General features: G+C 39.6%; 8 protein-coding genes across 14 annotated transcripts in view; 6 read left to right on the top strand and 2 right to left on the bottom strand.

The window, feature by feature from the left end:
• The first annotated feature begins 7652 nt into the window (after positions 1 to 7652).
• On the top strand, positions 7653 to 30989 carry LOC134093518 (solute carrier family 45 member 3). Its single transcript, XM_062546586.1, has 5 exons — positions 7653 to 7764; positions 9441 to 9745; positions 10751 to 11572; positions 23645 to 23910; positions 24015 to 30989. The coding sequence occupies exons 2-5, from the start codon at positions 9598 to 9600 to the stop codon at positions 24432 to 24434; spliced, it is 1656 nt and encodes a 551-aa protein (XP_062402570.1). The 5' UTR covers positions 7653 to 7764; positions 9441 to 9597; the 3' UTR covers positions 24435 to 30989.
• Positions 30990 to 36613: 5624 nt separating this feature from the next.
• fgf6a (fibroblast growth factor 6a) lies at positions 36614 to 41406 on the top strand. Its single transcript, XM_062546587.1, has 3 exons — positions 36614 to 37311; positions 37676 to 37779; positions 38552 to 41406. Exons 1-3 carry the CDS (start codon positions 36972 to 36974, stop codon positions 38726 to 38728), a joined length of 621 nt encoding a protein of 206 aa, XP_062402571.1. The 5' UTR covers positions 36614 to 36971; the 3' UTR covers positions 38729 to 41406.
• Positions 41407 to 43639: 2233 nt separating this feature from the next.
• Positions 43640 to 81851, top strand: tigara (TP53 induced glycolysis regulatory phosphatase a). 3 transcript variants are annotated; one of them, XM_062547435.1, is made up of 6 exons: positions 43640 to 43736; positions 75521 to 75558; positions 75679 to 75800; positions 75907 to 75984; positions 76191 to 76301; positions 81338 to 81851. In XM_062547435.1, exons 1-6 carry the CDS (start codon positions 43705 to 43707, stop codon positions 81668 to 81670), a joined length of 714 nt encoding a protein of 237 aa, XP_062403419.1. In that variant the 5' UTR covers positions 43640 to 43704; the 3' UTR covers positions 81671 to 81851. The 3 variants fall into 3 exon arrangements, with proteins under 3 accessions (XP_062403419.1, XP_062403421.1, XP_062403420.1); XM_062547436.1 differs by having other exon boundaries at positions 43698 to 43736; positions 75684 to 75800; XM_062547437.1 differs by lacking the exon at positions 75907 to 75984 and having other exon boundaries at positions 43651 to 43736.
• A 39395-nt stretch (positions 81852 to 121246) lies between these two features.
• Positions 121247 to 129212, top strand: mpi (mannose phosphate isomerase). 3 transcript variants are annotated; one of them, XM_062546701.1, is made up of 8 exons: positions 121247 to 121383; positions 124304 to 124431; positions 124940 to 125140; positions 125315 to 125456; positions 126059 to 126238; positions 126523 to 126696; positions 127018 to 127226; positions 127643 to 129212. In XM_062546701.1, the coding sequence occupies exons 1-8, from the start codon at positions 121368 to 121370 to the stop codon at positions 127859 to 127861; spliced, it is 1269 nt and encodes a 422-aa protein (XP_062402685.1). In that variant the 5' UTR covers positions 121247 to 121367; the 3' UTR covers positions 127862 to 129212. The 3 variants fall into 3 exon arrangements, with proteins under 3 accessions (XP_062402685.1, XP_062402687.1, XP_062402686.1); XM_062546703.1 differs by lacking the exon at positions 124304 to 124431 and having other exon boundaries at positions 121321 to 121383; XM_062546702.1 differs by lacking the exons at positions 121247 to 121383; positions 124304 to 124431 and adding an exon at positions 124459 to 124659.
• A 399-nt stretch (positions 129213 to 129611) lies between these two features.
• ciao2a (cytosolic iron-sulfur assembly component 2A) lies at positions 129612 to 136505 on the bottom strand. Of its 2 annotated transcripts, none has more exons than XM_062546704.1 (5): positions 136314 to 136505; positions 135054 to 135218; positions 130631 to 130680; positions 130423 to 130468; positions 129612 to 130296 (listed from the first exon to the last, which is right to left on the bottom strand). In XM_062546704.1, exons 1-5 carry the CDS (start codon positions 136429 to 136431, stop codon positions 130196 to 130198), a joined length of 480 nt encoding a protein of 159 aa, XP_062402688.1. In that variant the 5' UTR covers positions 136432 to 136505; the 3' UTR covers positions 129612 to 130195. The 2 variants fall into 2 exon arrangements, with proteins under 2 accessions (XP_062402688.1, XP_062402689.1); XM_062546705.1 differs by lacking the exon at positions 136314 to 136505 and adding an exon at positions 135965 to 136272.
• Positions 136506 to 138723: 2218 nt separating this feature from the next.
• Positions 138724 to 217870, top strand: spg11 (SPG11 vesicle trafficking associated, spatacsin). Its single transcript, XM_062546598.1, has 40 exons — positions 138724 to 139101; positions 139262 to 139449; positions 141637 to 141858; positions 142008 to 142185; positions 145053 to 145190; positions 145286 to 145662; positions 146565 to 146710; positions 146795 to 146927; positions 147187 to 147342; positions 151577 to 151740; positions 151883 to 152059; positions 152157 to 152228; positions 153390 to 153505; positions 153678 to 153853; positions 155003 to 155207; positions 155286 to 155486; positions 155564 to 155658; positions 165918 to 166063; positions 169310 to 169474; positions 169672 to 169738; positions 169814 to 169979; positions 175122 to 175330; positions 175454 to 175568; positions 175666 to 175825; positions 176030 to 176281; positions 176682 to 176882; positions 177496 to 177603; positions 178844 to 179009; positions 179658 to 179872; positions 180089 to 180803; positions 182233 to 182378; positions 182653 to 182857; positions 183574 to 183711; positions 183970 to 184103; positions 189678 to 189785; positions 190569 to 190737; positions 190903 to 190979; positions 210480 to 210635; positions 215270 to 215421; positions 217500 to 217870. Exons 1-40 carry the CDS (start codon positions 138875 to 138877, stop codon positions 217675 to 217677), a joined length of 7119 nt encoding a protein of 2372 aa, XP_062402582.1. The 5' UTR covers positions 138724 to 138874; the 3' UTR covers positions 217678 to 217870.
• A 2776-nt stretch (positions 217871 to 220646) lies between these two features.
• Positions 220647 to 244349, top strand: LOC134093527 (cellular retinoic acid-binding protein 1). Its single transcript, XM_062546599.1, has 4 exons — positions 220647 to 220942; positions 222431 to 222609; positions 234381 to 234494; positions 243775 to 244349. The coding sequence occupies exons 1-4, from the start codon at positions 220873 to 220875 to the stop codon at positions 243823 to 243825; spliced, it is 414 nt and encodes a 137-aa protein (XP_062402583.1). The 5' UTR covers positions 220647 to 220872; the 3' UTR covers positions 243826 to 244349.
• Positions 244350 to 260631: 16282 nt separating this feature from the next.
• The window catches only part of ptpn9a (protein tyrosine phosphatase non-receptor type 9a), a 105972-nt gene continuing 78245 nt past the window's right edge, over positions 260632 to 288358 (bottom strand). The window contains exons 5-11 of one of the 2 annotated variants that reach the window (XM_062547225.1): positions 279976 to 280292; positions 276963 to 277050; positions 276024 to 276093; positions 275701 to 275779; positions 271978 to 272128; positions 267962 to 268169; positions 260632 to 262224 (exon numbers count right to left, since the gene is read on the bottom strand). In XM_062547225.1, coding sequence (XP_062403209.1) covers positions 262034 to 262224; positions 267962 to 268169; positions 271978 to 272128; positions 275701 to 275779; positions 276024 to 276093; positions 276963 to 277050; positions 279976 to 280292 — 1104 coding nt within the window. In that variant the 3' untranslated portion in view covers positions 260632 to 262033. The remainder of the gene's footprint in view (positions 262225 to 267961; positions 268170 to 271977; positions 272129 to 275700; positions 275780 to 276023; positions 276094 to 276962; positions 277051 to 279975; positions 280293 to 288358) is intronic. The other variant, XM_062547224.1, reaches the window with a different exon arrangement.

Here is a 288358-nt window from a genome sequence, read left to right as displayed (position 1 = left end):
ATGCACACAAATTCCGCGATATCTCCCGCGAGGTCTCACGCGAATCACGTCTGTCAAATTTGCAAAATCGGGTTCGGGACCATCTGCCTAAAACTTTCGCCCCTCCCGGTGACACTCAAGCTCTCGTTGACGTATGCAGCCAGCCGAAGTCAGCCGTTTCCGAACTCGAATGCACCTAGTATCTGCGAAATCTAAGACAGAAATGTAGCAGGGTAGGCTATGGAAAACAATCCTCCTTCATTTTTAAAAATAATTCCTTCAAACTGTATGCAATGAACAGCTGGGGAAGTGTGTCGTTAACCCAACGAGCAAACAGACATTTTTAAACAAACAGAACAACATCACCCAAACATGCTTTTTTAACTTGGTGAAAGTGAAACTGAAGTTTTCCCACATATCCTCGTTGGTCTAAGTGTTCAGAAATAGTTGTGCGAATCCGTGATAAAACCTCCATTTCAATAGCTAAGATAAACGAAAGGCCAAACTGCATGAACAAATTATGCATTCATAGCCATTGCGTTTCTGTTGCAATCAAAATCAACCTAAAGCCCTATTCGCACGGGATTAGTATTACCTGTGGACCTCCGGTCATTTTCAAATTATCGCCCCACCTCTGTGTTACTTGCAGCGCATTCGCACGGGATAAGCAAAGTCTGTAAATTACTCTATTTTCACTGACATTACACCCGGATATGTCGTATGCTAACGTCCGAAAACAACACAGAAAGTAGAAAAGATATGCAATTGCAACAGCAATCACTGAGATACAGATTCGCACGGGATAAGTATTATCACCGGACGTCTGTGTTTGGCGAAATATAGTAGGTAATTTGCGGCGGAATTTTTACTTTACAAATTACAGACATGACACATTCGCACGGGACTAAGATCTCAGACATTCTCAGCAATTATCACAAATCACCAAAGGTCCACAGGTAATACTAATCCCGTGCGAATAGGGCTTTTGCTGCAGCGATTTTGGCGGCTGTGTGTGTCTCGGGGAACTTCCTCACTCCTAACAGCACAGTTGACAGCTTTACCTCTGGAGTAATGTAATGGCAGGTTACTGCCAAGTAGGCATCCATATTGATTGAGGTCCACATATCAGATGTTAAGCTCACTGTGGATGCCTTAGCGAGCTCAGCTACAGCCTTCTCCTTGGTGGTCTCGTACCTCCTCTGCAGCATGGCTTTTAAGGCTTTCCTCCCGGGGATAACATAGGAAGGATCCAAGAGATTGACGAATGCCTTGAACCCTGCATTTTCGACAATGCTCAGCGGCTGGGAATCCATCACCACCATCTCCAGCAAGGCCTCATCCAGCTGTTGTTTCCTGGACACTGTAAAGAAGCAGCATGTAAATGACTATTAATTCATTAAATTATTCATTCTTTATGCAGCAAATGTACATGGAAGCTTAGATCAATAAAAAAACATCTGACATTTGCTTTGTGTTTATGTTTTTAAATGTGAATTATGAGCCTTATCAAAGGAAAATATTCTGCCAGTGTTTGGGAAAAACAGTGTTGCCATGAAGTAGGCCTAGCATAATGTTTAAAACACACACACACACACACACACACACACACACACACAAGTGAGCATTGTGTTTGAATTAGGTGACATTTTAAAGGATACTGTATAAAGTGATAAAGGGTGGCGATCAAGGTGATTTCTGCAAAGAGTGAGGACTGCTAGTGATATCCTTTCGCCCAGTTTGGTGCTCGTTCCTTCCTGGTGAGGTGAGGCAAGATTAGTATATGTTGCATAAAAATTATCACCATAATGAAATGAAACGAAACATACCAAAAGAAGGACCGGCATTAACATTGCCTTGAAGGTTTGGAACAGTGGACGTTGCAGCTGTTGCTGCTGCTTCGTGCTTAGCACGAAGGTGCCTCAACATTGAGGAGGTGTTGTTATTGTATGCCAGTTCTTGAAGGCATAGCAAACATCGAACCTTAAAATGATGCACAGTTTTGAAATAAAATTCTGGACTGACCTGTTAAAATAGCCAATTTTATCTGAATTACAAACTAGGAATTAACAACGTTTTTAATGCATCTAGGCTACTTTGTCAAGCAGATGTCTGAATGACAACCATGATATTAATGATAAGGAAACACAACAGTCCATAAAACGTAACCATTTACCTTATTCGGGGATAATAAGTCAAAATGCTCCCACACCCTTGAACGCTTCCTTTCATTACGTGTGTTGTCCATGTTGCATTCCTTATAAACTCAATTATAATTCAAATAGACGAGTCTACTCGATGAAACACAACAAAACTTCTCTGGGTGTGCGCGTCTCTCATACCCCGAGGCATTCGGTACAGCGGCAAAAATTCGAATCCAGCAAACCCTTCCGGAGTTTCGGTGACGTCCGAAGCTTCAAACGTAATCAGTCACGTGCTTATTTCAATTTGATCCAAGCTCCAACACACTGTTTCGAACCAGTGTGCCATGCTAGGTGATACAAGCTTCGGAGCCTCAGTGTCAGACGTCCCATCACTAGTTCATTACTCAAAACCGCAATCATGGGTAATGCCGACCTGACTGCTGTCCAGAAGGCCATCATTGACACCCTCAAACAAGAGGGTAAGACACAGAGATAAATTTCTGAACAAATAGGCTGTTCCCAGAGTGCTGTATCAAGGCACCTCTGTGGGAAGGAAAAAGTGCGGCAGAAAACGCTGCACAACGAGAAGAGGTGACCGGACCCTGAGGAAGATTGTGGAGAAGGACCGATTCCAGACTTTGGGGGACCTGCGGAAGCAGTGGACTGAGTCTGGAGTAGAAACATCCAGAGCCACCGTGCACAGGTGTGTGCAGGAAATGGGCTACAGGTGCCGCATTCCCCAGGTCAAGCCACTTTTGAACCAGAAACAGTGGCAGAAGCGCCTGACCTGGGCTACAGAGAAGCAGCACTGGACTGTTGCTCAGTGATCCAAAGTAGGCTACTTTTTTCGGATGAAAGCAAATTTTGCATGTCATCTGGAAATCAAGGTGCCAGAGTCTGGAGGAAGACTGGGGAGAAGGAAATGCCAAAATGCCTGAAGTCCAGTGTCAAGTAGGCTACCCACAGTCAGTGATGGTCTAGGGCAGGCATCACCAAATGGCGGACCGCAGTCCGGGTCCGGACCCAGTGACGGTTCTGTCCAGACCCGTTGAAATTGTCGGCCTAATATTATCAAAGAGCATCGTCCGTAGCCAAGCCAATGAACTTGATTGTTTACCTTTCAGCAACAGAGAATAGGCCTAGCGGGAGAGAGAGATGAGAGAAAATGGCTTGCTCAAAAATAAGAAAAAATAGATGGTGAAAACCAAACTTTTAAAGATGAATGGACGGACCAATACGTTCGTTCTGCTGTGAATATGCGTGGTGAAACTGTGGCGACGTTAGCGTCACTATGAGATCAAACACAGGTCGTCTGAGGAAAGGTACGCGCTGAAGTCCGCAGTGAGGGCAAGTAACGCTTGAAAAGCACTCCGAGAGCTAACAAACAGACAAATGTTATTTGTCAAAACATATCTAACATAAAACGCAAACCCTGATGAAAACATACTCTCCTCCTCGGCGGAGTAGGCTAATAATTATCAAATTGAAAGCACACAATGACCGGTCTACTCGTGTGATCACACATGCATTTACAGGCAAATTAGTGTTCGTTAAAGATTGCACACAGCAATGGGAGAGCTGTGAATGAGTGCTTAATGCGGCTGCAGAAACGTTACAGATCCCATTGTCGGCTTCAACAAAAACATCTGAACTATTAGCAGAGGATGTACTAGAACACAGTATGCAAAGGTCTTTTTTTTTTCTTAAAGATCCACTTTTATTTTATTCAAAAGATTCGGAATGTTTTACATTAGACCTAGGCTACTTGAAATAGGCCCTACGTTCAGGCTGCTCAAAGTTGTGTTTGCACTTTATATTTATTCTATTCAGAATAAATTCAGTGTCTGTTGTCTGTTAACTTTCTGGAAATGTAGGCCTAGTAAAGACAACTATTGCATTCAAGTACCATTCAAGTTAAGACTTTTTGGTAGGCCTATGTTACAAGCATATTACTTTCAAAACACTTGAAATGTATCAATAAATTAAATAGGCCTAGAAATGTACATGCGTTATTGATTTTATTAACATCAGGGTATAGCCTACACTATTTTGAGTGACAATTTAAGTTTCGGACCATTGCCGGGAGGAAATTTAAGTAACTGGACCTCTTTGAATTTTAATTGAATACCCCTGGTCTAGGGTGCCATGTCAGCTGCTGGTGTTGGGCCACTGTGTTTTATCAGGGGCAGGGTCAATGCAGCTAGCTATCAGGAGATTTTGGAGCACTTCATGCTTCCATCTGCTGAAAAGCTTTATGGAGATGAAGATTTCATTTTTCAGCACGACCTGGCTCCTGCTCACAGTGCCAAAACCACTGGTAAATGGTTTACTGACCATGGTATTACTGTGCTCAATTGGCCTGCCAACTCTCCTGACCTGAACCCCATAGAGAATCTGTGGGATATTGTGAAGAGAAAATTGAGAGACGGAAGACCCAACACTCTGGATGAGCTTAAGGCCGCTATCAAAACACCCTGGGCCTCCATAACACCTCAGCAGTGCCACGCCGCATTGAAGCAGTCATTTCTGCGAAAGGATTCCCGACCAAGTATTGAGTGCATAACTGAACACAATTATTTGAAGGTTGACTTTTTTTTTTTTTTTTTTAAGTATATTTTTTGGGCTTTTGTGCCTTTAATGTTGACAGGACAGTAGAGAGAGACAGGAAGTGAATGGGTGAGAGAGTTGGGGTGGGATCCGGAAAGGACCACGGGGCGGGAATCGAACCCGGGTCGCCGGCGTGTGGTGCAGGTGACCCAGCCAGTTGCGCCACGGCTGGGGCCGAAGGTTGATTTTTTTGTATTAAAAACACTTTTCTTTTATTGGTCGGATGAAATATGCAAAAAATTTTAGATTTGAGATTTTTGGTTTTTCTTTACTTTTTTGCCAAAATCATCAATATTAAAACAATAAAAGGCTTGAACTACTTCAGTTACTACTGAACTACTAATTCATCTAAAATATATGAAAGTCTAATGTTTATCAGTACAGAAAATAATGAACTTTATCACAATATGCTCATTTTTTAGAAGGACCTGTAAATGATGTGATTGGTCTGGTGATTCTTCCAGCCCAGCTCCCAAGCTCTACGGAGAGTTGCTAGACTGCCCCGGCAGCCAAATTAGATTTTCTGCCGCTAGGGACGTCTAGATTTTTAGGCTAGCTATCTAGTGAACCAGGCCGCATTCCCACCAGTTTTGAACCAACCAAAAATCCGTTATCAACAATGGGTGTTGCATGCAAAAGCAAAAGTTAATGAGATGCATAAACGGGAGAATGATATGACCAGTTGTCCCATAAAAACGGCAGAAACTAGCTGTTTAAAATGCTAGTCAACGTCTGCAGTGTAATGCTAGTTGAATTGTTTTGTTTACTCATGATCTGAACTCTCGTCCCCATGTTCACTCTAAACTGTCCGGGTACAACACATAGGCAACATTGTAACAAAAGTAGCCGAAGTGACGCTGGATAAGTTACATTTTAAATTAAATAGGCTATCTGAGAGTAAAGGGCCATTCACACCAAGAACGATAAACAAATATTGCTCTTGTTAATGACAATGTTTACACATAAACTATAGGCTAACAATAACGATATGAAGAACTATATCGTTGTTGATCACTTTCAGAGCGATTTTGAGAACAAAAGCTAACAGCTAATCAGATTCATTAACACAAGGAGAGAATTTTCTTATCGTTGGCCAGTGGGGACATTTTTATTGTTATGGTTGGTTATCGTTCTTGGTGTGAATGCTGCTTAAGGCATATGACTAGTTGAATGTTCAAAACTGTTGACAGGTCGTGAGCAGAACCAGATTCAAATATAATGTTAGAATGGGGGCTTGGAAGTTTGTAGACTGATTAATTGTTTTTAATTAGACTGATTGACTTTCAATACAACTCTGAGTCATGTCACCTGCAGAAGTTCTCTGATGATTCTGCAGTTGTGGGGTGTGTCAGTGATGGTGAGGAGACAGAGTACAGGCAACTGGTGGACCGCTTTGTGACATGGTGCAAAAACAACCATCTTGTCTTGAATGTGGCTAAGACCAGGGAAATGGTGATAGACTTTAGGAGGGCCAGGCCTGAGCCAAATGCCATTTCAATACTGGGTGAGGAAGTGGACATTGTAGAGAACTACAAATATCTGGGAGTTCTTATTGACAACAAACTTGACTGGAGACACAACACGGAGGCTGTATATAAGAAAGGGCAAAGCAGACTCTATTTCCTGAGAAAGCTCAGGTCTTTCAATGTGTGCAGTAAAATGTTGCAAATGTTTTACCAGAGTGTTGTTGCAAGTGCAATTTTCTTTTCTGCCATATGTTGGGGAGGTGGCATTACAGCCAGGGACACTAACAAACTAAATAAGATCATTAGGAAGGCTGGCTTTGTGTTGGGGTCAGCCCTAGAGCCCCTGGAGTTGGTGGTGGAGAGAAGGATGCTGCACAAACTTTTCAATATCTTGGACAATACCACTCATTCACTACACAATGTACTGGTAAAACAAAAAAGTATTTTCAGTTGGAGGCTACGCCAACTAAGCTGTAAGAAAGACAGATACAGAAAGACTTTTTTACCTACTGCAATAGCACTTTATAATGACTCCCATCTGGGCAAAGAGAAAGGAATAACATTTTAAATGTTTTTTCTGTATGTATGCATGTTTGTATGTTTTTGTTGAATGTTGTGTTTGTATGCTGCTGAAACACTGTAATTTCCCCTTGGGGATGAATAAAGTATATCTATCTATCTATCTATCTATTAATTATACTGAGCTAGACGAGAAACCAAAATAAATAGGCTGTCAATAGTAAAACGACTTGTTGAAATGGGTGTCGACTTATTTTCATGGTTGATTACGTCTAATACGACTGATTAGCAGTACACAACATAGGGCAAACTTCACTAAATAGGTTAATTAAGTGATTTAAACAACCATGAAAAATATGCATTTTTAAATCATTTATAACTTGAATAACAAATAAATATATAATATATATAAATAAGAATAATATATTAACAAACTCTTCAGTAAAAACCTTCTAAATATGGTCAAGTATGAGACTGTAACGTTTGGTGTGTAAATGCTTCTGAAGTGGAGATTTTGTTCACAGAGTGAGAGGAAACCAGAAGGAAACTCATCCATGGGTGCTAGCAATGTTCAGTTGAATGTTAGATTGGATCTTTTAAAGTTTATGCAAATCAGCGCATATCACATCATGCCTAATTTGCATATTCAAAGATTAAATTACAGAAGACGTGTAATACATTTATGTTTCATATTGATGTAATCAACTGGTGAAGTGAAGTTTCATAGTGATATCTGCTTGTTAATGTTTTTATATCCTTTTCACCTGTAGCACATTGAGCTTCGAATTGCCCAAGGGATATACCTCCTAATCATAAAGAGGCCTACTTGATTCTGAAAAACAAAAAAAACTACAACTTTGACCGACAAAACCAGGTCTGACCCCACGGCTGCCGCACTACAAAGCAAGCTAGATAGGCTACCATTTTCCACCACCCCTCCCCCTCCCCCGCCCCCTACTCACACGTCACTACGTGCATTTCGACGATACAAAGTTACGCGACAGCAGAGGGGTTGTGCGCTGAGATCTAACGTTACGATGATCCGGTTCAAAGTAAGTTCATTTCTCCTAGAAATTGTATATCCTACCGTAGTTAGTGACAATTTGTAGGTGAAAGCTTTTTAAAAAGTTGGCTGAGTAGGCTATGTGTTATTAATGGAACTTGTACACTTCCGCCTGCTGTAGATAGGCTAGGATAGCACCAGTACAGTTATCCCCACCAAATTATGTGGCCTGGTGAAAGTTAGGTTACTGACGGCAAACGATTGCCCCCCTTATTATACTCACGGCATACGTTTTACCTTTGTTTGCCGAAGACTTCAGCAAGTACTTGCTACCCGACTTCGGCCCATATAGATCAGATTTCTGTGATGGTCCGACTGTGTATAAAGCATGTAGCTTACTTTTGACGGTCGTAGAACTCGAAGTGGGCCGATTTTGTTCGGTGTTTGGGGCGCTGAGGTAACCCTGGCGTTAAGAAAAATAAAAACGCTTTATTATTTGCAGGTCCATCACTATTTCTATACTTTAACGTTGGAGACGTCAAAAAGTCCCGTTGACAATTATAGTTGGTGGATGTTCAGATAACATCACCTATTTTCACTCGTCACACCTTTCCCTCAAATTCAGCTCGCTCCTCGCCGTCCACGTTCTGTGTTTGCGCTTAACCACTTATGAGCTTAACCAACACCGCGTCCTGGAGCAGTGAGGCTGAAATTGAACCACCTGTAGTAGAGCTCAACAAACCTCGCCAGGATATCGAAATTGCGTAGGCCCACCTGTAATGATATAGTGATGTGTAAGTGGAAGGCTAAGCTGCAGAAAAAGCAAGCAGATCAAAACCTTATTATGCCTGTATTTAGGCTAAGCAAGACCATTGGTTTGGACATAAAAGATCAAATAAATGATGTATTTTTGTATTAAGTTATATGTCCCATCATCACCCCCTGGAAAAGTTAGACGTAACATTCTGTATGTTTTTAAATAGGCCGGTAGGCCTACTACACGATTTGAAATGCTTTCTTGAAAGACAAAACAAGAAAAGCACCTAGACTATAGAAAACACAAGAGTAGCAAATATATGTGCATTATACTTATAGGCTAGTATAATTATTATTAATTATTATTAGTACTATTTAGCGCAACCCAGAATATTTGGACCTAGCTCACCTGTAGGAGAGAGATGCAACACAGAGACAGGAGGAGGAGCCTATAAACAATAATGGCCGGGTTTCCCAAAATCGTTAAGAAGCTCTGAAGTCCTAAGAACTTCTTAGGAGCGTTCTGAGAACATTCTTACAACGCTCCTAAGAAGTTCTTAGCACTTAAGAGCTTCTTAACAATTTTGGGAAACCCGGCCAATGACAGTCATGTTTATTTTGCTGTGTTACAGCCCAGCAAAATATACACGACTCGTTCGTCATTGATCCTATTTTTAATGAGCTGCAGTAAAGTATCTTACTTCAATTCATGGGGGAAAAAAAACAGATTTAATGTGCTCATATGTTTGTTGAGTAAGCCTCATCCATCATTGATCCAATATGGGACAAGCATTTTACTGTTCAGTGTGGGACATTCTTATATTATATGGGGCAGGTGGTAAATCTACTGAGTGGATAGAAGTATGCTTGCTGCTGTATTTCTTAAGAAATATTGAGTATGTCTGTTTTAGAGGAGATTCTCTTACTGCTCTATCTATGATATCATATCCACTTTCTCTGTTTTGTTAGGTCTGGAATGCCTAAAGCAGGATGGATCCATTAAGATATCTGAGACGTCTTGTCCCAGCTCCTATTCTCTGGTGGCCACTTTGTTCTCAGGCACTAAACTGGACCCCATCTGTTAGATTTGACGGCTCTGAAGGACAGGCAGGCAGGCTGTGAAAATATGCCTGAATGGAGGTCCCGGTGGCGACTCATCCTGCTGAATTCCATGACCTGTGGCTTAGAGATCTGCGTGGCAGCTGGGATCACCTATGTGCCACCACTGCTGCTGGAGGCAGGGGTGGCGGAGCAATACATGACCATGGTTTTAGGTATAGCTCTATATACTACATTGATTTGATCTTTCTTAGTCACTTCTCACATATAATATGCCCACTTCCTAGTCCTTTTTTACCTTCTTCCTCCTTCTCTTTCCATCCTTTTTAAAAATAGTGTCTATTTATTTATTTATTTGTCTTTTTTATTTATTCTTGAAGTTGATTGGACACTTGAGCACCAGGAATTTCAATGCTTATAAATACTTATTTATGAGTACATGACAATAAACTTTGAACTTTAGTGAGTTCACAAATGTTCCTACATATCAACAATGGGAAAGTTTAGACCAAAACAAAAAGATCACAACAAAAATGGTTACACAAAATCAATTCGGCCTTTGCCATCTCATCCCTGATCTAGTCCATAGTAAAACAGTGGTGTGTCAAAAAGTAGAATGCACAAGTGTCGACCTAGGAATATGGACGATCTGGGGAGATTTTGTAAAGACAAATTGTCTTAAATCCCTTGGTTTGTATTCTCCAACTTGGAGTGTCAGGAGTATATTACAAGCTGTTGTATTGTCAAAGGGAGGCTTAAGAAGGTATTACAAGCAAGGGTGCCAATAATTGCGAGTGACATGTTGTTGTTAAAACATTTTTTTATGAGCTCTTCTTTTCCTCAGAACAAATTTGCTTCCCTTCAAGGTCATATTTTCCCTCATTAATTTCATTGTGAGAACAATACATCACCAAAAGATTATTAATTATTATTAATTATATCTGTTTTTAGTGAACTTTACCAAAGATGCCAAGAGTGTGTGTGTGTGTGTTGGGTAATGAACCCATGGCCTCGTTATTAGGGTTACCCTTTATTGAGAATTTTTTTTTCTGTCTGCGATAAACTGTGTTATGATATGAAAAGATACAGAAATGTTCACCATTTGATATGACAAACTGGAGAACCCTTAAAACCTTTTGTGTTGAGTCATGTTGAATTTGCATTCATAATTTGTATTTATGGTGATGAAGCACTATTCACAATGTGACCCTTCTTTCCAGGTATTGGGCCAGTCCTTGGACTACTATTCATCCCACTGATAGGTTCTGCAAGTGATCATTGCAACAGCAGTTATGGCCGTCGATGGCCTTTCATCTGGCTGCTGTCACTGGGTGTGCTGCTTGCCTTGATCGTTATCCCACATGCAGATGCTCTGGCAGCGTACTTCTGGGGAGGTCAGATGCTTCATGTCGGCCTGCTTATCCTGGGTGTGGGCCTGCTAGATTTCTGTGGCCAACTGTGCTTCACTCCTCTAGAGGCGCTGCTGTCTGATCTGTACCACGACCAGGAGGACTATAACCAGGCTTTCGCCATGTTCTCTTTCATGGTTAGTCTGGGAGGCTGTATTGGGTATTTGCTTCCTGCTCTGGATTGGAGTCGAAGCCTGCTGTCAGTGTACCTTGGGGGGCAGGCAGAGTGCCTTTTCTCACTGCTCATTCTCATCTTTGTGTCGAGTGTCCTGGTCACTATGAAGGTATCACAGGAACCATCACATCCGTCTGCATCTCTGGAGCCAAATACCCTACAGACCGGCCGTTGGATGCCCTGCTCATGTTTTTACCTGCTCAGGTGCAAGTTCAGGTTGCTGAAGTCTGGTGCCCTGCTGTGCCTACTGCAGACATGCTGGTCCATGACACCTGCCATCTACCGTAGCTATTGTCATGTGCCACGTGTGATGCGACAGCTTTGCATAGCACAGCTTTGCAGCTGGATTGCGGTTATGTCTTTCATGCTGTTCTACACAGACTTTGTGGGTGAAGGGTTGTATGAAGGTGTCCCCAGTGCTGCTCCAGGAACAACACTGAGACAACATTATGACGAAGGTAAGGACTGTTGCTAAAGTTAAGGTTTATTTGGAGAAAGGGCCTCATTGCACAGTTAATCAACTGTTTTGAATGGACATTCTAAAACGCTTAAAGTGGAAATCCGGTGTTAAATGGCTTTTATGTTAACAGAGTTAAGCGTTGTAGTTTGGATGACTGAATTGTTTACAGTCATGAATCATTAATAGTTTTTTGGGAAGTTAACAAAGTTACCAGTGTTGCAACATGAGAAATTAAGGGGAAATAACTAGGACCCAAGCACATAATAAGCATTCCAGCAAAAGGTAACAACAAAGGATATCTGCTAAGACCTTTCCACTTAGGGAGAGCACACAAACTCATCTCATCAGCTAGCTGCAATCACCTTTGAGACTAGATGGTAATGTCCCCCAGTTGTGAAGAGCAGCAACCGAAGTCTGAGGTATCATCAAAGAAGCAAGTTGCTATGTTAATGCTCTTCGAGAACGATACATTTCTTCTTCAATGGTGTAAAGTAGGTAGCAAAAGCCTTTTCACAACAGCGACACGTCTGTTCAGGCTGCAAATAGTGTTGCGACCACTATGCACTATAAATAGATAAGGCGTTCCCTGTGACGTTACATTGTCGCACAACAGGTCAGAAATGGTGACTATACTGTGCACTTAACTGTGTTGAGTGCATAGCCATAGACTTCCCAAAACATACTTGCTAAAACCATGGTTGCTGTTAGCAGTTGGCAATAGATCTTGGAAGTTTGCCTAAAAAGAACCAAATCTTTGCCCATATAAGGAGATCTGGGAGTTAATTGAAGCTAACTACCTAGCTCTGGGGTAGCAAAAATCTAAGTTTGCCATCTTAATGTACCGAAGATCACAAGAGCCACTCGAAGGCAGAGGACAAAAGTGTGTTGAGCAAAACGTCGGGATTTCAGATAGGGCTGGGCAATAAAACAATAACGATATGTATCTCAATAGACACGCACTCTGTATCAATAGAAAATGCGTTCGATTAGAACGTTTCGAGATAGTGCCCTCCAAAAGTATTGGAGCACATACTAAAGTTGACAATATAAAATCATCTTTTGGAAATTGATCTTAATGCCTTAAATGAAAAAAAAAGAGGAAATATTCAACCTTTAAGGACATTAATTTTCTTGGTGAATCAATAATGTATTGTAAATAAATAAATGTTTTCCTTTAAATACAGGGGTCATAAGTATTGGAACGCCTATGTTAAATTCCCATAGAGGAGGCAGATTTTTATGTTTAAAGGCCAGTTATTTCATGGATCCAGGACACTATGCATCCTGATAAAGTTGCCTTGGCCGTTGGATTTAAAATAACCCCACGTGATCACATACCCTAGATTGGCATGCTTTTATGTCAGTTATTAGCTAATAGCTAATTAGCTGGTTTGAATTGCATTGAGCTCAATGAGAATGAAACCAGCTAATTAGCTAACAGCTAATAACTGAAACAAAACCGTGTCAATCTCTTGGTATGATGAAGGGTTGTGTGGGGTTATTTTAATTCCAAAGGTCAAGGGGACTTTATCAGGGTGAATAGTGTGCTGGATCCATGAAATAACTGGCCTTTAGAAATAAAGATCTGACTGCAGGCGCCTTAACATAGGCGTTCCAATACTTGTGACACCTGCATTTTAAGGAAAAACATTATTGATTTACAATACCTTATTAATTCACAAAGAAAATTGATGTTCTGAAAGGTTGAATATTTCCCCATTTTTTCATTTAAGGCATTAAGATCAATTTCCAAAAGATTTAACATTGTCAACTTTAGCATGTGTTCCAATACTAGGATATGGGTGGGATAGGTTAATGCAATTATCCGGAGGGGGAGTGCGGCCTTGTTCTCCCTGTCAAGGTTGCCATGGTCGTGGACACCCCAACAGGCACAGGCAAGAGGCAGGGAAACTATAGTGATTTAAGTGTAATATAGATTATTTTCACAGAGAGAATGCATCATACTATAAATACATTTATTACACCCTTTGCCCGTTGAAAAAAAATAATTTATGACTGTTGAGCTCTCTAAACCAAAAGTAATTCTCCACATAATGGCAATCATCCTTAGCCATCAAATGTGTCAACATAACAGGCTACATTATGGAAAGTAGGCTACAAATGTGTTGGAAAAGAGCATGTCTGTCCTACATCAGTTTTATGTTGTATGTTCGTTATGTAAATGATGGCCAGTGACACTGCTTTTGTGAGAAGGCACACCATTTATGTATGAATTTCCCTGGCAGACCTTCACAGAATGTGACAGCCATGTCCTGTTGGCAAGCACAACATTTCCTATGTCATTGCTGAAGAACAATGAGAGAGGCCACAGGAGGGCAGTACAAAGAGGAAAACTTTAGCAAAAGCTATATCATGATTTATTGATTATATGCCACAAAAGATGCTTCAGCCAGCAATATTTCAATAAATACATAGTAAAACTCACTCCTCTATACACAATGTTTTTGGCCCAGCCCTCATTGAAACTGGCCAGCTCCCAAGTCAACAGAGAGTTGCTAGTCTTCCCTTGCAGCAAATTAGATTTGCTGCTGTTAGGGGAGTCTAGATTTCTCGGCTACCTGACTGTAGGTGCATTGCCACAAACTTTGCTCTGAAAAAATCTGAACTTCTGGTTTGGCTAAATGTAACTCCTGACCAAACAGCATGATATAAACAAAGGCATACACACATTGGGTTTTATTGCTGTTTTCAGTCGCTAACATTAAACCTTAAAGGGATATTCCACCATTTTTGGAAATAAGCTAATTTTCCACCTCCCCTCGAGCAAAACAATTGATATTTACCCTTTTCCCGTTCATCCAGCCATTCTGTGAGTCTGGCGATACAACCTTTAGCTTCAGCCTAGCATAGATCATTGAATCGGATTAGACCAGTAGCATCTCGCCTGCTAGCATCATGTTTAAAAGTGACTAAGATTTACGGTAATTTTCCCATTTAAAACGTGTCTCTTCTCAAGTTAGAAAGTGCAATTAGACCAACTGAAAATTAAACCTGGCGTTTTTCTAGGCTGATTTGACATGGAACTACACTCTCATCTGGCGTAATAATCAAGGCAAGTTGCAAATGTACCATGGGCGCAGTGATATCAGGCACTACTACTGCTTGTTGTCTATGGGGACTATTTTCAGATGTTGCGTGATATCACTGCGCCCATGGTACATTTGCAACTTGCCTTGACTATTGCGCCAGATGATTTTATATTCATGTGCTCCCCACAGTGGGGAGAAAACATATTTGATACCATGCTAAAGTTGTCTGAAAAGAGGAATATAAAATCATCATTTGACAATTGATCTTAATGTCTTAATTCAAAAAATGAGTAAAAATAAAACCGTTAAGTACACCAATTTTCTTTGTGATTGAAGAATGTATCGTAAATAAATAAATGTTCTTCCTACATGCTAGGGGGAAGGAAGTATTTGACCCCCAATGTAACCCTATGGGAATTTAACGCATAGGGCCCTATCATGCCAACCGGGCAATGAGCTTTCGCGACTGGCGCAACCTTTAATTACTATTCTCTGCGAGCGCATCCTTCATTTTTCCAGCGCAAATGTACGTTCTCTAAATGGGAGATGATATTGCGCCCTAACAGGCGTGTCAGTGAAGACAATAGGTGTGGTCCGGCGCAAAGCTCGCCAGTCGCTAATATATGGATGAAGAAAGTAAGTGCGCCACTGACCAGGAAAAACCTAGTCGAGAAATCACTCGCGCATAGCTGAAAGGCTATTATATGAGCGCATGAGGCTTGGGGATATGGAAGAGTGCACAGTGCGCACTTCTTTCATCAGCAGGAGCGAGCGCAGCCCGAATATAATTAAATAATATTTGTCCGTTTCTCGGTTTTAGGTTCGTGTATTGGTCAGCAAAAAGTAGCATACATAGCATAACAACATCCACATGCAATAATACAATAATAAAGTCTAACAGTGACCTGCTCATTTAGACAACATTACACAGCCCTATGGCTAAGTTACCTTCAGTTAGTTTTGTTCTAGCATACCTTTAACGTCTGGCATTAAACAGCTGTAGTGTTCTGGCAACTGTCTACCTGTTATTGCTCATCTGGAATAACTACTCTAGCTGCCTCCATCCTCCATCCTTTCTGTTTTGTTTGTTTAAAGAACTTGCGATATCCATGATGAGTAGGCTATTGAGTTAGTGAATTAGCTTCACATTGTGTGCTGATAGCCGAGTAAAAGAAAACAACACGTAGCCTAGTTGCGCGCCTGCGTGCGTAATCTCTCCTGTTCAGACGAAATGTGTGCGCGTGGATATAGCTCTATAGCGCATTAAGTTAATTTTGATAACGTGTTGACTGACTTTTTCTTAAAATAGAAGATTGTATAGCCTGATGGCAGGCAGCTAATGGGATGCTGTGCATATTGGGTGGGTACGGTATGGCATGCCAATTTGGTGTGAATACACACACACACAAGGGAAATGTAATAATGATAATGATCAATAGTGAGAACTGGCTTCTGGCTACTGCTGTGGCTGCTGCGTTCATTCTGAAATAATCTATTTAAGTCAGAAGCCCCCCGAGGGACCGTAGGCAAGTGCCTAAAACCCCCCTTAGCTGTTCTAAAATCAGTGTAGCCTAAACTACGGACTCGAGTGGCTTATTGCTTTTCTAAAACTAACTATACGTCGACGTATTCATAGATAATCATTCTTCCTCCAATAAATATTTCCTCCATATGAATGGTTGCCATGCAACATCGAGACGCAGCCACATCAAGGACCGGAACAATCCGTGTTAGAAAATAATATTCACACATCATGTACATTATTTTCACAATTTCCCAGCATAAAAGTTGGGAAGGCTTAGCCTTCCCAAGCCTCCATTACGCGCCGCCCATCATGCCTCACGCACGAGCAAGTCGGTCTCTTCTGGAGTAGACGCCCAGGTAACTCCGCCATGATAATACCAACAGACCATTGAACAATGCGCCAGGCTTTTAAAGGGAATGAGGGTGTGAAATCTAATTGGTTTATTGCATGCTACGCCCAAAAGACACCCACGACTAATTAACTCAATTAAGACAACCCCTTTTCACTTTGAGCTGAGCGCAATGTTCACTTTTCACGCAGTCATTATAGCCTTTTGCGCTAGGACCGCCCCCAAAGAAACTGGCGCGAGTGACTTCTGACAATGCCCATTTGATCCTGATAATAGAGCCCATAGGGTTAACATAGGGGCAGGCAGATTTTTATTTTTAAAGGCCAGCTATTTCATGGATCCAGGATATTATGCATCCTGATAAAGTTCCCTTGGCCATTGGAATTAGAATAGCCCCACATCATCACATACCCTTCACCATAGCTAGAGATTGGCATGGTGCTTTTTCCAGTAGGCCCATTAGCCTGTTTGATTTGCATTGAGCTCAATGAGCATCAAACAGGCTAATAGGCCTACTGGAAAAAGCACCATGCCAATCTCTAGCTATGGTGAAGGGTATGTGATGATGTGGGGCTATTGTTATGATTGTTATGATGATGTGGGGCTTTGATTAAAATGTTAAAAGTTAAAAATAACTTGAGTAAAATAAAAATAAAAAGCAAACATAGGCTAAATAAAACAGATTAAAAAACAAAATAAAATAAAAGCAAAACACAGCACGATAAAAACATGAAAGTAGACCACGGGTGCAGGAGTGAGTTAGAGGAAGGCATCGCAGAAAAGTTTGGTTTTAGTCTGGACTTAAAAATGAAAATGGTGGGAGATGTTTCGATGTTTATGGGAAGAAGGTTCCAAAGACGGGCTGCATAGCAGCTAAAATCTGCCTCTCCCTGCTTGGTGCGGGTGCTGGGTTGTACCAGTTGAAACTTATCTGCTGATCTGAGTGATCTTACTGGGCTATATGTTTGAAGCATCTCTGCTTTTTAGAGAGGTACTTGGCCATTTAGTGATTTAAAAGTAAGTAAAAGGACTTTAAAATCAATTCTGTAGGTCACTGGTAGCCAGTGGCGAGATTTTAAAATTGGTATGATATGATCTTTTCTTTTGGTTCTGGTCAATAGCCTTGCTGCTGCATTTTGGATCATTTGGAGCTTTTATTGTTTTTTTTAGGAAGACCAGTGAAAAGACCATTACAATAATCCACCCTGCTGGTGACGAAAGCATGAATACGTTTTTCGAGGTCTACCCGTGATATGAATTTTTTTAACTTTTGCTATGTTTTTTAAATGATAAAAAGCTGATTTTGTGACTGCCTTCATGTGGTTGTTGAAGCTTAGATTGCCGTCAATAGTGACCCCGAGGTTCTTTACGGTTTCTGCTACCTCAAAACCTTTCGTTCCCAAAATGTGGCAGTCTTAAGTCTCTGTTCTTTTTTTCCCAAAGATGATTACTTCTGTTTTGTCAATGTTGAGATTGAGAAGGTTTTTAGACATCCAGTCTTGAACTTGGTTGAGGCAGTGGTAAAGGGATTCCAGGGGAGCAAACTCATTGGGAGACAGGGATATGTATAACTGTGTATCATCTGCGTAACTATGGTAACTGATGGAATGTTTCTTTATGATTTGGCCAAGTGGGAGCATACAGATTAAATAAAAGAGGGCCAAGGATTGAACCCTGAGGGACAACACGTTAGGGACATAGGAGCTGAGGCATGATGACCGATTGAAACATAAAAACTCCTGTCCTCCAAATAGGACTTTAGCCAGCAGATGACTGAGCCAGAAAGACCCACACAGCATTTAGTCTCTCTAATAGTATGCTGTGGTCAACAGTGTCGAACGCTGCGCTGAGGTCCAACAGCATGAGAACAGAGGTTTTTCCAGCATCTTTGTTCAGCCGAATGTCATTGACTACTTTAACCAGAGCAGTTTCGGTGCTGTGGTATTCTCTAAAACCTGACTGATGGAGATCAAGACAGGAAGTTGTTGTCAGGAAGGCAGACACTTGATTAAAAAAAATTTTTTCAATTGTTTTGCCGATGAAAGGTAGATTAGATATGGGTCTGTAGTTGTTAAGCACAGACCCATCCAGGTTGTGTTGCTCTTTTTAAGTAGAGGCTTTACAACTGCCATTTTGAGGGACTTGGGAAATGTGCCAGTCAGCAAGGAAGTATTTATGATTAAAAGCATATCAGTAGCTATTAGATGAAACACAGACTTAAAAAAAACTAGTGGGTAAAATGTCCAGCTCAGAAGAACTTGGACTATTTACAGTCTTTTCAAGAGTGGCAAAGTCAACTGGACTGAAATCTGACAGAGTGCTGAATTAGAGATTTTGTGTGACATAGAGGAGATGTAATGTCTTATGTTCTCTACTTTGCACTTAAAAAAAGAAGCAAATTCATTGCACTTATCAACTGATAGAAGCTCAGGTGCCAGATGAGGGGAGGGATTTGTGAGCTTCTCAATAGTGGAGAAAATCGCACGAGTGTTATTTGCTGTTGATGATGGTAGAAACATAAGACTGTCTCGCTTCACAAATTACAGAATTGCATTTGTGAAGTGTCTTTTTATGCATCAAATAGTTTAGTTTGGATTTGGAGTTTCGCCATTTCCTTTTGGTTCTTCTACATTCTTTCCTTTGTACTTTAACTGAAAGGTCATTCGTCCATGGAGCTTTCTGTTTGCCAGTGAATTGTCTTAGTCTTAACAGAGCAATATCATCCATAATATTTGTCATTCTTAAGTTAAAATCTTCCAGCAAGTGATCAGCAGTCCTTGGGACTGGGCTTGCGGACTCGAAAAGTGCTTGCTCAAAGAGAACACAAGTTTTGTCATTAATAGCTCTCTTACTGATCATCATGGAGTTATTCTGATGATAGGGGGACATGCAGACTTCAATAAAAATACGGCAGTGATCAGATAAGATTTAGAACAGATTTAGAGGCAGTTACACCTTTTGTGAGAACTAGATCAAGTGTGTGGCCCTGAGAGTGGGTGGGGCCCTGTATGTGTTGTGTCAGGCTGAAGGCATCAATCAGCGCCAGAAAGTCTCTTGCATGAGGGGTTTCAGGATTATCAACATGAATGTTGAAGTCACCAGATATAACAATGCTGTCAAAAGCCCTATTCGCACGGGATTAGTATTACCTGTGGACCTTTGGTGATTTGTGATGATTGCGGAGGATGCCTGAGATCTTAGTCCCGTGCGAATGTGCCATGTCTGTAATTTGTAAAGTAAAAATTCCGCCGCAAATTACCTACTGTATTTCGCCAAACACAGACGTCCGGTGATAATACTAATCCCGTGCGAATCTACATCTCAGTGATTGTTATTGCAATTGCCTATCTTTTCTACTTTCTGCGTTGTTTTCGGATGTTAGAATACGACATATCTGGGTGTAATGTTAGTGAAAATAGAGTAATTTACAGACGTTGCTTATCCCGTGCGAATGCGCTGCAAGTAACACAGAGGTGGGGCAGTAATTTGAAAATTACCAAAGGTCCCCACTCCCCAGGTAATACTAATCCCGTGCGAATAGGGCTAAAGTGAACACAGATTTCAGAGAGCAATTCACAGAATTATTCAAGGAAGACTGCAACTGGCAAACTGGGAGGTCCATATATGGTTAGCAACAGGATTTTTGGACAACTTTTGAGAACAGCACAAAGATATTCAAAAGAGGCATAGTCACCGTATGATGACTGTTGACACTGAAAAGAAGCTTTGCCATGTCAACAGAAAAGGTTTCCGCACTATACTTTTCCTACTAGGTCTAATGGATAGGCTAGGCCTCTTCTATTTTTTAGATGCGCTTTTAATGGTGTTGATGTTTAAAACACATTTTTATTTTAATAATAGCCAGATGATAGGTGATGCTTCATATTTTATCACAAATGTAGAGGCGAATTGGTCAGGGTCAGTACACGATGCCAGAATGTACTGGGAATCTGATTTGAGCAACACGTTTCAACAGGGTGTGTTATAATTTAGGGAATATTATCAGATCCATGTAGGCTAATAAATGTGGATACAATGTGGATAGAATGTTCTCTGCCAATAGTTAAAATAAATGTTAAAAAAATACAATTTTGAATGAAATCATTCTTGGATCATGGAGGAGATAAGTGTCTTGCAATATTATTGATATCTATGATAAGGACTAACTAGAGGCAAACATGACATGAGCTAACAAGGACATCTGGCAATCAACATCCATTAAACTTTCTGTCTATCAACGTCTATTAAACTATCTGCATTCAACTCTTAAACCATCTATTCGCGAGGGATAAAAATAGATAAATAAAAAAAACACTGGATTTTGACATCAACATTTTTAAAGGCCATGGCTTGAAAGTGGTCAGAGATAAAGTCTAGATAAAGGAAAGAAAATTGCAAAAATAGTTGTTGTTTTAAGGAATAGCCAGTGTTTTATGAAATCGGATTATTCACTAATTATTCCCCTAAAGTTAGATCAGTGAGCAAAAACATTTTTTCTCCGTGCATTCATGGTCGTAGTCCGGCAGCGTCCCTGCTAGGTTAGCTGAGAATAGTGAATGGAATCCTTTGTTGCCGGATAGAATGTTGTGAGTAAAAGTGAGCCAACAGAAAAAGTAGCAGTGCTTCGTCGTTTCTTCACCCCCAATATAGTCCCAAATTAATACCTGCCTAGGAAATCGCCTAGTCTTAATCTGCATTACCATTTGTACTCGTGCCACACAAAGTAAGTTAAAATTGTATTTTTGTTGGATCACTATCCAGCAACAAAGCATTCCATTCCCTATGTTATAACCTAGCTATTTCATATTTAGTTCATATCTTTCTAATAATTCATGTTTCTGTGACCTGCATAATACTAAAAGCCAACTAAGTGGCCTATTTTGTATTTCAATATTTCATATTGATTTTTGAACGATTAGACTACATTTTAATGTCATTACATTGTATTGGTGGTGTGTAAGTCTAATTGAGTGCCTGTCACCTACCTACAGACCTACATGAAGTAGGTTATCAACACCAGGTTGAGTATGCAAGTAATCAGGGGCCTGTACTACGAAGCAGGGTTACTGGCTTAGCTGGGTAACTTCGAGAGTAAGTTGATCACGTGTGGCGTAACTTCCCGGTTAACCCGTACTACGAAAGGTGGATAGGTTTTAACCGAGGTATGCTGCCATGACAATTTACGCTGCATCTCAAACCTGCTCCGAGCAGGTTATGTTCTTAGTTAACCCGAGGTTTGCAGTTAACCACACCCTTTGTAGGCGAAGTACCACCCCACAATGTCTACGTAGGCTACCTGGAAGATCCATTATTGGAGCTTGAATTGTAAGCGGCTCTCTTCGCAAGGCGAGGGTTTTTAAAGACCGCCAGAATCTTTCTGCATATAGCCTATATTCTCTATGAAAGATATAGGCTACATTCTCGGCCGAGGGAATTTGTTGCATTTGTCAGCTGATCGAGGCAAAATGGAGGCTATAAGCATAGGCAATAGCCTATAACATAGCCTACTTTCATAATTAAGAAATATTAATGCAAGCTATAGGTCTATATAAACCTTCTGAATGTTTTGAGTTTCATTTTCACCTGCTGCCAGCGGCACTGCCGTTGCATCTAAAATGTTCAGGATTAGATAGTCTACACTAAATCAGTCAACTGGGCTAAACATTCAATTATCATTATTAATCTACATGGCATGAATTGTGTTGCATCTGTAGGACTCATGAACTCAACATGTATTTATTTCAACACATTTCAGACATTCCGAAAGCTATTAATCCTCCGTAACACAAAGGCTATTGAACATGAAATAAAACTTTACTTATGCATATATCCGATCTGCAATACGTTGCCAACAGCCTTGTCTTGCTTTGTTTGCTGCCGACGTATTTGATATTTGATGTCGTACAGTGCGTTTTAATTCCTCGCAACTTTTTATAATCATTGCGCATTCCTTATCTGTTTAATAACGTGATCGCGTCATCCTTAAAAGTGGTTGCTTGCGCTGCAACCCGCCCATTTTATGTGAACGCGCACCAACTCGGATGAGGTTAACCCCAGTTCAACAAATCAACTTCTTACTCAGCGTCGTAGTACCGACTAACACCAATCAAGATAACCAGGTTTTGTCAACCCCGGTTAAGCAAAGCAAAGCAAACCCTGGGTTACATATGGGTAGGTTGAGCTCCCTTCGTAGTACAGGCCCCAGATCATTAACGTTCACCTTCTATTTATTGACATCAAAACTGCAGAGGAATGAACATGTTATTGGGCGGTCTCTTAAGGGGAAATTACAGCGGGATGGTCTAGGGTCGCACCGGGGGACTCCAGGCCAGCCTATCCAATCAGAACGCTCTATCTGTGTACGGAGTCCTTGAGCCCGCCTTAGCTCACCTTCGGCTTCCGATATTGACGCCAGGGGGCTGGACCATGCGTCCTCGCTCGACGAGTTGGGTGTGAGACTGTGTTGCACAACCATAGAGAAAAACGAAAGATGGGTGAGGCTAACGAAGCGCGCTAGTTTGGCTTTGGAAGAGTTAGACTTGGGCTTTTCTTCGAAGGTTGAGCAAAAAGAAGCACTCAAGTCATTCTTTTTAAAAAAGGATGTATTTGCCGTTTTGCCGACCGGCTACGATTGGTCACAAATGCTGGCCTATTACGTGCAGAGGCAGTTTGAAAGACAACTGTTCATCCCACCCACAGGCTTCAGCTCTTTGAATGGTCCGACCCCAGACTATACATTTCTGTATAGTTTGGCTTGCCAGGCTAATAATCCTATGGAGTAGACTGTGATTTCAAAAGAAGTCCTTGACATCTTTTAAAACATGATCACAGGTGTCTTTTCCTGCAGTTTAGAAATGTTCTGCTTCTAGCAGATGAACGCCCTATGTCACATTGTTTTTTGACAGAATAAATTATTTAAGTGCAGATTTGTACTAAGTATTGGCTTTTTTCTGGTATAAAACAAGTGTTTGCCTCCTTCAGCACTGACATTGTGTCCACAGACCTACAAAAGGGGCCTAATGTCTCAAACATAAATATATTCGTATATCATTTCATTATCAATATTACCATGTGTAAATATATTTTTTATTTTTTATTTAGATTTGTTGTTCCTTTTAAAACTTAAGTAACCCTCTTTTTACACAGGCATTCGGATGGGCAGTTTGGGCCTCTTTCTGCAATGTGCTACCTCAACTTTCTTCTCCTTACTCATGAGTCGTTTGGTGTGTCTCTTTGGCTCGAGGATGGTCTATCTTAGCAGTATGGTGTGCTTCACCATCTCTGCTCTTGTCATTTGTTTGTCCAAGAATGTGGTCTTGGTCACTACCATGTCTGCTCTGACAGGATTTGCCTATGCTACCCTGCAGACTCTTCCCTACACCCTCACTTGCCAATATCATAAAGACAAAGAGGTAGGACCTCAGAGCAATCCACATGTAACTTATTTTTAATGGGCATCTCTCACATATTTTGTAATATTTCAATGTAGTCACTATTACATTTGTTGTTGCTCTAGGTTTACATGCCAAAAGGAAAACTTAAAACCTTAAACAAGAATGATGTCACCATCACCAGGGAATCTGTGCATTTGAAGATTGATGATCATGGTGAGGTCTTGAACCATAAACCTGACTGTGTCAATGGGCACTCATATTTCAGCAGGGATATTTCAGAATACTACACCCCACAGCACTACCAGATTGGCCATCCATCTGATTCCACAGAGCAAGAAGATCATGATAAGCGTGGTGTTGGTCTGGATTTTGCCATTCTGGATGGCACCTTTCTGTTGTCTCAAGTCTTTCCAACTCTCTTCATGGGCATGATTGTGCAATTTACAAAATCTGTTACAGCTTACATTGCCTGCTCTGCAATTTTTGGTGCCATTGCAATTTGCCTTGCAAACCATGTCATTTTTGACCAAAAAGACTTGTAATGCTGACTACCTAGGCATATCAGTGCCACAAGTGGCACTAATGACATTTTTAGTGGTGTACATTATTATGTGAGAATTAGTTGCTATCAAAAGTGTTCAGCTAATGTCACCTTACAGACACTCTGGTGTTGTAGTTTTAGTTGATGAAGATGTGAGTAAACAGTTGAATACTCATGTAGTCATTTGGATTAATTGATAACGTTGAGTTTAGTAATAGTTCAAATGGGAAATCAGATTCTGTCCCAAAATTTTTTGAGTTTTGAGAACATCCCAAAAAAGGGCATTCTTGGCTGGTAATAGTATTTTTCTTGTACGCCTTATATTTTGACAGGCATTATTATGCTATAATCCACAGGGTCTTGCCACAAGTCTTACTTTGTTTATTAATCTAGTAAGTCTTTTTTTCTTCTCTGTCATCATCATTAGTCTGTATATTTACAAAGATTACAAGTTTGTATAAGGATTACAGAGATGCAAGGAAATTGGATCAAATGTCAGTGATATTCCAAAAAGCAGGTTTAACATATTCTGAGATTAACTTAAATCTCTCTGAGCTCAGATCAGCTGTCCTGGAACTGAAAATTCAGTCATTTCTGCAGGTGTGTACTCGGCATTAAACATACGCTTGACAACTATAAAAAGTCATCAACTGAATTCTGATACTATTACCGCAACTCCTTTGGAGATGTGCCAGTGACCAACATTGGTTTTGGCACATGCAGCACCATAGGAACCCATTCATTTTTTTAGTGAAGACCCACCGGTCTTCAGGTATAGGCTACCTCGTACGGGCATCTTGTTTAATCCAACCCGACCAAATTCAATTTGTGTATTCTATATCTGGCCTTAGTCTCTCCAGATAATGACTCAAAGTATAAAAATAACATGTTAATTAAAAGTTTGACTAATGCCTTTTTTATGCAAAAACGAAAGGGTTCCTATGGCAGAGACGCTTTGCTTTCCCCCATTTCAATATGGCGGCGGTGTATGACGTAGGAAGCTGACATCAAGAAAACATTATCCCTTACATAACTACGTTGGTAGTAATGGCTCATAGGAGTAGCTTTTCACTTCCCATCAGCTGTCTTTGAATAACAATTATGGATGTGTCCATTTTTTTTTAACCCTAACCCATTACAGCAAGAGAAAAAATCTCTTGAATTCTCTTTACATATAGCTGCAGATTCGAGTCCAAAGCTCATAGCCAGCCTTTCTTTGTGTAAGCAAGCGAGCTGAGGTAATTGGTACTATGGTGGTTGTGAACTTTCTGTGTTGACTGTGTCAGACTCTGTGCGTGTTCACATGAAAGGAGCAGCGTTGGAACTATATGATCATAAGCTTACTGCAGCGCTTTAATTAATATCCTACACAGGTTAATTGGTTTGAATACAGAGTTGGGTCATGAAATCCTATTCCAACAGACGACTGGAAATGAATGCAACTTCAAGTTCAACAGGTAAAGAAGGAAAGAAAAACAAATGTCACAAAAGCTGCCCAGCTGTAGTATAGGGTCAAACTCAGGGTTTGTTGAGGAAAACTTGCCAGCAAAACGGTTCTGTTCACAGTCAGTTATTGTGGTAACTGATAAGTTTTAAATACCTCTCATTCTGGAACAGAAGGTCCAGAGTTTCCTTCTTTTCAGGGTTAACAAACAGAGTTTAAATAAATATCCACTTTCCCGCCAGATCTTTGCGTTTCAAATCCTCCTTTCTCTTATTCCCAGATTGGTTTGCTATACAAGGCTCTAGACTGTGACCACGTTTTGAGTGTGCAAATCGACAAACATTTGACATGATGTTCATGCAAGTTACAAGTGCATGATGATCAGTAGGCTACACTGTTTTGGTGGTCCTCTTGTATGAGTACTATTAGCCGTAATTAATTACAATTAGCTGTAATATTTAATGCATTGTAAAAAAAAAAAAACTGATGGCCTAGGTTTTGTTTTGTTATATCTGTATCTATATCCGTAGCACAGCTGAATACACATATTTGCGATTTTAGTGAGTAGCCTGCTTCGGATGCAATTAACCCAGCAGCCTGCACATAACAATTACTCTTACAGACTACAAAGCTCTCCACAGTTCCGGCCTACCGACTCAGGTCCTGGAAAAACATTTCCCATTCATTTTCTCCATTGACATTTAGAGAAATCCTGTCCAGACTCAGACCAACCAGCTACTGGGTGTACCAATACCATAAAATATTTGATTTTGTTTAAAAACATAGCCTACATAAAAACACCAAAGTACAAGATGCAAAGTACAGTGTTTTTCAACCAAACGATAGTATACCGTGCTTCCTTTTGAATTTAAAGCCTAATTTATGCTTCTGCGTCGAACAACATCATAGTCCCCCCAGAGCCCTCTGCGTAGCTGTATTCCCCCCTCCAAGCGCCATCGTTCGACATGAGCCTCCAAAGGCAGCGATGGACAATTTCACTGGCAGAATTATTGTAAGTAAGAGCTACAGCTGAATGAGAAGTGAGTGGTTGACCTTCCTGCAGTCTCCCTTCAGTCTTACCCTAAGAGTCTGTCTCAGTGGTGACATCTCTTTGTTTTCTCTTCTTAACTTCAATCCTCATTTCAAAATAAAAGTCCATACTTCGACTGCTACATAGTCATGCCTGAAAGTGTTGGCACCCCATGCTAAAGTTGACTAAAAAGAGGAATATACAATCTTATGGAAATTGTAATAATTGTATTCTTAAGTAATAAAATGAGGAAATATCCAACCTTTAAGGACACCAATTTTCTGTGTGAATGAATAATGTATCATAAATAAATCAATAAATGTTTCCAAAAGATGATTTTAAATTCCTCTTTTTAGTCAACTTTAGCATGGGTGCCAACACTTTCAGCCATGACTGTATAAGAAATATGCAACATAAACTGATCCAGTTTTAATGGCCTTGATGGTTTTGGTGGAATTATGTAGTGGGATTGATGTTAAAAGTTTAATAGATGCTGCTAAACTATTTGAATTGAAATGTGCTTATTTTGTGTTAATTCAACATTAAAGGAACACTTCATCGTGTTTTCATATTAACTGCATTCCTAATCTGGTTTTCATCATACTAAACTCAATCTTTTAAGAAAGAATCTTATAGTCTGGGGAGGCTGCGCTTTCTTTCTACTGCACTTCGCGTCGCTTAAGTTTGTATCGCCAATAGTGTGCCAGGACTAGAGTATGGCCGTTTCTAATTGGAGCCAAAGGTTCTGGCAGTAAACAGAGGAGATAGATCTGCTGGTTTCCAGCCTGAGCTGCCGGGCGAGATTAAAATTCCCCGGAAGTTCAGGCAGGGTTCACCCAGCCTACTATATTCCCTTAACTAAGAAGAGTTGATACATACCTCTCACGTTTTAATTCGTGCACTCACTGGCTCTGGTGTGCGGCGCTACTTTGTGAGCACTTAGCTAGCCCAGTTCATTCATTAGGATCCAAACAGAAATGAAGTTAGAAGCGATCAAACACCTAGCCCAGGTAGCCAAAATTGTGCGGGCCGAACGCGGCCCGATTAAAACGAAAACACTCGGCCAATCCTCGGCATGAATCTAGGATAGGGTGACCAGACGTCCCCGGTTTCAGGGGACAGTCCCCGTTTTTGGTTGCCTGTCCCCGGGAAAATACAGAAAAACTACCTATGTCCCCGTTTTTTGAATATAAAACTTGTACGTATTTTAGTCAGATTGATGGTCAAACTGAATATGTCCCTGTTTTTTCCACATTTTTGGGATTATTTCCCCGGTTTTGGTCTCGGACAACTGGTCACCTTAATCTAGGACAGCATGCCTCATTTCATCACATTTCCATAAACGCGAACTGATTGGTTTGTCAGTGTTTGAACATTTGCATACACTGAATTTCATTGGCTGGCGCTTGCGCGATCTGTCAAAAGTTTAACATTTCTCAACTTTTTAGCGAAGGCAACGTATCCCAGGCTACGCATCGGACCCACAATTCAGTGCGGCATCAAATGAAGTCCAGCCAATGTAAAGTGAATGGGAAAACAACGGACAAGCGTGTGACTGCACCGTTACCCCGCGTTCACACTGTCCGTCAACAGATTTCATTGACTTTGCATGGGGCGGACTCGAAAGGAATTGTGGGTCCGTCCGTTCCTTCAGCTCCGCTGCCTCCGTCAAAAAAGTCGAGAAATGTTCAACTTTTCAGGCAGCGACGGATCCGTCAGCCAATTAGATCGCAGTATGCAAATATACATACGGCAGACAGGCATTCCGAGATCCGTCGACGGACGTAGACAGTGTGAACGCGCTATTAGTCAGGGAATTCCGGCGGGCTGCATCTGAGAAAAAAAAAACACAAGAAGACGGCATGCATGTCAGTCGACTCCATGTAGCACGTCTCTGTGACCGTAATATGCATACGTAGTATGAGAAAGAGACACGAGACATTAGCCTGGTCCTGACCATCCCATAATACTACCATTTCATTTCGTATTATGGTCTGGAATTTCTTTGCTCTGAAGCGCTTGCAGGAAGCGGGAAGTAACGCCCAGTTCTGGTTTGAATTGATTGGACAGCTCTCACCCAATCGGCGATAGTTACTCATAACAACATAGCGCAGGCGTTTAACGTCATCGTCACGAGCGCCCTCCCCCTTTCGCCCCCACCAACCCGTCTCTTCGTTTATTGGCTGCTTTCTGGAGGGGGGGCGTTCTGTTACAATTCTACCGAGCAGAATGCTCCACAGAGGAGCACGGCCAGACTCGTAGTGGAGGCAATCCTTGGCCGGAAGTACGTGGATGGCTCGCGAGGCTAACGAGACATACCAGTTGTAATAAAAATGAAATAAGTCAGTAGTAGGATTTTGTTCCAATTTATTTTCTTCCACAAGTCGAAGACTGAGCTCGTAAATAATAGGCCTACCCCCACCACCCCAGCTAGTTTTAGCCCCTGAGCCAATGTTTACCTTTGAGCTAATTAAACAGCTATCGTTACACCTTATTGATCCCCACCTTGCTCTACTTTAATCCGGCATGATAAAGAATTCTCGGTTGTTGTCTGATTGTTAGTTGAATTACATTTCTGAATTCTTTCTTTTCGTTTCATCTGGAGGTATGACGAAGGAACTTCGCGGACAAAGTGGGTCAACATTTCATTACTAATAACTCGAATTATTAGTAATGAATAATTCGAGTTTTTCGCAGAATCAGCAGAAGTCAGGCGTCTTCTCTCATCCAAAGTCATGCACACTCCAGTGATGACTTGAGTTGGCTGCATGCTTGACGATTGCTGCAGTAGCCGTTGAAATCGGCTTCATGCTGGTAAAAAGGGTCTGAGCCGAGCGCCTAGTTAACAGCTGTCGAGCAGCTCTCTGTACTGTAGGTGGCAATTGCGACTCAGCCGAGGACGCGTCTCAGCCGACAGCGCCACAGGTTTTACGGAAGCGGCCCGCTCCTAATTTCTAGCTGGGCACCGATGTCACAATTAATTCAGCCGACAGTGCCGGAGGTTTTACGGAAGCGGAAGCGTGTAATTGCCATGTTTTCCCTATTAAAATACAGTTAAGGAGGTCGGAGGAGTAGTCACACGACCAAGTATGGTGAGATAAAATAAAACGTGGTACATTTCTAAGCAAGAGGCATACATTGTGTGGTGGAATAAAACTTGGGAGCACTCCGACCCGGTGCAGTAATATTCTCACTCCAAAGTGAAACTGAAAGTGCAAGAGTGATGATATCATTGCGCCGAGTCGAAGTGCTCCCAAGTGTTATTCCGCCACACAACAAAAGTTATCCCTCTTACCCGCTTAGAAATGCACCACGTTTTATTTTGTCTCACCATACTTGGTAGTGTGACTACTCGTGTGACTGTATGGAGATGTTTGGTCGTTTTTAAATTCATGGATCCTAATGAATGAACTGGGCTAGCTAAGTGCTATCAAAGTAGCGCTGTGCGCCAGAGCACGCATTGAAACGTGAGAGGTATGTATCAACTCGTCTTAGTTAAGGGAATAACTATGAAATAATATTAATATGAAAAAAACTGAAAGGTTCCTTTATCTAAATATCTATTTTTACAAGCTTCAGTCGTGGGGGAAGGGGGAGGGAAGAATCACAGAAAAATTGTGATCGCTTTGATTCAAAATGTAATGATTGACAGCACAAATCAAACATATTTCGTCTTTTATCTATATATTTTGATTTATTATCACCCTTATGTTTTTAGGGTTGAAGAGGCGTGTGTGTGGTCCTAGTTTCACATTGGCAAGATCATGCCTTAAAAATCTCTTCATTGAGGTCAATATTGTTGCGTTTTTTTCATGTCTCTGGGAGCTATCAGTTGTAAGATTATGTGTAGATGAATATCTTCTTTTGTGTGTAATCCATTTTTTAAGTGCTTCAATAAATGATGATTGTTCATTTTACAAATTACACTGGTTTGTTCAACAGAACAGTGTTCCCCAAAGCAGTGGAATCCTGAATCATGCTATTGAATATGGTTTGTGATAATTGTGGTTTTATATAATCATGGTTTATGTACATGTACATGATTTTTTAAAAATTGTATATTAAAAGTACAACCATTTTAATATTCTGTCCATTTAACATTCATCTTAGTGTCTATCATCAATTCCAATATGTGCAGTAGATTTATGGATAGTGATTTCATGTTTTGGCTTGTATGTCACACTATGCTACCCTTAATAGTTTTTGAGGTATGCTTTTATCAGGAAACTTGTGGTAGCATGTTTAAATGTTTTGATAGTATAGGCTAATGTGGTCATGTGGAGGACAAGATGAACAAATGTTCCTGCTCACCATCAATGATATACACAGTGCTGTTCTGTGTTTTGGGCTTTTGTGTGTTTTTTAGGGTGTTAGTTCACTAGTTTTAGATCTAAACTCAAGCGTGGTTAACACAAAACCAGTGTTCAATTCAGAATGGATCTGGACCCTATTCATTTTCAATGTCCAAGGGGTATAATAAGCAGTGAAATTAAACTCTTGTCGAATTCCTTAATAAGTCAAACTTACTCAATCAATATTATCTTCTGAGAGTGCTCATTTATATACTAAAACAATACAATTTTACACATTTTAATATAAGATTAGTAACACTTGTGTAGTAGCAATCATGACTGTCTACTAAGATTTAAAGAAACTTCTGCTCGTTTTCTGAAACCACTGACGACACCAGAAAGGCAGTTGAAGTAGCTTTACGCCATCGCTTCATAACATTGCTGAACCTGCAGCATGATTTGCAAGACATCCCACGTTCCCATTTCAGATGTACCAATCAGGGCCAGGGCGGTACCTAACAGACTGTTTTGGGCTTTAGCTGAAAGGGGGGAGGGACTGAGACGTTGCCAATGTTCACATTTTTTGGCGAAGTCCTGGATCTTTGCAATCCTGCCCAGGGCAGTCAGGAAATTATGTTTTATGGAGTTGGCTAGGACCTATTCCTTTAATTGGAGCCATCAGAAGATGTGCTTAATGCTTAAACTTCAGTGGTTCAGACCAGTGATGGCCATGGCCTCCTCTTGCCACCATGTAGTTCCCCTCCCAGAAATTTAGAGCACTGTCAATTAAGATACTAAGATTTTAACAGTATCCGTTGCTTTGAGCCGTGAACCCAAAGTCTTTCCTCATTTTTGCCAAATATAATTTACTTGAGTTTTTTCTTGCAGCTGAAGACCATTTCGAAACATCCAGTTGATTTGGTTAATACACTGACTAAGAGATTCAATACAAGTAGACCATAGTCATATGGGTGTCATCTGCACAGCTATGATAGGAAGTCAAACTATTTTTGATTATATGTGGAAATGGAGGCATATTACTGTTGAACAATTATGGCCCCAAGATCGAGCCCTAGGGAACACCACAGGTTAAGGATGTTGGTGTTGATGTCCAGTTGCCAGTGGCAACAAAGAAGTTCCTTTCTTGTAGATATGATTTGGTGTCACAATATTCTAATAAAAATGCATTTGTGTATTAAGGTTTTTCATGTGACATAATGGGTTCTATAACGCTTTGTTTACCACACCTGGTAGTCTAGGGATGCGTTGAACCTATTGAATGTCATTGTCCACAGTTGCTTTTCGGTAAGCTCTGTATTTCAGCCATCAGTAAAGGTGTTCAATATTTGATGGCCTGTTACCCTGGGAGAAATGCCAAAGTTGTAACCTAACTTTTTTCTATTTTCTCTGTTCAAAACTTGGTTTACACAAAGATATACTTTCTCAGAAGCTGTGAAAATTGGCCAGAAAGGAGTCATACATGTCTTCTCTCTGAAAGATGATGCAGAATTAAACAATAAGCTATAGTTTGTTGAGAACTTCACTGAACAGGGACAAGTTTGGTACAGCCTTGACACAGCAGACTTTGTTCTAAAAGGCCTTTCAAACGTGTCATTAGCAGAATGCGTGTAAGAAACCAAAGGGCCTCAAGTACTTGTTCATTCAACTTTTGACCTATAATCTATATTGAGCTTGCAGAAACTCCAATCTTCGATTTTTCAATGACAATCAAGTGAAACAGACCAATTTAGCCGTCTAGCCCCATAGACCCCCATTGTTTTTGCACTTACTCGCCCCTAGCAGAACTGCAACCAATTGCAGGTACAATGCGTATCACACTTGAATATTAATTTGCCAATGTGAATGTAACGGTAAAAACAACAACGTTGTATCTAAGACAGCGGCAATATAAACGAAAGTGATAGTGGTAAGCGGGATAATCAACTCCGCGCCGTGCGTTTTATAGGAAAGTAATGCACTTATCGAAGTGTAAAGGACCTTTGAACGTGCATTATTTTCCTATAAAACACTTGATTATCCCTTACATAATGACCGCTGAAAGTATATAATGACCGCTGTCAATGGCAACGGGTTTTGTGGTTTTAATTCACATCTTTCATATCAATCCGCAACAAAGCCGTTCGCTGGTTGCAATGGAATTTCATTGAAAGTTACCAAGTATGTTGCCAGGCAACACCTAACAACTGTCAACTGTGGGGAACTTTATTTTGCTCGTTCTAGCGGAAGCCACCAAACGGTAGCCAAGTTATTGCTAAAGACACATTGAGTTAAGTTGCATTTCACGTTTTGGCAAGTAGCCGTATAATAAGCGGGATAATGTATAGAACACCAGTCATTATCGGAAAATAATTCCCTTCAGGACGATGCAAAACCCCTCCGCTGCGCGTCTTATTTTCCGATAATGACCACCGTTCTATACATTATCCCTCACATAACTGCTATAGCTAAACCCTGTATGTTACTTGTAGTTAAACAATGCCATCTAGTGGTGGTTTAGGTATGCAGTATTCCCGGATGTTGCCTGTGTGAGTAGTCTGAGGGTGTTTTCACACTTGGTCCCTTTCAGCCATCGAAACGAACTCAGACCGATGACTCAGCATTTTTTGCGCATATGTGAACACTCCAACCGTACCCAGACCCCTTTAAAACGAACCGAACTGAGACCACCTCGGGAGGTGGTCTCAGTACGGTTCGCTTAAAAGTCAGCGGTACAGTTCGCCTAATCCAGGCATTGTGAACAGAAAGCGCACCGGGTTCCCTTCGCCTTTTTGCACTGTGGTTTAACCTTCTCCGTTTGCCGTAGCTTGGTCACGTGACAGACATTTTGCTTCAAGTGAAAATTACCCAGGATTCAGTGCAGTAGGGGTCTGAGAGCTCTAGAGGACCTGGTGTGAACAGAAAGAGGACTGAGGCCCCAACAAAGCTTAACTGGACCAGGAAGAGAACCCAGTCCTCTCTCTCATAAACTCACAGTGTGAACACAAAAAGAACTGAGTTCTTTTTCTGTCGGTCCACTTTTTGGTCCACCTAAAGAGGACTGAGTTTGGTTCTTTTAAAGGGGACCAGGTGTGAAAACACCCTGAGAGTTTCAATAAAGAGTTGCAGATGTGTGGAAATTGGTCTCTGTGATTTAGCTGTTATGGATATATTTACAGTGTAAGTTTAATCCAACTATATTACACAATGGAGTTAATAGGAAGTGAACCAGCTCTCCCTAAATGGGCTCTGCTTCCGCTAACAAAATAAATCGTTTGCCACACAGATAGAACTTGTGGTAGGTGTTGCGTAGCAACGTCTTACTAGCTGTGTTTCACCTTCAATGAAATTCCATTGCATTAAGCAAACGGATTTGTCGCAGATGGATATGGAAGACGTGAATTAAAAGCACAAAACCCGTTGCCATTGACAGTGGTCATTATATAGATTTAACAGACCTCGTTGGTAAGGCCCATTCATGTGAATTTTCTGCAGCACTCTGAAGATAAGAGCCGTGTTATAAAATATGTTCAGGTTCAAGATGTTCAAGATTGTATGCTATTACACGATGCTGACTAACGCTGTCAATATATTATATAAAATTTTCAATTTTGAAGCGATTTGTAACTATTGTGTGGCCTATGCAGCCCTACAGCTAGCCTAGGCCTACCACTCTGCCTAGTTCGGTGGTAAACAAGTGACGTGACGTAGGCTACAGTAGGCCTATGTGAAAACCCATAGGCCTATAAACAGTTGTTTGAAATCGGAATATGGAAATGGGGGAAATCGAGGAATTTATCATACAATTGAAAGTTTTTCAATCAACATACTTAGATACCCACTACACTGTATTCTTTTTCTGTGGAAAACTATGATTTTGTGGGGCAAGATCAAAACAAGACAGAACAGAAGTATGGCATCAACATTTGTTAGGCCTACATTATCTAATGTATATTTTATATAAGGGGAATGTAGACATCTGAGATGTTGTACATCACTTAAAACTCATTAAAACTTAATTGTAGTCCCGAGGTCGAGAGCTTGTGGTGGAACAATTCTTACGCAGCAGTAAAATGATAATTTTTGGCATGAATTTTAGGGTTTTTCTGGAAGGTAGCTTCAGGCTTTCATTGATACATTTTTGATGAAAATGTCCTTTGACCTCGAAAATTTCCTTTGACCTCGCCACTTCGCCTCCAAAACATTATTCTGATAGGCTATTGAATGACTCAAAAAAGTGAACGGCTTGCATAGATATCTCTCGATGCTAAGGTAGCACACCATTAGTGATGTATTCAGGCATCATCAGGTGTTACAGGTCTTTCAAGACCAAGCTCTCATAGTTCCGGTCTCAGCCCAAGTCTGGTTTTGATCTTGAAATGGTCTTTTTAATAATCAGCTGTTAATATAACTGTAAAACCCTAAAGAAAGATTCATTGGCTTATAAAGAATATTTGAAATTTCTTCAAAACAATTTAGACCCATACTAAGTGGCCTTTTTGATCAGAAGCATCCAAATGTGCAAATGAATCATCCAAATGAATATCCTCTGATTGTCTAAACAACTTGTCATGAAGCTGGTTCTTTTAGACAAAAGTCCTTTATTATGACTATAACAGTGAACACTCAAACTGAGATGCATTCAAATTCGCAAACATTGGCTCAACACTCACTAATAGTTTGAGGTGGAGGTTCTTAGCAAACATACATACAGTGAAGGCGTACTGTTGAAATTGAATGTTCAAATTGTCACATTTGCCCTAACTCCCTTGAAAACATTATGGCTATGTATTAGAGCCTGTACCTTACATACTAAGATAAAGATACATACTGAGAGTGAGGGCAACAACAGGCCAAGCTGACATAGCTGACATTCCAGGCAAGCTGACATAGCACAGCAAAAGTGGCAAACATCTTTGCAGTTTTGCATTGTGCCATCCCCTTATTTCCTTAAACAACAGTCAACCTTTCATTATAATCCCCATAATAATTATTTAATGAGTTGATAACTATGTCTTTAGTCATATTAGAGTTGTGGGTGAATAGGTCAGCCTATGCATGAGGCCTACTGTTGAATTATACACTATTAGACCATGTGGAAAGTGCTTTTTAGTTTGTTTTCCCAAATTAATATAATTCACTTAATACCATTTGTGAAAATGAAGTGTACACCTAAATGTCCCTAGAAGACCGAACTTGATCAACAATAACCGAAGAAGGTCCCTGCAAGACTTCTCATTGCCATGTGGTGATCTCTGAACTGTTTTTACACCTTCCCTCTAAATAAAGAAGCAGCCCGTCATCACCACTAATCCAATTTTGGGAGCGACCAGTGCCAATCAGTGACTGGGCTATAGCCGACCATTTTGCCACCACTGCCCACAGTAGATTGTAGCCTTCCTCTCTCTCTCTCACTCACCACCCCCACCCCCTCTCTCTCAGTGACCTTTCTATTCGATAGGACAGCTTTAATGTCAGTGTGATATCATATTGCGAGCATGCAAGCGTTAGCATTTCAGCGGGTGGTCCTCTTCTTGTGCTATGTTCTTCATTGTGAGGGCATAGGCCGGTAAAACATGGTAATCACCAGTTTAATCTTGAGCTTTGCTCTGTTTCTGCTGGCTTCTGATCAGTTCAGTGGCTGTTGTTGCATGTTCGAAGTCCAGAACTCTGTTCCAAAAATAAGTCTGTGCCACCATGCCGAAGGAAGAAAAACAAGAAGAGTCTTATTTTTAGGGTCATTAATTTTGACCACGTGCCCTGAAGGTAAACTGGATGGCCACTGCGCAAAAGCTCTCCATCAGTATGTCCTACGAAGCCAACACGCACTGGACGTTGACAGCGATTGTTCTCTTTGGGTCCCTCTGTGGGATTGTGTCATTGTATCCTCTCTCAAACAGGACTAATGTCATTTTAATGGAAGAAACATGGGAGAACCTTTTCTCCCGTTCCGTTTTAGGGATCTCGGGGGAGAAATCTGACCTGAACTGGGAGAGTGACTATTTGCTTGGTATCAAGAGAGTGCGGAGGCTGTACTGCAACGTGGGTATCGGGTTTCACCTTCAGATCCTCCCAGACGGCAGGATAAACGGCGCACATAATGAAAACCAGTACAGTGAGTTGGTCCCCAAATAATTACAAGTCATAACGCATGTAGCCCATATCCCTGCTTTTTGCATGATAGCCAATCCATTATGAGAACAGACAAATGTGTCCCAAATAAAAGATTGTCCACCAGTTATGTAGATGTCCAAGCTCAAAGATGAGATGACTTAAGGCGCAAATTGTATCTTTATGTATACTGTCCATAAGTGAAATAATCCATTCGCATAAAACTGGTTGGATGTTTTGCACTGCATATAGGTTATGGAACAGTTGTATTAGATCAGTTAATGTAGATTCATACAGTTTTTTTCATACAGTATAGGATAGTTGAAGTTCTGCTGTTTGTAGGCTAATTCAATGTTTTGTTCTATCAGGTCTAATAGAGATCTCAGCTGTAGAGCGTGGAGTCGTTAGCTTGTTTGGGGTGAAAAGTGAGCTGTTTGTCGCAATGAATAGCCGTGGGAGATTGTATGGAACGGTAGGTATGATATCTCGGATATTGTCAAGCAATCCCAGGTATTTTCTGCATACACGAATGTCTTGTTCATTGAATTTGGCTAGAGTAATGGTGGTTCTGTTGGATAAAACCAGGCTTTGGATCTGACCAATCTGTATATTCCCTGTATCACCAGATATTACAGGTAGTCTAATGTTAAAATATATCCTATGAAAAAGTCTGTACCCTGTAACACCACATGTTGCAAATAGCCTATGCTTGATATTATGTATGAATTTTGCAACTTCAAGACGTTTTAAACTTTAACCAATTTGATGTGGATGACCCCAGACATTCATAAATAGAATGTTGACTTTGAATTAATAGTGCACTTACAGTTTTTTTTTTTCAAGTTTAAGTTTATTGTCATGTACTCATAAAAATAATTTATAAGTAATGAGATTCATTGTGCTTGAGTGTCTAGAAATAAATTAGAAAGAAAAAATAAATAATAAGAAAAGTGCCATCTTAAGGGGGTTTTACAGTTTTACATTACATATTTTATGAGGCTATTCCACTCAATAGCCATTTACTCAACATTCAGAGTGGATGTAATTCAGGAATAAATGACCCAGGTGTATCAAATTCAGATATCAGTTAATACCTAGGCCTACTGTACATGTATCTTATTGCTCTACTTATTGGAATGATCAGTAATCTTTCAATAGAGTAATTGCATTAAAACAATGAAAAACCCATCAGCTAAATTTGAGTTGGGATGTTTGTTAAAGTTTTCACTCAATGACTTTTTCAGAGAGTCTTCCAAGATGAATGCAAGTTCAAGGAGACCCTGCTTCCCAACAACTACAATGCTTATGAGTCTTCCAAACATAGAGGAAGTTACATTGCTCTAAGCAAAAATGGGCGCATGAAGAGAGGATACAAGGCCTCTATCGCCATGACTGTTACTCACTTCCTACCACGGCTATGAGCTAAACTGACAATGAACCACTAATTTGCACATTTGAGTTTGAGGAAAATTGAAAATCCACAGAACTTCAGAAGAAAGAGATGACCTACTATTCTGTTTACACACAAAGACATACTTTGCTAATTTCATCAGCAGACTTTGTCAAATATATTTATGTACTTCATTGTCTATGCTACGTGTAGTTTCTATTATAATTCTGTAAAGGACTTCTTTTATTCTTCTTTAAGAGGCTTGTTATGGCCCATGACTTGGGTGCTCATCACGACAGGTGCAAATTATACAGGTGTCACTGGGATAACTAATATCCTTGGCTTATACAGTATGTATACAATATACAGTGTTTCATTACCTCAGTGTGCATGATGGTTTCATAGAGAAACATGCTTGTTCACCACCATTGTTCAGATGACTATGGTCATCATTGCCATTGTCTTGTGAGTAAAACTGAAGAATTTACTAAAGTGATTCATGCTGTGAAATTAGGTGGTGCCTTAGCTTCCTGATAGTGGCCCCATAAGGTATGCAACAAATGTACTCAGTGGAAACAAATGGAATACTGTAAGTCTGTTAACACTCCAAAAAAGTATGTGTACTACCCTAATTACTATAGAAGGCCATGGTTATCTTCTGATTGTTTTCCTCATAATCAGATCAATTAACCTGTTGAGACCCTAAAGGCCAGAACTGACAAAACAGTTGACTATGAGTGGATGCTTGTAAGTGGACATTTTTCTAATAATGCTGCTTTATCTGACCAGTTTAGCTGCTGGACTGTGGATGAACTCCCCTTATACCTGATACCTTTCAACTGATATTTGGCTAAAGGTATACAGATGAGTACCATGGATGTAGTACTTAATTAGAATAAGATTATTACTGATAAACTTTGTGTGAACTAAGGATTTACTTTAAATGACAAGAAGAAAAGGATCTTTTGCTGTAGACCTGTGGACTACACATGACTAACTGAAATATTTTGACTCATACGATCAGTCTATGTGGCTAAAATGCTGATATTAAACGGCCCTTTTGTTGTTAATGGCCTTTAGTGGCCCTTGTCGTTGTAAATACAAGTTCTAGCTGTGTTTAGTGAGAATCTTCCAACCACGAGATATATACTACTCCTTTGCCCAGAGCCCTCTAGACATGAACCTAAAGTTCTATCTACGCTGAGCAGCCCTTTTTTTGGCAAATTGTGCGGTAGAACACCACTCTGAAGGCCGGCGCACACTGGACAAGGCGTCCAGCGGTGAGGGCTTGACGCGCAGGATTTAAGAACAGTTTTCTAACCCTGTGCGGCTGCCGCGTGGCAGACATTTCTAGTGGGCTTTGCTCTGTTAAAAACAATGGAGTTCTACTTTTTTTTTTCTTGTTGCGTCGTGCCACGTTTGTGTCCAGTGGGCGCCGGCCTTGACTTTTCAAACGGATCCTGTGGGCATGGTAATATACTGCTGCAATACTTGTGGGGAGTTACAGGTGGCACATATTAAGGACCCTTTTTATCATTTTGTTTAACCGATAATCAGATACTATCCCAATGATTACAGGAATAGTATGTACTTAATTTGGGAAGGCATTGTGTGCGTATCTGTTATTCCTTAATTCAGGAGATCTTGTCATTGCAGTAGTGCTTGTTTACAGTTTCACAAATTAAGAAATGAGTTTGCACATGATCGCATGCTGCTGAGGGCATAAATAGTAGTGTATGGTTGAACCGATATGGATACAGGTCTTGAACTCCTGAAACAGACAGAAAGAGGGGGAGGGGGGAAGACTTATACAGTACCTAAATAGCACTTTTTCCACAAATTTACCTCATGACAAACATTTGTTACCTATTTTATGCTTTTACTGATGATTTGGGACACTGGTGCCAAATAATTTTAGGGTGAGCTTTTTTTTGGATTGATAATTTTTGGGTGATCACTTGTTTTGGAGCGATAAAAAAAGTAACTTACTGACTGTTCTGTCTTTTAACTGATGCAGAAAGATACTCAGTAGTCTTCAAATCAAACCATTCCCCTGGGGATAATTGAGGATAATTTGTAATATTTGTTATTGGGAGCAATGTTGAATGCTTGTAAATTCTTAATAACAGCTACAGAGAGTTAATGACCAACAGGTCCCACTTGCAGTTTAAGTTAAGTTGCAGTGAAGTTTCTGTATTAATTCTCATGGACATCATTTTAACATTATCTATTTTTAATGGACTATTCTACGTTTGCCATTCAGATATACAGACATATGCTGATTGTACAAACCTCCCTTTGCATATTCTTCTCTCTTCTATTCAGAAATGCTGTGTGCCATTTTTTCAGTTTGTCTTGCAGTATAACCAGAAATAATTGATGAAAGGAGATATATGTCCTGAAGTCTTGCTTGCACTTAGTCTCCTGGGATGTTACTGGATACGATTTGTAGAACATGATTCCTGTGACATTAAACCTGCTCACAAAGAAAAATTTTGTAAGACTGTAAACACTGTACTGTATCTGCCTATGTAGCATGAACTCTACAAAATATCACACAAGGGTGACCCCTTGTATGTTGCATCCGGCAATATGCTCCTACTCCTAGAATCAATCCTACGCTGAAAGGACTAGTGCGCTCTTCAATACCCTTCATCTTAGCAAAAACTACACCTTCTGCCTTAGTTCCGATCTGCTGAAGTCATGTGTTTTGTGGGGGAGGGGGGGGGGGGGGGGGGGGGGGGGGGGGTCAAGTTGCAAATATTTACCATTTATTTTTGTACATATGTGCTGTGCACAAGATATAGATGTATTAAATTAATTATTAAAATGTTTAAAGCTGTATGTTTGCTGTTTTGTGTGAATGTACAGTAGGTAAGTCATTGTTTATTCATTCATCATCATCACTGTCATTATGATTGGAATGTGTTCAGACCTACCATGATCAATATAGTTAAGCACACCTTGTAAATTACTGTGGTGCCAGAAAGAACAAAAAAAGAGAAGTAGATATAATTTTACTCGCAACACTACCAGGAGCAAGATGGATGGAATGGATTCATTTGGATAAGCCAAAGGACTTAATTCTGGACCAAGTCTCGGCTCACGACTGAAGATTAAAACTGTGAAAGTTTTCTACTTTCCAGCAAACTCAAGACCTGTTAGCAACATGTTGAAGATGCAACAGCAGAACAGGCACACAAACAGGCCAGGTTGAAAAGGGTGTTGTTGTGCTCCATCATTTTGGTATTCAGACCAAGGTTTTATTACAGTTTTCCTCAGTTGTTGGTGCATTTCCCAGATCAGAATTTACATTTTCAAATGTTTTTACTTGTGCACATAATAAAAACAATTTCTCTCAATCTTGAACAGCAAATGCTGTCATGTTGGTCAAAGTGCACTAACTGGTTCCATGCTGAATAGTCCTACCCCATAAAACAAATGTATGTCATCGCTTGAATCATTACATGCACAGACATTGAACCAGTTGTTATAATTATTTGTCCTAATCGGTCAAGCATGTTTTCTACATTTCTGTTGGATTTTGTTTCATAAAGGTCTCCTAAATTGATTCATTGTATGAGGATGAACATATGTGGCCTGACCAACAGAAATGTCATGGGGGAATAAAAAGATTTACCTATACAGTAAGTTCTACACAGCTCTGTCGTTTCCAATGTAAATTTGTCAATTTATATTTTGCACAATGCTGTAAAAGCCTTCATTATCTTTATACTGTAACAATGTCTGTCAATAAATTGAAATATGAACAGTCCAGTGCAGTAAAACATATCCAGTCTCGCAATCAATCCCCCCAAACTATAAAGTATCACTTTGTAGATTTGAGATATATGCTGCACATCATTATTTTATATTGGAAAATACTTACAGAGTAAAATGGTCAAATTGACAGCATGATAAAACAGTTTGACTATCCTGCTCATAAACAGTGGTGTAAACATGTGTCATTCTGATTGCACTGTTTTCATTGGCTTAAATACTTGCTTTTGAGACAAACTAAGTATTTTTAGCAAGATATACTGTACACACTTTTGCAGGTTTGCATACTCTTTGCTGACTCAATAATAAGATATAATTTCAGAAGCACAATTTTAACAAAAAGTGAATTGCTACACATATCATCACACATATATTGCTTTTTAGTTGTATCTAGTCCTTTAACTAGAATAACGTTAATAATGCATCATTTTGTATTGAATCTAGAGCTTTAATATGTATTACTGTTTCTCTTTTTAGATGTTTATGTTTTTACTTTTTTACATGGCGCCCCTTCAAACAGTTTGTAGAATAGCCTCTTTGTGCTCTAAAAATGGGTGAAGTTGCACCACACTTACTTTATATTTCTTTGAATGACACTTCAATACATTAGAAATGTTCTCCAAAAATGGCATCAAATATTTGAATTATATATCGCAGGCCTAACTAGGCCTATTGCATTTTAGAAATTGAAAAAAGAATCAAATAAAAAATATACATTTGTTTCTAAAGCTAAAAAAGGCTTGTCCTCTTGTATGACATACAGTATGTAGGCTATCCTCTGTGACAGCCAGAAGACATCAGTAGACATTTTTCTGTCACATCAAAGGATCATGTAGGCTAGGCTATAATATTGTCAATTAATTACCATATTGCTATAGGCCTATCTTAACTCAGTTGGTACAGTAGGCCTATATAGGCTACATTTGCAAGTTTCCATAATTATGTTTTTTATTTATTTATTAGAATTGTTTTAGTTACAGTTGAGTAGGCTATAGGCCATGAAAACCACTCCATTGCCATTTTGATGTATTGTATGTAGCCTATGCATTTCTATAACCTTGGGGAATCCCACTCATTTAGGAATGCTACAAGAGCCAATCAAAGCGAAGACTGACTCAGATAGGCTGCTAAATTTGTCTTAAGAAAGCAGGTTGCTGATCCTCTCAGTTTATTTGCAAGTGACTGTGAAATTGTGGACTCTGACGAGTGAAGCTCCAATAGCAGGCTATGATACCTTGTATTCTAACATTAGTGCGACAGTAAGTAACATCAGTTTTGTCAATTTAATCATAACGCCATTAGGCTATGCCTGTCATGCGCTGCATGTGTTATAGCAATTGCCTAACCCCGGTTAATGCCACGCAAAGGCCATTGCCTCGACGCCAGGCATGATATTAACCTTTCGAAGTTTTGTGTCGTCTGTATGCTTCGCTCACCACCGAATCAGTAGTCAGAATGGCGAACCCCATGGACGGCCATGCTGAAACATTAGGCAGCTAATCTTATTGGTTTGCCCCTTTCTTGCTCTCATTTAGCTAGTTAAAAAACGACTGGCAAATAGTCGCAGTAAGTTCCATTTTTTAGTGCGGTTCGCTTTCACACCGTGATTAATTGCAACCGGACCAGAATTTATAAACAAAAGCACATGTGCTAGGTCGTTCAACCATTGGCTGGTAAACGTGTAGGTGGGGTGAAGAATAGGAAGTCAAAAGGCGCGTTCAAGTTGGCTGCGCAGCACAAAAACTGCGCAGCACAAGATGCACGTGGTTAAAAATCTGTCCACGATGGTCTAGATGGGCGTGTTTTCGACTCGGCAGTCGGTATCACATGGCCTCAACTTATCGCGGGAGCAAGGCGTGGCCAGGCGGCTGCTCCGCAAAAGAGCAGCCGGTCTGGAGGTACTGCGGAGAGCAGTGGAGCCTAGACCCTGCCTTCATGACGTCAGGTCTTTGCCCTAATTGGCTTTTACATCCCTGACGTGTGTGCAGGTGTTTAGATGCCTCCCCATATCCACAAGAGTCCGTGCGGGTCCGTGCCTCGTGATTCGTCACATGGTCAAGTCTAGACCACGGGAAGTAGAGAGTGTACAACTTCATAGCAGCGTTTGCATCCCCGCCCCTGCTGCCACCGGCAGCTCTCGTTGCTGCAAAAGGTCATTTGGAGTTGAACTTGAACACGGCTATTGTCAAAGTTGGCCCACGTAAATACTATGTTTGCGTACTGTACTCGTTATTATCCTAGCAATATAGTTTATACAGTTACAGCTTTGCAGAAGTGCTTGAGCGTCAAGACCGTTTGATGCAAGTTTAACAATATCATGCTCGTAATTTTGCAACGACGAAGACGTGCAACAAAACAGCTGAGAAGAGCTCTCATGTGTGTCCAACATGCTAACAGCAGGCCTACGGAAGACGGAACGGGTAGGAGATGCAAAATCAAATTATTGTTGGCAAAAAAAGCGTTAGCCCACTGCTGCTTACAGCTGTTGTGCGTCACGGAGCTATCCTACATTTCCCATAATGCGCAAAAACTACGGGAGCTCGTCAAATCGAAAAAAGGTAGATTTCTGTAACTGGGTCGGATCGAGGTCGGTCTGCTTTCACACCATAAACGAACCGCACCAGGGTTCGATAGGAACCGCTCCGAGACCACCTCCTCAGCTGGGTCTCGGTCCGCTTGTTTGGTCCGCACTAGAACCAAGCAAGAAACGAACTTGAGTTCGTTAGGCCCATTCATGCTCAACGTGTGGCAATTTACGTCCGTATTTTGTACGCACGTTCTATCCGGTGGTGTATTCATACCTCCGTCCGTATTTTACGTGTGAATGCATAGCGCCCCCACTTTTTCGTGTGGTATTCGTGTGGTAGTGCTCGGTATTGCAACGTTTCATCCGTTTCATCCGTAATCATAAGCCCCTCAATTTCGTGTCAAAGTACGGACGAAATCAACGGAATGAACGTTTGAAACACTCCACACGTATCCGTATCCGTATTTTACGTTGAGCATGAATGGGGCTTAAAATCGAACTAAACAAGGCAGGTGTGAATACCCCCATAGGCTAACCAGAAAATAAGTCTGAGGTAAGGTTATATTGCGAGATGTCTGCCAGTCAGTTTATGTTATGTTAGCAAACTTGACCTGCCCACAAAGTAGTTTACTGCTTGTTGGCGAAGTGGTCATTTAAAAACGTCACGGACAAATAGACAGTTTATAAATGGATAACCCTTATTGTAACCAAAATATGTCTGCGTTGAATTGCAAAGCTTAGGGTGGTGAACATGGGTAAAGTGGGACACTTTTGGAAAATCCAACTTCTCAGCTCTATAAGCAAACACTCTAGTAGGCCTATTATTTATCAATATAAGATATTTTTGTAAAGCTTATAGGTTGTCCTTTACATAATCAAATCATTATAATTAAGTAGCCTAATCATTGACACAGACCGAATGAAACTCCTTCAAAGCTCAACTGACACACCCCCATATTTTGGGGGGGCACATTGGTAAAGTGGGACACAGCATATTGTCAAAGTGGGACAGTGTAATTTCCAATGGGAACCATTTTTGTCATGGGAATAAAAATGGAAACATTAACATGTGTTTTATTTATTATTCTTTATTATTAGTATATAGCATCATTATTTAGTGTTATTCATTTTATACAATCATGTTAGTGAGCTAGCTAGTAATGAGAGCTAGCATGCTATTTGGTAATGAAAATATGTAGGCCTACATTCAAAAGAAAACTACATTAAAATGGTTTAAATCATAATATAGGAGCAAAATATGAAGTTACATAAAGGTTTACGATGCAAAATAGCACTTTTTTTGTGCCCTGTCCCACTTTACCAATACACTACTGGTAAAGTGGGACGGCAGGAAATTTGCCCGTAATTAAAACATTGAATCAAATAAATGACTATTTATTTTTTTGATACTTAACGTAGTCACATGAAAACAACTTAAAGGGATAATCCGGAGTGAAATGCACTTTAGATAAATTTTTCGGACTATTGGGAGTACGTACGTTGAGTTGACACCAAAATCATGTCATTCGGATGTATTTTGAGAAAGTTCGAGCTCACCGTTTTTAGCCAAAACTCGTTAGCCTGGAAGTGACTCGGGCATGTCCTTTCGCCGCTACAAAACGCTATTTTTATACCTCTTTTACTGTTCCAAACAACACTACACTTGCGTGGTAGTGAGTAGAGGGTCCCTAAAGCCAAACCGAAGTATCCCCACGTCTTTATGTGGTCGGATAGAGAGTCCAGAATGAATTTAATCGAGTCAGTACCTTTCCGGAAATGGCGCTGCTGCAGCTAGCAACGCTGAAACAACACTTTATTAACATTTCCGGAAAGGTACGGACTCGATTAAATTCATTCTGGACTCTCTATCCGACCACATAAAGACGTGGGGATACTTCGGTTTGGCTTTAGGGATCCTCTACTCACTACCACGTAAGTGTAGTGTTGTTTGGAACAGTAGAAGAGGTATAAAAATAGCGTTTTGTAGCGGCGAAAGGACATGCCTCAGTCACTTCCAGGCTAACGAGTTTTGGCTAAAAACGGTGAGCTCGAACTTTCTCAAAATACATCCGAATGACATGATTTTGGTGTCAACTCAACGTATGTACTCCCAATAGTCCGAAAAAATGATCTAAAGTGCATTTCACTCCGGATTATCCCTTTAACATACACATTTAAGGTTTGCTGGACTTAACACAATTTGCCTCAAGTTCATTAACAATCATTGTTTTTTGGGCTCCTGGCTTTGAAAGTAGTCTGGTCATATCATGACATCACACCCACACTGCCAATAGTATTTAACCCCTTACATCCCAGAGATCTTTTGGCAATAGGTTTTAATAGACAAGTCATAACTACATTGGAGATATGAAAAAGCATAGCTGTCCCACTTTACCAGTTGTCCCTACCAATGTTCACCCTATGTCAGTGCAGCTAGCACTCCCCAGGCAGCATGAAACACCGGGTATCAACCATAGACAGTAAAAGTATCAACACACTGGACAAGTTGAGCAATCACAGTCCCTGCGCTATACGTCGCGTCGAGACGAGGACGTCCTGAAATGGGCGTGCACCCCTCCACACCTGGGTAACATAACTGGAAAGGAAAGACATTCAGCCTGCCATTTTTCTTTCCCTAAACTGTTCACCTCCACTTCCTGCTGTACTGCATTCTGATGTATCCTCTCTCTCCTGTTCTTCAGATAGTTAGGGTTAAATCACAAAATTTGAAAATACATAAGTTATTGTAAAGATGTTACATAGAGGTTATTTACGAGGTATTGTATTAGCCTACTTCACTGAATACATTGTTGTGGGTCACAAAGCTGTAGCCTATTGTTAAATTGTACTTTTATTTTTTTACTTAACATGAAAGCTTAAGAGAAGTAACCACATTATACACTAATCCGGCGAAACACTGAAGTAACGCAGCGCCGCCATTACTGTGTGGCTGGCTGTTAAGTTCCATAGGCGGTTTTTGCACAGGTTAGCTGTAATAAATACACGTCCTTATACCTTATGTTGTTAATAAATTACCTTCATCGGTAAGTTTTGGCTACAGTCTGACATCATCTACCCAATGTTCCCTTTCACCTGACATTTTCTTTCATGAGCAGGACCTCTAGTCTTGTTAGACATTCTCTGACAGGGTGCTTTCATTGAAAAGCACAGGCAAGTGTCACTCGTTACACTCCGCAGGCACGCAGTAATGGCGATATTCAAGATGGCAGCGCCCATAAAGTTCGCGCTGGGTTTGTGTATAGGCCACAAGAAAACACGCTAACTTATCTCATACCTTGTAGTTAAATTCTACCCTGCTTGAAAAATGCAATGAAGTCACTCTCCTCCAAAAAACATCATTCTCTTAATTGACCTGCTGAAAAATGTTGAGAAGCCAGTCAAATAGACCTCTGAAGTTCGCCTACAAAAAGGAATCCAAAGCTGCCATCTTTGCCCATAGAGATCCGGGAGTTAACTGAAGCTAACTGCCTACGGCAAGTTGCATTGTAAGTTAGCTCTGAGGTAGCAAAGAAGTATCTTCACCTACTAAAAATCACAGTATCCACTAGACGGCAGTGGAGAAAACTGTGTAGCGAAAACGTCTGCATTTCCAATGGCATCATCCCCGCGAGAGTTTAACAGGTCACTCATTCTTGAGAATTTGGATAAAACATGTCTCACTAAGAAAAGTGCAAATTCTGTTGGAAATGAATACCATACCATAAATAAAAGGAATCAAGGTTATAATCAGGGGGTCCTTTGCACATTTGTGAGGTTCTTTTAACGTTTTTTTTTTTTTTAATTATTATTAATTTAATGATTATATGCTGGCCTATACCCTACAAAATCAGTTGTCCTCGAATAGGAGATGATAATTTTGACTTGATTAAAAACACTAAAAGCAATAATTTAAGTGAATGATACCTTTACCACATTGATACCTTTACCACATTGATACCTTTACCATATTGTTACCTTTACCACATTGTAATATGTATTAAATGTATTAAAAACAATAGTTTTGAACAATATTTACTATTATTTTGTGGCTGCTCAAAATGTGTCCCACATATTTGTCACCACTGTCAGATAGTTATAAAAAGCAATAAAATCAGGCAACTACGAGGTCTACTGCATTCTTAAGGACCCCATTTTCAAACCTTCAGCCGTACTGCATGCTCAAGATCACTCAAGCTCCCATTAGTTTGCTATTTTCTCTTAAAGTTGTTTATATTTTTGGACACTGCAACTGTCACAACCATGTCAACACCATCTCTTTGGTATACAAAATAGTAGAAGATTATAAAATAAATATATACTTCTTAAGAAGAGGTCTGAAGTAGCTAGCAACAGGGTGGAAACAAGGTGGCTAATGTGAACAATTCATGCATATCATGTGAAAGAGTAGGTTTTTGTCACCACCGTCAGATGTCACCACCGTCAGGTTTTCTGCATAATGATGGTGAAAAAAACCCTCCAATGCAGGGCTGTACACTTAGCTTAGCTTTTTCACTAGGAGCACAGGTGCTCCTAAATTTCAAAATTTAGGAGCACAGAACATTTTTTAGGAGCACTATGAAATTTCCTTGAAAACCTTATTGCCTTAAGCAGGATACAGATCATTCACATCAGTGGCAATCCTTGTCTCTGCTCAAACCCTCCACACACACAGAAAATGGCTTGTCTTGTTTCTATTTCATATTTTGAATTCAGAATGTTTACATTTTGTTAACAATTTATAGCATTTCAGGATCTGCATAATTACTTATAGCTTAAAATATTCATTAATTTGAATACTTCATATTGATTACACTTGTCTTTAATGATATTACAGGGGTGGTGTGGGTCTAATTGAGTGCCTGTCACTTTAAGAAGTACCGTAGGCCTACGTGAACATAATTATTTAGTTTCATTCGGTTTTAGGAAAATAGTCACACATAGTTCAAGGATACATGTTTTCATTAAATAACATGAATGTTCAAAAAACTAGCAAAGGTAAAGACATATATCTGGTGTAATAGAAAAGATGAATGTTAACTTCTGATTTAGGTATCCTATTATGGCATTGTGAGTTGTCCCATTCACTTTTTCCTTGGTCATGTTTAATTCGCTGGGTGCTTAACTTACAGTGGGTACGGGTTGAGAATGCACCTTTTCCCACGGGACTCCCGAAGAGATCCCGCAGGCTGTCAAGCCGATTTTTTTCGAGGCTAAGGCAATGTACCCAAACAACCACCAGGTGGCAGAAAGTTTCAACCCGCATTTCAACATTTAATGATGAAGAACGCATATCCGTCAATAGTCGAGTCCTAAATCTGATTTAATCATTAAAATGAAGGTGATGACTGGCGAAACTAAAAACTAGAAAATCGCCTACAACCTAACGCCGACACAGCTGATTCTTTGATTGATTCTAAGCTGTTTTGATGTAGGGGATGGGTAAACTGGCGCGCTACAAACATGCTACCAATCAAATGTAATATTAGTAGGACTAGCCTACTTAGACACTTTAGTCATAGGCAACGTTGCCATGTTAATTTGGGCTAGAAGTGCTTGCTTGTGGTGGCGCTCCTGTCCGCTGCTTCTCCCGAATTGTGTTTGGCAAATTTGGTATTGGGGGAAACGCGGAGAAAAGAGATGGTCAGTCCTCGTATTTTTTCTTCACGTTTCGGCTAAGTAATAAGTTAAAGTCTTCTTCCGTATTGAACAGACGCTCGGCATGTCAGATTGCAGTTGCAGAGTTTTCGAATGTTTTACAACCCAGCTGGTATCCCCTGTTCATTCCGACATATCCCCACGGCGGTATTTAACTTTTTTTTTTCAAACAACGTGCCATTCCGACATGAGGTCATTAATAGGCTATTAATGTCATAACTATTAGGCTATCATTAGGTTTACTATGCATGGCTGTAGGCAGCTATGAGGCCACTGAGATCTGGACCTCATCGGTTTTGAGAGCTGGAAATACATGTTTGCTAAATATCGGTAGGCCTATATTGTTGTGCATGTTGCGTTCGCGACTCGGGGAAGTGAAAGCAGTTCTGTATAGACATTGCAAGTTTTCATGGTGATCATCGGCTGTAGCTGATTATGAAAGCCGATTGGAATAAGTTTAGAGCGAACGTTTCAACTATGTTTGCCATGGTAGACAAAAACACTCAAATAAAACAATAGCCTAAACTAGAAATGCAATTCCAAGGAATTACCAGTGCATGAAAATGCAAAAATAGATAGATAATGTAGATATGGTTACTAAGGTGTAGCTAGGGTAAACATGGTGGTTGCATAGTTTACAGAGTGTTGATAGTGTGAAGGTAGACAGTTTAAAGATGAAACATTCCAGTTCTAACTTAACTAATGATTTATATTCATGTTAAAATGTTGATTAGCTAACTTAGCTAATGATTTCTAGCAGTTACGCTAAAATGCTAATTATGCTAGCAATGCTAACTTTACTAACAATGCTAACCAGGTTGATTAGCTAACTTAACCGATGATTTCTAGCAGTAATGCTAAAAATGCTAACAATGCTAACTATGCTAAAAATGCTAACCAGGTTGATTAGCTAACTTAGCTAATCATTTCTAGCAGTTATGCTAAAAATGCTAACTATGCTAACAATGCTAACAATGCTAACTATGCTAACCATGCTAACTAGCTAACTTGCTAGTGAGGACTTTTATTTTGAAACATTTGTTGCTAGGGTATCCATGGTGGCCACTATCAGGAAACAAGAAGTTACTGCAATATAATGATGTTGGTTGCTATGGAAACGGTCATAAACGCTTAATTTTAATGGTTGCTATGTTGGTTGCTAGGTACATGGAGGTTTCATGTAGTTGACCGGAGGCATGGCTGATGATAACTGACAGTGGGAATGGTTGAACAGTTAAATAGATTAGTAGTTTCAATGGTTAAATGATTTAATAGTGTATTATTGCAGTGAGGACTTTAATTTTGAAACAGTTGTGGACAGAGGAAACAGTTTAACAGGCATGTGTAGTCTTCACAGAGAATGTATGCTTAAAGCCTGAGAGAGAGAGAGAGCTGCTGCAGCTGGCCTGGCCACCTGGCAGAAGATTCTAATTGCCCTATTATGATGTCATAATCACAATGTTAAGTCTATGGGGAAATTGTCATTTTAATTAATTAATAGTTAAAAAAGTATAAAAGTTACAAAGTTGAAAAATACAAAGCCCGGATGGCCTAAGTAAGACCTACGCAGCGCAGTTTGAATGAAGTTTCTACGTTAAACGGTTGAAGCTCCATTAAGTGCGTTAGAAGAAGAAGAATAATAACTAGAAATGCAATTCCAAGGAATTACCAGTGCATGAAATGCAAAAATAGATAGATAATGTAGATATGGTTACTAAGGTGTAGCTAGGGTAAACATGGTGGTTGAATAGTTTACAGAGAGTTGATAGTGTGAAGGTAGACAGTTTAAAGCTGAAACATTCCAGTTCTAACTTAACTAATGATTTCTATTCCTGTTAAAATGATAACTATGGTAACAATGATAACCAGGTTGATTGTTAACTTAGCTACTGATTTCATGCAGTTATGGTAAAAATATTAACTATGCTAACTATGCTCACAGTGCTAACCAGGTTGTTTAGCTAACGTAACTGATGATTTCTAGCAATAATGCTAAAAATGTTAACTATGCTAACAATGCTAAAACTGCTAACAATGCTAACCAGGTTGATTAGCTAACTTAGGTGATGATTTTTGCAGTTGTGTTAAAAATGCTAACTATGCTAACAATGCTAACTATGCTAAAAATGCTAACCAGGTTGATTAGCTAACTTAGCTAATCATTTCTAGCAGTTATGCTAAAAATGCTAACTATGCTAACAATGCTAACTATGCTAACCATGGTAACTAGCTAACTTGCTAGTGAGGACTTTTATTTTGAAACATTTGTTGCTAGGGTATCCATGGTGGCCACTATCAGGAAACAAGAAGTTACTGCAGTATAATCATGTTGGTTGCTATGGAAACGGTCATAAACGCTTAATTTCAATGGTTGCTATGTTGGTTGCTAGGTACATGGAGGTTTCATGTAGTTGACTGGAGGCATAGTTGATGATAACTGACAGTTGGAATGGTTGAACAGTTAAATAGTTGAGTAGTTTCAAGGGTTAAATGATTTAATAGTGTATTATTGCAGTGAGGACTTTTATTTTGAAACAGTTGTGGACAGAGGAAACAGGATATGTAGTCTTCAGAGAGATTGTATGCTTAAAGCCTGAGACAGAGAGAGCTGCTGCAGCTGGCCTGGCCACCTGGCATAAGATTCTAATTGCCCTATTATGATGTCATAATCACAATGTTAAGTCTATGGGGAAATTTTAATAGTTTTTAATTAATAGTTCAAAAAGTATAAAAGTTACAAAGTTGAAAATTACAAAGCTCCCATGGCCTAAGTAAGACCTACGCAGCGCAGTTTGAATGAAGTTTCTACGTTAAACGGTTGAAGCTCCATTAAGTGCGTTAGAAGAAGAATAATAATAACTAGAAATGCAATTCCAAGGAATTACCAGTGCATGAAAATGAAAAAAAATATAGATAGATGATGTAGATATGGCTACTAGGGTGTAACTATGGTAAAGATGGTGATTGTATAGTTTACAGAGAGTTGATGTGTGAAGGTAGACAGTTTAAAGCTTAAACATTCCAGTTGTAACTTAACTAATGATTTCTAAAAGGTATGTTAAAATGTTAACTATGTTAACAATGATAACCAGGTATATTGGTTTACTTAGCTAATGATTTCTAACAGTTATGGTAAAAATGCTAACAATGCTAACTATGTTAACAATGCTAACCAGATTGATCAGCTAACTTAACTAATGATTTCTAACAGAAATGTTCAAAATGCCAACTATGCTAACAATGCTAACTATGCTAACAATGCTAACCAGGTTGATTAGCTAACTTAGCTAATCATTTTTAACAGTTATGCTAAAAATGTTAACTATGCTATGCTAACCATGCTAACTAGCTAACTTGCTACTGAGGACTTTTATTTTGAAACATTTGTTAATAGGGTATCCATGGCTGCCACTATCAGGAATAAAGAAGTTACTGTAGTGAAATCATGTTGGTTGCTATGGAAACGGTCATAAACGCTTAATTTTAATGGTTGCTATGTTGGTTGCTAGGTACATGGAGGTCTCATGTAGTTGACTGGAGGCATAGTTGATGATAACTGACAGTGGGAATGGTTGAACAGTTAAATAGATTAGTAGTTTCAATGGTTAAATGATTTAATAGTGTATTATTGCAGTGAGGACTTTTATTTTGAAACAGTTGTGGACAGAGGAAACAGTTTAACAGGTATATGTAGTCTTCACAGAGAATGTATGCTTAAAGCCTGAGAGAGAGAGAGAGCTGCTGCAGCTGGCCTGGCCACCTGGCAGAAGATTCTAATTGCCCTATTATGATGTCATAATCACAATGTTAAGTCTATGGGGAAATTTTAATAGTTTTTAATTTATAGTTTAAAAAGTATAAAAGTTACAAAGTTGAAAAATAAATAGCACGGGTGTCCTAAGCAAGACCTACGTTACAAAGTTTGAATGAAGTTTCTACGTTAAACGGTTGAAGCTGCATTAAATGCGTTAGAAGAAGAATAATAAGAAGAAGAAGCCTAGGAAGAACAGTACAGTGCATTTTCATGCACTGTAATAAGAAAAAGCCTAGGAAGAACAGTACAGTGCATTTTCATGCACTGTAATAACTAGAAATGCAATTCCAAGGAATTACCAGTGCATGAAAATGCAAAAATAGATAGATAATGTAGATATGGTTACTAAGGTGTAGCTAGGGTAAACATGGTGGTTGCATAGTTTAAAGAGAGTTGATAGTCTGAAGGTAGACAGTTTGAAGATGAAACGTTCCAGTTCTAACTTAACTAATGATTTCTATTCATGTTAAAATGTTGATTAGCTAACTTAGCTAATGATTTCTAACAGTTACGCTAAAAATGCTTATTATGCTAGCAATGCTAACTTTACTAACAATGCTAACCAGGTTGATTAGCTAACTTAACCGATGATTTCTAGCAGTAATGCTAAAAATGCTAACTATGCTAACAATGCTAAATTTGCTAACAATGCTAACCAGGTTGATTAGCTAACTTAGTTGATGATTTTTTGCAGTTATGCTAAAAATGCTAACTATGCTAACAATGCTTACTATGCTAACCATGCTAACTAGCTAACTTGCTAGTGAGGACTTTCATTTTGAAACATTTGTTGCTAGGGTATCCATGGTGGCCACTATCAGAAAACAAGAAGTTACTGCAGTATAATCATGTTGGTTGCTATGGAAACGGTCATAAACACTTAATTTTAATGGTTGCTATGTTGGTTGCTAGGTACATGGAGGTTTCATGTAGTTGACTGGAGGCATAGTGGATGATAACTGACAGTTGGAATGGTTGAACAGTTCAATAGTTGAGTAGTTTCAATGGTTAAATGATTTAATAGTATTATTGCAGTGAGGACCTTTATTTTGAAACAGTTGTGGACAGAGGAAGTAGTGAAACAGGATCTGTAGTCTTAATGATATTGTATGCTTAAAGCCTGAGACAGAAGGTGCCTCTCATAGCGTTTTCGCGTCCTCTCTCGCTCCTCACTGATCTACATAAAGAATGATGGAGCGGCAACAATGGGATAGTCTAGCCCTTCTTCTATCTTTCTTTATGTAGATCATTGAGGATCGAGGAGCGAGGGAGGACATATAAACGCTGCTTGAGAGGGACCCACAGTAAATACTTTAAAAGTTGTATGTAGATAGTCTAATTAATGTTGATAGACAGAATGTTTAATGGATGTTGATAGGCAGATTGTTTAATAGATATTGATTGACAGTTTAATGGGTGGATGAGTGAATGGTCTGAAGAAGATGAATGGATAGAAGGTTGGATGGAATGTGCCTTATATTCTTGTTAAGAGAGACACTGATACAGCTCTCTGAGAGTAGTTGACACAGGTGTAATCAATTTAACTGGCTAGTCTTAAGAGAGCCAGAGTACTCTTAAATTCTGAGACAGAGTAAATCATTTAAAAGTTGAATGTAGATAGTCTAATTAATGTTGATAGACAGAGAGTTTAATGGATGTTGATAGACAGATTGTTTAATAGATGTTGATAGACAGTTTAATGGGTGGATGAGTGAATGGTCTGAAGAAGATGAATGGATAGAATGTTGGATGGAATGTGCCTTATATTCTTGTAGAATGGAGAGACACAGCTCTCTACTGAGAGTAGTGGATACAGATACAGGTGTAATCAATTTAACTGGCTAGTCTTAAGAGAGCCAGCCTGAGACAGAGTAGATTGTTTAAAAGTTCAATGTAGAGCGTCTAATTGATGTTGATAGGCAGACTGTTTAGAATGGGTGGATGAGTGAATGGTTTGAAGAAGATGAATGGATATAAAGTTGGATGGAATTAGGAGGACTTATTTTGATACTGTTGTGCGCAGAGGATACAGGGGAACAGAATATGTAGTCTTCAGAGAGGAGCCTGAGAGAAACTGACAGTTGGTGCCCAGGTGGCTGACCAGCTGGGGTAACATTCTAATTGCTGCCGTGATGTCATAATGAGCAATGTTAAGTCTATGGGGAAATTGTAATAGTTTTTAACTAATAGTTTAAAAAGTATAAAAGTTACAAAGTTGAAAAGTCATAGCACACATGTCCTAAGTAAGACCTACGTAACGCAGTTTGAATGAAGTTTCTACGTTAAACGGTTCTAGCTGATTTGCGTGCGTTAGAAGAAGAATAATAAGAAGAAGCCTAGGAAGAACAGTACAGTGCATTTTCATGCACTGTAATAAGAAGTTTTGGAATAACAGTACAGTGCATTTTCATGCACTGTAAAAATAACTGTAGTGCGTAATGGACACTGCTCTATATCCTAAATAATTTTCGAGGTTCGCCATTTGGTAATATGACCTATCCTTACTGACAATAATTTAGATTGAGCACAACTAAAGTTGCACGAAGGCAAAATACAGTCCTAAAAGCCTATTCTATATAGCCGGGCCAATTAGCCTATATTGTAGATGTGCAAAAGCAGCATTTGCGTGCGTGCTTGCCGGTGAGGTGTAGCCTACAAAAATGAGCATAACATCTGATTATTAAAGTATGGCTATAGGATATAGGCTACTGGTAAGAGAAGAGCTGGTTTAAAATTCAAGTGTAGTAAAAAAGTTTGTGCACATCCCCGGTCAAGGTGCAGAACAAGAGTAAATCATAAAAAATGGAAAAAGGTTCGCACACTTGAAATCCTTCTTTTTCAATTTTCTTTTCTTTTCTTTAGCACAAAGGAATGACGTTTCGACCGTGTGGTCTTCTTCAGATTAAAATTCAAGTAACGTGCGCTATTTAACCCCTCGAGACCGACTGTATTGCAGTCTGCTGACACAGCCAGACGACTCTCCCAACCCATTCATTTGTTTTGGGCACGAATGAATGGGTTTGCCCTTAGTTTAAATGGAGGCCGGGGAGAGCGCGCGGCAGCTATTGTTATGTATGGAGCTGGCTTAACAAAGTTATATATGTGCATTATATATATATAGATATATATATATATTCCTGCATGCTGCATTACCGTGACCCTTGTGGATGATTTTTTCTCATTGGAATACAGCAGGAAAGGATGCCTTTTATCTAACAAACGCAAAAGCTGAGATTGTTGGAAGGACTAGGCTACTCAACAAACTTGTTTTTCGTTTCTGGGAGATCTCGTTATCGTTTTGGATTGTCGGATTTTTATACTTATTGTTTGGACTTATGGACAATGAACTTTGAGGGGTGGTTGTTAGTGCTTTACAAAGCTTTGTGTTAATAAGTGTCGGTCCTCCTGTCCTTCAGCTCACTGCGCGATGCAGTTGTGCATAGTGGCCACGAAGTCATTAACTGTTTACGACACAATACAGTGTGATATTTGTGTTTTTCGTTTCTTAGATTTAATGCATGTTTGACATGTAAACAGGCCTTCTGTCCGTTAACTTAAAGCCTGCTTTTGCATGGGGTGCTCGCATCCGCCCGTAACCTTATGGCTATTAGGCTTAGGCTATTATGTGCATACTGCGTAGTGGCAGTATACTCTTGATTATAATAAGAGGCAAATTGTTACAGGACAACTTAAACTGACTTCCCCAATGCTTCCCCGCAGCACATTACATTTTAAAAGCATATAATATAGGATGATCAAAGTCTATGGACTTGCTATATTAAATCCAGTAGCCTAATAATTAGGCTATGTGCCACGTCCGATTTCGCAAGTGATGTAGTAGGCTACATTTAAAAATCGACAGCCGTCTGTGAGACTATCCATTTCATGAAGAGCAATTGTCTTGTGCGATCATTCCCCCTCCCCCACACTCGTCTAACCAGTTCACTAGACATTATAGCCTACCTATATGCAGCATTGAGGACGACTGCCTCTCTCTCGACAGACACTTGAGCCTGACACTAGGGCTCGGGATCATGACATCAAAACTTCGCGGGCACAGCCATATTGGCAGCTTCACTCCTTAAGGCTGGCTTACATTGCACGATTTTGGCCTGTTTTAACAGTCGGCGACTAAAGCCTACCTTACATTGACAGACTTTGCAAAGATTTGGAAAAGATTTTTGAAAGACTACTGTCTCAGACCCTCTCACATCTAAAGACAAATCATTGAGTTTCTAGTCACAGTCTAGTCACAGGCCAGTCTCAGATTAGGATTTTGCAAAGACTGTGGGTCACTATTTACAAGACTGCTGCTAGATTCCTTCAAATTATTTCCATCGTGCAATAGGCTACACGTCATCATTAACAGGAACTCACATAATAGCCTACTCATATCAAAGTAATTTTTTCGCGTTTCTGCAGCATTGTTTGATGTGTGACATCACTAACAGATATAGAGTTGTTCTGTCACGTAGAACAGCCGTCTAATAAATTATAAGAAATGAAATAACAAATAATCATATAGGCTACAGCTGTCGCCTATTTTGCCCCTTCCTGTTTCATGTTCGACCGTGGTTACTATTGGTTTTTAATGTTCACGTCACTATTTGCATGAGCCACGACTGAAAAGACTTCCGATAATATCAAACATGTTTGATATTGTCGTAACGGCAAAACTAGAAAAAGACTGCCTCCGACGGACTTAAAACCGCTAAGATTGGCACCTTACACTAAACGATTTAGATGACGGGAGCGCGCTGCGATTCTAGTACAACTCCCAAGATTGCCGCCCGATTTTGGAAATGTAGTCGCCGACTGTTAAAACAGGTCAAAATCGTGCAATGTAAGCCAGCCTTAAATTTCCAAAATCGGAAATCTTGGGAGTTGTACTAGAATCGCAGCGCGCTCCCGTCATCTAAAGCCTACCTTACATTGACAGACTTTGCAAAGATTTGGAAAAGATTTTTGAAAGACTAGTCTCAGACCCTCTCACATCTAAAGACAATTCATTGAGTTTTTAGTCACAGTCTAGTCACAGGCCAGTCTCAGATTAGGATTTTGCAAAGACTGTGGGTAACTATTTACAAGACTGCTGCTAGATTCCTTCAAATTATTTCCATCGTGCAATAGGCTGACACGTCATCATTAACAAGAACTCACATGATAGCCTACTCATATCAAAGTATTTTTTTCGCATTTCTGCAGCATTGTTTGATGTGTGACATCACTAACAGATATAGAGTTGTTCTATCTCGTAGAATAGCCGACTAACAAATTATAAGAAATGAAATAACAAATAATCATATAGGCTACAGCTGTCGCCTATTTTGCCCCTTCCTGTTTTCGTGTTCGCGAGAGGTTACTATTGGTTTTTAATGTTCACGTCACTGTTTGCATGAGCCACGACTGAAAAGACTTCCGATAATATCAAACATGTTTGATATTGTCGTAACGGCAAAACTAGAAGAAGACTGCCTCCGACGGATTTAAAACCTCTAAGAGTGGCACCTTGGGCCCCAGCCGTAGCGCGACTGGCTGGGGCACCTGCACCGCACGCCGGCGACCCGGGTTCGATTCCCGCCCGGTGGTCCTTTCCGGATCCCACCCCTACTCTCTCTCCTGCTTGTTTCCTGTCATACTCTCTACTGTCCTGTCCAATTAAAGGCATAAAAACCCCCAAAAAATAATCTTTAAAAAAAAGATTGGCACCTTGCACTAAACGATTTAGATGACGGGAGTGCGCTGCGATTCTAGTACAACTCCCAAGATTTCCGCCCGATTTTGGAAATTTTGTCGCTGACTGTTAAAACAGGCCAAAATCGTGCAATGTAAGCCAGCCTTTAATTGTTTAGTTTAAGGTGCCAATCTTAGCGGTTTTAAGTCCGTCGGAGGCAGTCTTTCTCTAGTTTTGCCGTTACGACAATATCAAACATGTTTGATATTATCGGAAGTCTTTTCAGTCGTGGCTCATGCAAATAAAATCGCTCAGAAATCGTTGTTTTGCTTGACTGACCAGTTTCATCGAAAACAGTAATATTTCCTCCCGCCCCCAGGGTCCCTATCCGCTATTGCAACCTTGCAGTTTCTGCAGGAGACGATCGCAAGAAGAACCACGCTTGCAAGTTATATATTTTTATATAGCCTATATATGTATAAATATACAGGCTAAAGCTGTCGGGGAAGCTCTGCAGAGAAATATGCAAGCATAAAACGAACGAAAAACGAAACCGAAACCAGAGATGTAATCGCCAATCCTGCATAGTTCCTCTTTAACCTGTGTTAACTTTGACTAAAAGCCCAATAAATAGACAAAAAATCGCCTGTACCTCTCAGCAGCTTGTGGAGTAGTGGTATAAGCATCTCACAGTCTGATGTTTTTGTCCACGACATCCAAGGTTCGAATCCAGCCATCGCTAACTAGGCTACATTGTTTCATTTCATTTTTTTTTTGCTATTTGCACAGCATGTGTGGCATTTAGGTGGTTAATGCTTAGATGAACATGTATTAGACATAAACTGGTGATGTTTTCAGCGATAGGCTATCCATGATATTCTCTCACTTGCAAACATTTTGTGAAAATGCGAACTCTCAGGGGCGGAGGCAGAGGAGAACGCGTTTAAGAAGTAGGCAGGGCCTTGTTGAATATTCACTGATTTTATGCAAATATCACCAGTGAACATACACACCAGTTAAACTGGAACACCGGCCCGCCACGCACTAGGTTATCATTGGCTGTTCGCTATTTTTTCCCAGCAACGATGTTGTGGTTAACATAAAGTAATGCTTTACACTCTTCTTAGAGAACGTTTACATTTACAATGTCAATATCAAAACAGCATGTTACATAGAGATGATGGGCTACTCTTTGAAATCTCTGCAGCAAATCTAATTTGCGTTATGTTAGGTTACTAATAACGTTACTCATAATGTAATTGGGAACGTGTTTGAGTGCGCATGAAAGGGAGAGAGAGCACCGGCTGGCTTGTCATTGTTGATAACTGATATCTCCTTTTTATAAGAAGCGTAGGCCTAAAAGAAAAACACAAAGACAACAGTAGTTCCACTACTCAAAGGTAAACTGTGGGTGTTTCTCAAAATCAAGAGCGCATCCTTGATAGAATGCTTTCTTTCGAGTCGGGTGCTAGAGAGACAAGGCTACACACCTTCCCAGTACCCTCCCCAGCTGTCAAGATCACATGCAATGGAACAGCCTAGCGAGTGTGGAAGTGCACGCCGGTGTTCCGACAACTGTGCAGCTGCACTTTCCTCTAAATAAACTTTTTTGAGTAGCCTACAGTATTTCCACATTCGACTTGGTCTTCACATATCACAATCCGTAGTTTATAATTATGTTAGTGTCAATGGAAAGTTATACCGGTAATTGGCAACGGCAACGGTAGCCTAATGTTAAACTTGTAGGCTACAAAGTTCGCATTGGGCGAAGTTCAGAGATAAATTAATAACAAAAGTCTATCACAACTTATTCATGCTCATTGACATATGCATTTATGATGATGCACAATAACTTGATATACAGCGCCCTCCTCAATTATTGGCACCCCTGGTTAAGATGCGTTAAAAGCCTTAAAATAAATACAATTTTTATTGTAGAAGCATACTCTCACACTGAAAATTCTAGAAACATGTAACCTTCAACTCAAGTGAATTTTAAGGTGGGGAAAAAAATCCCTGACTGAGAAATAATTATTCTTCATAAAATCACCTGTTCCACAATTATTGGCACCCCTAACAATTCCTAGGAAATAAATGTAATAGAGCTCCCCAGTCCCGCCCACAGCCTTGTCCGGAAGTAAAAATCCAATACAATTTCTCCATTGACAATTGGAGAATAAGCCATAACATCGTAACCGTCCAAGGTAGACTTAAAACCAGCTACGATGTGACTAAGCGATTATACCTGCTCATATAGATGTCAAAAGTTAATGGGGGCATCAACCTTGTTTTGAGAAAACAATGCTTTATTCACGATTTAACGAGAGAGTACTACACTACCCGACACCCTAACGTGTAAAACTGGTGAAAGCAGAGCCTTTGATTGGTAGAGATCGCCGTTGCCATGGCAATGCCAAACAAACTGTACTCAGCTTTTCCCGCGCCTATCGTCCAGCTTCGTCTCGCTGGAACTTCAAAACTTAAAATGGCTGCAGGGCTGATCAGGACCGATGTGTGGTCTTCCGAAAAATAACGGTTTTCTCATCTTGAAGGTTGAATTTACTCAATGGAAACGGTAGGAAGTAATCATCTTCTTTTCTCAGATTAATATGGAACCATGTTAAACTATCTTTAGGCTGCAAATGTTGGAAATGTGTGTACGTTTGCAAAGCATCCTGGGATTTGAGTTCTCTATCTCGGAATTTAAGATATGTACACAGTCTTGTACCTTTCGCTTTTTTTACATTTTCTGTTCATTTTTTCACTCGAAATTATAAGTTATATGCTTATGAGTCACATCGTAGCTGGTTAGCCTAAGGCATGGTCTAAAACTCTTTATATCCGAATTTTTCCAGAAGTCAATGGGAGAAATGAATGAGAATTTTACTTCCGGACAAGCACCTCTCTCGGAGGAGGGGCGGGACTGGGGAGCTCTATTAAAGTATCTCTGTAATTTCTGTCATTTCTGCAGTAGTTTACAAAGTCAATCAGAGTATGTAGGAACATTTATTTAGTAATTCTTAACATCCTGTTTCCCTGGGCTATAAATATGACGTGACACAGAGGCCATTTCTCTTCAACATGGGAAAGACAAAGGAACACACTGTTCAAGTAAGGCAGATGTGTGTCGACCTTCACAGGTAAGGCAATGGCTACAAGAAAATAGCCACTCGCACACCTGCCCATATCTATGGTCAGAGGAATCGTTAAGATGTTTAAAACAACTGGAGCAGTGGTAAACAAGCCTGGAAGAGGACGCAAGTTTATTTTGCCACCACGCATAGTGAGGAGGATGGTAAGAGAAATAAAAAAATCTCCAAAACTCACTGTTACAGAATTGCATCAAATGGTTGCATCTTGGGGTCACAAAGTCTCCAAAACAACCATCAGGCGCTATCTACATGCCAACAAGTTGTTGGGAGGGAGGCATGCAGGGAAAAAAACCTTTCTCACTCAAAATCATAAACACTAACCCTAACCCTCGCTTTGGACAAAGGCGTCTGCTAAATAACCATAACCATAACCAACAAACGTCTGGAGCGGTACTGGGCCTTCAACTGGGACCGTGTGCTTTGGACAGATGAGACAAAGTTAGAGCTTTTTGGCAACAGACACTCTAAGTGGGTCTGGCGTAACAAAAAGATGAATGCAGAACAGCACCTCATGCCCACTGTGAAGTATGGGGGAGGATCGGTGATGCTGTGGGCCTGTTTCTCTTCCAAAGGGCCTGGGAACCTTGTTAGGGTGCATGGCATCATGAATGCTTTGAAATACCAGGACATTTTAAATCAGAATCTGGTGGCCTCTGCCCGAAAGCTGAAGATGGGTCGTCACTAGCCTGATTACCATCGACTTTCAAAGGCTCTGCGAGACTTTAGTCTGACCAACAGCCTGTGCTAACACGGTTTCTCCAAGCACTGGTTGACCCGCCTCGTTTAAGTGCCTCGATTTGCTACTGGTCGATGTCAGAAAGCGGTTTGCCGAGTTTAAACCAATAACAACACTCTTTCCTCTGCCTTGAACACGCCTCTACCCAGAGCAGTTGGAGCTGCTCAAAGTTGATTGGTTCTCGACCAAAGGGGGCAGTTCCGCAGATTTCGGGAACTCAGAAATCCTTCCCGATTAGCAGTTGACCAGACCAGCGACAGCAAAAGCCTGAAGGCGTTACGTCACTGGGAGGGCGTGCCAGGCTAGGTCGTCACTGGGTCTTTCAGCAAGATAATGACCCTAAACATATGACCAAGTCTACACAGAAATGGTTCACCAGACACCGTATCAAGCTCCTACCATGGCCATCTCAGTTCCCAGACCTCAACCCCATTGAAAACCTGTGGGGTGAGCTGAAGAGGAGAGTGCAGAGGAGAGAACCCAGGTCGTTGGATGATTTGGAGATTTTGTGCAAAGAGGAATGGTCGAAGATCCCTCTTTCTGTTTTCTCTAATCTTGTGAAACATTATAAGACAAGATTAGATGCTGTTTTATTAGAAAAAGCGGGTTGTACAAAGCATTAACATCAGGGGTGCCAATAATTGTGGAACACATGATTTGATGTAAAATAATGATTTCTTAATGTGGGATTTTTTTCCTTCTAAATAAATGCACTTGTATTAAAGGTTGGATTTTACGTTTTTTTTTAATTGTGGTCCTATATTATTTGGAAAAAAATGAATTTATTAGAAGCTAAAGAATAGGGCTGGGCGATTATACGATCTCGATTTGTGATCGCGATCAAATTAAGTTCGATCACGGTGATCAGCTGTGGGTATACTTTCTCGATCACGTGCATAACATGCTGCAGCAAAGTGCACGACAACCATCACAACCCGCTTTCCTGGCACCGCACTGTCTGCATTAACCTGGCTTGGTCGCATATGCACCCAAAATTTTCAACAGTGCGCCTGAAAAAAATTCTAGGTCGCACTGGTGCACCTGACGCGGCTCGGGTGAAAGCATATATTTCTTTCACAAGTTGCCATGTAAACGTGGCTAGACTATGCGTGCAACTTTACCAAAATGTATAGAAGTAAACCCTCTCTCCTAGGACCGCTTTCTCTCGCTCTCCCTCTCTCTCTATCTCTCGTGCGCAGCGCGCTTAAAGGGATATTCCGCCATTTTTGGAAATACGCTCATTTTCCACCTCCCCTCGAGCAAAACAATCGATATTTACCTTGCTCCCGTTCATCCAGCCATTCTGTGAGTCTGGCGATACAACTTTTAGCTTCAGCCTAGCATAGATCATTGAATCGGATTAGACCATTAGCTTCTCGCCTGCTAGCTTCATGTTTAAAAGTGACTAAGATTTCTGGTAATTTTCCCATTTAAAACGTGTCTCCTCTCAAGTTAGAAAGTGCAATAAGACCAACTGAAAATGAAACCTGGCGTTTTTCTAGGCTGATTTGACATGGAACTACACTCTCATCTGGCGTAATAATCAAGGCAACTTGCAAACGTACCATAGGCGCAGTGATATCGTACGCAGCATCTGAAAATAGTCCCCATAGACAACAAGCAGTAGTAGTGCCAGTAGTTTGCAAGTTGCCTTGATTATTACGCCAGATGAGAGTGTAGTTCCATGTCAAATCAGCCTAGAAAAACGCCAGGTTTCATTTTCAGTTGGTCTTATTGCACTTTCTAACTTGAGAGGAGACACGTTTTAAATGGGAAAATTACCAGAAATCTTAGTCACTTTTAAACATGAAGCTAGCAGGCGAGAAGCTAATGGTCTAATCCGATTCAATGATCTATGCTAGGCTGAAGCTAAAAGTTGTATCGCCAGACTCACAGAATGGCTGGATGAACGGGAGCAAGGTAAATATCGATTGTTTTGCTCGAGGGGAGGTGGAAAATGAGAGTATTTCCAAAAATGGCGGAATATCCCTTTAATGAACACCCGCCCTAGCCTACATTCACAACCGTGAAATCAATGACGTAGGCCTATAGAAGACGACTAGCGAAATCATAATTAAAATCCGGTTAGCATAGCATACTGCACACATTTTATTAAAACTCTTGCATTCAAGTTGACTGATCATCTCAATGTTTTCCAACTCCAAAACTCAAAAGGGCCTTTCCCAAGGAGAAAAAGAATTGGCCTACCTTGAAACTTAAACACACGTGGGGAAACTGAACAGTCTAACCAGTAGACTATAATAAGCTAGCCAACTAATGCTATGCTACTTTGTTTACAATATTTTGAGGCTTCAAGCCGACAGCTGAATTAAAGAGGCGGAGTTGTAATATGAATAGTCATGAATGTCATGAATATCCGAAATTTCAGTAGGCCTATGTAGAAAGCATTATACAGTGTATATATATATGTGTGTGTATGTATGTATATATATATATAATTCTTTATAAAGAATATGCATATTCCTTATATATTGTGTTTCAAGCTTTTTCTACGCCCTATTGTTAAAAAATCATTCACATTATATACATATGAAAGGAGTGCGATAAAAGGTGTCCTTTTGGCGTTAAAGGCGATGCAATGAAAAATGTGGGTGCACCTAAATTTTGTGCTGGTGCACCTAAAAAAAAGCTAGGCGCACCGGTGCAACCAACGCAAAAAGTTAGTCTGGAGCCCTGACCCTATGAGCCCGACGGATGCAAAGTGCATCTGATAAAAAAAATTGTGATTAAAAATCGAGATCGTTCAATATGGGAAAAATAATCGTGATCAATTTTTTTGCCATATCGCCCAGCCCTACTAAAGAACACATCTTAACCATACCAGGGGTGCCAATAATTATGGAGGGCACTGTAAATGCCAGAGCAAATATACGATGACATTAACAAAACACTTGAGAAATCGTATTTAGCCTACATTAACACGCACTGCTTCTTTGCATCTACTTTCCATCTCCCTCTGCCTCTTTTTTTTTTTAATCACATCAGAAATTTCTAATCGTCCATACGCAAAGGATTGTGGGTTATTTCTTCACGCTGAGGATCCATCGATGCATCCTCCAAAATTCTCAGAAGTTCTCAGAACGAAGGACTCAGTACTTGCTAGAATTTGAAAGCATCCTTGACTTTGGAACAGTGCTTGACAAGATTTGATGATGTAACGTCCTTGAAAAAGTGGCTTGGAAGGACCAATTCTTGACACAACCAGAGGGCAGGCATAGCAGCCACTGAGTGGAGCTAGTAAGAGTCTTAAAGTGACAGTGCACCATTTATAAATGAATTAAACAGCGTGTTACGTAATCGTATTTCTTAACAAATTTATTTTCTACAACAAAATGACTTTCTCATTATCATTTAAATAATTCTGTATGTTAATAGGTTAATATTTAATGGGTTGTGGAGAACAGAAAAAAAGAATGTGGTGGTGGTTGGGAGGTTCGGGGTGTTTGAGTGGTAATGTTATGGGCATGTCTAATTTTGGTCAGAAAAAAAATGGCTAGTTGAATTTCTGATTGGCTTGTAAGAAAAAAGATCTACTAGCCAAGTTGGCTGGTGATGAAAAAAGTTAATTTAGAGCCCTGAATTTCTCCATTGACAACTGGAGAATAAGCCATAAAATCGTAACCGTCCATGGTAGACTTAAAACCAGTTACGGTGTGACTAAGTGATTATACCTGCTCATATAGATGTCAAAAGTTAATGGGGCATCAATCTTGTTTTGAGAAAAAAATGTTTTATTCACGATTTAACAAGAGAGTACTACACTACCCAACACTCTAACGTGTAAAACTGGTGAAAGCAGAGCCTTTGATTGGTAGAGATCGCCGTTGCCATGGCAATCCCAAACAAACTGTCTCAACTTTTCCTGCGCCTATCGTCCAACTATCGTCTCACTGGAACTTCAAAACTTAAAATGGCTGCAGGGCTGTCAGAACCGATGTGTGGTCTTCCGAAAAAGAACAGTGCCAAATGTGACCGTGGCAAGGAACCTACGTCACCTAGGGAATTGCACCCTAGGACCAGTTATACTACAATTACCCTCAGCATTCACAAGGCACCTAGCCTGGCTAGTGCCTACCACTTCTGAAATGAGACGTGGTCTGGCAACCAGACGTTCATTTTCTCGTATTTGAAAAAATCAGTTCATTGGGCTGTCTATCAAATGCGCATAGCTCATCCAATACGGTCTCACACCCACCTCGTCGAACGAGGACTCATGCCAAGCCCCTTGGCGTCAATATCGGAAGCCAAAGGTGCCCCCACACATTCATATGCAACGCTAAGGGCTGCCATTGACATCAGTGTAAATCCTTTGCCGTTGAATGTAGTCGCAAGAAGGCAACGGAAACTTCTCGGATGTTCTGTGATTGGTCACCAACATCAGGCGAAAAGTTCAGTCAAGATAATTTATTGATACACAGATTCAACAATAAAACATTCAAAGATTCAACAATAAAAGCAACACATTGATTGGGAGACCATAGGCATATGGGATTTGCTCAATCACTCAATCATCCTCCAAATACACACATAACTTGGGCTACTGATGGTGACAACTACACTGTTACACCGGTGACCAGTATTGCTAAGGGGATGGAGCAGGGCAGGGGCTTGATGAGATGCTTTGCAAACGTACACACATTTCGAACATTTGCAGCCTAACGATAGTTAACATAGCTCCATATTAATCTGAGAATCTCTCTACCGTTTTCATTGAGTAAATTCAACCTTCAAGATGAGAAAACCGTTCTTTTTCGGAAGACCACACATCGGTTCTGACAGCCCTGTAGCAAAGTCTTTTTAAAGCAAGTCACGTCACTCGGCAGCCATATTGGCCATGGGGTCGGGCAGCCAGTTTGAACGTAACAAGACCAGGCCCTATCTAAATGAATGGGGAGAGAGCTGGATGTCCATGTTCAGAGGTGTAAGGGACATAAAAATCACATGTTTGAAATCACGATGAAAATTAGACTAAGGGTGTATTCACACCAGGAAGGTCCGTTAGTTCACTTGCTTGGGTCCGGACCATTTTTTTTCCTTTTTTTTCTTTTTAGTGCGATTCGCTTTCACACTGTGATTAATTGCAACCGGACCAGAATTTATAAACAAAAGCACATGTGCTAAGGTCGTTCAACCATTGGCTGGTAAACGTGTAGGTGGGGTGAAGAATAGGAAGCCAAAGTCAAAGTTGGCCCACGTAAATACTATGTTTGCGTACTGTACTCGTTATTATCCTAGTAATATAGTTTATACAGTTACAGCTTTGCAGAAGTGCTTGAGCGTCAAGACTGTTTGATGCAAGTTTAACAATATAATTTTCGTAATTTTGCCACGACGAAGGCGTGCAGCAAAACAGCTGAGAAGAGCTCTCATGTGTGTCCAACACGCTAACAGCAGGCCTACGGAAGACGGAACGGGTAGGAGATGCAAAATCAAATTATTGTTGCCAAAAAAGTGTTAGCCCACTGCTGCTTATAGCTGTTGTGCGTCACGGAGCTATCCTACATTTCCCATAATGCGCAAAAACTACGGGAGCTCGTCAAATCCAAAAAAGGTAGATTTCTGCAAATGGGTCGGATCGAGGTCGAGCTGCTTTCACACCATAAACGTACCGCACCAGGGTTCGATAGGAACCGCTCCGAGACCACCTCCTCAGCTGGGTCTCGGTCTGCTTGTTTGGTCCGCACCAGAGTTCGAGTGATTGTATTCACACCAGTCAAAAAGGTCCGAACCAAGCAAGAAACGAACTTGAGTTCGTTTTAATCGAACTAAACAAGGCAGGTCTGAATACGCCTTAAAATCGCTGAAAAGGTTTGGTGGTTTTGTATCAAATTAACACTAAGGGTGTTTTCACACCTGGTCCCCTTTAAAAGAACCAAACTCAGTCCTCTTTAAGTGGACCAAAAAGTGGACCAACAGAAAAAGAACTCAGTTCTTTTTGTGTTCACACTGTGAGTTTATGAGAAAGAGGACTGGGTTCTCTTCCTGGTCCAGTTAAGCTTTGTTGGGGCCTCAGTCCTCTTTCTGTTCACACCAGGTCCTCTAGAGCTCTCAGACCCCTACTGCACTGAATCAGAGAGGGTTAAAGCGGAGCGTGAGGCCCCAACGGTCAACCATTTCCGCGTTCTATTATTTCAATGGGGTTGGGAGGGAATCCCCCTATGCAGACCAGAGTAGGCCCTCACTGCATTAATGTCAATGGGAGACTTGTGGAATGTTATCAATAAATTGGTCATTATGGCTTTCTGGATTTGTTGACTGCATTTTGGACAATTTTGTCATGATCTGTAAGTTGTTCCAATCATTTCAAGCCTAATAGTGTAATTTTTAGTGTATGGATCTGTTTGTTAAGAAAATAACTTAATATCAGACTATGCTGCTGCCGGTTACTGTCTGGTTTCTAGGTAGCTAGCTTAGCTAAGGTAACATTTTAAACGGAGCAGTGTAATTTCTTTGAAGTGACAACTACCTGAATAACATTAGTGACATTAGTTAAAGTGGGTAGTTCATACTCCAATGAACTTGCAATGGTATACAGTTTAAGCGGAGTCTTTCAACTATAGTGACCTGGCAGCGCATAGCTGTATTGTTATGGTTAATGCCATTCACTTACATAGCTTTTTAAGCTGGCGTTTGCTAGCTAGCTAGCTCGGTTCACAGACTAATTAAATTATTCAGTCTGTGTCCTATAGAATGATTCATTGGTAACATGCATGATTTTACACAGTAATACTCTTAACACAATCTTATCATGTTAGGAGAGAGAGAGTTTATTTCGTGACTACTGTCCCGTTTTGCTCCCATAGTAACGTGTTGTGTTGCAGTATCTTGATAGTAATGAAGGATCTTGGCTGAGACGGTCACGTGACCAAGCTACGGCAAACGGAGAAGGTTAAACCACAGTGCAAAAAGGCGAATGGGAACTCGGTGCGCTTTGTGTTCACAATGCCTGGATTAGGCGAACTGTACCGCGGACTTTTTTGCGAACCGTACTGAGACCACCTCCCGAGGTAGTCTCAGTTCGGTTCGTTTTAAAGGGGTCTGGGTACGGTTGGAGTGTTCACATATGCGCAAAAAATGCTGAGCCATCGATCTGAGTTCGTTTAGATGGCTGAAAGGGACCAAGTGTGAAAACACCCTTAAAAAGCCTTTTTCTTACTGGTAATCTTGGACTGCGCATGCGTGACCGCCAAGGATCGGCAAAATGATTGGAGCAACGGCACTGGAAGAGGCGGGACATGTGCAAACCAGCGTAAACACCCGCCATCTTTGCGTTACGAAGTTACCCCATGCATTTCAATAGGCGATTTTTCCAGTGCAGTGTCTCCTCATAAGTTTCTCTGCCTGTAGCCATTTTAAGTTTTGAAGTTCCAGCAAGGCGGCAGGCGCGGGAAAAGTAGAGAAGTTTTGTTTGGGATTACCATGGCAATGGCGATCTCTACCAATCAAAGGCTCTGCTTTCACCAGTTCTAAACGCTAGGATGTTGGGTAGTACTCTCTCGTTAAATCGTGAATAAAACATGTTTTTCTCAAAACAAGATTGATGCCCCATTAAGTGTATCCATTAAGCCCAGGCACCATTTTTTTTTTTTTGAAAAAGAGGGGCCTGTCCAATGCTATTCATTAATTTGTCCAATCACACAATTTCTTAATTGTTAGTCAGTTTTAAATTCCAAGGAATTACCAGTGCATGAAAATGCATGAAAGTACAGGTAGATAATGTAGATATATATGGTTACTAAGGTGTAGCTAGGGTGAACATGGTGGTTGCATAGTTTAATGAAAGTTCATAGTGTGAAGGTAGACCGTTTAAAATTTGAATGTGGATAGCTTGAACGTTACACTTCCAACTTAACTAATGATTTTTAACATGTATGTTAACAATGTTAACTATGCTAACAGTGATAATCAGATTGATTGGCTAACTTAGCATTTTTAACATAACTGCTAGAAATTATTAGCTAACAATGTTGAGAATGCTAACCAGGTTGATTACCTAACTTTGCTAATGATTTCTAGCAGTTGTGCTTAATATGCTAATTATGCTATCAATGTTAACAATGCTAACCAGGTCAATTAGCTAACTTAGCTGATGATTTGTAGCAGTTATGTTAAAAATGCTAACAATGCTAACTATGTTAACTAGGTTGACTCGCTAACTTAGCTGATGATTTCTAGCTGTTATGTTAAAAATGCTAACAATGCTTCCAGGTTGACTCGCTAACTTAGCTAACTCGCTAACTAATAAAGAAGTTACTGTAGTATAATCATGTTGGTTGCTATGGAAACTTTCATATAGTTGACTGGAGGCATAGTTGATGATAACTGACAGTTGGAATAGTTGAACAATTAAATAGTTGAGTAGTTTCAATGGTTAAATGAGTTAATAGTGTATTATTGCAGTGAGGACTTTTATTTTGAAACAGTTGTGGACAGAGGAAACAGTTTAACAGGATATGTGACTCTCCACGGCAAAACCAGTCGCTTGTCGCAACCAAGGGGGCAGGCATATTCCCGGAAGTAGAAACACGAAATGAGCTGGTGATCAACGCTCTGCTAACTCCCTTGGACGGCCATATTGCAGATTTGTTTGCGATCCCATAACTTCATGTAACATGTGCCCTTTGTCTCCCTTATAGCTTCTGTGTATTCTATATAAGGTATCGAAGGCAAAATGAATTAACTTCTTCCCCGTATATTACGTTGGTTTCCCGTGAAGAAGTATTTCAGCATGTCGGTTGTAGGGTAGCTAACGTTCGAGGGGAGATTTCCCGTAATGTTTGGATAAGAAGCTGAGTGAGCCTGCACGAAAACCATGACGGAAAGTAATTTGCTAGATCAGTGAAAAAGTGTGTAGCCTATGGTAGCCTACTGTTTGATAGGGTAAAGCATTACCTAGAGGCAAGTACACATAATAATAATAATAATATTAAAAACGAACGTTAATAACGGATTGAAAGTTGTTGGGAAAATCCCATCTACCAGACGAGTTACAGCAATGTACAGGATGGCTAACGTCACTAAATGAGCACGAGTCTGCGCAGTACGATGAAAAGTAAACGGATTTTTGTTTCAGCCCCCTCCCATTGAGAACAACGGAGTCTGTTTGTCCATTTCTTTTAGGTCTATGGTCGCAACAGACGTTTCTGAGAAAAATGACCATTTATGTCACTTGTGCTAAAATCGTGGATTTTTGTTGTGTGTGTTTTGAAACAGTGGGAGGTCTACACTGTACGGCCGTGAATACATTTCGCCGAAAAACTGTCCTTTTCTAGTCTAAAAACGTGAGTTTCTTGAGGTGAGAAAGTTAGAGGAAGCAGGAAATTAGAGGCGTCTCGTTTTTGCCGCTCTATTCCAATATTTACGGTAAATGCACTCATCGACAACCACCAAGCCATCCGCGTACTATGTCGTTGATACAAGTACCGTAAATCTTGTAATAGCGGCGACCTTACAAAGCGTTCATTAGTGTTGAGCCGACGGTTAACTTCAGAGGCAGATTTCTCCGTTTTTCTCTTGGCATGACAGGATGAACTCAACTCCTTTGAATGTTTATATTTCAGTAATATGACGTTCAATTCATTAGATATAGGTATCGTTCTGAAGGTTGATTATGCCCCTTACTGAAAACTTAATAACTATGATTTTGACTGATTTCGCCGTGGAAGGTCACATGTAGTCTTCACAGAGAGATTGTATGCTTAAAGCCTGAGAGAGAGAGAGCTGCTGCAGGTGGGGCTGGCCACCTGGCATAAGATTCTAATTGCTCTATTATGATGTCATAATCACAATGTTAAGTCTATGGGGACATTTTAATAGTTTTTATTTAATAGTTTAAAAAGTATAAAAGTTACAAAGTTGAAAAGTCATAGCAACTTGGTCCATTAGAAGACCTACGTTACAAAGTTTGAATGAAGTTTCTAAGTTAAACGGTTGAAGAGAAATTGCGTACGGAAAAAGTGATCAGCGGAATAATAATAAGAGGCCTAGGAAGAACAGTACAGTGCATTTCCATGCACTGTAATAATGAATAAGGCCCACTTACATCTGTGCAGTCCAAAGGGGCAGGTGAATTCCCGTAAGTTGAAACACATATGTGACCATTCAAAGCGAAATCAGTCGTTTTGTGCACAACGAATTTTGAGAAAATCAACAATAACAAACTTCCGAGTTAAAATGTTGAATTTCACGTTTTCGCTTAATTCGACTGTATACAGTCAACAGTTTCATATCGTGAACGCATTTCACGGAAAAACATACGTTTTGACTGTTAAACCCGGCGAAGATTCAACACATTTGCTGTCATTCCCATTGTGCACACGCCGCTTAAAAAGGTGATTTCTCCTCTTCTGGCATTTCATGACAGGAGAACCATGTTAACTTTAGATGCGGTTATCTTAGCGATAGTTTGTGTAATACCCTCGACATACATCGTTGGAAAGCTTAGTTTATGGCCGTTCACGTGAGCACAATAACTTAATTTAGTAAATTTTACCGAAACGACTGGTTCCGCTTTACAGGGTCACATATGGAGCTGGTTATCAACCCTTGGCTAACCCCATAGGACGCCCATAGATTTCCGATTTTTTTTAAATCCCATAACTTCATGTAACATGTGTCCTGTGTCGCCATTGTAGCTTCTGTATTTTCTACATAAAAAATAGAAGGCACTAACTAATTCACAACTTCCTCGTACATAACGTTGGTTTCACGTAAAGAAGTGTAGTTAGCAAGTCCGTTGAAGGGAAGTTAACGTTCGACGTTGCACAGTGGACCTGTAATGTTTGGATAACAAGCTCAGTCCAGCTTGCACGAAAACCATGACTGAAAGTCATTAGCAAGATCAGTGAAAAAGCTATATAGCCTACGTTAGCCTACTGTATAATAGGGTAAAGCATTACCTAGAGGCAAGTAAACCTAATAAAAAAAAAACCTTGATGTCATGAATGGTAAATATTTTACTCTTCTATTGTAAATACCGTGGCGTTTTCCTCCTGTACATAATGAATATGCTTTTGTTGTGGAGGCTAAGGATTAACAACAGGCAAACGAGCTCCAAAGAGCTATACAGTATCTACTGACAAGGCAATGTTTCACGATTCTTCCGAGATGTCTTCAGGCCGCTATCCTTGGCAGTTGCATGGCTGTTCTCTTGACTCGCTATGGCTGTGGTGTAGGCTACGTCTATGTGAACAATTCTCCTATTACAAGTTTGTTTGCTATTAAATTTGCTTCACAAAGGTTATATTAAGGTGGAAATCGGGCATAGTATACATTTAAATCTTACACTTCTGACATCTATAGACTAAACTATCTATAGACTAAACTAAACAACTAATTGTTTAACCGAGAAACAGAGAAATGTAGGCTAATTGTTAGTTGCAGCTCTAATGGATGGGATAGCTCTAATGAACATAACCATTTTCATGAACATTTTGTACATGTATCTGACTTCTTATTTAACCAGTGGTGAAACACAGTTTAACAGAGATGGGATGCTACAAGGTATGTGTGACTCTATGTTCCAATTATTATTATGTTGTTCCATGGTTGTTGATTGCATTGTTAGTAGTAAGCAGTGGGGATGTCACTTCAAAAAACCTGAGTAACTTGTTCTTGTTCTAGGGCAGAGCATAGACTCACCGCTCTCTGAGATAGGAGAGAGACAGTCAGAAGCTGCTGGAATCTATCTCAGAGATGTCAAATTCACCAATGCATTCGTGAGTGATATGCAACGAGCACGTCAGGTGAGATATGGGAGGTAGAAATTGGGAATTCAGAGTACATTTCTCAAAGAGAAGCTGATCAACTGTTGTGTTTGTGTGTGATAAACCATTTTTGTGTTTGTTGTAGACGGCGGAAATTATTTTGAAAAACAATAACAATTCCGCGGGCATACAGCTCAAGACTGACCCTCTATTAAAAGAGAGAGTAAGTAGCAGTATACTGTATGTGAGAGGTGGAAATGTACTATTACGTCCAATAAGATCAATGCACTTAATTCACATTCTTTGTTATGCTATCTGTTGTATGTGTTGTGCTCACCCAACATGTGGTGTAATCCAGTGACATTTTACTCATATACTCATGAAGTAAATCTTTGCCAAATCTCTCATCTTAAGTGAATTCTTCCTCAGAGTTTTGGCATTGTAGAGGGGCAACCTATGGATCTCATGAGGAGTATGGCAAACGATGCAGGCCAGTCATTTCCTGATTTCACTCCTCCACAGGGGGAAACAGTGGAGCAGGTAAGACCATAGTAAGAGCATTACTGGTTATGATGATTGGTGATATCCGCGGGCCAGTTGTTCAAAGGTAATCTGATCGGATTTTGGTTATCGGATTGGATCAAATCTGGAAAATGGGTTGTTCAAAAGGGAGAGAAGGATTCTGAATTCGGATCAGGGGCCTCATTTATAAAACTTTGCGCACGATGTACGCCAGAAGATGGCTTGCGCTCAAAACTTAGAAAGTGTGTGCGCACAGAAATATTCTGATTTATAAAACCGTGCGCACGCACATTTCACGCCAATTTCCCTTTATAAATCAAGCTCCACTCTACATTTGCGGCACCTGTGCGTACCTCAAGACACACCCATAATTGCTCATAAATATTCAGCGAAACACCCTTAATGAATATTGATGTCTGTGGACAACATGCCAAAAACAGCGGGAAAGACAAAAAACGCAACTTCATTGACTGTTTGTGGGTTCATAAATGGCGTGAGCAGCCACCGTTTCAGCGGATATCCACTGTCACCTACAACATAACTTGAATGAGTAACGGGTGAATGTTTAGAAATGGTCGAAAAAATTTTACAAATTCTTTTAGCATTTACACACAGGATTTAAACACGATTCGCCCGCACCTACAGTAGAAGCCACCATTGCGCACAGCTCCAGCATTCAGTCTGCGCCCAACGCTGCTACAGTATGTCTCAATATGAATCAGGCCACCGGGCGACAACATTTGTGAGCAACATGTCCGTGTCACATATATAACTTGGACATTGAGGGAATGAAAATGCTTACTGTTAACAAAGGCACATTTATTTTCACTCGGTGCTCTTATAGCAATATGATTGCAGTCAATAGCACGGATCACATTTGAGAAATTAGATTTTGCTGCGTTTTTATTTGCCTGTTCACCGTGTTAGGAAAGTTGATGTAGTTTGGTGATGAAGCAGTTACACCTCCTAACACGTCTGGCAAATTTTGTCTGAAGGTTGGCTATCCCAGCTAACAATTTCTGGTTAGGAGAACGTTTTTAGAACGTTTTTTTCCTGGTTAGGAAAACGTTGCCTGAAAGTTGCGAAAGTTGCCACAAGGTTCCCCAGGAAAGTTTTCTTGACGAAAATACTACGTTTTTTTCTGGTTGTTTATTTTGGTTAGCAGAACGTTCTCCTACCCTTTAGGGAACGTTACTATATTTGGTTGCATTAACGTTCCCCTAACCTCCCAGCAACAAAGTGTAAAGGGGGAAAAAATATGTAGAATTATAGTGACATCGAGGCATGGCTCCGCTGTACATTTGCCGTCTGCGGCGACAGCCTATCTGCAACCTGGGAGAGCGAACGTCTCTGATGAGGCAATGACATTATACACGCATGACAATTCACTTACCATTAGCTGCTTGCTGAACTGCGACGAATTCGACTTGTTATTGTAGGCAAGTGTCAGCTAAGTATTTAAATGCGGTTAGGTCTAATACTTTCTTGTCTACGGTGTCTTTTCCTATAATAAACGATTAGTCAGATCAAAACATAAGCAGAGCAGGCGCTAGCCTAACACACTGTTTCAACATTCAAAACAGGCTGTTTTTATTGCATCGTATGCCATTAAAAGTCCTCGGTTCAGAATTATGATGGATTTTGGTTTATTTTGTTTTAAATTGGGACTGGGAATTGTGGGATAGGCTGAGTGAACAGCACAGTAACATAGGCTATAACTTGGACGTGTTAATATAAAACAATTCTCCCCCGGGAACATTGTGCTGTTTAAGATGCAGTCTCAACGTTTGAGAAAGAATTCATTGAGTCCTCATGAGAGTCCTCATCATCATATTTGCATAACAAATAAAGCTTTAAAAACATGAATGCATTTCAGGTGCCACTCTAATCGATTATGGATTAATCCAAAACTATTCGTCAGATTAGTTAGCATGAAGTCGTTGTGTGCCTGCCTGGGACTATGGCTAGCTAGCTCTTCCACCCGGTTTACCCTATACAGTGTTTTTTTAAAGCCTGTTGGACTTAATGGAACAAGTGCATGGAGATGTGAAGAATGTGATCGATACCATACAGCCAGCCTACGTGAGTAACTTTATCTCTGTGTTATCCAAATGTCTTAAAGTTAGCGAGGTTGAGTCTGCTTAAACACCAACACCCCAGAACTCACGGACCCGAGATGGAAGTTTCTCAACCTAGCTTCGCTGGCCCCTTTAGCTGACGGGCTGGCTGGTCGGCCGAATATCAATCCAACAGAGGGGGGGAGAATAGAATAGAGCTATATGTCGATTTTGCAACAAATTATTCCGACTTTGCAGTGTGGCTGCTGGCCGTGTTCAATTGGAAACTCATAGAAACTCTGGGGCGATTTTCATCAATCAACCCCACGCACATAACCAGGGAATACCGATATGGTTATACAAATAAGATACCTAAAAACAACTAAGTAGCAACGTTGTGTGAAAAGAGAAATGCAACCAGAATATAACGTTTTTTTCTTTAGTTGTAATAACGTTCGGGAAACTTTGATAACCTGGAGCTAACGTTCTCTCCAGGGTATTAGAAGGTTACTGATAAACTAACCACAGGAGAACCAGCGGCTAACGTTATTTGCTTGCTGGGATTCAACCAGAATATAACGTTTTTTTCTTTAGTTGTAAAAACGTTAGGGGAACGTTATTTGTTTTGACAACCTGGAGATAACGTTCTCTAAACGTTATTAGTAGGTTGCTGAAAAACGAACCATAGGGGAACCAAAAGCTAACGTTAGTGAAAGTTAGCAGAACGTTAATTGTTTGCTGGGATCTCAGTCCGGTCAGCCAGTTCTCCATTCAGCCAGTGGCAAGAAAGCCGATCCAAGTCAGCACTTGCAGCGAGACTAACAACAAGCAACAAGCTAACAAGCAACATGTTTTAGCCTTGATGTATTATTGACAAATAACACAACATGCATGAAAGCCATAAGTGGATAATTAACAAAACATACATAGCCTATCAACATGTCTTTCTCGCATTAAATAAGATGGAATTTTTGACGGGCGCACGAAACAACTATCAACCACGTTTTAGATTTTAAACAGGATTAGGTTAAGGCATGTCATTGATGCGCGTCATTGCACGATGATATGTTTGTTAAACTTCGATTATTGAACCAATTTCGGGTTGTTGTACCTGTTTCCTCCTGAGGTCGCACTTTCTGCTTTTCCCTTTTTTGTGTGTACGCATGGGTCAGAGCTTGCGTGGAGGTGCGCACATTTTACCGTCAAGTTCACTTTTTATAAATACCAAAGCTTGCATAGAACGAGGCGTACGCATTCTTTTGTGCGTACGCATCGTTTATAAATGAGGCCCCAGATCATGTAATCCAATCCTAGTTTGGAAATGGATCAAAACTTCAGTTTGTGTTGTTCAAAACTTTTCAGATGGATTTGGATCACTTTGATCCAAAAAAACAGGATTATCCTGATCCCAACAAGGGGTAGGATTTCAAGGCAGATTTCAGGAAAAAAATGTACAAACATTTTAAAATTGTTCAAATAATACATTTAGTCCATGGGCCAGAGCAGAAGTTGGTCTCACCAAAGGTGGCAAAATCTAGCAATGATTTTCTTAATCCTCTATGTCTGAGAGATATGTTTTGGTATGATAACCTTTTCTAAGTGGTAGCTTAGTTGTATTTTTACTGGCTTTTATACCCATACCCAGTACAATTCACAATACACGCCTATGTGTAGGTATAGGTGTATACAAGTGTGTGGGATGATGGGATATGTCTTAATCCATGTTATATCACATGTAGATGCCATAGGCTTTTAGAAAATATATAGTTTAGATGGATTATATAGCTTTTCATGAATCACATGACCCATAACCCATAACCAATAGCTGTCCATTGAAAATCAATGCATTTCAATGTAATGCAAGATACATTACAGCTAGCGTATAGTGATATGGAGGAAGTTGGGAGATATCTCAATGCACATTTTTTATCACATCTAGAGTATATAGACTTCTCAGAAAAATATATTTTAGGGTATTTAACCTGTTTTCTTTAATGATACCAGAACCATAATGATCGGATATGCCATGATATTTCAATTCATGTAGATCCTGCATAACTATTGGGCCTAAATTCAGTTTTTTATTTGCGTTATGATGTGTGAGAATGAGTAAGGATATGACCAATGACTAGGCTACTAGACTACTACTGAAAGACTAGACATAATAACCCAACCGGCCCAAGTAAGGTCCTAACATCATTATCAAGCAATGATGCCTGCTGTAAACTGTAAAAGTAGGCTACCATAGTTTAGTTGGTAAGAACATTTATTTGAATTTGGAATTTACAGTGGCAGAATACTGATGATGAACAGTCAGATCCACAGCTCAAGCCACAGTATTGCACTCTCACTCTCTTTCTCTCTTCCTCACATATACTCACACATACTTCATATACACAAACACATTCTCTCCTTCACACACACACACACACACTCACTCTCTCTCTCTTTCTTACACAGACACACACAAAACACACTTCACATACAGTATTCCCTCTGTCTCTCTCTCTTTCTCTCTCTCACTCACACACTGTTGCTGAGTAAGAAAAGGCCTCATTTCAGCACATCATTAATTCTCTGTTGCTTTCAGGTTGCAGATTGTTGTACTGTACATCCTAGAATAGAGAAGACAGAGAGAGGGAGAGAGAGAGGGAATATGTGAAGTGTGTTTTGTATGTGTGTGTGAGTGCGTGCGTGAGGGAGAGAAACGCTATCAAACTAGCAATTTGCAAATGGAGGTCTGTAAAATACTATTAGAATGAAAGACATCTGTTGAGATAACACAATTTTTAAGGCAACATTATTCTAATGTGCCTGCTGCATGAAGAAATATGCTCTCACATTTAATGCTGTCTTTGACACAATATATTGCCAAAAGTATTCGCTCACCTGCCTTGACCCCCATATGAACTTCAGTAACATCCTAGTACATGCAGCAGGCTGTAGTGCCAATGAAAGCAGAAAAGAACATTGATTCAGACTGTTTTATTTTTGCAGATTAAAATACGCTTTGCAGAATTTCTAGGGAGCATGTTGCAGCAGCTCATGGAGGAACACAGACATCAAGACGGCACTCAGAACACACCTATCCATGTCCTGGTGGTCACACATGGCGCCTACATGAGAGTGGTGGTGCGATATATGGTGGAAGATTTGCATTGCAGTTTTCACTCTGGAGTAGATAAGTCTCATGCCTACTCAGCCTGTCCAAACACAGGTTTAATACGCTTTATTTTCAACATGAAATGTTGTAATGAATCCGCAGCTCCTTCTGATCTACAGTGTCTCTTCGTCAACCAAGCAGACCATATCACAAAAGAATTACAGTAAAGGAGATGATGAAACTAGGAGACAGACAGTGACCATGTTTATGAATTCAGTTGTTATTCTATCACCCCAAATCACTGTTATTTCCTTGGCATATTTCATGTATGTTAATTATATAACAGTATCTATTTCCAGACATGTATTACAGACAATGCTATGTTAAGAGTCCAATTTCAATACAATGTGTCGATTTCACTGAATTCTGATTGTCCTTATTTGTTCAGTCTATGGTTAGATAAGATGATACTGTACATACCCTTCTCGTCTCTGTAGCCGTTTTCAGACAAGTTTTCCACACAATCTGCGATAATTGCTTACCGCATTTCTGACGGTAGCGGAGACTCTGGGTGCCGAGTAAAAGGATGTGGGCATCCTTATTGTGGAGGGCTTGCTACTTTACACATATGGACCTTTGATCCATATGCTGAACCAATGCTAAACTAATGCTACTTTATGCTACGCAGTGCTATTTTACTTATAATCCATATGGAGACTGAAAAAAGAGGTGGTGCTCAAAGAACTACTGCCACCACCAGGAACAACTGTATTAAGAGTCATTGCATGAGAAAACCAGGCAGAGGTCGGAAGTGTGATAAGTATGTGAAACTATGAACAGCCATATAATTAAAACCCTCCAGCTTTTTTTGTTATGGAGTTCTGGTCCCCCCCTCAGAGACCAGTGTTGCCAACTATTTCAAATGGAAAGTAGCTAAAGCCAGCTCCAAAAGTCGCCAAATGTCGCTAGATGACGTCACACGCTAATTTGCATATCAATTACGTCGTGCCCCCCCCCCCCCCCCCCAAATAAATAAATAAATAATTGAGGGCCCTTTAAAAACTCGTTATGCCTGTTTGCTTTTCTCATACTAATACAGTATAGGCAACTTTAGAGCCTAATTCAAATACATTTAATTTAATATAGCCTACTTGTATGTTAATTGATACACTTTACACTTCTGGATAGGCTACTTTACTATCTTGTCATATCCTACATCAGAATGAGCATTACTACGTGGCTGAAAAGCAGTAATTTCCTACCTATTCCCTGCATCTGCTTTTCACTGATTGAAGTCTGATAACTTTTATCACATTATGTGAATCTCAGAAGGTTATAGTTCCCGCTTCACTTATGGATACAATGTTTAATTGTGACTATCACACGGTCAGCCTATCACTGAAAACAGAAGGTGCGTGATCACTGTTTTATTTACTTTATTTACATTTTGCGTCATATAGCTGGCGTCAATAATTTAATAAAATGGCAGGGGATGGCCATGATTAGCTGACAGATCTGTAGCCTAATGCTTGCTTGTAGTTCTTGGAAGCTATTCTTCTGTCCGAGCTCAACTACTGCCTGCCGTTTTCGAGCGTCCAGAATCCAGACCGCTGTCTTGCATTTGCTGCCACTGAGCAGAGCAGCCACTCGTTTAAAGCACGAGGCTGCCTGTAGAACGTAGTCGAACTGAACGTGCGTGGTGGTGCACACAGCAGGGACGGGAGCGGGAGGGAGAGGCGGCCAGGGTCGGGAGAGGGAGGGAGGACGAGAGTTCAGAGCTGCGTGAAGTGCAGTGACAAGGAGGGGGAAAGTCGCCAGACACACGAAAAAGTCGCCAGATTTGTTGTCAGTCGCTAGATAAGATTTTCAGTCGCCAGAGACGGCCAAAAGTCGCTAAATCTAGCGACAAAGTCGCTAAGTTGGCAACACTGTCAGAGACCCTCAAAAATCAAACAATTCATGGCTGAGTTTCACTTTGGAGTGAGGATTTTACTGCGTCTAAGTGCTCCCAATGTTATTCCGCCACACAATAGTTATCCCTTTTGCCTGCTTAGAAATGCACCACGTTTTATTTTGTCTCACCATACTTGGTCGTGTGACTACTCGTGTAACTGTATTTTAATAGGGAAAACATGGAGGTGTTTGGTCGCTTCTAACTTCATCTCTGTTTGGATCCTAATGAATGCATTGGGCTAGCTAAATGCTATGAAAGTTGCACCGTGCGCCAGAGCCAGTGAGTGCACGCATTGAAACGTGAGAGGTATGTATCAACTCGTCTTAATTAAGGGAATAATATAGTTTAATATGAAAAAACGGTTAAGTGTTCCTTTAAGGCCTGGACACACCAACCCGATAATCGGCCGTCGGGCAGTCGGGGGCGGTCGGTGACTCGATATATATGCTTCTGAACTAACCTGGTCGGTGGCAGGCTAACTGCCGAGCTAAATTAATCTGTGTTGCAAAAAAAAAACACCAGTCGGAAAACGAGTCCCAAACCGCTGGTTCCGTCAACCTGTGCTTTCGTCACCTGTAGCCTACAACTTAAAAAATAGAGGGAGAAACTTTTTTCCGACAGTGTTGCAAGCATTGATTAAGGCTACCTATTCGCTAGTTTCAAAGAATTTCTGAAAATTATGCAACTTGAACTTTGTTTGAACTTGATCTGTGTGTGGTACAAGGAATCTTGCGGCTTTGCTCAAAGTACGTTTTCCGTGGTGTCATGCACAGCCTGACAGGATATTAAGCAGGGTATGTTTTGCGTGTTCTCGGGTTCGGTTCCCATGCGATGAATTTACATACACTCTAAGAATTAGAAGAGCCTTGAGGAACCTTTTGGGGTTCCTCACCATTGCCACTGTATGGGAACCTTTTCAGCTCACAGGGGTTCCTCAGGGATCCTTCATGAAAGGTTCTTCAAGTATTACTACTAGGCCTTTTGTCATGCATGTTGTTATCATGCATGTTTATGTTTATTATTATTACAGTGCATGAAAATGCACTGTACTGTTCTTCCTCGGTCTTCTTCTTCTTCTTCTTCTAACGCACGCAATTCAGCTTCAACCGCTTAACGTAGAAACTCCATTCAAATTTTGTCGCGTAGGTCTTACTTACGCGATGTGGGCTTTGTATTTTTCAACTTTGTAACTTTTATACTTTTTTTTTTTTAAAGATTATTTTTTTGGGCTTTTTATGCCTTTATTTGGACAGGACAGTAGAGAGAACTAGAAATGCAATTCCAAGGAATTACCAGTGCATGAAAATGCAAAAATAGATAGATAATGTTGATATGGTTACTAAGGTGTAGCTAGGGTAAACATGGTGGTTGCATAGTTTACAGAGAGTTGATAGTGTGAAGGTAGACGTTCCAGTTCTAACTTAACTAATGATTTCTATTCATGTTAAAATGTTGATTAGCTAACTTAGCTAATGATTTCTAGCAGTTACGCTAAAAATGCTTATTATGCTAGCAATGCTAACTTTACTAACAATGCTAACCAGGTTGATTAGCTAACTTAACCGATGATTTCTAGCAGTAATGCTAAAAATGCTAACTATGCTAACAATGCTAAATTTGCTAACAATGCTAACCAGGTTGATTAGCTAACTTAGTTGATGATTTTTTGCAGTTATGCTAAAAATGCTAACTATGTTAACAATGCTAACTATGCTAACTAGCTAACTTGCTAGTGAGGACTTTTATTTTGAAACATTTGTTGCTAGGGTATCCATGGTGGCCACTATCAGGAAACAAGAAGTTACTGCAGTATAATCATGTTGGTTGCTATGGAAACGGTCATAAACACTTAATTTTAATGGTTGCTATGTTGGTTGCTAGGTACATGGAGGTTTCATGTAGTTGACTGGAGGCATAGTGGATGATAACTGACAGTTGGAATGGTTGAACAGTTCAATAGTTGAGTAGTTTCAATGGTTAAATGATTTAATAGTGTATTATTGCAGTGAGGACCTTTATTTTGAAACAGTTGTGGACAGAGGAAGTAGTGAAACAGGATCTGTAGTCTTAATGAGATTGTATGCTTAAAGCCTGAGACAGAAGGTGCCTCTCATAGCGTTTACGCGTCCTCTCTCGCTCCTCACTGATCTACATAAAGAATGATGGAGCGGCAACAATGGGATAGTCTAGCCCTTCTTCTATCTTTCTTTATGTAGATCATTGAGGATCGAGGAGCGAGGGAGGACATATAAACGCTGCTTGAGAGGGACCCACAGTAAATACTTTAAAAGTTGTATGTAGATAGTCTAATTAATGTTGATAGACAGAATGTGTAATGGATGTTGATAGGCAGATTGTTTAATAGATATTGATTGACAGTTTAATGGGTGGATGAGTGAATGGTCTGAAGAAGATGAATGGATAGAAGGTTGGATGGAATGTGCCTTATATTCTTGTTAAGAGAGACACTGATACAGCTCTCTGAGAGTAGTTGATACAGGTGTAATCAATTTAACTGGCTAGTCTTAAGAGAGCCAGAGTGTACGCTTAAAGCCTGAGACAGAGTAAATCATTTAAAAGTTGAATGTAGCTAGTCTAATTAATGTTGATAGACAGAGAGTTTAATGGATGTTGATAGACAGTTCAATGGGTGGATGAGTGAATGGTTTGAAGAAGATGAATGGATAGAAAGTTGGATGGAATGTGCCTTATATTCTTGTAGAATGGAGAGACACAGCTCTCTACTGAGAGTAGTGGATACAGATACAGATGTAATCAATTTAACTGGCTAGTCTTAAGAGAGCCAGAGTGTGCTTAAAGCCTGAGACAGAGTAGATTGTTTAAAAGTTGAATGTAGATCGTCTAATTGATGTTGATAGGCAGACTGTTTAGAATGGGTGGATGAGTGAATGGTTTGAAGAAGATGAATGGATAGAAAGTTGGATGGAATTAGGAAGACTTATGTTGATACCGTTGATACAGGGGAACAGAAAATGTAGTCTAAAGAGAGCCAGTGTATGTTAAAGCCTGAGAGAGAGAGAGAGAGCTGCTGCACCTGGACTGGCCACCTGGCGTAACATTCTAATTGCTGCCGTGATGTCATAATGAGCAATGTTAAGTCTATGGGGAAATGTTTAATAGTTTTTAATTTACAGTTTAAAAAGTATAAAAGTTACAAAGTTGAAAAATATATTGCACAGGTCTCCTTTGTAAGACCTACGTAGCAAAGTTTGAATCAAGTTTCTACGTTAAACGGTTCAAGCTGAATTGCGAGCGTTAGAAGAAGTTGGATTAACTAGAAATGCAATTCCAAGGAATTACCAGTGCATGAAAATGCAAAAATAGATAGATAATGTAGATATGGTTACTAAGGTGTAGCTAGGGTAAACATGGTGGTTGCATAGTTTACAGAGAGTTGATAGTGTGAAGGTAGACGTTTTAAAGATGAAACGTTCCAGTTCTAACTTAACTAATGATTTCTATTCATGTTAAAATGTTGATTAGCTAACTAAGCTAATGATTTCTAGCAGTTACGCTAAAAATGCTTATTATGCTTGCAATGCTAACTTTACTAATAATGCTAACCAGGTTGATTAGCTAACTTAACCAATGATTTCTAGCAGTAATGCTAAAAATGCTAACTATGCTAACAATGCTAAATTTGCTAACAATGCTAACCAGGTTGATTAGCTAACTTAGTTGATGATTTTTTGCAGTTATGCTAAAAATTCTAACTATGCTAACAATACTAACTATGCTAACCATGCTAACTTGCTAGTGAGGACTTTTATTTTGAAACATTTGTTGCTAGGGTATCCATGGTGGCCACTATCAGAAAACAAGAAGTTACTGCAGTATAATCATGTTGGTTGCTATGGAAACGGTCATAAACACTTAATTTTAATGGTTGCTATGTTGGTTGCTAGGTACATGGAGGTTTCATGTAGTTGACTGGAGGCATAGTGGACGATAACTGACAGTTGGAATGGTTGAACAGTTCAATAGTTGAGTAGTTTCAATGGTTAAATGATTTAATAGTGTATTATTGCAGTGAGGACCTTTATTTTGAAACAGTTGTGGACAGAGGACGTAGTGAAACAGGATCTGTAGTCTTAATGAGATTGTATGCCTAAAGCCTGAGACAGAAGGTGCCTCTCATATAGCGTTTACGCGTCCTCTCTCGCTCCTCACTGATCTACATAAAGAATGATGGAGCGGCAACAATGGGATAGTCTAGCCCTTCTTCTATCTTTCTTTATGTAGATCATTGAGGATCGAGGAGCGAGGGAGGACATATAAACGCTGCTTGAGAGGGACCCACAGTAAATACTTTAAAAGTTGTATGTAGATAGTCTAATTAATGTTGATAGACAGAATGTTTAATGGATGTTGATAGGCAGATTGTTTAATAGATATTGATTGACAGTTTAATGGGTGGATGAGTGAATGGTCTGAAGAAGATGAATGGATAGAAGGTTGGATGGAATGTGCCTTATATTCTTGTTAAGAGAGACACTGATACAGCTCTCTGAGAGTAGTTGACACAGGTGTAATCAATTTAACTGGCTAGTCTTAAGAGAGCCAGAGTACTCTTAAAGCCTGAGACAGGGTAAATAATTTAAAAGTTGAATGTAGATAGTCTTATTAATGTTGATAAACAGAGAGTTTAATGGATGTTGATAGACAGATTGTTTAATAGATGTTGATAGACAGTTTAATGGGTGGATGAGTGAATGGTCTGAAGAAGATGAATGGATAGAATGTTGGATGGAATGTGCCTTATATTCTTGTAGAATGGAGAGACACAGTTCTCTACTGAGAGTAGTGGATACAGATACAGGTGTAATCAATTTAACTGGCTAGTCTTAACAGAGCCAGCCTGAGACAGAGTAGATTGTTTAAAAGTTGAATGTAGAGCGTCTAATTGATGTTGATAGGCAGACTGTTTAGAATGGGTGGATGAGTGAATGGTTTGAAGAAGATGAATGGATATAAAGTTGAATGGAATTAGGAGGACTTATTTTGATACTGTTGTGCGCAGAGGATACAGGGGAACAGAATATGTAGTCTTCAGAGAGATTGTAAAGCCTGAGAGAAACTGACAGTTGGTGCCCAGGTGGCTGACCAGCTGGGGTAACATTCTAATTGCTGCCGTGATGTCATAATGAGCCATGTTAAGTCTATGGGGGAAATTGTAATAGTTTATAACTAATAGTTTAAAAAGTATAAAAGTTACAAAGTTGAAAAATACAAAGCCCACATTGCGTAAGTAAGACCTACGCGTCAACATTTGAATGGAGTTTCTACGTTAAGCGGTTGAAGCTGAATTGCGTGCGTTAGAAGAAGAACTAGAAATGCAATTCCAAGGAATTACCAGTGCATGAAAATGCAAAAATAGATAGATAATGTAGATATGGTTACTAAGGTGTAGCTAGGGTAAACATGGTGGTTGCATAGTTTACAGAGAGTTGATAGTGTGAAGGTAGACAGTTTAAAGCTGAAACATTCCAGTTCTAACTTAACTAATGATTTCTATTCATGTTAAAATGTTAACTATGGTAACAATGATAACCAGGTTGATTGGTTAACTTAGCTACTGATTTCATGCAGTTATGGTAAAAATGTTAACTATGCTAACTATGCTCACAGTTCTAACCAGGTTGATTAGCTAACTTAGCTAATGATTTCTAACAGTTATGCTAAAAATGCTAACTATGCTAGCAATCCTAACTATGGTAACAATGCTAACTTAAACTAACATTGCTTACCAGGTTGATTAGCTAACTTAACTGATGATTTCTAGCAATAATGTTAAAAATGCTAACTATGCTAACAATGTTAAAAATGCTAACAATGCTAACCAGGTTGATTAGCTAACTTAGTTGATGATTTTTTGCAGTTATGCTAAAAATGCTAACTATGCTAACCATGCTAACTTGCTAGTGCGGACTTTTATTTTTAAACATTTGTTGCAAGGGTATTCATTGTGGCCACTATCAGGAAACAAGAAGTTACTGCAGTGTAATCATGTTGGTTGCTATGGAAACGGTCATAAACGCTTAATTTTAATGGTTGCTATGTTGGTTGCTAGGTACATGGAGGTTTCATGTAGTTGACTGGAGGCATAGTTGATGATAACTGACAGTTGGAATGGTTGAACAGTTAAATAGTTGAGTAGTTTCAATGGTTAAATGATTTAATGGTGTATTATTGCAGTGAGGACTTTTATTTTGAAACAGTTGTGGACAGAGGAAACAGTTAACAGGATATGTAGTCTTCAGAGAGATTGTATGCTTATAGCCAGAGAAACTGACAGTTGATACAGGTGTAATCAATTTAACTGGCTAGTCTTAAGAGAGCCAGAGTGTATATGCTTGAAGCCTGAGACAGAGTAAATAATTTAAAAGTTGAATGTAGTCTAATTAATGTTGATAGACAGAGAGTTTAATGGATGTTGATAGACAGTTTAATGGGTGGATGAGTGAATGGTCTGAAGAAGATGAATGGATAGAAAGTTGGATGGAATGTGCCTTTTATTCTTGTAGAATGGAGAGACACAGCTCTACTGAGAGTAGTGGATACAGATACAGGTGTAATCAATTTAACTGGCTAGTCTTAAGAGAGCCAGGGTGTGCTCTTAAAGCCTGAGACAGAGTAGATTGTTTAAAAGTTGAATGTAGATCGTCTAATTGATGTTGATAGGCAGACTGTTTAGAATGGGTGGATGAGTGAATGGTTTGAAGAAGATGAATGGATAGAAAGTTGGATGGAATTAGGAAGACTTATGTTGATACATTTGATACAGGGGAACAGAAAATGTAGTCTCAAGAGAGCCAGTGTGCCTGAGAGAGAGAGAGAGCTGCTGCACCTGGACTGGCCACCTGGCGTAACATTCTAATTGCTGCCGTGATGTCATAATGAGCAATGTTAAGTCTATGGGGAAATAGCTCAATGTTAAATCTATGGGGAAATCGTTTTTTAATTCATAGTTTAAAAAGTATAAAAGTTACAAAGTTGAAAAATACAAAGCAGACATGGCATGAGCAAGACCTACGCAACAACGTTTGAATGAAGTTTCTACATTAAACGGTTAAAGCTGAATTGGCTGCGTTAGAAGAAGAAGTTTAACTAGAAATGCAATTCCAAGGAATTACCAGTGCATGAAAATGCAAAAATAGATAGATAATGTAGATATGGTTACTAAGGTGTAGCTAGGGTAAACATGGTGGTTGCATAGTTTACAGAGAGTTGATAGTGTGAAGGTAGACAGTTTAAAGATGAAACATTCCAGCTCTAACTTAACTAATGATTTCTATCCATGTTAAAATGTTGATTAGCTAACTTAGCTAATGATTTCTAGCAGTTACGCTAAAAATGCTAATTATGTTAGCAATGCTAACTTTACTAACAATGCTAACCAGGTTGATTAGCTAACTTAACCGATGATTTCTAGCAGTAATGCTAAAAATGCTAACTATGCTAACAATGCTAAATTTGCTAATAATGCTAACCAGGTTGATTAGCTTACTTAGTTGATGCTTTTTTGCAGTTATGCTAAAAATGCTAACTATGTTAACAATGCTAACCATGCTAACTAGCTAACTTCCTAGTGAGGACTTTTATTTTGAAACATTTGTTGCTAGGGTATCCATGGTGGCCACTATCAATAAACAAGAAGTTACTGCAGTATAATCATGTTGGTTGCTATGGAAACGGTCATAAACACTTAATTTTAATGGTTGCTATGTTGGTTGCTAGGTAGTTGGAATGGTTGAACAGTTCAATAGTTGAGTAGTTTCAATGGTTAAATGATTTAATTGTGTATTATTGCAGTGAGGACTTTTATTTTGAAACAGTTGTGGACAGAGGAAACAGTTAACAGGATATGTAGTCTTCTGAGAGACTGTATGCTTAAAGCCAGAGAAACTGACAGTTGGTGCCCAGGTGGCCAGCCACCTGGCGTAAGATTCTAATTGCTGCCGTGATATCATAATGAGCAATGTTAAGTCTATGGGGGAAATTGTAATAGTTTTTAACTAATAGTTTAAAAAGTATAAAAGTTACAAAGTTGAAAAATACAAAGCACACATGGCATAAGCAAGACCTACGCGACAACGTTTGAATGAAGTTTCTACGTTAAACGGTTCAAGCTGAATTGCGTGCGTTAGAAGAAGAATAATAAGAAGTTGCGGAAGAAGACTTGGAAGAACAGTATAGTGCATTTTCATGCACTATAATAACTAGAAATGCAATTCCAAGGAATTACCAGTGCATGAAAATGTTAAAAAAAAATTATAGATAATGATATGATGAATGAGATAATGTAGATATGGTTACTAAGGTGTAGCTAAGGTAAACATGGTGGTTGCATAGTTTAAAGAAAGCTGATAGTGTAAAGGTAGACAGTTTAAAGCTTAAACATTCCAGTTCTAACCATGATTGATAACAAATGTTAGAAACAGATGTTAACTATGCTAACAATGAACACCAGGTCGATTGGTTAACTTACTGTAACTAATGATTTCTAGCAGTTATGGTAAAAATGCTAACAATGTTAGCACTGCTAACTATGTTAACAATGCTAACCAGGTTGATTAGCTAATGATTTCTAACAGTAATGTTAAAAAAGCTAACTATGCTAACAATGTTAACCATGCTAACAATGCTAACCAGGTTGATTAGCTGACCTAGTTGATGATTTTTAGCAGTTATGCTAAAAATGCTAACTATGCTAACAATGCTAAATATGTTAACAATGCTAACTAGGTTGATTAGCTAACGTAGCTAATCATTTCTAGCAGCTATGCTAAAAAATGCTAACAATGCTAACTATGCTAACCATGCTAACTTGCTACTGAGGACTTCTATTTTGATACATTTGTTGATAGGGTTTCCATGGCTGCCACTATCAGGAATAAAGAAGTTACTGTAGTAAAATCCTGTTGGTTGGTATGGAAACGGTCATAAACGCTTAATTTTAATGGTTGCTATGTTGGTTGCTAGGTACATGGAGGTCTCATGTAGTTGACTGGAGGCATAGTTGATGATAACTGACAGTTGGAATGGTTGAACAGTTAAATAGTTGAGTAGTTTCAATGGTAAAATGATTTAATAGTGTATTATTGCAGTGAGGACTTTTATTTTGAAACAGTTGTGAGAAGAGGAAACAGTTAACAGGATATGTAGTCTTCACAGAGAGATTGTATGCTTAAAGCCTGAGAGAGAGAGGGCTGCTGCAGGTGGGGCTGGCCACCTGGCATAAGATTCTAATTGCTTAACGACCCGATTGTGATGTCATAGAGGCCAATGTTAAGTCTATGGGGACATTTTGAATAGTTTTTAATTTATAGTTTAAAAAGTATAAAAGTTACAAAGTTGAAAAATACATAGCAGCATGCCCCTATTGAAGACCTACGTTGCAACGTTTGAATGAAGTTTCTAGGTTAAACGGTTCAAGCTGAATAGAAAAAATGAATTTGATCAGCGGAATAATAATAACTAGAAATGCAATTCCAAGGAATTACCAGTGCATGAAAATGCAAAAATATATAGATAGATAATGTAGATATGGTTACTAAGGTGTAGCTAGGGTAAACATGGTGGTTGCATAGTTTAAAGAGAGTTAATGTGTGAAGGTAGACAGTTTAAAGGTTAAACATTCCAGTTGTAACTTAACTAATGATTTCTAAAAGGTATGTTAAAATGTTAACAATGATAACCAGGTTGATTGGTTTACTAAGCTAATGATTTCTAACAGTTATGGTAAAAATGTTAACAATGCTAACTATGTTAACAATGCTAACCAGGTTGATCAGCTAACTTAACTAATGATTTCTAACAAAAATGTTAAAAATGTTAACTATTCTAACAATGCTAACTATGCTAGCAATGTTAACCAGGTTGATTAGCTAACCTAGCTAATGATTTCTATCAGTTATGCTAAAAATGCTAACTATGCTAACAATGCTAACTATGTTAACCAGGTTGATTAGCTAACTTAGCTAATCATTTCTAGCAGTTATGTTAAAAATGCTAACTACGTTAACAATGTCAACTATGCTAACAATGCCAACCAGGTTGATTAGCTAACTTAGCTAATCATTTCTAGCAGTTATGCTAAAAATGCTAACTATGCTAACAATGCTAACTATGTTAGCAATGCTAACTAGGTTGATTAGCTAACTTAGCTAATCATTTCTAGCAGCTATGTTAAAAATGCTAACGATGCTAACTATGCTAACCATGCTAACTAGCTAACTTGCTACTGAGGACTTTTATTTTGAAACATTTGTTGATAGGGTATCCATGGCTGCCACTATCAGGAATAAAGAAGTTACTGTAGTAAAATCATGTTGGTTGCTATGGAAACGGTCATAAACGCTTAATTTTAATGGTTGCTATGTTGGTTGCCAGGTACATGGAGGTCTCATGTAGTTGACTGGAGGCATAGTTGATGATAACTGACAGTTGGAATGGTTGAACAGTTAAATAGTTGAGTAGTTTCAATGGTTAAATGATTTAATAGTGTATTATTGCAGTGAGGACTTTTATTTTGAAACGGTTGTGGAAAGACGAAACAGGTTAACAGGATATGTAGTCTTCACAGAGAGTTGTATGCTTAAAGCCTGAGAGAGAGAGGGCTGCTGCAGGTGGGGCTGGCCACCTGGCATAAGATTCTAATTGCTTAACGACCCGACTGTGATGTCATAGAGGCCAATGTTAAGTCTATGGGGAAATTTTTAATAGTTTTTAATTTATAGTTTAAAAAGTATAAAAGTGACAAAGTTGAAAAATACTTAGCAGCATGCCCCTATTGAAGACCTACGTTACAACGTTTGAATGAAGTTTCTAGGTTAAACGGTTCAAGCTGAATAGAAAAAATGAATTTGGTAAGCGGAATAATAATAATAACTAGAAATGCAATTCCAAGGAATTACCAGTGCATGAAAATGCAAAAATAGATAGATAATGTAGATATGGTTACTAAGGTGTAGCTAGGGTAAACATGGTGGTTGCATAGTTTACAGAGAGTTGATAGTGTGAAGGTAGACAGTTTAAAGATGAAACATTCCAGTTCTAACTTAACTAATGATTTCTATTCATGTTAAAATGTTGATTAGCTAACTTAGCTAATGATTTCTAGCAGTTACGCTAAAAATGCTTATTATGCTAGCAATGCTAACTTTACTAACAATGCTAACCAGGTTGATTAGCTAACTTAACCGATGATTTCTAGCAGTTATGCTAAAAATGCTAACTATGTTAACAATGCTAACTATGCTAACTAGCTAACTTGCTAGTGAGGACTTTTATTTTGAAACATTTGTTGCTAGGGTATCCATGGTGGCCACTATCAGGAAACAAGAAGTTACTGCAGTATAATCATGTTGGTTGCTATGGAAACGGTCATAAACGCTTAATTTTAATGGTTGCTATGTTGGTTGCTAGGTACATGGAGGTTTCATGTAGTTGACTGGAGGCATAGTGGATGATAACTGACAGTTGGAATGGTTGAACAGTTCAATAGTTGAGTAGTTTCAATGGTTAAATGATTTAATAGTGTATTATTGCAGTGAGGACCTTTATTTTGAAACAGTTGTGGACAGAGGAAGTAGTGAAACAGGATCTGTAGTCTTAATGAGATTGTATGCTTAAAGCCTGAGATAGAAGGTGCCTCTCATAGCGTTTACGCGTCCTCTCTCGCTCCTCACTGATCTACATAAAGAATGATGGAGCGGCAACAATGGGATAGTCTAGCCCTTCTTCTATCTTTCTTTATGTAGATCATTGAGGATCGAGGAGCGAGGGAGGACATATAAACGCTGCTTGAGAGGGACCCACAGTAAATACTTTAAAAGTTGTATGTAGATAGTCTAATTAATGTTGATAGATAGAATGTTTAATGGATGTTGATAGGCAGATTGTTTTATATTGATTGACAGTTTAATGGGTGGATGAGTGAATGGTCTGAAGAAGATGAATGGATAGAAGGTTGGATGGAATGTGCCTTATATTCTTGTTAAGAGAGACACTGATACAGCTCTCTGAGAGTAGTTGACACAGGTGTAATCAATTTAACTGGCTAGTCTTAAGAGAACCAGAGTGTACTCTTAAAGCCTGAGACAGAGTAAATAATTTAAAAGTTGAATGTAGATAGTCTAATTAATGTTGATAGACAGAGAGTTTAATGGATGTTGATAGACAGATTGTTTAATAGATGTTGATAGACAGTTTAATGGGTGGATGAGTGAATGGTCTGAAGAAGATGAATGGATAGAATGTTGGATGGAATGTGCCAATATTCTTGTAGAATGGAGAGACACAGCTCTCTACTGAGAGTAGTGGATACAGATACAGGTGTAATCAATTTAACTGGCTAGTCTTAAGAGAGCCAGCCTGAGACAGAGTAGATTGTTTAAAAGTTCAATGTAGAGCGTCTAATTGATGTTGTTGATAGGCAGACTGTTTAGAATGGGTGGATGAGTGAATGGTTTGAAGAAGATGAATGGATATAAAGTTGGATGGAATTAGGAGGACTTATTTTGATACTGTTGTGCACAGAGGATACAGGGGAACAGAATATGTAGTCTTCAGAGAGGAGCCTGAGAGAAACTGACAGTTGGTGCCCAGGTGGCTGACCAGCTGGGGTAACATTCTAATTGCTGCCGTGATGTCATAATGAGCAATGTTAAGTCTATGGGGGAAATGGTGATAGTTTTTAACTAATAGTTTAAAAAGTATAAAAGTTACAAAGTTGAAAAATACAAAGCACATATGGCATAAGCAAGACCTACGCAACAAAGTTTGAATGAAGTTTCTACGTTAAACGGTTGAAGCTGAATTGCGAGCGTTAGAAGAAGAAGTTTAACTAGAAATGCAATTCCAAGGAATTACCAGTGCATGAAAATGCTAAAAAAGATAGATAATGTAGATATGGTTACTAAGGTGTAGCTAGGGTAAACATGGTGGTTGCATAGTTTACAGAGAGTTGATAGTGTGAAGGTAGACAGTTTAAAGATGAAACATTCCAGTTCTAACTTAACTAATGATTTCTATTCATGTTAAAATGTTGATTAGCTAACTTAGCTAATGATTTCTAGCAGTTAAGCTAAAAATGCTAATTATGCTAGCAATGCTAACTTTACTAACAATGCTAACCAGGTTGATTAGCTAACTTATCGATGATTTCTAGCAGTAATGTTAAAAATGCTAACTATGCTAACAATGCTAAATTTGCTGACAATGCTAACCAGGTTGATTAGCTAACTTAGTTGATGATTTTTTGCAGTTATGCTAAAAATGCTAACTATGTTAACAATGTTAACTATGCTAACTAGCTAACTTGCTAGTGAGGACTTTTATTTTGAAACATTTGTTGCTAGGGTATCCATGGTGGCCACTATCAGGAAACAAGAAGTTACTGCAGTATAATCATGTTGGTTGCTATGGAAACGGTTATAAACACTTAATTTTAATGGTTGCTATGTTGGTTGCTAGGTACATGGAGGTTTCATGTAGTTGACTGGAGGCATAGTTGATGATAACTGACAGTTGGAATGGTTGAACATTTCAATAGTTGAGTAGTTTCAATGGTTAAATGATTTAATAGTGTATAATTGCAGTGAGGACCTTTATTTTGAAACAGTTGTAGACAGAGGAAGTAGTGAAACAGGATCTGTAGTCTTAATGAGATTGTATGCTTAAAGCCTGAGACAGAAGGTGCCTCTCATAGCGTTTACGCGTCCTCTCTCGCTCCTCACTGATCTACATAAAGAATGATGGAGCGGCAACAATGGGATAGTCTAGCCCTTCTTCTATCTTTCTTTATGTAGATCATTGAGGATCGAGGAGCGAGGGAGGACATATAAACGCTGCTTGAGAGGGACCCACAGTAAATACTTTAAAAGTTGTATGTAGATAGTCTAATTAATGTTGATAGACAGAATGTTTAATGGATGTTGATAGGCAGATTGTTTAATAGATATTGATTGACAGTTTAATGGGTGGATGAGTGAATGGTCTGAAGAAGATGAGTGGATAGAAGGTTGGATGGAATGTGCCTTATATTCTTGTTAAGAGAGACACTGATACAGCTCTCTGAGAGTAGTTGACACAGGTGTAATCAATTTAACTGGCTAGTCTTAAGAGTGCCAGAGTACTCTTAAAGCCTGAGACAGAGTAAATAATTTAAAAGTTGAATGTAGATAGTCTAATTAATGTTTAATTTAAAGTTTAATGGATGTTGATAGACAGATTGTTTAATAGATGTTGATAGACAGTTTAATGGGTGGATGAGTGAATGGTCTGAAGAAGATGAATGGATAGAATGTTGGATGGAATGTGCCTTATATTCTTGTAGAATGGAGAGACACAGCTCTCTACTGAGAGTAGTGGATACAGATACAGGTGTAATCAATTTAACTGGCTAGTCTTAAGAGAGCCAGCCTGAGACAGAGTAGATTGTTTAAAAGTTCAATGTAGAGCGTCTAATTGATGTTGTTGATAGGCAGACTGTTTAGAATGGGTGGATGAGTGAATGGTTTGAAGAAGATGAATGGATATAAAGTTGGATGGAATTAGGAGGACTTATTTTGATACTGTTGTGCGCAGAGGATACAGGGGAACAGAATATGTAGTCTTCAGAGAGGAGCCTGAGAGAAACTGACAGTTGGTGCCCAGGTGGCTGACCAGCTGGGGTAACATTCTAATTGCTGCCGTGATGTCATAATGAGCAATGTTAAGTCTATGGGGGAAATGGTGATAGTTTTTAACTAATAGTTTAAAAAGTATAAAAGTTACAAAGTTGAAAAATATAAAGCACATATGGCATAAGCAAGACCTACGCAACAAAGTTTGAATGAAGTTTCTACGTTAAACGGTTGAAGCTGAATTGCGAGCGTTAGAAGAAGAAGTTTAATAACTAGAAATGCAATTCCAAGGAATTACCAGTGCATGAAATGCAAAAATAGATAGATAATGTAGATATGGTTACTAAGGTGTAGCTAGGGTAAATATGGTGGTTGCATAGTTTACAGAGAGTTGATAGTGTGAAGGTAGACAGTTTAAAGCTGAAACATTCCAGTTCTAACTTAACTAATGATTTCTATTCATGTTAAAATGTTAACTATGGTAACAAAGATAACCAGGTTGATTGGTTAACTTAGCTACTGATTTCATGCAGTAATGGTAAAAATGTCAACTATGCTAACTATGCTCACAGTGTTAACAAGGTTGATTAGCTAACTTAGCTAATGATTTCTAGCAGTTATGCTGAAAATGCTAACTATGCTAGCAATGCTAACTATGCTAGCAATGCTAACTATGGTAACAATGCTAACTTAAACTAACAATGCTAACCAGGTTGATTAGCTAACTTAACTGATGATTTCTAGCAATAATGCTAAAAATGCTAACTATGCTAACAATGGTAAAATTGCTAACAATGCTAACCAGGTTGATTAGCTAACTTAGTTAGATGTTTTTTTGCAGTTATGCTAAAATGCTAACTATGTTAACAATGCTAACTATGCTAACCATGCTAACTAGCTAACTTGCTAGTGAGGACTTTTATTTTGAAACATTTGTTGCTAGGGTATCCATGGTGGCCACTATCAGTAAACAAGAAGTTACTGCAGTATAATCATGTTGGTTGCTATGGAAACGGTCATAAACGCTTAATTTTAATGGTTGCTATGTTGGTTGCTAGGTACATGGAGGTTTCGTGTAGTTGACTGGAGGCATACTTGATAACTGACAGTTGGAATGGTTGAACAGTTAAATAGTTGAGTAGTTACAATGGTTAAATGATTTAATAGTGTATTATAGCAGTGAGGACCTTTATTTTGAAACAGTTGTGGACAGAGGAAGTAGTGAAACAGGATCTGTAGTCTTAATGAGATTGTATGCTTAAAGCCTGAGACAGAAGGTGCCTCTCATATAGCGTTTACGCGTCCTCTCTCGCTCCTCACTGATCTACATAAAGAATGATGGAGCGGCAACAATGGGATAGTCTAGCCCTTCTTCTATCTTTCTTTATGTAGATCATTGAGGATCGAGGAGCGAGGGAGGACATATAAACGCTGCTTGAGAGGGACCCACAGTAAATACTTTAAAAGTTGTATGTAGATAGTCTAATTAATGTTGATAGACAGAATGTTTAATGGATGTTGATAGGCAGATTGTTTAATAGATATTGATTGACAGTTTAATGGTGGATGAGTGAATGGTCTGAAGAAGATGAATGGATAGAAGGTTGGATGGAATGTGCCTTATATTCTTGTTAAGAGAGACACTGATACAGCTCTCTGAGAGTAGTTGATACAGGTGTAATCAATTTAACTGGCTAGTCTTAAGATAGCCAGAGTGTATATGCTTAAAGCCTGAGACAGAGTAAATAATTTTAAAGTTGAATGTAGATAGTCTAATTAATGTTGATAGACAGAGAGTTTAATGGATGTTGATAGGCAGATTGTTTAATAGATGTTGATAGACAGTTTAATGGGTGGATGAGTGAATGGTCTGAAGAAGATGAATGGATAGAAAGTTGGATGGAATGTGCCTTATATTCTTGTAGAGTGGAGAGACACAGCTCTCTACTGAGAGTAGTGGATACAGATACAGGTGTAATCAATTTAACTGGCTAGTCTTAAGAGAGCCAGCCTGAGACAGAGTAGATTGTTTAAAAGTTGAATGTAGAGCGTCTAATTGATGTTGATAGGCAGACTGTTTAGAATGGGTGAATGAGTGAATGGTTTGAAGAAGATGAATGGATAGAAAGTTGGATGGAATTAGGAAGACTTATGTTGATACAGTTGATACAGGGGAACAGAAAATGTAGTCTCAAGAGAGCCAGCCTGAGAGAGAGAGAGAGCTGCTGCACCTGGACTGGCCACCTGGCGTAACATTCTAATTGCTGCCGTGATGTCATAATGAGCAATGTTAAGTCTATGGGGAAATTGTTAATAGTTTTTATTTAATAGTTCAAAAAGTATAAAAGTTACAAAGTTGAAAAATACAAAGCACATATGGCATAAGCAAGACCTACGCAACGAAGTTTGAATGAAGTTTCTACGTTTAACGGTTCAAGCTGAATTGCGAGCGTTAGAAGAAGAAAAATAATAAGAAGAATACTAGGAAGAACAGTACAGTGCATTTTCATGCACTGTAATAATAACTAGAGAATGTAATTCCAGGGAAATTACGAGTGCATGAAAATGCAAAAATGTATAGATACAGTAGATAATGTAGATATAGTTACTAAGGTGTAGCTAGGGTAAACATGGTGGTTGCATAGTTTAAAGAAAGCTGATAGTGTGAAGGTAGACAGTTTAAAGCTTAAACATTACAGTTCTAACTGAACTAATGATTTCTAGCAGTTATGTTAAAAATGCTAACAATGCTAACCAGGCTGATTAGCTAACTTAGCTAATCATTTCTAACAGTTATGCTAAAAATGCTTACTATGCTAACAATGCTAACTATGCTAACAATGCTAACCAGGTTGATTAGCTAACTTAGCTAACCATTTCTAGCAGTTATGCTAAAAATGCTAACTATGCTAACAATGCTAACCATGCTAACTAGCTAACTTGCTAGTGAGGACTTTTATTTTGAAACATTTGTTGATAGGGTATCTATGGTGGCCACTATCAGAAATAAAGAAGTTACTGTAGTAAAATCATGTTGGTTGCTATGGAAACGGTCATAAACGCTTAATTTTAATGGTTGCTATGTTGGTTGCTAGGTACATGGAGGTTTCATGTAGTTGACTGGAGGCATAGTTGATGATAACTGACAGTTGGAATGGTTGAACAGTTAAATAGTTGAGTAGTTTCAATGGTTAAATGATTTAATAGTGTATTATTGCAGTGAGGACTTTTATTTTGAAACAGTTGTGGACAGAGGAAACAGTTTAACAGGATATGTGTAGTCTTCAGAGAGATTGTATGCTTAAAGCCTGAGAGAGAGAGAGCTGCTGCAGGTGGGGCTGGCCACCTGGCATAAGATTCTAATTGCCCTATTATGATGTCATAATCCAATGTTAAGTCTATGGGAGAAAAAATGTTTTAAAAAATTAATATAAATTCAACGATAAAGTTTTCAAAGTTGAAAAAAACATAGCTGAAGTCACCTAAGTAAGACCTACGCAGCGCAGTTTGAATGAAGTTTCTACGTCAAACGGTTGAAGCTGAATTGAACGCACAAAAAGCGTTAGAAGAAGAATAATAATATCGATAATAATAAGAAGATGTCGGATAACAGTAGAGTGCATTTGCATGCACTCTAATAAGAAGAATAGGAAGAACAGTACAGTGCATTTTCATGCACTGTAATAATAAGAAGCCTAGGAAGAACAGTACAGTGCATTTTCATGCACTGTAATAAGAAGAAGCCTAGGAAGAACAGTACAGTGCATTTTCATGCACTGTAATAAGAAGAAGAAAAAGAAGCCTAGGAAGAACAGTACAGTGCATTTTCATGCACTGTAATAACTAGAGATGTAATTCCAAGGAAATTACGAGTGCATGAAAATGCAAAAATGGTGAGGACTTTTATTTTGAAACAGTTGTGGGTAGAGGAAACAGTTGAACAGGATATGTACTCTTAAGAGAGCCAGAAAGCCTGAGACAGAGAGTTGCTGCCAGGTGGCTTTGAACACCTGGCTTAAGATTCTAATTGCTTAACGACTTTATTGTGATGTCATAATCCAATGTTAAGTCTATGGGAGAACATTTTTTTTTAAAAATTCATATAAAATAAACAATAAAGTTTTCAAAGATGAAATTTACATAGCTGAAGTCACCTAAGTAAGACCTACGCAGCGCAGTTTGAATGAAGTTTCTACGTCGAACGGTTGAAGCTGAATTGAACGCAGAAAAAGTGTGGAAGAAGAATAATATCGATAACTAGAGAATGTAATTCCAGGGAAATTACGAGTGCATGAAAATGCAAAAATGTATAGATACAGTAGATAATGTAGATATAGTTACTAAGGTGTAGCTAGGGTAAACATGGTGGTTGCATAGTTTAAAGAAAGCTGATAGTGTGAAGGTAGACAGTTTAAAGCTTAAACATTACAGTTCTAACTGAACTAATGATTTCTAGCAGTTATGTTAAAAATGCTAACTATGCTAGCAATGCTAACCAGGTTGATTAGCTAACTTAGCTAATCATTTCTAACAGTTATGCTAAAAATGCTAACTATGCTAACAAGGTTGATTAGCTAACTTAGCTAATCATTTCTAACAGTTATGCTAAAAATGCTAACTATGCTAACAATGTTAATTATGCTAACCAGGTTGATTAGCTAACTTAGCTAATCATTTCTAGCAGTTATGTTAAAAATGCTAACAATGCTAACCATGCTAACTAGCTAACTTGCTAGTGAGGACTTTTATTTTGAAACATTTGTTGATAGGGTATCTATGGTGGCCACTATCAGGAATAAAGAAGTTACTCTAGTAAAATCATGTTGGTTGCTATGGAAACGGTCATAAACGCTTCATTTTAATGGTTGCTATGTTGGTTGCTAGGTACATGGAGGTTTCATGTAGTTGACTGGAGGCATAGTTGATGATAACTGACAGTTGGAATGGTTGAACAGTTAAATAGTTGAGTAGTTTCAATGGTTAAACGATTTAATAGTGCATTATTGCAGTGAGGACTTTTATTTTGAAACAGTTGTGGACAGAGGAAACAGTTAACAGGATATGTAGTCTTCTGAGAGACTGTATGCTTAAAGCCAGAGAAACTGACAGTTGGTGCCCAGGTGGCCGGCCACCTGGCGTAAGATTCTAATTGCTGCCGTGATGTCATAATGAGCAATGTTAAGTCTATGGGGGAAAATAAATAATTGGCCATTTTAATTACAGTGGGGCTGATCTTTCCCTCTGGTGTGTTTGACATTAGGTATTTTTGTATGAAACAGAGGGTGTTTTTGACACTCTTATGGTATTCAATATTAAAAACAAAATAAATAGACATTAGGGTGGCCAAAGCCTGGGTGACCTCATCAACTTCTTGGGTAAGGACATCCTGAAAATCGAGTTGAACAGCAAAAGAAGCCTCCATGAAGGGGTTCCCTGTAATGACCAGGGGCCGGTTTCCCGATAACGTTCACTCTCAGCGAGCGACGAAGACTCCAAAGGTATAACTTACCAAAGTTGTTTACCTTTCTAGTCGTGGTTCCCGAACTATCACTTAGGAGTCTTCTTACGAAAAGCTCCTTACGTCCGACGTATAAGGCACTGTCTACCATGAAGGTGCTGAATTAGGTGACATCGATTGCTCAGAAATCGATTTTTTATTTCACGCGGAGGCTTGACAGACTTATGAAAGCGTTCTTTGCACCAAAACCATTGCTTATAATAGCCTATCGCCCCCACAACATTCACGCAACTTCAACGTGGATGAACTTATTAGCACACGATGATAAAAAACGTAGTCTAGAAATTAAATGATCTACGTAGGTAAGTAGGTTATGTTTTCATCTGGGTTTGTTTGTTGGTGTGTTAGTTTGTTTCCCGCATGGATAAAAAGATTCGAACGCTTCATGTTTGAAAGCAGAGGTCTGCGCTCTCTGAGAGTGCTTTTCTAGTTTGTTTGTTTGTTTGTTTGTCCGTTTGTTTGCAAGATAGGCCAACTCTAAAAGTTAAAGATGGATTTCGATTAAATTTCCAGGGAATATCAGAAGTGACCCAAGGAAGAAACTATTTAATTTTGTGAGTGATTCGTATCACCGTCTGTCTGGATGCAGGAGGCGTAGGCTGTGTTTTGCTTGGGGGAGGTTTGTGCTTTTCTAGTTGAAATAGGCTATGTAGACTTTTTTTTAATCATGAAAACATTTCCAGAAACTATTTTCTAAATTAGCATACTTACATAAAATCATTGGCGAACCAAAATAGTGATTTTGTATAGGGAGGGAAAGTAATCTCATCGCCATCTAGTGGTTGCGTTCCTAGAGGCTAGCGGGAGGGGATGGGATTTTCTTTTAGAAAAAATATATCTTAGTTAGTTCTTTCAGAGAGGGAAGTTGTTAAGCCATCATTATGGTGGATATGATTTAATGCCAAAGTAAGTAAATTGGAATGACTTAATAAATACAATTATTTGTACCCCAGCTTGTTAGTATACTTTTAGTATCCTGTACTGTTTTATACCCCTTTACTACAAGACATAATTCATGCACTGAAAATGTGCAAGGACTTTTATTTTGACATTTCCTATAGTTTTCAGCCGATTGATAACGTGAATTGTGAGCAGCTGGGTAGAAGTGTCAAACTTCTAAAGCAAAGTATTCTGGCTCTACTTTGATGCCCCCAAACCAGTTGCACAATCATGATCTAACCCAAAACAATAACACAGACAGAGACATTTAGGCTAGGCTAAAAAATATTCAAGTAGCCCTGACAACAGCCCCTAATATGCTCATGGAGGCTCACGTTTTCATGAAAGGTTGATAGTGTGCAAAACAACATGACGTTCAGCTAGTGAAGGCTACGATTCAACCTGGCTAGTTAATGGCTTAAAATTAGCTTAAATTCGTTTTCAACTAAATTAGACCTAAATAGTTACAGAAATGTCTTCATTCAGACGTTCATTCATTTGCTAGGTACGAGGCAACATCTATTTTCGGTACTTTGGGGTTAACTGTAACCATTTTTGAGGCCGTTTAAAACGTGCATCAAATCACACAATTTGGTCGTTTTGGGTGTCGTAGCGTGTAATAAAGGTCGTCAACAATCAAATTGACTACTTTTAAAATTAATTTGAAGAGTTTAAGAGGAGAGTTTTTGGTTTTCTTCTAGCTTGGGTAAGCAGGAGGATAGAATTTAGCAATTGCTGCCAACATAGGCTAGCCTACTGTCAAAAACATCCTTGTGTGCGGATGACGGTCTGATTCAAGCAGGAGGGTAGAATTTGGCGAATTTGGCGGCAGCTGCTGCCAAAATACTGTGGGGGAAAAAACATCCTTGCGGTTTTGACACCACATAATAAACTCAACAAGGTAGCCCAGGTGCTGGCGAGCCGTACCTCTGCGGACCTGGTTTCTCCACACTATACTTTTGCCCCGGCCGCAATCGCTGCCAATCCTTCTTCTCCTCCTCTTCAGATGAAGAAATAAAAAAGAACGAGTCGATTTGACAATTACAACTTTTCTTACAATCCCTCCAACAGGCCACCGCCAACAAGACAGGCTCAGCAGCCTCATACAACTGTAGCCTACTGTGTTGCTACGGGACCCGACGTCAGCGGATAGGCTACTATGAGCGCGATTGGCAAGACAACTAGAAATTCTTCTTTTAAACTCTTAAAACGAATGAAAAAAGTAGTCAGTTTGATCGTCGACAACCTTTATTATACAACCCACGACACCCAAAACGACCACATTGTGTGATTTGGTGCGTTTTCAACAGCCTCAGAAAATGGTTACAGTTAACCCCAAAGTACCCTATTTTCATTGCTCTCTCCTTTGCTAAGTTAACTGACAGACTTACCCTAGCTAGCTGCTGCCGTTCTGACCCTGTTAGTAAGTCCAGTGACACAAAGTTGGATGCTCAATCAAAAGTTTGATTTATGAACAACTAAGCAACTGAAATGATTAAGTTAATTAAGTTCATTTTCGATCCACATGCTCGACTTTCCTGCGGCATGCCAACTGATGTGTACAGTTATCCTGCATTTCTGATTGGATATTAGCAGCATGAGCTCCACTGATTGGTTCATTGACGGAGCCACTTCCGCGGAGGATCTTCCTCCCTTCGGCCATTCACTTGAATGGTATCCACGAGCCGCGGGGGTCTGGAGAGTTTATAATGGGCGCTAATGGGGGTCTTGAGGAGGAAGATCCTCCGTGCAGTAATTTTAAAATTTGAGATAGGGGTCGCTTTCGCAAATTTGACTAATTTCAGTAACATTGCGTTTGAAAAGCAATTAGTTCTATGTTGATTTAGTTAGGAAGTTGGTTAAATATATGTATATTTTATTATTTTAATTTCCCTGAAAAGTTTAGGGAGGATTGTCCTCCCTTTCCTCAATGGACGAGCCTCCTCTGAGAGATAAATGCATACATTAACACATACAAACAACAATGAGATGTTACAAATGGGAAATCAACAAGCAACAAACATAATTTTGGCTAACTGACAAACCTTACCTTTCTATTGATCACATAAAGTGCTTTGGGGTTCTCTCTGAACAGGTATGGAAGGAGCAAGGTGCCCAGGATGACTTGCAGACCTTTTGTTTAAAAGAGAAATAGAAATTCAAAATATATTAGAGAAAGAACTTTCCCACATGTACATTCATTCACTAGTGCTTGCATGTAGTGTATTGTTGTACTGTATGTTTTACATTTGCAAATGTAAAATTGAATTATATTTAAGAATGACTCATAAGATTAACTTAGATGACATGGCACATGCATTTAATATAATAGAGAGGATACCCTGAACTCTCACCTCTGTGACACTCCTCATGGTGCATTGATTTGGCCTCCTCATACATGCTAAAGAGGTCCTGTCCAGTAGCTCGCCGCTGACATTCCTCTATGACCTTCTTTGCGATTTGACCCATTCCTGACATGATGCTGCGGTCTATGTCAACATCTAGCTGGCTTTGTAATTCTGTGAGGAGCTGTAATCACACACACACACACACACACACACACACACACACACACACACACACACACACAGATAGACAGAGAGAGACAGCCACTGCCTCATTTGATGCCTGGTTGCCAGTGTCTTACTGATGTTTTTGAAGTTACTGACCACAGATGCAAGTCTTTTGAAGTACAGTATTGGTGTTTTGCTTCGAAGCGCATGCATGAGAGATGGACAAGAGGTCCATAGAAACTAATCAGGGTCGGATAATGCAGAATGAAGTGCATCTTTGGAATGGACACGTTTTTGAAAAGATTGTCAAAGGTCACATGGAACTCTGTTATTTTTTCCTCCAAGAATGGCATCCACGATCTTCTAACAACTGGTGCCATGATTATATCTACCACCTCACGCAGCACCAGGTAACAGTCCCAGTGCTTGTTTGGCCTAATTAGGTGATCAATTGCGGCAAAAGGCGAAAAAAGGTCCACTTCTCTGATGCACTTCCAGACAACTGTCCTTTCTGAAATGGTTTGGGGTTTAGATGTTTTCTCATTCCAACCATATGTATAATGTTCTATTTCATAGTTCAACTGACCAAGGGTAATTATTTTCTCTTTTATCATAGCTTGAAGTATTTTCTTTAGAACAAAAGGGATAACACCTTCTTGAACATCATGCATGACATCAGGTGGAAAGCGATGTAGAGATACAACAGGGGCGCAGTTTAGATCAGCGAAACAACATGGTCGCATTACACCATACACCACACCATTTTTCAAATCTTGCTGCACAGCCCTTAGATGGTACGTGTAGTTGTTCTCATCCCTCATCACAAACTCTTCCTCTCTGAACTTGGACCTCACCTCCTCTCTTGTAGCCATGCAAAACCGACATATTCGCCCATGACTGAAGTTCCTTGAGAGACCTGCTACAGCGTGAGCGGACAGGTTGTCACCTGAGATAGTGGCAATAGTGTCAAAGAAATTCTTTGACTGTCCATTGCACTCTAACAATACTCCTTCTGTCTCGAGTAGTTTCACATCTTCTATTAAAGGTCTAAATACGTCATCATAGTTGCTTGCGTCCTTGTGGATAAATTTATGCTTCACTAAGATGGAGAGGTAGATGTTCTGTGTTTTTGATGTGTAGCGATGGTGGAGATTTCCTAATTTGAAGTACACTGCAGTGAGCTTGTGCTTGCCTCTATTGGCCCCTAGGGGATTGACAACTTCAAATTCATCTACATAGAAGTGTAGGCGGATGCTGTTGTAATTACAAAGGAGTGGATGACCTTTACACTGCTCTCCATCACTGTAGTCCTCCAAAATGTCTGGAGGTTTTGCAACAGGCTCGGAGTTGAGCATTGCCCATACATCCTCATTTTTGGCCAATTTCTGCAAAAGGGCTGGAAGGGGGATATATTGGAGGTGGGCACAAGGACTTGGGTGATTCATGTGTACTGCAATGGTGATATAAGACCTAGTTTTTCAGTGCAATACTTTTGGAGCATCCAGTCACTGCTAATTTCTCTAATGCACTGCTCAAAGATGGAATTCTGGGCTAAAAGTTCAGCAAGATTTTCATCTTCACCTATGTTGATATGCAGGGTTTGTTCTAGATGGAACTTAAGTGCATCTGAAAAATGGGTGGTGAATGCCTGAAGGATGACTCTAAAATCTTGCACAATATCGGTGTGGACAACTGCAGGTATGCAGTGTTTCTCTCTCAATTTGAGAATAAACAAAGAAAGATTCCTCTTAAAGAGGAACAATGCAGGATTGGCGATTTCATCTCTGGTTTCGGTTTCGTTTTTCGTTTTCGCTCGTTTTATGCTTGCATATTTCTCTGCAGAGCTTCCCCGACAGCATTAGCGTTTTTTTTTTTTTTTTTACAAAAACACCAAAGACTCAGCAAGGCCTTTATATGTTCATATTTTAATGGTTAAGAAAAAAGAAACTTTTTTTTTCGGGGGGGGGGGGGGGGGGGGGGGAGAGCATCATCTTCACATGTCTTTCCTTTTCCTTCTTCTTAATTTTGCCCATTTGGCAGTCTCCAAGAGGAGCTCCTTCTCCTCCTCACTCAAACAAAGATCATCTGAGACCATCTCTTCCGTCTCTCTCGTTTTCTGCAGTTCCTCCTCTTCCATCTTTCTCTTTTTCCTTTCTTCATCTTTCTTCATCTTCTTTTCTGTCACTTTTTTCTCCATCTCTTTGTGCATTTGCTCCAGCCGTCTCTCTTTCTCTATCATCTTCTCCATTAGTCTTTCTTCCTCTTTTGTTTTAATCTCCATCTCTTTCAGTTTTCTCTTGCGTTCTATCGCTTCTTCTACCATCTCCTTCATTCGTCTGTCTTTCTCCATTGCTTGTCTCTCCATCTCTAAATAAATTCTCTCCTGATCTTTCAGTTCCTCCATCATCTCTTTTCTTTCTTTCAGCAGTCTCTCACACTGTCTCACTTTTGCCTCCATCTCTTTCATCCGTTGTTCATCCTCCTTTGCTTTTTTCTCTGCCTCTCTCAGAAATCTCTCACGCTCTCCCTCTCTCTTTTTCATCTCTCTTATTTTTCTCTCCTCATCCATCGCTCTTTTCTCCATCTCTCTCACCATTCTCTCCTGCTCTGTGGCTTTTTCTTCTGCCTCTCTCATCCATCTTTCTTCTTCCTTCACCTTTTGTATTAAAAGTTCTTCCTGTGTTCTCACATCCTCTTCTATTGCTCTCATTGTTCTTTCCTCGTCCTTTGCTGTTTTCTCCAGCTCTCCCAAGATCCTCTTCTGCTCGCTGGCTTTTTCCTCCATATCCCTCATATTCGTTTCTTCTTCCTTTGCTTTTTTCTGCATTCCTACCATTCTCTGCTCCTCTTTCGCTCTTTCTTCCAGCATTCGCATCCGTTCCTCCTCCCTCTGCACCTCATCTTTCTGCACCTCCATCTCTTTCCTCTTTACCAGCTCTCTTTCCTCTAGGCCTCCCATCCTTCTTTCCTGCTCTACAATGTTGGCCATCTGTCTAATCGTTCTCCCTTTCTCTCTCGCTATCTCTGCCATCCCGCTCACTAGTCTCTCTTCCTCCACTGTGTTTTCTCTCAGCATTCTTTCTCTCTCTCTTGCTGTCTCTTCCACCTCTCGTATCCTTCTTTCTTCCTCCATCACAGCTTTCCTAAACATTGCTTCGCACTCTCTCACCTTTAGTTCCATCTCCATGACTTGTCTTTCATCCTGCCTTATCTTTTCCCTCAGCATTCTCGCTCTCTCTCTCACTTTTTCTTCCATGTCTCGTATAAGTCTTTCCTCCTCCATCGCTTCTTCCCTGCACATTCTTTCTTTCTCTCTTACTGCCTCCATCATTTCTGAGAACTGTTTCTCCTTCTGCTTAACTTTCTCTCTCAAGAAACTCTCTGCCTTTCTCGCTCTGTCCACCATCTCCCTTATCGGTTGCTCTTGCTCCACTACTTTCTGTTTCAAGAGTCTCTCCTGCTCCTTCAACTTCTCTTCCCTTTCTCTTAAGAGGCTCTCTTCCTCCGCTGCTCTCTTTCTCAGTTTTTCCTCTTCTATCACCCTCTCCTCCTGATAGACACTGTAGATTTAAAAACACTGTGTTAATGACTGAATACATCATAAATGAACCAAAATGCTGGACAATCTCAAATATGAGTATTTTGCTTTAACATAAACTTCCGGTATCAGCTTATACATGTATAGAGCATCTCCCACCATCTCCAGTATCTATGTATGTATACTCTATAGTATTACAGTAATTTCCCGCATATAAGCCGCATTGTGTATAAGCCGCAGGACAGTGTTTTATGCAAGTTAAAAAAAACAAAACCATATTAACACCATATTAACTGCCCCCCTGTATTAACCTCATAGCTGAAGAAATTTTGCAAAATCAATGTATAAGCCGCGGCTAATAGTCGGGAAATTACGGTATTAATGTAAAGAATACATACCGCCACTCCCTCTGTCTTGTCCACCACTGTGGGCCCATTCCGCTCGCAGCCTCTCTCATCTGCCGCATCTCGTCCCTGATCTCGTCCTTCATCCTGTCCCTCGCCAGCTTTCTCTCCAGCTCCTCCAGCCACTGCTCCACCTCTCTCTTGTCGGGGACCTGGGAGCCGGGGTCCAGCTGGCCGTCAGAGGGGACACATGGAATCCCGCTTTCGGCCATATCTGGTTCAGCAGGTCTTGTGGTCTAACTGAGGTCTTCTGATTGTTTGTCTTTATTTCTCTCTGTTTGTAACACTGTTCAGGGGATGAGATACATCATTTGGCCCAGGTGAGACTCACTGTCTTTAATGAGAAACAAGTCTCGTTCATTTAGAATTTGATTTAACCCTAAAGTAAGTTATATTACACTGCTTATTTAAAGGTGCTCGTTCATAATAAATTATCACATATCACACATCAACCCCACCCTGACATATAGGTACACCCCCCTCACTCATACTTACCATTTGACCATAACCCCCCGACACACACACACACACACACACACACACACACACACACACACACACACACACACACACACACACACACACACACACACACACACCATTACATAACATTACATAACCCCCCTCAGACACACACACCATTGCACCCCAACCCCGGCTGTTGAGCAAAATAATTTCATACTTATAATTTCTTTTATGAGTAGGCTATGACAATTACTTGAACATTTCTATGTTTGTATAATTTTGTATCATTCAATCTTATTTTCATACAACTGTTTTCTTATGTGGTCTAGAATACTGACACAAAATGGTTGTACATTACATTAGACTCACCTGTACTCACCTGTACTTGTTCACTGATAGTTGTAGAATGAAGATCTGAAGCTCTTGACATCCCCTTTCAAGTGTTACCATGGTCACCATGACACCCATAGAATTGGATTATGACACATTACTGCATCACAATGATCCTAGAACTCAATGTAAGACTGAGAAGTGGCCTGCTGTTTTTTTTTTTTGCAATATTGTTTACAGTTTTTTATGATTGTTTACACTAAAATATACATTTCCACACAATTTGTAAAATTCCACTCCAAGGAGCAAAAGACCTCCACAGATTTGCACAACATTACACACAATGCTTCACCCTTATTGCAACATTACTTACACAGTGATTTGTAACACACATTTTCACCTGTAAATACTTAAAATATTCAGTTTGCAGCATCAGTGTTGTGTGGTGCTTGATAAGTTTATAGTAGGCCTATTTCTAGGAGAGCGCCTGGACGGATGAAACAATTTTCGGTTAAACGTTGTTTTCAAAGACGACGTTACAAAAATAAACATTTTTTTTGTGTGATCAGCAGTGTTGTAGTACTCGAGTCCAGGACTCGGAGTCTTTAGCTAAATTTAGAGACTCGTGACTTGACTTGGACTTGAGCACTGAATGACTCGGACTTGGACTCGGACTCGAACATTCAAAGCATTCAGACTCGAAAATTGAGGCGAAGACTCGACTTTGCCCATGAGTTTTGTGTTTACAGTTTGCTTACCATTCATTCCTGCAGACGCCCTTGTATGAAAGTTCATAGCAACCGCCATTAGGACTTTTTAGTTTTTAGTTTAAAACCTTATAGACTATGCTTACTTTAGTGCGGAACATGGACTCGACTTGACCAAAAAGTACTCGACTTGAATCAATATTGACTCGACTCGGACTTGACATTTTTTTAATGACTTGGACTTGACTCGGACTCGGACACTGGAGACTCGAACCTGGACTCGGACTCGAGGCATAGTGACTTGACTACAACACTGGTGATCAGCAACTCACATGTGTGGTCTCTTAAAATCTTGTGATATTTGGTAGGATATGTATGACGATTGTGGTGTAATTTAAGTTTGAACAGAAGTGGTCATTTGTTTCAAATGTCCCGAGTGGCAGGGACAGTTTAAACGCTGGGGTAGGACAAATGAAACATTGTCAAATCTAAAGAAACTGTAAACATTATTCACGTTTTCATGTAATATACCTGTCAAGGGACATGTTTTGTAAGTGCTGTTACATTTTTAGGAGAATTCTCGCAATATTTAAGTAATTATCAAATAATATTTGCTGCATTCAAATGCACATTTGGACTAATGAGGTCGGTGGGAGTCATAGCTATATCTATATAGCTTTATCATTAATATACTGATTTAACTTCATTATTTTACAGATTTAAGTCATGTTGAGTGACGTGCACTTGATCAGCCTAACATATTTGTTTAAAAATACAAGGTCAACCGGAAGACGACGTCATGTTACATTTGTCCCGACAGTGACTTCTCGCAGCAAAACCCGTTTTTCTCCTAAACTAACTAACTTTGACATTGCATACAGTAGGATAAGTTACACTACCAATTCATCTATTGTTTGAACATGATAGTATTACATGACGCCATAAATACAACTTGATATTTGAAAAAATCGGCGTAATAGAACATTTACTTGGCGCACGTCAAAATGCTTTATCGGGTCTAACGGCGCAGTCACACGCTTGCGTCCGCCAACGTTCGTCCGTTGTTTTCCCATTCACTTTACATTGGCTGGACTTCATTTCATGCCGCACTGAATTGTGGGTCCGATGCGTTGCCTGAGATACGTTGCCTCCGCTAAAAAGTTGAGAAATGTTCAACTTTTGACGGATAGCGCAAGCGCCAGCCAATGAAATTCCGTGTATGCAAATTTTCGAACACTGACAAACCAATCAGTTCGCGTTTATGGAAATGTGACAAAATGAGGCATACGTTGGCGGACGGAGGCGTCTGACTGCACCGTAACTCAAGATCAGCGTGACATATGAACATGATTTTTCCCTGGTCTGGCAAGGCTTGTGTGCTGTGCTTGGTGACGAATTTTGACGTTTCAATTTTGAACGGCTTAGGAGAAAATCGCAATGTTTCATTTGTCCTCCGTTTCATTCGTCAAGGCGCTCCCCTATATTTCTACATATATAGGCTATATATAAATTGCAAGCGTGGTTCTTCTTGTTCCTTACGCATCTCTGACTTCCAGATGTAAACAGCAAACGATCGTTTATCAGAAAGTTGCAAGGTTGTAATAGCGGATAGGGACACCAGGGGCGGGAGGAAATGTGACTGTTTTCGATAAAACTGGTCAGTCAAGCAAAACAACGATTTCTAAGCGATTTTATGACTATGAAAAAGTTGCATAGGGTCTCTTAAGATCCCGAACTAGATCCTCCACTTTATACGGTAGGCTACTGGGGCATTTTCTTGGGCAATATTATCACAGTCACTTCTTTCGTCAATGTCAATATTTTCAAAATCATCTAATTGGTCTCTATTGCACACAACCAATAGATCTCTATGTTTTCTGTAAACGTGTGATCTGTAGGAACTGAAGCACTTGTTTATCTGTGCACATCCATTCAAACCACATGTAAAAGAAAATGGCGTGTCACTTTCATGGTAGAATCCAATGTGGCGAATTTGTTTGATCAATGAAAACAATAACTGGTCGCACAGTGGACAACGATAAACTGTCATTTTAAATCCCACCTCGGAAAGAGTCAGCGTAGGCTACTGTTGGAGGTTGTTCGATGATAGCCAGTCACACACTTCTTCCACAGATTTGTTCATTCTGAAATGAATGAAAGGAAAAAGAAAAGGTCAGATTTCTACACCCCTTTGATTCTATAATTCACTTTGCAAATAAATCCATTTTGATCAAAAGGGTTTAAAATCTGACAGGATTCCTAGTGGCGACAACACTGCGCAACACTACAGTCCAATGTAACAACATGATAACAATGTTTCCATTTAGCAGCTAACGTTACTTGTAACTGTCAACTAGCTGGTGCTGGCATCCCAAGTATCAAACTGTGGTGTCATTTTCAACGACAGCTTTAAACATATCTTTAGTCAAACGGGGGAAAAAAAGAGAGCACTTCTACATTCATTTTCTGAAGACTTTGACTCCCTTTGGTCTAAATGTGGATTTTGAATTGAAGTGCTTTCTTTGACTATTAAAACATGCAAACTGTTATTTCCACAGGTCCGGGCCTTATAGATCACCTGTTAGCTAGTCGGAACAAGATGATGCTTCTTATGACGGAAATGTTAATAAAGTGTTGTTTTAGCGTTGCCAGCTGCGGCAGCGACATTTCCGGAAAGGTACTGACTCGATTAAATTCATTCTGGACTCTCTATCCGACCACATAAAGACGTGGGGATACTTCGGTTTGGCTTTAGGGACCCTCTACTCACTACCACGTAAGTGTAGTGTTGTTTGGAACAGTAGAAGAGGTATAAAAATAGCGTTTTGTAGCGGCGAAAGGACATGCCCGCGTCACTTCCAGGCTAACGAGTTTTGGCTAAAAACGGTGAGGTCGAACTTTCTCAAAATACATCCGAATGACATGATTTTGGTGTCAACTCAACGTATGTACTCCCAATAGTCCGAAAAATTTATCTAAAGTGCATTTCACTCCGGATTATCCCTTTAAATGTTGTTTTTTCTGGAATACTTCCATAATTTCCATTTAGGGGCCAGCCTTAAAGAGGACATAGAATGGATGAATTGAATATTGCACTGTGTTCTCTGATGTTAAAATAGTATCTATTCAACTTTGATTTAAAAAAATAAACTCAACTGCAATTTTACAAGACTAATTAAAACCATATATTTAGGCTGGGTATTGAAATGGTCTGTTTGACTAAATGGCGCCCTCTTTGGCAACCCCAATTGAACTTCAATGGCTTTGCGATGTCTGACATCACAAGCAAGCAGTTTTGCTGAATCGCCCATTTTTTAGTGTCTATTTCTAATTTCAAGATTTTCATATGAAGGAGGGCACAACCATGCCTCGTGTTCATGATAGCTCTTTGTTCATGCACAACCTCTCATAATTAATGAAAACCAAGAAAACAAATATTTCCATTCTATGTCACCTTTAAGCACTCTACCCCACTTGATAGATAGATAGATAGATACTTTATTGATCCCCAAGGGGAAATTCAAGGTCCCAGCAGCTTAAGACACCACACACAACATACAATACTATGTAAACAGGAAAATACAAAGCAAATCAACAAATCAACATGACTAAAGGAGCAGTAAAATACTATAGATAAGATGTGAATGAATGTACTGAGGATTGGTACTGTGATCCAGTATGAGGTGTGTGTCAAGTGATCAAGTCTGGGGCACGCACGTGGCCTATGGGACCCATGGTCAAACAGGTCTACTGTGCATTCAGACCAAGACCGTCAAAAGCGTCAAGAGCGCCGGAAATCACTCATTTTCTATGGAGAGTTGGCGTTACCGGCGTATTTACTCGGAAAATAGAAAAGGTTCGTACAAAGGCTTAAAACGCTTTGGCTGTAACGTTATTTGATGTGAAAAGTGTCGCTTTATAGGATTCAATGAGCTAGCACTGATCTCCTACAAGAAAGAATGTGTTGTTTTCTTACACATTCAATGTGTAGAAAGCCAAATAACACATGTTGTGTAAATTGTTGCAAATAATGTGTTGCATGATTTAACTTCTACAACACAAAATAATGTGTCAACATAAAGACCAATCACAAAACGCTTAGAGCCAAGTTTTTTTTCCTCCAACGACATTTCAACGAAACAACATCTCACCAGCAGCAATGGTCCAGCAGGAATCATTCACGGTTGAAAGGACCAATAAAATGGACAGGTGAGTGGATGATTTTGTGTGTTTATCTTTCAATTGTAGACATAAGTGATTAAAAAGTGCCCAATAAGCTATAAAATAGGCTTAAGGCGACCTCTCACAGGTGACTCACAGGCGTCCCCCCAACACAAGACTGTTAGCAGCTAACTGCTAACGTTAGAGCAGCTAACTTATTTTTTTTTTTTGCTAAATGAGCTAAGCAGTAGTGGGGTGCTAGCAGCCTAATATTCGAACCTGTTAGAGATATTATCTCACGTAAATGTGTCTGCTTGTAAACGTTGTTCTCAATTCAGCTTTTTTCACGCCTGGTGAAGTTGAGAATCGTGTTAGTCAGCTATCGTCTCTGTAGGCTACTCAACTAGCTAGCAGCTAGGTACGATAGCTCACTTGCCTGCAACATCTGCTCACGCACTTTGAATTAAGCTGGTTATTAGCCTACAGTTGGCAGAAATTGTGTGAAGCGTGAATAAACTGTATAAAATGGGTCGGTAAAGCAAGCTAATTCAGGATTTGGAAGCACTCCTACGTGTAGGTTACACTGACCAAACAACACTGCCTTCCCCACCACCACTACCTTACACCAGAGACACTTAATTACACGAAAAGCTTGCTCCAGGTCTGCAGCAGAAGACAATGTTTTTAAGATGTCAACATAGGCGAATCCGTGTAGCAGCTAACAGGTTCTCATCTAATTTACGGTTATCCTTGCTAGCTATCTTATTCCATGGGCTGTAATGGAACTTGCCCTCTTGAGTGCAGAGTCTGCTTGCATAAAGTGGTCCAAATATGTATAAATATTCGAATATTAATTAAGAAGCAAGCTTCGAATATGATTTTTGGGCAAAAGCCCTAGTGTGTGTGTATTATAGCATTAGAACTGATATTATTATATATTGTATGCTCAAGTAAGTATGTTATTGCATTTTAATGCAGAGGTTTATGTCACATGATCAATTTGGTGCTATCATCTGTGTACCCTGTAGATTTTTTAAAATATATATTTAATCTTTTTTTCTTTTTGTCTGTTTCTTTCTCCTCTTCAGTGAAAATGGAGCTGCTAGAAAATTACTCTATCCAGCTGCTGGACCCTGGACCAAAAGTCAAGAAAGTGATTGGGATCAGCCTCAACCCGATGCAGTGTGAAGTCGGCCATTTCTTTCCTGATCAACTTTGTGCCGGTATGTAGTGTACGTGCACCATGAAGGAACATAATGAATACAGGCTCCAGGTCAGAATGATGTGTATAATAAATGTGTACACTTTATTTCAGCATTGGACGAACATCTCCCTATGCGCTTATGATGAGGGGTCTTCAAGGACGCAGCCAGAGCTTGTCTGCATCGACCATCTGACTAGCCCAGCACGACAGTTCGTCATTGGTGGTAAAATGTTAAAGGTACACTTCACCGATTTTTCATATTAAACTATGTTATTCCCTTAAAGTGTAAGTCCGGCGAAAATTGAAAAAAAAAAAGTTTTTCTGAATGAAAATACATCAACTAAGCCAAACCTCGCATGACATTTCAGTGCTTCAGATAGGGTTGCTGTCTCAAACTGATTCTAAGTGTATACAAACTATTCCAAAGTTTAAAGACTGATTGGTGCTTCGTTTTAAGTGTAGACACCTAGAGCAAGCTGCTGACAAGGTTTGGCGCTGTTTTGAGCAATGTTAGTGGTTTAAAAAATGGGAGTTTGAAAGCGTATGGCTGCAAGCCCTATGCTAACCCACTGTTTGCTATTTTGGGCTGTAGCTCTTGCCCGTGCTAGCTCTGTACTGCGCGATCAACGAAAAATACTTCTTCCGTGGCTTAGTTGATGTATTTTCATTCAGAATTTTTTTTTTTTTTTTACATTTTCGCCGGACTTACACTTTAACTAAGACGAGTTGATACAGACCTCTCACGTTTCAATGCATGCACTCACTGTGTGGCGGAATAACACTTGGGAGCACCTCGACTCGGCGCAGTAATATCATCACTCTTGCCCTTTCAGTTTCACTTTGGAGTGAGGATATTACTGCACCTAGTCGTAGTACGTAGTTATCCCTCTTACCCGCTTAGAAATGCACCACATTTTATTTTGTCTCGCCATACTTGGTGGTGTGACTACTCGTGTTAGGGAAAAAATGGAGATGTTTGGTTGTTTCTAAATCTCTGTTTGGATCCTAATGAATGAACTGGGCTAGCCAGTGAGTGCACGCATTGAAACGTGAGAGGTATGTATCAACTCGTCATAGTTAAGGGAATAACGTAGTTTAATATGAAAAACCGTTGAAGTGTTCCTTTAATGTTAAATGTGTTAAGTATGTATTAAGTATGTATATTACATATAAGGCATATTTGTTTAATATGCACTTAGTCTTTTGAGCGTTTGTTATGCGTTATGGTTTGTATAATAGTATTGTTTTGTTATAATTTGTCCATAATTTGACATTTATTTTTGCTATTGTCCTTAAATTTAGCCTTACCATGCCATAGTTATTCTTATTATATGATTGATTGAATTACTTATTTAATTGCTATTCTCATATTCATTGATTTATTTCTCATTAGGTTAGTGCTTAAAATGATTGTTTTATACAGTTTTATTGATAATATTGCTATTCTCCCTATTTTTGTAATTGTTCACTGTTAATTTAATTTGTATTGTCATTTTTTTGTATGTGGCTTTGGACAAAGGCGTCTGCTAAATAACTAACCATAACCATAGTATGTAGAAAGGTATTTGAGGTATTTAACTTGAAGGAAATGTTAAAGGGATATTCCGCCATTTTTGGAAATACGCTCATTTTCCACCTCCCCTCAAGCAAAACAATCGATATTTACCTTGTTCCCGTTCATCCAGCCATTCTGTGAGTCTGGCGATACAACTTTTAGCTTCAGCCTAGCATAGATCATTGAATTGGATTAGACCATTAGCTTCTCGCCTGCTAGCTTCATGTTTAAAAGTGACTAAGATTTCTGGTAATTTTCTCATTTAAAACGTGTCTCCTCTCAAGTTAGAAAGTGCAATAAGACCAACTGAAAATGAAACCTGGCGTTTTTCTAGGCTGATTTGACATGGAACTACACTCTCATCTGGCGTAATAATCAAGGCAACTTGCACACTACTGGCACTACTACTGCTTGTTGTCTATGGGGACTATTTTCAGATGCTGGGTACGATATCACTGCGCCTATGGTACGTTTGCAAGTTGCCTCGATTATTACGCCAGATGAGAGTGTAGTTCCATGTCAAATCAGCCTAGAAAAACGCCAGGTTTCATTTTCAGTTGGTCTTATTGCACTTTCTAACTTGAGAGGAGACACGTTTTAAATGAGAAAATTACCAGAAATCTTAGTCACTTTTAAACATGAAGCTAGCAGGCGAGAAGCTAATGGTCTAATCCAATTCAATGATCTATGCTAGGCTGAAGCTAAAAGTTGTATCGCCAGACTCACAGAATGGCTGGATGAACGAGAACAAGGTAAATATCGATTGTTTTGCTCGAGGGGAGGTGGAAAATGAGCGTATTTCCAAAAATGGCGGAATATCCCTTTAATGTTGACTTGAAAAATAAACATTCCAAAGTATATTTCAACTTGTATCTTCATCTTTATTTATATTGATATTGATTAACCTAGTGGAATGACACATAATTGTGTTGGATAACTGGAATTCTGAGCACACTAATGTGTAAATAGCATTTTAACACGTAACACATAACTGTGTTACAATAACACATTATTACACATCTTTGTGTCACTATATTGACACAACTTTTGTGTCAGTATACTTACACATCAACTGTGTCACCATTAACACAAGTTGTCCCAAACAGAACTCATTGATGTGTTGAAATTCAACACATGTTGTGGTGTTTTTAACACATTCATGTTTAGAGTGTATTTACCATGGCGGTGGCCATACTGTCTACACTCTCCGAACGTTCGCCTGCCCCTTTGGTCTGAATGCACAGAATTCCAAAAGATCCACTTCGGGAGGTAGAAATCATGGAGAAGATGCATTCCTGGAATCCGGCCTGTGATATTACGAATCCTACTATGGCCACGCCAAGTCCCGCCCTATACCGCCCTCTGATTGGCGCTCTAACCCTAACCCTAACCTTAACCCTATCCTAACCCAGCACAGCGTGAGTGTCATTGAACTCAGCCAATCAGGCGTAGGCATAGGGCGGGACTTAGCGTGGCCATAGTAGGATTCGTAAATTGGCATCCGGCCTCGCCAGAATGAAGGAAACCAGAATAACCCATGCAAACCTGGTTTGTGATGCAAGACTGTCATCTAGTGGTTACAAATATATTGCATTTTGTCCATCTTTCTTTTGCTTATTCCGGGGAAAATATATTTTTTTATAAACACTTTATGACTAAAACTTGATTACTGATCATCAAGTCCTGGTGCAAGAATTTTGCAAATACCTTTTGTAGTTTTTAAGATATAGCTGTTTGAAAACATGGTGGACATTGTGGAATTTTGTGGATATTATGGAATTTTGTTTCCAGCAAATACCTAATTAAGGTTATGGGTAGGAAGTGCCTTTAAAACAGTGGCAGCGCTGCCTGGAAGACGACGTTGAGGGCTCAAAACACCATCGAGCAGTTATTAGAAACTACAAGCTTCCGGACTCCCCCACTCTCAGAATGGAACGCTCCATAGTCATTGAAAGCTACCTGGTTTGTTTGCAGCTTGTGCACCAGCGATGGAGGATATAAGAGGTAAATGCCACATTTTCACATTATATACTTTGAAATACATGTATGTTATTGGAAATAAAAGGAAATGAATACGTGGAATAGTAGGCGGCAGTCAGTTCAGATTTGTAGGCTACGTGTGTTTCGTCATGGTTCCGGGGCCAATGTTGATGCTTCTTTTCATTCGTCAACTTCAACTTGTAGTTCATACATCACTGCGCCACATTTTCACATGATATAGCCTACTTTGAAATACATGTCTGTTATTGGAAATGAAAGGAAATGAATAAGTGGAATAGTAGGCGGCAGTCAGTTCAGGTTTGTAGGCTACGTGTGTTTCGTCATGGTTCCGGGGCAAATGTTGATGCTTTCATTCGTCAACTTCAACTTGTAGTTCATATCACTGCGCCACAGAGTGCAATTTTCCAATGTCGCTATGTCTGCCAGTTGACCGACAAAGCAAGGGCACATTTCATTTGGGCTAACAGGGCTACACCGGCGCGTAAAGTGATCGAGCGTCCCGTTGGCGTTACCACGTCATCCGGCGCAAGCTTCCTTGGGCGCCGCTATTAAAAGTATTACGGTTCCCCATTGACTCCCATTCCGATTGACCATTTCTAATGAAAACGTCAATTATGTGCTGAAACAAACGCCGCTGACATATGCCAGCAGCCATTTCACTTTGATAATAACCTACATTTTTGTCCGACATACAGTAAGTATTTAAAAATTGTATTGACGCAACGTGGAGAAACTTAAGGGAGAACAAAAACATTACATCCGTGACCCATGTTCAATGGAATTCCACATTGACTCTGGGTCACGAAAAACAGCAGCCGTTATTTCTTAAATGTCAGAGTAATGACATTCAAAATGGTAGGCCTATTTTAATAATTCACCATAAAGTAACAAAGTATGGCACTGTGCCATGCCGCCATCTAGTGGTTAAGGAATATTTCACACCCATTATTATGATTATAAAAGCTGTGCTGAAAATTGGCATGAAGTCGTTTGGGTGATCATGTAATAAATTGTGTTTTTTTTTTTTTTTTTCATACTTCGTTACTTTATGAATGGTGGTGTATTATTAAGGTACCATTTTGAATGTCATACTCTGACATTTAAGAAATAACGGCTGCTATTTTTCGTGACCCACGGTCAATGGGGAATTCCATTGAACATGGGTCACGGATGTAATGTCTTTGTTCTCCCTTAAGTTTCTCCATGTTGCGTCAATAAAATGTTGAAATTCTTGCTATATATATGTCGGACAAAAATGGTGAAATGGTTGCTGGCATATGTCAGCGTTTGTTTCAGCACATAATAGGGCTCGGGATCATGAAGTGAAAACTTTGCGGGCGCAGCCATATTGGCAGCTTCACTCCTTAGTTTACTATGGATTCCTATGGATTTACTCCCGCCTATTAGTGTGTTCCTGTTACTTAGTTTTTGCCTTCTTGATCGTATGTTGCTGTGTAGTGGGGTGTAACAGCGCCACCCATGATCGCAAGAGGAAAAGAATCGCTAATAGCCTACTACATTTCTGCTTCTTGTCTTCTGCATCTGAATAAATGGATATTACGTTCGGTGCGCTACCAATATGGCGGCAATATTCCTAGAATGCAAGGCTTGTTCCCGAGCCCTATTGACGTTTTCATTAGAAATGGTCAATCGGAATCAATGGGAGTCAATAGGGAACCGTCTTTTAAAGCGGCGCCCAAGGAAGCTTGCGCCGGATGACGTTGCGGCGGTGTTGGCGTTGCGTCTACTGCAACAAACCTCCATAATACAAGGAAATACACCACACGTGATCACGGCGGGTACATTTGGGAAAAAATACAAATTCTTTTAAGATGCCAAACAGAACGCTAGGCTATAGTTACGCGCCTCCTGGTGCTTCCCTGTTAGCCTAAATGAAGTGCGCCCTTGCTTCGTCGGTCAACTGGCAGTAGGTGTAGCTTCACTGTTCCCAATCCCAAAGACCGCACTCACAGACTCACTGTCAGCTGTTTCTCAAAATTAAGAACGTATACTTGATGGCATATGCTCTCGAGTCGGGTGCTAGAGAGACTATACGCACATTCCCAGTATACCTTCCTCAGCTGTCAAGATCACATGCAATATACTAGCAAGTGTGGAAGTCCACGTAGTAGCCTACTAGACGCGGTGGAAATTGTGACGTGGAGAAGGAGAAAGGGAGTAGGCTAGGCCTACTGATTTAGGCCTACTGATGGCATCTCCTTAACTGTGCAGCTGCACTTTCCTCTAAACAAACTTTGCATAGCCTACAGAATCAATGTAATCTGATGGCATCTTAATTCACTTTGTCTCTAACACATATAAAAAAACAACTGAGTTGTCCCCAGTGAGGCATTTTACATAAGTTGATTATTAAAATCATTTTGTTGGTCTATAGGCCTCCTTAATTAGGCTACTTCATATAGACACTGGAGCATTTAATCATACATTCATTCAAACTTTATTCTCAGAGGTTCATTGAGTCCTCATATTCGAGCCGATGGTGCTAGTTACATCAGGAATGGCTTTTGTATTTGTTGTCTATAGTCCATAGAAACTGGCACATTTTTCATGAAAATAGTAAAAGGTGTACAAATAAAAAGATATAACATATTAAATGATATGGTAAACATTATAATCCAAACTTTTCCACATAGTTATCATCATTTACAGTGAAGAAGTAGAGCAAAAGTAAAGGAGGAGCTAGGAGAGTTTGTTTTAGTAAACGTTTTTTGTGAGAAACTTTTTGTATCATCTTCAAATTAATTTTGATGGAATATGGTAATAGGACACTATAGCCATTAATGCACTATGTTCTATCTAAGGTCCACAAATTAGGCCAGAACAATGCACACAATGCTTCTTCATCTGTTTACAATTAATCAAAACAAATTTACTTGTTGACGTCTATTTATTTTCTTTTCAGTATTTCCTTTGTCATGTGTGGTACAAAACTACGCCTGGGGAAAAGTTGGAATGGACAGTGAAGTAGCCAAACTGGTTACTGGAGACGATCCTCAGGCGTTTATTAAACATGATCAACCATATGCTGAGGTTAGACTATCTTGGTTCATTCTTAAAGGGGCACCATGTTGTTGTTTTTTTTACTCAATTTACGCTAATTTAACAGCTTCGGAGTCATTGAGATTAATGTTACTTTTTTCGGGTTGAACGGTGGCTTTCTCACTTCCCGCTAGTGTCTGTGAGTGGAAAAAACAGCCTTGCAACTTTGGTTCGGTGAGCCGTCGGCCTCACAGTCAGGAAGTCTTACGGGAGTTTCAGGTCTCGCAAGTTAACAAATTGCTTTACGGCATTTCACAGCTATAAGAACAAGGTAGCGATGGAGTTCCTCAGATATTTGTCATGGCAGAGTGAGCGGAAAAGAAGCAGAAGAACAGAAACACTGACCAGTAGAGTGTTGTGAAATATATAAATTGCCAAAACTGCATATGGCCCCTTTGATTAATGTCATTGTTAAAACTGGTGCTAAGCTAAGCCACTTTTAATTCGCCGTTAGTGTCGTTCTTGTTGTGTTCTACAACAAGTCTGATGTGTGTTTCAGCTCTGGATGGGTACGCACCCTAAAGGGGATGCCTGCATCAAAGACAACAGGATACCACAGAGGACTCTTGGTCAGTGGATTGCAGAAAATCCAGCATGCTTAGGGTCAAAGGTCAAAAACACCTTTCATGGACAACTGCCGTTTCTTTTTAAAGTCCTGTCTGTGAAAACAGCATTATCAATTCAGGCCCACCCTAACAAAGTAAGTACAGACTAGGTACTGTACCAGTTCGATTTTATGTGATGGTATGTAAAATATTACTCCATTGCATGTCCCTGTTTTGTGGATATTGGTAATGGTAAAAGACTGCTATTTGACCATACTGGTGAGTGGTGAGGAAAATCTAATTTGGCCCTTCACCAACTCTTTGTTTAGGAGTTGGCTGTCCAGCTACATGACCAGTTTCCTGAGCACTATCCTGACAACAACCATAAGCCTGAGATGGCCATAGCACTAACACGGTTTGAGGGTCTATGTGGCTTTAGGCCACTGGAGGAAATCTCAACTTTTCTGAAAGGTAAGTATGGCTACAGTACCTACGCCTTTTGAATTTAATTTATGATTCATTCATTATCAAGTTTGCGTATTTTGGAGGAACTTAGAAAAAGCTTAATAATTAAATTGTAAAACATTTGATTAAAAGGTGTAACGACATTGAGAAAATATGCATAATGCAACAGTATGCTGCACTCATACATTAGAGTGAAGTAAGATGCACAAAGTGGGTTGAGTCAGGCCGAAGTTGATAGTAAAAGATAAATAGATAGATCAGAATTTAATACTGGTTGCATTTCAATAAATTTGTGTCAGCGATTCCCGGGACATTGAAAGACCGGGCTGCATGGAACTTGGTGGGCATGTACCGTAACAAGGATGACAAGGAACTATTGTTGTTAATCCGTCACCCACCCGCCACACCGGGCCCCCTGAGTGGCGGGTAGGCTGGACACCGTTTTCTGTGAATATCTCTGTGTTTTTTATGTTGGTCTCAAGGGGCCATGTCAGCCCATCCCTTATCCACTCATTTGAGGTATAGGGGATGAGGAAGCTTATCATGTAAATGGCAGACATGGCATTGAGTCATGGCATTATGACCCCCCCCCCCCTCTTTGTTTTCAGCTGTTCCAGAGTTTCATACTCTAATAGGAGATGAAGCTTCAGAGGAATTACAGAACAGTGCTGAAGACCCGCGCCGCGCTGCAAAGGCTTTGAAGATGTGCTTCACCAGAATGATGACTTGTGAAAAGAACGTTTTTGTGGATCAGCTCAACATGCTGGTAAAAAGAATCACAGATGATGGTGAATATTTTTCCTGTCTCATTTCCAAGTCTGTGATTTGTAGGATGCCAACTGTGCAACTGACATGATTTCCTGATAGCTACTTAACACTATGCAGCATTAACCTGTTTGTTTTGGACCAGAGGTTCAAGATGATACTCAATTTTATATGAGTTTGATTGTAGTTGATACAGAATGGCAGGAGCTCCATAGCGTATGTTCTGTTTGTCAGTGGTCAATGTTTTACATATTTGTTTAAGTAAGAACAGATTTAACATATGAAGTTATTTTTTTCCTGTTTGTAGAAGAAACCGGTAAAGATACATCAGGAAGTCACGGGAAGCTTTTGCTGCGACTAAATTCTCAGTTCCCAGGAGATATAGGATGCTTCTCCATCTACTTTCTCAACCATATGATTCTGGAGCCGGGTCAAGCCATGTTCCTGGGGGCCAGTGAGCCACATGCTTACTTGAGTGGAGGTCTGTATTTAATAATAGCCCGGTGATGATGTCAGTTGTTTAACATGGATATCAGATCTAGAGCGAAATGAAGAGGAGAAAACTCAAAAGAAAACCAGAAGAGTTAAGAAAACCTTAGAGTTTGTGTTGCAGAATAGAAGTGTCACAGTGTGAATCTGAGAGGTATATGATGTACCATGATTGTTATGATTGCCATATCAACTGTGCATAGATTGTGTTAGCAATCATTACGTCCATTTACAGCACTGAATAGTGCAGTTGGTGCAGTTGACTGAAGGAAAGCCAAATTGATACCAAATATGTTTTCTTGTCTTCTACCAGACTGCATTGAGTGCATGGCCTGTTCAGATAATACAGTGCGTGCTGGATTAACCCCCAAATACATTGATGTCAACACACTGTGTGAGATGCTCAACTACACCCCTGGTCCACCTGACTCTAAGATTTTCCCCTGTAAGCAATGCTGCTCAGATCCCTTTGTCCACCTCTATGATCCGGCTGTTCCAGACTTCTCCGTTATGAGGATTGAGGTAAGAAGACCATTGTTGCAAAATTTCAAATTTCAAATCTTCTGGGAAGGCTTTCCACAATGCTCTCAGCCTGGAAAGCCTTCCCAGAAAAGTTTAAGCTGTTATAGCAGCAAAGGGTGGACAGACGTCATATTAAACCCTATGGACTAAGAATGGGATGTGACTGAAGTTCATATGTGAGTCAAGGCTGTTGAGCAAATACTTTTGGCAATATAGTCTATTTTATGTTGTACATTAATCCTGCTCCATAGTACCAGTACTACTATTGTAAGTGTGGCTTAAAAACAGAATAAATTGTGTTAGTAAATTAATTGTATTATTAAAGATGGTGATGACGGCAATTACATGGCTTGATGGCATGATTTCGCAGTTCTGTATTCTTTAAACAACACACATGTGACTTTGTTAATGAACAGATCCCAAGTGCTGTAAAGGAATACACCATTAACCCAGTGGACAGTGCTGGCATCCTGCTGGTGATCAGTGGTGAGGCAACTGCTGCTGTTCCCTCTTCCTTCTCTGATTTGATCTTGAGAAAAGGTTCTGTCCTTTTCATCTCGGCCAATGAGGGTGTCTCTCTGCGTGTGAGTTCGACATGTGGGATGACAATGTACCGTGCATGCTGTTTATTATAGCAACCTTGAACCTTCAGTACTTTTCTAATATAAATGTTTATGTTTTAGACTTAGGGCATATGGGTCACCATGATTAATGTTCTGAGCTGATAATTTAATTATATATAATTGATGTCTGTGAAAAGTATACATTTCTTAATTATTGTGAATCTTTAGCCACTTTCCTGAACAGATTTCTTAGCCCTGCCTTGTTACTGTGTGTGATTGAATCTGACATATAATATCTGTGCATGTCTACATAAATTGAGCAGATTTTTAAGCATTGTGTATATGAATGATCCAGAATGCACTTCTTTTCTGTGAATCAACACAAGCAATGTATTTATATTTGATATGTGAAATTGAAGGGATGTAAAACATTTTTGCACTTTTTTTTCTTTGTTGGTTATGAGGCACAGGTTACGGTATTGCTTGTGGAATTTAGCAAACACTTTTGTCCAAAGTGACTTAAAAATTGACGGTAAAGAATTTTAAAAAGTTGGTAATATGATGGAACATAAAACAGTACACCCCATTCATAGTATGCCAGGGTTATTCCATATTAGTAGTCATTCAGTGATCCGTGAAATCTGTGACCATTGATTAGTGCATTAATATTCATCACAGTGGTGTCCATCATGATCAATGTTCTATCCCATTAGAAGACTTCCGTTACTAGCCCTACTTGTAATACCTCCTGTTGATAGAGGGCTTCCTAAGCTAAATGGACAAGGTTTTTGAGTAGGGTTTGCCTGACAGTTAAAACATCACTGATGTGTGTGAGTATGTCACAGAGATGAAATGTATGTTTTAGATGTGTTCTTTTAAGCAGACTTATTTGCTATTGTGCTGTGATTCTACTTTATGGATAAGGCCGATTAGGCTACTAGATATTCAAGGTCAAGGATAATAACAGCCATGCTGATAAACTTTATTGTACAAGTTCAAAAAAGTATGGTGGGTAAGATGTGTAGTAGTTAAACTAAAATTATATATTAGGCTAATTATCATTAATAATTATAGTGTGAACTGAAGTAATTATTTATGCCAGGGAAAATAGGAGTCAATGTTGAAATCAGTTGTAGAGTATAAAAGCAACACATTACATTATTTATTTCTAATGGGATTTTTTAAATTTCTTTCTATCTTTTTGGGGTATGTAGTTTACTCATACACTGCTTTCATTGGTTTCTATATGAGGGATGGAGTGTTTTTCCAATTGTGCTCTTGAGGGACATAAAGGATTATTTGGGGTTCATATAACTGTTTCTTGGAAATGATAGAATGGTTTTGTATGTTTGAACATAAACTGTAGCATGTTCCTTTGGAATAATTGTGCTTTATCCCAAATACACTGTTTATCCCACGGAAAGTGTGTCCTCTCATGTAGTTGCCTAGCCTGGCCATCACCAGACCAAGCTCAATCGTTTAAGATTAAACATGAGTCTGGGTAGTCTGCTCTGTGTAGTCTTTCAACCAATCAGACCAATAAGCCAGTTTGTGATTGGTCCCCGCAGATTTGTAACAGAAGTAGGATAGAAAAATGTTGGGGTTTCCAACCTGAGCTGCAGGGCAAAATCCAATCGTCGGCAGATCAGGCTGGGTTTACTCTGTCTAGTTGTCGGCTATCATTTTAGAAGTCATTTTATAATATATGGGGTAGTACTATGGGGTTTTGAGTGTGACATGCAAAAACATTCTGTGTTGGCAGTTTACAGAAAAAGGCACATGAGAGATGTTAATTGGGACAAAAGCAACATTTGAAACTATAGAGGTGAAGAATATGTTTAATATGAAGCCACTACTGATATTTGGAAAACACTGCATAGGATATAACTAAAACAAATAAAAACGAATCAAAAGTAGACAAGTGTCAGTTCTCGTGAATTCTCAATTTTACATAAAGGCAGATGGTAATTTTATTAAGAAAATATTTAGATTTACACAATAAAATATATAAATGAAATTTCAGGAAAATGCTGCCAATACGTGTAGCTTACTGCAGGTGCAGTAAAAATCATGACAGAAGTTGTATGGCATGGCAAAGCTTAGTGATTTAAACGTTTTAATGCCATACATTGTTATCATACAGTACACCTGAGTGAATTCTCTGTCAAACCTTCAAAATCAAGCCATGGTGGATTTCAATTATCTGGGATTTTCTTCTGCACTGGAGATTACATTTCTATCTAGCTAGAGGAGCAAAGTTCATTATTATACTGCACTTTTTCATTTTCATATAATTTAGAGGCAGCATCACAGAAACAGGTTTCTCATGGGGACAGAGTGAACAGAATGAAACCTTCCAGCTGAAGTATACTTTCAGTAGTTAAAGACAATAACAACAGAGTAGCTCTAGTCATCTGGTTCAGTAACACACTGTTCCACAATTTCCCGCAGGTTAGGGTTTTCCATTGCAGCAGCAACCCTCTCTTTGTCATTGATTTGTTTGTTAACTGCAGTGGAACAAAAGTTAAATTCCATTACAAACCTGACAGATTTATAAACAGAAGTTCTCAAGATATTTAGGTTATTGCTATTTAGTTAATATTTCAAAAATAAAATGAATCTTGAGTGCTTACTGTCTTCCTCAGTTGAATGTGTTCCTTCAGAAATGTAAATTTCCAACTGTAAAACACAAACACATCAATACAATAATAAATGTAGGATTAGAACAGGATAGGAGCTGTAATCAACACTTGCCCTACGACCTACGCATAAAACAAATGGGTATCTGGTACACTAGATGTTTTCCCTAGAATTAAACGAAAATAAATGAAAAGTGTTTACCTTGTGTTTAAATGGTAGGCATCGTTGTAATTTGACTTGAAGACAGAGGCCTAGAAGTGCGAGAGAAAAACCATTAGCTTCATCTACAGAATCTCTGTCATATCTTGACCATGTAAAACAGACTAGGTTAGGTTTTTTTGGTTGAAAATGTTGTTAAAATGTCCAATCAATGAAAAATGAATGAATATCCTGACAAAACTAGTCAGCTAGAGAGTGGGGGGAAAATACATGACAAGCAGATTTGTGCCTGAAGTAATACTAAACACATCTGAATTTCAGATTCAGTGTTATTGCTATGATGCTGAGTGGGTGCAGCACTAAGGATTTTCTGAGGTGTACTGCAGTTGCTTTTAATATGTAAGGTCTTTATGTTTTGCCATATTGTGAAAATGAACTGCTACCTCCTCTGTCAGCTCTAGCCACTGAAAAGAAATAAGCAACGAAATCAGGGCAATTACAAAAGCTGGTCAGTCCTACATGTAGGTGGAATTGACTGTGCTCATTACTATTCAGAATTCAGTTCATCCAGTTGAGACGTACAGGATTAGGGATAATGGACGATGCAGCGTTCTGGATTCTGATGAGCCTTAACTTTGAAAAATCGCTAATTTACTTAGCCTATGCCATGTCACTAGCTAAATGCAACCTCCATCACATGCTGCAAAGTTGCTATGCTCTAAACGTTGATATTTTACAGCTCTGATGAAACATGACAGTTCATTTAAACTTTACAACGAGTTCGGTGAATTAATATACAAGTGTGATACGGACAAAAAACCTGAAGCTTCTTCATAGGTGTGCAAATAACCTACGGTTATTACACATTCTAAAGAACGCATGACAATTGGCCACTCAACCAAGCAGTGGTATAAGAACTGAGAATCCAGATTCCGCCTACCTCGCCAAAATAATTTACTAATTAAACAAATCAATCAAAATATAAGTTCTTCTAAATGTCATGGTACTGTGAATGCATGCATGGTCTACTCTGGTAGCCTGGCTATCACCAGACTAAACTCAATCTTTTGAGATTAAACATCAGTCTGGGGAGTCTGCGCTTTATGTCTACTGCACAAGAGGCATGAACAATGGGCATAGTTCAAATGACTCGGTACGCTTGGATAGTCCTTCAACTTCAAATGGAAGAGGGAAATGCAAATAATCAATGGTAATTATACATGCAAATAATCAATGGTAAGTTAAAGGTGTACTATGCAGTTTCAGGCATTTTTGGCAACTCTACAGCTCCCTTGTGATATATTTATATTTTACTTTGCCATTGTAAATAGCCTACTTCTCATGGCTTTCTCTCCCTGTACACAATGAAAATGCTTTTGTTGTGGAGGTCCAAAGAGCTATTATCTACTGACATGGTAATGTTTTGCAATTCTCGTGAGATGTCTTCGGGTTGATAATTGTTTAAGTTGCATTGTTGGTTCTCTCAGTAGAGACCCACTGATTGAACGATTGATTGAACGACTGACAGTTGAACGATTCCCCTATTACAGGTTTGTTTACTATCAACTTGGCTTCACAGTGGTTACAAGAGAGGTAGACAATGGAACATCTTGCATAGTGTACCTTTAAAGGGGACATATCATGCGAAACTCACTTTTTGCGGGCCTTTGCGTTCATATTTAGGCCTCTACTGTTCTAGTCATTTTCACCTGTGAAACGAGCAGCGTAATCAGAGACGGTTTATAAAGCGAGACGAATCATATGAGGGTCAATTCCGGTTACCCTGTGACGTAGTGCCACTCCCATTTACGAGGCAAACGGGAGAAATAAACCTTATCTCGGATTATGACCATTCCCTTAGCCCTACATTCAGCAATGCAAGTAACGAACCCATATTCTACAAGGCACACGTCTTTTTAACATTCCCACATTGAAATCGTATTTTCCAGCGTGATAAATACATAGAAAAATAACTTTGTTCACAACCTGTCCCTCCTGACCTGACCTGTCTCCGCTAATTGCGCAGGCCACCTGTTATCAACGGCACACTGCTTCTGCTGCTTCTACACTGGTCTAAACCGATTACTCGTCACTGATCACGCCCAGATAGGAGGCGGAAGTGGGCACCATTCCATTGAAAACCCCCTTTATGATTCAACTTCCTAACTATACGATCTTTGGCATAATCAATACATGCAGCCGGAGGCGTGGCCAGCCCAGAAACGGCTCAATTTGGGAGAGACCAATTCTAACCTCGTTTAAAAAGAGGTATGATATGTCCCCTTTAAACAAAGACTCCATGCATCCATGATTTTTCATCAGTTTGAAAATAACAGAGAGGGCCTTGCAGATCCTGATGGGCTGCTACTGCTAAAACCCCCTCAAAGCTTGGCAAGCATCATTCACCTTTCCCCATTTTCTTTTTGAAACTCTCTTTGAGCATTTGTTACCCATTAGGACTAAACATTTGAGAGATGATATGCAATACCTTTTACTACAAGAGTTTTTTATGAAATGATACTCATGTCTTAACACAAGAAATATTCAAATACAGCTGGGTCATTCCACCTCAATTCAACAAATGCCTTCTGCTTGACCATCTCAGATTTCCTTCAAAATTTTACCACCTAAAGAGTAACCATTTAAACTAACCTAGCCAAAATATTAGATTGGTATACCTAATACATCCAGAGAAAAACATCTTTGAACATGGTACCCCCCTTCTGATTTTTGGCACATTGGCGCCCTCATCTCAATCTGCAGCAAAGTTCAGATGTCATTATCTCAAAAAGTTTTCAAGCTAAAGACTTCAAATTTTCTGTGAACAGTGATTGCTACCTATAGATGGCACATATTCATTCATAGGCCGTATGTATTGATACTGACTATGTTTCAATCTTGTGAAATCAGAAGAAAAATTGCAGATGTTTTTCAAACCCCCACATTGGGTGCACCATTACACAATTTATAAACAAAATGTTTGGCAAATGGTTATGTCTCTCTACAGAAGTGTTTAAGCTATCTTTGAAAAAGTAATTAAGAGGTGTCTATATAGCTTTTTTGTTGGAAGTATTGTAACACAAAACTGAAAAATAATCAATTTGGATGATATTGTATCTCCCCATTACAGAGGTATGACAAGCTATACCAATGAATTGAACACATCTCCAGAAAGAGTATGAAATGGGCTTTCAGACTGTGAAATTTCAAGATGGTATTATAGCTGCAGTTATTTAAATTGTATTTTTTTAAATATTGGTCTATTGCAACAATTAGCATTGTTTTTTTGTGCTATTATTTCATGATTTCATAATCCTTGTCTTATTCCTAAGTATCAGATGTTTATGTCTTATTCTGTTAAACATTTATTTTTTAATTTACTTGCTGGGTGATGAACTAATTACATATTTCCTGTATTTCCTAAATAAATTGCTGCTGCCACTATTTAATGCCACTAGATGTCACTATTTAGTGATATCAGCAATGTGTTGTTATAGTAGACCAATATTTAAAAAATAACATTTCAATAACCATAGTCATAATACCATCTTGAAATTTCACAGTCTGAAAGCCCATTCCATACTCTTTCTGGAGATGTGTTCAATTCATTGGTATAGCTTGTCATACCTCTGTAATGGGGAGATACAATATCATCCAAATTGATTATTTTTCAGTTTTGTGTTACAATACTTCCAACAAAAAAGCAATATAGACACCTCTTAATTACTTTTTCAAAAACAGCTTAAACACTTCTGTAGAGAGACATAACCATTTGCCAAACATTTTGTTTATAAATTGTATAATGGGGCACCCAATGTGGGGATGTGAAAAACATCTGCAATTTTTCTTCTGATTTCACAAGATTGAAGCACAGTCGGTGTCAACACATACCGCTTACGAATGAATATGTGGAATCTATATGTAGCAATCATTATTCACAGAAAATTTGAAGTCTTTAGCTTGAAAACTTTTGGAGATAATGACATCTGAACTTTGCTGCAGATTTAGATGAGGGCGCCAATGTGCCAAAAATCAGAAGGGGGGTACCATGTTCAAAAAAAGATTTCTCTGGATGTATTAGGTATACCAATCTAATATTTTGGCTAAGTTAGTTTAAATGGTTACTCTTTAGATGGTAAACGTTTGAAGCAAATCTGAGATGGTCAAGCAGAAATTTTCTCTAAAATCCGTTGAATTGAGGTGGAATGACCCAGCTTCATCATTAAAAGATAAAATATATATTCTTTAAATCACTATGGTGCTAGCTGAGAAATAGGTCTGATAAGCTGGGATAAGAAATAGGTCTGATAAGCTGCTGATTACAATTCTAATGAAAACAAAATAGAAACAACCACAGAAATGTAACTCTGTTTGATAACGCTGTCTGCACAGGTACAGGTGCATGTAAAATTAATCATTCTAATTAATAATCTTCAACATTGTTTATTCTACACACTGTACATACCTATCAATGTTGCCAGAGAACAGTGGGGTACTGTAGGAGAGAACTTGATGATAATGAGGTATTCATCATCTCCAAGTTCATGGACGTCAATGCATTTCTCAGAAACAACATCTAGCTCCTCCAGAGTGTTGGGTTTCTCTGGATCTCGAATAGTACGGATAACATCTACGAAAAAATAAGATATTAGTTGAAATACAGGCATGTCCAATGTTAACATTTTAAGGGCTTCTTTCATTGTGTGGACTCAAAAAAAACCTCAGATGTCTCTCACAGTCCAAGGCTCGGAACTGTATCAGTGGTGTAGTCTAGTTAGCTGTAGGCTAGTGGATATACTGGGATGTAGATAGCTGTAGTGGGTATACTGTGATCAACCCAAAATGAATACATATCCTTGTCTATTTTAAGTGGGTATAGCTGCGTAGTCCTGCATATCATGCAGACTACACCACTGGACTGTACGTAGTAATAAAATGGAAAAGAACAAAGGCATGGTGGGGGTCACTTGATTAGCTGTTGAGTTGCCCATTGCACAGTGAAAACTGTATTTGTCTACTTCTGCAGTTTTTATCCAAAATATTTCCTTCACAAACAGATATGCCTATTTGTTCAGCTCCTATCAGGCGTTTTAAAGCTCTTTACAGCTGTTAAAGAGCTTTTGTCTTTGTCTGAATTCTAAGTAGGCTAGTCCTTGCTCTGAAAAAAAGTCTGTATTTGAAGAAAATATTTGGGATAGAAAGTGCAAAGGTAAACAAATGCAGATATGTCACATATTGTAGGCTACATGTCGAGTCTGAGATCAAGCACATCATCTGAAAAGATTGACAGCATGGACGCAACAGATCACTGCGATAACATCAACGTCCATTCGATCGATTTGGGTAATTCGTGCATTGGTCTTTACATTTGTTTACCTATTGAAGTGGTTGACAGCAGATGAATGACGTGAGCTATACGGCAGTTCCTCACCGAAAATCCAAAGTAAATGTCGGTAGCCTGATAGTGTGACAGCGTTTCACCCATCGAACAACAACTGACTTGTACCGGGTGACTATTCTAACCAGAAAAAAGAAAACATGCCATGCAAGGGGATAAACCATGTTCACCTTTGCACTTAACTATATTATCTGAGACGCAGACAGTTAGGCCACGTTATAGGCGTTTATTCTAATTAGAATAACCGATCGAACTTACTGAGCATTTATTTGAGTGTTAACCTTAGCAAGCAACATCGATAGCATACAACTTTAATGATGATTTTACCATAAACCTCTAATGCCTTTTCTTCCATATTTTTGGTCCCAGATACATTCTTCACAGACAAGCCGGAGAACTGCAATAGCTTGCTCACTGTCGCTGTAAGACCTGTTACAATTTCCATTTTTCAAATACCGCCATACTCAAACAAGCTAAATTAATGATACCTGTGTCCTTCTGCTAAACTGTCCAAGATGGCCACCAGATATTTCATCAAAATAAAAGTGCTATTTCAACGAGGTAGTTTCACAATTCGCCTAGGCCATACCAGAGCCCCTTTAGGGAGAGCCGGTCCACTTCCTATTAACTCCATTGTACCGGATTGTTCCTGCAATCTGTTGAAATTCCGCTAGGGGCGTTGCCGAGCAAGTGATAAATGAATTGTGGTCTATGGGGCTAAGCGGCTAGAAATCGTTTTTTTCACAGTTGACAACTCCATTTCTTGATGTACATTGTCGTAGTAGCTACCTGAGTATAGGTTTTCCACTGGAAATGAAATAAAAAGTCACTCATGTCCTTTCTGCTTTTCATAGGATGGGCCGTTTTCCCTGTAACATGCTAGCATTTAGCTCATGGATGCTCGCGACAATCGCGACCGATTACGACCGTCGTGAAGCTGAACCTTCTTTTAGGTCTATGGCCGTAAAGTGGTTCGCTTGTGTCACGTGACATGAAAACTTTGAAAGGGTTTTTAGGAATAACAACACATATAGAAAATTGCATTGGTCAGCTAATTGTCAAGTCAAGTTATCCTGCATCGCATGCATTAATGCAATTTCAGGAGAAAATATAGCTGCAAGCAGCAATGTGGGGGCCAAGCAGGCAGGTCAAAAGGGCAGAGTTGCCATGGTAACTCGATGCTGTTACGTCAGGTATGTAGTTTTAAGCAGTCATAAGAATTTTGATGTCAAACAACCCAAGATTGGCCGAGATGCAAGCCCATTTCCTGTTTGGCGGCTTCGCCGCCAATTTCGATTAGCTGTTGCGGGCGAACGGTTTAAGATATTGTTCCGAAAAGCAAGGCCTATGTTACACTCGGGCTGAAGATCATCTGTGTGAAGTTTCGTGAAGATCGGACACATTTTGTGACCTGTGTAAATGTTTAAGGCATTTTGATTAAATCCAATATGGCGGCCGAATCAAAAAGGTTGATATCACAAATTGAGATGGGTCAGCCTAAGGACTTCTCACAGTATAACCAGACACCAGTAGCAAGTTTAAATTCCAAACACATCAACAGCTACAGGCCAAAATGCCTTTTTGCTAATTACGGTGCCCTCTAGAGGTCAAAGGTCACCAAATTTCTTGAGCCTCCTCCTGATGGGGTCTTGAGTCCATGTACCAAGTTTGGTTTTGATGCATGCAAGGGTTGCTGAAATATGAGCCCACTTCCTGTTTGGCGGCTTCGCCGTGAATTTTGATTGGCTGTCACAGGCCAACGGTTAAAGTTCCGAAGACAAAAAGCACGAGCTGAATAGACCATGGTCTGAGGATGCTCTGTGTCAAGTTTGGTGTCGATCGGACAAAATTTGTGACCCCTGATACATTTTGAGTGTTTTTGACAAAATCCAAAATGGCGGGAAATCCATCATGGCGGAAAATGACGTCACAGGGTGCGTTTAACTCAAGCTGGTCCAAGGATTCCAAAGATACCTGGTTTTTGAAAATTGGCCCAAGGGTTCAAAAGTTACGTGCGTGAACGCATGTCCAACTTTGACCTGTTGGTGGCGCTAGAGCATATGAGGTGCCGACATGAAACTTGGTGAAATTAATTATTGGACTGTCCCCAATCAGTGTGTCAAATTTCACAACTTTTCACCAGTCGGTTCTATGGGCTGCCATTGACTCCAATGGCAGAGGTATAATAGTTTATAATAATAATAAGAAAACATAGAAACACAATGGGTGCCTTCGCAGCTTCGCTGCTTGGCCCCCAAAAATTATATAAGGACAAATGTGGTACTGGGGGGGTCAGCTCCATTGCCACCCATTCATTCATCACTTGCTCGCGATCGCCCTCTAGTTGCAGTACCATGCGGAAGTATTTCGCTAGTGGTCCTTCTCCCCTTATTAGACATTCTCTGGCCATACTGTTGATCTTGACATTTTCTGCATGTCTGTGTGCGTAGGCCTAGCCTACCTCAAAATGTTGGATAGGCTATGAAGTAGGATATTAGTTGATGTTTGCTGTAGCTAGTCACATGACAAAGCTTGGAAACATGTTTTAGCTTGGAAACTGCGTAACATATCACAGCACTTAACCAGTCTTATTTAAAGCGTGTAAAAAATAAATATCTTTTATTTTGACAACAGAAATAAATAGCTTTTATTTTGACAACAACATTGAGAACTCGTGAGAACCGGGTGAGAACACACGAAACAAGCTGACACACGTGACACCTCTGTCATGTGATTATGAGCTTCCGTATCAGTTTGTTCTGAGCACTGTTTTGATTGCCCGACCAAGCCTATAACGTTACAAATTGCCGACAACTTTTTTATGTTGGTGATATCTTATATGCATCTTGACCTAGGCCTATAGGCAGGTATTTAATGAAGAATACGCCATGTTGGGTTCACCACACTCGCAAAGAAATGTGGTGGTGGATGTTGCCCTGCTACCGGACAGTAATTTCAATGTCCAAGTTAACGACATCGCGAAAGCCAAACTTGCGAAAAACCTGGACCAAAAAAGCCGCCCTATAATTTGTTGTTTGAGTCGGAAAAGCATTATAACTCTAACAGATGTATCTGAGAGTGGAGCATCAGTTACCATCGCGGAGGACACCTCAGAGTAAGTAGCCTAGCTTGAATGTTACGTCCTCGGGAAGAGCTGTGCAGTGCTAGGCCTATTCTTCACTATATTTTGTTTATGTCACATTTGATCATCAGTTAATTTAATAGACATGATTGCGGTGTTTGCTAATAAATGAACATCAATCTCTCGTCTTCAGTTTCGCATGGGAGGAAACGACAGCGCAGGGCGGATCCAATGAATTCTATCGACTTATTACAGTGGGTTCAAATTTTGATCTCAGACTATACACAGCTGACCCAGAAAACCTTGAGTCGGTCTTGGTGGATCCTGTTTCTGCGTGTTCACCACATATGCTCAGGGAGATGGTCGAGAGCAAGAACATGTGTGAGTATAACTCCGCAGCATTCACAAAAGTCAATCCTTGTTCTTGATGTACCAGTTGTGACCACTTTATCAGGGGGGCTCAAAGGCACTTGGTCTCAAGGCCCAGGATGTCCCATGCATTGTCTATCGGTTCAATTTTCAATTTCAATTTAATTTCACTTATAGAGCGCCAAAACATTACACATGTCTCATGGCGCTTTACAGAGTGTTAAACATTCAAAGAGAGCCCATGAGTAACAGGGGCAAGGAAAAACTCCCTAGAATTGGAGATACATATAGGAAGAAACTTCAGACAGATCCACGACTCAAGGGCCCAACCCATCTGCCTGGGGTCAGTTACAGTAAAGTCATTTGTAGTTTGAAAGTTACAATGACAACGAAAGTTCAAGTAGTCCAGTGAAGGGAATAAATTGTCCATTAGTAATCCATTAGTTATTTCGGAAAGTGATGGGTCGCTAGGATGCGTGGGCCAAGGATTCGGGCAGGGAACCACAGCAGGTGATGGTAGGGCAGTCATAGGGATGGCGATGGCAATGGCGATGGTAGGGCAGTCAGAGGGATGTGACTTCAGGTGTGATGAGGGACAGGCACAGAGATGGTTGATGGCTGGCTGGTAATGGAAACATCCCCCCACCCACCACGCACGCAACATCCACCCACCCACAATGCCCCCCCCCCCCCCCAAGCGAATCCACACACCACATCCGAACCGCGCGCCCAAGCAGCATGGCCGAGCACCCCGAACCAATCAGAATCCGCCCACAGGCGACGCCACCCATCCATAAATAACCCCCCACCACCATCCGCGAGCAGATCCACAACAACTACTCTGAACATCTCAGTCAGTGCTACATTGACTGCATTGAATTGTCCCATGAATTAGGCTAAAAGGCACCTTTAATTATTGTCTTGTAACATGTAGTAACATTATCATGGGTACAAGAAATTGATACAACTACGTTAAATTAGGAATTTGCGGGTCGGGGTCGATATTGAGTGCATATTTTGTCCGGTCGGACAAACATGGATCTCCAACATGAGTTGGGCAGTAGCTGATTTAAAAAAAAAAACAACAACCTGCGCATCACTATCAGGCAGGCATCAGTGTGTTTCATTATGTTTTCCCTGCTAAGAAGGTTATACTTATCAAATACTACCATGTACCACTTATTACATGCTGCCACCGTTTCCAAAAATGATATGAATCTCTGCATCATTGACAATTAGCCACATTGTGTGGACAAGCAGCAGGACAGTGTTTTATGAAAGCTAAAAAAAACAAAACCATATTAATGCCATATTAACTGCTCCGGTGTATTAACCTCATAGCTTAAGAAATGTAGCAAAATCACAGGATAAGCTGCGGCTAACAGTTAGTGAATTACGCTAATTTTTGGAACAAAATAGAATGTTCAAGCATTATTTTTGTTTTTCTTGTTGACCTTTTCCACTTGTTATTGAAAGATAAAGTGGAATCAAGAATAATACAATTATTCATGTGTATTAGCCACATTGTGTGTAAACTGCAGTGCAGTGTTTTATGCCAATTGAAAAAACAAAACCATATTAAAGGATCACTCCACCGTCTTTGTTATTCCCTTAACTAAGACGAGTTGATACATACCTCTCATGTTTCAATGCGTGCACTCAATGTCTCTGGCGTGTGGTGCTACTTTGATAGCACTTAGCTAGCCCAGTTAATTCATTAGGATCCAAACAGAGATGAGGTAAAAAGCGACCAAACACCTCCATGTTTTCCCTATTTATGTATGTATCAACTCGTCTTAAATGAGGGAATAATGTAGTTTAATATGGAGAAACGGTGGAGTGTACCATATTAACTGCCCCCTTGTATTAACCTCAGCTGATTTGTTTTTGCGTAATCAGTGTATAAACCTTGGGAATTATGGTACCTTGATAGTTCATATGTCAGGCTGTTTGAATGACGTCCTTAGAAATATAGACTTTGGGGTCATAGTCAGATGCAGTACATGTACTGTATGTAGTGTATGTGTCTTTCAAATATCATAACTTGTTGTGCAGGCTATTTTTATTTCTGAACTAGACTATTGCAATGCAATAGGTATTAGGTCTTGGTTTGTTTTGTATATGACAGAATTTTGCTTGAAGAACACAATAATAGTTATTTCATTTATTCTTGTTATATTACTTACAATCTTCTTGCAGGTTTGACTGATCTGGTGTCCTTGAAGTTGCTGTCATTTGCTGACAACTGGTGTTTTCTGCTGCTGAACTCACATGTTTTGGTGCAGCTGTTGTGGCAGAGAGGACATGCTACTCCAGAAATGGTATCTGCGTGTATCATCACTCTGCCACTTAACACCTTGCAGAAAGACTGCCAGATCTGGCGGGGAATACTTTTTGTTCTGACCAACTCTGGAATCACATGTATCCTTTTACCGTTTTCACATGTACTGTTTTGCTTCTCTCTATATTGAAACCCATGGTGATTTCTTAATGCAGTTCTACCATGTTTAATACCCTAATAGTTCTTTGGATACATTGTTGTTTCAGACTCTTTAACCTCTAGCTCACAGACATGTTTGACAGCACTGAGGGGAAGCATCTAGCCACTTTGGATTTTGCACTATTCCAAAAAGATGCAGTATGTCAGTCTGATTTCTGCCTCCTCCAAATATCGCAAGATCTCAGCACGGCCGTTGCAGTGACCAGCCATAACCTAGTTATAGCTGTGGACCTAAATGAATATTTCAGGTAATTAAACAGATTGTAATGGCTTTTATTGCTTGTGGTACTTTGAGGTCCTACTGTATAACTCGGTCATTAGAAATTGATAAATATCACAGTAAAAAAATATGCAGAAATTAAGTGCCAGTAAACGTCAAAGGTTAATTTCATTAATTCGATTCATTCGCGCCCAGACAAAGCGAGACATGTAGAGAGTATTCAATATTACAATATTCACATTCTTTTATTCTGTTGATTTTTTTGTCCCTACTTTAAGGAGAATTTCAATTTCACATAGATCTGTTTCTCACAGAGTACTGTCGGTATGGGGTGTCTTTCCTGCCTAAAAGAAAATTAAAAGGAAAACAGTGAAATTAAAATGAAAAACTCGTTTTGCCATTTAATTTTCAAACTGTCAGTGTAATTATCCTGCCAAATTTAAAAAATAAAATGAAATATATACATTTGGCTTTTAATTTTCTTGATAAACACGATACATTTGTGACAAAAATAAAAATAAATGGAAAACGTCTATTTGTCATCCTGGTATATTACTGCCAAAAATTCAAATGAAAATGTTAGCTGGAAAATGAAAATGCAAACTTCACTTTGACTTTGTCTTTTCCTGACAATGCGCACAATGTATGCCAAAATGATAAATAAGTCAAGTCAAGTCAAGTCATATTTTATTTATATAGCACATTTAAAAGCAACAGAATTGCACCAAAGTGCTTTACATAAAACAAATAAATAACAAGAATAATAATCATCAATATTAATAACAATAATAATAATAATAATACAATATTAGTAGACAAAAAGATGGCCATTGTGATAATATTAATGAAACATAAAAAACTAAAAATAAAAACAAATAAGAAATTAAAGAAAAGTTAAGAAGTTAACACAACAGTGGAGATAAACAAAAAGGAAACATTTGAGGGAGAGGTGGAGAGGTCAGGGAGTGTTAAAAGCTAGGGAGAAGAGGTAAGTCTTTAAGTTGGATTTAAAGCTAGTAATAGTGGGGCAAGATTTGACAATATCGGGAAGGCTATTCCAGAGTTGGGGGGCATAGACAGAAAAAGCTCTGTCACCTTTGGATTTAAGTGAAGCAGAAGGAATAGAAAGAAGACATTGTGAGGAAGAACGAAGAGGTCTAGGAGGACAGTAAGGAATTAAGAGATCACAGATATATTGAGGTGCTAAGTCATGTAAGGCTTTATAAACAAAGAGCAGAATTTTAAAATTAATTCTATGTTCTACAGGGAGCCAGTGAAATTTAGCCAACACAGGTGTAATGTGGTCATGTTTCTTAGATCCAGTTAGCAATCTTGCTGCAGCATTTTGGACAATCTGGAGTCTGTGCAGGGTTGACTTAGTTAAACCTACATACAGTGAGTTGCAGTAATCAAGTCTAGATGATATGAAGGCATGTATAAGGACTTCTAAATCACTGTAGGAAAGACAGGACTTAAGTTTAGCTATCAATCGCAGCTGGAAAAACAACACTATGGTGGTTAACAGACAGAGGGCCAAGAGCCTTGCTAACAGTGTTGACAGAGTTTGATGGTCCAAAAATGATCACTTCTGTTTTATTTTCATTAAGCTGTAAAAAATTGTTAGCCATCCAATTCTTAATGTCACTGAGACAAAGAAAAAGGTTGCTCAATGAACAGGAATTTTCAGGTGCCACTGGTATATAAAATTGGGTATCATCCGCATAGCATTAGAGCACCACCCACATACATCTCATTAACAATGCAGCTCATTTGCATGTTTTGAACTTGAAAATGAAAATGAAAATTGAGAAATGGAAAATAAATCGCAAGCAGGTGTCAGTTTTAATTGTATTCATCATTTTGGCATACATTAAGCACATTGTCAAGAAAAGGCAAAGTCAAAGTGAAGTTTGCATTTTCATTTTCCAACTAACATTTTTATTTTAATTTTATTTTTGGCAGTAATATACCAGGATGTTAATGAAAATGAAATGACAAATAAACGTTTTCAATTTATTTTTTATTTTTGTCACAAATGTATCGTGTTTATCAGGAAAATTAAAAGCCAAATGTATATATTTCACTTTATTTTTAAATTTGGCAGGATGATTGCATTGACACTTTGAAATTTAATGGCAAAACGAGTTTTTCATTTTAATTTCACTGTTTTCCTTTTAATTTTCTTTTTTGCAGGAAAAATCCCCCATACTGTCGATAGGGAACAAAACGAAAACAATCGGTTCTATTAGTTCCTTCAATCTGAAAATGAATATGTACATGGTCTTGCTCCTTTGCCTTTTTCTGCTAAATCCAATATTTTGTAATCATGATTCATCAGCAGTTTGGTCTGAGGCATGCAACTCTTAAAATACAGATGTTTTGAAATGCCAATGGAGAAAATTAATGGGAAATTTACTTCTGGATCCTGAGCAATTGCAGAGATAAGCGGTCACTGTTGTGTTCTATATGAATCATGTAAAGCGCTTTGCTTAAATTTGAATAGATAGGTAGATAGATACTTTTTATTTAACAATGTTGGCCGTATCTTGGCCGTATCTTTAGCTCAATCCAGTGAAGAAATAAGACGATAAAAAAATGAATAATAATGCATAATTAAATAAATAAACAATTTATATATTATATACAAATAAATATATGAGAATGAAAATAAAAATAATTATAATTTCAGCTTAGTTGTGTTCAAGAGTCGTATTGCTGAAGGGCAGAAACTTTTTTTTTTTAATGAATCTACCCACATCGGGAGTATTACACTTTTGCACATTTGATTTTCATATGAGCATAGCAGACTCAACATTGAATATGTGATACATTGTAGATAATTGCCATGGGAGGAGTATTATGAAACTCTCTGTTGACCTCAATGCTCTGTTGTAGGACTTACCCAGATCACTTGCATAGTCAGAAGGCTATTGGTCATCTTCCTCTCAAGCCTCAAGATACAACTGATCAAGAGGATCACCTGAGTTCTTGTCACAGCCACTCGGCACTGGACTTGACCTTTCACAATGACTGGTAGAGTGTTTACTTTTGTTTCTGTCACTTAGAATGTATTTACTGTTTAGTTCTGTAGCAGTTGAAGTCACTTACATGTTCCTAACTCTTGGCAGCTCCTGGGAGTCTCAGTTGACATTATTGAATACGAGAGCCAAGATACCCACCACTCTGTCCCAGCAGATGCCAATTTCACCATGGTACAAGGATTCCCCTCACATCGAGTGCAGACAAGCCATAGCAAAACTCTCAAGGGAGAGTGAGAAACTTTGGTGTGGCTTTGTGATCAAGGAGGCTCCAGCTGAGGCGACTCCGGTTATGCTCTCAGTTTCAAAGTTCTCATCTGTTCTTACTGTTGCATGTCCTTTCAACAAAACTACCCTGGTGGTCTACATGGACCTGGAGAGTCAAAATGTCACCTGTCATTACACAAACATATCATGTCTGCCTGTCCAACTCTGTTCCGAAGAACAACATTGTCTTCTGCTAAAAGGTAAAATGATTTTCTAATAAACTGTCTGATTGTCACTGTCAATTTATTTGAATGGCAGTAGGTCAATATCTAGAAAACCAAGTATACACAAGTCCCCCAAATGAAGCTCTCAACTCAAATACTGTTTCCTCTTACTGTACTTAAACAGGCATTCAAATTACTCTGTAGGCATTTGGATAGTCCTTCAACCAATCAGACCAACAAAGTTGGGTGTGCCTAGTGGATAAGCCAGTTTGTGATCCAGTAAACGTGGACAGGAAGCAAGAGAGATACAGTCATGGTTGAAATTGTTGGCACCCCATGCTAAAGTTGACTAAAAAGAGGAATATAAAATCATCTTTTGGAAATTGATTTTAATGGCTTTTAATGGCCAATATTTTTGACCTCAGTATTTTGGGAAGAACATTTATTTATTTATGATACATTATTCATTCACAAAGAAAATTGGTGTCCTTATAGGTTGGATTTTTCCTCATGTTATTACTTAAGCCATTAAAATCAATTTCCAAAAGATGATTTGATATTCCTCTTTTTAGTCAACTTTAGCATGGGTGCCAACAATTTCAACCATGACTGTAAATGTGCAGGTTTCCTAGTGCAAGTTCAGATGTGCATAATTCAGTACTAGCCTATTTAGCAAAATTGTATCCTGTGATTAAGATTAAGATGTTAGACCTCTGACTACAATGCTGTCAGGATGCTGGACAAGTTATACAGTAGATTTTGTACACATTGTAGTATGGCTTGAAAATTGCCTGTTATGATAACAATAACATATTTCATATGATTTGTATTTTATTTGTATTATTATTAATAAGAGTAGTAATGTTACATTTCATTTTATTTTTCTATTTTGCACAAATAGGCTGTTGAATGTATGTATCTACTGTGATATTTTATAGATTCGGGCCTTTCCCTGGTGCTGTTTGGTGTTTCTCAGGAGGAGCTCCTTAATAGGCTAATGGTATTTGGCAGTGCTGGCACCGTCGACTCGCTTTGTCACCTCAACGCCTGGGGGCGTTGCTCCATCCCCATTCATGCTCTGCAAGTAGGGAGACAATACACACATTATCCTGGCTTCCCATTGTCTCAGTGTGGCAACCCAAATGAGGACGTTTTCTTTATTTTCTAGGCAGGGCTGAAGAACCACCAGTTAGACACAGTTGACTTCTTCTTAAAAAGCAAAGAGAATATTCTTTGCCCACGTGGGGGATATAGTGCCCTTGAACAGACACCTACGGTCTCCACCCATCTACAAGTAAAGAGTAAGGAAAGCATCAATTCTTGTGTTATACATCTACTAAGGTTACATACATATGGACACATCTGTGACTCTATTGCCATTAACAAACAAAACCAGAAGTTTAAGATACCAGAACCAAGATTGTAAGCTTTGAACAGTTCAAAGAACAGTTGTATTGTCTTACTTCTTTAATTAGTTTTATTTTTTGTGTCTTGCTATGTTTTTGTCTGTATGGTGTACAGTACATTTATTGTTTATTGTTGTTTATTGTGGCTGTTTAGATGTTCAGGAATTGTGCCCTGCCCTTGACTTACTGTGTGCTGCAATCAGAGATACACACACAGAGTCTCAGAGCAAACAGTTTTCTGAACAACTGCTCAGTATCACCTACACTTTCCTCAGCACACAAGTCCGAAGCATTTTGTCTGGAACAGAAGGTAGGAAAGCTGGTTTTATCAATAATTTAATAAAATCGTAAGCATGTTTTGTGAGATGCTTTGTGTAAATGTGTCTGCTTTAATCTGAAAGCGTTATTAAATTATAACATTGCTTGGTATTAACGTAGACTGGCAAACTGCAAGAAACTCAGGAATCAGGTTTTATTGTGTTACAAGCAGAGAGGGTAAAATCAGTTCGTGGCACCAGCTTGAGACGCCGATGCCACGACCTTCTGCACATCTTTATCTGCTACCAAATCTTCTTAAAGGAACACTTCACTGTTTATTCATATTAAACTACGTTATTCCCTTAAAGGAATAGTTCGGAATTTTGGACATAGGACCTAATTTCCAACTTTACCGAGGTGATATAGGTCGGTGGAGACCGTTTTTATCGCGTTTAGCCCCTTCCTTCAGTTGCAGCGTCCCCCTTTGCTAACGCTGGTTTTGAGCTAACACATTTCTACGGTAACATCAGTCTGACATCAACAACAGTCTTACTCACTCCACCGCACACCCGAGACAAGTCAATTAAATCGTCGGACTATCGATATACATGTCCGTGTTGATAGAATAATTTTAGAAATAAAACTAACCTTGCAACTCAATGATTTATTACATTTTGAGGGACTAGTTTCTCAATATCAATCCGCCACTGCCATACAGGGAACAAAGTAGGCTATTGCAATGCGATGCAAGGTTCGTTTTATTTCTAACATGGTTCTATCAACACTAGGCATGTGCATCGATAGTCTGACGTTAAAATTTATTTGTTTCGGGTCTTCTGTGGAGTGTTTTCAGTGGCAGGCTGGATGTTACCGTTGACTTGCGTTATCTTGGCACCAGATTAGCACGAGATGAACGCTGCAACTCATAGGAAGGGCAGAAATTCACTGAAAATGGTCTTCACCGACCTATATCACCCAGACTGAGTTGGAAATGAGGTCCTATGTCCAAAATTCCGAACTATTGCTTTAACTAAGACGAGTTGATACATACTTCTCACGTTTCAATGCCTGCACTCAATGGCTCTGGCGAGGGGCGCTACTTTGACAGCACTTAACTAAGACGAGTTAATCTCTGTTTGGATCCTAATGAATGAACTGGGCTAGCTAAGGGAATGTGTGAAGTGAAGTGTTCCTTTAATAAAAGAGCGACTTGGCTTTAAGTACCAAATTACAAGGGTGGAGTTCAATATGGCCGCCAGAAGTACAAAAGCCCTGTGCTTGGCTCTTCCTTCCCAGTGTTCATTCGGACACACCTACATACACACATTTCACAATTAACTAGGCTAGACAATTAACTAGGCTAGACATGGGACAATAGTTCGGAATTTTGGACATGGGACCTCATTTACAACTTAGCCGGGGCGGTATAGGTGGGTTTAGACAGTTTTCAGTGCATTACGTCCGATCCTTAAGTTGCAGCGTTCGCCGGTGCTAAGCTAACACAAATCAACAATAACATCCAGCCTGCCACTAAAAGCAGTCTTAACCCACTCCACAGAACACCACCGAAACAAAAAAATTATAACGTCAGACTGTCGATGCACATGTCTGTGTTGATAGAATAATGTTGCAATATTCGGTTTTAAAAATACCTGGCTACGTGTGTACATACTAGCCTCACACAAGTTTATTTACCTGCCGCTCCAACTAATTCCACTCTGCCAGCCAGGCTACGACACACATAATGTCACCGGTACATGTAGCACAGTCTCAATCTAACGTTATCAGAAGCAGGCTCAAGTTACGAGAGGGGCTAGCTTTATTATCAAGATTAGCCTAAAGTAATTACCTGTTCATCAGTAGCTGTTGGTGCATCTGGAAAGATGGATGGAACGGCATTTGTTTTCAGTAACTTGTGGTCCTTCAGACTGCGGGGGTTTTCAAAGTTCTCTGGTCTAAAATTATCACTACCTATTTGCATCTTCAGTACAGTCTCTGCCGGCTCCAAGCCGGCTGCAAGAAGCCACAGTTGGTTCCTTTCTGGTTCTTTTAACTGAAATTGGTGGAAACTCTGTGGTGTCCAACTGTAGCATTTATTTTCACAATTTTTGAAGGCACACTGAATCACCATGTTTACAAGGCGGCTACTACTAGATGTCCTGACTGGAGTTTGCTTCTGTTTTACTTTTTGATGCTGTACTACCAGAGAACTTTTAAAGAGACCCTATGCAACTTTTTCATAGTCATAAAATCGCTTAGAAATTGTTGTTTTGCTTGACTGACCAGTTTGATCGAAAACAGTAATATTTCCTCCCGCCCCCAGTGTCCCTATCCGCTATTGCAACCTTGCAGTTTGTGCAGGAGGCGATCACTCCTTGTTTACATCTGGAAGTCTGGGACACGTAAGGGACAAGAAGAACCACGCTTGCAATTTATATAGCCTGTATGTATAATTATACACGCTAAAGCTGTAAGGGAAGCTCTGCAGAGAAATATGCAAGCATAAAAAGAGCGAAAACGAAAAGCGAAACCAGAGATGAAATCGCCAATCCTGCATAGTTTCTCTTGAATATGAGGAGAATGTGCACTCTCAAAACCGTTGCGGTGAGGTACAGCACCTAGGGGCGCTGCTGGGCGAGTGCAGAATGAATGTGGTCCTATGGAGCCCCACCCATAGATTCCTACATTTCTTTGGATATATATATATTTTTTAAATCACTGCTATAGTTTTTAAAAAATGGAATGGATAATCCTCACAAACGACACATAGCTAGTATTTTATACTCGCTTGATTATGACGGAAATTAGGTTTTTGTAATCGGATGACGTCATGCGTGATAAATCGCTTCAATGAGTTCTTCATTGACCAATCGGCTTTCATTAGCCAGATGCTAGCAGAACCTGGCTCACAACTGCCCAACCTGTAAGAAAACAAAAGGCTATGACCCCCAGATTATTCCACTTTTGATGTACAATCCCTGTCGACCTCTCAGAAACCACAGTAGTATTTGGATTTTGTAGACGATATGCTGTAGGAGAATGATGTAGTTTAGCCGCCTAGCTCCATAGAGGTCCATGTATTTTGTACTCGCCTACGATCGCCCCCTAGATGAACTGCAGTCAAATTTGGTACGATGGGGGTGAATAGAGAGTGGGAGGGCTCTCCGTAAACGGACTCTGGTACTACTAATCTAACCTGACTCTCGCCAGATCCTTGTAGTTCGCTGAGCTCCACACAAGGATCTGGGACTTCTCAATAGGAGATGTATTTCAGAAGGCTGGGCCTTGTAAAAAAACATCCTTGTGTGTAATTGGATAAACCACTTGTCCGTTATCTTGAATGACATGATACTTCTAGCTCTAGTCAAACCTGGCCGGAAGAAGAGCGAAAACATCCTTGCCACCAATAAAATCTATTCATCTTTTAAAGAATGAATATTCGATAGATTCGACAAAACAGTTGAAATATCAGAATCAATGTCAACACACGACTCCTCGCTGCGTGCCGTCATTGTTGTTTGAATCAGTCGCTTCGGTGCTACGTCACATCTATGAAATCCCGCCCGGCGATCCTGATTGGTTCATTATTTTTTGCTCCATTGAAGGAGTTTGCATTGCCCTCGGTCCCAGATCCTTGTGTGGAGCTCAGCAAAACGCCTCTGGTGGAGCATGGTGGAACGACAAGGATCTGGCGAGAGTCAGGTTACTACTTATCTATTAAGTAAAATTCTGCTGCTACTGCTGAGAAACTAGTCCCTCAAAATGTAATACACCATTGAGATGCAAGGTTAGTTTTATTACTAACATTATTCTATCTACAATGACAAGTACATCAATAATTTATTTGTCTCGGGTGTGCTGTGGAGTGGGTAAGACTTAAGTTTTGGATGTTACTGCTGAATTGCATTAGCTCAGCAACAGCTTAGCACCGGCAAACACTGCAACTTAAAAAACGGATGAAATGTGCTGAAAACTGTCTCCACTGACCTATATCACCCCGGCTAAGTTGGAAATGAGGTCCTATGTCCAAAATTCTGAACTATTCCTTTCCTATAAGGGAAATTGGGTGTGTGTACTGCATGATTTTTATTTTGTTTTAAATGTCAAAATTATGAGTTTAAATGTTGAGGTAAGAATGTCATTCCAATAAATGGTTTTCATAGTAAAGATGAGCTGTGTGACTGAACTGATGTTTTGATGAACACAGGTAGAGTAAAGACTTCTTAAACTTAAGGTACTTAATGTGAAAATCCTTTTAATCATTTTGCCCTGATATTTACTGACAGATTTGGATCAAAATCTACAAGATTGCGTGAAAATGCTAGATGGGTACATCTCTGACTTGCGAAATTACATGAGGATGCTGTCTTGGGACTCCAAGTGTGACAGTACCTCAGTACTGTCAGATGAAGAAGAAGAAACAAAAGACATGTGCCAGCTACCTATAGAAGTACAGACATATTTTACATTTTATTGCAAAGTCTGGGAGCAAAAGTATTTTAAGTTAGCCGTCATTATGGCTAGCTGTTAATGTTATTTAAAGTGGGAAATGTTTGTAACAGCCAGATGATCTATGTTGTCTGGCACTTCAGGAGCTCGTCCAGCATGCTGTCACAACTTGCCAGATCCCCTGGGCACAAGCCTTTCTGAGACGGCAAGCCAGCCCTGAAATGTGTCTTGAGGATATTAAGAAGAGTGGCTTGCTACAGGTCTTTTGTTGCCTCCAGCGCCATGACTTGGGCCAGGCTATATCTCTGCTCAGGAACATGGTGAGATGTGGAGAGACTGAAGGTGCTTCTAAATTAAATATGGCATGAATGCTAATTTAACTCCTTGGCCTTTCCCAAATTGTTTGTTTGGTCCTAGGGCTACTGTGTGAAGGAACAGCTCCATAGCATATGCCTCCACACGGAGGACAAGGGCCTACGAGATTTTGTGGTAAGTGAGGTCGTTGTATCAGTTACAAACAGTGCTGAAGTGAAGTATTTAAAGATGAGTGAGTAAGCTATATGTCTATAGGATATCCTATATGAATAGCATTTTTCAAGGAAAAATGCCTCTGCACATGAATTGGATAGACCTAACCAATCAGCATGAAGAAATAGCCTACCGTGAATCCTGGACACAGCCAAAACATCTTCTCGACAAATGCCTTAATCACTGTTTTCTGTTCTTTTTTTCTGTTCTGTTTTTTTTTAAAGTTATTGCGCTGTCAATATCTTGTACAACAGACACAATAGCAACATCAGAAACTCTCTAGCAACATGCTTTTTGCTGTTAACAAAATCAACCGAAGGACGTTCGCGTTCTGTACCATTAACCCACACATTAAGACACACACATACACAACAATAAAATGACTCCTTTCAACCCAACAAGTAAAAAGGTGAGTGCATGTGTCACTGTAAAGTCTGTCGAAGGGAAAAAAGGAGAGGTCTTCTTTTTCACAGGGTCATTATGGATCATGCCATAAAATGTCATTGTCTTCTAAACACAAAAGGGCTTAGGGCGCTCAGGAGTTTGTAAAATAGTACTCAGGTGCTCTTCTGCTACGGGTAAGGTGATAATCCAAAAGCAAAAAAAGATTTGCAGAGGCACTTACAGATTTTTAGGAAATATAAAAAAAGCCTTTAATAATACATGGCAAACACTGGATTAAAAGCACATGGGCCTACGCGTTGCGGCCATATTGGCCTTCATCAGGGCATCATTGTCTTCACTTTGAAATATTTAAGAAATGAAAATCCATCATGTCTGGAGATGATCCACAAAAAATATCATTAGCATTAGACAATTAACCCTGAGGTTATTATTTTTATTTATTTTTTTCACAAAAGCTACAAATGATGTTGGCGATATGGAACTCATTTTCAAAGCCTGATGAAAAAGAAAAGACTTAATAAAAATGCTTAGCAATGTACTCAAAAATGCAAATCTGGACAAATGCTACATTCTAAGGTTAAACAATATGTTACATAAAATGTTTAATAAAAGTAAAATGAGTCTATTTAATTCCCATTGAAATGAAAAAAACATTTTAAAGAAAATGTTCACTTGTGAAGCTTTTGAGATATATGTTAAGTTGTCATCACTCTGTAGGTTGAGACGTTGAGCAACCATGGATATTTGTCAGATGAAGAGCTGCTAAGGGTTGAGCTCCTGAGGAAGATTGAAAAACCAACTGCTCCCTCCTGTCAGCCACTGGAGAACAGGAGGTTGGGCAGAACTGCTGCTTCATGTGTTAATTTCATTTTGTTTTCAAATATTGGCACAACAGCCCTTAAAAATGTGGTTTCATATACAGGTTGCATTTACAATTAAAGGAACATGCCACCGTTTTATGAAATTGGGTTGTTTACCGTCTCTCTTTCCTGTAATGTTTTGCAGGATTTTGGACAAGGAGCATGTAGATCCAAAATGTCACGGTCTGGTGCAGCAGTTTGCATGTGAGCCAGCTGGCATATCATCACACAACCTGTGTAGTCTACTGCGGCTAGATTGGGTCAGACTTTGGGACAGCTACACACAGAGTTCTATCCTCTTATCACAGGAGAAGGTCATGAGTGAGTCACACCACTCCCCTCTTCCTATCTACATGAGATCATAAATGTCATCATAAATATATCAAATATATTTTTTATTTTATGTAGTTGATTATTATGATCATTGGTTTCTAAAATGTTCCAAACCCGATGAGTTGACATCTATGTAATACATTTGCAAATATAAAAAAAATGTAATTGTATCCACATATTTAATGGCACATATCTGAATATTTCATAGCTAACACTTTCCACAGGAGCAGATTTTATCAAATAAAAGAACAGCTACAAAAATGCACACTCATTATGTTCTTGACATGACTTTGTTCAACCAATGTACATTTTAGCATGCTACAAGTACAAGCCCTTGCAGATACTGACTTGATTACCCACTACTATGGCGGTCCACGTCACTCACTAGTGACACTAGTTGTCTGCTTAGAACGTCACTCTTGTAGAAAATTACTTATAGTCCTCCTGAGTGGCTCAGAAGCCATTGTTAATTGCTGTGTCCCAGTGTGATCTGTCCCTAGCAAATGCCTCCCACTGTCTTGGGTGGTGGCAAAGATGTTGTTAAAAGATGATGTTAAAATGTAGACAATGGCGACCTTTTCTGAGGAGGACTAGATCACTATACAGCAGAGTTTTAGGGAGGCGAGTATCATCTATTCAGTGAACATGACCAGACCAGTGGAGCTTATGTTGATGCAGGATGGTGTAGCGATCACTGGAGTCTTCTCACTTGATAAGCCTATAAGAGTAGAGGAGGACACCAGAGTGGAATTCATAGTTTAACCACCCCTTATTTTACCACTACACCCCTGAACGCAAGGTGCCAGGCTGTAGGCTGAACAAGGACTTCCATCTTTTTCAAATGAATCTGCCCGCTAGATTCATGCAAGCAGTTTCGCAAGATGAGCAGAGTTGCTGTAGATTTCCTTTGAACAGTTCATGTATCAGAACGTTGCGCACCTGTGCTGAGGGTGTGCAGAAGGATACCAGGGTCATCCTGTGTTGACTGTTACATTTGTATTCACTTAACTACGATCATCGTATACCATTGGGTAGATACGATGTATGTTTTTGTATCCCAGCCACACATTTTGATCTCTGACTGGGGGCACTGTAGATACCACACAATTAGCATCATGCCATGTTCTTTCTTCACAGAGAGCGCCTGTGAATCTGAAGTCTTGTGGTCATACCTCACCACACACCATGATCATAAGAGGGTCATTGAGTGGATCAAGAGCCTTGTGAGCAACAGAAACTCCACAATGTCTCCTTCATGGCCGGCTTTAACTGCAGATATTGTCAGCAACAACACGCAGAGTAACATGTTTTTGAGGAACATCATCTTGGACATGTTAGCTAGGTAAGAGAGCCAAACCACTTGGACTCAATTTGATGTTAACTGCTTCAGAGCTCAACTGACTCGTATGTGTCTTCACAGACAGGGTGAATTTGTTCAAACAGAAATGGACAACTTTGAACAGCTGCTGTGGAGGTTGGGTCAGGCTGAAGGAGTGATGCAAGTCACAAAGATCTCTCAGTTTTCTTCTTCTCAGGTGCAACATTTTCAAACCACCTTTATTAACCACTGTCTAGAGGTTGGTCTGTGCTACCTCCTCTACACCTACATCAGGTGTAACAGGTAAGAAATCTTCCTTTTCAAAAGAGCTGTTGGTATAGAGCCTTTGCGGTTTTGTCATGTGACTTTATTTTTTCCAGAAACGATCCAGTCTTGAAAGGAAAGGGTTCATGTGAAAGCCATCCATGCTTTGAGATGCTCGTGAAAATACAAGAAATAGCAAAGAACTTAACAGGTACTTTACTCACCACTCACTGAAGTTTGTCTTGTAGTTGTTAGTTAGCATAGTTGACACTGCTGACCATGGATGAGCAGCAATACAACAAATGACAGCAAAATACTTACAGTATAGAATGGCATTCATTAAAAACACAGTTTATGCAGGTATTGGTATCAAATATCAAATATCAAAGTCATTGGCCAACTAAAGATCTGAAGTTGCAAACAGTCTTAGCTTTACCATCATGCTTCATACCATAACTATATTTTATGTTCTATCTTGCATAATGCACTTACATTGTATTATTTATTCAGAAACGCAGATTATTTAGAATGTTTTACGATACTTTATAGTAGCCTAACTCAGTGCATCTTAATCTGGGGATGTGCAAAAATATGGGAGGGATTGTGAATTAGATTGTTAAACATTAGACTGGATAAACCCAGCCCGATCTCTTGGTGATTGGATTTCGCCCTGCAGCTCAGGCTGGAACCAATCACAAACGGTCTTATTCACCAGGCGTACGTCGATCATTGATCTGATTGGTTGAAGGACTATCCAAGTGTACAGTCATTTGAAGTATACTCATTGATCATGCCTCTTGTGCAGTAGAAATACAGCACAGACTCCCCAGGCTGATATTCAAGCTCAAAAGATTGAGCTTAGTCTGGTGACCGCATGGTTAAAACTGGGAAATTCAGTAGCCTTAGATGTAGACCTACAATTCACAGTGTTAACGTAATGTTTCTAATCTCTACCTACACCTCTTGCAATTATGAGCTGGAAGATGCTGTGCGCCATCTTATTTGATGTGACCAATGTAGATAGATAGATACTTTATTGTAACCTGACTTTCGCCAGATCCTGTAGTTCGCTGTCTGCTTCACACAAGGATCTGGGACTTCTCGATAGGAGATGTATTTATGAAGGCGGGTCCTTGTAAAACATCCTCGCATGTGATTTGATAAACCACTTGCCTGTTATCTTGAATGACGTGCTAGGCTTCTTCAAGCTCTTGCCAAACCCGGTCGGAAGAAGAGTAAAAACATCCTTGCCACCAATAAATGTCTTCAAAACTATTCTCTGTTAATCTTTTAAAGAATGAATACATGGATTAAAGTTTTCCGTCGCTACGACGGATTTCCGTCAACCGGAGGCGCTAGAGGTCAATCGTGAGATTGATGCAGATCCAGGGAGAAAATAATTGGGGGGGGGGGGGGGGGGGTGCGGCGCGATCTCCCTTGCAAGCTGCAGTGATGGTTACACCTCTTGTTGAACCCTGTTTTGTGATAGGCCTGTGTTTTAGCCTATGTTAAAATCTTCGTTGTGCGCAAAATAAATAAATAAATAAATAAATGCGTTCGTACAACTGCGTTGATGAACATTAGGCTTCTACTAGGCTTAGGCTGCTTCTACTAATAATCATCATCATAATGATACAATAATAAACGAAAGAAAGGCCAATTGAAACAGATGAAAGAACAGTCTTGATTTATAGCTTTGGAGCCGCATGCTTAACCCATTAGGCTTTTGTCGGTAACAAGCTTTGCAGAAGTTCAGGAAAGCTGTCGTTTTTTCAGTTTAATTAGTCTATGATTTGGGCTAATTATTCTTCATAAAAGTAAAAGTAAAATGAAAATAAACAGTTGTTTCGCCAGTTGTAATTGTAAGCTAGAATAGCATCAGGACAGAAATCCACGCACTAGCTGCGCAAAGTTCTGCGTTGTTTGCGATGACTTCTTTTCCGCACTTGCTGTGTAGTTCCCCGATCTCATCAAATTAGGCTACGTAGAGGTCGGCAGTGTTGGGGAGCTTAAATATGAATAGTCAAAAAGAACATGGATATAGCCTACTTTCGGTCATTATTAATAGCCTATTAATAGAGTCGGGTGCGCCCGAAACGCAGAGACAGACAACGGAAAAGTGTGTGTCTGCGCCACTATTAGGCTATCCAACTGTTTAGTGTAACTGCTCATTTCTCTAAAAATGATTATAATAAGCCAACAAGGTTAATTTATACAATTCAAAAGGATGCAGTAGGCTATCTATGTCTATACAGTTTGCCTAATTTGTCTTCTTCAAAGAGAAAGTCGTAGGTCCGTTTCCAATAGGCTAAACGAAACTTATATAATAGGAGTCCTATGACTGACGCGTGTTCTTATAAAAACGTCTTGTCTTCCAGTTAATATTCTTGAATGTTTATTGTAACAAACAGCACAGTTCTCATACAATTGACACGACCAACACGGTTAGAAAAACCGTGGAACTTCTAACATTCGTGCCGCACATCACTTTCTTACCCAAAAACTAAAACGTCTTAAAGTGACATGCACCTAATTAAACAACATGTCACCTAATCACACTAAGTAAAGTTACACCAAATTATATCCTGACATCAGAAAACATCAGAATTCTTTAGCATATTACATTTCAAATCAATTATTCCAAATCTTCAATAACAGAGGCCTATCTGACAGTTAACCTATAGCTGTGAGTTTTAGTTGTTTTCATGCATGTCTGATAACAGGTGAGGAATGTTTTGGAGACATACATGTATTTTAGGCATAATGCTGGCCCTAATCTCTGTCTGAAAGTGCGCAGAATTTATGCATTTACATACCAGTATTTAATACATTTTCTCAGGGGTGACAGTGACACCCCCCAACCCCCTTTTTTTTGGGGGGGGGGGGGGGGCAACGGGCTATGGCTGGCCCTCGGAGCACTCTTAATAAGCAACAGTCTGCAGTATTGAATAGCTTGGCCTACTTTAAAATGTGTTACTTGTAAACGGAGGGTACAGTCTGTATGGCCCTATTTTACGCTAAGGCCCTTTGATTTGCATCACTTGCGTGTGTCAATTTTTTTTTTTTTTGGACAAAACATTTTCAGTCAGATGAATTTTTTTCACTTTAATCCATGTGAATACTCGATAGATTCGACAAAACAATGTCAGCACAAGACTCCTCGCTGCGTGCCGCCATTGTTATTTGAATCAAACACTCGCTTCGGCGCTCCTGATTGGTTGCTCATTTTTTGATCACTGGCAGGGGTTTGGATTGCCCTCGCATCCAGACCCTTGTGTGGAGCTCAGCGAAATGCCTCTGGTGGAGCATGGCGGAACTACAAGGGTCTGGCGAGAGTCAGGCTAACTTTATTGATCCCCAAGTGGAAATTCAAGGACCCAGCAGCAGCATCAAGACACCACACACAACATACTCTACAATGTAAACAGGATGATAAAAAGTAGTGGTGGGCCGTTATCGGCGTTAACGTGCTGCGTTATCGTGCAACTCTTATCGGGCGATAAAAAAAATATTGGCGTTAATCTATTCTCAAAGTTGGGCTGGGAGCTGGGTCTATACCACGCAAGCTATGATCACTTTCACCTTGATATCTTAGCGCGAACGCCAATGTTTAAGAGTGCGCCTGAAAAAAGTCTAGGTCGCACTGGTGCACCTGACGCTGCTCGGCTGCTTTCTTTCACAAGTTGTCATTGTAGACTATGCGTGCAACTTTACCAAACAGTAACCAATGATACATCCTCCCAACATGGACGATAAGCTCAGACCCCTCCCGAATGGCACCTGATCGCTCATTCCTAATAGAAGTAACCCCCCTCTCCTTGGCCCGCTTTCTCTCCCTCTCCCTCTCCCTCTCCCTCACTCTCCCGTGCGCGCTCAATGGACACTCGCGAGTCGCGACCCGCCCCTCGACATGCACATTTAATCCAAATAAAACATTCACTATCGTGAAAGCAATGATGCATATAGAAGACGTTAGCTAAATTAATATAAATTCCTGTTAGCATCATTGCTGCAGAAAGTTGATTAAAACTCTTACATTCAAGTCACTCTTGCATGAGTTGGATGATAATCTCAATACCAATGTTTTCCAACTCCAAAACTCGAAAGGAGAAAAAGTATTAGCCCACATTGAAACTCACAGTAAACACACGTGGGGAAACTGAGCAGTCCAACTAGTAAACTATGATAAACTAGCCAACTATGCTAGGCTTTGTTTACATTTTGAGGTTTCAAGCAGACAGCTGAATTAAAGAGGCAGAGTTGTAATATAGTAGGCTGCAATATGCATAAAGTGTGCCGTCATGAATATCAGACATTTCAGTATGTAGAATAGGCTTATATAAATAATTTTGTAAAGAAAAAAATCTTTTATTGTGTTTCAAGCTTTTTCTAGACTTTTTGTTGTTAAAAAATCATTATATGAAAGGACAGCAATAGCGTCAAAGGCGATGCAATGAAAAATGTGGGTGCACCTAAATTTTGCGCTGGTGCACCTAAAATTAATCTAGATTAATCTAGATTAATTTCAAGATTACAGTGAGATTAATCTAGATTAACAAAATTAATCTATGCCCACCTCTAATAAAAAGCAAATCAACAAATCAACATGACTAAAAAGAACAGTAAAATTGCGGGGACCCATAACTATAGCTATCAGTGCGCATCGGAGGTCTTTCACATTGTGTTTTAAGAATGTTTCCCGAAACGAAGCCCGTCTCAATAATGCAGCATGGAGCACTTCCTCACCTTGAATGTCTGAAAGCTGCTGTAGGCTACTCTCACAGTCCATATATTTAGTCTACGGCCGTCTTTCATTTTTTTCGAAAAAGTTAAGAGGATAGCCTATTGTGGGTGAATACAGTAGTCTACGATAGCCTAAATAAGTTTTGGCCATAGTCTTACAGACGGCTGTCGATTTTTAAATGTAGGCTACGTCACTTGCGAAATCGGACATGGCACATAGCCTAATCTGGTTACCTGGATTTAATATAGCAAGTCCATACACTTTGTCCTATATTATATGCTTTTTTTTTTTTTTTAAAGGTTATTTTTTGGGCTTTTTATGCCTTTAATTGGACAGGACAGTAGAGAGAATGACAGGAAGCGAGTGGGAGAGAGAGCTGGGGTGGGATCCGGAAAGGACCACGGGGCGGGAGTCGAACCCGGGTCGCCGGCGTGCGGTGCAGGTGCCCCAGCCAGTTGCGCCACGGCTGGGGCCTATTATATGCTTTTAAAATGAAATTATAATCCAGAGTAGGCCTGTCACGACGCACATAGCATAAGGTTACGGGCGGATATGAGCATAAGGTTACGGGCGGATATGAGCAACATTGAAGGCCTCGGTTGACTTAAGATAAACGGGCAGAATGCCTGTTTACAAACTACGTCAAACATGCAATAATCTAACAAATGAAAAAACACATGAATTATGAATACACACTGTATTGTGTCACAAATTAAGCAATGAGTTTGTGGCCACCTAGCGCGCAACTTACGCGCTGAGGTGAAGGCCCGACTCTTACTAATTAACACTAAGCTTCCTAAAGCACAAACAAACACCCCCCCCCCCAAAGCTCAGTGTCCATAAGTCCAAACAATAAGCATAAGAATCAGACAGTCCAAAACGACAACGAAACGACAAACGACACGAAAAAACAATGTTTATCTCACAGTTTGTTGAGTAGTCATTCCAACACTAATGTGCAACGCAATTAGGCTGGGTGAACCCTGCCTGAACTTCCGGGGAATTCGAATTTCACCCGGCAGCTCAGGTGGACACCAGCAGATGTATTTGCGCTGTTTACTGCCAGAATATTTGGCTCCAATCAGAAACGGCCATACTCTAGTCCTGGCACGCTATTGGCCGGTGACGCGTCGAAAACGAAACTTAAGATACGCAAAGTGCAGTAGAAACAAAGCGCAGCCTCGCCAGACTAAATGTTCAATCTTAAAAGATTGAGTTTAGTATGGTGAAAACCAGACTACAACGCAATCTCAGCTTTCGCGTTCGTTAGCTGTATTCCAATGAGAAAAATCCACGAGAAAAAGGAAAGGGTCACGACGATGCAGCATACAGGAATCTTCTAACCACGTAACTTTGTTGAGCTGGCTGCATACATGTAACAATAGCCACAGCGCACTCTCCCCGCGCCTCCATTTAAACTAAGGGCAAACCCATTCATTGTACCCAAAACGCGCATCCATCTGTCAGCTGACATGAAATTTACTTAGATGGCATATGAAAAGTCAAAATGAAGAGACATATTTTCATTTAAGCAACGTTTATGCAACCATGTAAAAAGGTGATTTTTGGCAACCTTTACAAATGTGCTGCGTTGAAGCATTGGGGGAGTCAGTTTAGGTTACAGACATAGCTGTGTGCGTTTTCAGGGAAGAATGTGTTCTGAATATGTTCCACAAATAGGTTATCAAAGAAAAAAACTGAAATACATATTTTCAAAGCGGCATCTTACAGAGGGCCATTAAAACTTCAGCAATAGGTTTTTATCTCTTCTGTGACTTATAATTGGCCCCCCTTTATTTATTAATATAAAAAAACAGACCTCCTTCTTGTCCCCCCCAGTGCTAACTACGTTCCTATGCGCCTGGTGTTACAGATCAAAATCACTCCGGTACCACGCACTGCCCGATAAGGTGCAGGTAGATTGCAGGATTGTGTAAATATAACAAAAAAGAAATTGCTCTACCGCACACTGACTTTTACTCACATTTATTTACTCACTCGCACAAGGCGTCCTCAGGTTTGCTCAGGTGTTACGGATCACTCCCAAAATCATGTCTGTCTGACCTTCCCTGAAAATTTCGTCGAAATCCATCCATTACTTTTTTAGTTATCTTGCTGACAGACAGACAGAGAGACAAACAAACAAACTGACAAACGCCGGTCCCCGATGAAAACATAACCTCCTTGGCGGAGGTAAAAAGAGAAAAGTAAACATAGTGATATAAGAGTTATAGCAGCAGTGCAAGGATAAGTTTGATAGGATGAAGGTTTTAGCCATTGGTCAATTGTGAAGTTAGAGTATGGTGAGACAAAATAAAATGTGGTGCATTTCTAAGCAGGTAAGCGGGATAACTATATTGGCGCAGTAATATCCTCACTCTTGCACTTTCAGTTTCACTTTGGAGTGAGGATATTACTGCGCAGAGTCCGAGTGCTCCCAATATTATTCCGCCACACAGTATAGTTATCCCTTTTACCTGCTTAGAAATGCACCACGTTTTATTTTGTCTCACCATACTTGGTCGTGTGACTACTCGTGTAACTGTATTTTAATAGGGAAAACATGGAGGTGTTTGGTCACTTCTAACTTCATCTCTGTTTGGATCCTAATGAATGCATTGGGCTAGCTAAGTGCTATCAAAGTTGCGCCGCGCGCCAGAGCCAGTGAGTGTACGCATTGAAACGTGAGAGGTATGTATCAACTCGTCTTAATTAAGCGAATAACATAGTTATATGAAAAAACGGTGAAGTGTTCCTTTAAAGATCTCCAGATACGTTTTTTACGCCTATATGCTCGGCCGTTTACTATAGACAAAAGTTGGTATTATGTTTCCTGGATCTTTACATTCAGGCATTCAAATGAAATTAATTTTTTTCTCCATTTGCCTATCAGAGTATGATGCTTGCATGAGGGAAACATCCCTAAACAATAACACAATTGCTGTTGTTTTCAGAAGTATTTCTCATGCAATCATGCAAAAGCAATGAACTATTGTAAATATATCTTACATTAGTAAAGCAGGCCTCTGATGTGCATAGGACATTTTCACAAACTAGCACTTTAAGCACTTTAGCACTTTAAATATTGACTGCTTTGAAGTGAAAGTGCATGTCTAACAATATAGCACAATAATAATTGTGGTAATGATAATCATAATGATGATTTTATGTGGGGTGGAGTTATAGGCCTACGTGTAGGTTGGCCCCATGACCCCAAAGTCTCAAAGCCTACGGTGGCTAGCAGGTCTGTGTATTTGTGTCGAGATAAATCCCCGCCCCACGGCTATTTTGTTCCGTATTTTATTTTCTCAAGCAAGCAAGTACATAGCCACTAGGTAGTGAATGTCCGACAGATATGCATAAACACATTAAAGCAAAATTGCACATAAAAAGATGATTCATTTCAATGAGTCATAAGGCATGAATATTAATACAACTCTGTCACTGGACTTTCTGAGGAACAGAATTCAATCAGTCAAGGTGAATGCTTCATCATGCCCTTTGACTCTCAACACTGGTGCTTCACAAGCCTATCTCCTCTTCCTTTCTCCATCTATACTAATTGATATTTCCCCAACTCAATATATATTCAGATATGCAGATGACACCACCATCAGTGACCTCATAAGTGACAATAATGAGTCTCAATACAGCAAAAAGGTGAACTGCGCTGTATAATGTTGCAGTAACAACAAACTCCATCTCAACACCTCAGAAATTAAGGAGATAGTTGTGGATTTAAGGAGGATGCCTAACACCAATGCCCCACTTAATACATGTGAGCCCATAACCTTAACAGACTCCTTTAAAGAGAAACTATGCAGGATTAAGTTTCGGTTTCGTTTTTCATTTTCGCTCGTTTTATGCTTGCATATTTCTCTGCAGAGCTTCCCCGACAGCTTTAGCGTGTATATTTATACATATATAGGCTATAAATAAATGTATAAATTGCGGTTCTTCTTGTTCTTTATGCGTCTCAGCCTTACAGATGTAAACAGGGAACGATCGTCTCCTGAACAAACTGCAAGGTTGCAATAGCGGATAGGGACACTGGGGGCGGGAGGAAATATTACTGTTTTCGATAAAACTGGTCAGTCAAGCAAAACAACGATTTCTAAGCGATTTTATGACTATGAAAAAGTTGCACGGGGTCTCTTTGAATGTATTGGCTCGTACATCAGCAACAATCTAAAATGGCAAATAAACACCACTCACATAATCAAAAAGGCACAACAAAGACTCTACTTCAACTCTACTGTTGGTGCATTTCTTTAAATCCATCCATCCATCACTGTCTGGCATAGGAGCTCAGACAGTTGCACCAGAGAGGGTTAAAGCGGAGTGAGAGGGGCAAATGTTCGACCATTTCCGCGTTCTGTTTTCGCAAAGGGGAGGGGGCGAAATCCCCCTTTAAGCAGACCTAGATAGTGACGTTACATTTGAACTGAACTGCTTGCCAATCTGACAGAGATCGATATCCCACTACGACGTCTTTGCGACACGCCTCTTTAAGCAGACAGAAACTGCTCGAATTTTGCTTCCATAGAGATGCATTATGTTGCTCTATCTTGTCAGTAATGAAGGATCTTTGGTTGCACCAAAAGATAATTAGAGAGAGTTGTCATCAAAGCATCTACTTGTAACAAAATTAGTTGTGGCCTTCCACTGAGCTAGGGGTGTGCAGCAAAGCAATTATTGCCTCCGCCAAGGAGGTTATGTTTTCATCGGGGGCCGGCGTTTGTTTGTCTGTTTGTTAGCAAGATAACTCAAAAAGTAATGGATGGATTTTGATGAAATTGTCAGGGAAGGTCAGACATGACCCAAGGAAGAAACGATTAAATTGGGAGTGATCCGTAACATTGTCAGGATTCCAGAGCCATTTATATGTTTTGCTTAGTGGTGTAATGGCATTGTATGGCCACGTGGTGGCGATCTGAATAGCTTAGTTTAGGTTCAAATGTATGACAACCTAGGAAGAACAATACAGGCGGAGGTCTGCGCTCTCTTAGTGCTTTTCTAGTTTGTATTTGTAATTGTATATTTTGTGTTATACCGGTATTCAAATTCTTTGTATCTGTATTTGTATTCGGATAGAACCCGTTAGTTTTTAAATTAAATTAGCAAATTACTACAGAAATGATAGAATGTCTGCTCTAATATGTTATATAGATATATAGCGGAGAAAATAAGTATTGAACACATCAACATGTTTTTCACTAAGTATACTTCTAGTGAGGCTATTGTAATGAAGTTTTCACCAAACATTAATATAGTAATCCACACATATACTTTATTACACATAACTTCAATATATTTTTATATACTTTTTTTTAATTGGGTGTATTGCCTAATTAATATAGTTGTATGTAGTTAATGCTAATGTCCGGTGAAAATGAAGGAAAATATTAATGTTTCGGATAACCCTATATTTCATCACAAGATATAGCCTGAAAGTGGGAGCCAACAATTGATGGACATACATGGATTTGAAAACCTTAAGGATGCATGCATAGGATAGCCAGTTGCTTGAGCCGCCAATAACTGACATTGCTTTCAAGGAACAAAATTGGATTATTTTACAATACAGATGTAAATATTTGCATGCAAATCAGAGAATGGATGGACAACTCTTATAAAAATGGATTGGCTTTAGTGAACTAGGAGAGATTTCAACTGTGACTGTGATGTTTGGGTTGATTGAATTTCATTTTGTTGTAAACCACCAGAACCAGAGAGGGTGTTTGAGGGCAGCTTGACTAGTGCCCGTGTCCTCATCCCCGGCAGCCAGGGCAGTGTAAGCAGCATGCTGCTTGAGGGTCACAGCCCTCTGGCTCTATCAACAATTATGTTTGCCCCAGGCAGCATAGACCAGGTTGGGTCTTTTTATGTCTTTCTATGTTGGTCTTATTGTCTGTCATTCCCTGTTAATTTGTCTTTTTTTGTTATTGTCAATATTGTCATTAAGGGAATAGAGATGGGGCCAAAATTATTAGCCCCCTTGTGAAACCAGACATAATCTTTTGCTCTTTTGTGATCATATAAACTATGCACATTTTTGGAAATGTTCATTTTCATGTATAATCAAAGGCTGCATGCCCACAGAGTTTGATGATATTTTTTTACTCATTCTCTGATTTGTGACAAGAAAAGGAAAAAATGACAAGTTAAAAATTATTAGCCCCCAGACTATTAATAGTCAATAGTGTTCCCTTTCTTTGCTTCAACTGACAACTTCTTTAGATTATCTTTTACTAGGTTGGCACATATCTCTTTATAGACACTCTTTAGCTCCAGCTCGTCCAAACGGCATGGTTTTCACACACACTCTTGCTTTAAGCACATGCCACAGATTCTCAATGGGGTTGAAGTCTGGTCTCTGTGTAGGCCACTCTAGGACCTTGACTTTGTGTTTTGGACCACTTTTCATAAATTCTTTGGGTCAGTATCATGCTGAAAGACCTGGTGGCGACCTAATCCTAGACCAAGAGCAGACGTCTTGATGTTATCCCTCAAAATGTCAACATAATCTTTCTTTTTCATGATCCCATGCACTCAAACAAGGCTCTCTGTGCCTGAGACAGCAGAACAGCCCCATAACATGATGCTCCCACCACCATGCTTCACTGTGGGAACTGTATTTTTATGGTTGTAGGCCTTCCCTTTTTTCGCGAAACATACAGTAGGCAATATCCATGTGCCCAAACAGCTCCAGTTTAGTCTCATCAGACCAAAGGACAGTTTTCCAAAACTCATTTTTAGTTCAGTTCAGTTCAGTCTGACTTTGAAGTGTCCCTTTTGGAGTGTTTTTTTTTCTCGGCCAATGACTTTGGAGGCCTCCACAATAAAAAGTGCTCACTACTGTCTTCCTCAAGACTTCAACCCCAGAGGTCTCAAGGTCAGCAACTATCATTCTGGCAGATGTATGGGGATGCTTGCTATCATCCCTGACGATTTTTCTCTCTAGAAATTGAGATATTTAGCATTTTCATCCACACCTAGGTTTGTTATGCACAAACTTGGAACTCTTTGTACTTTGTAATGATGCCTTGCATAGCAGTTCAAGAGACTGTGAAGCATCTAGAAATTACAGTACAGTATCTGAGGTCCAGACTGATTTCTTTCATCTTCAGCATGCCTATAAAGGCAGTCCCCTCTCAGACAGGTGATCAAGGAACAGGCCTATGGGCACTTGGAGTCTTTAGGTAAACAATCAATGCTGAATGGATGTGCAGGTGTTGTCTGGGCACTTACTGACTGCAAAGGTGTGGCTTGAAACGTGACAGGTTGGTCGTGTGTGTTTAAAAGCAAAAAAAAAAAAAAAACACGTGGGGGCTAATAATTTTGACCACTCCACTAATCACACAATTTGAGATTAAGCATTTCTAATGACAACATTAACACCCCAGAATGCACCAGATACTACATAATAGCACTGGTGAATGTTTGAATTATAACATTTTATCAGGGATGGAAATTTTAGGGAGAATGAGTAATGTTCCAAAATGTCAGGGGGGCTAATTATTTTGGCCTCAACTGTAACTGGATTGGACAGCATGGCTGTTGGATGGAGTTTTGATATGACTGTGGAGCCATTCCTGACCAAGGCCTGGGAAAATAGTGAATTTGGTCAGCCCATATTGAGCTGGAATCTCTCTGATAGAAGTTTCTCTGTAGTCAGCATAGGCAAATTTGCTTCTTCCTCAGCACCTCTATCCTGTGGTGTCCCGCAAGGATCCATTCTTGCGCCCATCCTCTTTGCCCTATACCGTATGCTCCCTTTAGGCTCCATCTTCAGAAAAGATGGTATCTCTTCACTGCTATGCAGATGACACCCACATTGACCTTCCCCTGAAAGGTCAAGATTCCTTAATAACTCTTCTAGACGGTCTTGATGATGTCAAAGCCTGGATGGTCTCTCTTTTAATTTGAACAACGAAACTGAAGTCCTCATATTAGGACCCAGTGGAAATTGCACCCAGGGTAGATAGACATAGACCCCCTGAGGCCCTATGTAAAGCCATCTGTAAAGAGCCTGGGTGTTATCATGGACGGAGGTCTTACATTTGACAAACAGGTCAAGTCCGTAGTCAAAACTGGTTTCCTCCAGTTAAGAAACTAAGAATCAAGACTTTTGGACTTTGAAAAGGTAATCCATGCCTTCATAACATCCAGACTGGAATACTGTAACTCCCTATTATGTTGGTCTCAGCCAGGCCTCACAACAACACAACAACCTTTAATCGTTTGAATGGCAAAGCCCCCAGCTATCTCTCTGATCTTCTACATAAATACTCCCCTGTAAGAAATCTTAGATCTTCTGATCTATTTCTGCTGACTGTTCCCAAAGCCAAATTTAAATGTACTGTAGAGGAGACCATGTTTTGCTGCTACTGCCCCAAAACTCTGGACCCTCCCCCCGCCCCCACACACACACACATTAGACTCGCCCCTAGACAAATCCCATCTCAAAAGCTCATCTCTACTCTTTGGTTTTTTAATCAGTTTAAGCCCCCGTACCCCACCCCACACACATGCACACCATAGTCTAGATTTTAAATGATTGCCTTGTATATATTCTTATTGCAATATTTAAATATTTAATAATTATTGCTTTGTTCTGGGACTACTTTGACCTATTTATTATTCTTTTTTTTTTACTATTTTTACTATTTACTACTTTTATTATTTTTTTTTATTTTATTTTTACTTTGGTCTACTGTTGTTGTTTTTTAAATGTCCTATATAAATAAATTGACATTGAAACTAAGTACAAAAGGTCCATATTGATCAGATGTGAGTAGCAGCAGGATTCAGGATTATCATCAGTGTGTACAGGCTGTAACACAATATTTGAACCATTTCCTAATTTATAATAAAATAACATTTGGACACTGTCTAAAATAAATCACTAATTTAAAAGCATCCACCTAAGCCTGCCTTGTATGGTCTGGTCAGATGATGCTTTTACTGTGTAAATGCTGTGACATTTTGCATTATATTTAGCCTTTGATAACCGTTGATCACAAAAGTTCTGCTTACCTTGACTGTTTTGTTGATTTATATTAAGTTTCTCTTTTGTCGTTGCTCTTTTGTTGTAACTGAAATATATTCTCTTCAGGTGTCCCAACACACATTGCAGGTGGGCAACAGCCCGTGGAGAGCTGACCCCCAACTCCTCAAGATGGCCCTAAGCACATATCCCAAACTGAAGTTTGCTCTCTTCCCACCCAGTGGTCCTTTTGGCATGGGACCATCAGATATATCAATTTACCATCTCATGCAAGTATGTAGAACTTTTCATAAGGGCTGTACAGTTGAGCATAGATTATGCATAAAATTGAACTTTTGCCATTAATTATATGGTTGTTTATGATTGTTAAGGAATTTGTAAGCTTGACATCAATTTTATGCACGTTGTGGAAAGTAGAATAAGGTTTGCTGAGATTTGAGATTCTCAACATTACCTTTTCCCCTGTACAGTCTCTAAATCCTTTGGATTCCTCTAGACTGTTTTGGTGGCAATCAGCCAATACACTGGGCATTACAGGTGAGTTTCACAGATTTCCTGTAAAGTGTCTTCCTTGTCTTTTATTAAAGATCTAACCTCCTAGTCTCTCTGCAGAGATGTCTGCAGAGCTGCCTCATTTCTCCACCCCATGTCTTGTAAACAAACATGCCCTCCTTGAAAACCTGGACTTCTTGCATCATTTGAGACATGGACGACCGTCTTTTGCCTATGGAACTTTTCTAGTTCAGCATCTGGCAAGCTTCAGTGATGAGAAACTACTGTGAGTCATTTTCCATTTTTAACAATGTGTAATATTCAACAGTATTATTGAACCGTTTTGGCAATAATAGTTAATTTCCATATGCCTCCCAATCTGATTTTGTATGCACATGCATGTTAATCTGCAAGGGACATTTCAAGCTAATCTTTAGGCTTTCTTTTAAAAACGAATTTGGAAATTGCTTGTCATGCAACCTGAACTAGAGAACTAGTGAACTGATAGGCACATGAGGATTGTTGCAGGGAAATGTTAATGAAAGCATCCAGTTGCTTGTTTACAACTGTGGTCATGTGAATGTATGCAGTTGTCAAAATGAATGTTTCGGCCTACTAGCCAAAGTGGCTAGTGGATGAAAAAGATGACTGGCCAGACATAGTTTTTACCAGCCAAGCCTAAAAATGTTTTTCATAACTATTTTATAAGTAGCCTATCATAGCCTAGTATGCAGCTTTTCAGAACACTACAGAAGTCCGCAATTGATGGTTCAAATGAACAGGTTCAATTATTGTATAGCCTTTAATCAGACAGGTTGAAGCAGAACAAACAAGTTACGTTGCTCTATCTTGGTCAGTGATCAAGCATATTTGCTATAATGACCGCTGCAAAAACATGATGATCGTGGCAACGGGTTTTGAGCTCAAATCACATCTTTCATGTCATTCCGTGAGTAGCTCGTTCACAATCATTGAAAGTGAAAGAAAGCTACGGCTCTATGCAACATCTGAAACTTTAAATTATATTGGTGATCTATGTGTTTTCTTTGCAGATGCATGAAAGGGTAACAAAATAACTTAAGAATTTATTAAACTTAACTGTAAGACTTGTGAAGTTTCCATTTCTCGTTTTGGCAAGTATAGCCATAGGCCATAGGCCTCATTAAATCTTGACCATGTCAACATTGGGCAAACAGAAATTGAGTTGATATGGCCAGCCAGTTTAACCTGACAGACTGAAGTAGCCTATTCTCACTGTTGATATGGCAATCCAGTTTAACATGACAGACTAAAGTAGTCTATTCTCACAGTTGATATGGCAAGCTAGTTTAACATGACAGACTGATGTAGTCTATGCTCACAGTTGATAAGCAGCTGCCTGTTTTCCACATGCCAAATGGTATGCTACCTGCCATATTTCAGCCGCTCATACAAAAATGCACTCACCATTGGCGTTTGGTGGGTGCTAATTTTAGCCCTGATAGCCCTGGTAGCTAGCCTGACTCTCGCCAGACCCTTGTAGTTCCACCATGCTCCACCAGAGGCCTTTTGCAGAGCTCCACACAAGGGTCTGGGCTCAAGGGCAATGCAAACTCCTTCAAGGGAGCAAAAATAATGAACCAATCAGGATCACCGGATGGGATTTCATAGATGTGATGTAGGGCCGAAGTGACTGATTCAAACAACAATGGCGGCACGCAGCGAGGAGTCTTGTGTTGATATTGATTCTGCTATTTCAACTTGTTTTGTCGTATCTATCGAGTATTCATTCTTTAAAAGATGAACAGAGAATGGTTTTGAAGGCATTTATTGGTGGCAAGGATGTTTTCACTCTTCTTCCGACCGGGTTTGGCAAGAGCTTGAAATAGCCTAGCACATCATTCAAGATAACGGACAAGTGGTTTATCAAATCACATGCAAGGATTTTTTTACAAGGCCCCGCCTTCAGAAAAACATCTCCTATCGAGAAATCCCAGATCCTTGTGTGAAGCTCAGCGAACTACAAGGATCTGGCGAGAGTCAGGTTACCTGGTAGCAGGAAGCTGGCCATTTTTGCAGTTCTTTTTTAATGCCATACAGTGCCTATAGAAAGTCATCATACCCTTTTGAAATAGTTACTTTTTTTGTCTTACAGTCTGAAATCCAAAAATATTTTCCAGTTTTATTTACTACGGTGGCGTATTGCTGTCACACTAGAAATAAAAAAGGCTCAGTATCAAGTACTTACGTGAAAGTTTCAAGTAATTACGTGAACGTTTTTTGTTATAACAAGATCTTTTTCACGTTTTAACAAGATAAATTTCATGTTATTACATGAAATTATCACGTTATTTCATGATAATGATATTTTCACGTTATAACGTGACCACTGTGTAATTGTGCCATAACACTTAGAAGTTACTATGTAATTTAGTCCTTCATAGCACCATCATGTTGGTATAATTACAGAAATATTATGTCACAATAAGTCAATCCTAAATATTTATTGCTTCGGTAAGTACATATTTACAGCATTTTTTTTTAACCAAGTTATTTGCATTGTTGTTGTATGGTAATTGCACAGTAATTGTCTAGAAATTACACATTAATTATTTGTAATATGTGGTTTAAAAATATTATTACCATGAAATTGCATATATATTACCATGACATAACCCACTTATTACTGATCTGTAATGTAAAGTGTTACCAAAATATCATTATCATGAAATAACGTGATCATTTCATGTAATAACATGAAAGTTATCTTGTTAAAACGTGAAAAAGATCTTGTTATAACAAGAAACTTTCACGTAATTACTTGATACTGAGGCTTTTTTTATTTCTAGTGTGACAGCAATACACCACCGTAATTTACTAATTTTAGCTGTACAACATCAAAATAATGGGGGGGGGGGAAGTCAATAGATCTGAAAATTAATAAAAAAATTAAAAACTAGAATAACAGGGTTGGAAAAGTCATCATACCCCTGACTTACTTTGTAGAGCTTCCTTTTTCTTTTATTACAGCCATCAATCTGTTTGGATGTGTCTCTATTATAGCTTTGCACACCTAGATTGGGGAATATTTTCTGTGCGGAATTGTTAAAATTCAGTCAAATATAGCCTTGATTTCAAAGCGCTCTGGCAGTTACTTGAGCTCTGTATGAACAACTATTCAGTCAGGCAGAGGGGGCGTTCGATTGGTGAAGGCGTGTGGTGGTCTAACCAGGCATAAGTCAACATTGAATGTAGCCATTTCTCACCCTGCTAAACATCAGGCAGAAAGTACTGTAAGTAGCTCAATAACTCAGCTCCTAGGCTGAGGTCAACACCTTGGGTTGATGAAATGGGTTCAGGTTAAGAACTACCTTTGAATTGACTGTCCCAAACTGCTTACATCCAGGGTTTATGGAGAGCACAGTGAAGTCACTCACTTGCTTGACCAAAGTTAGAGCAATGAGGAGAGCTGTTTTGAGGATAGCATTTTAATTCAATCTCATCCAGAGATTTGAAGGGCACTCTGGAGAGAGCTTTAAGCACCACCATGAAGGGCACTAAAGTAGTGGACGGTGGCCAAAGGCCCCATGTGCCTCTTACAAAATGTGACCGTTACAACTGAGTGGCAGGCTGATATAGGGGCCAGGGCCCTATAGGCAGGGCTGTACACTGCGAGCACCTCGTCGCAAATGCGAGGAAATATATATTTGTGCTACTTGAAAATATGAAATGGGAGCACAGGTGCGAGTACTGAATTCAACCCTTTTATTCGCATTTTGCTCCTAAAAATCCACACCAAGTGGATCAAAGTATAGGCTAGTACAATTTTCGCGCATCTGTATAGAAATTTCATAGTTGACAATTCTAACGCTCTTGGCTGGAAACTCACGCTTTCAGCATCAACCTCGTTGTCTCTCACACACGCAAGAAATGTCACTCCAAAACCATTCTTCTTTTTCTTCAATCTGTTCGTTATCAGTTGGTGACTTTGTAGCGATTAGCCTACCGTTGAAACGGCAAACCATGATAAGAATGTTGACTATAGCCTACAATTACCGTGTTCATTTAAAATATTATTACTATCACGGTTGATAAACACGGTGTGGAAACCGTGTTAGCTTCACCCCAGCCTGCATTTGACATAGGCCTGGTTGACTTCTATGAGAGAAATACGACTGATTCTGTTGTCTAAATGATGGATTTAACCACGATTTGGTGTAGGCTACACCTGCTTTAAAAAGGCGGAACATTTTCATTGCAAATGTGCGCATCATATAGCCACTCTGCGTCTTTGTATGGAGGTTACATTCACATTAATTCAATTCCACTACGTTATCAGGAGAATACCGTAACGTTTTATTTTGAGCTCTGGTTGTCACTCATTGGACATAACAGATATAGCCTACCAAACTCCAAGACGAGTCATAGTAGAGTAAGTTAAGCACCCAGCCAATTAAACATGACCAAGGAAAAAGTGACAACTCACGATGCCATGCCATGCTACCTAAATCATAGAAGTTAACGTTACTGGACAGTGGACACTCATCTTTTCTATTACACCAGAAATATTTGTCTTTACCTTTGTTCGTTTTTTGAACATTTAAGTTATTTAATGAAAACATGATGTATCCTTGAACTATGCTTGACTCTTTTCCTAAAACCGAATGAAACCTAATTATGTTCACGTACATCTTAAAGTGACAGGCACCCAATTAGACCTACACACCACCCCTGTAATATCATTACAGTGTAATCAATATGAAGTATTCAGTTTACTGAATATTTTAAGCTATAAGTAATTATGCAGATCCTAAAATACTATAAATTGATAACAAAATGTATACAAGTTCTGAATTCAAAATATGAAATAGAAACAAGACAAGCCATTTTCTGTGTGTGTAGGGTTTGAGCAGAGACTATGATTGCCACTGCTGTGAATGATCTGTATCCTGCTTAAGGCAAGAAGGTTTTCAAGGAAATTTCATAGTGCTCCTAAATTTCTTTCTGTGCTCCTAAACTTTTTCATTTAGGAGCACCTGTGCTCCTAGTGAAAAAGCTTAGCGTACAGCCCTGCCTATAGGCCCCGACTAATAGATGTTGTAGGAACATAAGCACTGATTCAATGGGACACATTAGCAGGTCAGTCAATTTCAGTACACCAGTCTACAAAGTACAAACACTTTCTATTTAAACATATAGAGTCCTCTCTTTGATGTAGGTGTAATATTTTTTTATTTCTCCAAAGGCTCGACAGGACCACCTGTGATTTGTTTTTGTTTTTTTTGGTGACCTGTAAAGTTCTGGGTGATGTTAACATGCCATTTTATTATAGTTAAATGAATGAATGGGCCCACATTACACCCTGCATATTGCATAACTGTGTATTGCCGTATTCTCCCAAATAAGTAGAAACATCTGATCATCTTACACAGAATGTTTTGATTTACAGCTTAAGCCATGCTTCAGAGTTGGCATACGGTCTGGGCTTGCAGCATTTCAACACACCCTCTGTGGCAGCTGCCTGTGTCTGCTTCTGTGAACTACTAGGTGTCTGCAGCCTTAAACTACGGGTAGACATTAAGGCCTTAAGTCTCCAACTGAAGTTATTGAATAAGAACTCCGAAGGAAACGATGTGAGCTCTCTGAACGAGTGCTTGAGTAAGTTGGAAAGTCATGATATAAAGGAAAGTACAAGTCTGTGAATCATATTTTTTGTCCACTAATGAATACTTAAATCACAAATACATTTTGTAGAAGAGGATGGGCTTATTTGTGTTTTAGTTGGAAAATCTAACCAGCTGGTGGAGTCTGAATGGAAACAGCCTAGAGGTTGGGAGTTGCTGAATGACTTGGAGAAAGCTGTGAAGAATACTGTGGAGAACAGATGCATTAGCAGGTCTTTTTTGAAAAATGGAGATGTGTACAGTATAGAGAAACATATTTTTATGCTAGTCTAGCAACATCCATAGTGATGCATTTACATTTCTCTTTAGGGTATCTCATGAAGCTCTGCAGGAATGGGCATTACCTGTCCAGTTTTCCCAGCTGCATGGTCTGACCCTTACCACTGTATATCCATGTGAATGTGCAGCTGATGGAGAGTGGCTTTACTTGCTGCTCTTTGTTCAGCAGCACAGCTATCCTCCACAGCAGGTATATTTCTGCCTTATATACCCTTGGCAATATGCATGCAGATATATAATGCAAATCCGCCATACTGCCCATACTGCTTTTCTAAACTGTGCTCAATCTGGAATATATAGTTTCCTCTAAGAAGTGACCTTTTTTCATAATACCTCTACATATATCTTTAGATGAGATGATGAGTTTGTGAAATTGTTGTGTCTTTTTCTCCAGGTTAGAGCACTTGTGACGAGTTTTTGCCTAGCCCTACAGACCCATCTTTCACTAGCCTTTCAGGACCTGCAGGCCCCTCTCCAGTCAGACCATGAGGAGCTGCTTGGTAGGGAGGAGTACCTTGAGCCCCCAAAAGAGCTATTTCAGGTGGTCTTTCAGAGCCAAGGGCAGCCGTGTCCATGGAGGTATCAGCTGGGAGAGGCCATGGCCCAGCACTGTCCTCCACTCGCTATATTTGCAGCGTGTGAAAAGGTATTAAATAATTAAAAAGCATTGGTAACTCATGGGAATGGATAATCATTTATGCTTGTCATTGTGATACATAAGACAATAAACTGAAATAATATGACATTACTTAAAAGGACATTTACATTAAGCTTTGTATTATTAGTATTATCATATTTTTGAATGGTCGTGCATCATTCCCTCATTTTCCCCTGAGACGGGAGAAAAAAGCCAAAAATTTATCTTTGGATCATGTGGATGAAAGTGATGGAATAATGCATGACAATCCAAAAATATGACTGAGTTTCTAAAGATACAAAGTTTAATACAAATGGGTGAAGTTCCCCTTTTAATGGCCTGAAAGGATGTGTCTTTTAACCATTTAAACTTTTAATTTACAGTGTGACTTGTTTTTGTTTCACTAAAGGAGTCGAGCTTTCTGCAGTTCCTTTCTGTGTGGATTTTGACATCTGTAAATATATCCATCACTCAAGAGGCCACTGCCCACATTGATGAGAGTCTGAGCCAGCATGTGTGGAACCTCCATGACCTGGCAATAATTTGGAAAATTCTCTTGAAGAATTGTAATATCAAGCCACTTATACATGGATTTCAGCTCTTTCTATGGGTAAGATTTACATTAACAAACATTGTATTTAATTGATTTATGTAAAACGATTACGAATAGACAAACTTATCTGGAAAATAGTCAGTGTCAGATAGGAAATCCACCTTACCAACTCGTGAGCCTATTATACAGGAGAGACACCAACGACACCCACTGTAACGAAATCAGTGCTGTGTGTGTAACAAGTTAACCAGTTATTTAAATTTGAAAATAGCATTTTTCCTGGATTATATAATAGCCTCAATATAATTTTTTTGGTTCTTTTGATGATCCAGTCATACTAAGAGCATGTTGACCTTCCATCCTACAAAAATGTAGACTAGGTAATAGGTATAATGCTTTTTAAGAGATTGATGCCCAAACATCGCTCCCAAGATGAGGCATTTGAGAATGTAATCATTTAAAAATTGGAATTGAACATCATGCGCACATACAAAGTTGTCGAGTGTAGAACACAGCCAACATTCACATGTGCCTCTTAGGAACACTACAATGTAGTGATTGATCTGACCAAACTTGAGACACATGACTTACTCAGAATTTAGCCTCAGTTTTGCGCAGTTTCTGTTGAAATTACTGTGTGCATTTAATTATTTATGGTCTTCTGCCACAGAAATCTCCTTTGCTCCATATGCTCAACATGTATGAACTCTGCTGTGATGCCAAAAGATATGAAGAAGCGAAGACAAAACTCCAAGAATTTCAGAAGTGTCTGTACAGTGTATGTCTTGCTCATCTGTCTCTGATTTGTATGGATGTTTTATGATGATGTTATTATGTTTTGTTTTATTTAAAGGGGTTATAGAATGTAAAAAAGTATTTACCTTGGCGAAATTTAATTATTGCAGGTGTGTAAAATGGACATACAGTTAACTTCAAATCCCATAATCACCTCTTTCACATGCCAATCCCACAACTTAAAATGACAGCTGTAAAACTGGCTAATCACAACGAAATCACACTGTGAAATCAAATTTTGGAATGAAACTCCAGCATCACAAACTGTCCCCGTACATTTCTGTGGAGGACTTCTTGAGCGCTGTGTGTCTTTCCTTATGACATCTCTGGTTGAGTCAGCAATAGATAGAGGTGGACTTAACATGATCTCCATAGACAAAACACTCTCTTTTCTCTGTCCCAGTGGCTGACAGTTCAAAGCATCACCCAATTGATTACAACCTCATTTATGAGTGTGCCAGGTTGTTGGACAGTGTGATCATTTTTAGATCTTACAGAATGTTTAATGAATTATAAGGGTTTTCGTGAGTGTTATACTGTTAGTGAGCACCTAATGTAATTATGGTTATGCTGATTTTGTGACTAGGCTGAAGTGCTGGTCTCTGTTTAGGTCTTTAGAAGACATATTTGTACTTAACATAGGCTCTTAATTTATTTTCCCTACAAATTCCTTCAGGGTCGGAACAGCAGACCTCACAAGTCTGAAAAATCATTTTTGATCTCATTTTCAGAGCACCCAACCACCTTGTGTTTTTTTAAAACATATTTTTTCCTCTCCTTAATACATTTTTTTCTTCTCCTTAAAAACACCAATTTGACCTCTCTTATGCAAATCTTTCTCATTCTAACATGGGCAAAATGCACCACTGAGATCTATTGAAAAATATGTTTTGCATAGAGTAACCACAGGTGGCACTAAAATCACTGAATCACTGAAATTGCAGGGGTGGGTACAAAACATATTTAACTCAATGGTGCATTTTGCCCATGTTCAGAGTGGGAAATTAAAAAAAAGAAAGATTTGTATAAGATAAGAATTTTTGAGACTTAAGTGTGTGGGCTCTGGTTGAATTGACATGGAATGACCCTATTTCAGTTGTTGACACCCTGACACAAATCCCTATGAAATGCACCAAATTGATCAGAACCTTGTAGACTAAGTACTTTTTTTAACCCTTTTTTTGATGTGTTTGTTTGATGTGTTCTTTTTGTCTTGACTTTAGCTACGGGAAAGTGTTGTTCAATCTCCAGTTGGCATACCTGTTCAGTGGCTTGAGAGTCAGGCATCAGTCCTCCTAATGACTATGATCCAGCAGTGTGACACTCAATATGAGCTAAGGAAATTGCTTCAGCTGATGTCTGACATGGGTCATCTGCTCAAGTCTAATGGTGAGACATTGTTCCTGTAGCTCAACTGGTAGAGGAAGGTGCTAATAATTGCATTGCAGCACCAGGCTGGGACATAATGGGACTTTGCTTGTTTTTGACCAGTGCATTATCATTTGCCTTTAAGGCGTGTACATTTTCAAAATGGAAAATCAACTTGTGCCCATTTTTGCACCTATGGGTGTATATGCCCAATAGCCCAGGGGGCTCTAAAGCCCAAGACTTTGCCAAGAAGTTGCTACTATGTTCTCCACTACTGATATCTGAATGGGGCCTCTCTGTCAAATAACACAGATTATGTCCTGTGATAAGTCCTAATTAGCCTGGGTGTTCCCATGCTGACTTGCGCTCGATTTGATTCACGCTGCTAAGGCAGCCTGGCAACTACAGCCCAAATTTTTGCCACAGATAGGGGACCAATCACAGAACAGGAGGGAAAGCAATATGATAATGAGCTATGCACAGACGCATTTGATCATAATAAACGGATCTGGGCATTTTTTCAAATACGAAAAAATTAACGTTTGGTTGCTAGACCACGTCTCATTTGAGAAGTGGTAGGCGCTAGCCAGGCTAAGTCCTAATAGGGCCCCTCAATTATATGGCTTACTGTTCATGTGTTTTGCTTTTCATATTTATGTATGTGTGCAGGTCCAGACTTCAAGACACTTAGCCACCTCAGCCAGGTTCTACAGGGCACTCCTGTGTCTTTTTCCCCTCACTTTCTGGAGCGCTATTCCCCTGATGTGCTGCAGCAGGAGTGCCAGAAGATGCTCCAAGAGCTCCAAGCTTTGGGCTATTTCAGCCAAGCACGGCAGGTGGCAGACCTGGCCCATCTGTCTATTGATGCTCTAATAATCACTGAGGTCAGTTCATGGTTTCATTCAACCAGTGTCTGATGTGTATGAAATGTACTGACTTGTAAAACATATGGACCATTTTTTTGTTTGTTTTCCCCTTATTATAAAGTTCTTTGAATTGAATTATCTGATAGAGAAAATAATTTTGAGAACAGTATTTCAGCGTATTCCCATTCTATGCTCATTCTATAATTATCTTATTGTATTTCCCTTGGCATGAAGCTACTCCACCACTTGCACAGTTTGAAAAGCAAGCATCAGTGGGAAAGAAAGGATGTTAGACTGTCATTTTTAAGGAGATGTCATGACCAGTTCAAGATTAATAGGACTAACAGCGAGGCTGCCTCAAGTTTCTTCCTCTCTCTGGCTGATCAGTCCCAGTCAGAATCTCATCAAGCAGTAGAAATGGAACTGTTATGCATGCAGGAGTGTTGTGTGCTTTTCTCCCTCGCTGGCCACTGGCTTTCCCAACAAGAATGTCCATCCTTGGCCCAGCTAGAGCAGATTGAGGAAAAGCTGTGGAGGTGTCGGGTGCACTGGCAAGTTCTTGTCACTGACCTAGCAAAGGACAGCCTATTTACTACACCACCAGCTGGGAATCATGACTCTTTTGAGGAAATGATGAAGGAGTTTTCCTTCTCCAAAGTGCCTGCCCTTGGTGACCCAAAGTACCTGAGCCTAGATGACATGCCTTCATCCTCTAGTCAGGAAATATCTGGACCTCAAGATGTTAAAGAACAGAGTGCATTGTCCATGCTGTTAGGGCATCTTCTAGATGATGGCTGCATATATGAAGCCAGTCGTGTCTGCCGCTACTTCCACTTCCACTATCGTGATGTGTGGTTGGTTCTTCACTGCCGTGATCTTGCTTCTGGTGAACACCAAAACGACTTGAAGGAGCTACTGGGTACTGAAACAATGAAGAGCCTCCAGAGCTGTGAGTTATCCTCAGATTACTCACTGTAATCTCTGTATTGTCACATTTATTTATGCAGAATAAACACACGGGTTAATTCATAAAGCTCAATAAGTTGAGGAAACATTAGCGTGTTAATTTTAGCTGATTCATGAAGGCAACATGCCATTTATCGTTGAATCAGGCAATTGTTATTACACAATTAATTGCAGCCCTCTTCCTGCTTCAACCAATGGAAGTTGTAATTAACAAATTTCATACTTAACATTAGGGAGCCTGACATAGATGTGGTCTTCTTTTTCTTTCAAATTTTCCTGACCACAGGTCAAGGGTGAGCTCAGAGGAGACTGCCAAGTGCCAACACCAACCAATATCAATACTATAGATCAAATATTATTTATAAACAAAGTAATTGGCATATTATTATGGTGACATTGAATGATGTCATCCATAAGCTTTGTTGTCTTTAAATTGTCTTTTCCCCTACCCTGGAAATCCAGAGTTCTTGCCAGAGCACAATTTGAATTGTGTCCGCAAGATACTCTGGCCTGAGCAATGATGCACGTTTCGTTTACCGCAACCATCTGCGGTAACCAATCAAATCGGTGTATCTGATATAGGCAGGCCAGGGGCGAGCTAAACTGATGACGACAGCGCTACAACTTTTTTTTTGATTGTAGTGTTATCCAATTGCGTCCAGAATCAGTCAAGTAAACATTGGTTGTGTTACCCAATTGCGTGCAGTGAGATTTTCAAATACTGTACATGCTTGGTGCCGCCCCTCGAACATCTCCTTCTAGCTATTGGGTCATATGAGCACTTTTTCTTCACTGCCACAGTCACATGTTGTTGTGTACATATTTGCATATAGATAATTTGTTCTCTTATTATCATTACTACTTTATTTGTACTACTTTATTTTTATCCTGCAATTAACAATATATCACAGATTTCTTCAGGGAGATGTTTACATTATAGTAGTTCACAAGCACATTTCTGACAAAGTTACTATGCTTTTCACAGTGTGTCAGTTACTATGTACACAGTGCCTCTAAAGAAAAACTTTTCACCCTCGTGGATATTTCCCCTTTTTATGCTTTTATTGCTAATATTATCACTTATTTTGCATGACATAATTTTAATCAATTAACATTGCTTTGTAGAAGTCTGCTTTGACTTTGACATTAAAGAGAGGAGTTTTGGAAATTATTGTAAAAATGGATATAAATTATCAAGATTCTATTTATAAAAGCAGTAAAATGGGTTTAACTGTAGGCACTGCACCCTCAAAATGGCAACACCCACCCCGCACACATATGCGCGCGCGCGCGCACACACACACACACACACACACACACATACACTGTTTAGCCTCAGTGTGATGAGTTAAATATGACCTCACGTGAATTGACTACATACTGTAATTTGACAAGTTCTCCTCCTTCCCTAGATTCTAGTGTGGGGAGCTTGTCCTCTTTTGTTGTGGTGCCTTTGCCAGAGGACCAGGTGGTGTCTCAGCTGCAGAGACTTGTGAATGAGTGTTGTCATGGAAAGAACTATTGTAAACAGGTTCTTAGCCTTTATGAACTATCCAAGGTAATGAAATCTTCCATCTCATATTTTACTTTCAAACTGTTGTAATCCAAACAATATTCTTGGACTTCATCACATTCATTAAAATTGACGTTCAATTGTAGAAATTGCATTAATGGTGCTAAGGGTGCTTGATAATTAATGTTAATAGTTGGTGGTAAATCTTAACATCTTAATGTGACATTCAAATGTACTCATTTAGCAATAAGGAATACTGTCGTTTAATTCTAAAGTACAGACACTATGTATGTGTATTAAACTCTGATCACTTCCACAGGAGCTAAAGTGTTCCTACAGTGAGATGTCTGCTGCAGAGCCAGAGGCTGTGCTGCAGAAGATCTTGTTATCTCAGCAACAGGACCGCTATAAGACCGCACAGGTTTTCATCAGTGTACAAGGCCTACAGCCAGATACTGTTGCGCAACTCATATCATCATTTGTGGTTCAGGGGATACAAGCATCTGTTCAAGAAGAAGAATTAGGTGAGCCAACGTTTTTCTTTGGTGATATTTCAAATAGTTTGAGTTATCAGAATGCTCTTGGAATCATCAGATCTGTTTGGATGCCATATGTAGGACAGTCACACACCATCCCTACTTGCCTCCTACTAACCACTTTGTAGTTCTGTGGTGTTGGCATTTGGTATATTGGTACTGACTGCTGTGTTGCCAGAGGACACCAGTTAGCATGTGCCATCAGGTTTTGGATAGCTTTTAAATAGTGAGTTCACGTGTGGCCACCATGTGTAAATCTATTCACTTTCTGGGATAAACCACTTATCTAATAAAGTTAGGAATGCTGTGTAAGACACTCTGCATTTTTATTGTAATATTTAGGCAGTAATTATATTTTTGAATAATTAGCATACTTTGAAGAAATCTGCTGTCACTTTGACATTAAAGAGGGTATTTTTGTAAATGAATGTAAAAAAGGCCCAATTAGATTGATCAATATTCCATTTATAAAAGCAGTAAAAGTGAAAATATTACCCAATTTGGGTCCCAATTCCCAAAATGAGCAAGAAGGTGTGAAATCACATTTCAGTCATTTTAAGGCAATGAGTTTTTTTTTTTCATATACATAAGATGAACAGAGAAGAGATTTAGGGGTGTAATTAACTGCTCAAATTAGTCTTTTAAAGTAAATGTTTTGAGTTGTGTGGATGATTCCAAATACTCAACAACTTATTTTTCTGTAGTGGACAAGCAAATCTATTGCTTATCAGAGGGGAGAGAGGCTTTCCGGCAGCTGGCTAAGCTTTGTGGAGACCCGAACCTGGTGGGAAACAGACTGCTGAGGCACATCTCCACCTTGCCACTGTCAGAGCTGAACTGCAGTAAGATGTTCAGCATTTTTATCTGTATGTGTTCCTGGGTATTCAACCCATGGCCTTAGTATTTGGACCGCCTTTGACTGCCTTTGTTCAACCAGCTGAGCTGTGGTAGCATAGCATGATACATTGACTTGCACAAATATGTTTCAATAGTAAAGAATTGAAACATATTAGAAATTGCAATGTTAGCTGTAAATACACAGCCAGTAGATGGAATCAGCGGTGCAGATGAATTGATATTTTCCTCTATTTTGTCTTCAGTGGTAGAACTCCTGATCCTGGCACATGACTGCTTCAGCCTCAGCTGTAACATGGAAGGTATTGTTCAAGTGCTTCAAGCAGCACGGCACGTCAGCCATGTCCATCTGGCCCATAGTGACCGCCACAGTTTATTGGTGAGTAACCTCTGGGCTGACTTCCTGATGGATTCAGGATTTTACCCTTGTGTACTGCTAAATTATTTCAGTTTTGAATCATGTGCTCCATGCTGTATGAAAATTCATTATTATATAAATAATTTTATATTTCTATATTATTTTATTATTTCTACACTCCAGACAAAGTGGGGGTCACACATCACTGTCCCTTTGACAGAATGGCAGACTAAAGGTTCCATTTAGCTTGAAACATTTATATTAATGAAATATCATGACCATTATGGACAGCTTAAAGCTGCTGTCGGCAGCATGTTTTTAGTCATATTAGCTTGAACTGTCATGGGATTCTGGAGGTAGAATATTAAATAGGCTGTTTAGCAAAAATTCCAAATTCTCTAGCTCCCTCTAAAGCCTGTAATCGTGCTCGCAAAAATCGAGCGCTCCCTATTTTGTTTAAGCAATCACGTTAGGGGGAGGAATCACTACCTGTCAGTCACAGCTTGTGCACGCTGCTATCCAACCGCTGCTACTCTGCTGCTCACATAAACAACCTCGTCTACAGAGGGGGAGGGGTTTGGGGGGCAGTTTGGAGCTTGGATAGGTTGGGGGAGGGACCTGAAAGTTGTATCAGTTTGAATTTTCCGACTTTAGACGCTTTTGAAGGCTTGCTGACGGCAGCTATAAGATACATTATTATTTGTTTAAGCCATTATTAATTCTTTAATGTTATTGAGGCAAGCAGGTACTTACTCTGAGACTTATTTGGGGCCCGTTACACAATTGCCCCATATCATTTGCCAGTGTACTTGGAAAATGTAGTTACCAGTTACTCTACATTAAAAGACAAATCCAGTCTAAGAACAACCTAGGATCTATTTTAGGATGATAATGAATGTAAACTTTCATTGGACACCAAAACAATCAAAATAATCATTGGACCCTCATCTAAATAACCACTTCTCCCATCTGGAAGGCTCTCATCCAGGAAGACACTTCAGGTCCATACAAACTGACACTACACATTTTTTTTAAAAAAAGCATCTTCTTCATCAATCAGACTCCTGAACACTACAAAATTGAAGTTATGTATTGACATGTTTAAACTTTAAAGGAACCGTAGGTAGGATTTTGACCAAAACTAGTGCTGCAATTGTTTTCAAAATACTGTGGAGCAATGTATCCCCTCCCCCTCCCCTCGCGGGTTCTGTATCATTGGTCCGACATCCTTTAGTCCGACATCTCATTAGTCCGAAAATTAACCATTGTCCAGAGATCCCATTAGTCCGACATCCCATTGGTCCGAAAAAAAGAGGCCCATTAGTCCGACCATACAATAAATAAACAAATACAGACTTTGGTCTATTTCCTAAAACTCCGTCTGCCACTGTTTACAGTTAGACTGATGTGACGCTATTTGTAGTTTGATTTCAATAGCAGGGACATAGTGTAGTGTAGTGGGTGCGTGACTGTCACACAGGTGACCCAGGCTTGCATCCTGTGATGACCTTCATCTAGGATTAGATGTGTTTTATATTTTTGCAAACGAACATCGAAGCTAACGTGTTTCAATCTTATAAACTTTCTTACGACAAAACCACAAATCAGCCTACATTCCAAATTAGGCTACATAGCCTATGAGGAGGAGACACACACGCACACAATATGCCCACAGACGCACTAGGCTACTCACAGAGGAGCATTCGTTATTTCACACTGGACAGCACTCCGGCAATTTGCCATCGTTTCAGCAGTTCGGTCCGAGGTTTCATATTTGCGGCACGGCGTTCAATTTTAGGCCGGGAATATTCCTATAGCCTACACTATTGCCGCCTCCATTGCAGTGTAAATCTGAGCGGTCAATGTGCCAGCTTTTGTGTGATGGGTGATGTCGATGACACTACATTATATATTAGCCTATTGTGTCCAACTCACCACATAAGATTTAGATCTGACTGATCAAAAGCAGCAATAGTAGAGAAAACATATTATGACAATCTTTTTATTCCACAAAGCTTGCAGTCATTTAACGTTGACTAACACTGAATCCAATTGGTTGCCGGCGTAGGGTATCCTCCAACGATAAAACAAAGCATGAACTTATGAGCGTCTGTCCTATCAAGCTTTACATGACCACATTAACGGCTGTTGGCCACATTTAGAAGCTGTAGCCTACATAGCGAACATAAACGTAAGGACAATGAACTCTTACCTTTATGGTCTAGGCTACAAGTTATCCACAGTTAGTCCACAGTTATTTCCATCGTGCATTCTTCTCGATATGAGCTAGAAATAGAGCCTTGCCATATTCTTCTATCACACAGGTCTGACTAAATTCAAAGTTTCATTCCAGAAACATGTAGTTTTAATTTGGTGGTCCAAAATGTCGCGCAACAGTGACACTGCCACATTGGCTTAGGTGCCATTTCTTAAATATTACATTGTTTAATTGCATATAATATCTCAGTAGGTCTCATGTAATATCATTGTAGGTATATGTACTTATTTATATGTATTTTTTTTATATGCACGCACACCCCACCCGAATGCGCTAGGTGATGGGGGCGTTCTGAAGAGGGTAGCAAGTGCGTATGTGAGATTTTGAATCTGTGGTGCCAGTAGGCCTAGCCTACTCAGTGCTGCGGCAACGAGCGTTTGTAAATGTTTTCCTGCGAGTTTGAAACTAACAATAAAGACTACTGAGGAAACGTATTTTCACATTAGTTAAACGCTGTGCGCAGTTTGGACCGATGCGTTACCAAACAGAGGACGCACAAAGAGAAAAAGCCTTCGCGGACTCACCAGATTTGGTGAGATCGATTAGGCTTCTTTTCTGTGTTTTCATATTGCTTGGTTTAGCAGAGAGACCCCAATCGCATTTTCCCTTTTTTTCTGAGCACTATATTTTTAGTTTGCTACGTCGCGGGACGTTTTGTTGGCAGCGGCCCTTTTGTTTTCCTGGATTGGATTATTGACTCTTGTGCGCAGTCCTGGCAAAATACAGGATATCTTTCGTTTAGTTTGGACTTTTAGGTTAATTTTCGGGACTGACTGAAAGGGGGAATTGCAACGCTTGGGATTGTTTGGGACATCTAATTGTGTGTGAATATAAAGCGCCGCTGTGCACGATCTGGGTTATTGTTTGGTGTGTGTCTTCCTTTACTGTTAAACCGAAGAAAGCAACATTGTTTCATTGTTATAATCAAGAGACGCACTCAGATGTGTAGTTTACATTGTACTTCATTCTCAGAATTATCTGTGTATTGCCATTCATATTTAGTCATTCAAAAAAACCTTTGTGTGTTAAATTAACACAGCCGAAGGTAAAAGGTTGATTGTTACAACAGGCTAGCACATTTCCGCCTGTTTTTAGACACACGATGCTGCAAAAAAAGGCGTCTCCTCTTTTCCGCGAATTTTGCATCTTTCAGTTTCAAGTCATCCATGCATCTCTACTGTGTATGGTCGAACCAATGGGACGTTGACCAATGGGTCTCTTTTTTACGGACTAATGAGATGTCGGACTAATGGGATCTCTATTGAATGGTTAATTTTCGGACGAATGAGATGTCGGACTAATGGGATGTCGGACCAATGGTCTGTCCCCCCCCCTCGCGGTTGCCAGCTGTAGGCTGCAGGATCCAGCAGGAACGTAGGCTGCTACAGCTTCCAATGGCAAGTGCTAATGTTGTTTTCCTCAGCATCTCAGCATAATGTCAGAGAAACAGACTCTGATGATGCATTGCTAATGTTAGGAATGACGACTCGCTGTTTTTATTTCTCAAACAATAGGGCTCGGGATTGTGACGTGAAAACTTCGTGGGCAGCCATATTGGCAGCTTCATCCTTAGTTTACTATGGATTTACTCCCGCCTATTAGTGTGTTCCTGTTACTTAGTTTTTGCCTTCTTGGTCGTATGTTGCTGTGTAGTGGGGTGTAACAGCACAACCCACGATCGCAAGAGGACAAGAATCGCTAATACTATAAATTGTCTACTTGTCTTCTGCATCTAAATGAATGGATTATTACGTTCGGTGTGCTACCAACATGGCGGCAATATTCCTAGAATGCAACGCGTGTGCCCGAGCCCATATGACTTTTTTCAATTCGATGACCCACCTCCTCCATATACTAACATAGCGTTACTTTGCACGAACATGCAGAACTTTGTTCGACTGTCATGAATATTTGAAATGTCCATTTACATATACAAGTAAGTTAGCCAAACATTGACAAATCTTACCTGTCCAGGACCAAATTAACAACATTGACGTCTGTCTTCAAATTCTTCTTGGTTTTCAGCCGTCTCAATCTCCTATACAAATCCTTGTTTTATTTCGGACGTATTTCGGATTCATAATGAGGTCTTTTAGGTTTCATGTCAGAAATTTTTTATCCAACATGTTTGTACAGCTGGTAACTAGCAGAGCTGGCAACCCAGATGCCAAAACGCTACTGACTTTGTGATTAGTAGATACAGTGGGTATAGTAAGTATTCACACCCATGCTAAAGTTGACTAAAAAGAGGAATATAAAATCATCTTTTGAGAATTGATTGTAATGCCTTAATTCAAAAAATTAGTAAAAATCAAACCGCTAAGGACACTAATTTTCTTTGTGATTGAAGAATGTATCGTAAATAGATAAATGTTCTTCCTTAAATACAGGTTGCATAAGTATTCAACCCCTATGTTAAATTCCCATAGGAGCAGGAGGATTTTTTATATGTTTTTATTTTTAAAGGCCAGCTATTTCATGGATCCAGGATATTATGCATCCTGATAAAGTTCCCTTGGCCTTTGGAATTAAAATAGCCCCACATCATCACATACCCTTCACCATAGATAGAGATTGGCATGGTGCTTTTTCCAGTTAGCCAATTAGCCTGTTTGATGCTCATTGACCTCAATGCAAATCAAACAGGCTAATAGGCTAACTGGAAAAAGCACCATGCCAATCTCTATCTATGGTGAAGGGTATGTGATGATGTGGGGCTATTTTAATTCCAAAGGCCAAGGGAACTTTATCAGGATGCATAATATCCTGGATCCATGAAATAGCTGGCCTTTAAAAATAAAAACATATAAAAAATCCTCCTGCTCCTATGGGAATTTAACATAGGGGTTGAATACTTATGCAACCTGTATTTAAGGAAGAACATTTATCTATTTACGATACATTCTTCAATCACAAAGAAAATTAGTGTCCTTAGCGGTTTGATTTTTACTATTTTTTTGAATTAAGGCATTACAATCAATTCTCAAAAGATGATTTTATATTCCTCTTTTTAGTCAACTTTAGCATGGGTGTGAATACTTACTATACCCACTGTAGGTGTAGGGCGGCGCATCAGAACAAAGCACACCATAACATCAACATCAGTTGAGGGCTGCAACTTCACTTTTAAATGACAATATCCTGGCTGGACTACTGTTGTCAGTGATATACATATCTGGGCCATTTTATGATTAATTGGAATACTTTTCTTACATATGGTTCCTTTAACTCTTTCTGTAAAAACAATTACCACCAACGTTGTTGTAAAAAAAAAAAAAAAAAAGAGTTTGCTTGAACTTCCCATGTAAATCCTACAGGTACGCCTTCTCACTGGCATTGGGAGGTACAATGAGATGACGTACATATTTGACTTATTGAACCAAAATCACTGCTTTGAGATGCTGCTCAGGAAGAAGGTGGAATCGGTAAGTATTAAGCTCATAAGGAATCATACTTTACATCAACCCATGAACCTGCTGTTTTTAGCATCTGGTGAGCAACATGAGCATTCTATGCATGCAGGCTATACTATTAGGCTACTCCAGATATGGTCACAGGCTAAATTTCTACTGTCTACAATACATTAGCCTACAATTTATTAAAATTTTGCAGTATGAATTAAGGTACAGTTTACTTTTAGTGTAGAATTAAAGAAAAAAGACACTGACTCATTTCTAATGTGGCTAATTAGCATCCCTTTCCATTAGCGCCCATTATAAAGAAAAAGCTGTTGTTATGTTACAAAATAGCAAAACAAAAGAGTTTTACTCTTTTTGCATAGGAGATGATTATGATGACGATGTATTTGAGAGTTTAAGACAAATTTGTTCGTCTTTGTGCTATATTGGAACTTCATTCAGTATAGTTTTCATAAGTGGTCAGACTACAGTATGTAATTAGCCTAATTCGCCACATTCCGTTGAAGCAACACATTCACCACTGAATTTTTATACGAACTTTGTGATTGATAAAAGACATATTTTTCTCTCTCTTTATCTCTCTCTCTATATCTGTCTACAAATCCATCTGTGAATATGTCTTTGTGTCAAAAATCTTTGAAACAAACTTTGCATGTTGCATCTCTATTTTGATAGCCAGAATACCGAAATATGGTCTGTGCATTTATTTATTCACAGTAGAACCTTCATGTTTCTCTGTTACATGTCTGCTATATATGTTGTATGTCTGATGTCCTATATGTTTTGTAGAACACCAGGCTCAAAATTGCTCTACTGGACTACATTAAACGTTGCCTGCCATGTGACAGCGAGAAGCACAATATGGTGGCACTGTGTTTCAGCATGTGTCGTGAGATTGGAGAGAATCACGAGGGAGCTGCTCGTACTCAGCTCAAAATTATTGAGTCCAAGCCATGGAGTGAGTAAAGTCTTTCAAAAGTAACTTAAAAAATGATTTTACAGGAAAGTCTGAAATGCTGTTACCTTTCATCACCAGAGATTCTGTGAAAATATGATACAGGTGATTCTGTGACAGAATCAGAACAAATGTTTTTCACCAACCGAGATCTTGTTTCATGTGCAGTTGTGACAGCTGAACTCAAGAGTGCCCTGATAAAGGTCCAGACTCTCTTTAAAGATGCTGCTGAGAGTCTCTTCAAGGTATGTTTTTTGTTTTTTTTATCTTAATCCTTGAAGGTCTCTCTCTTTTCTACATGCAGAAATACTGACGATAAGCTTCAAGCAAAAGTTGTTAAGCCTCCAGCACAGCTTCTTAAACTTCTGTATAAACTTTTTGCAATACCACCGAGAGCCAAATACACTTGCTGGGGTTTTCCAGTAAACAGCAACAGGGTATGCTTAGAATCCGCATCCAATGGTTCACTCATTATGTTTCAGTGTTTCCCCTAGAATTTGTTCTGCGACGGTGTACGTACTGTACACGCCGCCGCCGACTTGAGCTTCCAAGAAGCTTTGGATTCCCTGCCAAGGATGCCGTGGGAAGCTTTGGACATTTTGGCCGCTCTGACGTGGTAGCATTCCATGTTTGATCATGTTCGTTGCTGGTCGTTTGCCGGTGAACTGCGTCATAGGTCATTACCATAAAGTTGAGCCAATTTCAACTTTCTGCTTGACGCTCAAGTCGCTCAAGACACTCAAAACACGACGCCGACGGATTTGCCGCTGCTTGCAGCTCAAAGAAACTGGCTTCCATTGAAAATGAATGATTTCCTGAATCTTTGGAAGCTCAAGTTGGTGGCGGTGTGAACGCACAGTTAGTGACTGTAAGGCCAGCTTGAGCCTCACGGTTTTAAGATAACTTTGTAGCATCAGCACAGCATAAGCATGATGAAATTCATTATGTTTGTTAAAATAAATGCTCAAAAGAACTCAAAGAACATATATCTTGGATCGACTAGTGCAGTGCCCATACGAACAATGTTTTCCAAGAAACTTGTAATTAGGCCTGCGTTGATGCAGGTAGATCATGTTAGATTGGCGATGATGTTTTTACTCACTTTGCAAAGTAAAAGAGTGAAGGGGAATGGCGTTTGAGTTGCAGCTAATGGCAATATTAGACCCATTGCATAGGCTACCCGTGCGTTTTTGCTGTTGTTGGGAAATGACGAAATAACCGCATGGCCATGCTAGTGCTATTTACTCGGAAGTGATGTTTGAATGAATGTTATGCCCATAGCCGATGTCCAGATAGAGTCAAGAGCCGCTGTTTTAAATGCAAATTTTAACAGAATGCTACCGGCGTGTGTGTATCAGGATATTGTGGCAAGATCAGCAACCTGATCAGGCAATAGAACAGCTAAGGCGCTAGGCAACCGCCGTTGTTGAAGTAGGCTAGCCTATGCAACGTTACGTTACAGCCTGCTTACCAACATAGGTGCATGTGTGTCGGACTCAGCCTGTTTATCCAAGATGAACAATCTTGAAACGGTCCGTTGTTTAAGTGACTGTGAGACATAGTGATTTCCATGAATGGCAACACGTGAGTTTGTCAGCGAAATGGGCTTTTTTCCCTATATGCTGGAGTAGCCTAAGTGAGAAGGGGAGTGGCTGAGTGCGGAGAGCGGTAGAATTGTGGGATTGCAGTAGAGTTGTATTTTGCTTAATTTAGCGATATCTTTGTCATTTTTTGTTCAAAAACGACCAAACTTTGCACTGCACTCACGCATGTCATTAGCAATACATGTGTCAAATTTATGGTCAGTCGGATGAGTGGTTTGAGAGTTATGCATGGAACACACAGACAGACAGAGTGACACACAGACAGACGTTCCTTGTATATAGGAATAGATAATAGATAACTAGAAATGCAATTCCAAGGAATTACCAGTGCATGAAATGCAAAAATAGATAGATAATGTAGATATGGTTACTAAGGTGTAGCTAGGGTAAACATGGTGGTTGCATAGTTTACAGAGAGTTGATAGTGTGAAGGTAGACAGTTTAAAGCTGAAACATTCCCAGTTCTAACTTAACTAATGATTACTATTCATGGTTATGTTAACTATGGTAACAATGATAACCAGGTTTATTGGTTAACTTAGCTACTGATTTCATGCAGTAATGGTAAAAATGTTATATATGCTAACTATGCTCACAGTGCTAACCAGGTTGATTAGCTAACTTAACTAATGATTTCTAGCAGTTATGCTACAAAATGCTAACTATGCTAGCAATGCTAACTATGGTAACAATGCTAACTTAAACTAACAATGCTAACCAGGTTGATTAGCTGACTTAACTGATGATTTCTAGCAATAATGCTAAAAATGCTAACTATGCTAACAATGCTAAAATTGCTAACAATGCTAACCAGGTTGATTAGCTAACTTAGTTGATGTTTTTTTGCAGTTATGCTAAAAATGCTAACAATGCTAACCATGCTAACTAGCTAACTTGCTAGTGAGGACTTTTATTTTGAAACATTTGCTGCTAGGGTATCCATGGTGGCCACTATCAGGAAACAAGAAGTTACTGCAGTATAATCATGTTGGTTGCTATGGAAACGGTCATAAACGCTTAATTTTAATGGTTGATATGTTGGTTGCTAGGTACATGGAGTTTTCGTGTAGTTGACTGGAGGCATAGTTGATAACTGACAGTTGGAATGGTTGAACAGTTAAATAGTTGAGTAGTTACAATGGTTAAATGATTTAATAGTGTATTATTGCAGTGAGGACCTGTATTTTGAAACAGTTGTGGACAGAGGAAGAAGTGAAACAGGATCTGTAGTCTTAATGAGATTGTATGCTTAAAGCCTGAGACAGAAGGTGCCTCTCATATAGCGTTTACGCGTCCTCTCTCGCTCCTCGATCCTCACTGATCTACATAAAGAATTATGGAGCGGCAACAATGGGATAGTCTAGCCCTTCTTCTATCTTTCTTTATGTAGATCATTGAGGATCGAGGAGCGAGGGAGGACATATAAACACTGCTTGAGAGGCACCCACAGTAAATACTTTAAAAGTTGTATGTAGATAGTCTAATTAATGTTGATAGACAGAATGTTTAATGGATGTTGATAGGCAGATTGTTTAATAGATATTGATTGACAGTTTAATGGGTGGATGAGTGAATGGTCTGAAGAAGATGAATGGATTGGAGGTTGGATGGAATGTGCCTTATATTCTTGTTAAGAGAGACACTGATACAGCTCTCTGAGAGTAGTTGATACAGGTGTAATCAATTTAACTGGCTAGTCTTAAGAGTGCCAGAGTGTAATATGCTTAAAGCCTGAGACAGAGTAAATAATTTTAAAGTTGAATGTAGATAGTCTAATTAATGTTGATAGACAGAGAGTTTAATGGATGTTGATAGGCAGATTGTTTAATAGATGTTGATAGACAGTTTAATGGGTGGATGAGTGAATGGTCTGAAGAAGATGAATGGATAGAAAGTTGGATGGAATTAGGAAGACTTATGTTGATACAGTTGATACAGGGGAACAGAAAATGTAGTCTCGAGAGCCAGTGTAAAGCCTGAGAGAGAGAGAGAGCTGCTGCACCTGGACTGGCCACCTGGTGTAACATTCTAATTGCTGCCATGATGTCATAATGAGCAATGTTAAGTCTATGGGGAAATTGTCATTTTAATTAATTAATAGTTTAAAAAGTATAAAAGTTACAAAGTTGAAAAAAATAAAGCCCACATGGCGTAAGTAAGACCTACGCAACAGCGTTTGAATGAAGTTTCTACGTTAAACGGTTGAAGCTGCATTAACTGCGTTAGAAGAAGAAGAATAATAAGAACTAGAAATGCAATTCCAAGGAATTACCAGTGCATGAAAATGCAAAAATAGATAGATAATGTAGATATGGTTACTAAGGTGTAGCTAGGGTAAACATGGTGGTTGCATAGTTTACAGAGAGTTGATAGTGTGAAGGTAGACAGTTTAAAGATGAAACATTCCAGTTTTAACTTAACTAATGATTTCTAGCAGTTACGTTAAAAATGCTAATTATGCTAGCAATGCTAACTTTACTAACAATGCTAACCAGGTTGATTAGCTAACTTAACCGATGATTTCTAGCAGTAATGCTAAAAATGCTAACTATGCTAACAATGCTAAATTTGCTAACAATGCTAACCAGGTTGATTAGCTAACTTAGTTGATGATTTTTTGCAGTTATGCCAAAAATGCTAACAATGCTAACAATGCTAACCATGCTAACTAGCTAACTTGCTAGTTAGGACTTTTATTTTGAAACATTTGTTGCTAGGGTATCCATGGTGGCCACTATCAGGAATAAAGAAGTTACTGTAGTAAAATCATGTTGGTTGCTATGGAAACGGTCATAAACGCTTAATTTTAATGGTTGCTATGTTGGTTGCCAGGTACATGGAGGTTTCATGTAGTTGACTGGAGGCATAGTTGATGATAACTGACAGTTGGAATGGTTGAACAGTTCAATAGTTGAGTAATTTCAATGGTTAAATGATTTAATAGTGTATTATTGCAGTGAGGACTTTTATTTTGAAACAGTTGTGGACAGAGGAAACAGTAAACAGGATATGTAGTCTTCTGAGAGACTGTATGCTTAAAGCCAGAGAGCTGCTGCAGGTGGGGCTGGCCACCTGGCATAAGATTCTAATTGCTTAACGACCCGATTGTGATGTCATAGAGGCCAATGTAAAGTCTATGGGGAAATTTTAATAGTTTTTAATTTATAGTTTAAAAAGTATAAAAGTTACAAAGTTGAAACGTACAAAGCACACATGTCCTAAATAAGACCTACGCAACAACGTTTGAATGAAGTTTCTACGTTAAACGGTTGAAGCTGCATTAAACACGTTAGAAGAAGAATAATAAGAACTAGAGAATGTAATTCCAGGGAAATTACGAGTGCATGAAAATGCAAAAATGTATAGATACAGTAGATAATGTAGATATAGTTACTAAGGTGTAGCTAGGGTAAACATGGTGGTTGCATCGGTTAAATAAAGCTGATAGTGTGAAGGTAGACAGTTTAAAGCTTAAACATTACAGTTCTAACTGAACTAAGGATTTCTAGCAGTTCTGCTAAAAATGCTAACAATGCTTACTATGCTAACAATGTTAACCAGGTTGATTAGCTAACTTAGCTAATCATTTCTAACAGTTATGCTAAAAATGCTAACAATGCTAACCAGGTTGATTAGCTAACTTAGCTAATCATTTCTAGCAGTTATGCTAAAAATGCTAACAATGCTAATATGCTAACTAGCTACCTTGCTAGTGAGGACTTTTATTTTGAAACATTTGTTGATAGGGTATCTATGGTGGCCACTATCAGGAATAAAGAAGTTACTGTAGTAAAATCATGTTGGTTGCTATGGAAACTGTCATAAACGCTTAATTTTAATGGTTGCCATGTTGGTTGCTAGGTCCATGGAGGTTTCATATAGTTGACTGGAGGCATAGTTGATGATAACTGACAGTTTGAATGGTTGAACAGTTAAATAGTTGAGTAGTTTCAATGGTTAAATGATTTAATAGTGTATTATTGCAGTGAGGACTTTTATTTTGAAACAGTTGTGGACAGAGGAAACAGTTTAGGATATGTAGTCTTCACAGAGAGATTGTATGCTTCAAGCCTGAGAGAGACAGAGCTGCTGCAGGTGGGGCTGGCCACCTGGCATAACATTCTAATTGCCCTATTATGATGTCATAATCCAATGTTAAGTCTATGGGGAATTTTTAATAGTTTTTATTTAATAGTTCAAAAAGTGTAAAAGTTACAAAGTTGAAAAATATATAGCTGAAGTGTCCTAAGTAAGACCTACGCAGCGCAGTTTGAATGAAGTTTCTACGTCAAACGGTTGAAGCTCAATTAGACGCACAAAAAGCGTTAGAAGAAAAATATCAATAATAAGAATAAATCGGATAACAGTAGAGTGCATTTTCATGCACTCTAACTAGAAATGCAATTCCAAGGAATTACCAGTGCATGAAAATGCAAAAATAGATGGATAATGTAGATATGGTTACTAAGGTGTAGCTAGGGTAAACATGGTGGTTGCATAGTTTACAGAGAGTTGATAGTGTGAAGGTAGACAGTTTAAAGATGAAACATTCCAGTTCTAACTTAACTAATGATTTCTATTCATGTTAAAATGTTGATTAGCTAACTTAGCTAATGATTTCTAGCAGTTACGCTAAAAATGCTTATTATGCTAGCAATGCTAACTTTACTAACAATGCTAACCAGGTTGATTAGCTAACTTAACCGATGATTTCTAGCAGTTATGCTAAAAATGCTAACTATGTTAACAATGCTAACTATGCTAACTAGCTAACTTGCTAGTGAGGACTTTTATTTTGAAACATTTGTTGCTAGGATATCCATGGTGGCCACTATCAGGAAACAAGAAGTTACTGCAGTATAATCATGTTGGTTGCTATGGAAACGGTCATAAACGCTTAATTTTAATGGTTGCTATGTTGGTTGCTAGGTACATGGAGGTTTCATGTAGTTGACTGGAGGCATAGTGGATGATAACTGACAGTTGGAATGGTTGAACAGTTCAATAGTTGAGTAGTTTCAATGGTTAAATGATTTAATAGTGTATTATTGCAGTGAGGACCTTTATTTTGAAACAGTTGTGGACAGAGGAAGTAGTGAAACAGGATCTGTAGTCTTAATGAGATTGTATGCTTAAAGCCTTAGACAGAAGGTGCCTCTCATAGCGTTTAGGCGTCCTCTCTCGCTCCTCACTGATCTACATAAAGAATGATGGAGCGGCAACAATGGGATAGTCTAGCCCTTCTTCTATCTTTCTTTATGTAGATCATTGAGGATCGAGGAGCGAGGGAGGACATATAAACGCTGCTTGAGAGGGACCCACAGTAAATACTTTAAAAGTTGTATGTAGATAGTCTAATTAATGTTGATAGATAGAATGTTTAATGGATGTTGATAGGCAGATTGTTTTATATTGATTGACAGTTTAATGGGTGGATGAGTGAATGGTCTGAAGAAGATGAATGGATAGAAGGTTGGATGGAATGTGCCTTATATTCTTGTTAAGAGAGACACTGATACAGCTCTCTGAGAGTAGTTGACACAGGTGTAATCAATTTAACTGGCTAGTCTTAAGAGAGCCAGAGTACTCTTAAAGCCTGAGACAGAGTAAATAATTTAAAAGTTGAATGTAGATAGTCTAATTAATGTTGATAGACAGAGAGTTTAATGGATGTTGATAGACAGATTGTTTAATAGATGTTGATAGACAGTTTAATGGGTGGATGAGTGAATGGTCTGAAGAAGATGAATGGATAGAATGTTGGATGGAATGTGCCTTATATTCTTGTAGAATGGAGAGACACAGCTCTCTACTGAGAGTAGTGGATACAGATACAGGTTAGTGGTGTGTCGGTCGCGAACGAATCAGTTCTATCGAACGGGTCTTTAAAAAGAACGACCTGAACTAGTTCACGTTAAACTTTTTCTTCGTTCGTCCCCTCGTTCGTGCCTTTCGTTGCTGTGTCCACATCAACCTACTGCTGCTGTGCCAAACCAATCATAAATGTTATCTGTACTGATTCTAAGACGTTCTCATCGAATTAGCCAATGAGAGGCAGGAAAGCATAGCAACCGTTTCCATGAAAGAAAACAAATGTATTTCGCGAGTGGTAGAAACTTGGTTGCTAGCTACATATTAGCAGAGTGTTAACGTTGGGTAATGAAGGATCTTTGATATTAGTGGTGGATTAAACATGGCCATGGTAGTTCAAAACCATACAAATATAGCTAACAACTTCATATGTGCACTTTTAATCAACAGTGACCACGTGTATGTCAAAGCATGAGCTACTAACGTTCGTCGTTCATCTCGTTCACGAATCAGCATTTCTCCTCGTTATAGCTCACTAGCTTGCAGCAGGCAAGGTGCTGTCTCTCGTTCAGTCAGTCACTCGTTCTTGCCTTGTTGGCTGTAGTTTTATGGCTCTGTAGCCTAAATGGCCACTTGAAACCGTTTTATTAATATAATCGTTCTGCCAAGCCTTTAAACATGCTTGTCAGAATATGATTGTTTGTTTATTTATGAATTGACACGTTTTTTTTTTTTAAATAATAGCTGATCTAGCCATAGTCTTCTAGCCTACTTTATCCAGCCAACCTTCAATGTGTCAATTCAATGTCAAGGCGAATACAGTGCTAGGCTGTTGTGTTGTCAAAGAGTACACATAATATATTTGCCTTTAATGCTGACCGTTTGCACGATCGTTTGTGAACGAAGGGAGAACTGTGCATGCCATGATTCACGCTGAATTACATTATACCGGAAATACAACTGAACGAACGTAGGAACGAACTATAAGAACGAATCATCTTGGCGAACTGAACGACGCGAACTGTGTCTTCACCGCGAACGATAAAATCCATCACTAATACAGGTGTAATCAATTTAACTGGCTAGTCTTAAGAGAGCCAGCCTGAGACAGAGTAGATTGTTTAAAAGTTCAATGTAGAGCGTCTAATTGATGTTGTTGATAGGCAGACTGTTTAGAATGGGTGGATGAGTGAATGGTTTGAAGAAGATGAATGGATATAAAGTTGGATGGAATTAGGAGGACTTATTTTGATACTGTTGTGCACAGAGGATACAGGGGAACAGAATATGTAGTCTTCAGAGAGGAGCCTGAGAGAAACTGACAGTTGGTGCCCAGGTGGCTGACCAGCTGGGGTAACATTCTAATTGCTGCCGTGATGTCATAATGAGCAATGTTAAGTCTATGGGGGAAATGGTGATAGTTTTTAACTAATAGTTTAAAAAGTATAAAAGTTACAAAGTTGAAAAATACAAAGCACATATGGCATAAGCAAGACCTACGCAACAAAGTTTGAATGAAGTTTCTACGTTAAACGGTTGAAGCTGAATTGCGAGCGTTAGAAGAAGAAGTTTAATAACTAGAGAATGTAATTCCAGGGAAATTACGAGTGCATGAAAATGCAAAAATGTATAGATACAGTAGATAATGTAGATATAGTTACTAAGGTGTAGCTAGGGTAAACATGGTGGTTGCATAGTTTAAAGAAAGCTGAGTGTGAAGGTAGACAGTTTAAAGCTTAAAGATTACAGTTCTAACTGAACTAATGATTTCTAGCAGTTATGCTAAAAATGCTAACAATGCTAACTATGCTAACAATGCTAACCAGGTTGATTAGCTAACTTAGCTAATCATTTCTAACAGTTATGCTAAAAATGCTAACTATGCTAACAATGCTAACTATGCTAACAATGCTAACCAGGTTGATTAGCTAACTTAGCTAATCATTTCTAGCAGTTATGCTAAAAATGCTAACTATGCTAACAATGCTAACCATGTTAACTAGCTAACTTGCTAGTGAGGACTTATATTTTGAAACATTTGTTGATAGGGTATCTATGGTGGCCACTATCAGGAATAAAGAAGTTACTGTAGTAAAATCATGTCGGTTGCTATGGAAACGGTCATAAACGCTTAATTTTAATGGTTGCTATGTTGGTTGCTAGGTACTTGGAGGTTTCATGTAGTTGACTGGAGGCATAGTTGATGATAACTGACAGTTGGAATGGTTGAACAGTTAAATAGTTGAGTAGTTTCAATGGTTAAATGATTTAATAGTGTGTTATTGCAGTGAGGACTTTTATTTTGAAACAGTTGTGGACAGAGGAAGTATGAAACAGGATCTGTAGTCTTAATGAGATTGTATGCTTAAAGCCTGAGAGAGAGAGAGAGCTGCTGCACCTGGACTGGCCATCTGGCATAAGATTCTAATTGCCCTATTATGATGTCATAATCACAATGTTAAGTCTATGGGGGAAATTTTAATAGTTTTTATTTAATAGTTCAAAAAGTATAAAAGTTACAAAGTTGAAAAATACATAGCTGAAGTCACCTAAGTAAGACCTACGCAGCGCAGTTTGAATGAAGTTTCTACGTTAAACGGTTGAAGCTGAATTGGACGCACAAAAACGTTAGAAGATAAATAAAAATAACTAGAAATGCAATTCCAAGGAATTACCAGTGCATGAAAATGCAAAAATAGATAGATAATGTAGATATGGTTACTAAGGTGTAGCTAGGGTAAACATGGTGGTTGCATAGTTCACAGAGAGTTGATAGTGTGAAGGTAGACAGTTTAAAGATGAAACGTTCCAGTTCTAACTTAACTAATGATTTCTATTCATGTTAAAATGTTGATTAGCTAACTTAGCTAATGATTTCTAGCAGTTACGCTAAAAATGCTTACTATGCTAGCAATGCTAACAATGCTAACCAGGTTGATTAGCTAACTTAACCGATGATTTCTAGCAGTAATGCTAAAAATGCTAACTATGCTAACAATGCTAAATTTGCTAACAATGCTAACCAGGTTGATTAGCTAACTTAGTTGATGATTTTTTGCAGTTATGCTAAAAATGCTAACAATGCTAACTATGCTAACCATGGTAACTAGCTAACTTGCTAGTGAGGACTTTTATTTTGAAACATTTGTTGCTAGGGTATCCATGGTGGCCACTATCAGGAAACAAGAAGTTACTGCAGTATAATCATGTTGGTTGCTATGGAAACGGCCATAAACACTTTTTAATGGTTGCTATGTTGGTTGCTAGGTACATGGAGGTTTCATGTAGTTGACTGGAGGCATAGTGGATGATAACTGACAGTTGGAATGGTTGAACAGTTCAATAGTTGAGTAGTTTCAATGGTTAAATGATTTAATAGTGTATTATTGCAGTGAGGACCTTTATTTTGAAACAGTTGTGGACAGAGGAAGTAGTGAAACAGGATCTGTAGTCTTAATGAGATTGTATGCTTAAAGCCTGAGACAGAAGGTGCTTCTCATAGCGTTTACGCGTCCTCTCTCGCTCCTCACTGATCTACATAAAGAATGATGGAGCGGCAACAATGGGATAGTCTAGCCCTTCTTCTATCTTTCTTTATGTAGATCATTGAGGATCGAGGATCGAGGGAGGACATATAAACGCTGCTTGAGAGGGACCCACAGTAAATACTTTAAAAGTTGTATGTAGATAGTCTAATTAATGTTGATAGATAGAATGTTTAATGGATGTTGATAGGCAGATTGTTTAATAGATATTGATTGACAGTTTAATGGGTGGATGAGTGAATGGTCTGAAGAAGATGAATGGATAGAAGGTTGGATGGAATGTGCCTTATATTCTTGTTAAGAGAGACACTGATACAGCTCTCTGAGAGTAGTTGACACAGGTGTAATCAATTTAACTGGCTAGTCTTAAGAGAGCCAGAGTATCTTCAAGCCTGAGACAGAGTAAATAATTTAAAAGTTGAATGTAGATAGTCTAATTAATGTTGATAGACAGAGAGTTTAATGGATGTTAGACAGATTGTTTAATAGATGTTGATAGACAGTTTAATGGGTGGATGAGTGAATGGTCTGAAGAAGATGAATGGATAGAATGTTGGATGGAATGTGCCTTATATTCTTGTAGAATGGAGAGACACAGCTCTCTACTGAGAGTAGTGGATACAGATACAGGTGTAATCAATTTAACTGGCTAGTCTTAAGAGAGCCAGCCTGAGACAGAGTAGATTGTTTAAAAGTTCAATGTAGAGCATCTAATTGATGTTGTTGATAGGCAGACTGTTTAGAATGGGTGGATGAGTGAATGGTTTGAAGAAGATGAATGGATATAAAGTTGGATGGAATTAGGAGGACTTATTTTGATACTGTTGTGCGCAGAGGATACAGGGGAACAGAATATGTAGTCTTCAGAGAGGAGCCTGAGAGAAACTGACAGTTGGTGCCCAGGTGGCTGACCAGCTGGGGTAACATTCTAATTGCTGCCGTGATGTCATAATGAGCAATGTTAAGTCTATGGGGGAAATGGTGATAGTTTTTAACTAATAGTTTAAAAAGTATAAAAGTTACAAAGTTGAAAAATATAAAGCACATATGGCATAAGCAAGACCTACGCAACAAAGTTTGAATGAAGTTTCTACGTTAAACGGTTGAAGCTGAATTGCGAGCGTTAGAAGAAGAAGTTTAATAATAACTAGAAATGCAATTCCAAGGAATTACCAGTGCATGAAAATGCAAAAATAGATAGATAATGTAGATATGGTTACTAAGGTGTAGCTAGGGTAAACATGGTGGTTGCATAGTTTACAGAGAGTTGATAGTGTGAAGGTAGACAGTTTAAAGATGAAACATTCCAGCTCTAACTTAACTAATGATTTCTATTCATGTTAAAATGTTGATTAGCTAACTTAGGTAATGATTTCTAGCAGTTATGCTAAAAATGTTAATTATGCTAGCAATGCTAACTTTACTAACAATGCTAACCAGGTTGATTAGCTAACTTAACCGATGATTTCTAGCAGTAATGCTAAAAATGCTAACTATGCTAACAATGCTAAATATGCTAACAATGCTAACCAGGTTGATTAACTAATTTAGTTGATGATTTTTTGCAGTTATGCTAAAAATGCTAACTATGCTAACAATGCTAACTATGCTAACCATGCTAACTAGCTAACTTCCTAGTGAGGACTTTTATTTTGAAACATTTGTTGCCAGGGTATCCATGGTGGCCACTATCAGGAAACAAGAAGTTACTGCAGTATAATCATGTTGGTTGCTATGGAAACGGTCATAAACACTTCATTTTAATGGTTGCTATGTTGGTTGCTAGGTACATGGAGGTTTCATGTAGTTGACTGGAGGCATAGTGGATGATAACTGACAGTTGGAATGGTTGAACAGTTCAATAGTTGAGTAGTTTCAATGGTTAAATGATTTAATAGTGTATTATTGCAGTGAGGACCTTTATTTTGAAACAGTTGTGGACAGAGGAAGTAGTGAAACAGGATCTGTAGTCTTAATGAGATTGTATGCTTAAAGCCTGAGACAGAAGGTGCTTCTCATAGCGTTTACGCGTCCTCTCTCGCTCCTCACTGATCTACATAAAGAATGATGGAGCGGCAACAATGGGATAGTCTAGCCCTTCTTCTATCTTTCTTTATGTAGATCATTGAGGATCGAGGATCGAGGGAGGACATATAAACGCTGCTTGAGAGGGACCCACAGTAAATACTTTAAAAGTTGTATGTAGATAGTCTAATTAATGTTGATAGATAGAATGTTTAATGGATGTTGATAGGCAGATTGTTTAATAGATATTGATTGACAGTTTAATGGGTGGATGAGTGAATGGTCTGAAGAAGATGAATGGATAGAAGGTTGGATGGAATGTGCCTTATATTCTTGTTAAGAGAGACACTGATACAGCTCTCTGAGAGTAGTTGACACAGGTGTAATCAATTTAACTGGCTAGTCTTAAGAGAGCCAGAGTATCTTCAAGCCTGAGACAGAGTAAATAATTTAAAAGTTGAATGTAGATAGTCTAATTAATGTTGATAGACAGAGAGTTTAATGGATGTTAGACAGATTGTTTAATAGATGTTGATAGACAGTTTAATGGGTGGATGAGTGAATGGTCTGAAGAAGATGAATGGATAGAATGTTGGATGGAATGTGCCTTATATTCTTGTAGAATGGAGAGACACAGCTCTCTACTGAGAGTAGTGGATACAGATACAGGTGTAATCAATTTAACTGGCTAGTCTTAAGAGAGCCAGCCTGAGACAGAGTAGATTGTTTAAAAGTTCAATGTAGAGCATCTAATTGATGTTGTTGATAGGCAGACTGTTTAGAATGGGTGGATGAGTGAATGGTTTGAAGAAGATGAATGGATATAAAGTTGGATGGAATTAGGAGGACTTATTTTGATACTGTTGTGCGCAGAGGATACAGGGGAACAGAATATGTAGTCTTCAGAGAGGAGCCTGAGAGAAACTGACAGTTGGTGCCCAGGTGGCTGACCAGCTGGGGTAACATTCTAATTGCTGCCGTGATGTCATAATGAGCAATGTTAAGTCTATGGGGGAAATGGTGATAGTTTTTAACTAATAGTTTAAAAAGTATAAAAGTTACAAAGTTGAAAAATATAAAGCACATATGGCATAAGCAAGACCTACGCAACAAAGTTTGAATGAAGTTTCTACGTTAAACGGTTGAAGCTGAATTGCGAGCGTTAGAAGAAGAAGTTTAACTAGAAATGCAATTCCAAGGAATTACCAGTGCATGAAAATGCAAAAATAGATAGATAATGTAGATATGGCTACTAAGGTGTAGCTAGGGTAAACATGGTGGTTGCATACTTTACAGAGAGTTGATAGTGTGAAGGTAGACAGTTTAAAGATGAAACATTCCAGTTCTAACTTAATTAATGATTTCTATTCATGTTAAAATGTTGATTAGCTAACTTAGCTAATGATTTCTAGCAGTTACGCTAAAAATGCTAATTATGCTAGCAATGCTAACTTTACTAACAATGCTAACCAGGTTGATTAGCTAACTTAACCGATGATTTCTAGCAGTAATGCTAAAAATGCTAACCATGCTAAATTTGTTAACAATGCTAACCAGGTTGATAAGCTAACTTAGTTGATGATTTTTTGTAGTTATGCTAAAAATGCTAACTATGCTAACTAGCTAACTTGCTAGTGAGGACTTTTATTTTGAAACATTTGTTGCTAGGGTATCCATGGTGGCCACTATCAGGAAACAAGAAGTTACTGCAGTATAATCATGTTGGTTGCTATGGAAACGGTCATAAACACTTAATTTTAATGGTTGCTATGTTGGCTGCTAGGTACATGGAGGTTTCATGTAGTTGACTGGAGGCATAGTGGATGATAACTGACAGTTGGAATGGTTGAACAGTTCAATAGTTGAGTAGTTTCAATGGTTAAATGATTTAATAGTGTATTATTGCAGTGAGGACCTTTATTTTGAAACAGTTGTGGACAGAGGAAGTCGTGAAACAGGATCTGTAGTCTTAATGAGATTGTATGCTTAAAGCCTGAGACAGAAGGTGCCTCTCATATAGGGTGCCTCTCAACATGCCTCCTCGATCCTCGATGCTCGATCCTCGAGGGGCGTTCCCACTGATTTATAACTAACACTGGATAGACTATTCCATTGTTTCCCCCCCATCATTCTTTATGTAGATCAGTGAGGATTGAGGCATCGAGGAGCGAGGGAGGACGTATAAACGCTGCATGAGAGGCACCTATAGCGTTTACGCGTCCTGTCTCGCTCCTCACTGATCTACATAAAGAATGATGGAGCGGCAACAATGGGATAGTCTAGCCCTTCTTCTATCTTGAGGATCGAGGAGCGAGGGAGGACATATAAATGCTGCTTGAGAGGGACCCACAGTAAATACTTTAAAAGTTGTATGTAGATAGTCTAATTAATGTTGATAGACAGAATGTTTAATGGATGTTGATAGGCAGATTGTAAATAGATATTGATTGACAGTTTAATGGGTGGATGAGTGAATGGTCTGAAGAAGATGAATGGATAGAAGGTTGGATGGAATGTGCCTTATATTCTTGTTAAGAGAGACACTGATACAGCTCTCTGAGAGTAGTTGATACAGGTGTAATCAATTTAACTGGCTAGTCTTAAGAGCGCCAGAGTGTACGTTTAAGCCTGAGACAGAGTAAATCATTTAAAAGTTGAATGTAGCTAGTCTAATTAATGTTGATAGACAGAGAGTTTAATGGATGTTGATAGACAGATTGTTTAATAGATGTTGATAGACAGTTTAATGGGTGGATGAGTGAATGGTCTGAAGAAGATGAATGGATAGAATGTTGGATGGAATGTGCCTTATATTCTTGTAGAATGGAGAGACACAGCTCTCTACTGAGAGTAGTGGATACAGATACAGGTGTAATCAATTTAACTGGCTAGTCTTAAGAGAGCCAGCCTGAGACAGAGTAGATTGTTTAAAAGTTGAATGTAGAACGTCTAATTGATGTTGATAGGCAGACTGTTTAGAATGGGTGGATGAGTGAATGGTTTGAAGAAGATGAATGGATATAAAGTTGGATGGAATTAGGAGGATTTATTTTGGATACTGTTGTGCACAGAGGATACAGGGGAACAGAATATGTAGTCTTCAGAGAGATTGCCTGAGAGAAACTGACAGTTGGTGCCCAGGTGGCTGACCAGCTGGAGTAAGATTCTAATTGCTGCCGTGATGTCATAATGAGCAATGTTAAGTCTATGGGGGAAATTGTAATAGTTTTTAACTAATAGTTTAAAAAGTATAAAAGTTACATAGTTGAAAAGTCATAGCACACATGTCCTAAGTAAGACCTACGTAACGCAGTTTGAATGAAGTTTCTACGTTAAACGGTTCTAGCTGATTTGCGTGCGTTAGAAGAAGAATAATAAGAAGAAGTTGCGGAAGAAGACTTGGAATAACAGTACAGTGCATTTTCATGCACTGTAATAATAACTAGAAATGCAATTCCAAGGAATTACCAGTGCATGAAAATGCAAAAATAGATAGATAATGTAGATATGGTTACTAAGGTGTAGCTAGGGTAAACATGGTGGTTGCATAGTTTACAGAGAGTTGATAGTGTGAAGGTAGACAGTTTAAAGATGAAACATTCCAGCTCTAACTTAACTAATGATTTCTATTCATGTTAAAATGTTGATTAGCTAACTTAGGTAATGATTTCTAGCAGTTATGCTAAAAATGTTAATTATGCTAGCAATGCTAACTTTACTAACAATGCTAACCAGGTTGATTAGCTAACTTAACCGATGATTTCTAGCAGTAATGCTAAAAATGCTAACTATGCTAACAATGCTAAATATGCTAACAATGCTAACCAGGTTGATTAACTAATTTAGTTGATGATTTTTTGCAGTTATGCTAAAAATGCTAACTATGCTAACAATGCTAACTATGCTAACCATGCTAACTAGCTAACTTCCTAGTGAGGACTTTTATTTTGAAACATTTGTTGCCAGGGTATCCATGGTGGCCACTATCAGGAAACAAGAAGTTACTGCAGTATAATCATGTTGGTTGCTATGGAAACGGTCATAAACACTTCATTTTAATGGTTGCTATGTTGGTTGCTAGGTACATGGAGGTTTCATGTAGTTGACTGGAGGCATAGTGGATGATAACTGACAGTTGGAATGGTTGAACAGTTCAATAGTTGAGTAGTTTCAATGGTTAAATGATTTAATAGTGTATTATTGCAGTGAGGACTTTTATTTTGAAACAGTTGTGGACAGAGGAAACAGTTAACAGGATATGTAGTCTTCTGAGAGACTGTATGCTTAAAGCCAGAGAAACTGACAGTTGGTGCCCAGGTGGCCGGCCACCTGGCGTAAGATTCTAATTGCTGCCGTGATGTCATAATGAGCAATGTTAAGTCTATGGGGAAATAGCTCAGTGTTAAATCTATGGGGAAATCGTTTTTTAATTCATAGTTTAAAAAGTATAAAAGTTACAAAGTTGAAAAATACAAAGCACACATGGCATAAGCAAGACCTACGCAACAACGTTTGAATGAAGTTTCTACGTTAAACGGTTGAAGCTGAATTGCGAGCGTTAGAAGAAGAAGAATAAGAAGCCTAGGAAGAACAGTACAGTGCATTTTCATGCACTGTAATAAGAAGAAACAGGATAACAGTAGAGTGCATTTTCATGCACTCTAATAAGAAGCCTAGGAAGAACAGTACAGTGCATTTTCATGCACTGTAATAAGAAAACTTGGAATAACAGTATAGTGCATTTTCATGCACTATAATAAGAAGCCTAGGAAGAACAGTACAGTGCATTTTCATGCACTGTAATAATAGATAGATAAGTGTCTTGCAACCCAACACTTGGCTAGACCTTGGTTTCATGGCCTAGGTAGGTTAGCAACACTGGGTTTGAGAGCATGGACTGTATAGAGTAAACAGAAATAAAATCCTGCATGGAATTTATCTGGAAGTACTGAAGGTAGGGGCAAGCTACCTCTGCTGATGAATTTAAACATAAACACCAAAAAGCGCAATTTCCTGTGAATACATAGTGGGGGTTCATTATTATTTCCAAACAATGTTTTAAAACCAAAGCGGGAAAAGGAGAAAAGAACCAGAGGAGCAGTGGTACGTTTTCCAGGGAATAGGGAAACACAGAATATCACTAAAGAATCTAGAGCATGATTTTTAATGACTGACACTTCAGACAATGCAGCTAATAGCATTGCATCTGCATTCTGTAACGTCCATCTAACTACTAATCAACAATGTGCCTCTTACCATTTATGCAAATGCATCAGTGCCAAAATACATCAACCTGTCTGAAAGCTGGAGAAGCCAATAATATGCATTTAAATTTGTTGAATCAATTAATCTCTTGTAGAAAGTTAACTGGGCCCGTATTCACAAAGATTTTTATCTTAGCACTAAGAGTACTCCTAAATCGCACTAACAGATATTAGCTAGGAGTTTTCTCTTAAAAGTTATTCACAAAGCCTTTCAGACCTATTTTTAGTAGGAGAAAAGAAACGACAACTCCTAAACTAATAGTGAGTCTTCGTTGCTATGGTTGACGTCATTACTCATGCCCGAGCTTGATTAAAGTGACCACCTTGATTGGCTGATATAACGCGGGAATGATGGCAAAAACCTCCCCTACGATGACGAGTTGAGTGACAGGTGTTAGGTCTTGTGAGAATGCGTGTGCTATGTCGGGCGTGAAGGATGGAGAATAAATTGGCATAGCCTAAATTAATAAAGAGAAAAGCAAATAGCCTAGGCATAATGAAACACTACTGGAGCAGTATATTTGCAACATGTTTTAATTTAAGAGGAGAAACGATTTAATTTAATTAGGCACAATGAGACGTTACATTTAGTTTACATGCAATGGTGGTTTTGGTTGTCAGTGGCATTATTGCATTGGCATCCTTAGTTGCAATGCACAATTATTTCCCTTGTATGACGGCTCCTGTAACCGCACGTTCATTTAAAAACATCACAACGTGAAATGCCACTAAAAGCGGTTTGTGAATAGGTCTTAGTGAGTTAGAAGTCCTCTCGAGTTCTTTTTAGCTGTCCTAAACTTAGGAGCTCCTTTTAGGCTTAAAATGCTTTGTGAATAACTTTTAGTGAAAAAAATAGGAGTCCTAAAGTTAGGAGTAACACGCCCATTATTTTTAGTAGTTTCTCCTAAATTCGCCAGTTAGGAGCTACTTTTAGCCTTAGAATTCTTTGTGAACACGGGCACTGATGAATAGTGTATGATATGCTCGTGCTCACATATTAATTGGGGCTGAAAGTATTGACAGAAGATAGAAACATAAATCCAATGAAACAATGCTTTTCAAAAAAGCTTTTCATGACTCATCTTGTTCAGTCGCCATCGCCTGCTTGGCTGGCATCTGCATTTGCTTCATGTCAGTCATGTCACAGCCATTATATTATCCATGGCCTAAATGACCATCCTAGACATGCAAGGATATGGAGACATCATGAAATCCTGTGAGCCTGGCCAAGAGAGGCCAAGTGATGTGATAAGATAATGTTAACATCAAACAGAACAATTCTGAAGGTCAGAGCCAAAACCAAGATAGCTGTGAACGTGCCCTTAGGCTTCTAGACATGTCATTGGCCAAAACACGTGTTTTACATGACTTTCCCTTTTAAAAGTCACACTGTAGCAACTAGGGTGGGCATACATTTTGGTTGTAAAAAGCCTGTTGGATACTATGTAGTCCTTTTCAATAGTTCACTCATCCTCTCTGTCCCCTGGCCTCTGCAGGATTCGTGTGTGCGCCAGGCCGTGCGTTGTGTGAAAATGGCTAAGCTTGTCACTCTGCAGCTTCACCTCCTCAATCATGGTCACAGTCAACGTGTCATCAACTTACACCAATCAGAGCTGCTGACAGTCATCCTGGAGCTGCCCCACTGTTACCAGGTATGGACTCGTATTCTTTTCCATGTAGGTCATACTATGCCAAATCAGCCAAAATCTAGGAAATGTCTGAATTAAGGTCACATGAAATGGGGGGGGGGGGGGGGGGGGGGGACATGCAGGGCACTTTGGAACCATTTAAGTTTTATTCAGAGCATCTTTCTTTCTTCTTAAAGTATGTGATTCCATTGTCAGACATACAGTCATGGCTGAAATTGTTGGCACCCATGCTAAAGTTGGCTAAAAAGAGGAATATAAAATCATCTTTTGGAAATTGATTTTAATGGCTTACTGTATTTTCCGGACTATAAGTCGCTCCTGAGTATAAGTCGCATCAGTCAGAAAATGCGTCATGAAAAGGAAAAAGCCATATATAAGTCGCACCGGACTATAAGTCGCATTTAGAAATGTATTCCACAAAATCTTAGCCAAAAACAGGCAGAAGCTATGTAACTGGACACAGAGGCCAAAATATTAATATTATGAAGAGAAAGAGTGAATAGCGATAATGAAGGCAGCTCCAAAGGCCCTGAACGTCAATGTAAAGCGATTCACAATAGATTCACTGAAAGATTATGCTGAAGTGGTACCGAACATTTAACTAAAATGTGGAGAATATAACCTACTTTGCAGTCAAGCATTTTGGGGAATGTGGTTTTAAAAAGACATGCAGGAAGGATGAAAGACAACGCTGCTGCAGCTGGGCGATAGAGGAGGGTCCGACGGTATTTTTAAAGCAATTTACAATGTGGAGTCACAGGCTGGCAGCAGGTGAAATGCTTAGGAGATGAAAAACGACACACACAAAGGATGAACGGCAAGGAATAGGGCCCGACATTAATAGTAAAGCAATTTACAAAAGACTCAGTGAATGAAAATGCTGATGTGATACACGAATAAACATGTGGAGAGTAGGGATGTCACGAGAACCGATACTTGCGATACCTCTCGATTCTAAAATGAAAAAACACTGACGATGCCTATTTTTTTGAAGCACCTTAAGCACCGACGCCAGCATAAGCATCGGTGCTGCGACTCTTCCGGAACTGATGGGGGCAATACAGTGTTTCCCACACATTGACTAATTTGTGGTGATGCGCCACAGATTCAGCACAGGCCGCCACATATTGCGTTTCGTTACTTTTTTTTATTTACTTATCTATTTTTTAACGGTATTGAAAAACACGCAACATTCGTTAAGCTGAATTTCCTTTCCCTGCTCTCCCTCTGTCACTCACGCGTCTGTCTCTCATGCACACACATATGCACACACACACACAGCCTCTCCCTACGTGCACACAGCGTCTGTCTCCATGAAAACCAACCAGATCATTCCTGGAAGCGTGGTCGTACTGATGCACCTCACGCTGCCCGGGTGGAAGCATATAGTTCTTCCGCAACTTTTGTAGATTATACGTGCAACTTTACCAAACAGTAAAAGTAAACTTGTTCTCCTTGGCCCGCTCTCGTACGTGCTCAATGGACACCCGCCCACGACATGCACATTTAATCCAAATAAAACATTCACAATCGTGAACGCAATGACGCACAGAAGACGACTAGCTAAATTGCTGTTTAAAATCCGGTTAGCATCATTAGCTAGTCTGCTGCAGACATTAAAACTCTTGCATTCAAGTTGACTGACCATCTCAATACCAATGTTTTTCAACTCCAAGACTTAAAAGGTTCTGTCCCAAGGAGAAAAAGTAGCTTACCTTGAAACTTAAACACATGTGGGGAAACTGAACAGTCCAACCAGAGTATGATAAGCTTAGCCTGCTACTTTGTTTACAAAATGTTGAGGCTTCAACCAGACAGCTGAATTTAAGAGGTGGAGTTGTAATATGAATAAGCTATAATCTGCATAAAGTTTGCTGCTAATGAAGATCAGAAATTTCATATAGAATGTATAAATAGTTAGAGAATGTATGTGTGTTTCAAATAAAGACTTTACATCTTGTAAAAAAAATCATTCACATTATATGAAAGCAGAGCGATAAAAAGGAGATAAGTTGTTGGTTTTTATACAATCCATTAGAAAAGTGATTTAATTAATTATGTGTAAGCCTATGTGATATGCTCGCAATTGGATACTGTATTCTGTTATGCTCTGTATGTTATAGAAATTATATTTCAGTATTCTGCAAATATTTCAATAAAGAAATTCATTAAGTAGCCTACATGGGATTTTAGAAAATCCTTTTTTTTAACGATAGTATCGAATTTGGCATCGAGAATCGTGTAATTTTACTGGTATTGGCACCGACTACTGATTTTTTGGTATCGTGACACCCCTAGTGGAGAGTGCAATACAATCAAGCATTTTGGGGCGACATGGAGTCACAAGCTGGCAGCAGATGATATACTCACGAGATACAAAGACGCAGTTTTAAAAGAATGCGCAAAGGAAGCTGAGGTGAGGCCCGACGCCTAATTATAAAGAAATTTTTTAAGAATTCCGGGAAGGAAAATACTAATGTTGTACACAAACATTTAGCTAAAAATATGGACAATGCAATCAATCATTTTGGGCGATGTGGAGTCACAAGTCGGCAGCAGAGCAAAATACTCGCGGGAGGCTTATTAGGCTACAGATTGTTTTCATCGGGGTTTGTCTGTCTGTTAGTAAGATAACTTAAAAACGTGGATGGATCTCCAAACGAAGGATGAATGGCAAAGGAGCAAGGCCAGAGCCCGACCTTAATTGTTAAGCAGTTGGCAAAAGATTTAATGAACAAACATGCTGATGTGGTAGGCCATGAAAATTTAGTTAAAAATGTGGAGAATGCAATGCAGTCAAGCATTTTGGGCGATTTGGACTCTAATTTAGCCGGCAGAGCAAATAGCCTACTCGAGGGAGGCTTAGGCTATTTCGAAATTTACTTCACAGCGTCCAAGAAAATAGGCCTACATGAGGAAATTCAAGATAAATAGGCCTACACTAATGTTATATTATACAACTACCATGGCCCAACACTTTACCGAGTCCAACAGCCAGCAAACATTCGCGGGAGCTCAGAAATTCAGCTTCAAAGAATTACAAACATTTAATGGAAACTGGAAGATAGGCCAGCAATAGAACACAATTTCATATTAATAAATTAACATAGCCTAACACTTAATAGATTCCAACAGGCAAAAAAAAATAAAAAAAATCATATATATTTTTAATAAATTTCATATATAAGTCGCACCTGACTATAAGTCGCAGGGCCAGCCAAAACATGAAAAAAAGTGTGACTTATAGTCCGGAAAATACGGTAAGTAAATTTATTTTTAAAGGCCACTTATTTCATGGATTCAGGATACTATGCATCCTGATTAAGTTCAGAGAACTAAAATAGCCCCACATCATCACACACCCTTCACCATACCTAGAGATTGACATGGTGTTTTGTTCGGTTTTGTTCAGTTAGCCTATTAGCTGGTTTGATTTGCATTGAGCTCAATGAGCATCAAACAGGCTAATAGGCTAACTGAACAAAACTGAACAAAACACCATGCCCATCTCTAGGTATGGTGAAGAGTGTGTGATGATGTGGGCCAATTTTAGTTCTTAAGACCAAGGGAACTTTATCAGGATGCATAGTATCCTGGATCCATGAATCCATGTGTGTTAAATTCCCATAGGGTTACATAGAGGTACCAAAATGTTTGACCCCAGTATTTTAGGAAGAACATTTATTTATTTATGATACATTATTCATTCACAAAGAAAATTGGTCACATCAGCAGGCTGTGAATGCATATGTTATTTAAGTTGTAAGGAAATATGAAAAATAGAAATGAGTGGCAGACTATGTTAAGCACAAATTCTTCATTTGATCATGAGTGGCACTCAGTTTTCGTGTTTACCATCATTGCGATAATAGTTGAGATGCCCTGTAAGTTGGATCTGCTGCTGCAAAAAAATAAAAATGAATGGGTTTTCTTTGGCCTGTGCTACATTTTCCATGAAGATATGTGAAAATCTGGCCAGTAATTCTTGCAAAACACTGCTTAGACTGATTAGCAATTTATTTAAGTACTGGGCCATTGGTCCTCGGATGCCTATCAGTCCTACATCTGCTCCAAACTAGCGGATCTATGACTCACTCAGCTAGCGCTAACGTAATTCGGTAGTGGCCTGTCTCTTGGCTCTTTTGAGGTGCAAGCGGGCATTGTTTTAATGCGATTTCCGCTCCAGGCATTCTAGGAGCACGGCCTGCTATTTAGCCAAACATGCTCTTAACATTACACACAAGCATAACAATCATACTGATAGGCGAACTAGTGAAACATTAACACAGCAGACATAGACAATTTTTTTGGAGTATTACATTGAAGTTGTTGATAGAGGGGGTGTGGCTTCACCCCTACGTCCAATGTCTATTCTACCCAGCTAATGTGTGACATGATGAAAATAATGTAGCCTAAGATCTGTGAGGTGTATGACACTGAAGCTTTTTGCCTGTCTTTTAATGTTTTGTTTTGGTAGAAATGAGTCCTCAACATTTTTTTAAATAATTTTCCTTTTATTCTAAACAATGAACAAATCATGGGTGTAGTTTTTGTGCATTAATTAGTCAATTATGCTATTAACTGCTCTGATCTGAAATTCTCTATTTTGTTGATCTGTTTCACTTTTTTTCTACAAGGTATTTGTGGTCACAGAAGCCTATGATTACAGTCCAGACTGGGCAGAGGTTTTGTACCAGAAGATCATCCTCAAAGGGGACTTCTTGTTCCTTGAAGAATTTAAGCTCTACAGACCACTACAAGCCAGTCTTTTTGAGGAGATTTCCAAAAAGTATGTGTGTGGGTATGGGTGTGGGTGTGTCAGTCAGTGGTGTGTAGGTCCGATCACAAGTGGCTCGATATTTAAATCAACTCGAATCACAAATATTAATTAAGACAAAATGACCTTCTGGGGTCCAACCCGCTTATTTACGCTTGTGGTTAATGTAGCCTAACATACAGTGTATCTTTATTGAGCTATGTGAAACTTTTATATAAACAGGAACAAAGCTTTACTGAAGTTAAAGCATATACAATGTTTAAAGTCACAGACACAATGAATTAAGGTAACTAATGAAACATGACTCAACATTCATACCAACACTTTCATGAATGTGGAAGACAAAACGTCAAAAACTTGTCAAAATAAAAGTCCAACAATCTAGTAATCCATATACAGGGTATTCTAAAACGGATAGTTCCGGTCCTTGATTGTGATTGGCTGAATCGCGTTCGATGCCGTTGTAAATATCACGATAAACTCACACCTTGACCGCATTTCGTTCTATAGTAATGCACTACCACAAAACTAGTACAAAAGTTAGAGTGGCTGCGTCTTGTTGTTGCATGGCAACCATTCATAAGGAGGGAATATATTTCTTCGCGGAAGAAAGATTATCTATGAATACATTGTTACATTGTCGTTGCTGTGCCTTCGTTTCATGAAATCTTGCTAGATCGACGTAGTAACCGTTTTAGAAAAGCAATAAGCCACTCGAGTCCGTGGGTTATACTGTATAATCGAACAGCTAAGGGGGTTTTAGGCACTCCGCTTCGCGTCGTGCCTAACAACGCCCCTTAGCTGTTCGATTATACAGTATAACCCACGGCCTCTCGGGGGTTATTGCTTAATTATGAATCCTCTCCAGCGTTTGTAAACATCTCATGAATATTTTATGAAGTCCACTTCAAATTTCACTCTACTACACGGGTTGTCAGGTATTCATCATACTGGGAACTGAACTACTGACCATCTGTGGACTTCTGAATGGTTGGACATTGCTGTTTTATATATCTATAGATACAGTCATTGGTGTAGACAATTATGCATTCTTCAGAGCTTACTATCATAAAATAAACAAACAGACAAACAAAAAACTAAAGTCTTCTGGACACTGGACTTCCCCGTTGACTAAGATGTGACATGATCAGGTTGGCTAAAATAAAAAAGACAGATAGTTGGACTTTTATTTTGACAAGTTTTTGACGTTTTGTCTTCCACATTCATGAAAGGGTTGGTATGAATGTTGAGTCAATGTTTCATGAATCAGTCATGAATGCTTCATGTGCAGTTCATGACAGCTGTTATGAATGTGTTATGAATGAACCCGTCAAGTAAAGTGTTACCAGTAACGTTCATACGCATACAAATGCACAAACCTACCATAGCCTACACATACTGTAGATGGCTGTGTGTAGTCTGTATACCATAACATTTATTCCAGCAGGTGCCCTTTACCCATGAACATCCCTTATCAAATGCTCACAAGCACTGGCTGTAGGATAACATTTTAGGCTACACATGGCCTGTGTCGGATCATGATATACTGGTAGGCTAGGTGGCAAAGTATCATTATTATACTGAGTGACTTGTCATTAGGTCTTGTGTCTAGCCTAAAAAGCTGTTCCAGGTCAGTGCACCTCATATAAAGCAGTTACTCAGTTAGACAGGGTCTGACTTTGCGGCTGTTATGCTTTTAAACGGCTTCACAAAAAGTGCATAGAGCTTAACCAGCACTACTGTCATCTTCTTTAAGAACCTTTCCAGATACTTCCCATATTCGCTCTTCCCAGAGGAGTGTATTTATCATTTTAAATTATCTCTTCTCTACCGTCTCCATCTTCATCCTTCTATTACACAGGTAGCCTATGTGGCAAGTTCATACAGCATTGATATTGATATATATATATCGAATTGGCCCGCCCACAAATGGCCTGAATATCACTAAAATATTGTTTTATGTCTCATAACTACGGTATCCTGTGGATGACTGCTCCATTTCAGGCAACCTGCACACCACTGGTGTGTGTGTGTGCAATTTTCATGATGAAATTATTTTGGTGTAAAATTAATTGTCATGTTTTTTCTAGGTTGACACAACACAGGCCCCCAAATGCCAGTCAAAACTTGAAGAAATTACTTCAGCACTGTGAGGATATCTACATATGCTATAAGCTGGCGTATGATCACAAGTTTTTTGATGTGGCCAACATGCTTCTACAAGACTCTAAAACTAGTAGCTATCTTAATGACAGGTTAATCAGTTGATTTTAGGGGAGCATGTGTCAAAATGCATTGAGGATTTGTTTTTCATTGCAGTGCCATTTACAGCAGAATACGATAAAAAGATTTCTATTTATATATATTTCATGATTCATGGTTTGTAAAATTTACCTTGACTTCTAGAGAGTGAATAAGCAGTGACAAGCTTTTGTAATAAACTTTCATGCGAACATGTAAACAGCTGTGACAGTTTCTTAGTTCATTTGTTTGTTACTTGTGTCCTCATACTTTTAGTAATATGATTATCATTCACCATGTCGTAAAATTGTGTTTCCCCAACGTTTTCCTCTTGTGGCACACTATTTACTTAGAGAAAATTTTTACGGCAACACAATAGAGGAGAACAAGGTAATAAAACAACTAATAGATATCATTGTGAAACTCTCAGAGTTGGTCAACGTTGAGACAATAACTTTTTGTATCTATACTTATCTATTTAAACATATTTTGTAGGGTGTTAGGATTTCCTTGGTTTTTACATTAGTGTGTTTAAAGCAGGTGAGGATGTTTATCTATAAAATGCATTTACTAGACTAGATAACTCAGTCTGTCTGCAGTAGATTACTCTGCAGTGCAGTAGAGCTCTCAGCTGTTCAAAAGAAATGTAAAATTGACCAGATATATTTTTCTTCAATGTTGAATCCATCTCAGAAAACCAATAGGCTAACTGGGTATACATTTTTCACTGCAAAAAAATGTTAGGTTAAGAATCTAAAGATAAAAAAATATATTTGGGGGCCGAGCAGCGAAACTGCGAAGGCACCCATTGAGTTACTAGCTTTTCCTATTATTATTATTATTATGCCACTGTCATTGGAGTCTATGGCAGCCCTAAAAAGTGCTGAAATGTGGCAGAAAGTTTCGAGACACTCCACTGACCACTCACACTCATTTACGGATCTCTAGCGCTTCCAATGGGGCAAAATATGGCCGAAAATTGAACCGCTCGGTCGAAAATTATGAAATTTAGTGCACTGAATCAGGACTGTCCCATAATCACTTGCAAATTTACAGAACTCTATGCTCAACACTCTAGCGCCACCAATTGGTCGAACCTGGACTTGCATTCACGCAGACCATTGATACAGTAGGTGCGTCCTATTTTTAAAAATCAGGCACCGTTGGAGTCCTTGGAGTTCAGTGACCCCCATTACATCCCTTTCCGCCATATTAGACATCCGCTATATTGGATTTAGTCCGAACTCAGCAGTCAATCAAATTTCATTCGATTTTCACAGAACTTGGCGGAGATGATCTTCAGACCGAGCCACACAATAGTCCGTGGATTTTTTCAATTTCAACTTTGTTTGTCTGTGACAGCCAATCAAATATAGAGACGAAACTGCCAAGCAAGAAGTGGACTAACATCTCGTTGACGCTTTGAGTAAACATCACAAAACTCGTCACCATTAGTCAGGACACTGTCCCAATCACTCACAGCAATTCTTATGCATATACGTTGATACGTTGGCTCTAGCGCCACCACCAGTTCAATGTTGGACATGCATATATGCATGTGATCCTTGACTCTTTTGTCGGATTTTCACAATTGAGGTAACATCTGAATCCTTGGGCCATCTCGAGTTCATCGAGCCCTACAGGGGGCATTGCGATACAGGAAGTGAGCTCGTATCTCAGCAATGCTTTGATGTATGACAGCCAAACTTGGTACAAACTCGGTACCTGATTGCGATGACATAGTAGGAAATTGGCATCATTTGGCCTCTATAGGGGGGCGCTGTAATATAGGAAGTGAGCTTGTATCTCAGCAGCGCTCTGATGTACTAAAGCCAACCTTGGTACAGGGACTTGGTACTTGATTGTGAGAACGTGAATGGAGATTTCTGAAATTTGGCCTCCAGGGGCGCTGTAATAAAGTAGATGAGCTTATATCTCAGCCATTTTTTATACAGTTGCTATCAAAGTTTCTGTGAGTGCTTGCTCATGCCATGGCAACACCATTCCTGCTAGTGCACTGCTGGGCCCCCACATTGCTGCTTGCAGCTATATTTTGTATTGTTTTTAGCCTGAGGAGACTTACCTAGTGCTCTCTCGAAAGACTTTGACTTATTTTAAGGAGTCTTATCAAGACACCTTTGCTCAACGCACTGGCAGCCAAATTTGTTCGTTTTAAATTTGCTTGTTTTCAGGATAAGACATCTAAAACAAGTCAAACTCCTCTTAGATTGAGTCAAATGATTTTACAAGAAAGAGCTAAGTCACTTTATACTGAAATCAATACCAATAGATGTGTTGATCTTGATATACTGTAAGATTCATAGCACTTGTTTAGATTTCATTAGATACTGTAAGTAGTTTTTGCCATATTCAAACGTACTGAGGATTTTTTTCCTTCAGAATCCATGTTCTCCATGGTATCCTCGTCCCAGATTTTGCATGCAGTAGGCTAGAGAGGGATATACAGTACAGTACAAGGATGGGGTGAATAGAGATATACACACTAAAACAAATTGTGTATGTGCTAGGTTATCATTTGACAAGGAGACAATTCAGTAATTTCAGTATTTAAATAGTAATGTCTACATGGTATTAATGTCTGTACAGTGTAGAAGTATCCTAAAATGTGTATGAAGGAACAAAATGAGTCAATCTAGTGGTCTACTTGTTAAAATTAAGAGGTGAGGAATGTTGCCCTCATTTACCCTGAGTGTTTCCAATTATTCTACATAGAATAGATTCCACACTAACAGGCTTGAACTTTCCTTTCTAATATGAATGTTGTAGGCTATCATATTAGAAAAAATCCTAAAATATTTTAATAAATTATTATGAATTTATTTTTGTTAGTTAGCTAGTTAGTCAGTTATTCAGGACCTACATTCTCTCCATGTGCTTTGCCAAAACTGAGGAACATGTTCTTGAGAAGAGGAAGAAACCTTGAGCAGAGACCCATTAAAAAGTGGGGGGAGGGGGGCAGGCATTTGTCTGTGGCTTGCCTGGAAGAGAGATACGATGATGAGAGGGGAACAAGGAAAGCGATGGATAGAAGGGAGGAGAAAAAGAGGATGACTGCTAGTGGCTGTGCTCTAAATGAGAGGGTGAGTGAGTGCAAGAGCTGAAGTCAGACGGAGGGGGAGAGAGAGACATTCAGACAGAATCAAACAGCTGAGTCCGAAAATTATATTTTTGAAAATCATTTCTGCTGTCAGCTCCCACAAGATGACCAACTTTGCAGGAACCTGGAAGATGAAGAGCAGTGAGAATTTTGATGAACTTCTGAAAGCCCTGGGTAAGCTTTTCCTGTCATTTCCCAGCCTTTGCAAAGAAAGGCTGTGCGAGCATCACTGTACGAGCCAGAGTAGGCATGCATTATAGAGCTCTCTCACACAGCATGGCTAAGAACCACCCACTAAATGGTGCAATAGCTCTGACCAGTGTCAAATAAAATGTTTGTGTAGTTGTGGAGGATGTCAAGTACATAAATATCAATATTAATTGTTTGCATGTAGGGCAGGGTTATGGGCAGGCATACCAACAGCTGTATGAATTTCTGTCTAACGCATTGCCTTTGGTTTGTTTTGTTTAACAAAGGCTTTATTCAAGAGGAGCTCACACTGATCAGAGTGTCTGCCATAGAAATAGTTTAAGTGGGTCAGGCATTTGTGGAACAACATATATGCAACTGATTTCCAATTAGTGCAGAGACAAAACCACAAACCATTTAACATCATTTTTGTGGTAATGAGGCCATTTTCTCCATGCCATATTTCAGTGCACTTGCAAATTTGCCACTACTACTTTGATAAATGCAACTGCAATGTTAATACTTACTTTTAAGTTCAGTAATGATTAAAATGCATTCCACTCTGTGATAAAAAAAATTATGTATTTACAATTTCCAGGTCCTTTTTTTGGAGAAACCCAAGATATATAAATCATATATTTGCCATATCTAGTCATATAGTTGTTGTCATTATCTGTGGTAAATATTAATGGAGGATGGGTCCTATTTGACACAATCTGGTTGCCTATGTTTCTCAACTGTGCCCAAAAGCATATATTGTGTAAGCTACATTTGTTACACGTGGCAGCTCAGTTATTCCAGTGGCAGCAAATTATTGTAATTGTTAGTGAATAAAATAAAAAAGCCTTGATGGCTTGATGCAAATGTTATTGAGACAAACCAGAGGATGCATGTTTCTTTGTCGTGATATGGGTGTTGGTTGAATTTCACCATTTCAGTTAAGGCTGCGTAGTAAAATATTACAGATTAGATTAGACTAGATTCCACTTCATTGTTATTGTGCATGAGTAGTACAGAGGCAACTCAGTTCAGTTAGTAGACAATGCAATGTAAACAGTACAGTGCAGTGTAGCCAGTAGTAGTAGAGTTAAGCAAGTGGCATGGGTAATGCCACCTTGTTGTCCCTGTCGAGTGGTCCATGGTCATGCACAGTATGGTGTATGAATAAATCCTTGAATGCCATCTGTAGCCTCTTCACTAAAGTCTTATTTAGATCACTATTGATGCAGGTTACCTCATGTCAGACCATTTCTCCAAATCAGAAGTTACACTGTAAAAATAAGTTAACATCATAACCTTAAGATGAGCAAGCCAGTATGTGACATAGATTGGCATTCCACAGAACAGTAGCCCCAACCAAACAGGGGCGTGTATATTCCTCATTGTGCATTCAGTTGTTTTTGTTGATGCTTAGACAGAGGGTAAGAATTCAGTGATGGTTTTAGTCTGATGAGGGTTTTTGTGCTCATGCAGGTGTAAATGCTATGTTGAGGAAAGTGGCAGTGGCAGCTGCTTCTAAGCCCCACGTGGAAATCCGCCAGGATGGAGAACAGTTCTACATCAAGACCTCTACAACTGTCCGCACCACAGAAATCAACTTCCACATTGGAGAAGAGTTTGATGAGGAGACCGTTGATGGGAGAAAATGTAAGGTATGTACATCAAGTGAATCAAAGGCCTCAAAGTAGCAACAACAATGCACCATAACTGCTACACTAAAAGGAAATCCAAGCAATGCATATGTGCTTACATTACCAAATCCATGACATATTGTTTATCATTTTGAAAGGAGTTCTATGTTTGTACATGCTTGCTGTTGTTCAAAACAGCCAAGCACCAATCAGATATTGCATTAACTCTGACCATTGTGAAAAATATTATTTTTGTAGTTGTCGAGGATGTGAAGTAAAAATATCTGTTTGATATGTAAGGCACTATTTGAAATCATACTAATAATAGGGCAGCCCGGGATATAGACTGGCATACCAAAAGCTGCATGGAGTTTTGTCTTCCACATTGCCTTTGGTTTGTTTTGTTTTGTTTAACAAAGGCTTTATTCAAACGAGCACACACTTGTCTGCCATAGAAACAGTTTAAGTGGGTCAGGCATTTGTGTAACAATATATATGCAACTGATTTCAGATTAGAGCGCAGACAAAAGAGCAAACCATGTAAGTAATTTTGGTGGTAATGAAGGCATTTCCTCCATGTCATATTTCAGTGTACAAATGTACCATTCTGCTTTGATGAACACCACTGGAACGTTAAGGACTAAATTTCCTCTGAACTTGAATGTGAAATAGAGAGAGAAAACAGACTTTGGGATAGTTTTGGGTAATTGGGCAATTTTCAACCCAACATTTTTTCGAAAGAAGGCCCACCCAAACACAGTTGATTCACAGAATGGCCCTTCAAGGAATAGCAGTGACAATGGCAAAAAGTAATGTAATTACTTGACAATATAGAAAAAGCAGTAGCCATACAGAAATGGCAATAGGGAAACAGCAAAACAATTTAGGGATAGTAGAAGGACAACAAAAAACAAAAACAATCAGAAAAGGCATATGCAATAGTAAAACAATTTATTTTTCCAACTTTTTCCGTTTTTTACTTTTTCATTTTCTTCCTTCTTATTCTTCTTTGTATGCTCTGACTTTCTTATTCTTTTACAGATTAATCATTCTTTGTAGCACTCCATACACTGTGGTAATTCTATAGTTGTCTGGAGACTGGAGATTAAGATGGTGTTATGCTGAAAACTGTTGTGCATCTTGATCATCCCACCTTGCAGCCATGTCATTCTAGATATTTACTCCTCTCTAGATCAAAGCTTAAGGTGCACCACGTGATGTCATATGTCAGGTAAGGCTGAAAGCCTTGCAGAGCAATTAGAACAACCATTGTGGACATTGTTATTGGTATCTTTTTATCGGCATACAGTTTCTATTGAATGATGAGGAATATCATTTCAAATGAATTCCAGCCCACTCCTCAGACAAGTGAGAGGCTATGTGTGACCTGATTCTATGAGTAAAAAACGCTATCTCCACTGTTGTTAGCCTGAGGACAGATAGGCAGACAGGCCTAACAGTGCCGTGCCAAACAAGATCAGAGCTCGGTTGATGAAAAACCAGCTGCTGGCTATGTCTGCTAATGTAAATTAAGTCTGAAGAGGAGAGGACTTTTTATCCCAGCTCTCTAGACCCAGGCGCCATCATTTGTGTTGGATAAATGGAACCTCAGCCTAGTGCTACAGTGCCGCATACCCCCTGCTGCCCCTCACTGTGTTGGGGCTGGTCCAAACCAAGCCCATGGCAAAATGGATTACACATAAAAGGACCAGTGGCATAGAGGAAAGAGCTGAACTACGCAGACGAGAGGTTAGAAGTGTCCTCTAATCTGTTGAAGAGAGGATGTGGGTTAGCACACAGGCAGAAACTTTCTCCTGGTAATGCAGTAATAACAATCAGACAAATCTCACCAGATTGAAAACAAGCTCTGTTGATAAACCAACACATTTTAAAAGATGTTGCCACAAAGACAAAGGAAACTCTGGGCCATTTTAGCTTTGAGCAGAAAGTATTGAAGTGTTCAAGAGTGACTTTGACTAATTGAGTCTTTTTAATAAGCAGGTTGCTATAGAAACAGTCTTTTCAATAGCTTACAGTACCTACCACAGAGTAAAAAAGAGTTTTGTCTACGTCAGACATGGAGACATTAGGCCTAATATTCTGTCAAATCAATGATGACAAAGCAAATTATCTGTTTGAATGTATATTGTCTTCATCATGTCTCATATACAAATATTTAAAAGATAGAATGTATTAAATTAGTCTCTGCACAGGGCAAACATAAACTGTTACTGTACATATACTGAAGGTTTTTAAATCTGCTGTAATACAGCTATGAAAAATGTAGACTTGACTTTTGATAACTATCAAATCACTGTGGACATTAGTAACACATGACATGACAAGCTAATATTATCACAAAAGTTTGCAAACGTGGACAGTCCCGTAATCCCAATACTGATAGAATTCATGTTTAAGTGAAGCCTCCAAGAAACACAAAGCCTATTTTTAACATGAAACATCTTTTTTTGTTATTGAGTATAGATGTCTATACTGTCTACGTAATTTAGAGTTTAGAATGAGCCGATTTCTGTACCTCAAAATAAAATAGATGGTGGTTTCTATCAACTGGCCAAAAGAAAGGCAAAATATAAGTAAAATAAGAGCCTGTACAGCAAGGAGAAAAGAGAATATGTTGACTCAGAGCCAGAAATGGATGAAGCAAAATGAGGCCATGGCTAATCTGCTCTCACTGAGGAAAAGCATACAGCTCTGATGTACTGAATTTAACATTCTGTATAGCCCTTGGGAGGATCTGATTGCCTCTATGACATATTGTATGGTGAAAAAGGCATAAAACTGAAGGACGGACTATTAAAACATTACATACAAACAGAAGATTTTTTGAAGGACTGGAAGAATTTCTCATTTAGTGAATATGTAACAATAGCAAACATATAGGCCTACAAATGACTCTATTAGAGTAAGATCCCCATGTTAAATAGATTAAAAAATAACAGATAGAAAATGACATACATTTCAGTTATATTTTAAATAAACTTGAAAGGTCCCCCCTTTGGTAGCACTTTATAATAACCGTCGCCCATAAATAGTAAATTAATACTTTATTTAGTATAAATGTATACATAATATAACTGTTTAGAAATCACACAATGGTAGTTAGTTAATGATTGTTAACTGTTATTAGGCTGCCTATAATAAGAAAATTGATAGTTTATTTAGTATAAATTAAGTTACTTACAAGCATATTTGTTAACAGTTAACGTGCAGCTTGTAAGTGTTAACAAGCAGGTTGTTAATGGTGACAAAGACATTTCTTAGCTACTTATGGTAAATTCTGCAGCCCCCCAATCTAAAGTGAGAACGATGTAACTAACAGTTAACAAGTCATTTCTTAGCTACTTGTAGTAAATTCTGCAGCCCCACAATCTAAAGTGAGAACCATGTAACTAACAGTTAGCCTATCAATCTTTAGATAACTAGATTGATAAAGCTGTGAGAAATGCACCTTCAAAATTGTTGCAGATAGTGGGAATCGAACCCGGGTCGTCTGCATCGCACTGTGTGCTGTAGCCAACTGAGGTACGTTTATTGTAGGAGCCACGATGGGGTTTATTATTATAATATATACATTTTGATTATCAGTAAGTAATATAATTTCATGGTTGATATTTGGGTTAATTGGGTTTTGTATTTCGTTACTTTTTGTGGTTTATTTTCATGACACGGTAATTGGGGGCGTTGACATCTAATTAGTTTATCAACAGGTGCACGGGAGGAAGTAGACACAGTGAGAGGGTGAGCTACTGGGAGGCCGTATTTTTTGTTGACCGCTGTTTCCACTGTTTACGTTGTTTTTCGTTGGATTGCTGAGAACATACTTTACTTTGAGCACGTAATGATTAAGTTGTTGGATTACCTTTTTCAATAAACCGGTCAAACGCATCCTGGAACTCGATCAGCAGATATGTTTTGCACGGCGCGTCATACAAGCAGCTACACCCATACCTTAGCCTCTCAGCGACTGCTTAGGGCCTAGTCGCATGCCTTTGAAGTTGGTTTACTTGTTTCTATCATACTGTACACCAAAGATTCTAGAGCGGAGCGTAGCGCTCTATGATCTTTGCTTAACACGTAGACTGCGGACAAACTGACTATTTTATGCATTCACTGAACTGCAACACCATCAGAAACATATTAAAAAAAGGGTAATTGGTATTGTAGGGACCGGCTGTCAATCATAGGGTGCCCGCGCTATGTAGCCTATAACCAGAGACACTTATATATGAGCCTTTGGTATAACCCTGGGCACGCTCCTGGTTGGCAGCCTGGCGGGAGGCTGGTAGGCAACAGGTATTGGGAAGTTCAGGATATTGTGGGTTCTGCGCCAGACTTGGGCCACTTACGCTGTTCTAAAGCTTGTGAGACAACTTGGTGAATAAAGTAGTTAATTAAACCCTGACTCTTAATGGGTTGTTACAGTATGATATAACATCAGTGGAACATAGAAACAAGTAGGCCTAAAACAACTTCTAATTCTATGGTAATAGAGACGTAGCTCAGTTGGCTACAGCACACAATTGCCACGTTTATATGATGTTTTTAATTCCGAATGAGTTAATTCAGAATTAAATCAATCGGAATTAAAATATTGTCCTTCGAGTTTACATGGAAATAATCATTCCGAATTGGCGTTTACATGGAACATAGGTTAATTCCGCTTTATTGTATTCCGCTGAACGTCTGGGGTCGGGAAGGGTTAGATCGGACAGGCGGCGCATGAACGCAGCCTAAATAAGGTCTACCAGAAGAAAACAAACTTTAGCTGGCTAGCGGCTTTTTTGTCATCTCGTGTTCACATTACAGTATGGGCAATAACATATTGAAAACGGTTTTCGCAGTAATTCTGATAATAGGTCTACTATTTAACCAGCAGCTCGAGAATATTGTCAAGCTTCACGTTTGCTAGCTGAGGAGGAGAAGAGTGCCGGAGAAGGGGGGAAGAAGACGGAGCGGAATTAGCAATGAAACGAGCATGCGCTGCTTCTTCCTCCTGTATGAGCATGCGCCAAACACACGGAATAAACTTTGAATCGGAATAAAGGTTTACATGATCAAGGAGTGCGTTAATTCTGCTTTAACATCGGAATAAACCAACCACTGAAATCGGAATTAAGTTTAATTCTGAATAATCATTTTCAAGCGGAATAAGCGCTTACATGGTCTCTTTTAAAGCGGTATTAACTTTTATTCCGAATTAACTTGGTTTTATTCGGAATTAAAGCTCTCATGTAAACGCAGCAAGTGTGACGCAGGTGACCCGAGTTCGATTCTCACTAAATTCAACAATTTTGAAGGTGCATTTCTCACAGCTTAATCGATCTAGTTATCTAAAGATAGAACATTAGGCTAACTGTTAGTTACATGGTTCTCACTTTAGATTGGGGGGCTGCAGAATTTACTACAAGTAGCTTGGCTTGTTAACTGTTAGTTACATGGTTCTCACTTTAGATTGGGGGGCTGCAGAATTTACTACAAGTAGGCTAGCTAAGAAATGTCTTTGTCACCATTAACAACCTGCTTGTTAACACTTACAAGCTGCACGTTAACTGTTAACAAATATGCTTGTAAGTAACTTAATTTATACTAAATAAACGATCAATTTACTTATTATAGGCAGCCTAATAACAGTTAACAATAATTAACTATCATTATGTGATTTCTAAACAGTTATATTATGTATACATTTATACTAAATAAAGTATTAATTTACCATTTATAGGCGATGGTTATTATAAAGTGCTACCCAACACATTTGCCAGCCAGCTGAACCAAATTCTGCTATACAGCTAACGATGATCAGGTGGCACTGGGGTAACTTAATGAGAGCAGTGACACATTTCCAGTATTTCATTGATGTTTTTATTCAATTCTTCGAAAGTTCAAATGCTTTGTGTTATTTTGCATATCAGAATTAATAAATGTTATTAGAAGGCTTGAAGAGCGGCAAGGTTATTTTGGATCACAATTCATCAGGTCCCTTTCCACAGGTGTAGCCTACTAATCAAGAAATTGAAAGCAATTGCATTGGTGCTTGATTTTATATACCTGTGGAAAGGGACCTGATGAAACCCATGAATAGGCCAACGTCAATGACACGCCTCTTTATGCAGAGGAAGTGATCTCCATTTTGCGCCCATAGACATGAATTACATAAATAACAATTTTTGGCGTCCTCCTAATAGAGTCTGAAGATTAGTTTTGATACAAAGAGTTGCAGAGATATGAGATCACTGTTTGGCATCTTCGCGACAAGTTTAATTGGCTGTCATTGGTGAACACTTTTGTCAACAGCTCCAGAAATTAATGCACTGCTAAAGCATGATCTAAAGATGGTCTGTGCCAATTTTGTGAAGATCAGATGAAATGTGTGGCCTGTGATCACTTTTTAGTGTTCGAAATCCAATATGTGACCATTTAAAGCGAAATCAGTCGCTTTACGCACAACGTTATTTTGAGAAAATCAACAATAACAAACATCCGGGTTAAAATGTTGAATTTCACGTTTTCGCATAATTCGACAGTATACAGTCTACAGTTTCATATCGTGAACGCATTTAACAGAAAAACATATGTTTTGACTGTTAAACCCGGCGAAGGTTCAACACATTTGCTGTCATTCCCGTTGTCCACACGCTGCTTAAAAAGGTGATTTCTCCTCTTCTGGCATATCGTGACAGGAGAACCATGTCAACTTTGGATGCGGTTATCTTAGCGATAGTTTGTGTAATACCCTCGCTATACATATCGTTTGAAAGCTTAGTTCATGGCCGTTCACGTGAGCACAATAACTTAATTTAGTAAATTTTACCGAAACGACTGGTTTCGCTTTGCAGAGTCATGTATGATGACCTGGTCAGTTACGATGACATCACAAGTTGGCATGTGTCACCCTTAGGATCTCCCACAGTATTAACAGACACCACTTTGATCCTAACACATCAACAGTTATAGGCCAAAATGTAGTTTTGCTAATTACAGTGCCCCCTATTGTTCAAAGGTTCTGAGTCCATGTAGAATGCCTGTGATTTAGACATAAAACTTGGTTAAAGAAGAAAAGAGGAGAATAATAAGAAAATGTAGTGGGTGCCTTTGCAACTTGGCCCTCAATGACAAATGGTAGAAGCACAATGAGGCTTCACGGCTTGCTTATTTGGCCCCCAATAATAAGGAAGAAAACATAGAAACACAATTTATATTTATATTTATTACATTTAGCAGACATTATTATCCAAAGTGACTTAACATATGTCAGCTATATTAAAAGGGATTATATAGTCCCCAAACAATTTGAGGAAAAGTGCCTTGCTCAAGTGCACAACATTGGAAGCTGGGAAAAGAACCCACACCTTTTTGGGCTACCGTGTGCTTGCCCAGCTACTTAAAGGAATAGTTTGGAATTTTGGACATAGGACTTCATTTCCAACTTTGCTGAGGTGATATAGGTCGGTGGAGACAGTTTTTATCGTGTTTAACCCCTTCCTTCAGTTGCAGCGTTCCCCTTTGCTAACACTGGTTCTGACCTAATGCAGTTCAACGGTAACATCCAAAACAGTCTTACTCCACAGCACCCTCGAGACAAGTAAATTAAAACGTCAGACTATCGACATGTCCGTGTTGATATAATTTTAGAAATAAAACTAACCTTGCAACTCAATGATTTATTACATTTTGAGGGACTAGTTTCTCAATATCAATCTGCCACTGCCATACAGGGAACAAAGTAGGCTATTGCAATGCGATGCAAGCATAGGCGTAATTTGCGAGGGGGTTACAGGGGTCATGACCCCCCAAAAAATCATATCCAGCTAATATAACCCCCTCAATATCACATAATTCAGATTACACTGAATATGAAATATTCTGGATGAATATTTTTTGTTCGTTTTCTTTATTCATTTCATTTTCCAGCAAGATAGTATCATGTTTTAAATATTCTGAAATGTACCCCCCTGCCCACCGACTACTTGGTATTACCCAACCTGCGTTCTCTACCGAAAGTTTGTTTACTATTTTGCGCAGTCGCTGGGATGAATGGTTGGAGAAAGCTCTCAACTCAGGGAAGATGAAAAAGACATTGAAAGGCAGCCAGACAGCATTTTTTCATTGTTGGAAAAAATAGGAAAAATCCTGACCAAATGGAGGTATACCCCTATTGCTAAGTTAGCTGTTAAATTAGCTGATGATTTGTTGACTGGAGTTGGCTGGCTAGCCCTATGAGCCCGACGGACGCAAAGTGCGTCAAAAACACACCCATTCTTCTCTGTTACATTGCTCCGGGATAATTAGTCACAAAATCATGAAGTTAAATCAAAGTATATCATATTTACAGTCTATATTGCTCTGCATTCACCCAGGCATCCAGTACTCTCGCTTGAATTACACGCGAACCCGCCATCGGAAAGACATGGCACGCATGTCAGATGAAAGAGGAGAGCTAGAGCTATCCACAGATACCAAATACAACCTTCTAGGCAGGCGCGTAGGAACCACGGGGGTCGGGGGGGTCGGGACACCCCCAATGTTGGACCCCCTCCCGAAAGAAAAACGCTGCAAAGTACAGATGTTGTTGATTACTTAGCTCAATTATATCCTCCTGAGTTACGGCCCCATAACTATAGCTATCGGTGCGCATCGGAGGTCTTTCACATTGTGTTTTAAGAATGTTTCCCGAAACGAAGCCCGTCTCAATAATGCAGCATGGAGCACTTCCTCACCTTGAGTGTCTGAAAGCTAATGTAGGCTACTCTCTCAGTCCAAATATTTAGTTTACGGCCTTCTTTCATTCTTTTCGAAATAGTTAAGAGGATAGCCTATTGTGGGTGAATACAGTAGTCTACGATAGCCTAAATAAGTATATAATATCTGGTTACATGGATTTAGCAAGTCCATACACTTTGTTCATCCTATTATAGGCTATGCTTTTAAAATTAAATGTGTAACAATTTGCCTCTTATTATAATCTACACACTGTCACGACGTACATAAGGTTACGGGCGGATATGAGCAACCGAAGGCCTCGGTTGACTTAAGATAAACGGGCAGAATGCCTGTTTACAAACTACGTCAAACATGCAATAATCTAACAAATGAAAAAACACAAATGAAAGATGAATAGGCTATTTGTCACAAATTAAGCAATGAGTTCGTTCGTGGCCACCTAGCGCGCAACTTACGCGCTGAGGTGAAAGCCCGACACATACTAATTAACACAAAGCTTCATAATGCACAAACAAACACCCCCTCAAAGTTCAGTGTCCATACGTCCAAACAATAAACATAAGAAGCCGACAGTCAAAAACGACAACGAGATCTCCCAGACACGAAAAACAATGTTTATCTCACAGTTTGTTGAGTATCGTTCCAACACTGATGCGCAAGGCAATCTCAGCTTTCGCGTTCGTTAGCTGTATTCCAATGAGAAAAATCCACAAGGATATGGTCACGGCAATGCAGCATACAGGAATCTTCTAACCATGTTACTTTGTTGAGCTGGCTGCATACAGGTAACAATAGCCGCCGCGCACTCTCCCTTCGTCTCCATTTAAACTAAGGGCAAACCCATTCATTGTGCCCAAAACGCGCATCCATCTGTCAGCTGACATAAAATTTACTTAGATGGCATATGAAAAGTCAAGAAGAAGAAACATATTTTCATTTAAGCAACGTTTATGCAACCATGTAAAGGGAAGCATTGGGGGAGTCAGTTTAAGTTGTCCTAAAGACTAGCTGTGTGCGTTTTTTTTAATCTCTTTTGTGACTTATAATTCGCCCCCTTTATTTATTAATATAAAAAAATTTCGGCGCGCGCTCTGCGCGCGCAACGGACCTCATTCTTGTCCCCCGCAATGCTTACTACGTTCCTACGCGCCTGCTTCTAGGCCATAAAACAGACGAAGTGACAGCAAAATAATAACTTAATTTACCTCCACTTACCCCATGTTTTTGTGTGGCATAATAGCCTCTTCATAATCCAACGTTATCATGTGTTTCAGTTTCTCAATGGCAAGTCACGTTCGTAATACGGTTTTGAGATCCTAACAAACTCCTGTATGGTATCCAATTCAAGACTCATATTGCATCCAAATTTGTTTGACAAATAAACACTTTTTTGCCTTTACTTTGTTCATTGCAATGCAGTAAAAACTATTATAGGGAATTATCATCTGTGCACGTCATGTGTGCTACCACGCAAACAAGTCAGGTCAGATCAGCTAGTGTCACAAATATGGAGCACAAAAAGTGTCAAAAAGTCATTTCTCATCAATAAATAAAAATTGCCATTTATTTCTGGAAGGCACACACCACATATTTCTGTAAATTGCTCAGCCCCAAAGTATACCTCTTATATTGCAATTTTCAGGACAGTCAGGCCTACACAACCATGTAAGTCATGTCGAACTGTCAGCTTGCTGTGGTGAGATACATGTCAAAATGTAAGAATGTGTATAGTATGCTTTTTAAATTTGTATTATTTAAAATCTAAATCAAATCAATGCAAGTATTAATACATGTGGTAGATCTGGGTAGCCTAGACTGTGCTGAACCCCCCCCCCCCCCCAATATATAGCATGTGTGAATGGCACTTACAATGACCAGGATAAATGCCTCTAACTTAAAATGCCCTTAAAACAGTCTAGGGCTTATAGGGCTAGTGCAGGTGCGCACTTTATACATAGGCCTACACACAAGACGGTCCATGTGAGCACACTGAATTTAACTCCTGTGTCATTATGGCACAAACAGTCAAGTGAACAGCTGCATTTACGTTAAGTAGCCTAGCCTAAATCATCATGATGTATTTCTAATAAAGGAACGGCAAATTAGCATGTTACCTTTTGCACAAGAAAATTATTCAATAAATAAATAAATTGATAAATATGCTGCAAGTTTAACCCCCCCAATGGTAGACCCAAAGTTACGCCCTTGGATGCAAGGTTAGTTTTATTGTTGATACAACGTAGTTTAATATGAAAAATGGTGAAGTGTTCCTTTAAATTCCCATAGGGCAGGCATATTTGTATTTTTAAAGGCCAGTTATTTCATGGATCCAGGTCACTATGCACCCTGATAAAGTCCCCTTGGCCTTTGGAATTAAAATAACCCCACGTCATCACATACCCTTCATCATACCAAGAGATTGGCATGGTTTTATTTCAGTTATTAGCTGTTAGCTAATTAGCTGGTTTGAATTGCATTGAGCTCAATGAGAATGACACCAGATCACACACACACACACACACACACACACACACACACACACACAGCCACAAATGAACATACTCACACAGATATAAACCACACACACAAATGCTGGTGTATGTGTCTCTTAATGCAAACACACACACACACACACACACACACACACACACACACACACACACACACACACACACACACACACACACACATCCCATTTCCCCCAACACACACTCACAGACAGAGAAGCACACATACACAAAAGGAGGCGCATTTACACACATAAAAGCAGAGATTTTTTGGAGAGAGAATGTGCAGGACTGTGCGGTGGTCATATTTTGTACCGCTTTACGTGCAATGCTTTCTATGTCTGTAAGATAAAATGCCTTTACTTCACATACGTGATAAAAAAAGTGAGTCTTTTCTATTTTTACTTTTTATTTTGTGACTGATAATGTATATTATTATTGTTATTATTATATAATTTCCATTTCATGATTGGAGGCATTCATGCCTCTCCTCTTGTCCTTGAGTGGGTAAAATTGATCTTTTTACGACTCTGGCCCTAACAGAGCTTGGCCACTTGGGAGTCGGAAAGTAAGATATACTGCAAGCAGACACTTGTGGATGGAGATGGTCCAAAAACATTTTGGTCAAGAGAACTTCGAGGAGATGAACTTATACTGGTGAGTTATAGGTTAAGCATGTAAACACCTTCAGTGATCAGAGAAAAAGCACTGTCTCACTGGACTGCAAGCACTGGAAGCAGTCATCTAATTATTCAAATATTCAATTTCCACTTTATATTCAAATAAAATATACAGTGGAAATAAGCGTGCATAAGCAGAAATGGCACCTACTTTCTCACTACAAATTAGTATTAACCCTCATGTGCCTGACCGTTCTAATTTTAAAAAGGAGAACTTTAGTGTGTATATTTCACATACACTGTAGATCTCCATTTCTCAAGGTCATGGAGTAGCCTACTGTCAGTATGGAAAAAAACCCTAAGACAATCGGTATTACCTAGCAATTTAGCTGCCCCCCTAAACAAAAAAAGTAACTAAGTAACTTTTACTTAAAGTACATTGTAAATGAACTACTTTTTACTTTAACTTGAGTATATTTTCAGATGGGTATTTTAACTTGTACTTTAGTGATATTTTATCAAAGTACTGGTACTTTTACATGAGTATAATATTTTAGTACTTTTTCCACCTTTGGACATGTGCTCCTTGCATGGCTAATTGAGATTTTATCCTGTAGGCTTGCTTGAATTTTCGCTAACACTTTAGTTTGGGGTGTCGCTGTTACAGTGTACCTACCTAATTAGGTACAGTGGTACAACCTGTGTAACAACATGTACTATCAGGTACTACCATTGTACTTGCCTCATGTATTTGTGGGTACCTACATATAGTTGTTACATTGTAATACTGAGTGCTTTTACAAAACTTTGCCAATTTGCCTACATTTTTCATCAGAGGCAAAGGGCTGACCTGAGACCTGTTGTATGGGGTAAATCTGGTCATGAAAGATCTGATATACAAACCATTCTTAGCTCCAGTCAAGAGGTCATTGTCTTCAGTGTACATGTAACAGTTGTGCTGCTACAACCTTGTTACAGGTTTATGTCACTGTATCAAAGAGTAATAAGTGTGTAAGAGTGTATAAGACACCCCAAACTAAAGTGTTACCGAATTTTCCTCTATACATGGCAAATAAACTTGTGTTAAAGCATCATTGAGAGTCTGGAACTAGTTTTAAAAACATTTTGGCCTAAAAAAAAACCTTTCCACCTTAGCTCCTCTTGGTACAAACCCTGTTATCCCATCCTCACTGATAGACAGAGCATGGTCTTTATGGTGTAACCTGTGTGGGTGTTAGAACATTTAGTGAGCTGTATATTGAGGACTTGTTTCCATTTATACAACACTTGAGAAATATCCATAGACTAGAACAGTTTCACTAGTCTTGCATTCACTTAAATAAGACCTGGGGGGCGCTGTGGTGCGACAGGCTGCAGCGCTCATACCACATGTGGGTCCAAGTGCCCATGGGGACCGAGGTTCGAGTCTGGCCTGCAGTAATATCCTGATCCCACCCCATCTCTCTCTCCCACTTGCTTCCTGTCTCTTCACTGTCCTATACAAATAAAGGCAAAACCTCCCCAAAAAAATATACTTTAAAATCAATAGATAAATAAGAATACATTTTTAAAAAAATTGAGAGACAAAAAGGCTAGAGTTGGAGGAATCTGTGTCCAGCAGAAAGCTGAATGTGAGACTGTAACGGGCTGAAAGCCCCTGTCTCCTTAAAGGGATAGTTCGGGTTTTAAGACACGAAGTTATGGGTTCCCTGTCAGCAACGTTGTGCATCAGCACTGACTTACCCCGCAACAGCGTCCTGTGAGCCGAGATCCAGCCGGTTTTTGATGCTGAAGAAAGTAGTCCGGCAAGTTTCTGGGGTCACGAAAGTAAAGTGTTTTTCTTCTCAAAACCATATGCGTTCAAAAGAGTGATATATTTGCACCACAAAAACGTTGTCCAGGAAAACCTCGTTATCACTTACTTATTTTTCGCGATTCCTATCACTGCGCGCTACTGACAGCTGGACAACGTTTTTGTGGTGCAAATATATCACTCTGTTGAACGCATATGGTTTTGAGAAGAAAAACACTTTACTTTCGTGACCCCAGAAACTTGCCGGACTACTTTCTTCAGCATCAAAAACGATCAAAAACCGGCTGGATCTCAGCTCACAGGACGCTGTCGGGGGGTAAGTCAGTGCTGATGCACAACGTTGCTGACAGGGAACCCATATAACTTTGTGTCTTAAAACCCGAACTATCCCTTTAATAGAGAACAATATCAAATTTAGAGCGTGAGAGGTATAAGAAATAATCATCTTCACAGACTATGGAGTCCAGGAGGTGTCACTGCAAGTCTTTTTTTATTTTAAATATTGAGAGAATGTGTGCTCATTTTAGTAAATCGTGTCCTCAAGTCATGCACTTATCTCACTAAATTGTGGGTTTGTTTTACTAGATTGTGCACTCATTTTTACCAAGTTGTGGTCTTGTTTAAGATGAGATAATACTTTAATATCCATTTAATGGAAATTGCATTACAGTTCAGCAATCAGCATAGAAAGACATTAGAAAATTACATTAAAATTACATTCAAGATCATAAAATCATTCACACCACATGTAACAAGTGTACGCTACACACAGATAAGTCCATTAGATTAGGAGTGAGGATCTACTTTACCCTCTGTTGATTGAGTAATCACACAGAGTGAGGGAGGAAAGAGTGTTTTTTTATTTTTCCTACAGCTGGGCATCCTAAAGCATCTTCCAGATGGCAGAAGCTGGTAGGCCTAGTCTTTATGAGGGGTCCAGTGCAATCTTGTCTGCCAGCCTGAGAGTATGTTTAGAATGAGCACACTTTTCTAAAATGAGTGTACTTTTTCCTAAAACAAGCCCGCATTTAGTAAGACTAGTGCAGTGCCCCTAGGCTACAAACAATGTTTTCCAAGAAACTTGTTGCCCAATTACGTTGATGCAGGTAGATCATGTTAGATTGGCGATGATGTAGAATCGAGCCCGTGCAGTTAGTAGCGCTTTTTACTCACTTTGCAAAGTAGGCTAAAAGAGTGAAGGGGAAAGGCGTTTGAGTTGCAATAGGCTATTAGACACATTGTTTTTGCTGTTGTTGGGAAATGATGAAATAACCGCATGGCCATGCCAGATAGAGTCAAGAGCGGCTGTTTTAAATGCAAATGTTAACAGAATACTACCGATGTGTGTGTGTTGGCATATTGTAGCAAGATCAGCAACCTAGGGCGCTAGGCAAGTAGGCTAGCTTACGTTACTTTAACAGACTGCTTACCAACATGGGTGCATGTGTGTCGGACTCAGCCTGTTTATCCAAGATCAACAATTTTGAAACGGTCCGTTGTTTAAGTTAGACATCGTAATTTCCATGAATAGCAATACGTGAGCTTGTCAGCGAAATGGGCTTTTTTTCTATGCTGGAGGCTAAGTGAGAAGGGGAGTGGCTGAGTGCGGGGAGCGGCAGAATTGTGGGATTGCGGTAGAGCTGTATTTTGCTTAATTTAATGACATGTTTGTCATTTTTTGTCCAAAAACGACCAAACTTTGCACTGCACTCACGCATGTCATTAGCAATACATGTGTCAAATTTTAGGTCAGTCGGATGAGTGGTTCTAGAGTTATGCGTGGAACAGACAGAGTGACACACAGACAGACACACACAGACGTTCCTTGCATTAATAGATCAATAAATTCATGATTTAAAAAAGCAGAAAATGAGTGCCACTTTTAAAATAACTAAACGAGTGTGCAGTTTCTGGCTATACAACAACAAAACATTAATCAATAAGACCTCCAAGGTTCCATAGAAGACCGTTCAAACCCTCCAAAAATGAAGATCTGAAATGTAGAGATTATAGCCCTACTACTATTAGACTATTAGAGAAATTAAAGGGATATTCCGCCATTTTTGGAAATAAGCTCATTTCCCACCTCCCCTCGAGCAAAACAATCGATATTTACCTTGTTCCCGTTCATCCAGCCATTCTGTGAGTCTGGCGATACAACTTTTAGCTTCAGCCTAGCATAGATCATTGAATCGTATTAGATTTCTGCAGACCCGGCTCCAGGGGGGGGGCAAAAGGGGGCTTATTTCCAAAAATGGGCGGAATATCCCTTTAATTTCAGCCATTGGTAGAAGTAAGATGCACCAGAGCTCAATTGCAAGCGTCATAACAAAGGGTTAAAGGTACATTTCAGTCTTTTAATATTTTTTTATAAACATTTACAAAACACTCCAAACACCTGCTTTTTAGAAGTATTGGACTATTGTGTGTAGATTGATGAGAAAAAATGAATTGATTATGTTTAAAGAACGTGAAAGAAATGTGAAAACTTGAAAAGGTCTGAAAACTTTCTGATTGCACTGTATGTGTGATTTTTTTTAAGTGAAATTTTGCTGCCCTGCATTTCCACTGTATGCCTACTAAATGTAAAATGCCTTCCACATTAATTGGCACCCATGGTACAGTCGAGTAAAATGAGGTGTACTCATATATATATAATTTATCTTGGTGTCACAATGAAAACAATGAGGAAAAATCCAACCTTGAGGGGAAGCAACTTTATTCTGAGAAACAAGAAATAAATATTCACATCCATATATTGACATCAAGTAGTGGAGTTGTAATCGGGAAGATCAGGAGAATTCCCAGTGGGCTGGTGACATTTTGGGGCTGGGCTGCTTACTATGAGCATAAAGCATAACTTATATTGCTGTTTGTAGAAGTTATTTGCTGTGCCCTCCAGTAGCCTGGATTGTGTGCAGTAGTGATGCGCGGGTCGGGTATTTCTTCAACCCGCGGGTCCCGCTTTTATGAAATTATTTGGCCCGCCCCAGCCCGCCCCGCACCACTGTATCTATTTTGACAAACTGCCCCGCCCCGCACCCGCGACCATTACATAGACATACTGGGCATTGTAAGTAATGAAAACAGTCTTTATTTCAGCCTGAAAGTGCTTGGAAACATCGCCCTGTAAACTGGCAACAATTAGGCTATGATTATGAATATGAACGATAAATCAGGCCATTAATAACAAGATGATACACATTTTAAACAGTTAGAAATACAAAGCAAAAACTTACAAAGCAGCGTTTGTAATCTAGGCTAAACATTATACTAAATACGTCCAAAATAAACAAGGATTTGTATAGGAGATAGACGGCTGAAAATGGAGAAGGATTTGAAGACAGACGTCAGTGTTGTTAATTTGCTCCTGGACAGGGAAAGATTCGTCAGTTTGGCTAACTTACTTGTAGGCTACTTAATGTAAATTGACATTTCAATAGCCTATTCATGACAGTCGAACAAGTGCATGTTTGTGCAAAGTAGGCTAACGTTAGGCTATGTGGAGCCATATGGAGGAGGTGGCTCATTGAATTGAAAAGGTAGGCTAACAAAGTTATGCATGTTTGTGCAAAGTAACATTATGTGGAGCCATATGGCTTATTGAATTGAAAAGGTAGGCTAAGGAATTGTTTGGGAAATAATAATGGCTAGTCATTGCTAACGTTAGCAATGCAATATCAGAGTTCGTTTCTCTGTCATTATGCTGAGGAAAACAACATTAGCACTTGCCATTGAAAGCTAGCAGCCTACGTTCCTGTTGGATCCTGCAGCAAGGTGGCAACCGCTATTCAGAGGGGAGGGGGAGGCCATACACCGCGCTACAGTATTTTGAAAGTAATTGCAGCCTACTCGTTTTGGCCGAAATCCTACATACGGTTCCTTTAGGCTATAGGGAATTGAACGCAACATACATGGATTTTTTATTTTAATTTTGTTTTTAATGACCCGCCCAAACCCGCCCCGCAAATAAAGTTATAATTTCTTTACCCGCCCCAACCCGACCCGCGGGTTACGAGACGACCCGCGCATCACTAGTGTGCAGCCCTTCACTACACCTCTCCACAGCCCTGGGCTTGTCTATGATGACCTAACATGTAGGCTACAGTCAGAGCTGAATCATGTTTTTCAATGGTGTGGTGGGCCTGCCTCATAAGAAGGTGTATTGTGAGTAAAAAGCTGAAACACCCAGTGACGCTGAGGTACACAACAGACTACGTGTCCCAGACAGTCAACATCCACAGGTGTTCAACAGCCCATGGCAGCAGGATCCTTCGCGTTGAGGCTTCTCCCACCCTAGGCTACAAAAACATCATAACAAAGAACACTCCCTGAGTCAGCAAGAGCAGGGGCACAAGACTGGCAGACCACATGGTATTGAAATTTGAACAGAAACAGCAAAGAGATGAGAAGAGGCTGGCACAATACTTGGCAATCTGGAAATATTAGATTCCGGGACACAAACTTCAAACCTGCAGTTGTGGCTGGACAAAGACAATATCAGACAAGGGCCTTAAGATCCACCAGGGCAGGAGGAAGTGCTTAAGAAAGCTTGCCATGGGGAACTCGCATCAACCAGTACTTCCTAAGAAGTGGATTGAATAAGTCGAATGATGCCCAGCGGCTAGATATACGCCAGTCATGTTTATTATCACAGCACATGTGAGAACAAACAAAGCGCGCAAAAGGCAACAACTATGAGCCCAGTGCCCACCCAACCACAAAGAGGAGCACAACAGAGTATATGCGGAGGTTTGTCAAACGGAGGTCAGGCCCTTCGAGTGATTCAGATATGATGCTAACCTGCAGACCTTATACTGACCAATGTGTGAACGACATACACACACATTACAGAATCTCTGTGTGTTTGAATGAGGGGTGGTGCAGAATAAATGTGGCCGCTGTCAGGCAAGTACTGTTTTTTTGTTTCACCACAGACAGCATGGAGGGTGAATACAAAGCGCTCGTTTCAAATGTTGTCGCAACAATGCAGCATGTATTCCGTTACATTCACAACATCCGCAGCATCAATGAAAAATTGGAGCTTGATCTACAGGCAATTCAAGCAGATTACGACAATGAATTACCCTGGCAATCCAGAGTTCTCGCGAGAGCACAATTTGAATTGTGTCTACAAGATACTCTGGCCACGAGCATTGATACACATTACATTTTGCACCAATATCGGAGATAACCAATCAAATCGGTGTAGGCGGGACAAAGGCAAGCTGAACAGATGACGACAGCGCTACAACTTTCGGTTTTGGTCGTAGTTATCCAATTGCGTCGAAGTCCAGAATCAGTCAGAGGAAACATTGGTCGTAGTGTTATCCAATTGTGTGCAGTGAGATTTTCAAACGCATGCTTGGTGCCGCCCCTCGAGTTGGGCCATTTTCATTATTCGTGGCCAGACCCTTAGTCTGAAAGATTTCAGGGTCTGGTTTACTACCAGGCTAACAATGAATGTTGTCGTGAAGAGTGACAGGAGAAAGAGAGCTGCAGTGCTTCTAAGGTTTGCCCAGCGCAACAGCAAGTGAAAATGTGGAGAATCGAGATACCAAGCATAAATTTCAACCCATGTTCTTCGCTTCGTTCAGACTCATTTACATAATGTCCGGAGGAAATGCTATGGGAGTAGTATAAGAGCCGGCTAAGTTCGGAGTTCCAAATGTCCGGTTATGCTATTCAGACATATGGCCCAACCGGAAGGTTTGGAATCAAAGGCAGAGGAGGCAAAAAAAAAAGACCCACCAATCCAACTTGTGTCAAGAAGACGGCAAGAAATTAGAAGTGATCGCAAGACATCAACTGAAGAATCAATGGAGAAAGTCAAAGAGGAGGAAAAGGAAGGAATCAACACGATGAAATCCAGATGAAATAAACCAGAGACTAGTAACTCTGCGATGAGCAGAAAACCTAAGAAAGAAGCATTGGAAAAAGGAGAAAGAACAAGAACTAACTTCTTTAAGGATCCATACAAATCCACCAAGGAAAAGAGCGGAGCTAACAGTTCAGAGAAAAGACCTAGAGGAGCATTTGAGGAAGTTACACTTTGAGTCCGACAGCCAACGAAATTAACCAATCACAATTCCTCATGACATCCCACCAATCCCCCCACCTGATCAGCACATGGACACAAAGCCCCCCATCATAGCAAGACGTTCAAAGCACCGTTAAGCGATCAAGACCAATATCAACTCCTAGGCCGAATGGTATATCTTACAAGCTATAAAAAAGCTCTAGGCGTCCTGAAATACCTTTGGAACCTAATGAAAGTGGTATAAGGAAAACAGATCATTCCAAAGGCATGGCAAAGTGCAGGAGTACTAATACCTAAATAGGCAAACTCTTCAAACATTAATCAGTTCCAGCAAATCGACCTATTGAATATAGAAGGCAAAATATTTTCAGTGTCGTGGTGCAAAGACCGTTAACCTGCTGAACAATAATTTATCAGATCAGAAGGTAGGAGTGTGAGGATTTGCAGGTTGCCTAGAACATACATCATATGGCAACAAAAACAAACAGCCAAAAGGGAGAAAAGGACCTGCATGTGCTTTTTTTTAGACCTGGCAAATGCCTTTGCTTTGGTGCCCCACAAAACTCTCTTGATGGCCCTCCACTTCTTCCCGGTCCCAGAGCCCATCACAAAGCTTGTTAAAGTCTTCTTTCAAGATCTCCAATTCTGTTTAACAACTAGAGACTACATAACGGGCTGGCTACATCTGGAGAGGTGCATTATGGCAGATTATACCACCTCACCCCTGATGTTCACTATGTCGTTGGAGCTGATCGTCAGGGCATCATGCTGAGTTGTAGGTGGACAGCAACCGCAGAGTAGACTGCGCTTGCCCCCAACTCGTACATGGATGATTTGACCATACTAACATCAACAAAAACCTGTGCCAAGTGACTCCTCAACAAACTCCATATCAAGTGGGCACAAATGGAACTCAAACCGTCCAAAGATGCACAGCAGATCCAACAGCTGAAAGAAGACACAATAACTGGCCTAAAGCACATAGACAAATCAGCCCTCCCAGAGAAGTTGAAGGTGTCGTGCCTCCAATTTGGCCTACTACCTCATCTCATGCGGCCCCTTGCCATGTTCAGGGTGATTATATCCCTTGTGCACAGACTGGAAAGGCTGATCAGTTCTTATGTTTTAAAGCTTTTGACCAAAAATGCTCCTGTTACATTTTGTTTTTAGATTTTATAAGGGTGACATTAATCACTTGTGGTACATGCATTTTGTTAGAAATATTCATGAGATATTCCTTTTTCTTAGAATATTTTTTAATTCCTTCAAGGTAGGATTTTCCCTCATTGTTTTCATTGTGAGATTCTGATAGATCACCAAAAGGTGACTTGTGACCTGTTTTTAGTCAATTTTACCAGGTAGCCAATAAATGTAGAGGGCAGTGTATTTATATTATGAAAACAAAGCTAAATTCTATCTCTACTCAAGTCATTCTTATGTGAACATATTTTTTTTCTTCGATAGATATTTGGTGCAGACAACGTCCTGTGCACACGGATTTACATGCAAGAATAGAAGCAATCTGAAGTTGACAAGAACAGTTTCCCAGTTTCATCTAACCTAGCTACACGGACAACAGTTGACAACGCAAGGCTCACGCATGTCTTGAGGCGCCCTCTCATAATCTATGCAAGCTACATGGTCCATGTGACCATACTAGAGACAAATGACACAACACTTACACTCAATGCGTTGCATTACACAAAACTTGGACAACACATCTTGCTATCCAACTATGCGGCAAAACCTCTCTGTGTCTGCGTAGCTTGCATAGAGTATGAAACGGCCCCAACGGTTCCCTTCTTCAAACTCAATATCAATATGCTGCTTATGTGGGATGTCTGCACTACTACTCCAGCGCGTTCTGTTACTGCATCTCTCCCAATGGCTTCTTTGTGGTGACGGCTATAACTTTAAACAAAATACTGTGATTTTGTATCAGTAACATATCCTCTAAACATTCAATCTGTTACCCTTTTACTGTTATTCTCAGAAATTAGTGTTCTCTTGGTATTGCAAATGTGAAAAAATGAATAAAAAAACCCCTAAATGAACAAAGTAATCAGCCTTGTTATTATTTGAATCCTCTTTACATACCAATTAAATTCCTGCTCAGTTGAGCAACGCAATCTTCTAATTATGCAAGTTTATTCTTCCACCTATATTTCTGAACACAGTATTTCTCACATCTGACTGAGAAGAGTGTGATGCCATTGCCTGTTCAAACTCAAAGCTTAAAGAGGCTGTCAGAAAGCAGTCAACAATGCATTATCATGTTGACACGGAGTCTAGTAAATAGCTAGGGCCGAATTCTGAAAAATTGGGCACTTCTGGAAAAGTTTTGATTTTTGGCAGGGTGTTAGGTATAGGCCTAAGATTTAAAAAAAAATCCATGGATACAAGTTGGGGTGGCACCCCTAGTTACAGTTATGCATACAGTCCAAAATGGCCCCCACCGCAAAGAGAAAAGGTTATATCTCAGCTTCCTTTACTCTTAAATTGATGTTTAATGTATTTTTTCTACTTTGTTTGATACAAGGAATCCTATTCTGATATATCCTTCTTATTGTAAGTCAATTTCCATGTTAAATCTAGTATCATAGTCATATTTAGCTCAAATAAACTGTCAATATCTCTGAAAAAGTCACAGTGAAATATTACTCAGGACCCTAGACCCTATTTTCACCTCCAAGGTATTCTTTCTTTGTTGATTGGACAGGTCACTATCACTATAGTGTCAAAAATCACATGTTGTGACCAAAAGGACCATTGTTGAGGCTTTAAATAAGCACAACTTCAGAACTATGCCACAGTGAAGTTATTTGGCTTTTAGTCAGGCAGCCATGGTGTCACACCTGGTTTTTTTTTTTTGCAGAATCTAGTAGACTAGGGGTACCTCTTTAGGAGGGTGCCCGGTGATATCCCTTGGGCAATTTTGTATATTAAGCCTTTCTTGTCCAATGTGTTGAATATAAGACAGAGATACTTGGCATTATTTCTAATAATTATTGTAGGACAAAATATGTCTGATGCTAATACGCATTTTTACGCAGATGATACAATCATTTACTGTTTTGACCCATCCCCTAATAATGCCATTGAATCCCTGCAGAAAGCTTTTGATGTGGTTCAGCAAACATTTCTGCAGCTAAAGCTAGTCCTTAATGCTGACAAAACCAAGCTAATGATTTTCTCAAAGCCAAGGAAGGGTCTGCAATTTATCCCCACAGTACTTACCCATCAGGGAAAGGAAATAGAGGTGGTCAAACAATACAAATACCTTGGTATACTGCTCGATGACACTCTGACTTTAAAACCCCATATTGATAATCTTGTGAAGAAACTTAAACTGAAATTGGGTTTTTTATTTCGAAATAAATTTTGTTTTTCATTTGAGGTTAAAAAACGTCTTGTTGCCGCAACCTTCTTATCTATTTTAGACTATGGAGACCTGCTGTATATGAACGCTTCAGCCCAATGTCTAAGTAAGATTGACTCTGTGTATCATGCTGCTCTGAGGTTTATTACTAGCTGTAGGGCCTTGACCCATCACTGCGAACTGTATTCCCAAATTGGATGGCCTTCTTTGACCACCAGGAGGCTGACTCACTGGTATACTTTTATTTACAAGGCCATACTTTATTGCCATCCTATATGTAACCCTTACAAGACTGAAGTTATTAAGTTATGACTAAACCACAGGTCTAGATTTCCCAGAATTCCCACTAGGTGTATTCAACTGAATGAATAAGGGAGGAGACTGTGTACAAAAATAAACTCTTTTATTTTTTTGAGTTGCTGATGACTGTATAACCGTTGGAAGGAGGAGTGTAATTAAGCAATATGTTTACGAGCACCAAGCTGTATTTAGTCAGGGTATTTGCTACACAACCAAAGTAAACAATCCAAACAATAACTTTCAAAAGGTGATTGAAACCCCCAAATAGGGCACACAAATAACAATGGGGAGGATAAAGGGATATCAAAGAAAAGAATAAGTCTCACCAACAAAATATAAAGAAAACAAACACAGATTGGAGGTGGTTTCACACAATGTAGAAATAGTGTATAACTAAATACCGGCCTGGTGCCGTAGTACGGTATGGTGAAGTTGTTATAGTGTGGATGTATGGATGTATAGAATATCAATACGCTTCAAGCTACCAGTGTGGATAGACTATCAGTGATGCTAGGCTTGGATATCAAACAAGCTACCAGTGTGGATGGACTTACAGTAATGCTTAGCTATACAAAGCAAGCTACCAGTGTAGATAGAATATTATACGCTTCAAGCTACCAGTGTGGATGGACTATCAATAGGCTAATGCTTGGATACCAAACAAGCTACCAGTGTACATGTAGATAGAATATCAATACGCTTCAAGCTACCAGTGTGGATATTCTACCAATAGGCTCATGCTATGCTTGGGTGTCAAACAAGCTACCAGTGTGGAAGGGGCATCAAACTGAACAAAGTTATACAACACTAAACAGTGGTGGGAAAAACAGTGGCTACAGATCATTCCTCTAAAAATCCCCGCGACGGCATGCCTTTAGTCGGCTGCCCTCTTGCTCGGACCCAATGGATACAAGTGACTGACGGTAATACTGCACAGGAGCCCAGGGAAGCAGACGAGCAGGAAGACTGCAGTGTACCGCTCGGGTAAACCACCGCCGGCAAAAGAGTCAGACGAAACAGTGCTCTCACCACTGTGTTTGCCGCGCAATGTGGTATAAGCCGTGTTCAAGTTCAACTCCAAATGACCTTTTGCAGCAACGAGAGCTGCCGGTGGCAGCAGGGGAGGGGATACAAACGCTGCTATGAAGTTGTACACTCTCTACTTCCCGTAGTGTAGACTTGGCTAGACTTGACCATGTGACGAATCACGAGGCACGGACCCGCACGGACCCTTGTGGATATGAGGAGGCATCTAAACACCTGCACATACGTCAGGGATGTAAAAGCCAATTAGGGCAAAGACCTGACGTCATGAAGGCAGGGTCTAGGCTCCGCTGCTCTCCGCAGTACCTCCAGACCGGCTGCTCTTTTGCGGAGCAGCCGCCTGGCCACGCCTTGCTCCCGCGATAAGTTGAGGCCATGTGATACCGACTGCCGAGTCGAAAACACGCCCATCTAGACCATCGTGGACAGATTTTTAACCACGTGCATCTTGTGCTGCGCAGTTTTTGTGCTGCGCAGCCAACTTGAACGCGCCTTTAAACAAAGAACATGCAACCTAGTAGCCGTCTACTTGTTACCGCGGGTCACGTGAATCAACGTCAGGTGGATAAAACGTCAGGTGACTAAATCAGGTGACCCTCTAGCCTTCTCCCCCCTCTACGGCTCTACCCATCACATATATAAGTAGCTTAATCACACTGAGAAGTGTTAATTCTTATGATCTGCGCTCTAATAATCACCTGCTGCTTTCTATTCCGTCTGTCCGTACGGAACTGGGGAAAAGGGCTTTTATCTTCTCTGCCCCCTCCACATGGAACAAGTTGCAAAAGGACTGGAAACTAGCATAACTGATTCCATTGAATGATTTTAAATCCAGATTGAGAGCATTTGAGACGGCATCCTTAATTTGTAATTGTTTACATGATGATTGTCATTTTAAGGTTGTAATCTGTAACTTTTTGCTGCCTCTTGGCCAGGACTCCCTTGGAAAAGAGGTTCTTAATCTCAACGGGACTTTTTCTGGTTAAATAAAGGTTAAATAAATAATAATAATAATTAAAAAAATCCTGATTTACTGAATAACTGAACGAGATATCCATAATTTCCTCTGTTAAATACTTTTAGTCTCTTATGTGAACAAAATGAAAAGAAAAAAAAAATAAACTGGCTTTATCCAATGTTCATATTTTATCTTTAAGTTTATGCAAATCAGCACATATTTAATTGTATCATGCCTAATTTGCATATTCAAACATGAAATTACAGAAAACTTGTAATACATTTGTTTTTCATATTGATCTAGGCAATCAACAGGTGAAGTTTCATAGTGATATCTGCTTGTTAATTGTTTTACCCTATTCACCTGTAGTATCTCCACATTATATTCGACACATTGGACAAGAAAGGCTTAATATACGAAATTGCCCAAGGGATATCACCGGGCACCCTCCTAAATCTTAAAGAGGTACCCCTAGTCTACTAGATTCTGCAAAAAAAAAAACTTTAACCGACAAAACCAGGTTCACCTAAATTATGGCATTTGGCTGCTGGACTATGATGTATTGATTTCAGAAATAGACTGTTTCTGGTAAACAATATTTGCATTTGCTAAACAATATTTTTCACATTAGAATGATGGTAACATGTTCAATATTATTCCTAAAGGGTGAATGTGTGGGTTTAGAGGTCTGAATAATCTTTTTATGTTATTCAATTTCAGAGATATGGACCTTTTTCCAAGCAAAAAGTGACCATGGCAATACATTTGACATGAAAATGACCTGATATAAGCAAATAATATCAAAATTATCATTCCTTGTATCAAATCAAGTAGAAAAAGTGTCATTATACAACAATTTATGACTAAAGGAAACTGAGATATAACCTATTCTCTTTTCAGTGGGGGCCATTTTGGATTTTATGGTAACTGCCACTAGGGGGGCCACCCCAACTTGTATCCATGGATTTTTAAAAACCTTAGGCCCATACCTAACAGCCTGCCAAAAATCAAAAACCTTTCCAGAAGTGCCCAATCTTCATGATTGTTCACGTATTCGGCCCTAGCTAAAATGCCCAAAGAGCAATGTTTATGTTCTCAGCAGACCCTTCCCACTACTGGTGTGGAACTTAATGGTGGGAATAACCTTATTGCAAACCAATTACTGTTCAGGGGAGATATGATGATTCTCTGTGTCCCTTTACATCAGCAAACATGATCTGTTCATTGAAAGATTGGTCAGTACACCTTTACAACATTTTTAGAGTGGACTCTACTGTTATCTGATTTATTTGTATTATTAGAGTGCAGTGCAGTTCATGCACTATATTGTTCTTCCTAGGCTTCTTACAGTGCATTAAAGGGATAATCCGGAGTGAAATGCACTTTAGACCATTTTTTTCGGACTATTGGTAGTACTTACGTTGAGTTGACACCAAAATCATGTCATTCGGATGTATTTTGAGAAAGTTCGAGCTCACCGTTTTTAGCCAAAACTCGTTAGCCTGGAAGTGACGCGGGCATGTCCTTTCGCCGCTACAAAACGCTATTTTTATACCTCTTCTACTGTTCCAAACAACACTACACTTACGTGGTAGTGAGTAGAGGGTCCCTAAAGCCAAACCGAAGTATCCCCACGTCTTTATGTGGTCGGATAGAGAGTCCAGAATGAATTTAATCGAGTCAGTACCTTTCCGGAAATGTCGCTGCTGCAGCTGGCAACGCTTTAACAACACTTTATTAACATTTCCGGAAAGGTACGGACTCGATTAAATTCATTCTGGACTCTCTATCCGACCACATAAAGACACTTCATCACCAAATTTCCTTTCGATTGATGGAATCACAAAAGAATCCAAAATTGTAATAAACTATTTACTGTTGAGGTATGACTGCCATCTACCTTGGTCGTTTTGCTGACATGCAACCCCATATCATATATCAGAAATACATATAGAAACTTTTTAATTTAGATTCAGTTACAGTGGGCTAAAGAGAAGCAATTATGGATAGTGGATGATTGGATGAGAGTGATATTCAGAGATGACAAATCTGCGTAGGTCAAGGAGATGATGCTGGAGCTTTTGTTTGGTGCCGTTCCAATGAAAAATACATTAATTATTGCTTGTAGAAAACAAGACAGTTTCCACAGTCACTGATGATTTGGGGTTGCATGTCATAGTGGGGTACGAATTGTCATGAAATAATGGTCCCGTAGGATTATTTTGCTAAAAATTTATTTTTTTGCTTTATTTGCTTTATTTGGGGTCCTACTGTTGAAAAAATGACGGGGTGCAAATTTTCTGACCCCGTTTTGCCCCTCCTCTGGGGGGCGCTTTCTCACCTTGGCCAGGATACTGACTGCACACATACATCTAATAATAATGATCACATTTTCACAATCTTGGTGTCAATTTAGGGGTTATTGAGGATTAGGGGTGTAAATATTAATCGATTTGCATCGATGCATCGATTCTACAGCCGACGATTCAATGCATCGATACGTCCGCAAGATAATCGATTAATGTATTTATTTTAGTATTTTTCCGTCTGTTTATTTTCAGCATATGCTCCTATGCGTAGCCTACTACCTGCTCCTTATCTGCGGGTAGCGCTATCCTCATTATTGTCTTCTACTTTATAGCCTAGTAGGGGTTTAAAATTGGCACCCTCTGCCACTTGCCAGATGTGAGTGAAAATCTGCATTGGCGAGTAGAATTAAAAGGTAATTCGCAATTGGCGGGTTGTTGCTTCACTGTAAACGTTCAGCACCGCAACAAAGCGTTTATAGGCTGCGAATTTTGTCATCATCGCATAAGTTGGTGGACTACGTTTTGCATTTAGTGACCCTCACTGTTAGGCCTACCATAGCTTCACTGATGCACACGTTTTTTCCCTGTCGAAAACAGCTGATGGATTCGTCAGATCAAGTGAGCACGCTAACAGTGACGTTAGTCATTCATTATTATACGCAATGACATTTGGCCAATGCATTCTAGAGACCTTTTAGTTACTGTGTCGTTTTACAAGTTAGGCTACGTGTTCTGAACATTTCTGTGTTCTGAGCATGGTTCTGAGTAGCAGGTGTTATTTAATAACAGTTATTAGGACGAAGTGGAATTGGAGAAACGAGTGTCCAAACGAATCAATTTAAAGTTTTGGGGAAACGTTTATCCCGTTAGTTGAACATGCTTCAGATTATGATTTGTGTTCGTTTCCCATACTGTCTTGGCTGAGCATGTTCCTCAGATTCAAAAAGTCCTCCAGTTGTGGACTGATTTATTTTGTACGGTGGTGTAATGCTGTCACACTAGAAATAAATAAAAGGCTCAGTATCAGGTAATTACGTGAAAGTTTCAAGTAATTACGTGAAAGTTTCTTGTTATAACAAGATCTTTTTCACGTTTTAACAAGATATGTTTCATGTTATTACATGAAATTATCACGTTATTTCGTGATAATGATATTTTCACGTTATAACGTGAAAATATCATGTTATTTCAAGATATGATATTTTCACGTTTTTACAAGATATGTATCACGTTATTACTTGAAATTATCACGTTATTTCATGATAATGAAACTAAACAGAAGGAGGGGCAAGAAAGGCTGGTTACTATGGCTCACGAGTCAATCAAATTCTATGTTAAGCTCTGTTTATGGCGATTTTCCAGTTATTAAACTTGTGGATGATATTGTTATAAATGCAAACACCCGAGCATTGTCCAGAATATTGTAGTGAACGGTGTTTACTGGCTACGACGGCTGTGCCCCCACTGAACAAATTGAATGATTGACTGATTGATTGAGGAGTGGTAGCCTACACCTGCAGCTTGTCGACCGTGGATGATTATCAGGGATAAAGAGTTGCGAGTTGGGGCGTGCGAGAGGGAGCTCGGGCTGGTGTGAGTCGCGCGTGCGTTTGGCTACTTGTGGACTCTCGCTACTGTGGATTACTGAACTCTGTGAGCTAACTGGCTACTTGTGGACTCTATCGCTACTGTGGATTACCTGAACTCTGTGGGCTAGCTGTGGCAACTGGGACTCCACGAACTAACAGGCCTGTGTGAGTGTGTGTATTGTGCGTGTGTGTGCGGGCATAGTTAGCCCCATGGCCGGGGTTAATGGCCAGTCCCTTCCCCTAGCATAACTCCGCCATAGAGAGGGCTGTTTTAGGTGGGTTGTGTGCGGATGAATGCAGGGTGGGTGCATTCGGAAGGTTGGGTTGTGTGTGTCAACTTTAAATAAATTGTAAAACGTGACTCCCTGTCTGTGTGTGATTTGACTCCTCCTCCGACCACGAAACAAATATTACAATATTCTGCACCTGTATGCAGTGGAGTGGCAATCGGGAGAGTCGGGAAGAATCCCGGTGTGGCGTTTTGGGCCGTGCTGATGATTACTGTGATGAAGTGATCTCAAAAAGCCTGCACTGTGTGACTGCAGCGCTTCACTTTTCACTCCCAGCGGCCTCTCCCCGCAGCCCTAAAAATTACCACGATGACCGGACATGCAAGCTAGCCAAAGCGCCCAAATTGCGTAAACATTCACAAATGTATCAAGGCCCTTTCTCAGTCTTGCGTTAAGTTGCGTTAAGTGGATGGGAAGAAGACGCAGAACTATCAGGCTGTGTGAGCAGGCTACTCCTGCACCTCTCTGTCCGCCTCCTTAGCGGCTCTCTGCCGATACACAGACTGTGAGCAGGCTACTCCTGCTCACCTCTATCCGCCTACGCAGCGGCTCTTTGCCGATATACAGCCCTGCTCTTGCTACTTGGTCAGATGGCGACTATGTAGGCTACTGTAGCCTACACACATGCTCAAAAGCAAACACTCATCAAGCAGCACTGCAATAGCAGCCAGACAAGCCTGTTCTCATTCAGCCTATGCCAGCCATAGGCTCTCCAGCCTGGTCTCGTTAAGTTTCGTTATCATGAAATAACGTGATAATATCATGTAATAACGTGATAAATATCTTGTAAAAACGTGAAAATATCATATCTTGAAATAACATGATATTTTCACGTTATAACGTGAAAATATCATTATCACGAAATAACGTGATAGTTTCATGTAATAACATGAAACATATCTTGTTAAAACGTGAAAAAGATCTTGTTATAACAAGAAACTTTCACGTAATTACTTGAAACTTTCACGTAATTACCTGATACTGAGCCTTTTATTTATTTCTAGTGTGACAGCAATACACCACCGTAATTTTGAACAGTGACAACTATCATAGCCTGTACCGCTACGACACGGCCAGGAAATCTTTCCAACTTCAGAACGTTTTCGCAAGTTCACGTCCTTAAAGTGACAAACACCTATTTAATCTCACATCGCCAATACAGTAAAGGCTGCCTATGACTTAAATTACCTAAAGTTAAACGTTTAGCTAATTAATCTTCTAATATTGATTACACACAAAATGCATATGCAATAGCAGGTATATTGGGCCTACAATTTGTATTAGGTTATCTCACAGTCAGCATAGCCTACTGTATGTCACAGCGTGTGGAGGAAGAAACTGCACTAAAAGGCTGGTAGAAAGATCATTTGGCCCTGTTTATACTGTAACATACACATCATGTGAATAGAATAGGCTACTGTTTCTGTATTCTCAATAAAAGCAAATTATTTCTATTTTTCTAGATTTTTTAAACTTAAAAGATATCATGTAAAAATCGAATCGAATCGAATCGAATCGTATCGGTGGGAATTCTAAATAATCGAAAAGAATCGAATCGCTGACCTAGGAAATCGATATCGAATCGAATCGGCATGAAGGCTCCGATTTACACCCCTATTGAGGATGCTGAGTCCATTTATGACAGTTTCATTGTGATCAGAAGTTGTCATGACTCATTTGTTGCAGTAATAAAGGCAAATCCAATGGGGCAAAGTCGCCAAACAGTAAGTGAGCTCATATCTTGGGAACACTTTGATGTATGTTAACGAAACTTGGTCACATGACAACTGACCCCAGGGCCGGAGTGGGGCCTCTTTTCAGCCCGGGAAATTCAGGCCCAATACCGGCCCACTCTTTCCATGGTAGTGGAAATTGGATCAATTAAGCAACAGTTTAGTATTTTTTCTTTTCAATACCATGGTTCAACAAATAATGTAGGTTAAATAATAATCTGAGAAGTTAACATATTCCACTATCCCAAGGTTGATAAGTTAACAAAAGAAGAAATAAATGAATAAAGCATGTCAAACGTATTCCACTCTTCAGCATAAAGGCATATTGAACTAATGTTTACAGTTCAAATCACAGTACAAAGTTACACTGTGAATGGCAACGGCATCTAGGAGCGGACATCCATGTGACCGATGGACGTAAAATGTATCCAAATTCACATTCTCTGTTTAGCCTAATTGCTCACAGATCACACATAATTCACAGATATCGTGGAAGAGCTGGACTTGAGCTTTCAAACGATATTAGCAGATGCTGTGATAAACTTAACGAAACCTAACGGAAATGAACGTTGCTTACATTCGGTTTAATCATAGGCTATTTCTACTGTGCACACAGAGCTTCATCCACCTCCACACCCATTACTCTTGGTGGTAGCCTATATCTCCCAAACTCCAGTCAACATATAGCTAACCATATATCAAAATAAACAGCAGACCTTATTGGACCCGAGGATATTAACCATTCCTCTGTACAATACGCTGATCCCGAGTAATCCGGTTTTGAAATTGCAGCAAATATCTACATGTTATCTAACTTCGGGCTAAATTATTATATTAAGCTTCCATTCTGATAGCAGCTCAAAATAATGAACTTGCTTTCTAAATCAAATAATCAAAAGATGGTGCATGCACAGATCAACTGTGCTTTTCAATAGATATTTCTATCGCATGCTTCAGGTGACACGGATGCTGACGGTAAGTTAAAAGTTTAATGGGCATAAATCATGACTTGTTGTAACAGACGTAAATATTGTAGCAAATAGCCTGGTGATGAGACAGCTTAAAAAATGTATTTCACACTTGCTGGAGACCCTGGCGCGTATAGTTGCAGTAGGGCCGGCCCTGCTATCGGTAGCCTATCTGAGAAATCATATTTTGGAAAAGACGTGCTATGGACCCAACCAACTCTATCTTGGGAGGGGAGAACTCCCTCGCATGGTATGCTACAGCCCATGCAGAGGCTGCGGTGTCAGAATGCGGAACCTCTGTAGCCTACTTTAAGAGAAGATGGACTAACCTGACAAATGTAAAAGAAAAAAATTCTCGACCGGCCCAAAAGTGAAGCGGCCCACCGGGAAATCTCCCGATTCTCCCGATTACCCACCCCGGGCCTGACTGACCCCCTCCCAAGGGTACACAACAAATTTGGTGTAATTCGGCCACTGGGGGGTGCTATAATTAGCGAACCTGCATTTAGGGGTTACAGTAGATCATGATGACTTTGGGTTAGAAAATAATTCCAATGGCTAGTCATACTCTTCATACTCATATTGATGATCATTGCACATTTTCCCCACTCATTATAAACATTATAAACAACGATTTTCCTGAAAGAGAAACTAAATCATCAGCAGTCACAACTTTGTTTGACCCCCTCATTGCTGCTTGCCAATTTGTGTCAAAGATAACTATTTCAACACAAGATATATGTGTTTTAATGACACAAAGCTGAGAATTCACAGAATACAGAAGCATTTTCTCAAATCAACTTCAATGCAAAGATATCATTTAAATCACATCATATCAAACAGGTTGATCACATAACATAACACAGTTTAACCTGAATAACTATTTCATTTACACTACATATCTAAACTTTGTGGTGGGAGTCGGAGTCGGTCCGGATAACGTCGGTCTTGTGACTCAGGAACAGGCCTAGGAGACGTTGCTGGGTTTATAGTCTCTGAAGTAGGCATGTCCATTGCAGCAGGTGGTGTATCTGATGCAAAGGATGGGAACACCTCAGCGTCGGCGGTGCCTTCTGCACCACTCTTTATGTTGACTCGGTTAGAGTGTCGGGTTGTACTGTCCAGTAACTAATCCACATGCCTGCGCCAGATCAGTCCAGGTGACACTTTCACAGTGTAGGTGAGGGGGCCCATTTTAGAGACAATCTCACCAGATTCCCATCTCTGTTTACTTTGGCGGTAGTCCCTGGCAAGCACTGATTGTCCCACTTCAAATGTTCGTAGTGGCGGCGACCGTTTCTTCATTTGGCCACTTAGTCTCTTTGACACGTCCCGGTGTAGGTCCGGCTTTAAGAGATCCAGGTGCATGTGACCTGAGAGATCGCCCCATAAAAAGAACGGCAGGTGCCTGACCTGTAGTGGAATGGTCAATGTTGCGGTAAGACAGCAGGAAGTTGGCCAGTTTCCCTGATATGGACATTTTGGTGCTCGCCATGGCTTTCATGGACTGTTTGAAAGTTTGCACAAATCACTCAGCAGGCCCATTTGTTGCAGGATGGAACGGCACGGTAGTGATGTGCTTAATTCCATTCTTTTTGGTGAACCACTGAAATTCTTCAGAGGCAAACTGACTTCCATTATCCAGGCATCCCAACCTGCAAAAAGTCATTTCAGGGAGGTATCCCTATCCTTACAGCCCCCCCCACCCCGCAAAAAAAAAAAAAAAAAAAAAAGTGGAAGACAAGGCAATAATACAAGCTATAGCCCTATAGCCCAATGCACTTCTAATCATGTAAGAATATGTAGATTACTTTATGGGCTGCTTATACTATTTATGTAAACGGCTTTTATTCTTATTCCATTGCAACTTGTAGCCCTGGCAGCCGGCCTGAATAATATGCACTTGAAATGAAACCTATTGATACGGTTCGGGAGAAGAGATATAATCCCGCCCACACTGGAAATTGATTGGTTGACTTACCGAAACATGCCAATCAGGGTGCTTCATGAGACACACACGCACACTATCACACACATGAACAGTCTCTCCCTCTGCCTCTCTGTTGTGTGCGCGCTACACAGATGCTGTGCGCGGTTTTGAGCACAGTCTGTGTCGTGTGTGCGCGATCTTGCCCGCTCGCTCTAGATTCCGGGAGATTTTAAGTAATTTGCGGGCATCAGTGAGCCGCTATTAATATGCGGGAGACTCCCGGAACTTCCGGGAGACTTGGGATGTCTGATTATCGCTTACGAATTGTTGTGGCAGTCCTGTATGAGCAAACAGAGTACAAAGAATATCTATTGGCTTTGCTGATGTTGCATTCTTTACTGGGAACACTTCAGGCCGTTTTGAGTAGGCATCGACTACAACGAGAAACATCTTATCCAGAAAAGGACCTGTGTAGTCAATGTGAATTCGCTGCCACACTGTCTTGGGCCACTCCCAGGTGTGTAGGGGAGCTGCTTGTGGCTGGCGCTGTGTTTGTCGACATCCTGAACATGACTTAGCATTAGCAATGTCCTCTAGATCAATGCCAGGCCACCAGATATAGCTTCTGACCAAGCTCTTCATTTTAACTATACACCTAAATGCCCTTCATGAAGAGATTCAAGCACTCTGGAACGAAGCTTAGGAGATATGATGACCCTAGAGCCCCACATGACACAGCCTTGACACACGGACAGCTGATCTCTACGGTTTGCATGTTCAGGTAAGTGCACATCATCCTTACGTGGCCACCCCTTCACTGTTAAATAATAGACCCTCGCCATCGTGGGATCCCTGCCTGTCTCTCTCCCAACTTCAGTACAGGTCACAGGGAGACTCCATTAGTGACAGATGGAAAAGGTCAGCTGGGTCTGTGGACGCCGTAGTTTCTCCTGGCTCATGAGGAAGACGTGATAGTCCATCTGCGTTTCCGTGCAGCTTTGTGCCTTTGAACTCGATGGCGTAGTCATGGGCACCTAAGAATAATGCCCATCGCTGCAGACGTGCAGCCATCATGGGGTGCCCTCAGGACAGCATCCATCTTGTCTTGTGCCTTATGAAGACCTTCCTTATCAATCTTGTGTCCGCAGTATTCTATCGAGTCTTTGAAGAACTCACATTTCTTGTCTACTCTCAGTCCGAACTCTGATAGTCTCTTTAAGATTGGTCAAATGCTCACTTTTGTCACGGCCTGTCAAAATTATGTCAATTATTGTGTGCCAGGAATGCCTGGCAAAACCTGGTTAATAGCTCTCTGCCATACAGCTGGGGCAGAGGCTACTCCAAAAACAAGCCTGTTGTATTGGAACAGTCCCTTATGAGTGTTAATGGTCAGATATTTCTTTGAGGATTCTTCCAACTCCATTTGCAAGTAGGCTTGCGCTAGATCTATCTTTGAAAAGTGCTGACCTCCTGCAAGGTTAGGCGAAAATGTCCTCTATACGAGGTAGCGGATACTGGTCAGTGTGGAGTACTGGATTTATACTGACCTTAAAATCACCGCAAATGCGCAGCGCGCCAGTCTACTTCACCACAAGTACGATGGGCGTTGCCCACTCTGACCACTCCACCTTTGACAGGATACCTTGGTCCTCTAGGCGCTTGAGCTCTGCTTCAACCTCTGTGCGTAAGGCATAGGGTGCTTGCGTGCTTTGGGTGCGTACGTGCTTTGTGGAATTTCAGCTGGCCTTAATTTGTGCGAGTGTTCCAATTCCATCTTGAAAAACTGGGGAGAAGCGATCTAGCAAGTTTTTCAGTCTCTCTGGGATAGGCTGCACGCTTTTCTTGTTGTTTCCATGTTACTGCAATGTTCACTTGGACAGGTTCATGCGAAGACAGAACGCGGAAATGATAGAACGTTTGCGCCTCTCGCTCCGCTTTAACCCTCTCTGGAGCAACATAATGCATCTCTATAGACCTCTGAAGTTCGCCTACAAAAAAGCCACCATCTTTGCCCAAATAAGGAGATCCGGTATCTTGAGATTTTTTCTATGGGAAAATAACATGGGGATTTTCAATTATCGCACCTGTTAAACTCTCACGGGGATGATGGCATTGGAAATGCAGACGTTTTTCACTACACAGTTTTGTCCACTGCCGTCTATTGGATACTGTGATCTTCGGTAGGTGAAGACGGCACACTTTGATCTTTGCTACCCCAGAGCTAACTTACCATGCAACTTGCCATAGGCAGTTAGCTTCAATTAACTCCCGGATCTCCTTATATGGGCAAAGATGGCAGCTTTGGATCCTTTTTGTAGGCGAACTTCAGAGGTCTATGGAAGCAAAATTCGAACAGTTCCGGTCTGCTTAAAGGGGCGTGTTGCAAAGACGTCATAGTGGGATATCGATCTCTGTCAGAACGGCAACCCACACAAGCAGTGCATTTCGAATGTTAGCAGGTCTGCTTAAAGGGGGATTTAGCCCCCCTCCCCTTTGTGAAGACGGAACGCGGAAATGATGGAACGTTTGCGCCTCTCGCTCCGCTTTAACCCTCTCTGGTATCATCTTGTATTTGGAATATTGACTGCTTGATGACATCATCAATTCAACATGAGTGACAGTAATGGCCATATGCTGAATGCTCCAGGCATATCTGTAAAAAGTTAGTACTCAAGAAGGCAAAATCATGTAAAAAAAATATATTATGCTGTACAGGAGAGTGTGTTGAACAACTCTATGTTTTCAGAAATGAAATCGGATCTAAAATAGAGTTTGTAGACCCTAAAAAGCAACTGTCCACGTATGTGGACGTTGCGCAACAGAGGAGTTAAATGGCCAAAAATTAGATTTTGTAACTAGGACTTTTTTTTTTTTTTTCCAAATATGATTTTAACTGCTTTAACCCATTTACTCCTAAAATGCCTGCTAAAAACGCCTATAGAATCCTATGGAATTCGAACTTGGGTCGAACTTGTGTGTCTACATGGACAACTTTTACACTAATGTGCAGTGTGCAACTTCTATATAAAAGCATATTTAAAAAAAAAAATCCAACTGATTTTCAATATTGGGCTCATATAGAGTAATAAAATCAATACTGCGTGCATGAAAGGGTTAAGTTTCCTCTTCTGGAGACAGGAGACCTTATGTTGGTAATCTTTCAGCTGCCAAACAAATAGTAAAATACTGTAAATACTGTGTAGGAGTACAAAGTAGGAATACTTTTCCCAAATACTTGAAACTTTCTTTTTACAGTCCTACAGAACAGTCCACAGGCAATACTGTACTACTGTACTCATTGAGTACTGTATTGATATGCAGTACAGCAATGTTCTAGTGGCTCAGATCTCATCAGAGTTTTCCTGGGCCTTCCTGGTCATCCTCCTCTTACCTCTGCCTGTAGTACTACAGTACTGTAAACTAAAGCTCTGATTGCTAATTGTAAAACTGTGTGACAGGTGTTTGCCCATGTGATGTCAGTGTGCATGGTAGGCCAGTTAGCTTTAGAATTTAAATGGCTGTGTGTTCTTTGTGAATTTTCTTCTTGAAAATTACAAAATGCAGAGAATTGTGTGTAACAGTGTGTTTTAGAACTGGAATTTGAGTGCAAAGCAGAAATTGTGCGAATAGTTTAGCAGATTTGGTTGGTGCATGAGTTACATATTATGGCCATTGTGTCTCAAGTACCAGAAATTGTGTGTAAACAATTGAGAAACCGTAATTGAAAGACATATTGGTAATAAGGAAGTAATTTCCCAAGTCCATGCTTTATAGAGCAAACAATGTTAAAACCATTCTTCAGGACACATGTCAATGACATGATATCAAACTCATTGAAATATGACGGTGGAAACTGAAGAAAATGGTGAATGACAAGGACAATGGACAATGTCAACTGCCATTAAACAAGATTGAACAAGAATATCTACATTAGTGAAGTTTATGCCTCAGAAAAATCAAGCTGTGAAAAAAGCCAGAGAAGGTGCAAAATAAGTATTGAGTGATTCCATATTTTTTCCCTCTATATGACATGCAAAATACATTGGCTTAATTATTTTAATTTTTTAGCTAGGCAAAGCCAGAATGTTCATCTGTTACAGGAAAATATATGTTTGGTCTCTTTTCTAAACAAATAAAACAGCTGAATGAACATCTCTCATGAGAGGTGATTCCATATTGTTTTCCAGGGGTTGTACTGTAGTTGTTGAAAGAATATATTTAGCTTTGGTTTGGTTAGTGCCACCTAGTGCCAGGAAAAAACAAGCAGGGTCACCACAGTATGCAGCTACAAAGAGCAAACAACACAGTTAAAGTTATGTCCATTTCATTTTATACCTTGCATTAGACAGTATACATCTACTGAGGATTAAATATCCGCTTTGTAATTTCCACCTAGAGCAAAGCGGATGTCCTTAAACATGCATATACTTGAAAACAAAGAGTGAGTTTGGTACAACATATATGTGATTTGACTAACAGAACACATAGCAGTAACACTGTATATATTCTGTAAAATTAGTGGCTAAATGGTTGGTTATAGTTGGTTAAAATTGGGCCATTTCTCTTTCAAGGAAACAAAATAAATTCAGAAAAAGGATATTCTTGTGCTAAGCCAATGGAATATCTAATCCAATCCACAATATAATTTGATGGAATAGTCAGGAACAACTGATAAATAATTTCTAAAACAACCTTATTATACTGTTTGTATGCCAAACTATCAAGATGTTGTATTGTTCATAAAACAAGACACACATAAAGATAAATACGTGGCACTTTCTGAGAGGTACATGAAAAAAATGAATAAAGCCTATGGCAATGTGCTGCTCTAAAGCTTCCTTTAACTAATGGAAGCTGCTTAATAATTCTTTTACCATCAATACATATGGCTAGCAGTAACACATATGCTCACCTGTATAGAGTTACATGTGTGACACACACATTAAAATGAAAAACATATCATTATAAACCACCCATCATTCAATGCCTCAGCATTACAGACACAGTAGACATTTCTTTATAGTGAAGAAAGGAGAAGTTTACATCATTTTCACTCCAATTCCTCCAATTTGCAGGTTTACGCTGAAACAAGCGCTTTCAGTTCACTGCCATCTTCATTCAAAAAATGCCACTTAGCTCCGTAAAGTAGTTGAAGCAACCCTAAAAAGGCTTCCAGCAGCCTCTATTAGTCCAGTGGAATGTGAGTGGTGAACTCTGGTGAGATCACTGGCTGTCTATGAGCAAACCTTGTCTTTGAACATGCTCAATAATGGCAGTGTGACAGAAGTAATACTGTTCTGGAGTTTGGATGCTAAAGGCTCTCTGCATCCTCATCCGGCGAACTGTCTGAAACACATTTAGTGTTCCAACATCCTGGAGCTGAGACAAGCAGATGTCCAAAGCACAGAAAGTACCTACGAAAGAAAGGAAATCGTTAGTTGTCTTGAGAGCAGCGAGCATCGTCATTGTGCAGAGTACAAGTACAACCAGAAGCGCAAAAAAGCAGTATAGACATGCGAAGAAATACATAGAAAGGACAAGAAATGTAGTGCCGTGTAAACAGCAGTTTTACAAAAGGTGGTTTAGAGTAATATAAATTAAATATAAATATGTGCAGTGTATTAGCAGTTACCTTATAAGAGCAGAATAAATATGGCAATGTAATATGAACAATATACATACAACAATATAATGGTGGAGTAGCTACAATTTATCACTCTAGCCTTCTCACATCTCCCAAACCCGCACATAAGCTTACATCTTTTGAAGTCCTAATTCTTAATTTTATACATCCAGACTGGACAACTAATCTGCCTGTAACCGTGGTCACACTTTATAGACCCCCAGGCCCCTACACTAATTTCCTAGAAGAATTCTCTGATTTTCTTTCCACTTTAGTTGTCCAAACAGAAAAAATACTTATATTGGGTGATTTTAATATTCATATGGATAATGTGAACGATAGTCTCACAATTGCATTCCAATCTCTAATTGACCATCTCGGCTTCTCCCAAAATGTTAACTCACCCACACATCGTCATAACCATACTATTGACCTAGTCTTGTCATATGGCATAAACATAGAAAAGTAAACAATCATACCACAACACCCCACCCTAACTGATCACCATCTAATTACTTTTGAAATGACACTACATTATTTAGTACCTAACTCCACTTACTACTATAGTCGCAGCCTATCTGAAAAAACGACTGCAGACTTTCTAGAACAAATTCCACTAACCCTTTCCACATTTGTGACTCAGGATATATTAGAGGGCCCTTCTCCTAAAACAGAAGGTCCTTCCCTTAACTCAACAGAGGTCGATTTACTAACTGATAATGTAATGAATGCACTACACTCAACCCTAGACTCTGTAGCACCACTGAAAAAGAAAACAAGGAAACAAACAAGACGCGTTCCATGGTATACATCAGAGACTAAAACCCTTAAGCAAAAAACACGCAAACTAGAGCAAAAGTGGCGCACCACTAAAATGGAAGTCTTTCGCCAAGCATGGAGAGATGGCCTCATCGCTTACAAACAAGCACTTAACAAGGCCAAGTCAGCTTACTATTCCTCACTGATTGAAGAAAATAAAAATGATACAACATTTCTTTTTAGCACAATCTCCCGCTTAACGAAGAGCCATACTGAAGTAAGCCAATCTATTCCTTTAAGCTTAGATAGTAATGATTTTATGAACTTTTTTAATGATAAAATTGAAACAATTAGAGTTAAGATCAACAACCAGTCAGTTTCACCAAATACACATACTCCATTGCTAAATAATAGTGAAACCATAACAGAATCACAGATGCAACCTAGAACAACATTTAATTCATTTACACCTATTGACACATTAGAGCTCACCTCCACAATTTCCTCATCAAAATCTGCAACTAGTCTGCTAGACCCTATTCCCACTCACCTTCTTAAGACCGCCCTCCCCCTCCTCGATAATACGTTACTTCAGATTCTAAATAATTCAATGTTATTAGGACATGTTCCACAGCAGTTTAAGATGTCTGTTATCAAGCCATCACTCAAAAAACCTAGCCTTGACCCTAACATCCTAGCTAACTATAGGCCTATATCTAATCTCCCTTTTATATAAAAAATACTTGAAAAAATTGTATCCAAACAAATTAGCGCCTTCTTACACACTAACAAAATTCAAGAACTGTACCAATCTGGCTTTAGAGCCCACCACAGTACCGAATCAGCCTTAGTTAAAGTGTTTAATGACCTCCTTATTGCTGCTGATAACGGCTATGCATCAATACTAGTCCTCCTTGACCTCAGTGCTGCTTTTGACACCATAGATCATGACATACTACTCCACAGGCTTGAACACTCCATAGGTATCAAGGACTCTGCACTTGCTTGGTTTAGATCATACCTTACTAACCGCCAACAATTTGTACAGGTCCATAATGAACCATCCTCCCAGACTATGGTTAAATATGGAGTGCCTCAAGGCTCAGTACTAGGCCCCCTATTATTTTCTCTTTATATGCTTCCTCTAGGCTCTATAATTAGAAAACATGGCATTGATTTCCATTCTTATGCAGATGATACACAATTATAATATTATAATTGTACCATAAAGCCCGATGAACCAACCCCGTTAGCCAAACTCAACACATGTCTGAGAGACATAAAAATTTGGATGACTAATAACTTCCTGCTATTGAACTCAGATAAAACAGAAGTTATGGTTTTAGGTCCTAAGAAGACTAGGGATATCCTATCCACATCACAGGTTACATATAGTGATCTCTCACTGACCTCATCCACAAGTGTTAAAAATCTAGGAGTTACAATTGACCAAGAACTTCTACTCAATAGTCACATAAAGCAGATCACAAAAACCTAATTTTTCCATTTAAGGAACATTTCAAAGATAAGGAAGTCCTTATCCTTACCAGACGCTGAAAAATTAATCCACGCTTTTGTCACTTCCAGGCTAGACTATTGTAATGCGCTATACGCCGGCTACAATAATACCTGTCTAAAAAGCCTACAGCTTATACAAAACGCAGCTGCTCGCACACTCACTAGGACCAAAAAATATGAACATATTTCCCCCATCCTAGCATCTCTACATTGGTTACCTGTTAAAAGTCGCATTGACTTCAAAATTCTACTTCTCACATACAAAGCCATAAATGGCAGAGCACCCGAATATATTAAAGATCTTCTAGTCCCATATAATCCACCTAGACTCTTACGATCACAAAATACTGGACTTCTTGTAATTCCAAGAATTTCAAAAACTACAGTAGGAGGCAGAGCCTTTTGTTACCGCGCACCCCTCCTCTGGAATAATCTTCCTCCCTCAATTCGATTAGCAGACACCCTCCCTATTTTTAAGTCTAGACTTAAAACATATCTCTTTAGTGCTTCCTATAGTTAGGTATGGTGCAGTGTGGAACTTCAACCACCTCAGGGTCTTACTGGAACGGACCACCTCTGCTGTGGGCTTGTGTGACTGGTGCCCCAGTCATGCATCCCATGGTGGCTACTGACCACACCTGAGCTGGTGCTGACCACCCTCCACCATGCCTTAGTTATGCTGCTTTAGCATTGCGCTGTCATGGACTTCTTATGTGGCATGCCGTACAACTCCTCTTCTCCCCTCTCCCTCTGTCTCTCTCAACTCTCCCTCTTTCCTTCTCTCCCTGTCCTGTCCTCTATAGTGTAGCTTGGGGGGGAGGGTCCCGCGTGCTGTCTGTTGCGCGTGCGGGCATTTGTTCATTCACTGCGCATGCGGGCTTTTGTCCAATTGCGCCGTTTCGGTCATGGGCCTTCCCTGGGTGGGCTTGCGCATCATGTCTGGGCTGCGCGCCCGGGTGGTGTGGCTGGGTGCTCTGGGCCGGTCGGGGTCCGTTCGCGGGTGGCGTTGCTCATCCGCGGGGGGCCTCCCGTCGCCGTCTGTAGATGGGGGGGGGGGGGTGGGGTTCGTGTCGGCTCCATTCGGCAGTGGCTCTGCGTGGACGTATATTGGCGGTCTGGCTGGGGCATGCGGTCTGATCAGATGTGCACGGCTGTGCATTTTGTGGGATGGGGGGGACGGGGGAGGTGGGATTGCTGGGAGTGGATGGCGGAGGGGAGGGCTATGCTGCGGCATTGTATTGGGCTTGCGGCCCGGGCCTTCTTGGGGTGGTGTTTCTAGAGTGGAAGTCCAATGGTTTTAACGATTTTAATTACATTACACCAATGTCCAATGATTTTAACGATTTTAATTACACTACATCGCCTCCCTACGCCTCCCGACCCTGTCAACAGGATGACAGGATGACACGTCCAAAGACATGAAGCATTCTGGACTTTTGCTCTGGGGGCGCTGCTACCAGGGGGCCTGGGCGGCGGCGCGGATCAGATTGTGTGTCCTGGTCGGGCCGTGGTGTGTGTTCGCGCGGTGTTGTGGTTGGGGTGGGGCTGGCGCGGGCCCCGTTCTCTCTGCTCGCGGATGGTGGTGGGGGGTTGTCTGCGGATGGGTGGCGCCGCCTGTGGGCGGACTCTGGCTGGCCATGCTCAGCCGTGCTGCTCCGACGCGCGGTTCAGGGGTGGTGTGTGGGTTCGCCTGGGGGGGAGGCATTGGGGGGGGCATTGTGGGTGGGTGGATGTTGCGTGCGTGGTGGATGGGTGGATGTTTGCATGCGTGGTGGACGATGTGCGGGATGCCTCTTCGGGTTTAACTGGGTAACCTATTCCTACGCACCTGTCCCCACAAAAGAGGTGTGTAAAAGCGTTTTGTAAACCCTCTATAGTATAACCATTTATATCACCATTGATATACTTATTAATACTTAATATGACTTACAGTAATACTAACACACTCTATTTCTCTTCCCTTTCCCCTATACCTCACCTGTGAGGTAAACCATTACCAGCCATCAACCATCTCTGTGCCTGTCCCTCATCACACCTGAAGTCACATCCCTATGACTGCCCTACCATCGCCTGCTGTGGTTCCCTGCCCGAATCTTTGGCCCTCGGATCTCAGCGACCCATCACCTTCCGAAATAACTAATGGATTACTAATGGACAATTTATTCCCTACACTGGACTATTTGAACGTTCATTCTCATTGTAACTTTCAAACTACAAATGACTGTACTGTAACTGACCCAAGGCAGATGGGTTGGGCCCTTGAGTCGTGGGTCTGTCTGAGGTTTCTTCCTATATGTATCTCCAATTCTAGGGAGTTTTTCCTTGCCCCTGTTACTCATGGGCTCTCTTTGAATGTCTAACACTCTGTAAAGCGCCTTGAGACATGTGTAATGTATTGGCGCTCTATAAGCGACATTAAATTGAAATTGAACATGTATGAACAGAATGTACAGATATGTGCAATGTAGTAGCAGTAACACTATAATAGTAGTACAAAATACAGATATATGCAGTGTAAAAAAAACACAATGAATCTAAATATTCAGTATGAACCATATAGACAGATATGCACAGACAGTATGTACAGCTATGGCTACGTTATCCTTTCCATACTGCCTCATGGGAGGTGGGGAGTGTTTTTTTAGGCTTTAGTATGAACTCATATTCTCAGCAATTTCCGTGTCTGTTTATTCTGGCCTAAAAGGTGATGTGCCTCATCATCAGTAATTGACTTCTCTTAAAAGTGAGTAAGCAGGACATCTCATCTCGTATATCGGTCTCTCCTTCATTCCTCCATCCTCCTATTGTTCCTTCACAAAATTAATTAGAAGAAGGGATTATGACTAGAGGAAAGAAGGAAGGGAGGGAGGGAGGGAGGGAGAGAGGATGGACAATCGGCTTTGGAAGAGTTAGACTTGGGCTTTTCTTTGATAGTTGAGCAGAAAGAAGCACTCAAGTCAATCGTTTTAAAGAAGGATGTATTTGCCGTTTTGCCGACCGGCTACAATTGGCCACAAGTGCTGGCCTATTACGTGCAGAGTAGTTTAAAAGGCTTCAGCTCTGTGAATGGTCCGACTCCAGACTATACATTTCTGTATAGTTTGGCTTGCCAGGCTAATAAGGTGGTGCAAAGATTGAATTCAAGATTTCAGATAAAAACTGATTCTTCTCTGTACCATCAACAATACCACCATAGAGTTTAAATATTACCCTCACATCCATTTTTACAAAAAATAAATATGAAAACTAACCTGTTCTGCCAATTCCTGCACTGCAATGGACAACTACAGGAGGTCCAAGATGATGTCCACTCCATTGTGTACCCATGGTAATTACAGCATTCTTCTGGTGCCTCTTGACTGCAGCTAGGAAGTCGATGAGTGTTACAGCAGAGGTTGGCACACCATAGTCTGGCCAGCTTAGATACTGGAAATGCACCACTTGTCGCTGCTCACAGTTCTAAACAAAACACAAAGAATGTTTCAAAACAGCTCTGCAAGAGGCCAGGGATGGCAATTTACAGTAGAATGTACTTATTTGCACATACAAAGAACATTTCAGTCTGCCAAATTCAGAATACATCATTTGTCTTTTCACAATTCTGGTTACAAGAAAGACATTTACTGATAAGGCACTTCTCAATCACTGACCACTTTAGTTCATGTTTCAACAAAAGCTGATAATTAATAGACACATTAAAAAGTGTCTTAGTTTTATTCATTACATGCATTGCTAATGACAGCCTTCCTTCAGCATAAATTAATGCATAGTTCACTTGTTGCTAGGTTACGGGGACGCTGGCGAGAAACGTCGCTCCGTCTGGCATCATGTTTTTGTTTGTTTTGTGTAATGTTCGTAATTTTATGTTTTATTCTGTTGATTTTTAAAAATGTATTTGTCTACTTAAATGTTTTCACTCTTTATTTACGCTATTTTCGATAGTGTGCTTTTTTTTGTCTTCATTCGTTCTTTAGTCTCATTCGTTCACTCATTATGGCATCAGCAGGGTCGCCCACGACTTCGGACTGTTCTGTGCTTCTGCTGCTTGTGCTTCTGGTGCTCTACAGCAGGCCTGGCTAGCGTTGAATCCTCCGGGTTGGTCTGGTACAAAGCTGTGCGTCATCATTGCCGTTGGACTTTTCTCAGCCGTTTGACTTGGATGCAGTCAATTGGACTTACTTAACGTGGACTTTTCTGGGTTTTGTTTGTTTTATTACTTATTTATTTTTGTTTGTATGTCTTGGCGTCACGGATACGCTGCCGATTACAGCACTCCGTCTGGCATCTTTTGTCTTGTGTCATCTTGTTATTTTGTAAATTTGTTTGTTCCTGTCTTGATGTCACAGGTACGCTGGCGACTACGCCACTCCGTTTAGCATTGTCTTATGTATCAGTCTTGTGTGTTAAGCGCTTTGGGTTGCACTCTGTGCATGTTACATGCGCTACACAAATAAAAACGACTTGACTTGGCGTTACCATCAATGGAGGAGACACTGTTTTTCCAACTGGCTACCATTTTGGTGGAGACCTGAAGTTGCAGAGCTATACAGAAATACCATGCAAGCAAATAAAAATGTATGTTAACAAATTACTAACCTAGTCCATTTGTGTAAGTGGTGTAGGCTCTGAAAAGATATTACCTATGAAACATGAATTGTGCTCAAGTTTGTTTCTGTTGCTTCACATTGAACTAGCTTAATGATGAATTTTGACGACTCCGTTCTATTTAAAAAGACGTCATTTGACGACCATTAGAACAGGTTCTGGGATTGCCTTTGTAAGAGATACCCAGCAATACCAAGCTAATCAATAGGATTCATGAATACATTTTCGCTGGGTTTTACGAACTAGAAAAAACAGACAAACCATTAAAGAGACTGGCAAATATTGACATGGCAGCACGTGTGTACAAGCAAGGAAGATGGGGACCTTTTCATGGAAAAATTCAGTGACAGTGACTCTGTCGGTCTGAATTTGGAAGAGGAGACAAGTGGATTCCCTTGGAAGAAAGCAGTGACAGCGATGGTGAAGTTAGCTGAAAAAATGACAGTGATAAGCCAGACCCAAATGGGCGTTTTTTGGACTACTGGTCCTGATGGGAGTGAATCCAAAACACGAATATGTGGATTACTGGTCCAGAGATCCATTCCTCATGACTGTCAGCAGGTATGAAAACCTATCCCAACACCTACACTGCAATAACGCTGCAGCACAACTGATAAGGGCTGATCCTGATTATTACCCGAAAGCAAAAGTAGTGTCTGTTGTGGAGATGGCACGTCAATTTTAGATTTTAGTTTTACCAGCATGGTTGTGACACCCATTGATGAAACCATGAAGGGATCATCTTCCTCTATGGGAATTAAACATAGGCAGGCAAATACTTATGCCCACTGTATTTTAAGAAAAACATTTATTTATTTAAGATACATTCTTCATTCAAAAAGAACATTGGTGTCCTTAAAGGTTGCATTTTTACTCCTTTATCAAATTAAGGCATGAAGATCAATTTCCAAAAGATGATTTTATATTCCTCTTTTTAGTCAACATTAGCAAGGGGGCAAATACTTTTTCACAGCACTGTATCTATTTATATTTATCTGTTTATCAGATTATTTGATGTTCTCAGTAAAAAGGCATGAATTGAAATCACCAGCAAACACTGTCAAGTCTCATATCTAAGGTGGAGTGTAACATTCATTTGTAATCACCTTGCAAGCTTTAATTTTGTTATTCGAAAGTGTTCCATGAGTAGCCTTAGAATGTTCTATAAGGGTGGTTCTATTGTAGCCTGGATGCCAGACCGAAGTTTAGCCCCGCCTCCATTCTTTTTCTGCAGGGAACTTCGGTCTGGCACTGCTCCGTTCAGCTGCTACTATTCGAGATACAGATCTGTTCGGACCAATCACGTTGTCAGGGCGGGCTTTACGTGATGATTGACAGATGAACAGCAGTGACGTTCATGACTGCATGCGTCCTCGTTCGACGAGTTGGGTGTGAGACCGTGTTGGCTTAGGTTGAGTTTGATTGCAACAGAAACGCTATGAATGCATAATTTGTTCATGGAGTTTGGCCTTTCGTTTATCTTAGCTATTGAAACTGAGGTTTTATCACGGATTCACACAACTATTTCTGAACACTTAGACCAACGTGGATATGTGGGAAAACTTCAGTTTCACTTTCACCAAGTTAAACCAGCATGTTTGGGTGATGTTGTTCCCGTTTGTTAAAAAATGTCTGTTTGCTCGTTGGGTTAACAACACACTTCCCCAGCTGTTCATTGCATACAGTTTGAAGGAATTATTTTTAAAAACGAAGGAGGATGTTTTCCATATAGCCTACCCTGCTACATATTTCGTTGTCTTAGATTTCGCAGATACTGACAGCCAATAACTTGTTCTGTTTGGTTTGGTCTATCCAATGAGTGCAGAGCTATCCCCCCTGCCCTGTATCGGTTGAATCACGCCCCATAATCGCAGCTGAATGGAGCAGTTTCAGACTCATATTCTGACAAGAATTGAGTATGACGTCGTCAGGCTAGTTCTATTGGGCGTTCCAAGGGGAAAGAGAGTTAATTGACAGGTTTTACTTAATAGCAGACGCGAGCAGCATGAGCCAAGAAAAGTCCATCAAACTTTGAAGAAGACTTTCACTTTTGTTAAAATTGCAAAATGGGTAATGTAGAATTGAAGCAGGTCTGTGCTCTTCCCGACAGTTCTGTTTTGAATGTCCTCCTGATATTTCCTGCTCATGATTTAGATGTGCAGTTGCAAATAAAATCTCAATCTAGGAAACACGGTAGTCTTATTAATCTATCTTTATGTGCCCTGTTAACATTACCACATGAAATGGAAAAAAATATTGCACTTGCAATGTAGGCTCTTGTAGCCTATTAAAAATCCAGCAAAAAAATAATCAATGCTTGGGCACCGTATTGTAGCTTTAACCCAATGACCTTTCTTGGTAGGTCTGCTGAATTTTAAATACTAAAATCTGTAGCCGACGTGTGCCAAAGGATGACCTATAAGACCCATACACCCTTTGTTGACTGTGTGGTCTATAATTTGAGTACAGGTAAAGAAAAAATCATATTTTTTTTATGACAAGGAGCAAAGTGCCTACAGTACATCATGAAGTGAGACGCATGGAGCATGTATACCTGTTGAAAATGAAAATGTAATGTACTGTAAGGGCAACCAAACTGTCTATCCCGTAACTATAGTGCAACTTGTCCCTTATTAGCTTATCTAAAAGGTCTTGACCTTACCTCAGTGTTGTGCAGCTCTAGAGTGGTTTTATTATAGTGGGAATGCTTATCCACTCTCTGGTTGATCACTGCAATGTGGCCATACACCTCCTGCCCACCTTCTTCCAAAGGCCAGTACTGACCACATTTTCTTCTACCACCCTCATCCGTCCTGTATATTTCAGACACATTCCAAAATGTAGGTATATGTCCAAGATATAAAACATTATGTAAAACATTCAAATGAGCTGATTTAATACCAAAGACATTTTCAATTTCATGTTTAATAGGCAACCATATCAGCATTCACAACATACTGTAAAATACTGAAAATCAATATGCTTTAAATCAGTTTTTAACCAATTACAGAACATATTCTGTATGTATATTGATCTTCAGGACAGCTCTCCCCTCTTCACATGACATTTGCACCCAGTGATACATAGCCAGAGCCAAGCATACCACCCATCCTAGTAACTGCCTATTATCATATCACCTTTTATTACACTACAATGCATGCAAAGCAATACATTGTACTGGTATCTGGTATTTTATTGATAGAACAAATTTCCCATTTAGTAAGGGATAACGGCCGACGAGGTGACCTGTTCGATGGAAATAATGTCTCGTCGGAGGCATGTCGTCAGAGTTCTAAACCTCCGCCTCGCCATTATTTCCATCGAACAGGTCACCTCGTCAGCCGTTATCCCTTACCAAATGGGAAATTTGTTGCATCAATAAAAATAAATAATTTAATCTTGTCGCTCACCTATTTTCAGGCACCAGTGCCACTTTAAAGTATAGGGTTAGGGATTGACAAGGTTCTATCCAATACAAATGCTACATCTATACTTTTGAACCACTGCACACAAAAATAAAATAAATAAATATCCAATCAATATCTTTCTTCTTGCTGTAAAAACAAACTTTTAAAAGTATCTGTTCAAGCACAATGCTGTGATCTTAACAGGTGATTTCAACTGTAAAAATGGCACCAGAATGACAATGTGCCTTAATAAAAGACGTACATTTGATTACATCTGGAGGTAGGCTAGTTATTACACATACAGCGCCCTCCATAATTATTGGCACCCATGGTTAAGATGTGTTCTTTAGCTTCTAATAACTTCATTTTTTTTTCCAAAATAATATAGGACCACAATGAAAAAAAGTGTAAAATCCAACCTTTAATTCAAGTGCATTTATTCATAAGGGAAAAAAATCCCACATTAAGAAATAATTATTTTACAACTCATGTGTGCCACAATTTCTTAGCACCCCTGATGTTAATACTTTGTACAACCCCCTTTTGCTAATAACACCTAATCTTCTCTTATAATCAGTGTTGGGCAAGTTACGTTTAAAAAAGTAATTAGTTACAGTTACTACTTTCAAAAAGTAACTAAATTAGTTACTCAGTTACAAATTATAAAAGTAACTAGTTACTTCAGAAAGTAACTGTTGCGTTACTTTCAAGTAAATTTTTAAATGCGAACCCACCTCTTTAACGGAACTTAAAATACAGGTGTATGTTTGATTTTTTATGATAAATGTCAATATTATAATGAAATGGACATATAATACAATACATTATTAAGAGAAACAATGTACACACATCTAAACTATTAATGTTGCTGAGGGAGTGAGACTCCAATCAAATAGCATGTACTGTATGTAGATATTATAGTGGATCGATACAAATAACACTAGATGTTTTGGAACTTTTGATATGTATTGCCCCTCAACAGGCCACAACTGGGCACAATTAAATTATGCTTGTTAAGCAATATACCAAAAATAAATAACACATACTGTATATACACTCTTTTTAGTGCAAATAAAACAAGCAAAAAACGAACGGAACTTAAAATACAGGTGTACATTTTATTTTGATTTAAAATGTCCTGGTATTTCAAAGCATTCATGATGCCATGCACCCTAACAAGGCCCTTTGGAAGAGAAACAGGCCCACAGCATCACCGATCCTCCCCCATACTTCACAGTGGGCATGAGGTGCTTTTCTGCATACTCATCTTTTTGTTACGCCAGACCCACTTGGAGTGTTTGTTGCTAAAAGCTCTATCTTTGTCTCATCTGACTAAAGCAAATGGTCCCAGTTGAAGGCCCAGTACCGCTTAGCGAACTCCAGACGTTTGCGCTTATGATTTTGAGTGAGAAGGGGTTTTTTTCCGTGCATGCCTCCCAAACAACTTGTCGGCAAGTAGATAGCGCCTGATGGTTGTTTTGGAAACTTTGGCTTAGTTCACACTGGCAGTCGAAATCCGATTTTTTTGCTTATCTGGATTGTATCTAGCTTGAATTTTGGGTAGTCTGAACGGCACAAAACCGCATGAAATACGATTTTTCCAATGCTGATTCGCACCACATACTGAGGTGGTTTCAATATCACTTACTATCGGATATGACTCAATCTGAACAGTCGAACCACTTAAATAGGATTTCAACGTGCCCCTTTCGTCATTTGCACTGCGACAAACAATTGCAACGTAATTCTGAGTGACGGAAGTGATTGATTGATTGATTCAGCGCGTGCGCCAGGGCTACCAGCAAAACAAAAACCAACGTCAGACTCAAGTCATCATTTTATGTTGAAACATGGAAAACTGTAACGTTAAGGGTGATGAGGTATTTGTGCCGCGGCTACGCATAATAAGTTAGAAAATATAAAAAATAAATCCACTTTCATCCATGACGACTTGGTTGTGTACAACTCTACCTAATGAATCCAGGTGTGTGTAATTTATATCGGATCTAAGCATTGCACGCCAAGATCGGATGTGACCGGATGTGATCACTTGCAATATGCAATGAGAACAGTCAGTCAGAAAGATCAGGTTCTGATCGGATATGCAAGACATCCGATTTCGACTGCCAGTGTGAACTAAGCCTTAGTGACCCCAAGGTGCAACCATTTGATGCAATTCTGTAACAGTGAGCTTTGGAGATTTTTTTATTTCTCTTACCATCCTCCTCACTGTGCGTGGTGGCAAAATAAGCTTGTGTCCTCTTCCAGGCTTGTTTACCACTGTTCCAGTTGTTTTAAACGATTCCTCTGACCGTAGATATGGGCAGGTGTAGGCGAGTGGCTATTTTCTTGTACTAGCCATTGCCTGACTTGTAAAGGTCGACACACATCTGCCTTACTTAAACGGTGTGTTCCTTTGTCTTTCCCATGTTGAAGAGAAATGGCCTCTGTGTCACGTCATATTTATACCCCAGGGAAACAGGATGTTAAGAATTACTAATTAAATGTTCATCTAATGAAATGTTCATGGACATACTCTGATCAACTTTGTAAACTACTGTAGAAATGACAGAAATACTTTAATTACATTTATTTCCTAGGAATTGTTTGGGGTGCCAATAATTGTGGAACAGGTAATTTTATGAAGAATAATTATTTATTAGACAGGGATTTATTTTCCCCCCTTACATTTCACTTCAGTTGAAGGTTACATTTTTCTACAATTTTCAGTGTGAGAGTATGCTTCTACAATAAAAACTGAATTTATTTGAAGGCTTTTGACACATCTTAACCAGGGGTGCCAATAATTATGGAGGGCGCTGTAGGTAGGCCATCAGCAATTGCCTCCCTTCATGGACTGGTAGATTGTGTCAGAATGACAAATGTAAAAGAAGATGTTGGTTATCAAAAAAAAAGGTTGGGGACCCCTGTGCTTTTTTTCCCTTTTTTTTTTTTTGCTTTCCAGTTTATGTACTCACCTTGTAGTCATAACAATGACAAGGACATTTTGTTCCCACACCATCCTCCAGAAATCCCCATATGTTCTCTCAAGGGGACCTAAAATAAAAGTTATAATAAACTATTACTGTGTACAACACTGTAAAAGGCAATAAAATTATTCCTGCTTCAGAATTCTCTCATGTCTTCTTTAGCGATAAAAAGTGTATGGTTGTGTGCTTTACATTTTATGGAGGCTTAATCAAGCTTAAAGACTTGCAACCCTTGCAGTAGGAAATATAAAATAAATTATATATTGAATGGATTTACAATTCCATTTTTCTTTTTAAAGAAATGATCACACCTTGCGTGCCAATATAGGCATTCTTCTGTTTGTATCCATCCATAAAGCTTGCATTGATATAGTCTGATCTCTGTTGGAAAACCAGTCATCAACAGTGAGAAATAAGATATGAAATATTACTTAACATAAAGATCTTGGATTCAACAGCATGGTCTTAGATTTTGGTCATTTGTCTACCGTTTCATAGCCATCATACAAACATTTCAGTCAGATCTCTCATTTTGTTTTTGAGAAAGGTGTAGGGTGCATATTTCTGCTGGACACTAGGTTGGTCCATCAGTAAGTTTAGAATATCTAATTGAAATGACTGCCCTACCAGTCATTGGTGCCCTATCAATTTCTTTGAAACAAATTCAAATAAATCTTCAGAAATCTGAAAACAATATACTGAAAGGGAATTTGAAAGCGGGGCACTTACAATTTCAAAAGTGTATGTTTCATTACTGATTAAAACACAATTTGAACTTGCTTGAACTTGCTTTGCCTTTGTAAAGCAAAGTTTTAATACAATTGTTGCAATACTGAGTGTTAAAGAGGAACTATGCAGGATTGGCGGATCATGTCTGGTTTCGGTTTCGTTTTTCGTTTTCGCTCGTTTTATGCTTGCATTTTCTCTGCAGAGCTTCCCCAACAGCTTTAGCGTGTATATTTATACATGTATAGGCTATATTTAAATATATAAATTGCAAGCGTGGTTCTTCGTCTCAGACTTCCAGATGTAAACAAGGAGCGATCGTCTCCTGTAGAAAGTTGCATAGGGTCTCTTTAAGAAGTCAGGTTGTGAGGGGAAACGGTCTGTGTCAATGTCTGTTTAAATTGATATAGAATAGTCCATAAATACATTGCCTATCATTACAGTGAAGAAATACAGAAAGGCAATTATCAACAGCAACAACACAAATTCCAAATTCAACAGAAATAAAGGCTTAATTTACATACCTCATTTCTTCGGGCTTTGAGGCAAACACGTGTTTGGTCTAAGCAAAGAACATCTGCATACCGATTCTTGTCCTGATTGTACGCGGCTCTGTTAAAAAAACCCAGACTTGGTTGTATTTACACTAATTACATATGACTCATGAGAAAAGACTATTCTTCAAAAAGCAATTAATTGGCAACTACAACCACAATTTAAAAAATGTTGGAATAACAAGTCACTGCTATTATATTGTTTTGAAGATATATTAATTTTTAATTTGATGCCAGCAACACGTTTTAAAGAAACTGGGACAGGCTGTGTTGCATCACCTCTTATTTATAGCAATCAATAAATGTTTTGGGAAGACCAACTGCTGGAGTTGATATGAGAATGAGAATGACATGTAGTCCCATTCTTCCCCATCAGTTTTATGATGCAGCAGATGTGACAGATCTGGGATGCACAAAGGACATTTAGCACCCAGACCTTATGGAGTTTCTATTAACACTAGGGTTGGGTACCGAAACACGGGTCTAGTATGGAACCGGTGCCGACGCAAACGGTAGTAACCATACCGAATAACAACGTGAATTTCGGTGCCTCATTTCGGTGCTTCATTTAAATGGCGTTTTTTTTTTATTTTTTTTTTAAATACGATGCATCACTGCACCTCATGCGCCATATCTAACTTCTTGCTCTGATAGCACCACATCCAGATACAGCTAGCCAACATAAACACTAGATGCTTAGGCCTAAAGCAGAGGGATGCACTACCGTAGATTAGTGTTTGAGAGCTCACGTGAGCCCATGTCAGGTAGCTCTTGTCAAAATCTCGCAGTACACAAAGGCTATGAAACAACATCAACAGTATAGCCTACTTTACTCAATAACCTTGCTAATGAGCTAACTGGGATCTATTTGAAATGTTATCAGCAAACTGTAAACGTTGTTTCACGTGTGCTCCTTTTACAACATAATTACATTACATTATTTTTTTCATATGCATGAGGCCAATATAGGCCTAGTATCACAATGAATATGAAGATGACGCTAAATGTTAGCTTGCAAAACCATAAATATGCAGGTTACAAACATACCTCTGCGTTGATATCCCTGAGCTGTCAAACAGGCTAACCATCTCCGGCGTAGGTATCGCTAATTAAGCTGCTCATAGGGGTAGCCATGTTAGCGCATTGGCTACTATAGTGGCTCTTTTTTTTTAAATGCCTGTGCTGGGTATCAAAACACTTCAACATCAGCACATGTAACATGTTTAAAACTATTCCGTGTTATGAGGGAAGACGTATTTCTTGAAGCATTTGGGAACACACTGAACAAACTTGAAAGTCTCTCAACGTTACTTAGAAATGCGTTTGACCTGGCAGTTCTATGGCAAGCCATTTTAACTTAGCCTACCTTATAGCAAGCCACCTAGGCCTATATTGGATGAACATGAAAGCAGAGCTTACCATTGTGTGTGCACCCATGGCAAGCTGTTTTAACATTTAAATATATTATGCATTGAAGCAATGAGATATTGATAGTAAATTGAGTATAACAGTTCACTTTCATTTTGTGTTTGTTAACATTTTTATTATTGGGGTTACGGGGTAACCATATCTTGTTGGAGTGAACATATAAGGAGCTAAATATAAGATAAGATGCAGATACAACACAGCTAATGCTGGAAACAAATGAGGTACTTGAACAGCCTTCCGTGCATATAGCCTATTCATGCTAGACCAGGGGTCGGCAATAGGCGGCCCGCGGGCCAGATGCGGCCCGCAAGCAAAAAACATCTGGCCCGTGAGATCATTTGAACCAGAGAATGAAAAAAAAAAAAACCACACACACTTTTAAAAATCGGACTGCCAGTCTCAAAAATGCTCTATTTTGAAACGTAATTTCAATTTCAGAAGAATTTCAATCAATCTAAATGCTTAGCTATTTGTTTCATCTGGATACGAGTGAAGAAGCACGCAGCGAGGTGCAGCGAACGCACAACATGCAAAAACAATGAAGTCAGGACAGCGCTGGTTCTGAAATTCCAAACTAGTCCCTTAAACACAAGTTGTCATTCAAACAACGGACATAGGCTTATGGTGATAATTAAAACACGACTTCTTTTACAGGCCTGACATCAAACAGGCAATTTACGCACATACAACTGTGAAAAGTAAAACACGAGTTTCAAACATAGCGTGCGTGTTATTTAGGAACGCAACCTTGAAATTAGCATGCTTAGTTTCGTGGTGCCGTCTAATATTGTACTCTTTGCATGCAGAGACACCCTCGTTACAGATCAGGCATGAGGGCTTTGCATTAATAAAACTAGGGAGGATTAAGGCATAGTTCTCTGTCCATTCATCATTAAAGATCCTGTTTTCGCTTGATAGTGCCATTTTTTGACAGCTAACAGCAACGCGTAGAAATGTTTTTGTGGTGTTTTTTTTAAACACACAGGCATATAATAGCGCCCCCAATGACCAGTCGACAAATTTAACCTACATCAGCCTGCTTGAATGTCTCTGCTCTGTCATCAAGAGCGCCTACATTTTTTATAATCACCCCTCCTCCGATATTAATTAATTAATTAAATTAGCCATTGTTTTGGTTGTGGACTTGTGGCCCGCCATGTAATGGCTTGGAAAATATCTGGCCCGAGGCCAAACTTAATTGCCGACCCCTGTGCTAGACCATTTCATTGTAAAAAAAAAAAAAGTACCGGTTCAGGCACCGTTTTGGCACCGGCACCGTTTTAAAAGTACCGATTTGGCACCGGTATCGGATAAAACCCAAACGATACCCAACCCTAATTAACACTTTACACAGTGTCCCATGTTCTTTGGAATTGGGGTTGTATATTTACACTCTGTACATTTACTTCTATCCAGAGTGGCCTACTATTCTGTAATAAGTACCTAAGTAACCATGTAGCCAAGTAAATATTGTGTTTTTTTTCCATCAGTAGGTGTGCATATCAAAACTATGGGCTTGTTATTGTTAACACGTGCACTTTCATAAGTAACTTACAGAGCACAGTGGAAAGTGCCAGCTGGGGGCTCCTTGCGTATCTCCTCATACTCTGCATAGATGCCAACTCGCTGCAGTGACCCCACGTGGGCCATCAGGTCTTGAAGTCTCAAGGCCTCTGGGCCAGCAGTGTGGATGGACACACCATCCACCGGGATGCTGACCAGCTCATCAACAGGGTCAGACTTTCCATTCTGGGTTGCTAATAACTGTTTGTTCAAGCCGCAGGCATCCAGTGGCAGTATTCCTCCTAAATGTTCAGGGAGACAGTCCCGTGGAAGGTGCTGAGGAAGATCGGTCATTTTGACCATCTGCACCTGAAACACAATTTACAAAATTAAGCCTCAGTCATGCAAGCCAATATGCAAACGATATTGCTAGATGTATACCCGACGCGCCCGACCTGTCGCGCTACATGTGACGTCAAAATGACACAATTTCCTCTGTCGCGCGACAGTAAGGATCCCTATTCTCAGGCGGATGACACTCTTTTCAATCATATGTGGACTCTTGATTAGCTACTAAAAAGTCACTACTACAGCAACTTTTGAGTAACCTTTTACCTTTTATCATCCCTAAAGGAATGACCCTTAACCTGTCGACCTCCAAACATGTGACTACTCTCAAATGTCCTTAACCTGTCACGAACTGGGTAACCTATAAAAGGGAAATCAACCCATTTATCTAGGAGTTATTCTGTAGCCAGATGCTCCCACACCGTACAGTAGGTGTGTAGTCTTCAATCCTCTGAGCTGGTAATGTAAGTTCATTCTCTGACTGTTTTGTACAATAGCCTAGGTCAGCGTTTCTCAAACTGTGGGGCGCGCCCCACTAGTGGGGCGCAGAGACATGCCAGGTGGGGCACAAGCTGACGTGAAAAACCGGAGATTTTTTTTTTTTAATCTGTAGCCTATGCCTTATGATAATTACGAGCATGCACCTCCATCTCACAAAACACACAAACAAGGTAGGCGTAATATAGACACTTGTATCATCGACCAGATGAAAATGTTAGTCTGTCCTGGAACCATATAGTCGAAAAAAAATTATTGACGTCGGCATTTTAATTGCAGCGGAAACAACATTTTTTTCATGTTCGAGACGAGTGCAGTGAAATTGAAGGATATCTTGGCTATCTGTTCATCGACACAATTGCTGTTTTGCGATCTCGAAGAACAACTGCTTGACAAACGGAAACACTCATGTTTTGTCTTGCAAGTGGACAAGGCCACTGACAGTAACAAAGGTGGTTTAGTTATTGCTTATGTCAGCTTTGTTAACTTGACAGCGAGCGAAGATATTCTATTCTGCGAGTATGTCAAAAGTAGGGCCACTGCTGATGAGCTATTCAACATTCTCAACAATTAGTCTACCTTGCAGAACATGATGCCTTTGCTCAGATGGCGCACAGACGGTAAAATAAATGGTCTGCAGGCCATGATAAAGAGGGTAGCGCCCGATGCACAACGGACAAACTGTTTCATTCAGAGAAGCGCTCATGTCAAGGCCTGACCTGAATAAGATTTTGAACGAGGTTGTGAGATTGGTGAACCTTCATTTATAACACAATGGTAGCATATAGTTGGCCCTTTTTCTTTATTTTTGGAAATCAGCTTTTTTTGAAGCAAGGATGGACACCTTGTCAATAACTGACATTATTGGTCATTGATTTAGATTTTTATTTTCTCTATTTTTGAAGTGATAATCTGTCGTCAAATGTTATTTGTTAGGTCTACTGATGTAGCCTATATTTAGCAACTGACATTATGTCAATACATTTTTAATTTTTGAGCTTGACCTACTACTTTTTTTAGAGCGATGATGGACAGGTGGGGCTCGAGAAAGCCCCCTTGATCAAAGTGGGGAATGAAAGAAAAAGTTTGAGAACCACTGGCCTAGGTAATTCCTTTAACCTGTTGAAGTAACTTTCACACTTTGCATTTAGATGTACTTATGTAATGTGTTGGATGAATAACTTGTACCTGTCCAATAAATTGTTAACTCTGACCCGCATGGCTTTCTTGCGGCAATTATATATCCTTCGGGTTATGGTGAGCCACAAGGAACGGCTAGGATTAGTTCTCGCGGCCGTACAGGCTAATCAAGTGTCGACGGCATGCTATTAGACGAACTGACCATTGTATTATACTGTGATTGGATCGCTGATTTTATTAGTAGTTTGGAATTAGGCATCTAGAACCTTGGCACACCCTGAACCCTCTGTAGCTTTGGTAAGGTGTTTATTTCCAGGTGAGCATAGCGACCAAGGTCAGCACTGTAGCCCCTGACCGACCTGCCAACTAGGATTATTACCTGTGCCTTGGTACCTCCAGAATGAAACGGCCAAGGAGGGCCTGCGCAACACTATCCCTAGAGAAAACGAGTCTAATTAGCATATTGTGATGGAAAGCACTCATAGTATGAATTGACGTTCATACTGCAATATTTTGGGCGTCTGCCCACCGTGTTTCCATTATTTCGAAACAGAAACTTTTCCATATTTAGCGAGGTCAGAAATGATTAGGTTAATAGGGGTTCTATAATCCATTGATATTTTCCACAGCACGCGGATGCCTTTCCTTCAACCACTTCCAGCTCCCTCATTGGTCATTACAGGCGCGCCGATGTTTCGCGCACCGAATATTTTATTTCAGCGGCGCGCAACAACCTTGTGCGACAACTAAGAAGAGATTGCAGCCAAGATCAGGGAGCCAGTGTCCTTCTACAGGCATCAACCGCATAAACCACATTCAGGCATTTCATATAGCCTATCCCACATCTTAAATAAGCCCATTCATTTTTAATATGACTGTAGTCATGAAGTTTGAATAATAGTCATTTTGAGAAGTGGGAAGTTACAGGGTTCGTACGGGTACTTGAAATCCATGAAAATGCTTGGATTTTAATGTGGTGTTTTCAAGGTTTGAAAAATGCTTGGATTTTGGGTAAAGTGCTTGTGAATGCTTGAAAGTGCTAGGCCTACATATTTCTCGGCAGTCTGACCCAATAGACCAATTATTAAATGAAGGGAAATAAAATTAATTTGCTGTCTATTAGGGCGCTGCGCTGACAATGACGACGGGTTTGGTGCTTCTCATTCATCACTCCGCAAACATGTCCGTTCGCTAGTCTTCTTCATTGAAAGTGAAAGCAGACGTGTGTTGATGAATGTTTGATGCAAGTTCGATGTGTGTGGTGAACTATTTGTTTCTTAGCAGAAGCCATGAAACGGTAAAGGTTATTTATTTAAAGAGACATCATTTATGAAGTTGTCTTGGCTTTGCCACGCGTTCGCGTCCAGTTTGACGTGTCTGGATTTTCCGATAATAATGACAGCAGCAATCTCGTGATGCTGATATTGACTTTTAATTTATGCGCGTGTAAGTCTAAGCTATTGTGCTTGAAGTTAGCTGTGACCGACTAGCCTACTGGTTTTCATCGTTTTAACCACAAAGCCTGTCGACCTTAGGTCTACTAAATTGTTTAGTTAACACCTTGTCATTTCGCGTTTGTCCAGCCGTTCACCCCCGTGCGCCCCATGTCATTCAAAACATATTTCGGGATAGCCATCTCTCTTTGAGAAAACGTATGACAATAGTGCTAAGATATTGACACGTTGGCATGCTTGGTAAACATCAGTCTTGCACATAATATTGAGCTGATTTTTTAGTGGAAATGGCTTACTATCGCATTGTGCTGATGGATGAAAAAAGTCGCCTATTTAAAGGCACAGTGTGAATTTTAATCATAGCTCTCCATTTAGTGTGTGCACTTTAACAACTAGTGATGATGAAGCATATAACAGTAGGGTCTGCCATTTATTTTAGGAGGAGGGGTGTAGGGCATGATACTTTGGAAGGAGAGGGAGTGGTGCAATTTGATTTTCTTCGGAGCAACCTCTTCAAACAGCATCAATATCAATAGGCCTATGGTTCACTATCAGGACTAGAGGACTGTAAGGGGGCAGGCTATATGTGATCAAGTAGGCCTATATTAAAACATGTAGTCAAAATTATAACGTTGCAGGGCTGTACACTGCGAGCACCTCGTCGCAAATGCGAGGAAATATATATTTGTGCTACTTGAAAATATGAAATGGGAGCACAGGTGCGAGTACTGAATTCAACCCTTTTATTCGCATTTTGCTCCTAAAAATCCACACCAAGTGGATCAAAGTATAGGCTAGTACAATTTTCGCGCATCTGCATACAAATTTCATGACAACTCTAATGCTCCTGGCTGGAAACTCACGCTTTCAGCATCAACCTCGCTGTCTCTCACACACGCAAGAAATGTCACTCCAAAACCATTCTTCTTTTTCTTCAATCTGTTCGTTATCAGTTGGTGACTTTGTAGCGATTAGCCTACCGTTGAAACGGCAAACCATGATAAGAATGTTGACTATATAGCCTACAATTACCGTGTTCATTTAAAATATTATTACTATCACGGTTGATAAACACGGTGTGGAAACCGTGTTAGCTTCCCCAGCCTGCATTTGACATAGGCCTGGTTGACTTCTATGAGAGAAATCCGACTGATTCTGTTGTCTAAATGATGGATTTAACCACGATTTGGTGTAGGCTACACCTGCTTTAAAAAGGCGGAACATTTTCATTGCAAATGTGCGCATCATATACAGGGTTCGTACACCTTTTTCATGGCCAAATTCAAGCACTTTTTAAGGACTTTCAAGACCAGTTTTCCAGTACCGAAATCGAGTGTGAACAAATCCAAAGTCCTGTTGTTTTAGGTCATTGTAGGACAAAGAACCAGAAAATTTGATACAATCTAAGCCCAATATAACCAGCAGCTATCATTAGGTTAACTGAATGGGGCATAGAAAATGGAACCATTTCATTAGTGTTTGCTGCTGCTCTATTTGGTCTATGTCATATCAAATTTCCTTGTTCTTTTTCTTACTGACAGCACTCGATAATGTTGAACAGCATGGATTGATTCACACCATATTTCATATATCATAGGAGAAAAAAAGAGGAAAATATACCCAGCACCCCCGGGAGAAATTTTTGAAAAATACCCCCTTAAATGATGACATTTGATGACTTTTATGAGAACTATTGATAAACTGTGATACATATATTTCAAACATTATAACATACCACAATATAGTCTATATATAAGTCTATAACTCATTTATAGCAAAGTAGCCTAGGCCTACTCAAGACTAAACCAGATATGGCTGAAATGTGTAGGCTATCATGATCATTTTGCCAACAATGATGTAGAACCATGGATTTTCTCAGTTCATAACATGTTTTGTTTCAACTTAAATCAACATAAAGTTATAATTTTGACTACATGTTTTAATACAGGCCTACTTAATCACATATAGCCTGCCCCCTTACAGTCCTCTAGTCCTGATAGTGAACCATAGGCCTATTGATATTGATGCTTAAAATTCAGACTGTGCCTTTAAATAGGCGACTTTTTTCATCTATCAGCACAATGTGACAGCCATTTCCACTAAAAAAAATCAGCTCAATATTATGTGCAAGACTGGTGTTTACCAAGCATGCCAACGTGTTAATATCTTAGCACTATTGTCATACGTTTTCTCATAGTGAGATGGCTATCGCGAAATATGTTTTGAATGACATGGGGCGCACGGAGGTGAACGGTTGGACAAACGCGAAATGACAAGGTGTTAACTAAACAATTTAGTAGACCTAAAGTCGACAGGCTTTGTGGTTAAAACGATGAAAACCAGTAGGCTAGTCGGTCACAGCTAACTTCAAGCACAATAGCTTAGACTTACACGCACATAAATTAAAAGTCAATACAGCATCACGAGATTGCTGCTGTCATTATCGGAAAATCCAGACACGTCAAACTGGACGCGAACGCGTGGCAAAGCCAAAACAACTTCATAAATGATGTATCTTTAAATAAATAATTTGACCTTTACCGTTTCATGGCTTCTGCTAAGAAACAAATAGTTCACCACACACATCGAACTTGCATCAAACATTCATCAACACACGTCTGCTTTCACTTTCAATGAAGAAGACTAGCGAACGGACATGTTTGCGGAGTGATGAATGAGAAGCACCAAACCCGTCGTCATTGTCAGCGCGCGCCCTACGGCAAATTAATTTTATTTCCCTTCATTTAATAATTGGTCTATTGAGTCAGACTGCCGAGAAATATGTAGGCCTAGCACTTTCAAGCATTCACAAGCACTTTACACCAAATCCAAGCATTTTTCAAACCTTGAAAACACCACATTAAAATCCAAGCATTTTCATGGATTTCAAGCACCCGTACGAACCCTGCATATAGCGCATCATATAGCCACTCTGCTGTGAGGTTACATTCACATTAATTCAATTCCACTAACGTTATCAGGAGAATAGCGTAACGTTTTATTTTGAGCTCTGGTTGTCACTCATTGGACATAACAGATATAGCCTACCAAACTCCAAGACGAGTCATAGTAGAGTAAGTTAAGCACCCAGCCAATTAAACATGACCAAGGAAAAAGTGACAACTCACGATGCCATGCCATGCTACCTAAATCATAGAAGTTAACGTTACTGGACAGTGGACACTCATCTTTTCTATTACACCAGAAATATTTGTCTTTACCTTTGTTCGTTTTTTGAACATTTAAGTTATTTAATGAAAACATGATGTATCCTTGAACTATGCTTGACTCTTTTCCTAAAACCGAATGAAACCTAATTATGTTCACGTACATCTTAAAGTGACAGGCACCCAATTAGATCTACACACCACCCCTGTAATATCATTACAGTGTAATCAATATGAAGTATTCAGTTTACTGAATATTTTAAGCTATAAGTAATTATGCAGATCCTAAAATACTATAAATTGATAACAAAATGTATACAAGTTCTGAATTCAAAATATGAAATAGAAACAAGACAAGCCATTTTCTGTGTGTGTAGGGTTTGAGCAGAGACTATGATTGCCACTGCTGTGAATGATCTGTATCCTGCTTAAGGCAAGAAGGTTTTCAAGGAAATTTCATAGTGCTCCTAAATTTCTTTCTGTGCTCCTAAACTTTTTCATTTAGGAGCACCTGTGCTCCTAGTGAAAAAGCTTAGCGTACAGCCCTGCGTTATGTTGATTTAAGTTGAAACAAAACATGTTATGAACTGAGAAAATCCATGGTTCTACATCATTGTTGGCAAAATGATCATGATAGCCTACATATTTCAGCGATATCTGGTTTAGTCTTGAGTAGGCCTAGGCTACTTTGCTATAAATGAGTTATAGACTTATATATAGACTATATTGTGGTATGTTATAATGTTTGAAATATATGTATCACAGTTTATCAATAGTTCTCATAAAAGTCATCAGATGTCATCATTTAAGGGGTTATTTTTCAAAAATTTCTCCCGGGGGTGCTGGGTATATTTTCCTCTTTTTTGTCCTTTACCAATCACACCCCTGAAATATGGTGTGAATCAATCCATGCTGTTCAACATTATCGAGTGCTGTCAGTAAGAAAAAGAACAAGGAAATTTGATATGACATAGACCAAATAGAGCAGCAGCAAACACTAATGAAATGGTTCCATTTTCTATGCCCCATTCAGTTAACCTAATGATAGCTGCTGGTAGGTCTATTGGGCTTAGGTTGTATCAAATTGTCTGGTTCTTTGTCCTACAGTGACCTCAAACAACAGGGCTTTGGATTTGTTCACACTCGATTTCGGTACTGGAAAACTGGTCTTGAAAGTCCTTAAAAAGTGCTTGAATTTGGCCATGAAAAAGGTGTACGAACCCTGAAGTTAACTTGGCTAGGCTGCAGCGAGAGTTGCAGTTCAGATGACTGAACTAGACGTTTGATAAGTTAACAAAGTTACCAGTGAGAGTTGCAACTTGCAACAGGAGGAATTAAGGGGAAAGAACTAGGACCGAGGCATAAGCATTCCAGCAAAAGGTAACGAAGAGATTTATTTTCAACCAAAGGATATCTGCTAAGACCTGAAAAAAATCTCTCTCCACTTAGAGAGATTAGGCTACACAAACTCATCTCATAGGCTAAGCTAACAGCACACACCTTAAAAACTAGATGGTAATGTCCCCCAGTTGTGAAGAGCAGCAAGCAAAGTCTGAAATATCATCAAAGAAGCTAGTTGCTACTGCAAATAACGTCAATGGATGCCCTGTAAGAACCATGGAGGTATTATATATAACTGGAGAGCGTGACTAAGTCCCACCCTCCATTCAAATGAATGGCAGAGGCTAGGCTAATAAATCCATAGACAGTAAAAGATATGGACAGAGCCATCACGTAGACGTCAGCAGACACCAAGGAAGCAAAAGTAGTTTTTTTTTGGTCTACTATCTCCTGCGCAGGCTCAGGGGGACGTACATGTGACGTTGGC

This window comes from Sardina pilchardus, chromosome 10 (genome assembly GCF_963854185.1).
Source record: "Sardina pilchardus chromosome 10, fSarPil1.1, whole genome shotgun sequence".
In the NCBI taxonomy this organism is placed as follows: Eukaryota; Metazoa; Chordata; class Actinopteri; order Clupeiformes; family Clupeidae; genus Sardina; species Sardina pilchardus.
Note: the sequence above shows the minus strand (reverse complement) of the source record. Positions and strands in the feature narration are given on the sequence as shown.

Coding starts and splice junctions, on each gene's coding strand:
- spg11 (XM_062546598.1), top strand. CDS start 138,875: ATGTTGGGTTCACCACACTCGCAAAGAAATGTGGTGGTGGATGTTGCC. Junction 176,883..177,495: donor GATTTCAGCTCTTTCTATGG/GTAAGATTTACA, acceptor CTTCTGCCACAG/AAATCTCCTTTGCTCCATAT. Junction 179,010..179,657: donor TCATCTGCTCAAGTCTAATG/GTGAGACATTGT, acceptor GTATGTGTGCAG/GTCCAGACTTCAAGACACTT.
- LOC134093527 (XM_062546599.1), top strand. CDS start 220,873: ATGACCAACTTTGCAGGAACCTGGAAGATGAAGAGCAGTGAGAATTTT. Junction 222,610..234,380: donor TTGATGGGAGAAAATGTAAG/GTATGTACATCA, acceptor TGGCCCTAACAG/AGCTTGGCCACTTGGGAGTC. Junction 234,495..243,774: donor GAGGAGATGAACTTATACTG/GTGAGTTATAGG, acceptor TTTCTTCGATAG/ATATTTGGTGCAGACAACGT.
- mpi (XM_062546701.1), top strand. Junction 124,432..124,939: donor ATGATCAACCATATGCTGAG/GTTAGACTATCT, acceptor TGTGTGTTTCAG/CTCTGGATGGGTACGCACCC. Junction 127,227..127,642: donor TCTCCGTTATGAGGATTGAG/GTAAGAAGACCA, acceptor GTTAATGAACAG/ATCCCAAGTGCTGTAAAGGA.
- LOC134093518 (XM_062546586.1), top strand. CDS start 9,598: ATGCCTGAATGGAGGTCCCGGTGGCGACTCATCCTGCTGAATTCCATG. Junction 9,746..10,750: donor ATACATGACCATGGTTTTAG/GTATAGCTCTAT, acceptor CCTTCTTTCCAG/GTATTGGGCCAGTCCTTGGA. Junction 11,573..23,644: donor GAGACAACATTATGACGAAG/GTAAGGACTGTT, acceptor CTTTTTACACAG/GCATTCGGATGGGCAGTTTG.
- fgf6a (XM_062546587.1), top strand. CDS start 36,972: ATGGCCACTGCGCAAAAGCTCTCCATCAGTATGTCCTACGAAGCCAAC. Junction 37,312..37,675: donor ACATAATGAAAACCAGTACA/GTGAGTTGGTCC, acceptor TTGTTCTATCAG/GTCTAATAGAGATCTCAGCT. Junction 37,780..38,551: donor GTGGGAGATTGTATGGAACG/GTAGGTATGATA, acceptor TGACTTTTTCAG/AGAGTCTTCCAAGATGAATG.
- ciao2a (XM_062546704.1), bottom strand. CDS start 136,431: ATGGAAATTGTAACAGGTCTTACAGCGACAGTGAGCAAGCTATTGCAG. Junction 130,681..135,053: donor TTCTCTGGCAACATTGATAG/GTATGTACAGTG, acceptor TCGCACTTCTAG/GCCTCTGTCTTCAAGTCAAA. Junction 130,469..130,630: donor GCCTACCATTTAAACACAAG/GTAAACACTTTT, acceptor TGTGTTTTACAG/TTGGAAATTTACATTTCTGA.
- tigara (XM_062547435.1), top strand. CDS start 43,705: ATGATACCTTGTATTCTAACATTAGTGCGACA. Junction 43,737..75,520: donor ATTCTAACATTAGTGCGACA/GTAAGTAACATC, acceptor TTATTTAACCAG/TGGTGAAACACAGTTTAACA. Junction 75,559..75,678: donor CAGAGATGGGATGCTACAAG/GTATGTGTGACT, acceptor TTCTTGTTCTAG/GGCAGAGCATAGACTCACCG.